Source organism: Aedes aegypti, chromosome 2 (genome assembly GCF_002204515.2).
Source record: "Aedes aegypti strain LVP_AGWG chromosome 2, AaegL5.0 Primary Assembly, whole genome shotgun sequence".
NCBI classification, from domain to species: Eukaryota; Metazoa; Arthropoda; class Insecta; order Diptera; family Culicidae; genus Aedes; species Aedes aegypti.
The window spans coordinates 105,495,698-105,784,055 of NC_035108.1; the positions used below are offsets into that span (position 1 = coordinate 105,495,698).

The 288,358-nt window shown below is 39.4% G+C and overlaps 11 protein-coding genes and 1 non-coding gene across 24 annotated transcripts; 5 read left to right on the forward strand and 7 right to left on the reverse strand.

Annotated features, from left to right (window-relative positions):
* Nucleotides 1–11,318: 11,318 nt before the first annotated feature.
* LOC5576851 (transmembrane protein 209) lies at nucleotides 11,319–19,841 on the reverse strand. The gene is made up of 6 exons (XM_021841839.1): nucleotides 19,684–19,841; nucleotides 18,953–19,621; nucleotides 18,387–18,669; nucleotides 17,999–18,328; nucleotides 11,596–11,829; nucleotides 11,319–11,533 (listed from the first exon to the last, which is right to left on the reverse strand). The coding sequence occupies exons 1-6, from the start codon at nucleotides 19,692–19,694 to the stop codon at nucleotides 11,405–11,407; spliced, it is 1,656 nt and encodes a 551-aa protein (XP_021697531.1). The 5' UTR covers nucleotides 19,695–19,841; the 3' UTR covers nucleotides 11,319–11,404.
* A 17,574-nt stretch (nucleotides 19,842–37,415) lies between these two features.
* LOC5576849 (cytochrome b561) lies at nucleotides 37,416–70,428 on the reverse strand. 3 transcript variants are annotated; one of them, XM_021841840.1, is made up of 5 exons: nucleotides 70,190–70,428; nucleotides 55,107–55,206; nucleotides 46,378–46,610; nucleotides 45,945–46,308; nucleotides 37,416–37,963 (listed from the first exon to the last, which is right to left on the reverse strand). In XM_021841840.1, exons 1-5 carry the CDS (start codon nucleotides 70,197–70,199, stop codon nucleotides 37,795–37,797), a joined length of 876 nt encoding a protein of 291 aa, XP_021697532.1. In that variant the 5' UTR covers nucleotides 70,200–70,428; the 3' UTR covers nucleotides 37,416–37,794. The 3 variants fall into 3 exon arrangements, with proteins under 3 accessions (XP_021697532.1, XP_021697534.1, XP_001656284.1); XM_021841842.1 differs by lacking the exon at nucleotides 55,107–55,206 and having other exon boundaries at nucleotides 70,171–70,424; XM_001656234.2 differs by lacking the exon at nucleotides 55,107–55,206 and having other exon boundaries at nucleotides 70,190–70,420.
* A 1,167-nt stretch (nucleotides 70,429–71,595) lies between these two features.
* LOC110675885 lies at nucleotides 71,596–83,598 on the forward strand. The gene is made up of 3 exons (XM_021841843.1): nucleotides 71,596–72,054; nucleotides 82,047–82,182; nucleotides 82,248–83,598. Exons 1-3 carry the CDS (start codon nucleotides 71,676–71,678, stop codon nucleotides 83,578–83,580), a joined length of 1,848 nt encoding a protein of 615 aa, XP_021697535.1. The 5' UTR covers nucleotides 71,596–71,675; the 3' UTR covers nucleotides 83,581–83,598.
* A 2,197-nt stretch (nucleotides 83,599–85,795) lies between these two features.
* LOC5575236 (histone chaperone asf1) lies at nucleotides 85,796–109,679 on the forward strand. 2 transcript variants are annotated; one of them, XM_021841845.1, is made up of 4 exons: nucleotides 85,796–86,077; nucleotides 102,491–102,558; nucleotides 108,993–109,158; nucleotides 109,246–109,679. In XM_021841845.1, exons 2-4 carry the CDS (start codon nucleotides 102,528–102,530, stop codon nucleotides 109,613–109,615), a joined length of 567 nt encoding a protein of 188 aa, XP_021697537.1. In that variant the 5' UTR covers nucleotides 85,796–86,077; nucleotides 102,491–102,527; the 3' UTR covers nucleotides 109,616–109,679. The 2 variants fall into 2 exon arrangements, with proteins under 2 accessions (XP_021697537.1, XP_001656285.1); XM_001656235.2 differs by lacking the exons at nucleotides 102,491–102,558; nucleotides 108,993–109,158; nucleotides 109,246–109,679 and adding an exon at nucleotides 93,920–95,038 and having other exon boundaries at nucleotides 85,813–86,077.
* LOC5575240 (DNA-directed RNA polymerase III subunit RPC5) lies at nucleotides 109,620–120,493 on the reverse strand. 2 transcript variants are annotated; one of them, XM_001655595.2, is made up of 4 exons: nucleotides 120,267–120,493; nucleotides 120,061–120,189; nucleotides 110,338–111,046; nucleotides 109,705–110,248 (listed from the first exon to the last, which is right to left on the reverse strand). In XM_001655595.2, the coding sequence occupies exons 1-4, from the start codon at nucleotides 120,297–120,299 to the stop codon at nucleotides 109,734–109,736; spliced, it is 1,386 nt and encodes a 461-aa protein (XP_001655645.1). In that variant the 5' UTR covers nucleotides 120,300–120,493; the 3' UTR covers nucleotides 109,705–109,733. The 2 variants fall into 2 exon arrangements, with proteins under 2 accessions (XP_021697536.1, XP_001655645.1); XM_021841844.1 differs by lacking the exon at nucleotides 120,267–120,493 and having other exon boundaries at nucleotides 109,620–110,248; nucleotides 120,061–120,244.
* Nucleotides 120,494–126,630: 6,137 nt separating this feature from the next.
* LOC5575247 (phosphatidylinositol N-acetylglucosaminyltransferase subunit C) lies at nucleotides 126,631–127,704 on the forward strand. Its single transcript, XM_001655596.2, has one exon. It carries the CDS (start codon nucleotides 126,732–126,734, stop codon nucleotides 127,581–127,583), a length of 852 nt encoding a protein of 283 aa, XP_001655646.2. The 5' UTR covers nucleotides 126,631–126,731; the 3' UTR covers nucleotides 127,584–127,704.
* A 1,548-nt stretch (nucleotides 127,705–129,252) lies between these two features.
* Trnaa-agc lies at nucleotides 129,253–129,324 on the reverse strand. Its single transcript has one exon. It is a non-coding gene; the product is annotated as a tRNA-Ala (tRNA).
* A 672-nt stretch (nucleotides 129,325–129,996) lies between these two features.
* Nucleotides 129,997–136,184, reverse strand: LOC5575246 (zinc finger protein Xfin). Of its 2 annotated transcripts, none has more exons than XM_021841847.1 (4): nucleotides 135,630–136,184; nucleotides 135,367–135,548; nucleotides 131,922–132,614; nucleotides 129,997–131,360 (listed from the first exon to the last, which is right to left on the reverse strand). In XM_021841847.1, exons 2-4 carry the CDS (start codon nucleotides 135,533–135,535, stop codon nucleotides 130,048–130,050), a joined length of 2,175 nt encoding a protein of 724 aa, XP_021697539.1. In that variant the 5' UTR covers nucleotides 135,536–135,548; nucleotides 135,630–136,184; the 3' UTR covers nucleotides 129,997–130,047. The 2 variants fall into 2 exon arrangements, with proteins under 2 accessions (XP_021697539.1, XP_001655647.2); XM_001655597.2 differs by having other exon boundaries at nucleotides 129,997–131,354; nucleotides 135,630–136,183.
* A 3,302-nt stretch (nucleotides 136,185–139,486) lies between these two features.
* LOC5575245 (zinc finger protein 235) lies at nucleotides 139,487–141,530 on the reverse strand. 4 transcript variants are annotated; one of them, XM_021841849.1, is made up of 3 exons: nucleotides 141,431–141,530; nucleotides 141,137–141,373; nucleotides 139,487–141,079 (listed from the first exon to the last, which is right to left on the reverse strand). In XM_021841849.1, the coding sequence occupies exons 2-3, from the start codon at nucleotides 141,315–141,317 to the stop codon at nucleotides 140,049–140,051; spliced, it is 1,212 nt and encodes a 403-aa protein (XP_021697541.1). In that variant the 5' UTR covers nucleotides 141,318–141,373; nucleotides 141,431–141,530; the 3' UTR covers nucleotides 139,487–140,048. The 4 variants fall into 4 exon arrangements, with proteins under 4 accessions (XP_021697541.1, XP_021697540.1, XP_021697542.1 ...); XM_021841848.1 differs by having other exon boundaries at nucleotides 141,137–141,377; XM_021841850.1 differs by having other exon boundaries at nucleotides 139,487–141,073; nucleotides 141,137–141,496.
* A 19,712-nt stretch (nucleotides 141,531–161,242) lies between these two features.
* Nucleotides 161,243–173,561, forward strand: LOC5575244 (diacylglycerol kinase epsilon). The gene is made up of 4 exons (XM_021841851.1): nucleotides 161,243–162,181; nucleotides 163,249–163,793; nucleotides 163,861–164,026; nucleotides 172,725–173,561. Exons 1-4 carry the CDS (start codon nucleotides 161,563–161,565, stop codon nucleotides 173,012–173,014), a joined length of 1,620 nt encoding a protein of 539 aa, XP_021697543.1. The 5' UTR covers nucleotides 161,243–161,562; the 3' UTR covers nucleotides 173,015–173,561.
* A 1,582-nt stretch (nucleotides 173,562–175,143) lies between these two features.
* LOC5575243 (NAD kinase 2, mitochondrial) lies at nucleotides 175,144–233,344 on the reverse strand. 5 transcript variants are annotated; one of them, XM_021841857.1, is made up of 5 exons: nucleotides 233,140–233,344; nucleotides 230,192–230,451; nucleotides 192,872–193,566; nucleotides 191,844–192,243; nucleotides 175,144–175,557 (listed from the first exon to the last, which is right to left on the reverse strand). In XM_021841857.1, the coding sequence occupies exons 2-5, from the start codon at nucleotides 230,226–230,228 to the stop codon at nucleotides 175,454–175,456; spliced, it is 1,236 nt and encodes a 411-aa protein (XP_021697549.1). In that variant the 5' UTR covers nucleotides 230,229–230,451; nucleotides 233,140–233,344; the 3' UTR covers nucleotides 175,144–175,453. The 5 variants fall into 5 exon arrangements, with proteins under 5 accessions (XP_021697549.1, XP_021697547.1, XP_021697546.1 ...); XM_021841855.1 differs by having other exon boundaries at nucleotides 230,192–230,787; XM_021841854.1 differs by having other exon boundaries at nucleotides 230,192–230,812.
* A 21,822-nt stretch (nucleotides 233,345–255,166) lies between these two features.
* LOC5580029 lies at nucleotides 255,167–279,977 on the forward strand. The gene is made up of 4 exons (XM_001653861.2): nucleotides 255,167–255,380; nucleotides 255,452–256,094; nucleotides 279,087–279,717; nucleotides 279,802–279,977. Exons 1-3 carry the CDS (start codon nucleotides 255,341–255,343, stop codon nucleotides 279,715–279,717), a joined length of 1,314 nt encoding a protein of 437 aa, XP_001653911.1. The 5' UTR covers nucleotides 255,167–255,340; the 3' UTR covers nucleotides 279,802–279,977.
* The last annotated feature ends 8,381 nt before the right edge of the window (nucleotides 279,978–288,358 follow it).

Consider the following 288,358-nt stretch of genomic DNA (forward strand, 5'->3'; position numbering starts at 1 on the left):
ATACATTACGCTGGATGACCATAGGGTGTCGTCAATAAATTACGTAACGCTCTAGGAGGAGGGAGGAGTAGGGTCAAGCGTTACGGCTCATACAAAAATTCAAAAATGTTCGTACCAGAGGCGTTACGAGTGGGGGGAGGTGGTCAAAAATTTCAAATTTTAGCTGCCTAGTATACCAGATCATTTACATTCGAAGTTCATCCCTCCCATGTTTGCAAGTAAATTCGAGCATATCAACGAGAACCGACAATTTTTACTGATGGATCAAAAACGAAAGATATCACTGGTTTGGGTGTTTTTAGCATTTTACATAGCGTCTCCTTGATGCTTCAAAATCATGTTCTGTGCACGTTGCTGAACTATCAGCTATACATTCTACCTTATAGTACATAAGTTCTCTTCACTTTGAAGATTTGAAGCCACATGTTCCAGCTTGATAGCTTTCGCCTCTATTGGCTCACGAACGAAATGATGCCTCACATCGATGTGTTTCGTTCTTGCTGAATGGCCTATTTCCTTTTCAGCCGGACAGATTGAACTCCTATTGTCGCATTTGATGACCAGTGACTCGTTGATGTCGTATAGCTCACGGACTAATCCTCTCCACCAGACAGCCTCTTGCGTGACCATCGAAAGCGCCATGTATTCTGCTTCTGTGGTCGATAGAGCGACAGTAGCTTGCCTTCTGGAACTTCACGAAACCGCTCCACCACACTGTAGAAATACATACCCACTAACTGATCGTGTGGTCTCTGGATCGCTCGCTCAATCAGCGACACTGTATCCAGAAAACGCCGGATCCGAATTCCTCATGTACGTTAGCTTGCACTGCTTGGTCCTTTGGTAACGCGATATTCGTTTGGCCGCTGTCCAGTATGGAATCCCAAGATCACTGTAAAACGAGCTAACCACGCTTATTGCATGGCTGATGTCTGGTCTCGTGCCCTGTGCGGTGAGCTGGAATCCTCCAAACAGCTCACGCAATGGAATAACGTTCATCTTCTCTCATCGTTTTTAAAAGTCGCAGATTCGCGTCCAGCGGTGTCGATAAGGGATTACAGTCGCTCAGATTGTATTTTCCTAGTAACTCATCTATGTACCGTTCTGATCGATGGAGATGGCTTCACCAGGAACTGATGGGAAGCGCTACTGAACGGAATCCGCAAATCACACGCTCTTGCTCTTTGGTTTCCCCCGGGGGCTTCTTCCCTTTGGCCGCCGGAACTGGTAATTTGAGCTGGATCGCTTGTTCGTTCTCCATTTCCAACAGGAACACCGTCTTGAATTGGTGGTTATTGGTTGGTAATATGTCTCTCGTTCTTCTCACGGACATGTTTCAGAACTGCTTGCAAAAAAATTGTTCGAGAACTAGCAGAGTCAGAACCAGGTTCGGGAGCAAAAATGAAACACGTCTTTACCTGAGACGAGACTCGCGAAGAGGGTCTTCTTTTTCTGTGATTGCTGAGTTTTTTTCTTATTCCACTTTGTGTTTATACCAATTATGCGCAAGCCGTTCAAATCCTCACATGAACCTCTCAGCAAAAAATGATTGAGTTTGCATCACATCGAATCATAAATAGCCGTTTGAGTGAAATTGCATGCCAGCAAACGTAGCAGACATTAGAAATGATTAATCTTCTGCTTAGATTTATCAGCAACTTTGGAAAAAACTGCTCCGCTGACTGAGGTTTTCAATAACAATTTACTTTGAACACAATACTTTTCACTATTTCAGCCATAAAAACGGTGGGCTGCATTTGACGTTTCGTGAGAGGGGAATCTGGGCTGCATATGACGTTGATATTTTTCATCTTCGCGAGTCTCTCTCAGGTCTTTACTACTAAATGCTGCACGCCAAGAGAGCGAAGTTTTATTCAAATTTAGAAACATAAGAAAAACAGATTGCTGTGATCGTTTCCCATGGCAACGCCTGGCCAACGTCTGCGCAGCTATGAGCCTTTGTACGTGCCATAAATTCTTTTGTTCTCATGACTTTTACTGTGCGCCGTGTGTTGGTGCTGTCTCGCTCTCTCTCACGGGCAACTTGAAAACAGAGCGCACAGTAAAAGTCAAACGTTTTATAGCATGCATAGGCTCATGGTCTAATCCACAGGTGTACTAAATTCACTCGGTCTGAGAATTGTGACACTTGAGCGGGGCACGCTCCCGTATGATCCCCACGTGATCTGGACCCGCTCTAGTGTCAAAATTCTTCGACCGAGTCAGTTTAGTACACCAGTGGATAAGACCATGATGCTCCTCGCGACCCAGTGGAAATGAAACGTTGATGTTGCACATAATTGTGCTTCCTCCAACAAAAATTTCACTTTTCGGCTGGTTGTTTGGCCGATTGCTACACTGAGGCAAAAATACTTAGGTTTTCCATAAATCATGGCTTATGAACTAGCCGAATTATGGTTTCATTGAACGCTTAACCATTTCGAAAATGGGATCATAAGTTTCATAAGTGAAATGCTTTGAAATGTTTAAGAACCATAGCTTGAAATTATTTTCCTAGCAATCACTAGAGGAACTGCTCCGCTTTTGATGTTGGGTGCAAGTTAATCGATAGCCGATCACATGTTATCATAACATGTCAATTTTTGATCACGCCTGAAATAAAAGGCAACATCATGAACGAATGATAATTTCAGTTAAGCAATTATCATAGCGTTTAATACCGATTTTCATTGATTGACTTATGAAATTTAGTAATAAAATTTTTGATCAAAATCATAAGTAAAACTTAAAAATTTCAACAATAATCGTTGTGGCGCCAAATCATAATTAATCCTTTAGAAATTATTAAGTTTTTTGCCTCAGTGTAGGTTACCAGTCGCAAACAGCTATATTGCCCATAACCGCATATTTGTAACATTCGACAAAAGTACACTCAAAATAATCCAAACGTCATTGCTACGTGAAAAATCACGTAGATCATTCCAAATTCTTTTCAGATTCCTCATTCAGCCATTTTGAAATGGAAAGTAACAGCTGGCGAGTTTGTTTTGGTTATAGACTGATACTACCTATAGCAACAACGTTCCATAAACATTCAATCTCTTCGACAACTTTCGCTTATCAGGCACATCGCTTGAATAGTTTTTGGTTCAATTTCATTTTTCTAACATTCACTGATTTCAAGTGCAGGATGCTGAAAAGTTAGAATGTTCTTTTTCACTCATACGGTTCACATTTTAATAATTTCTTCACCAACTTTTTAAGTTTGTTTCAACACTGAACCGAGCACTGAATAGTCCTTGAACAGTCCGTTCTTATTTTGTAACACATTGCACTCAATGGAATCAGCTTCTGCATCAAATCCTAACACCGAAATGTGTATTTCTACATAAGAGATGAGAATTTATGTTACGCACGACACAAAGACTAATGGACGCTGGGGAAAATTTTCACTTTGCTGTGTTTATTGCAGTAAAGGGACTCCATAGAAACGGTATAGTGAAGAACAGTGTACACAAACCCGCCGACTAGCCAGCTCGCCAGCTGTCACTTCCATTTCCCCCGCAGCTAACCTCACCTCGCACCCACTAATTGCTTAGATTGCTGGACCTCCCTTCAATAAATCTTGGTCTGAACAGTCTAGCAACGAATGATTTATGGACCAATGCACGAGTTCATTATTTGACGTTAGAGCGGTGCCGTGTTATTTATGTGACCATGACAACCGATGAATTTGGCACCGCTTAAACGTCAAAATAGTGAACTTGTGCATTCGACCATGGACCAATGCACGAGTTCACTGATTTGACGTTTGAGCGGTGCCGAATTCACTAGTTTCCATGGTCACGTAAATAATACGGCACCGCTCAAACGTCAATGAGTGATCGTGTGCATTGGTCCATTGGCTCAATGGACCTTTGCACGAGTTCACTAACATGACGTTTGAGCGGTGCCGAATTCACCGGTTACTATGGTCACATAAATAACACGGCACCGCTCAAACGTCAAGGAGTGAACGCGTGCATTTGTCCATTATAAATGCAACGCTTACTACGCTAACACCCTGTACTCCCCATTCCAACGGTGTAGCGGAGAGGAAAAACAGGTCCATCACAGGGATGGCAACCTTCATGCTTTTGGACTCTGGATTTGATAAGCACTTCTGGGGCGAAGCTGTTGTAACCGCTACGTACATACAAAATTGTATACCGTCTGAATCAGCACCTAAGCCTACATTTGAGATGTGGTGGGGACAAAAGCCGGACCTTGGCCACCTGGGGGAGTTCGGCTGTCCAGCGTACGTTCACGTCCCCGACGTGAAACGCAGCAAGATGGATCCGAAAGCGATGCGGCTCATTTTCGTTGGTAACTCAATGGAGCATAATGGTTATAGGTTTGTGGACACTGAGACTTATTGCATCACCACGTCGTCCTTTGAGTTTCCTGCTTCGGAGAACGTGACCAGCAAGAAGCAAGCGAAGGGAGAATTGAATCCGAATCTGTTCAAGGAGGAGACCGACTCCGAGGAGATTAGCGAAGAATAAGCAAACGATGAAGGTTTAGCACTCCACGTGCTGAACCAAGTGGAGCCTCGGATCCGGTCCGTAGATTGGCACGGGTGAACCTAACAATAGGGTCCTAAAGCCCTTTCCCAATTTTAGTGCCAAACGCTTAAGTTTAGGTCAAAAACATATGTTTACTCAATTTTCTAATGTTTTCCGATGGTTTAAGTCCAAAAAACATTGTTTTAAGTTTTTTTTTTTAATTTAGTTACACCCCTTGGATTAAACTCAAATTTTGGGTGTATTTTGTTTTCCGTGTCTCTTCCGAAATGTCAGAAAGGAACAACCCCGGTGTTAAAAAGTTGAACCCCTGTGGTAATTTTGTCGACTAAGCGAACGTCAAACATGATCTCAAGTGTCAAGGTTCATTTATGGATCCAATTTTTAAATTATAGTTTAAATATGATGTATACGTTATTTGAGCGGGAAAAAATGCTAAAGTAGTTGCAGTAACGTGCTCTTTCGTGTTATTAAATGAAAACAAGATTTCATTAAACATTTTAGGACCCTATTCCGAAATATATACAAGACTGTGTTGGACAACGCCGTTGGGATAGCGGCATGCGCAGTTAAAGAACCGGATGATCATGTAGAAGCTCTCGAAAGTGCGGAGTGGTGCACTGCAATGAAGGACGAGATGAACTCGCATAAGCGGAACGATACCTGGTACCTCTGCCGCCAGGGCGAAAACCCGTCGGTTCCAAATGGGGTTTTAAAGTCAAGCGGAACCAGGATAGCTAATGTAATGACAAAACCGTGGGGACCACAGAAACATGAAGATTTCGTCGTGAAACTGGGATTGGAGGATCCACAGTGAAGCAGGTATCCGTTGAGGAGAAGTATGCAGAATGCACCGGTGTACCCCTTTACACATCCCTGGCCCGAAACGGCGAGTGGGCCAATGGCGCAGGCTGTCCCATCCCGTAAAATCGTGTCAGGCCTTAGAGTACGTTCCAAATCCGTCGCCTGGTTGTTCCAAACAGACGGGAGTAGGCTCAGATGCCATTAATTCAGTCTAACTGAACTTCAAATGCCGTAACACAAAGTAACCGAAGGATACTTATCAACCATGATCCATATCACCGCCAACCTAGCAAAGAAACCCAATATCACGGTGCTCCCCTGACCGTTGTTATCAGAAAATCTCCATCAAATCTGTGCTCACCAGTCGTGTTCTATAGCTAAGCTGTATGTCTGGGCAAAACTTAAAAAAAAAATCGTAGGGCCCGTTTTGAAGTTAAGCCCTTTTGATTGCATTAGTCCACAAATTCAAAGGAAATCTGAGATATTTCAACGAATTTTTATTGGCCGTGATTAACAGAAGAAACGAGCCATCAAAATTTGGTTCAAAGTATGTATTTTTAGTTATTTGTAACCTCTGGGCGAAGTTTTGAATAAGAAGATCGTCAAAATTTTGAGTTGCGCCCCTTTTGAAGTGTAACTATTAAAATCACCAATTTCAAATGAACTATTTAGGCACTCTAATATCGGTAAGCATGTTAAAATGTTATTAATGGCACATTGCACTTACATGGCTTCAAAGATTTAACAAATGACTAATTTTTCATAGGCTCAATCGATATAAGGCATTACGGAGCCAATTTTATCATGTTACCAAATTATTTCATTTACAACAATATTCTGTATAGTTTGGTGGAGCAATGAACTCACGATTCGGATTATTTAACATGCAATTCAAAGAATACTTTCAAACTTGACTTTTCGGTTATGAGTAGCAGGGTAAGGAATAAAATTGAATTAACGATGTAGAAGGCAACGATACAAAATGAAAAAAAAAATGATGCAAAGTATAGAATTTCCGTTATTATAATGGAATTTATTGAAATATAATGGAATTTAAAAGCGTTTTACTTATAGAGCTTAATTTTAGCTGATTGTCTTTGTAATCTATGAAAGGTTTGTTTAGCAAAGTATTTTTTTTTTTCGTTTGTCTTCCCTAATTATAGCAACGGGTGAGTCTTTACTTCACAGGCAAAGTTGCGATGGTAAAAATGAAAGTTTAGAGATAAATCATCAATTTGTGTAGGATTCTAACTCTGTTATAGTAGATAGATTAGCAGACAACCAACACGGGCACAGAACAATTAAAGATTTTCCGGTACCAAAAATGTGAGGTTAGGTCTTCTTTAAATTGAACCCCTCTGAATTCCATTTCCCCGATGGAACGTGAAGAGCATAACCACGAGTTCCAGTTTCTAGAATGGCTTTACTTTAAATTCCATAACCACGAGGCAATGTCATTCAAGGTAAATATAAATTCGGGACAATAGCATTCAGCATAATGGTGCGTTTATGCTGATGACTCTCGGGTTAATGACATTCGGGGAAATGAAACTTGAAGTGGAATATTTTTAAGAGAGGTAATAATAACAATATAAAATTGGCTCCGTAATGCCTTATATCGCTTGAGCCTATGAAAAATCGGTCCATTGCGAAAGATGTTGACGGCATGTGAGTGCAATGTGTCATTGAAAACATTTGAACATGCTTACCGGTATTATAATGCCCAATTTATCTATTTGGAATTGGTGATTTTAACAGTTACACTTCAAAAAGGGCGTTACTCTAAATTTCAACGATTTTCTTATTCAAAACTTCGCCCAGAGGTTACAAATAACTAAAAATACTTACCAAATTTTAATGGCTCATTTCTTCTGTTAATCACGGCCAATAAAAATCCGTTGAAATATCTCAGATTTCCTTTGAAATGCAATCAAAAGAGCGTAACTTCAAAACGGGCCCTACGATTTTTTTGAAATTTTGCCCAGACATGCGGTTTAGCTATAGAAAACGATTGGTGAGCACAGATTTTTTTGGATGGAGTTTTTTTTCTGATAATAACGGTCAGGGGAGCCTTCCTTGTTAAATATCTTACCGCATTTTGTGTTCCCGCATTTAACCATAGCATGGCCTTCCTGCTTGCATAGATAACCATGGGATCACAAAGGCAACTATTCCAGCAGAGATGGACAGCGGCTCTTAGGGGGGCCCATAAGAGATGATTAATCAAAATAAACAACTAGCGGAATGTGAAGGAGAGACTTCTGGACCCATCAGTAATCGGCTAAAATTCCCGCCGAGAAAGGAGGCGACAGCAAAAATTAAGTGAGAACAGTGTGGGCAAAAGCCTAGACACAGTGACGACGGCAGGCATTGGCCGCTCCAGTACAACAGGTGAGGTGATCGATGGCCCAGGACTAATCGAGGACATGGATCTCAATAGGGTGTACCTTCCGAAAATGCAGGTAGCTGCTGAGCAACTCGATGTCATCATCGAGTTTGTTAAGAACAAAAGCAATATCAGCAAAGACTCAAAAACAAGAAATTGTGACAATCAGTTCTAGCTGCAAAGCAGGACTACTAGAAAGCCAGGTAGAAGGCAAAAGAGGCAACCCGCAGCAACAGACAACCCGAAAACAGCAGCAACCCGTGGATACGAGTCGGAAAAAAAGAACGAAAGGGGAAAACCGAAAACGGAGCCCAAGGAGAAAGCTAAACCTAAAACAGCGAAACGTAGGAATTTAGGCGAGGCCCTTTTTATTTTATTTTATTTTATTTTATTTTATTTTATTGATGTACAAGGGGGTCAGGGGCCAAGTCTCCAGCATAAGTTTAAAAACTCACACCTTCCATAATACACCGGGGGTTTTGGAGTTTGGGAAGTAGGCAACGCAACATCTTTGACCAGAAGGTTCTTTAAGTTTTGCTTTTACTCTAGACTTCCCCTACACGTATGAATGATGCAAGGTCGAAAGAACAATAATCAGTCATACATATAACGGTAGTGAAGTGTTTTGCCTAAGGATATGTGAAAGGAGGGATTTTGTGTGGTGTTTTGTAAATCGCTCTGTGGAACAAATTTGTTATTAGTTAAATAATAAGTTCATTTGATTTACCTTTCAATTAGTATTCAATGATTACAGAAACTTTATACTTAACAAAGGCGTGGAGTGCAGCAAGCTAGGTGGGCGGATCAAGTGCGTATCGATTTGGCGAGCGTAGGGCAGAACCGAGGATGAAGAGATGCGACCGCAAACCGACGTTTTCTCGGCCATTACGCTGCCATGATAAGAGATGCCTTTCCTCTTCGATGAATTATTCCTCGAAGCGGGTTAGATATGAAAACAAGGATAAAGAGAGAAGGAATGTTAGTGATTATTACATGCTTTATGGCAGTATTGGCGTACATTGAAGTCATACAAAATTCGCTCTTTGGATTCCCACGATAACAATCCCTGAAACTAATGATAAACAACAAAAAATGAATCCAAAAGAGCGAGAACCTTGATGTTTCAATGTATGACAATCCAGCTTTATTGCATGTGAGAAGTTCTTGGTGATATTCTCACAACGGCCATTCAGAATGGTTCGACGGATGTAGATAAAAGATCATTATGATAAAATTAACGCGACGACATGTTAGTAAACTCAAAAGGATTATTATATTTGCAACTATTAATTTAAATAGTTAAGCTAAGGGTCGGTTATTGCATATAACTTTATAGATAAGCAGCAGTAAAGCACGAACGCGAATCCATCCCATCTTCAAATGCACAACACTTCATTCTGGAATTTTAGAACGTCCATGTTGTAACTTGTTCACACAAGAAATCTGCCTCGACCGAGTTGGCAGAACGCGCCCATACCCCTTTCTGAACCAAAGGACAGGGAACTAATACCATAATACCTTAATTACAAATACAAAAGCTACTTCTATGTTATTTCCACTACTACGCTCACGATAATTATGTTATGATCGTTAGAATAAAAACGATAGAGGTTACTACTACATAACAGAAATACTACCCAAAGAACGCTATTGTCGCCAGTGTTGGTGTGATAAATGCAAAGTAGTGCAAAAATGCGTAGAGGATTAAATAAGTTATTAATTACAGCATTTTGTTCAACAATATTATATTATATTATGAAAGATATTTCAAAATGAAACATTTCAGTAACAGCAGTGCCATCAGTTTTCTAATTATTATACATATATCAGTAATATTACTAAACTATCTCTAACACCGCTACAACCTACCTTACTGAATAACGCAATACCGTAAAATGCCGTAATTCAGAACATTTTGGAATATTTCTCAAAAATCGTAAATTATTGTTAATGACAATTTTAATTGGAATTATTATGCATTACCAGCATATACAAATAGCGGTATGGACAAATTTCAAAATTTTTCTTAAATTTCGATTAATTTTGGACCAAATATGCGGATTTAGGCGATGCGCTGAATTACGGCACCTTACGGTATTACTAAGGTAATAATTACTACATTGTTAGTAAACCTAACATAAATGTCTATTTTCAATGACCTGTGAGACGCAGAGACCACCCGCACCCACTCTTGCGCCTCATGGTCTACTGAAAAAGATTTATGTATATTGAACTAATACTACTATTAGAAATAGTGCTACTGATGAAGGTGATCGTTGGTTTCCCAGTCTTGTTAGTGATTTGAGTGTTAGTAGAGACTGGTAGTGAGCCCTGCCGGTCCCTCCAGCATTACGCGTAGTTATCTGGTGTTAGATCATGCGACAGTAACTAAACTCATGCTGAAGGTGTGATAAATCAAGTGTAAAATATATTTAAGCATTGAAACACATGTCATTATTTAATTTAAAACTATTAGACTAGCTTACATTTTATAAGTTATAATTACGATTATTTTCGCGATCAATATATTAGTATTAGTATATTTCACAATATCAACAATATGCAATCACTTGATAAATCACCGTCAATCCCATCACCTAAGGGCAGGGAGGAATTTAGGCGAGGCCCTTGTTATCAAAACAGAGGAAGCGAAATGCGCTGAGGTTCTGAAGATGCGATGCGAAGCACGGAGAAGTTATCGCCATTAGGCGCAGATGTGCGGAGCATAACGCGAACTAGGATTGGTGAAATTATCCTAGTTTTAAAGAAGGACGCCAAGGAAAACGGTGCAGTCTATAAGCAACTGGCACAAGAAGTACTTGGCGACGAGGTTGATGTAAGATTGACTGCATTAGTGACTCTCCAGTGAAAAAATCTGGATGAAGGCACCGATGCAGCGGAGGTCTCGGTTGCCCTCAAATAGCAGTGTGACATCGACGTAGCCTATAAGGTTATCCACCTTAGAAAGGGTCCGCAGGACATCTAGGTGGCGGCGATCAGGCTGCCGGTTGCAGAGGCTAACAAAGCAAAGAACTTGGGCATACTCAAGGTAGGCTGGTTGGTTTCCCCCCTGAAGTTTGCTTCAATTATTTCGGGAAGGGCCATAAGTCGTGGAATTGCAGTGGTCCGACAGAAGATGTGCAGAAAATGCGGCACCGAAGGCCATAGGACAAGCGATTGTAAACAAATCACTAAGTGCCTAATATGTGTCGACAGGGCAGACAAAGGACCCTTAACGGGCGGACCCAAATGACCGGGCACAAGCGGAGTATCAAAGCAGCCAAAACGGAAGTAACACAGTTAAATTTAAATCACTGTGCTGCAGCCTAACAGCTGCCTTGGCAGTCAGTCTCAGAAACGAAGACTGACGTGGTGTTACTATCGGATCCATACCGCATACCAGCCAACAACGGGAACTGGGTGGTGGATAGATCTCAATAGCTAGCAAGAATTGCTCAAGTACAGTGCATGGGCTGGTTTTAGTGGGTCGTCGTTGGTGCGGCATCCTCACACTGTATGTGTTAGCTTCTCAGGCTTCTGTTTACAGAATTCCCCCTTGTAAAAAATGTAGGGCATTTCTTTCCCGTGGATATAAAACACGAACATACAATTCACAAAACATGTTAAATTCAGAAACAATGTCAAAACTACCTAGTTAAACGATTAAGAGTGAATACCTACTAATTAAGCCTTAATCTTCGAGAACACATAAAATGTTAATACCGCTTTTACCAAGGTTGATTCCCTCGACCAGACCTTCCTGATGATTCTTCATGTAGATTAGGAACTGAATGAGTACGTAGAACAGATTGTTGCGATCCTGAAACCAAACAGACATAATCGATAAGTAATTAACTCAATATTCCAACGGGACGACCTTACATGAGCGCAATTGTGAATCTTGTCGTCCGAAACAAAGTTGAACTTGGGCTTCATCGGATTCGAGCACAGGATGGCACACTTGGCTTTGTTCTTGGTGGCCACCTCCGCCAGCGTCTCCTTCGGGCTCTTCTTGTCCGAGATGACCACGTAGCGATTGTAGAAGGGACGGCCGCCGGGTTGCGGCAAAGGCCGCAGCTGGCTGTCCATGTAGGTGCAGAACAGGTGGAAGATGATCTGCAAAATTAAAACTTATCAAAAATGATACAGAAAATAGAAGGTAAGAACTATTGTCGTAGCTAGGATTTTTTCTGGAGGGGGCCTAGGGGGGGCCTAGCAAATACTTGATTTCAAAAGTACTGTCAACAGCAATAAGTAGGATTTTCACAAATTTCGTAATTTCAACGGATTTTAAATTTATTTATTATTTTGTTCCATTTCACGGCACATCAGTGATTTTTGTTATTTTAAATTTTCACAACGGAAAAGATTCATTCTCTTTGTAATCCAGTCAAGATTTCTAGAAAAATAAACTAACAAGGAATGTCCTTTGTGATTCTTCAACGAATTTCGCAAGTACTTAAACATGTGCTTTGAAGAGATGTCTCTGAGAATTCCTAAAGAAATTTGTTCATGCATTGTTTTTGTAGATTTCAGTGCTTTTTTAAAGAACTTATTTATTAAATTTCACTGAGTTTGTCCTGGGATTCCAACGGAAAATCATTTCCAAGCTTCCTGATCTCACCAGAAAATTTCTCGAACAAATTGGATTAAAAAAATCTTTTGAAGAATTCCGCCAGAGAATGCATTAGAAATTCTTTTAATGATTTCTCCTGGAAAGTCATCTACGTACTTATTACATATACATTCCAATTGTAAGTACCGAAGAATCCTCCAGCAGTTCATTTATAATTTGTTAAGGATTGTTAGAAATTACTTAGAATTTCTCCAAAAAATAGTACAAAAAAATCTAGGAGTCTCACCAAAAAATTCTTCAAGATCACTTAGTTAGTAATCCCCCTCAATATTTTTTTTTTTTTCAAAAATTTCAACTCTAACATGCCTAGGAAGTTCCTAGCGGAATACGTTCAACTGTTCTTTCACTCTTCCGCGAAAACACTCCAATCAGTTCAGGAATTTCTTAAAGAATTATATTATTGTTTCCCTAAGATTCTTCCGAAAAATTTACCAGAGATTCTTCCAAGTATTTTCCAGAGATATTTTTCTTTACATTTTCTTTATCAAATGGGAATTTTCAAAGAAAGTTTTCATCAAAGTTACAGTTCCATCAAGTACTTCTTCGGGCTCTAGAAATAACTCCATTTTTTTTTCAAATGGTAATCTCAGGATTTTTCCATAAATAACATTTAAAAATGTATCCGCTATCCATATTAAATTTTTTCAGTGATTGCTTTGCAAACTCCTACGAATCACTCCATAAAAAATAAACATACAAAAGAAATGAAAGTTTTTGTTTTTTTTTTTTTTTTTTTTTAATAATTGCAGCTTAAAAATAATTCGCGAAAAATTAAAAATTCCTGTCGTAAAATTCAAGTAATATATCGTAGAATTTCTGAAATTCGTTGACAATGTATTTCAGAGAAAAAATGTCCATGCAGGATTTACTACAAAAATTCTTGCTCTTTTTCCTTCGTCTTCTATAACAGAAAATGATTGGTGTCAAAATGGATGGAATTTCAACTGAAAGTATTTGTTACTAAAATCTTACATAACATTTTGTATGAACTCGACAGTTTCATGATACTATGTTGAACATATTAATGTAGAGTAGACTGGCCCAGCTCAGTATGGGAGAAAAATAAAGTTGTATGATTCCACGGGGCACCCCCCAGGATTATTTCTTGGGGTAAGAGGAAGCCTTTCTGAAAAATACAGCTCATTTGGTCGTTCCATGAGCTGGCGCATTTGAATTGAAGTTAATATGATATTTTCAGCTCAAACATATGAGCAACAGCGCATCATCCACTGTTTGGTTCAGGAAAATTGATGATCGCGTCCAATTGAACCCAGAATGTCAAAAACACTACTTGATATAATAGCGAAGAATATTGTAGAAGATTGTACCACGATCAAAATTGATGAAGTTGGTGTTTTAATCATCTGAAGTATATCATGCAATACTGCTTGTATTTCTTCAACATAGCTTGGAGGAAGCCACTAAGCGCATCATAGCCACCTATGACGCTGGGCGAGCTGAGGCACATGTCGCATGCATATAAGTGACTGTACGGGAGTGCTGATCTAAGCCTAACTTTCAACAACTGAAAAAGTAATGAAAATGAGATTAAATCCAGATACAACCTTCTGCAATTATGTTCATTAGGGTATCAACTAGTGTATTTGTCATTCTCGGCTTATTTGAACGCGAACAATTAGTATACGGAACGAAACAGTGACATAGGGTCAATTTTCAATATATTTGAGACTAATATACCATACAAACTTCATAACGATTGCGCCAGCTGGTGGAGCAACCAATTGAGTTGAAATTTTGAGTGAGCGTTTTTCTTACCCTAAGGCTCATATCTAGGGGGTGCCCCGTTAAGTTTTACAACTTTTTTGTTTAAGGGCCAGTCTAATGTAGAGCCCATTTTCCTAACTTTTTTAAAGGGTGTATTATCGATTATTTTGTAGTACCGTGAATTCGGGTGAAATTGATCACTGTGTCACACGATTTAATTTCCCTGTAATAGAGCACAGAAATCAATGCAACCTATGTAAACGAACGTTGTTTGTCTCAACTATTGTCGAATTGCATGTTGTGAAGGTTTTTGTGTTAAGGAATGTTTATTTCTATGAAAATAATAGAAAATTCCATAATCGTGTTCTGTGTGGTACCATGCCCACACAGTTACGGATCACCCACAGTGACGGATCACTTTGGCGTTCAACATCGGATAACTCGCTCAAAACATAAAAGTTGACGTAAAACATATTTTTCCCATGTTATACTATTTGTCTTCTACCATTTGTAGTGTTAAGCACAACGTTCAACCGCTAAATAGTGGTGTATTTGACAAATGTTTAGTTGGTACCACACAGCTATCATTATATGTTCGTTTTCTGTAAGAAGTGCCGTCAGCATTCATAAGCTCCCACAGCTGTGCACAGGTGGTAAAATTCAAATTTTATAGCAAAAAACATACTCATTCGTTTCGATTGAGTATGAATTCATCTTTGGAAAACATTTTTCTCGATTGTTGATTCTAAATTTCGAATATTAGCACTTCTAACTAGTGATCCATAATATGGATCAGGAAATGATTGTTTACCACGGTTATGGATCACTTCAAAAGAATCTCGATTTCTGCCATTTTAAGCATTGGATTCGACATTTTCAGACAATAGCACTAAGGATAAAACTAATAAAACATCAAGGTTTGTAAATTTCATTTTTTAGCCGACAAAAATGGGTGAAAAACTTGGGTGTGGAGCGAAAACAGTTCATGTCTCAGTTATTACAATGCAGCATCACAAACAAAAGGCATTTTACCCTTGTTTCCAGCTCGAACACTGCTATTTTTTGCAGTAATATATGACGCATTGTTAACTTTCGTCAAAACATGCAATACATATGCATTGAGTTGAAAATCTCTTGATTTTGCGCACTGATCCGTAATATGTCACAATTTGATCCATAATATGAACGTTGATCCATAATATGGTTTTCAGAAACCGATACTATTTTTAATTTTTATGCAATCCTATGTAAATATTATACTCAAAATAGTTTACTAACCGAAGTTCCAATTTGAAACGATTCGATTCGTGCTTTTAAATTACCATTTTACGTTTTCCATGTTGTTTTATTGAATTTTATAGGTTGGACTCCATACTATTTGATCCATAACTGTGGGGTCATGGTATTGGCAGACATCAATTAACTTATAGTTTTAAACAAGGATTTGGTGTCAACCTGAAAGTTTGCAAGGATGCTTGAAATATATCCCCAAAACGAATTTTATTTTCAAATTTCGTACCAATTTGTTCATTTTGTTGTAATAATTGATTTTTTTTTATAGATATCAGAAGATTCTTTCGGAAATTGCCAACATTTAGGCGTTTTCTGCGGTATTGTTGAAAATTAATTGTTTATTATTTCCACAAATTTTGCATTGTCAAGAATTTGGCAAGCATATTTGGATTCAGGAGGCCCAAATTAAATAAGTAAAGTTGTTTTCAAAACTAACAGTAATTGTTTTGACAGGAGATCAATTTCACCCCGAAATGGAATTCCATGATTTTTTTATTTTAGAGACGATTTTCAGCACTAAAATCACAACTGTATGAAAATTTGAGTATATAAACCAATGAGGCTCACCGTCGTACTTGTTTTCCTGCATTAAGTTGTTTGGATATGGCAACATCATAGAAAACATACATGGAAAACCGTGAAAAGTGATCAATTTTACCCGAAATTACGGTACTGTAGAAATTTAACGCGAAAATATTGCCGGTATTTTTTTTAAGAACATTACGGAAGATATTTTGTGGTAAAATTCGTAATGTGAGATTTTAATGAATTTAAATCTTTGGGTAAACTTTGCATTACTTTGAAAATTTGTTGAGAAATTCCTGATGGGCTTTGAGAAATCCAAAACCATACGTATAAGAATTCTGCATTTTTTAAACTATCATAATTTACCTTTTCATATATTTTTTGAAATGTTAGTTTTTGTAGTATTGAAAGATTTTTGCAGGAAGTTCCTTAAAGCGTCATGGGAAGGAAGGAGAAACAACAAATTGTCGAAGCAGGTAGAACAATAGATGGGCAATGGTACAATGAAAATTAAGTTAAGGACTGTTCATTTTATAAAGTGGGATTGTAAAAAGCTTTTCTTATGAGTTTTTGGAAAAACTATTTAGCTCATCAACCAAAAGCATATTCTAAGATTTTATATTTTCATAGCATTACTGAATAATAGTTGAACGATGCACAGAAAACCGATTTCGATTTTATCAATAAATTAAAAAGATATGGCATAAACAAAGTGTCCTCTTTATAAAATGAACAGTCCTTATTATTTATAACCTGGAAAATTACAGGATAGTTGCAACCTCTCTAATGAATTTACAAATAAAGCAAATTTCTCAAGAAGTTCCATCAGAATTTTCTTTGGAAACTGTCTTTGGAATCTATCCTTCCTTGACTTCTGGTTTTCTAGAATTCTGCCAAAAAGCCTCCTAAAATTTCGCCCTCGTATCGCTGAAAAATGCAAACCAAAAATATGGATTCTGCCAAAAAATAGTAAAATTATTTCTGAAGAAGTTTTTTAAAGGAAGATCAATACAAATGTCTTTATGAATATCTTAATAAATCCTCACTCCCTTCCTTGTTATTTCGCTACATGGTTCTCTACAGATTTCTTTACCGCTATGCTTATTTTGGAAGCAATTCCAAAAACAATTTTCTTTTCAATTCTTGAATTATCCGGGGACTTGAAGCAAAATTTCTAGAAAAGGAAAACCGTAGATAATTTTTGACGCATTTTTTTTATGTATTTTAGGGTTTTTTGATAAACTTCGTGAAAGAATTAGTAATCAATACAACTTTCAGCGAAATATCTCAGTATAAGATTCGACAGAATCAATTATTTTTAGAGGAATGCTGAACTTTTAAAAGATTAGGTAACATTTAAATCCGGGATTATATTCCGGAAACAGTTTTCTAATCAATAGTAGACATGTCCATCAGGAGGAAATTGCTTTGAAAGTATGAACAAGTCCCACAATATTACTCGACTAATTTTCAAGAGATTTTCAAAATTTCTGAAGCCACCTTTCAATATTTCTTTACGAATTTCATCATACTAAAATTTCATAAAGAATGTTGAAAAGTTTTTTAGAAAATTTTAGAAAACTTGGCCATGCCGAATTTTTTTGAAAGTCAAGCCTTATTTTTCGACAAAAAATCCCGCTATGTAAGAGAGAAATTCCTTTAGTAATTTTGTATATTTTTTCAATTCTTTTCGGACATTACCTTGAGCTGGGTATCCCCCAAAAACATGAGTAATTATAATGCAGTGAATATGCTGCTTTTTGCTGAAACAGCATTTATTTGGATTATTCAGAAAAAAACGAATTATTGGAATCCAATTTCCCAGGCCACCCTGCCCCCTTTTCCTACGCCAATGGTAAGAACTCATCCCTAAACAAGGGATTAAAACGAGGCCAAGTAATAATACAACTAAAACATAAAAATGAAAGAGGTCAAATTAGGGATTCACTGCAAGTACAAAGTGATTAATTTGGTTAAAAAAGATGCTTTGGAAACCTGCTATTAAAAACAGAAACTTTGTAGAGACATGCATTAAAATAGTGACCAATCTCTCGAAACAGACCGGCTTCCAGCCCTGCAGTTTTGGACTAATGGAGTAATACTTACGGCAGAATCCGTCGGCAGATGTTCATCCCAATTGACTCCCTTGTAGGACGATCCCGAGTTCCAACGGTAATCAGCAATGCAACTACCTTTGGCCAGGTCTTTGATTCGCTGAACCAGGTACTCCTGATTAGTTGACATCTCCAAGAACGGAATCAATAGCGGAAGCTTGGGGATGTACAGCGTTACCAGCTGCTGATTTTCCGCCGTCTTCTTCAATCGCTCCAGACCGACACTGCCCAACTGAATGTCGGAGAATCCCCGAGTTTTGAACGAATGATCGATGCTCTGCATTTCGGCTACAACCCGTTGCAGGATGGTCATCGAAATCCACTGCAAGGAAAAGACAGAATTAGTGTTAATGAAATCTTGATCCTCAATATGATCTTACCATTCGAAGATTGGCGACATAGTTGGACAGCTGCACCGAAGACACTTTCTTCAGCACTTCCGAGCTGACGTCCGCATCGATCGGATTATACGGTCCACTTTCGTGTTCCTTCATGGTTTGCTTGCTTGGCGGAGCCGAGGGCGACAACTGATACAGGGATGTCTTCAATAGGTTGGACATATCGTCCAGTTTGTAGCTGTTCCAAAACGAGTTGAAGCTGCTGCCCGATATGTTCATCCGCTCGAGAAAGGCACTGTTGTTCTTCTCTTCGTTTGTGACCTCTCTGTAATGTGATAAATGACTTAATAACTTAATTCTACGTATTACAATCTCTAGAATATAATTCAACCGAAAACCATACCCCAAAATTCTAGTTCCCAGAATTTAATTCTCCATAATGCACTCAAAGTGGTGGAAAATAAAAACAAATGCAAATGTCCATTACTGTATATAGGTCCTATTCTGGGGATTAATGCACATTGAGGAGAGGAATTCTGGGTAACAGTTTTCCGGAGAATATTATAGACTTAGTTTGACCACCCAAAAAGCGTCCCCTCATCACTTACCTCAGATAGTTCTGCAACCCCTTTTCGTCGACGATGAAATCGCTCTTGTTGCCCAGCTTCCGAATCGCCGGGGAAAACGTTCCCGAGTTATTGTTCGCACTCGCATTGAGTGACCCGTCGAAGGACTGATGCTGGAACGAGGCCATTCCCCCGGCGGCTTGGGAAGTGTTCCCCTGCTGCGGCTGTTGTTGGATTGGACTTCCCCGATTGAAAATCCACCCCGAAGAGGCCAAAGACATTCCGCTGTCGTTGAACGAGTGCAAACTGACCGAAGACATATTGGCCGGCGTGGCACCGGAACTGGCCAACGGTGCTTTCTTGGCGGTGGCGGGAGTCGTGGCAATGAACGACGTATCATCCACATCAAACTTCAACAGCTTCCGCTGGTAATCCGTCCCCCGAAGAGGCTCCCTACTGAACACGTAATAGAAGTAACGGCCAAAGTAATAAACCACACTCAATCCGAGAATGGCCGCGGCGGCATATTCCAGATAGTACCACTGGGAAAAGGAGTAGGGGCATTTGTTGGAAATATCGAACAGTAGCACGGACAGAAGGCCAACGTTGATAGAGCCCCAGACGAGGCATTCCCGCGATCGGCGCGCGGTCAGCTTCAAATCCAGTGTCCGGTCCACGAGAGGACTCCGCAGCGAAGGAGAGTTTGGGCTGCTGCAAGTTTGGGAAGGTGGTTCAGTTTTATTCAAGAGATACATATTGTAACTAATTCTTACCTGGTCGACATTGCTTGTTTAGGATGAATAAGTATTCAAAATCGCCACAAAAACCAAGATTTACTTATTTAAAATGCATTGGACTTTATGCCGGTTTTGAAAATGTGACTAAAAGCCGCGAACTAAAGTTCGATTGTTATGATGCGATTCAAATGTCAATTGACGCCGTTTTTTGTCGAGCGGTGTGCCTCTCGCTCTCCCGAAATGTGGATTACAAGTTTAGAGATGTTTCGGAGAATTTAGATCTATTTGAAATAGTTGAATTCAACATTTTTATTTGCACGCAAGAACACACACTCTAATAGTGATTAACACAATCGAACGGTGGATTTTTTTTGCTTCAACTTGCACAATCTTGAATAAAAGAGGTTGCAGCACAGACAAACAGACGTCACACTCTCATCAGTGCCCATCGACCACCTTTTAAACGGTCGATTCAAAAATATGGTAGGTGGCCAATCCACCACCTGCAGCGCTTGCATCGTTTTTGTTCGCGTTTGACGTTTACACACTACCGCCATCTGTTGGCCCGTCGGCCAAACATATCAATTTTAGCATTGGGCGTACATGTACTCGCGACTATGATTTTGATCGAAATATGTTCTAAATGTTACGTCTGTTTATCTGTGTTTGTTCTAAGTGTTACGTCTGTTTGTCTGTGGTTGCAGCTTTGATTTGCGCATTTTTTAAAAATTTTAAATTTTCATGAAATTTATAGAATTTGATTGTGTACGCAACAAGTTGCAGAATGATGATTTTTACCAGCCCTGTCGTCGTAAAATTTGAGCTACTTAGTCGTCCGTTTTTTTGGGGGGCGTTACTATAGCGTGCTATAGCTCAGAGGGCGCTACTACTCTCAGGCGTTTATGAGGTCGTTTCTAATGTCCAATTTCAGATCAAGAATCACAGGCAATGGACATGCCCTATATCAACTGCAGCGATTTGCAGTAGACAGGATGTCCCGGGCCCGATCTATCTGACAAGCCAATCGAGCCCTCTGTCACCATAGAAGATGGTGTATCCATCCATGTCGATAGCCTGAAGAATCATGAAGCTCTTTAACTTAAGGTGAAACATCTCGCAATCTAAAGATGGCCGCCACAATGGTCGACTTGTGCCCCTACTCACGTTTTCAAATGCACTAAACTGGAGAAATAGTTGGCAAACGTTTCTGATCTTCTTATTTTAAGCTTTCTACTAGTGCACAAAGCCAAAATAAAAAGGGCATTGTTGTTGGATGCTTTCTTCGCGAGATTTGTGCGTTTGAAGTTTTAGTGTAATCTTAGAAGTTGACTCAAAACTGTTTCACCTTAATCAAACAGATAAAATAATTAATTTGTCCTTCTAGCGCATCGTCCCTCCTAGGACAGAGACATAATTTTATGTGTACAATTGTAATTGATTATTTGTTCAATTAAAAATTCAATCAAATCGATGCGTTGTAACTTACTTATTTACCTATTATTATCAATATTATCAGTTTGCCCAGAAATACTGTATTTTTGTATAATCTGCCATAACTGGTCTCGATCCTATGTATCGTAGGCCGATTTGAGATCGATGAATATTCAGCGGCCTTGTTATTTTCTAATCTACCAATCTCCCTTTCTATATTCTGGAGATGTGGAGACCGAAGTCTCTCGTCCTCTGCACGTGTTGTAACTTAATCTTGTTTAAATCTACTGGTTTCAAAAATAATTCGATGATTTTAAATCCCTTTCTCTCTATAGGTACTATCATAGATTTGTATGGACAAAATAACTGAATTGGCATAATTTGAAAATACTAAAAAATTTACAATTAACTTAGCGCCATACAACAATTTGTTAGTAAAATGCATATCTACCTCAAGGAGGCTCCAGATTTCATGACACATTCTGCAAATTAATTCTATTTAATTTTCGTTATTACAATATTGAATCACATTCCACAATTTGATCAAAAATCAAACGAGATATAAGAGCAACTCAAACTCAGTAGTTTATTATCTACTGCGTTCTTGTCCACACATTTTTCAACCGTATTATTAATGACTACGTGATTTTCTTCTAAATATCTATCCAGATAATTGAACCGTAAATTTATTAAATGATTATGATAAATTCGAGGGATCAGGTGCATTCTGTTGCCCAACAAAAAATCAGATATTCAGCTATATCAGCGCACTGGAATAATAAATCCTTATTCAACTCCAGGGCGTTAATACAGCTTAGAATTTTCAATAGTTGTCCTTAGGACATAATGATGTACCTGATGTACTTAGTATAAGGGCAAACTACTCCAGGGTGTCGATACAATTTGAACATTTAATCAATATCTACAGGGGGTTGAGATGCAGTTAAGCTACGTGGGATAAGCTCAAATTACTCCAGGGCGTTAATATAGCTTATAATTTTCATCTGATGTCGTACAGGGTTTCAAAAGGCGCCAGATCTTCGTGGGATAAGGTCAAATTACTCCTGATTACTGTATTACGTATTACTCCATTGTTGATACAACCTAATCTATTTAGGACAAACTACTCCAAGGCACTGATATAGCTTCCAATTTTAAATTATTGTCCTCAGGGGGTTTATATGCATCTGATCTACATGAGTCGAAGTAAAATTACTCCAGGGCGTTGATACAACTTATAATGTTCAACTGATGGCGTCAAGTTACTTGTGATCTACAAAGGATAAACCCAAATGACTCAAGGGCACAAGTAGGAATTTTCAAGTAACGTCCTGTTACGTTTAAGTATGATTTGTTGTGATGATCGGTGCCAGTAGAAATATTCAATAATAAATACTGTTAGTACATAAAACATCGAGACAAATATTGCTCCGCCAGTCGTGACTCGAACACCCCTGCCGAAACCTATCCTCATTAACCAGCCGCATCATTGGGAAAAACACACGCAGTACATAAGACCAGCACACAAACTGCATAGAAATCTTCGCGCAAACCAACACAAATGAGAAGCAAAGGGAAAAAGCACACTATGATCTCCACTGGTGCAGTTGGAGCAAGAGAGCGATTGCCGTTATTCCAGCCACGTACGCACACACACCATGGCAAGCAGGAGAGCGATCAAGTTCGGCTTAGCAAATCTCGCGTTGCAATCACATCGGCAGTTGACAGAGCGCGATCGGTCGGGTCAGTTGGCACCCAGTTCGGTGTTGTTTGCCAAGCAAGAGTTCTGTGATAGAAGTGAACCGGAAGATTTTCCACAAGTGGCAAACGTGGTCGCGAGAATAAGTTCAAATCGTTGGTGGTAAAATCACGCTTGCTGTCGCTCTAAAAAGCGATCAACTGAAAGACACGAAAAGGCGCCTGATTCGCCGTCGCCGGTTTAATCGATCGCGTGGTCGACATCAGGACGGAGACACAGCCTATTGTCTTCGCAAAACCATTGTCATCAGCGGTGGTGGGATTGCGTCAGTTGAACAAAAGCCGGAAAGATTGGCATTGCCCGGACGCACACAAACACCGCGCCTGTCTTGAGCCGGATTCCTCGCAAACAAGCGCATTCGACGGAGAAAAACCCCTTCTAGGGGTTTTTTTTCTTCCTTTTGTAGTTTCGCATTACTTTTGCTGGAGAAGGCTCAACTACGGTGTGCGCGCAGAGGTTGTCAACCCGATTGCGGCGGAGCACAAGGAACTCTCATTTCGCAGCAAATCCGGGGCACCATCGGCAAGGCGGAATCGTGGCCCATGAGTAGAGGTTGCCAACCCGATTGCGGCGGAGCACAAGCAATCCCCATTGAGCAGCAAATCCGGGGCACCATCGGCAAGGCGGAATCGTGGTCCATGAGCAGAGGTTGCCAACCCGATTGCGGCGGAGCACAAGGAAATCCCATTACGAAGCAGATCCAGTGCACCATCGGCAAGGCAGAATCGAGGCGAATGAGCAGGCGTTGCCAACGCGTCGAAAAGGCGGTTCATCTCGGCGGGCACGGCAACTGCGCAGAAAAACAGCTGGTGCAACGGAGCGTCCGATCCAGAATGATGTGGCAGGGGGAGTCTACGGCGGCGAAGGTTTGACGGCCGATGCCGTGAGTACCAAATGACTATAGTATTAAGTTGATCGATGTTTCCGTATATAGTATAGAGGTTAGGCCTTGAAGAGAGAGGAGCTAGGAGTTAGTTGATATGCAGAACGTTCAATATATGTTACTAAAATGAATATCTGGCTTTGTGATTCAGTTGAGGCCTCTAGCCCTCAGTGTGTGTACCGAATCCCCTTTCGCTATTGGTAGTTTTTGCTCTACCGTGTCGGGAAGTTGCAACACTGGCGCCCAACTGAAAATCCACAATACATTAGCTACCGTTAGCAATTTTCTTTTTGGTTTGTGATTCAGACATTTGGTTTTGTGCGTTTGATTATTCAGCCTATAATAATCAACAAATAATTTTAACCCTTACGCATAGAAATAAGAAATGGATTACACACATTTGACGGACGAAGAGGTCACGTATGGTTTGGCCCTACGTCATGTAGTAAATTTAGGACCTACCACCCATAGAGGCAAGGTCTTACGTCTCAAGGCACTCATGCAAGATGAGTCCTTGCGAGACAACCAGCCCACTAGCTCATGCCATGTAATGAGTTCACAGTCAAACATTGAGCACTGTGAAACTCAAATACAGCAGTTGCACATCAGCACTGAAGCGGCAATTCGCACTAACGATAGTGCAGCTTTAAATAAAGTCCGAACACGTCTCAATCATTATCGCGACCGTTTGCAATTAATTCGCTCTCCGGTCGAGCTGCAGGAAACACACGCAATGTTATCCATGCATGTTAACGTGTTGTTAAACAAGGTGAACGGAACAAGTGTAGTAAATGGTGTACAAATGGGGGAAAGTGAAGTCAGAGATACAACATCAACTGGCGCTGTGAGGAGGAGGAGCAACAACGAGTCGGAAGGAGCTGTTGGAGGAGTAGTAGAGGCCACAATCCCGGTGGGCAGCAACTCCATTCAAGAAACCACACCACCGCCAGCTGTGCAGCCACCTCTGATGCCATCGTTTTCGGGTGGACACGGAAGAGGGCTGTTGTTCTCTAGCTCGTTCCAAGCAGGCGACCACGAAGACTGCCGACAAGCGGAATCGAGACGGCGAAGAAGTTCACCACCTCCTCCCTATCTTTCTCGGGAGTATGCAGGATGGAATCAACAGGCAAGAGAAACCCCATCGCAAGAAGCGCTGGAAGTGAGAATCAGGCAGATGCAGGAGAGAGAAGAGCGGATGCGAGAAGAATGCTACAGGATGCGAGAAGAACTAGAGCGGCTGATACGGCGAGAACGACCAGCACCGGAGCGAGCCGACGAAAGGAGGATGCAGAAGGCGGTACACAACTGGCCGTTCAAGTTTCGTGGCGAGAAGGATACCACTTCACTCAACGTCTTCCTCGACCGGGTGGAGACGTTCGCGAGGTCGGAAGGCATGAGCGATGCGACGCTTCTCAGTTCCATCAAGCACTTGCTGCAAGAAGACGCTATCGACTGGTACGCCCGGGCAACTTCGCAGCGACTGCTTCTTACATGGGACGACTTTAAGCGACAGATTCGCCGAGAATTCTTGCCAAGCGGATACTCGCAGATTCTCCGTCTAGAAACCTGCTTTAGATTCCAAGGAAGGGACGAGTCGTTTGCAAAGTACTACCGCGACATTTCAGCACTCTTTCGCTTCGTAGATCCGCCGATCCCGGAGGACGAAAAGTTCTTCCTGGTGAAGAAGAACATGAACGAGAGCTACGCCTCCATCGTAACGGCAGCAAGGCCACGTACGTTGGAAGAGATGATCGAAGTTTGTACCGGATACGATGAAACGAAGATGCTTCTGAACAGACAGCGCAGAATTCCAATTCCGCACAGTGCGCTACTCGAGCCAAACTTCGCGACGCCAGTAACGACCAACAGACCGGTACCAATTCAGCAACAGCAACCACCATATCGTTTCAGCCGAGTCCAGGCAGTGGAAGTGGAGGAAAATTCTCCAGAATGCGAAGCAGTTGTAGCACTGGAAGATAGCTGGCAACACTGCTTCGACGACCTCGTTGAACAAGTCAACGCACTGAAAATGAGCTTGGAGAAGAAGACCGCACGGCCAAGCTTCGCTATACGAAACGAGAGACAGCCGAAAATTCCAGATGTGGTCAACCGATCCGAGGAAGAGGTTCCTCAGCAGTATCGTCAGCAGATCAGGACCAAACAACAAATTCCCACACAGCAGTACCGACTGCAACCTGGGCCAAACGAGCAGCGTCAGCCGTACCAGCAACAGCAGCGGGATCCGCAGAGAATGCAAGGCGGGCAAGCGCGCAGATGGATGCCGAGCTCGGTGGAAGAGTGGACCGACAGAAATCAGCGTAACAATCTTCCGCAGCTGCAGCAAGAACCAGAAAGGCAGGTTGAAAGGCGTTACGAGGAACGGCAAGAAACGGCGAACCATCAGCGTCTGGCGATGGTCTGCTGGAACTGCGATGAGGAAGGTCACAGGTTCATGGATTGTCTCAAACCGCAAGCAATTCTTTTCTGCTATCGGTGTGGACGGAAGGGTTACTCGCTACGTAGCTGTTTCACGTGTCGCACCGACACGGGAAACTACCCCGCGGAGAACCAGCTTTAGAGGGGAGCGGCTCTTCGCCAACTCTCGGACACCCCTCCGAGAATCCAGAATGCAAGAACCTTGACTCAATCATCATAAATCCCGGAAGCGACAACCGACCGCACGCCGTCATATCAGTGCTAGGAAAGGAGTTGACCGCTTTGCTGGACAGTGGAGCGAACTGCTCGTTGCTCGGAGGAAAACGAGCGGGACTGGCAGAGCAATGCGGTCTGCAAAAAAGAACCGTCAAGGGCGGAATAAAAACGGCGGACGGCACGAAGCATGAAATCACCAATTTCGTCTATCTTCCCATCGTGTACAACAACCGCAACGAAGTGCTTCCAGTACTGCTGGTACCCTCGATCCCGGATTGCATCATCCTAGGAATGAACTTCTGGGACAAGTTTGGAGTGAAGGCTGTGTGCTGCACAATTGAAGCAAAGCAAGACGAAGAAGTCGTCGAGGATCATGAGATGAAGCAACTGTCGTCCGAACAGAAGAAGCGACTAGAACAAGCGATCCGGAAGTTCCCAAAAGCGGTAGAGGGCAAACTAGGCCGTACGAAGCTGTATGAGCATCGCATCGATGTGGGCAACGCACCACCTCGCAAGCAACGGCATTATCCAATGTCACCGTATGTTCTGCAGGAGGTGAACAAGGAGATCGACCGGATGATCGCCCTCGACGTCATCGAGGAGGCACAGTTCTCTCCATGGAACAACCCATTGGTTGCTGTCAAGAAGAAGACCGGTCAGTATCGCGTCTGCTTGGATGCTCGTCACCTCAACTCCATCATGGTGAACGAGGGATATCCAATCCCGCAGATAGCAGCGATTACAAACAATCTTCGAAGCAGCAAATACATCTCGTCGATCGATCTCAAGGACGCTTTCTGGCAGTTGCCACTTCATCAGACCTCAAGACCATTGACAGCGTTCACAGTGCCATCCAGAGGCCACTTCCAGTTCAAAGTTGTGCCTTTTGGACTGTGTACAGCGAGCCAAGCCCTAGCAAGACTCATGACTCATCTGTTCGCCGATTTGGAGCCGTTGGTATTCCATTACCTGGACGACATTATCATCTGCTCGGAAACCTTCGAGGAGCATATCGCTCTGCTGGAAGAAGTGGCACGCCGACTGCGACAGGCGAATCTCACGATATCGTCGGAGAAATCCAAGTTCTGCCGAAAGAGCATGAAGTACCTCGGCTACGTGATTGACGAACAAGGCTGGCGAGTAGATGAAGAGAAGATCCAAGCAATAGTACAGTTTCCGACTCCAACAACACGAAAAGAAGTTCAGCGATTCCTTGGCGTTTGTAATTGGTACCGTCGCTTCATCGCCGGATTTTCACAGCTAGCGGCACCGTTGACAAACTTGACGTCTGGCAAGACCAAGTTCCGTTGGAATCCCATCGCCGAAGAAGCTTTCCTCAAGCTAAAGGCAGCTCTGGTCTCGGCACCGGTGCTAGCGATGCCGGACTATAGCAGACCGTTCGCTATAGCGTGCGATGCTAGCGACACAGCAATCGGAGCAGTACTCACGCAGGACAACAACGGCGAAGAACATCCGATCAGCTACTTCTCGCAGAAACTGTCAGCGTCTGAGAAGAAATATTCGGTCACGGAACGAGAGTGTCTCGCAGTGATCCGAGCGATAGAGAAGTTTAGAGGATACGTGGAAGGAATCAGGTTCATCGTCTATTGCGACCATGCGGCGCTCAGCTACCTAAAGTCTATGAAGAATCCGACCGCTTTGATGAGCCGATGGCTGTTGCGGTTAAACGCGTTCGACTTCGAGATCCGGTACAGAAAGGGATCGATCAACATAGTTCCGGACGCACTCTCACGAACGGTAGCCGAAGCAGTCTTCGCGGTAGACCAGGTGCAAGATCCGTGGTATAGAAAGCTGGTAGAAAAAGTGAAGAGCGAGGGCGATCAGTTCCCGGACTTCCGCATGGCGAACGACATCTTGTACAAGAACTGTCGCTGCAAGGACGAAGTTGGAGCTGTATCACACAAGTGGAAGCAAGTCGTTCCGAGAGAGGAGAGGGTGCAGCTGATCCGTAGATACCACGACGAACCCGCAGCAGCGCACCTTGGCTTTTACAAGACCTGGCACAAAATTCAAGCCCACTACTACTGGCCACAAATGCAGCAAGAGATTGGAGATTACGTGAGGAACTGTGTAACCTGCAAGGCATGTAAAGCGCCAGGGAAGAAGATGATGCCGCAGATGGGATACCCCAAGCCAGCGAAGACTCCTTGGGAGATGATATCGGTGGACTTTGTCGGTCCGCTCACCCGTTCCAAACGAGGAAACACAGTGCTGTTGGTGGTAGTAGACTGGGTCAGCAAGTATGTGATCGTCAAGCCCATGCGCGCAGCGGATTCCCAGAAGATGGTGGAGTTTCTGGAAGAAGAAGTTTGTCTGAAGTTCTCTCGTCCAAGGCTGATACTGTCCGACAACGGAAAGCAGTTCGAATCAATGGTATTCAAATCCTGGCTAGCGAAACACAAGATTGGCCACATGAGAACCGCATTTTACTGTCCGCAGGTCAACAACGCCGAGCGCGTAAACCGCGTCGTAGTGACCTGTATTCGAGCATTGCTTGATGGCGACCACCGCGACTGGGACGAAAAACTGCCGGCAATCACAGCAGCGATAAACGGAGCAAGGCACGAAGCAACGGGAGTGAGTCCTCACGAAGCAAACTTCGGACGAAATCTGCTGTTGCACACGGACCTCTACACGCAGCAAGAACTAAACACACCAGACGACCCGAAGGTAGCACAAGATCTGAGGCTGTCAGCAATTCGCCGAATCCAGAAGCTAATAATCGAGCGGATCAAGAACAGCCACCAGCGAACGAAGCAGCGATATAATCTTCGCACAAGATCAGTAGCGTTCAAGATAGGGGACCTGGTGTGGCGTCGAACATTCGTTCTCTCCTCAAAAGTGGATCAGATTACCAGTAAGCTAGAGCCGAAATTCGTTCCGGCCATCGTGAAGGACATCCTCGGGACGAACCTGTATCTGTTGGAAGATGTTCTGAGCGGCAAAAAAGGAAGATTCCACGCGAAGGACATCAAAGCAGACTAAGCGTAAAGGTTCAAGCTATGCGAACAGGCGATGCCTGTCGACTACAAAGCAAACGCTGTCAAAAACACCAATGGGAACAACTACAGCGAACCAGGGAGCAGATAAACATCATTCAACTCCATCTGCATCTGTGTGTTAACTATCAAAAACTACATCATCCGGGATTTTCATCCGCAAGATGGAGATTCCGACGTGTAAAGCTATGTACGCAGGCAGTGCCTGTCAACCAAGAAGCGAAAGCTGACAAAAACACCAAATGGGAGCAGTGACAACGAGCAGAGGCGAGCACAATATCCACAATTCTGCTTCGCCTCAGCTATACCGATTAGGAGATTTCTGTAAGGATTTCCGTTCATACGAACGAGGTTCCAAAACGTTCGAGCTATGTACACAGGCGGTGCCTGTTAACCAGTATCAGTAGCAGTCGAAAACACCAATCACTGGGAGATTTGACCACGTATGCTGAGAGTGAGATCCCGCTACAACACGCTCCAGTTCAGCAACCCTAATCAAGACTGGCAAGGATTTCCGTTCATCCGAGCGAGGTTCCACAACGATAAAGCTATGTCCACAGGCAAAGCCTGTCAACCATTAGTACCATACTCCAAAAACACGTACCAAGCGGGAAAATGGCAAAAGTCAGGTGTGATGAGCAACAACTTCTTAATGACTACCTCTCCACCTCGACGATTCATCAGGTTCATTATAGACCACGATCCACGCAAAAAAAAAAAAACCTTGAACACGATTTGCGACCACATCAAGCAGGGAGGAGATCCAACATGCGGTACCCAAACAGGGATCTCGGAAATGCACCAGATGTATTCTCTGATAGGAGGAGTGGAGACCCGGAGATCGACGACCAAAAATCGGTTCGACGCGGAGTTGATGCTTACGGCCACTATCGGGCGCAGTGAGACAGCAACTGGAGGGCATTGAGAGGAGGAGGACGTGGCTGAAGCCTACGAAGGGCACGGGAGATTGGAACCCCGAAAACCATCGTGAGTAGGGAGACTCCAAATACCATCAGGATGAAGCGAACAAACAAGCAGCCTACGGAAGGCACGGGAGATTGGAACCCTGAAAACCATTGTGAGTAGGGTGACTCCAAATACCATCACGAAGAAGCAGAAAAGCAAGCAGCCTACGGAAGGCACGGGAGATTGGAACCCTGAAAACCATTGTGAGTAGGGTGGCTCCAAATACCATCGGGATGAAGCGGACAAACAAGCAGCCTACGGAAGGCACGGGAGATTGGAACCCTGAAAACTATTGTGAGTAGGGAGGCTCCAAATACCATCAGATAGAGCAGAAGAAGTACGTAGCCTACGTCAGGCATGGGAGACTGTGACCCCGAAGTCCACAATAGGGAGACTCCAGATACCAGAACTAGACAACGAGCAAAGCGCATCGTAGACCATGTCCGCAGCGAGCTGCCAACCAAGTAGAGGAAACCCGACACTCAAACACACCAAGTGGTCATGCCGTTTGCCGAACGAGATAAATCGAGCCTACCATCAAGATTCGACCACCCACTACACAGAGCTATGAGAGGCACTACTACAAAGACACAAAACACGATCTCGGTAATCCAAGCACATCCAAGACTGGATGAGTGCACACAAACGCTCAAGTGTTTCCAGTCAATTCAAATGCGTGGCCAAGGGTTAAAGATCTGGGGGTCGTCATGAAATCTTCATCCCAAGGTAACGCGACCAGGGGCGCGGTAAAACCCCATTCTCGGGCTCATGACGATTTAGTCGCGGAAATGCTTCTTTTCTCAGTTTTTATGCACAAACCAATACAAACCAACTTAGTCCTTGTAAAAAGTCTGTAAATATAGCTTCTATGTTTAGTGTGCGATTAAGCCTATTTTAGTCAATATAATAGGCTATAATCCGATTTGAATGTCTTACCGTAGTTTGCTCGGATTTGTGGAAGCTGGACAAGGACTTTGGTCAGAGACGATTTGAGAGGTCGAAAATTCTGCCAGGCGCAGCTGGCGTGGGATTGAGTCTAGGATTAAGATTATGCAGTTCAGGCGATAGTGGTGATTTGATTTGGCAAGCAACCAAGGCTTGCGTATATTGGTTATGATGTATAAGGTTGAGGAACCAGAAGTAACTTGAGGTCTGCTCAAGAGTTTATTTGACCGACTTGTCTCTGACCATCATCCTAGGAGGATGATTGAAGATTTTGTGAATTTTTCATAAATCGCTTTATCATCGATTTATGAAAAATTCTTCCGCTACGGTAGAGTTGTGTTACGTTTAAGTATGATTTGTTGTGATGATCGGTGCCAGTAGAAATATTCAATAATAAATACTGTTAGTACATAAAACATCGAGACAAATATTGCTCCGCCAGTCGTGACTCGAACACCCCTGCCGAAACCTATCCTCATTAACCAGCCGCATCATTGGGAAAAACACACGCAGTACATAAGACCAGCACACAAACTGCATAGAAATCTTCGCGCAAACCAACACAAATGAGAAGCAAAGGGAAAAAGCACACTATGATCTCCACTGGTGCAGTTGGAGCAAGAGAGCGATTGCCGTTATTCCAGCCACGTACGCACACACACCATGGCAAGCAGGAGAGCGATCAAGTTCGGCTTAGCAAATCTCGCGTTGCAATCACATCGGCAGTTGACAGAGCGCGATCGGTCGGGTCAGTTGGCACCCAGTTCGGTGTTGTTTGCCAAGCAAGAGTTCTGTGATAGAAGTGAACCGGAAGATTTTCCACAAGTGGCAAACGTGGTCGCGAGAATAAGTTCAAATCGTTGGTGGTAAAATCACGCTTGCTGTCGCTCTAAAAAGCGATCAACTGAAAGACACGAAAAGGCGCCTGCAGATTCGCCGTCGCCGGTTTAATCGATCGCGTGGTCGACATCAGGACGGAGACACAGCCTATTGTCTTCGCAAAACCATTGTCATCAGCGGTGGTGGGATTGCGTCAGTTGAACAAAAGCCGGAAAGATTGGCATTGCCCGGACGCACACAAACACCGCGCCTGTCTTGAGCCGGATTCCTCGCAAACAAGCGCATTCGACGGAGAAAAACCCCTTCTAGGGGTTTTTTTTCTTCCTTTTGTAGTTTCGCATTACTTTTGCTGGAGAAGGCTCAACTACGGTGTGCGCGCAGAGGTTGTCAACCCGATTGCGGCGGAGCACAAGGAACTCTCATTTCGCAGCAAATCCGGGGCACCATCGGCAAGGCGGAATCGTGGCCCATGAGTAGAGGTTGCCAACCCGATTGCGGCGGAGCACAAGCAATCCCCATTGAGCAGCAAATCCGGGGCACCATCGGCAAGGCGGAATCGTGGTCCATGAGCAGAGGTTGCCAACCCGATTGCGGCGGAGCACAAGCAATCCCCATTGAGCAGCAAATCCTGGGCACTATCGGCAAGGCGGAATCGTGGTCCATGAGCAGAGGTTGCCAACCCGATTGCGGCGGAGCACAAGGAAATCCCATTACGAAGCAGATCCAGTGCACCATCGGCAAGGCAGAATCGAGGCGAATGAGCAGGCGTTGCCAACGCGTCGAAAAGGCGGTTCATCTCGGCGGGCACGGCAACTGCGCAGAAAAACAGCTGGTGCAACGGAGCGTCCGATCCAGAATGATGTGGCAGGGGGAGTCTACGGCGGCGAAGGTTTGACGGCCGATGCCGTGAGTACCAAATGACTATAGTATTAAGTTGATCGATGTTTCCGTATATAGTATAGAGGTTAGGCCTTGAAGAGAGAGGAGCTAGGAGTTAGTTGATATGCAGAACGTTCAATATATGTTACTAAAATGAATATCTGGCTTTGTGATTCAGTTGAGGCCTCTAGCCCTCAGTGTGTGTACCGAATCCCCTTTCGCTATTGGTAGTTTTTGCTCTACCGTGTCGGGAAGTTGCAACAGTCCTCAGGGCGTTGTGGTGCATCTGCTATACGTGATATCTGGTCAAATGATTCCAAAGCTGATATCTTACAGGGCGTTGAGATATCACATAATTTCAATTTGACGTCCTACAGGGCGTAAAGATGCATCTGATCCATAAAGCATAAGATTAAATAACTCAAGAGCGTTAGCACAGCTAGGAAATCTAAATTGATGGCTAACAGGACATTAAGATGCATATAATCTACTTAGGACAAATTGCTGCATGGCGTTGATACAGCTTGAAATTTGCTAATGTTGTCTTTAGGGGATTGAGATGTATTTGATCTACGTGAGAAAAGGTCAAATTACTCCAGGCCATGGATACAACTAGGAAATTTCTATTGATGTCATACAGGAGGTTATTTACACCTAGTCTATGTGGGATACGGTTGGAAAACTCTAGGGCGTTCATGCTGTTTATGATTTCGATCTGATATCAAACTGGGCGTCAAGATGCACCTGATCTATGAGGGATAAGGTCGAATAACTACAAGGCGTTTATACAGCTGTCAGTTTATACAGTTTATGCAGGGTGCCAAGATGTACCTGATCTACTTAAGATAAGGTCAAATCACTGCATGGCGTTGATACAACTTGGACATTCAATTAATGTCTTCGGGGGTTAAGATGCAGCTGAAATTCTTAAAAGAAGGTCAGATCACTCCAGGACGTTGATACAAACTTATAATTTGCAACTGATGCCCTACAGGGCGTCAAGATGCATTTGATCTTGGAGGAACAATGTCCAATTAATCTTGAGCATTGATGCAGCTTGCAATTTTCTATTGATGTCTTACAGGGCGTTAAGATGCACCGGATATACTTAGGATCAGGGCCGTACAATTTCATTTCATTGAAAGCATTTTCAGTCCCCAGCTGACTGACTCAAGCTTGCCTTTCAGTTGAAACGCTTCTGCTTCGTTTCAAACCGACAAACCTTTCCTTTCATCACAGCATGCGTAGTCACTCCTTTCTTTCTTGCTGCTGGTGCGTCGCGCGTCATGAACCGGAGTGTCACCGCAGCGAGCTGGCTTTTCAATCGGTAGTCTCTGTTTTTAGGAGCCGATTAATTTAATGAACGACGTCATGACCCGTGTAGTTTCTCTGTCTTATTTCATTACCTAACAAAGTGCACACATCATTATTGCAAAAAATATATAAAACTCAATTTTAAACATTTTGATGAATTTCAATGAAATTAAATGAAACGAAATTCTTACTCTTTCATTTCATCTTTCTTGTTCGTTGCTTTCAATCGGGCAACGAAACGAATGAGTGTGGAACGAAGGACGAAGCGACGCAGTTGTTCGTCACCATCGAGACGACACAGCCAAGCATTCGTGTTTCACATAATGCTTTCGAAAATGCACAGCCCTGCTTAGGATTAATTACTCCTGAGAGTTGATGTAGCTTGCAATTTTCAATTAATGTCCTCAGGGGATTGAGATGCACCTGATCTACGTGAGTCAAAACCAGGGCGTTGATTTCGATTGATGTCATACAGGGCGTTAAGTATATCTGGTCTTTTTGGGATAATGTCGAATTACTTTAGGGCGTTGATGCGGCTTATAATTTCATTGATATCTTAAAGGACGTCAAGATGCACCTGATCTACGAAGGGTAAGGTTGAATTATTCTTGGGTGTTGATACAGTGCTTCTTATCTACGTATATAGTGAGCTTATTCCAGGGCTCATGCCTTACATGGCGTTCAGATGCTCCTGGTTTACGTATAATAAAGTCAAATTACTCCAGGGCGTTGATATAGCTTGAAACTCTTCCTATATTTTCCATGAATCTGGGCGAAAATTAAAAAAAAAACTGAGAAAGCTTCTTAGTCGTCGACCAAGAAAATATTATACTAAATGCACAGACATGTCTGTGCTAAATGGCTTAAATACCATTCTAAAACCATATTCGGTCCATTCACTCATTGTAATGCATTTTGACGCATTAAGCTTGGTTAGTATAAACAGATTTTATATCCGGAAATGATTTTTCGTGAATTATTTAACTCATGCATAAAGATCTATAATCCTGTACAATCAATAAAATTAACCATTTTCTCTTGTTGTGAACAAAAACAAACAAAAATGAAACAACCAAACAACAATTAATATTCGCATGAAGCGCATTTATTTTCAGTCAAATCATGAAAAAGTGTGTGATAAGGGTCTCATATTATATTGCATTTGATGATCATCGTTGATTATTGAGCTTCTCGAGAATTTTTAGCATTTCGATAACTTCTTCTTTACTTCGAATGTTACGCGCCAGGGTCTGGTACTAGTTGGGCACTTTGCGAATTTTTTCTCAAAACCGCAGACAACCAAATAAGTTGCGCACCGATCGATTATGCGCCGAGTTGTGGGTCGATCAAAACGATTTGAATCCTTTGCAACTTGACCACAAGAAGGTATGAACAATTTTATTCCATGTGTTTCGAATCGATAAAACAATTATGATCTCTCTCCAGTTTAGGACTCGAGCCCTAAAAGTGATTCACTTCCTCGGCGAGATATTTTGACATTTCTTTATTTACTTTTTGGCTGGCGCACAACTCGGCGCATGGGCCACCGGCGCGCAACTTGTTGGACAGTCTGCGGATTTAGGTAAAGATTCACAATAATTCAGATCACTTCACTTATGCGCCGCTTCGAACAAGATTCATTATCCACAAGCTTGCAGCTGTTCTTCCCACACATCTGTCCGGAAAACTCCCGACGATCGCAATGGAGCTCTTCTGGAGAATTAAATTGAAAAAGTTAGACATAATGATTAAAAAATACCGAGATACTTCAGACAAACGAACTTACCTTCATATTCATTGCTATCACTACGTTTTTTTATTTATTAAAGTTGAGCCTCCGCCGCTGGTGGCGGTCGCGGATGGTTTGCTGTGGAGCAAATTGTGTAGGGAACTTTTTCCACATTCTTATTTTACTTTAAATATTATTAATAATATCACGGAATTCACTGGTTTCCATGGTCACATAAATAACACGGCACCGCTAAAACGTCAAATAATGAACTCGTGAATTGGTCCATAGGACAGGCACAAATTTGGCCAACTTTGGAATGCTGTAACTTTATCAAACATTAACCGATTTCAATTCTTTAAGAAGTACTGGACGGGTTAGCTAATCTAGTTTTGAGGTACACCCACGGAGATAAACTTCGTCCACCGGATACCGATAGTTTCCGGACCGATCTTAAGGTTTGGTGCACCAATCGCTTCAGAATGTTATATTCTATCTCTATGTGCAGAATTTCTAAGTGATGTCTTTGCTGAAAACACGTCATAATTTTACTGCATAAGATATGCTTTCGGATATCCGGATTATTACCGGTATCCGGTGGACAAAGTTTATCTCCGTGGGTGCACCTCAAATTAGATTAGTTAACCCGCCCAGTACTTCTTAAATACTTAAAATCGGTTAATGTTTGACAAAGTTATTTACAGCATTCCGAAGTTGGCCAAATTTTTGTGATGGAAAATGTCTCGACTTCCCAGAGTATCTTGGTGACTTACCACGCGAGCTACAAATGCATATATGGTGAATGGAAGAATGAAACATTCAGTTAATAGCTATGAAAGTGATCATAGGAACACTAAGCTGATGAGCAGGCACTGTAACGAGCAGGAACGTAATACCAGAAAGAAGGAAATGTTTTTTTTTTGGCGCAATTTGTCTCGCGTTCCATATACAAAGCAAACTTCCGACATCCATAATTGAAATCGCGTTTCAGCAGCTTTTTCAAGCTATGATACACTTTGTCACCTGGCTACACCACAAGGAAGCTAAACGTTTAAACCGCAACACCCAGAAGCATTTCTGAGCCCAACCAAGCGGAACCAAACGATGATCATGGTGAACGAATCGTCACACACGTGGTGTCAATTTCGAATAAGGGGCCGTAACACGATATCCATTTGATTGCGTTTGATCGTGGCGCTCCATGTGTTGCTTTTGATTTCCCTTTCGGAGGGGGTGAATCGTGATTTTTGTTCTTTCAAGGATTATAATTCAATAAATTAACCCAATAGCAGTCGAAATTTTGCACCTAATGCAATTCAAGCGACTGTCATTGAGTTAATTATTACATAGTTTGACGCGATAATACTTTATTGTTTGTTAAATATTTACAGTCAATTACAGTTTTGAAGCAATATCTGCTGTTTTGGTATTCGATGCATCACATAAATATATTCAAACAGATGCTATTCATATATTGTTATCCGTGTTGCACTCTGAAGTAAAAAATCTGGCTGTTAATTCTCCACTTCCTTCTATTTGTGCACTTGACTAAACAAAACTATAATATTTTAAAATCACTTTCATTTGTATAGCAACATGTATAGATAGACTTTAAGTACGATTGCACGTCACATATTCAGACTTTAACACATAGCATAACATATAGCATCAGATAACACTGTATAGCGGTACTCTGCGGTAGATGGGACCGGCAAAAGGGGTTCACCGTCTATTGCGATGATGGACTGTGGGTCAGGAGCATCGCATCTTCCGGCAATGCTTTGCGCTTGTACATGGGATCCGTCACGAGGAACACCACCAGTCCACCGTAGACGACCAGAAGCAGTCCGATCATGTTCACCAGGACTCCCTGCGGTGGTAGGTACCGGTAGTCGGGCCTGTAATGAAGACGTAGTAAAATTATTTGGTTTCTTCTCAAATATCGTAATACGTGATAACATTAATTAGTATTTACGATATTTCCTAAAAAAATGTTTCAAAAATTCAAATGTTATTATTTATTGATTTATTTGGTTGTACATCAATTAGCTTGATGAAACATGCTCACCAGTACCTGGTCAATCCACCTCGCTCCCTGCGCCCCACGCCTTCTTTTTCCGACCGGATTCGTGGCGAACACCATCTTTACAGGGCTGTTGTCAGGCATTCTTGCAACATGACCTGCCCTGCCCAGCGTATCCTTCCAGCTTTAGCCACCTTCAGGATACTAGGTTCGCCGTAGGTTGGGCGAGCTCGTGGTTCATTCTTTGCCGCCACACGCCGTTCTCCTGCACGCCGCCGAAGATTGTCCTTAGCATTCGGCGTTCGAAAAACCCAAGAGCTTGCAAGTCCTCCTCGAGCATAGTCCACTTCTCATGCCCGTAGAGGACTACCGGTCTTATGAGCGTTTTGTACATTGTGCATTTGGTGCGGGGGTGAATCTTTCTTGACCGCAGTTTCTTCTGGAGCCCATAGTAGGCACGACTTTCACTGATGATGCGCCTTCGTATTTCCCGACTAACATGGTGGGCTTCGTGGCCGTGCGGTTAGTGTTACCAAGCATTTGGCCACATCGAGTCAAGGGGTGTGGGTTCGATTCCCGCTTCAGTCCGGAAAATTTTTCGTCAGGAAAGTTTTTCGACTGTGCCACTGGGCGTTGCATGCTAGTCCGTTGTCTAGTGTGGTTCTTCCTTCAAAGGGCAAATCGTCCACTGGAAGCATTAACGTGTCGGTGTCTTTTTTAACATTTCACACTCCAGTTTGTCGCCCTTTTTGTAGATAGGGCATTTAACGCCTTGCTTCCACTCCTCCGGTAGCTTTTCCGGCCTGACCACCTTGATGAGTTTGGCTCCGATACCATCCTTGCCAGCGGCCTTGTTGTTTTTGAGGTGTTGAGGAGTTAAGGATTCCAACTTCCCCCATCGTGGGAGCTGGTTGGTTTCCACCGTCCTCCAGTGATGGAAAGTGGCGATCATTTCTTCTGAACTGGAACAAAAACAAAACCAAACGCTCCCGTGCGTCAATGCGCTGGTTTACTCGCATCTGTCATGCTCCCGAGTAACCGAAGCTAAAAGTGATGCGCGAACGTGTTCGGAGCTGTTCAGAGTCATATTGTGCTTTTGGGGAAAAAGCTACTTTCCCTTCGAGATTTATGATTTTCAAGGGTTTTTGACTGTCGATTTGATGGGTATACAATTAATTTGCCTGTCAAAACCATAATAAATCACACCTTGCTCGGTTACTCGCGAGTAAACGTTCCGGAGCTTGTTGTTACTTCTTTTAACATGTTCTCCCCAGCAGACGGGTGCGGACTTACTCACACCTAGCCAGTTCCAGAGTCTGTGATGTTTGTTATGCGTTGGTATACACTCGTGAACTGCTTCGTGATGCGAACTTTTCCAGCACTGCCGTCCGCTGTGCTGACGTAGTCATCGCCTTCGCTGTCGTGACGTTCTGTGCCTGTGTTCTCTGCGCCATTCATGTGTTAATCGTAGTGCTGCTTCTACCTTTCAATCACCTCGCGTCTGTCCGTCAAGATACTCCTATCTTTATCCCGACACATTTCAGCTCGCGGCACGAAGCCTTTGCGGGATGTGTTGAGCTTCTGATAAAACTTCCGCGTTTCTTGAGAACGGTACAGCAACTCCAACTCTTGGCATTCCATCTCTTCCAGGCGGTGCTTTTTGTCCAGGAATAGGCGGGTTTGCAATTTCCGCTTCAGTCTGTATCGCGTTTTGTCGCGTACCATGCTGTAGCATTACAGCCCCCAAAACTCGCAGTTTTTTTACCATGAACAGAGAAAAAAATATCTTTCTAATGGCGATATACTGCTTCGCGACTAAAAATGGGTGAACCAACGTGCGAAGATCGATTTTTGACCAACTTCGCCGCGTCGCGAGTCACTTCGCGATAGTGCGCATCTATGCCCTCCGCCGTGTGCATTATGCGCACTATTGAGAATCGAGTTGCGACGCGGCGAAGTTGGTCAAAAATCAAACTTCGCACGTTGGTTCACCCATTTTTAGCCGCGAAGCAGTATAAAAGATTGAGAATCCGTTTGCACCTTTTAGAGATATCGGAATTTAAAAACAACAACTTTCTCGAAGAAAATTTCTGATAACTCTTCAACCATAAGAAATAGAACAGTAGTTTCTTCGGCAAAAAGTTGCGCAATCATAAGTTCTAAAAGCGCTTGGAACAAAGTTCCTCGGGAAAATTGTTGTATAAAAATTTATCAAGAAATAACTGATTTTTCAGGGCCACCCTAACTAATTTGTTTAAACTCGCGAACCTATTTGCTATTCTCATTGCTATTCTCATTGCGCCGTGCCGGGTCGGGGCCGGGTCCGGGAAGTTTGCATTTCGCGACGGGGCTTTTTCGCTCAGTTCACACTGTAACCGTGCTTACCGGGTTCTCTTGATGCGAGATTGCACGCACATACGATGGAACTGTCAAATGGTTCTGTTTTTGCAGATTGAGATTGATGATTCAGTTTTAAAATGTATGTTATTGTAGAAATTCAGAGATTAGGATTACTGCAGGATTTGTATAAGACTTTTCTCTGATATTCTTGTTAGATTTTTGGCATTGTACTGCAATTTGGCATAAAATACGTAATCATTCGACCAGGGATACTACGGTGTGGTTGTGGAGGTCGAGCTAAAAATTAATAACAAATTTCGTACGAAAACAAAACCACAAGATGATAGCGATTTATATAAATTTATTTATTTATATAAATATTTATATAAATATATATAAATAAATTTATATAAATATGTATATACAGAGGTTAGAAGGTGTTTCAGGATAAATTTGATTTCCCTCTAGTTAGCCCTCTATGATACTCTACAATACCACAAATGACACAGTCATGAATTTCTCTAGAGGTTCATCATATATTATAATCATATAAAATCATATTTCCCAAAATTATTAAAGAAATACTACTTAAGCAAATAAAAGATTACATCGATAAATTCTTCTTCAATCCATGTTTATAATGAAACAAAATAACAATATATTGTTCTCAAGATTCCTCTAATAATTCTTCAAAATATTGAGTAATTATTAAAAAAAAAAAACTCTCAGGAATTACTAATGAAATATTTTTAGTAACTTCTGAAGTAATTATCTTTAGAAAATTATATTGAATGCTGGTAGGAATATTGGGAGGCATATCTGGAGTACTTATTGGAATCTTTCTAATATTTTGAATGAACTCGTGAAGGAATTTTGGAACAATTCTTATGAAAATCGTGAAGAGAAATATCTGGATAAATTTCACCCATCGTATGTATGGAATGAGTTTTGCAACACTCATACTATTATTATCATCATACAATAGTAATTCATGATGATATTTCATAAAGCATTCCTGAAGATGCCATAAGCATATTTGATGGCTGAGTTTTGCAAGGAACCTTAGAAAATTTCTGGAGTAATTTAGAGAAAAACTTTAAAATCATTCCTGATTTTTTTTAAATCCTTGCAGTAATTTTAGATACAAGCCAAGAGATTATGAGTTTGTAGTCATATTTGGTTAGAGCCTGTAGTGGATGAATTTGTGGAGGAATACTTTAAATAATTTATGAATGTTTTATGGTGTAAATTTTAGATGGATCAATTCTGAAAAATTAATGCAGTTATGGAAGAATCTTTGTAAGAATTTAAAGGTAATGTATTGAAAAATATCAGGTGAAATTAATTTGCAAAGTGATTTCTTGTGGTAGTACAAGACACAAATAAAATAGAATACTTGGCGGAATATTTGAACAAGTTCGTATGGAATCCCCTGAAACTCAGGGGAATTTCTTGTCAAAATCTCAGATTATTTTGGAAGAAATATTTTGACAAAAAATCTGGAACACTGACTTTTGTTTAATTTTGAGTTTTGTTAAAAATCATTATAAAATTTCTTGAAGTAATCTTTCAGGAATTAATAATGTTAATCAATACATATATTCCATAAGTAATTCCTACAGAAATCCGTATGGGAAATTCTCTGAGTATTCCTCTAGAAATTCATCAAGGAAATTCAACAGGGATATTTTTTTAAATTTTCCTGCTGGATTCCCACTAGAAAAAAACGAGATAATTATGGGGTATTTCTGCAGAGATACATCTGAAAATTTCTCTGGGGATTCCTCCGAGAATTCTCTCTTCAGGTATTCTACCAGAAGTTTATTGCTTCCGGGTATTCTTTCAGATTTCCAGGAAATCCTAGAAGAACTCCTGGCGGAACTCCTGGCGCGACTCCTGGAGGAATCCATGGAGGAGCTCTTGGAGGTATTTCTCGAGGAATATTTAGAGGAATACATCGAGGAACTCCAGGACGAGTCCAAGAAGGGAATTTCTCAGCAAGGAGGAGTGATTTCTCATTCAATCTTTCAGAATACCAAAAGTTCCCGCAGGGATTCCTGAAGAACTCCAGGGGGAATTGCTAAAGGAATTCTTTGGGCGATTCTTGAATGAACTCTTGAAGGTATTCTTGAAGAAACTACTGGAGGAATTTCTGGAAGACTTCCTGAAATTCTTGAAGGAACTCTTAAAGGAATTCCTGAAAGAATTCCTGAAGGTATTACTGAAGGAACTCCTGGGCAAATTTTTCGAGATACTCCTGGAGGAATTTTTGAAGGAACTCCCGGAAAAAAACCTGTAGGAACCTTTGAAGAAATTCCTTCAGCTATTACTGAAGCAACTCCTACAGAATTTCCTGGAGATACTCCTGGATGAATTTCTGAGAGAACTCTTGGAAGAATTCCTGAAGGAAATTCTATTTTTGGAACTCTTTGAGGTATTACTGACGAATTCCTGGAGGAATTGCTAAAGGAACTCGTGGAGCAACTTCTGGAGTAATTCCTGAAGGAACTCCTGGTGGAAGTCAAGAAGAACTTCTGGCGGAATTCCTAAACGAGCTTCTGAAGAAGTTCCTGGAGAAAGTCGTGGAAGTATTGCAGGAGGAACTCCTGATGGAATTCCTGAAAGAACACCTGGAGGGTAGGTTTCCTGAAGGAACCTCTGGAAGAATTCCTGAAAGAATTCCTGGAGAAATTCCTGAAGAAACTCCTGAAGGAATATTTGGAGGAATTCCTGGAGGACCTTTTGGGGTAAGCCCAGGAGAAACTCCTAGAGGATTTCCTGGAGGAAATCTTGGAGGTATTACTGGAGGAACTCTTGAATGAATTCCTGGAAATTCTTCTGGAGGGATTTCTGAAGGATCTCTTGGAAGAATTCCTGAAGGATTCCTTCAAGGAACTCGTGGAGGTATTACTGAAGGAACTCCTGAAGGAATTCCTGAAGATATTCCTGGAGGAATTCTTGAAGGAACTCTTAATGAAATTCCTGAAAGATCTCCTGGAGAAATTTCTGAATGAACTCTTAAAGGAATATCTGAAGATACTCCTGGAGGGTTTTCCTGAATAAACTCCTAAAGGAATTCGTGAAGAAATTCCTTATGGAATTATTGAAAGAACTCCTGAAAAATATCCTGTAGAATTCCTGGAGGATTTCTTAATATACACCTGGAGGAATTCCTTAAGGAACTCCTGGGAGAATTCCTAAGCCCTGGAAGGAATTTCCTCATGAAGGAACTTCTGATGGAATATCTGGAGGTATTCCTGGAGTTTATCCTCGAAGATTTCCTGAAAAATTTCCTGGAGTAGTTCCTGGAAGAATTCCTGAATGAATTCCTAAGGGATTTCCTGGAGTATATCCTGGAAGTATACTGCTGGAGGAATTCCTGGATGAATACCAGGAGAAACTCTTGAACTAATCTCAGGAGAAACTTCTACAGGAATTCTTGGCGGAACTCCTGGAACAATTCTTGTAGAAACTTCTAAAGAAACTCCTGAAGAAACCACTCGAGGTATTACTGAAAGAACACCTTGAGAAATTCCTGGAGATACCCCTGCAGTACTCTTGGTAGAATTCTTGAGGAATTCTTGAAGTAAACCTTGGAGGAAATCCTGGAAGATCTCCGGGAGTAATTTCTGAAGGAATTGTTAGAGGAATCCCTGAAGAAACTCTTGGAGGATTTTCCTAAAGGAACTCCTTTAGATACTCCTGGAGGAATTCCTGAAGAAACTCCTAGCGAAATTCCCGAAAGAACTTCTGGAGGAAATCCTAAAGAATTTCTGGAGGAATCCCTTAGAAACTCCTAGAGCAATTCCTCAAAGAACTCCTGGAGCAATTCCTTAAGGGTTTCCTAGAGGAATTTTAGGAGGAATTCCTGAAAGAACTGTTGGAAGAATTTCTAAGGGAATTCCTGAAGGAATCCCTGGAGTAACTCCTGAATAAATTCCTGAATTAAATCACAAAAGATTTCCTGAAAGATTTCCTGGAGTTATTCCTGAAGGACATCCTGGAAGAATTCTCGAAGGAAACTCCGGAGGATTTCCTGAGAAATTTTTGAAGGAGCTCTTTGAGGAGTTCTTGAAGATACTCTTGGAGGAATTCCTGAAGAATCTTCTGGAAAAATTCCTGAAAGAACTCCTGAAGGAATTCCAAAAAAACTCCTGGACAAATTCATGAACTGAATGAATTTCTGGAGGAATCCCTTAAAAACTCCTGGAGGATTTCCTGGAGCAATTCCTGATGGATTTATTAGGGAAAATTCTGGAGGAAATCTTGAAATAATTCCGGCATGAACTCCTAGAGGAATTTCTAAAGGAACTCATGTAGCATGTAGGATGAAATTCACGAAGAATCTCAGGAGGAATCCATAAAGTAACTTCTGGAAGAATTCCTCTGGAATCCCTCTCTGGAAGCACCTGGAGAATCTTAGGTCGTTTCCTAATAATTCTGGAGACAATTCTCTACGGAACTGTTAGAGTAATGTGTAGCATCCTAATATGATCCGATGGTCGCATACCGCAAGGAACTTGATTCCTAAAAATGATCTAAAATGTTTGCAAATCCAAATTTCAACCACAATACCAATACCGTAGCTAAAACCACAGACAAACAGACGTCACACTTTCACCATTGTCCATCGACCACCTTTTTAACGGTTGATTCAAAAATATAGTAGGTGGCCAATCGACCACCCGCAGCGCTCGCATCGTTTTTGTTCGCGTTTGACGTTTACACACTACCGCCATCTGTTGGCATGTTGGCCAAACACAATAATTTTAGCATTGGGCGTACATGTCCTCGTGACTATGAATTTTATCGAGATTTGTTCTAAGTGTTACGTCTGTTTGTCTGTGCTAAAACTGATTGCACACAAATTTTGCACAGTTGTTTATGATCTCAAATGGAACTGAAAAAACTTCGACTTGGTTGAATTAAATCAAATTTGCGCACTCGTGCTTATGGAATACTATACTCGTAGCAGGCTCTATCCCAGTAGGGCCGTTAAGTTAAGAAACAAAGTTATCGCAAAAGAAATGCAAAACCCTTCTCCGGTGCGTTTCATCCTTTTTCACAAACGTTGATAAATAACATAAATCAAAACAAATCTGTCACCTCACTTCATATTGGTAATGCATAGAGAACTCACAACTACACACACATAGCAAATAATATGCTGCCAGCCGTGCATCCACCGGAAAGTCCCAAATATCGTTGCCGACGATATTTTTTGACAGCTCGGTAACACCCCGGTTTGACCCCGGGCCCGGCACGGTAGCTTTGGTGTGAACACTCACATATAAAACACATAAAAGATATTCAAAACATAACCCGGTCGGGCCCCGGACAAGTCTCGGCCCCGGCCCGGCACGGCGCAATGAGAATAGCCCTTAGATAGAAATTTGGGTTCTTGGACGAAGTAGCTCCAAATTGGTTGTTCTAAAACATTGTAGAACATTGTACAGGCTTTGGGACCAATGTGCTATGTTACCCCGGATTACGGTACTTCGTCAAATATAACTTACATGGCAAATATGGCTTTCTCCAGAAGACCGAGCAGGGAAGCCGCGACAGCTAGCACAAATCCCAAAACACCGAAGAACACGTGGACGGGCATGTAGGTGGATCGCATCGATTCGCGCACTCCCGGGAACAGATAGGACACGAACCCAAACAGGTACTGAAGCCCAAACAGCACCACCGCTGCCATTCCGACCCACGAGTGCAGCGTGTACATGTTCGGTATCGGAACCTTGGCCAGGTTATGTGAATCGAATGCCGCCACCAAAGCAACGACCGTGAAGACGAACGCCAGTCCGTGAATGGCGGCATGAGTGACCTTCAGTGGCTTCTTGCGAGCGTAGCGGAATCCTCGATAGACCAGTATGGCTGAAAGATGCAACGAAAGGAGGTTTGTTTCGTCAAGGTCACACAATCACAAAAAGTTACAGCACTTACAATTTCCGTACAGGAAAATCATTCCAATCGACATCAGCAGCGGATGCCAATTGAACTGGGTGGCCGGATTGGACGTCCATGAGAGACCTCCGAGGTGCACTCCGATCCAGGAACCCATCAGAATGACGATGGCGGCGCCCACCATTTGCGTTATCAAGTAAACCACGCGGAAGTTGTTCAACGACGTCGGGGAAGGGCCGCTGCTCTCCATGGTGTCTGCTGTAGGGCGTGAGCTGAATGAGATAAAAACAAGAATTTTTAGATTAGTCACTGGCGAATCACGTTTTGCGATAAGAAACAAGCAATCCTTAAGCAATAACTTTTTAGTGCTGTCTATGATTACATATTTGCTAGGCTCAATTGTCGTTCCACGAAGGAAGCTAACCATACCAATACCCATGTTATCCTGAGTTGAAATACTGCAATTTTCCGGTTGAATGATCCTATTGATTTTGAACAGCGGAAATGACGCGATTTCATCGAAAACCTTTTGTCTACAAGAAGATAGACAAGTAATTGAAGGGGATTATTTAAGGTATCTTGGCGGAATGTGATTTACGACGAGGCTGCTGATTCCGACGGCGTTAAATTTGTAGGTTTTGTCGATGACATCACTCTAGTAGTCTATTGCGATTCGATGGAGGAAGTAGAGTTGACCGCAGCGCACTCTTTCTCCATAGTTTAAAAATTAATAAGATTGAGAAAGCTAGGAATAGCCTACCATAAAATAGAGGTGCTCAACCATCGAAACTCTGAGCAAAGGGCATTTCTCTCGATAAATGATTGCACCATGGAGTCCGAGCGATTCCTTAGGCACCTTCTGTGACAAGCTCAACTTACCAGTTAGTATCCTTCGGGAGATACTCTGGGAGGGCATGTCTTCCTTTTCGGGTAATGTCCTCACGTCCTCTTTTGGACTGAAAATGTCTCCCTTCTTAAAAAATCGTATTAATATCATATTCGATATCAATATTTTAATCTCTTATCAAATTAAAATCATATCGCTATTCTTCATTTTTAAAACATAATTTTCAAAGCTTCAAATAATAGCTTGATATTTAGAATAAATTTTTACAGTATCAGTTTTCTTGCTTGAATGCTTGTATATTGTTTCAAAAAGTGTATTAATTTTGATTTCATTCCAATACTTCGAATGCCAGAATACCAAATATCATTTCATCCAATAATACAAAATATACCATTATATTCATGACATCGTGTTTTTGGACCATTCTAGATTGTTGTTAATTCAAATAGCTATAATTTGGAATTACGACATTCGGATCTAGAGTAAAGTGGGGCAAAAGTTCGAGTCGTGCAAGTTTCTTTTTAAAATTTCTAGCTCAATTCAAAACAAAACTTATAAATGCCTTGGTGGTTTGAATGCTAGACTTTCACTGTAAATTTCATAAGAATCAATTGAGATTTGGAAAAGTTATGGCTATTTGTTGTTTTTTGACGTAAAACTTGTAATTTTTGGTCAAACTTTCATTGCATGGCATCAAATGAAGACAAAATCTTATTCAATTTTTTATGTGAGGACATTCCTGGGCCTATCATAAGGATGCTTTGATGTGTATAAGTTTTAACAAAAATGCTTGGAATCAATTGTTGATCCATAGTGCGGCAAAAGTTCGATCCATGTATAAACTCGCGGAAAATTTCATAAAATTGCCCCAAATCCACATATTATCTTCAAATTTAGCAAAATTTGTCTGATCGTGCAAAAACTAGTCATCAAAATTTCACATTTTCGCTCAGTTTGCTGAAAAACTGCTATTTTTAAGTATATTACAATTAATTCTGTTTTGGGTAATTTCTTGATGAAAATTTAGTGTGTACTAGAGGCCCGACAAACTTTGTCTTGACATCAAGTAGGCTGTTGCAAACACCATGAAACGTCCCTAACAAAATAGCAGTTTCGTTCACTTCCGTGTTTTGCTAACTTCTTGTTCAATTTTTTTTTTATTTAGTTGGTGTTACATCAATTAATTTGATATTGCGCTGTTCCCACCAAATCGAACTGCACACTTTGGAAGTGTGACACTTATAAGTGTGACGGCAAAGTGCAACCTCGCGATCTGACAGCATTTTGACAAAGAGAAATGTCATGCAAAGCCACGTGTTACCAAATTTGCCTTTGTTATACTCGGTTTTGTTTTGGTTTCCGATCTTCCACCACCACCGAAGGGCGAGCAAGGTTGCCAGTTATGCGATCTTTTTCGTTTACTCCATTGAAAAAGTTTGTGTTTGAATGAATTTGCGACATGATTGTTGGCAACTCCCTTCAAGCAAGAAAAAAGTGTGATCAACGAAGTGCACTGAAAATCCATATTTCAAAGCAACCTGCAATAAAACCTCGTTAACGATGTTACGCCAATTTACTCGGTCCATGGCTATGTCTCTCCAACTTCGATTTTGGCCCACGTTCTCCAGATCTTGTTGCACCTGATCAAGCCACCTCGCTCGCTGTGCTCCTCGCCTTTTTGTGCCAACCGGATTCGACGCGAACACCATCTTTGCAGGATTGTTGTTCGGTAGTCTCGCAACATGCCCTGCCCAGCGCACCCTTCCGGCTTTCGCAACCTTCTGGATACTGAGTTCGCCGTAGAGCCTAGCGAGCTCGTGGTTCATTCTCCGCCGCCACACACCGTTTTCCTGTACTCCGCCAAAGATCGTCAAATACTCCAAGTGCTTGCAGGTCCTCTTCCAGCATGGTCCATGCTTCATGTCCATAGAGGACCACCGGTCTTATAAGCGTTTTGTACATGGTACATTTGGTGCGAGGGTGAATCTTTCTCGACCGCAGCTTCTTCTGGAGCCCATAGTAGGCGCGACTTCCACTGATGATGCGTCTCCGTATTTCACGACTAACGTTGCTATCAGCCGTTAACAAGGATCCAAGGTAGACCGTAGATGAACTCATCAACCACCTCAAAAGTATCCCCGTCTATCATAACAGCCCAGGCGGGCTCTGTCGCGCTCGGTTCCGCCTATCAGCATGTACTTTGTTTTTGACGCATTCACCACCAGGCCAGCTTTTGTCGCTTCACGTTTCAGGCGGGTGTACAGGTCTGCCACCGTTCCAAATGTTCTGCCGACAATATCCATATCATCCGCGAAGCAAACAAATTGGCTGGATCTTGTGAAAATTGTGCCTCGGTTATTGAACCCGGCTCTCCGCATGACACCTTCTAGCGCGATGTTGAACAGCAGGCACGAAAGTCCATCACCCTGTCGAAGTCCCCGGCGGGATTCGAACGAACTGGAATGTTTACCCGAAATCTTCACGCTATTCTGCACACCGTCCATCGTTGCTCTTATTAGTCTTGTGAGCTTCCCGGGAAAACTGTACTCGTCCGTGATTTTCCATAGCTCTTCGCGGTCGATGCTATCATAAGCCGCTTTGAAATCGATGAACAAGTGATGCGTTGGGACTTGGTATTCACGGCATTTCTGGAGGATTTGCCGTACAGTGAAGATTTGGTCCGTTGTCGAGCGGCCGTTGATGAAACCAGCTTGATAACTTCCCACAAACTTATTTGTTATTGGTGATAGACGACGGAAGATAATCTGGGATAGCACTTTGTAGGCGGCATTCAGGATAGTGATCGCACGATAGTTTTCACATTCCAGTTTGTCGCTCTTCTTGTAGATGGGGCATATGACCCCTTGCTTCCACTCCTCCGGCAGCTGTTGCGTTTCCCAGATTCTGACAATCAGCCGGTGCAGACAGGCTGCCAACCTCTCCGGGCCCATTTTGATGAGTTCAGCTCCAATACCATCCTTACCAGCGGCCTTGTTATTCTTGAGCTGGTCCTTAACTTCCCTCAATGTGGGGGCAGGTTGGTTTCCTTCATTCACCGTGCTGACCGCCGTGTATCCCCTTCCTCCGCTGTCATGACCCTCGGCGCCTGTGTTCTCCGTGCCATTCAGGTGTTCATCGTAGTGATGATTCCACCTTTCAATCACCTCACGTCCGTCCGTCAAGATGCTTCCGTCCTTATCCCTACACATTTTGGCTCGCGGCACGAAGCCATGCGAAGGATGCGTTAAGCTTCTCGTAGAACTTTCGCGTTTCTTGTGAACGATGCAGCTGTTCCATTTCTTCACATTCCGCTTCTTCCAGGCGGCGCTTTTTGTCCCAAAATAGGCGGGTTTGCTGCTTTCGTTTTCTTTTATATCGCTCCACGTTTTGTCACGTTCCTTGCTGCAGCATTGCAGCCCGCGCTGCATCCTTCTCCTCCAAAACCTGCCTGCATTCTTCGTCGAACCAATCGTCACATATCCTCCTTTCCACGTACCCGACGATGCTCTCGGCTGCGTTGTTGATGGCTACTTTTATGTTGCTCCAGCAGTCCTCAAGAGAGGCTTCGTCAAGCTCGCCCTCTTCTGGCAACGCTACTTCGAGATGCTGCGCGTATGCGGCAGCGACGTTCGGTTGGGCCAGTCGCGCTAGGTTATACCGAGGCGGGCGTCGATACCGTACATTGTTGATGACGGATAGTTTTTGGCGCAGTTTCACCATCACCAAGTCAATGTTAGCGCCACGATAGGTTCTGACGTCGGTAATATCGGAGAAGTGCCGTCCATCGATCAAAACGTGGTCGATGTGTGATTCCTTCTGCAGTGGTGATCTCCAGGTGTATCGATACGGAAGGCTGTGCTGGAAGTAGGTGCTGCGAATGGCCATGTTCTTGGAGGTGGCAAAATCTATCAGTCGTAGGCCGTTCTCGTTCGTCAGCCGGTGGGCGCTGAACTTTCCAATCGTCGGTCTGAACTCCTCCTCCTGACCAACCTGAGCGTTTAAGTCGTGGCTCGGGCAGTGGTCGTACTCGCGTTCGAACTGCGCGTAAAATGCGTCCTTGTCATCATCAGTGCTTCTGGAGTGAGGGCTATGCGCGTTTATGATGCTGAAGTTAAAGAACCGGCCTTTGAGCCTCAACTTGCACACTCTTTCGTTGATCGGCCACCACCCGATCACGCGCCTCTGCATCACCCATCACTATAAAAGCTGTTCCCAGCTCACGTGTGTTGCCGCAGCTCTGGTAGATGGTATGATTACCTCTAAACGTTTGCACCATCGAACCTGTCCAGCACACCTCCTGCAGCGCTACGATGTCGAAACCGCGGATCTTCAGTACATCGGAGAGTATGCGTGTGCTTCCGATGAAGTTGAGAGATTTGCAGTTCCACGTACCGAGTTTCCAATCGCTAGTCCATTTTCGTCGCTGTGGTCTTTGCCAATTGTTCCGGTCCGTATTCTCTCGTTGATGTTCCTGTGCTGGTGTAATTTACGGCTGGCTTGCAGGGCCTGACACCAACCCCCTAGATTTCCGGAGGACCATTTCCCCTAATTGTTCGGAGGGCCATAGTGCGCAGTTTAGCTTAGAGTCCTTCTCTGGCACTCTGACGATGATCAGCCGCTCCTAACATGGAGTACAGACGCTTAAGGTTTGCAGAAGCAAACCCCCCCTTCCCTGTCAGCAAACGACCAAAGTTCCCACCGGGGGTTGGTTACCCGATCTTCCCCAAGGTTATTCGTACCCCGGCCAGTACCACGAAGAGGTAGGGATAGGAGTTGCTGGGCAAGAGGCTAATGACCACACAATGGGATCTATTTTATTCCTGTAGGTACGCGAGGTTCCAATGGTACGGTGCTTTTTGTATACATAAACACGTCGGCACACCTCAGGAACATTACTATGGAAGAATTTTTATAATCCGAAAGCCCGTTCTCAAGCCATTTCGTGACATACAAACACCATTCCATTTTTATTTATATAGAAGATAGATAGGTTCATGGAAAATGTTTATTAAAACGAGCCACGAAAATAAAAACTTTCGAACGGCAAAACTTAAAACATTTCGTGTGAAATGTTTCTCATACAAAGTAGAGTGTTCGGGATTTGAATCAAAACGGTATAGTTGAACATGAATTTGGACTCAAATCTCTTAGCGAAAAGCATTTCTTAATTGTGGTCATTTATCCAATCATTTTCATAAATTTTCTTACAACGTTAGACGCCTACACGGAGAAAACGAAGTACTCAAAAATAAGTTTTTTTATACTCAAAATTAAGTAAAGACGGTCGAACTGAATAGTTGGGTGATTTTCGTTTTGACAAATACGTACATTTAACTCAACTTTTGAGTTGTCTAAAGAAAACTCAAATTTGAGTATAAATATACTTGTTTTGTTTATTGCGCTCTTAATCACAAAATTTTATTATTTTGTACTTGTACTTGTGTATTATACTAAAAATAATAAAAAAAATCTCAGATTGTTTCCTTTTGCATATTACTGAGGTATTAAGGTGAAGATGAATCGAAGCCAAACCTCAAATTTTCAATAGCACGGATCTGGAGAACCAAACATCCGTTTAAGCTGAAAACTTAATCGATTGGTCACTCGCTGGTGGTGACCAAACGATTAAGTTTTCAGCTCAAACGGGTTTTCGGTTCTCCAGATTTGTGCTCTTGAAAATTTGAGGTATGGCTTCGATTCATCTTCACCTTAAGCGTTTTTAAAATGTCTCTAATATTGCAATCTAACCGATAAATCTGATAAAGTATGTAAATCGACCATCAATTTGCCAAACACTTTAAAAACACAAAGTTGAGTAGAAATAACTCAACGTTTGGCATTTAGGCAGCGTTCTAGCCGTTGAGTAGTTTAAACTCAATTTTGGATGAAAAAATGTGTCATCCATTTTTAAATCTCAGCGCTGGTCGTTCGTAGTCTGTTTTCGTCGGTGTTAGACGAAATAGTAGAAAAATTACAATTTTTTTTTTAATTCTCAAATCTGGTTAAATAACTGTTTCTGACGTCGTTGTATACAAAGCTCTGAAAGCTAGCTAGAAAATGTTCTGAATTTATCAAAGGTAAAGTATACTGGAGAATTTAGTGTGCCGAAAAAATAATTTTCAATGATTCCTTCATTTTTCAGGAGTTTAATAGACTTGGGCCTACGATTGTTTTTGGTGCAGGATTATCGGAATTAAGAAGTGCCTGTTCGCGACTAAAAAGCTATTGCGCTGTTACCTTCCGTTCTAAATAGTGAATGTCGTTCCTGCCAGTCGCCATATGAATGAAAAAACGGGAAAATCGTTCCATCGGTTGTTGCCGTTCCAGCCACCCATCCACCATCATCACCTAGCAAATGTTTCCGGATAAAGGTCTGATGTTCATAGGCATTCCCGGTGAACGATTTCCGGAATGGACAAGCGGATTACAGTGAATGTGATTTAAATATGATGAAATAAATTAAAAGACAAATGGGATGATGATGTTAACGTAAAATAAAATATAGGATTGAATTCTGTTTCTTTTCATTATTTAAAACCATGACCATTTTGATTATTTCTCCATTTGCATTTCGTTTCGAATGAGAAACTACCCATTTTTGAGTTTTTTCACTCAATGCAACATTGAGTGAAAATCACCCACTGATATAATTCAATACAGCTACTCAAATTTGAGTACTAGGCAACTTACTCAAATTTGGGGTAACGCACGAACGTGCCGAGTTGGGTCAAAAGAACCCAAATTTGAGTACTTCGTTTTCTCCGTGTATAGGTATACCACATCCTAAATATTGCGCAGTTCCCACCTTATTGGACCACGACATTTGTAAAAGTATGTCAGCCATTTGAAATAGGCTTGTTCGATTATAATTAATTGTGGCAATGATGCAGTCAAGTGCAAATCTGTATTTGGATAGAAAAACCAGTGTAATTTGTCGCGTAAATGTACATTTGAAGAACTTTGGGTATGGATCCATTTGCTTAGAAACATACAGTCGAAGCTCGTTATAACGACAACTTTTATTGCGACAAATCTCTCTATAACGGCATTTCCAATGGTCCCTTCAAATTTCCATATTAACTTCAGCTTTTTTAACGACATTTCTCTGTTTCGACCGTTCTCTATTGTGACATTAGTGTTATATTCAATAGTCACTCAATATAACGACATTTGTTTAGCTATTTTAATACATATTGTGATCGTTTTATTCCTTCATACTCCATAACGACATCCAACCCCTTTATAACGACGATTTTATAGCGACATCTCCGTATACCGACGGTCCCTTGCGATGTCGCTATAACGAGCTTCGACTGTATTTGGAATAATCCATTTATCAAAGCAAAGCACAATAACAATAAAAATAACATGTAATAAGTGCGATACTGCTGTGAACTGAACTAATAATAACAGTTGTGTAAAAACGTCAAGCACAAAAAAAATTGTTGAAATATTATAAAATTGAAAGTTCAGTGAGTGTTATTTCTATTCTTTACGTTATAATCAGAGTTGAGAAAAGTCATGAGATTCACACTACAGTAGCCAAACAAAGCAAAACACATTCAGGAAGCCAGTGAAACTCATCCGTATAAAATATGTCAGATTGTGAAATACACAAAAATGAGAAAGTATCGATCGATGCACGAGTTAATTTTTTATCGTTTTAGCGGTGCCGTGTTATTTATGTGACCATGAAAACCAGTGAATTCGGCACCGCTCAAACGTCAAATAAGTGAACTAGTGCATTAGTCCATAGTTTACAGGTGCTTCGTTCTGTTTGACTCAAAAAGCTCATTAAGTGCTATCCGTTGAGGTACGAAAATCATCTTATCAAAAAAAAAATCATATTATTTTGACAGAGTCTGTGCTATTAAGTTCATACAAATAGGGATTAAGGTGCAACAATGCATATTTTACTTACAAAATTCCGAGCCACTGGCCCAACGATAAGCGAGCTGAAGTGGTTGATTGCCAAACATTTTTAGTAGAGGCATTATTGTTAGCATGTACCTCCATGAAGTCTCCATAGGTTGATGGGAAAAATAAACAACAATGTAGGGAATATCTATAAATTAAAAATGAACTACAAATATGGTTGAGGAATATAAAAAAAGGAATGATGGATGAGTCCAGATAGCCGTAGCGGTAAACGCGCAGCTATTCAGCAAGACCAAGCTGAGGGTCGTGGGTTCGAATCCAGCCTCCTGACACCGCCCATACTGAAAAATAACGAGCAAACATCTCTGGTTCCCACTAGGAAGTGGTTCCTACTGACAGCTCAATGTTTGTAAATAAGTAACCGTTTGAGGCCTAACAATCGATGATGGCGAAATCTATTTCTCCGAAAAATTTCTTTTCCCGCATAACAATAGCTATTGGAACAAAAAACGGTTGCAAACTATTGGATTGCAGTACAGCAAGTCAATTTGGGTTGATGTGATTAACTAGAAACACATTTTGAACACGAAAACATGGCTGCCTAACCCCGGTTGTTCGAATCCCACCGGTCGACGATCTTTTCGGGTTGGAAATTTTCTCGACTTCCCAGGGCATATAGTATATTCGTACCTGCCGCACGATATACACATGCAAAAATGGTCATTGGCATAGAAAGCTCTCAGATAATAACTGTGGAAGTGCTCATAAGAACACTAAGCTGAGAAGCCGGCTCTGTCCCAGTGGGGACGTTATGCCAAAAAGAAGAAGAAGGAATGTCTTTAAATTATGTCACGCTAAATCTGGCTGCTTTAGATCCCGAACATCTCTACTTGCCCAAAGCCCTCACCAAATTTGAAAACATAGTGTATATTAGAGTATTACTCGCAAACTGAACCAGATTAAGCATACTACTACGTTCAAACTAGAGCTGATATTACGTAATATAGGCTCTCTTGGTATCAGATATCATTCATCTAGTTTTCACTGGAAATAACAAGTATGACGTTTGATATCAAGATAGCCAATATTACGTAGTATCAGCTCTAGTCTGAACGTAGGGGATTTTTTTTTAATTTTTGTACAAAGTGGGCCGAAGGGTCTCAGATTTTCATGAAACTTTTTCCACAGGCAGGGCTCACCAATATATGAATAAAAAAAATAGAAAAATTCAGGGTCGCTTATTTTCCCGGAAAACTCAGTTGGAATTTTTTTTGTTTTCCTCTGACACTACTTTGAAAAATCATAACTCAAGAACGAACCATCGTAGAAACAACGTTTTTTCATGAAAATGAAGGCAAATTTTCTCAGGAATAATAAAAAGTTTTCCACAAAATTTTCCATCGTTGAGAAAATTCGTAAAGATAAGCCGGAAAAACTATGCTCCAACTCATGGAAAATTTTCAAAAAAATATTTTTGAGAAGATAATTTCATAAGGTTTAATCGCTGAAATTTTTGAAATGTACTTTTTTTTCGTTTTTGAGTTATGGCCAATTTTGTAAAAAATGTGCAAATGTGCCATTTTGGGCCTTTTCTTTGAAAAATCATACACTGAACCAAGGAATCATATCAATACAGTAATGACCCGATTTTGTCAGCCCCTCGATGAATTTTAGGCTGACAAACTGAGGAACCTGACAAAATCGGGTCATTTTATTTTGTTCCTGTTTTTCAAATTTTGACGTGTTACATGGTTACATGGACTTTCAAGAGGGTGATAGACATGGGCGTAGCCAGTTTTTTTTATCAGGGGCTCCTCCTTCCCTTATATTGGTAACATCGATGTTTAACACTTAATAAAAGGCATTGCCATTGCCCCCTCTGGCTACGCCCATGCGTGCATTACATCAAACATCATCATCAATTTTAATGTAAACGTGGTAAAACATGACGATAACAATTTTTTGACAAATTTAAAATAGGCTGACAAAATCGGGTCAAAAAGCTGACAAAATCGAGGGTAGACAAAATCGGGGGTAGACAAAATCGGAGGCTGACAAAATCGGAGGCTGACAAAATCGGGTCAGTACTGTATTATCTGAAAACACTTATAGTTTTTTTCCATGTAGTTTTTCACATAACGCTCATCGGTTTATCACATAAACTATTCCGACTCGATTGGATTCATAAAACAAATCACATAAATATAAAGTGAAAATTTTATTTGAACCATTGGATTTTGTGAATGATTCTTATGTGAAATTCAGATTGCATATATTGATTTTGTTAATGATATTTATATGATAGCACAATTAATTGAAATGGGGAATATTTCTGGTTTCGAGTGAAATTGGTAAAAAATATTATTTAAATTTAACTATAGTTATTCAGCATGTTTTGATTAGGCGAATTTAAATTATGGTTTATGAACAAAGTTTGAAAGGCCTTCTATCCTTAAGAGCCAGTTCGCGAGAACCGCAACCCCCTTTCCAAGGGAAGTTGTATTGATGTTCTCCGATCAGGCTGAAATTTTCAGGGATTGTTCTTCCATATAAAAGAAGATGTTTTGCAAAATTTTAGATTTTTATATTAGGGGGAAGTGGGATAAAATGACCCCCCATGATTTCATGTCATCAAACATGCAAAATCACAAAAACTTATATAACTATAGTAAAAGTGCACGGATTGTGATGAAATTTGGCATGATTACTCTACGTTGTATAAACTTTTAGATTGGCATAGTACTTGGATTTTAAAATTACTTCAAATCGAAAAAAATGAGTTTTTCGTAAAAAAATTAGTGATTTTTAAATTGATTTTTTTCTTACCAACCGAACTAGGTCAAAAATCTAAATATGACGTTTTGTAGGGCAACTCATGGGCTTTCATTTGAGGTATAATCCAAATATGCCGTTTCAAAAATTTTCGAAAAAAAAAATTTTTTCGAGGTAGTGTTTGAATTTGAGCTATTTTGCGAGTACCGCAACCACCTTGCATAGAAAGGTTGTATTGATGTTCTTCGATCGAGCTGAAATTTACAGGAGTTGTTTTGCTATATGAAAGAAGTTATTTCGCAAAAAATCAGATTTTTATATTAGGGGGAAGTGGTACAAAATAATCACTAATGATTTAATATGAAAACAAATATACAAAATGAATTAAACTGCTATAGCTATAGTAAAAATGAACGATTTTGTATGAAATTTAGCATGTTTACTTAACGTTACATAAATTTCAAAATAAACATGATATTTGGATTGAAAAAATGTTTCAAATCGAAAAAAACTGTTTTGACGGTATGAGCAGCGTGTGAAAGAAATGTCATTTCCTTGCAAAAGTGATTATGTGGATAACAATAAGGCATTGCACCAATGTTTTCAGTCAGCAGTAAGCGTTGTTTCTTCTCAAGCTGTTTGGTTGGGAATCAACTACCACATTTATCAATTTGGGTAATGTTTTGATGGGTTCGATTGGGAGGGCCACATATGTGTGTGCCTTTTATGATGTTATGTTTGCTAGAGATCATTTTGTAAATAATTGAGTTGAGCTTAGTTTAGACTGACTGCACATATGGCTGTTATGAGACATTGTGTAGTTTATATCTTGAATAGAATTTTGACCTTTACTGGCCTTGATGTTTACAAATTTCACGAAAGAGTGAAATTGCATTTTCTCACGAAAATTAGGTATTTTTACAAAAAAAAAACCTTCAACGTTACAGTAATTCTTATGATTTTGTGTATTTTCCGACACTAATATATACGGGCTAATTGAGTCATTTTGAATCAATTTTAACTTATGAAAAGTGTAGTTCTGCGAAATGTATTCCATTTTGAATAGTAATGAAAACATATTGAAAAACTATAGATTATTATGAGATAGTTGACAAGCTTTAAATTGTGCTTATTGTAACTTGGTTACCTGTTTAAGTTCAAACACTACAACGAAAAATGCAGCAAATCATAGCTATAAATCCAAACACTTTTAAATCAAAATCCGATCAACTTTGTTTCAACATAAAATTGTAAAATTGAACCATGCAAAGCTTTTCAAAATCAACTAAATAACACGCCTTTAATAACTTGTAGAATGCATGTGTTCTGTATTCGTTTAAAAATACAAAACTAAGCAATGTTTGTGATTTAGTTGTTTGGACAGACATGTTTGTGGTTTAAACTGCAATTATCACTGATTGGTTCAATGAATCCGCATTGAACGACGCACAGTATTGTTCTTATTACATATTACTCATGTGTTGATAATGATCAAAGTATTATTTCAGTTTTATTTGAAAATTCTATACTTACGGCATCTAAACATACGATTCCAATACAATGTCCGGATTAAAAAAATATTTGGCTCCATTCCGGACAGCCTCTTTTTACTATTTTAAACTGTATTTACATCACATTTTTGCAAAGTGGTGTCACTAAACTTTTAAACTATAACTTTGTATATTATTATGTTGCAATCACTATATAGAAAGAATATTTTTCATTCAATATAGTTGTATAAACGTTGTGGGTGTATTCGTTGACACTATCACTAATACAAGTTCACCACGGAAAATACACCACGTCTGGAGTGACTTTTTCATTTTTATTAATTGTTTATCAATGTTTACTGAATTATAAATGTGCGTAAAATAAGTAATCATGTTTATAACAAGTAAAGAATTAAAATAAACATATTAATCATCAATTTAGCATTTTTTTTGGTAAATATTATCAGAATGTCCGGATATTGGTACCGTCCGGATTTTGATTCACCACGGTACACCGCTAATGAGCGCGTTGAGTTACCCTACAAAACTTTACATATTTAGTTTTTTGACCTAGTTCGGTTGAGAAAATATAAGTCATCGGTTTGATAAAAAAAATGCTTAAAAAAACAGGTTTTTTTCGATGTGAAATATTTTTTTAATCTAAATATCATGTTCATTTTAAAGTTCATGTAACGTTAAGTAAACATACCAGATTTCATACAAATTAGTGCATTTTTACTATACCTATAGCAGTTTAATTCATTTTGTATATTTGTTTTCATATTAAATCATTAGTGGTTAATTTGTACCACTTTCCCCTAATATAAAAATCTGAAATTTTGGGAAACAACTTCTTTTATATAGGAAAATAACTCCTGTAAATTTCAGCTCGATCGAAGAACATTAATATTACCTCTCTAGGCAAGGGGGTTGCGGTACTCGCAAAATGGCTCAAGTCCAAACACTACCCCGAAAAAAATTTTTTTTTCGAAAATTTTTGGAACGGCATATTTGGATTACACCTCAAATGAAAGCCCATGAGTTGCCCTTCAAAACGTCATATTTGGATTTTTGACCTAGTTCGGTTGGTAAGAAAAAAATCGATTTTAAAATCACTGAAATTTTTATGAAAAACTCATTTTTTTCGATTTGAAATACTTTTAATATCCAAATACCATGCCAATCCTAAAGTTCATATAACGTAAGGTAATCATGCCAAATTTCAACACAATCCGTGCACTTTTACTATAGTTATATCAGTTTTTGTGATTTTGCATGTTTAGTGACATGAAATCATTGGGGGTCATTTTGTCCCACTTCCCCCTAATATAAAAATCTAAAATTTTGCAAAACATCTTCTTTTATAGAGAAACTTAATCCCTGAAAATTTCAGCCTGATCGGAGAACATCGATACAAGAAAAGGTTGCGGCTCTCGCGAACTGGCTCTTAAATTTGGGTATCGCTTCCTGTACCATTCTGGGTGTTCCGGATTGTCCACCTTCTGTTTTTCCATTTCTTCCATCGTCATGCATTTACCATTTCTCCCATCTGTAATTGGGTCCTAAAATTTTTAATGAAATCTTGTTTTTATTTAATAACACGAAAGAGCATGTTACTGCAACTACTTCAGCATTTTTTCCCGCTCAAATAACGGCAATATCATGTTTAAAATTTAATTTAAAAATTTGGTCCATAAATGGACTTTGACACATTTGATTATGTTTGACGTTCGCTTAGTCGACAAAAATACCACAGGGGTTTTAGTTTTAACACTGGGGTTGTTCCTATCTGACATTTCGGAAGGGACACGGAAAACAAAATACACCCAAAATTTTAGTTTAAGCCAAAGGATGTGAGAAAATCTAAAACAAATATTTTTTGGACCTAAACCAACGGAAATCATTAGAAATTTGAGTAAACATGTGTTTTTGACCTAAACTTAAGCGTTTGGCACTAACATTGGGACAGGGCTTTAGGACCCTATTGGATCGATGATATTTCCTGATAATTTGCTTGTTTTACGGGGTCAGAGCGTTCTAAATTTCATTTTCTGTTGCTTTGCTGTAAGTTGAAATACAGACCAAGGAATTCATATTTCATGGTTTTATTTATGAATATTCAACTTACCCTTTAGGTTCACATATTCGTAAAACATCCCATGGTGCACAAATTCAATTAATTTTCACTCCATTTATCAGGTCAGCCGAACTCGCCATCATGAAAACACTTCCAGTAAAACGATTAAATTTGCACATGTGCTAATCCCATAGTATTTATTGGATAACATATATAACTTTCGTTCATATATAATATATTGTGTTGACTAATGAATATTATGAGGTGCAATACTGAGTTGTATGTACTTTCCACATGAATATCATTGGATACACACAGAGCCGTAGCGTGGCCTCACGGCGCCCTTGGCAAACCTTCTTTTGGGCGCCCCTTGTTCAATTTTCTTTTCATGATTCAGGTTTGTATGTGATTAAAGTTTTCGTAACACATCCAAGCATGTATATAAACGGTGTACATAAAACTAACATCACTGGATCTTAATCTACAGCCAAAGTGAATTTAGAGTGGGAAAAGGCCCTCAAATAAATTATATCATGAATGTGGGCCATTTTCCACATTAAATCTATTTGAAAATAGCGCTACCGTTATGCATTCCGTTTATATGCCTTAATTTCAGATTCATTGTGAATAGATAGATTGTGAAATTATTATCAAAATCCACCAAAATATTGTTGAGACTTAAATATTCACTAATTTAGAGTAAATTGTAGTTCTTCTAGATAAGTGTTGAAGATTATCTAAAAGATGTTTTGAAGAAATTCATAACAAAATTATTGTTCATGAGACGTATCTGCAAAATCATGAGCATAACATTTTAGAAATTATTTTTAAAATCACTGAATCATTTTTTTTATTCTCTTGAATACAATGTTCTTACTACATTTGTCTTTGGTTAAGCCTGATTTGCTACTGAAAAGAAATCGCAGAAGAAATTTCTCGCCGACTCTTTGCAGAAATTTTCTTCAGCGACACCCGTTTGAACTGACATTTCTTTTCAACTGCGTACTGCGATCAGAAAATGCGCTTCCTTTCCTTGCAGGAATTTCCCATGCATCAAGATAGGCCAAAAAATTACTTTCCAGCAGTGAATCAATCAACTTCAACTTTAACAAAAATAAAGAGACTGCTGAAACTTGTATACTGATTTTTCTTATAAACTCCTCAAGAAAACATTTTTACAGTTGTTTAGCCTAGAATTTTCCCATAAATTGAAGAAAATTCTTCTAATCCTTTGGATAAAGTTCAAAAAAAAATTAAAAAGCTTTTCATATTTTTAAGTACCGTAAGGACGCCATTCACCGCTCATTTAACAGCATTTCAACACATTAAATTCTGTCAAAAATCCGTTTTTTTCGATATTTTTCGCAACTTTTTGCGCTAGACGCAAGATAAAACTTTTTTTTGTAGGAAAGAAGTTAGAATGTGAACAACGCATAATGGTACCGAATGACATGTATGCCAATAATACATGTGTAGGGCGCCATTCACCGCTCATCCTAAGTATGAGGTTCTAGGCAGCTATGAAGCATTTTTCGATCTGCCATAATAAAATCATTGTTCAACTCATCTTTACCGCCTTAAACAGCCTAAAATTATTTTTTTTTTTTTGAAATCATATATATTTCATTCTGATACAATCCGTTCTGGTATACTAATACATGTTGATGACTTTTATTGCGAAAATTTGTTCAGATTATTCAAAATAATTCAATGAGCGGTGAATGGAGCAGGAGCGGTGAATGGCGTCCATATGGTAGAATCAGTCTAAATTGTAAGAAAACTTGTGTTTCGTCTAGATTGCATTTAAAAGTTTAATTTCTAAATAGTAACATGGAAAAATAGGAAATTGTTTAATAAATTAACTTCGCCTTCTTGGTGTTGGATTTTTTTATTCTTGTTTGCTTTTTACTAATTCTCCGGAAGTATTGTTAGGAATTCTGTGACAATTTTTCTGAAAGAAGTTTACAAAAGAAATCCGCCAGAAACTCACCTTTATCATGTGAACTTATGTACCGTATATTTTTTGTGATAATTATGTACCGTACTCTAAGAACCCTGTGAAAGATTATGTGCATTTCTTTCTGAATTTTGAGGAAATATAATTTGTGATTCAGTGAGATTTGTTACGCACTAACTTTCGTTCAAGCTAAATAAAATTATTTGTTTGTGTTGTGTTTTCAAAATTTCTTTATAATCTCTTAAAATTTATTTGAGTATTTTCTTATTTCTTCTTAATATGAACCTACAATTGAAACCCACAAACTTGATTTACACTTAAACAAGTTGTAACGGCTATTAAAAATACAATTAAGATCACTCAGAGATTAAGCAAGTAAATAATTAAACTCATCATTAAAATATTGATCAATCTTTTAAAAATTAAAAATTATTACGTTGAAGAATTTCTTTAAAATAGTGTCTGAAGAAGCTCCCTTACTAATAAATATTTTTAAGAATTTACCAAATGCCTGACGCATTTTTGCGCCCCCCTAAGGCTGGCGCCCTTGGCGGGTGCCAACCTGGCCAACCGCACGCTACGGCACTGGATACACATAATATGAATGGGATTTCAAGTATCGCCACAGTAAGTGACGTTTTTAATAATTTCTATGATATTTCTTGGTTCAGTGTAACTCAAGAAAGAAGCATCGTAGAAACAAAGTTTTTTTTATGAAAATGAAAGCAAATTTTCTCAGGAATAAAAAACAAATAACTGGAAACAGTTTTCCACCGTTGAGAAAGTTCGTAAAGAAAAGCCGGAAATACTTTCTAAACCAAGAAAATACAGCATGCTTTGTTCTTAATATTAATAATACAAAGAAACGAAAATCTTCTGGTGTTAGCAACCGAAGACAATCTTCCCGGTTGAAAAAATAGATAGTATTAAGATGAAAATGTAAGTTATATACTGAATAATTGAATAAATAAAATTAAAAAAAAATAATAATAATCTTATTTGTTCCATAGAAAAGAAAGAATCCCTTTTCAGTGTAATGAAAAATTGAGGCAGAAACATTTTGTTTTCAGTTTTTCTTAGCGGTGTAATTTTTCATGAAAAATATCATTCATTCCGACTTATACTTCATTAAAACCAATCCCATATCTTTTTTTTTCAGATGTTTTAGAAAATTTGCAATTGATTTAATAAAAAATCTTTGTTTTTCCGATGCTTCGATTGAAATATGGGTTTTCAAAGAAAAGGCTTATATGGTCATTTTCCACAAAATGAGGCCATAACTCAAAAACGAAAAAAAAGTACATATCAAAAATTTCAGCGATTAAAGCTTATTATTTTTTTTTTTATTCCTGAGAAAATTTGCTTTCATTTTCATAAAAAAAAACTTGGTTTCTACGATGCTTCTTTCTTGAGTTATGATTTTTCAAAGAAAAGGCTTAAAATGGCACATTTGCACATTTTTTACAAAATTGGCCATAAATCAAAGACGAAGTACATTTCAAAAATTTCAGCGATTAATGCTTATGAAATTATGTTCTCAAAAATAATTTTTCAAAATTTTCCACGAGTTGGAGCAGAGACAAACAGAGACCTCCATGACCCTTGCAACTGCCCAAAATATTGTGGCTCATAAGGTAATCTAGAATGCCGCGAACAGTGTACTGCGATCTGTCAAACTTGGGTACCTTTTGCATTACCGAGGGACCAAATGCAGTACTAGAAGTGGTACCCTGGGAGGGAGAAACCTGAGACGAGACTCGCGAAGACGGTCTTCTTTTTCTGTGTTTGCTGAGTTTTTTCTTATTCCACTTTGTGTTTATACCAATTATGCGCAAGCCGGTCAAACCCTCACATGAACTTCGCAGCAAAAAATGATTGAGTTTGCATCACATCGAATCATAAATAGCTGTTTGAATGAAATTTCATGCCAGCAAACGTAGCAGTCATTAGCAATAATTAATCTTCTGCTTAGATTTATCAGCAACTTTGGAAAAAACTGCTCCGCCGACCGAGGTTTTTAATAACAGTTTACTTTGAACACAATACTTTTCACTTTTTCAGCCATAAAAACGGTTGGCTGCATTTGACATTTCGTGAGAGGGGAATCTGGGCTGCATATGACGTTGATATTTTTCCTCTTCGCGAGTCTCTCTCAGGGAGAAACCAATACAAAATTTCTGTACGTCATAGTGAGCCGAGATTCCGCTGTCACGAACTGTCACTGTGAGCCCAGATCTCAAACATTGGACTAACATAGAAAAAGCGCGTAACTGATTAAAACACATTTTCGCATTTCATCAAAAGTGACAAAAATTGAATGAAAATCAATTCATACACAAAATGTAAGTAATGTCACGTGAGCACCTTCCAACTGATTGAATATAAAGCATTGAAAAACGCATCGTTTTACTTTTTCCAATGAAAATTATTATTTATTGCATAGAAAACTGTGGCCCTTTTTCCATGTTTGTCAAGAAAGATAGAAAGTACACAACAAAAGAAAACTAGCGGTTTTCCCCAAGCCTGCCTTGATTTTTGTTGGCAAGCTGGAGTTATCTTGCAGTTCAAACAAACGTTGTTCTATATTTCGTGTGTAGTATCGGTGCCTCCCTCCCAGGTGGTACCAAACTGAGCCCGAGTAGGACGGACCTGGTTGGAGCATAGTTTTTCCGGCTTTTCTTTACGAATTTTCTCAACGGTGGAAAATGTTGTGGAGAACTTCTTCCAGTTAATTTTTTTTTATTCCTGAGAAAATTTGCTTTCATTTTCATAAAAAAAAAACTTTGTTTCTATGATGCTTTGTTCTTGAGTTATGATTTTTCAAAGTAAGTAGTGTCAGGGGAAAACAAAAAAATTCCAACTGAGTTTTCCGGAAAAATAGGCGACCCTGAATTTTTCTCAATTTTTTTTTTATTCATATATTGATGAGCCCTGCCTGTGGAAAAAGTTTCATGAAAATCTGAGACCTTTCGGCCCAAACCCTTACGGAAATAAAAAAAAATCCCCCGTAGTATAAGACCTAATTTATAGTTGTAAACGTTTTAAGCCAGATTTGCTGCTGAAAATGAATCGCTACAGAAATTGCTCGCCAATTCCTTGCAGAAATTTTCTACAGTGACTCCCGCTTGAACTGACATTTCTTTTCAACTGTGTACTGCAATCAGAAAAAAGCGCTTCCCTGATCGATTCCTTATAGAAATTTCCCATGCATCGAGATAGGCCAAGAAATTGCTTGTCAGCAGCAAATCAGGCTTTGCTTATCACTTTTTTTTTGCATATCCCGACTAGAGGCTTATAACAAAAATATAATAACATTTTATCAGAATATTATATGCATATCATATTATGAATTAATTTTGTTAGGCTCCGTTATCCATGGAACATAATAAAACAGAAATATAACATAATGTGTTTTATTTCCCTTTAAGATATTTTTTTGTTCATTTTTAACAACTTTATAACAAAATAAATAGATAGTTATGCATTTCAATAATATACAATATTATCGTATATCGAACAGTATTATAATTTTGATACTTTGTATCAAACATTATAACATGGTTTGATATGTTTTTGATAGAATCAAAACACATTTTTTTATGTTTATGTTACTATTCATACACTTTTTGTTATAATTTTAATTATTTTAACAACATCCTGCATCATGTTTGTAACAACCTATATTCGAAAAAAACTTATAACATAATAACATATGCTGATATAATTTTGTTATGTACCCTTAGTCGGGATATCATTTGTCTATGGAGGCTGAACAATGTATGTGCGACAACTCCAATCACATGGAAAAACAAAATTTCCCAGTAATAGGTCCATCTCGCGAACAATCTGCAATAATTAGCCTAAACGTCTATCAATTATTTGACAGCTTCCCCTTTTGCAAATTGATAAGAAACCAAAACTTGTCTGCATCCACTTTTTGTTTTGGATGGAGACGTCTCTCCCCTCTTCACATTCTCGTACCCGAATAAGTACCTACCCAAGTAACATTTTTAGTTTTTTCATTTACTACAAGCTGTTGTTACCACCATATCGTTAAAACTCATTTTAGAACTTATAATTCTTAACAACCTTAATAAACCTCTGATAAAACCCCGTTAAACCCGAAAAGGCCCACACTACAGGAGGTTGTTAAGGCTATACCTTAAAACCACTTTTAAACTTCTTAGTTATGTTTCGTATGAATACATCTACTCTTGTAGTGTGCTATAAAACATTCATAAGAGCTATTGTATAGTCTTATTGAGCTCATCTAGTGGTATTAAATATTTTGCGATATCCTAAAACACGGAATAAAACCAATGTTAAGAGCTTATGATTGAATGAACACCTGCCAACAAGTTGTTTATAAACCATAAACTTTTTTAAAATATTGAAACCATCATGATGTTTGCCGGCTCATAATAATCAATTAAAATAATCATTTTTTGTCTTGTAGAAAATTTCCTTACAATCGCGTGAAATTCATGCCAATGAAAATTTACTGGTGAAATGACATAAAATTTTTCGATTTACAACAACGCGCCACACTTACGATATCATTATTAACTATCTAATATTTTACTACATTACATTTTCAGAATGATTTCATGCTCATCTCAATCATAAATCGAAATTTCCCACGCATATTGTAATTATCAACCCGAAATGGCGACAATAAAAATGGATTCCATCCATTTAAATCTTGCTGGTCTTATCTGGGATGGTATAAGATCAATTGGTAACTATTCCGCACAATATAATCATTCATGAGAGCTTTTCATCTTAAGAATCCTTTCGCAAAACCCTTTACTAGCTAAAATGTTCTTAAATAAGATTATTTGTTCTGCACTAAGACAAATAGGTTTTTTGGGAGCCTTGGGTTAAACTTAATGCGCTCAGGAAAACTAGTGCTGTCAAAAGAGTAAACAAATCGGAAGATTTAATTTTGTGATGTAACATAATGAACTAAATTCAATTGTTACGTATCTAATTATGTTTTACTGGAAAACTTTGTTGTGATAAAGCCCGTGGTTGATCGATTGTTTTGATGCAGAAAACGGTAAGTGATAGGTGCCTGAAAAATGAAAGCTTTCGTCGTGTAGCTCAGCTGTTATGTGCAGCATAATTGTACCACTAAAACGGGAAGTACAGGCAAGCATGGGAGAAATATGCTCTAAACGGTAGTGAGATAATTCTACGAGAGGAATATTTGCCATTTTATGTTCGCGTTTTGATAAGCTCATAATTCTCTACATGATTATCATTCTCGACATAATGATTTTGATAATCACTCGCAGACTGCATTCCAGTAACATGCATCAGACAGTTGAGATTTATGAAGACTTTAACATGACTTAGTGCAGTCCTAAGAGTTTTATCGATGTCCTTGCAAGACCAACAAGCTGAGGTTTTAAGCAAAGGTTCTAATAGATACTAAACAGCTCCTTCAAAATAAAATTTATTATCAACAAGAGTGACCGGCAAATAAGTTTTACGGGAGCACTTATAGGTATCTACAAAGTACTTTAAAGTGTGTTTTACCCAAAAGAACGTTTAGCACTTTTCAATGCTTTGTTAAATCTGTTAAGAATGAATGCATCTCTAATAAAACCTCCATAAATAACATCTAAGATCAAAAAGCACTGAAATTGTTACTTGGGTAAATACAGTTGTGATCAGAATAATAGTAGTGAAAGTTGATTATCATACAAAATGCTCAACTTTAGCATACTGTAACTTTGTTTCCATATTAGCAATCTTCATGAAATGTTGACAGAGAACTACATATACGCTTATCATGCTTATGCTTTTATCATCACAGAATTTGAATTTTTTTTCAAATTTCCTGTGAATTAGCCATGCGTTAGGAGAAATCGCAAAAAACATGTAGATTTTCTATTGTAAATTTTTGTTTAGCAACAATTTTTTCAAAAAACTGTTTGTTCATATTTATTGTAGCTTGGATAGAAATTGTTGAAACGGTGAGAAAAAAATATCAAAATACAGCAGATATTCAAATAACTATTACTACTATTATTTTGAGCGGTTTCACCTGGTGCTCTTTTTAACGGGGCTTTGAAATATTGTGATGATTAAATTCAGTTCTCTGGCTAGAAAACAAACTTACAGTATACAAAAATTGAACATTTTGTAAGAAAATCTGCATTTACTACTTTTATTATGAACACAACTGTGCATCGCGATATCAGCAGACAGTAGCTGCTCAACAAGATATGTATGTACACAATTTAGCAACAGACAAAAGCTATCTCAGAATTTGTGGCACCATTCTCACGCAAGCCAAGTACTTGCTATTTGTAGGTAATAAATGCCGTTCCAGCACGTCGCAATTTATCTTCATTAATGCAGTCCCTTAGTATTTAATCATGATTCACTAACTCGAAGACAAACGCATATCAACCAAAGGGCGGATATATCAAAGTAGGCGCTCGGCAAAGTCAAAGTCACCATAGCTACTTGTTGCTGAATTTTCCCGATGAACTTGCGTTTTTTTATAACTCATTTAGGTATGCCACGAAAACTCGCCTTTTCAAAGCCACCGAAAAATCCGCCGAGCGTTACCGATTTCACTTGGGTTATTTCCCCTGTTATTACAGACGGTGCGATGCCACGGCAACTGCTGACGGAAAGCATTGTGACGAACATATGGAGCCGTAAATTGATTGCCCAGGAGGTTAGAGATGTGTAATCTATGCACATATCTTTAAAATAAGTTTTATAGAAAATTTATATGACGTTTTCTCGTTGAAAATCACTGCCTACAAGTTCACAAAAAAAAAATATCACTCACTTTAAACCGAGACTCTTACCGATGGGCATAAACAGATCAAAGCAGCCGGGTGTAATTTGTTTTGGCAAAAATGGCTGCTAAGCAGACGACTCTCACTCGCGATTTTCAAAGCGCTACCACTCGCTTGTATAGATACGACGATCGCGAATACCGCTATACAACTGACTGAGGCAGTGCTCTGGTACTGATACTCAGGTCTCGCCCTCGCGTTTGCAAAAAATAAAGCTAAACACCAACAATGGATAAATGCTCAGCGAACGGAGCGCGAGTCATCGTAGTAATGTGAATGGCATCGAGAAAGAGCAGCAGCGCGCGCTCTCTTCCGCATGCTCGTCCTCTATGAATGAATGAACGCACGTTCCGATGCGGTGGCAGTAGGCGAATTGAACCATCAGAATCGATTTTAGAATTGAACTTGATTTCGCTTTCGACCATTCCTCACCGTGACATCTGTTGCGCTTGTGGGCTTGCGTACCTATACCAGCCTATTTGTTTTTGTATGATAAGGAATAGGAAAGCAGTGAGATTTATTCCGCTGATAAGCAAAAAGCGAGTGGGTGCTCTGAGTGTTGAGAAAACTCTCCAAGCTTCTACAGTGCATCTTTACTCATTTCTCTCAGTGGTTTCTTGGGATTTTTGGGGGATTTTATAGCTCACTACTGACGCAAATATCCATGGACCCAAAACAGAAAATTTATCTATGTGATTGAAAGTTTTAGAGAGAAAAGTACATTTTTACTCTAAAACAGTTTTGTATTCTATTTATGTTATTTTGAACAACACTTCGTATATTCTATACGAAATACTGAATATACGTGTCTCTCCAAATAGTTCGAAACTCACTGGATCTACAGTAGAAGGTGGTAGATGCTGAACCACTAAACTAGACAGAGGAGGCTGAATCTTACACACATACCTACTTCATTCATAAAATGATAATGTTAAACCTGAAAGTATGTACATTAGATTGTTCAATAAATATTTTATTATAATATTGGGACAGTTATCTATACGGAATATGGAAAATTTATATGAAGCTTAGACTTTGGTTCAACCTCTTTTTTGTCTTTGTCGAACTGGTACAGACCCTGCTTCCACATCGTATGGCAGGCATGAAGTCACTTGTCTAAAGTAAGGGCAACTTCAGTAAATTACAAATCGCATGGCGAGTAACCAAAAATATGTAACTCACCATAAGATTTGTAACTCTGCTGAGGATGGCCTAAGCAACGGGTATCATGGAAAACTTTGTCTCAAAAAGTTGAAAAATTTACGCGTGGACAAAGTTCAATTTTTACAAAAACATTTTTTTTATTAGCTCATCGATAAATGTTGATTCGAACTTTTTGCTAGGAGGGACATTTCAATCAATATTACCCAGTTTTACCGTACTTAACTTTAATTTGAAACATAGTAGGCATAATTATTTTATTTCGCATTTAGTTCTGACAGCCACAAAATTATAAGCCAAATTAAAAGTCAAAATTGTATAAAAATAGAATAAAATGTCGGCGGGAATGATGGAAAGCACCATTGCGGAAGAATCCCTTTCCGAAAAGCAAGAAGTCGAATCTAAACCAAAATTGTCCGAATCACAATCGATATCGGTCAAATTCTCAAAACTGAGCGCATCGAACAACTCGTCCCACTCTTCGGAAGAAAAAGTTATGATGGTCTCCAAAACCCAACAGGTTACCGTATGTGATGAAAAACTGTGCGAAATGGTACCGGAAGGCGATAAGCGAGACTATCAGTCGATCATGTTCGAGGGGGACTGTGAAAGTAGAATCGAAGATGAGGAGAAAAACGACGAATCAGAGGTTCCGTACGTTGACTCGGAACCACCATTCAAGAAGAATAGGCGTGTTCAAGTCCCTTCATCAGGTGAGTTCGTAATCTACAAAGTCATTAGTGAGCATGGGCGTAGCCAGGATGTCCTTTAAGGGGGCTGGGGGTAAGCGGCTCATAAAATTATTCACCATCATGTAGACACGCATACCTGGAACCCGACGTTTTCGAACTTGAATGAACATAACATTTTCCTTCGCTGGGTCTTAGTTTATGGCCGAACGTTCCAAAACCAATAAGCATGCTATTATTACCTCTTAGCATTTAAATTTCTTTGCAAATCTAAAACGAAGTAGAGAAGATTTGATAAAAATCTATCATTTTGTCAAAGAGTAACAAGGCTCATGTAGCATTTACGGAGTCGAACACATTTCGAAGCTATTTATGATTCCTTCCTTTTTTACTAAGCTATCTACGATAGTTTTGACGCCGATAACTGAATATTTGTCACGTTCGACATTTTTGACAATTTCGAGTTGATGCCGTACAGAATCATCAAATAATAAACACTTATGATAAACTCACTGAAAACTGTTAGATTGTTCTACCAAATTCGAAAAAAAAAATACGAATTTGTTTTGTCACATTGGTGATAGAAACCACATAACAATCACATTGATATTGATCTGACATTGGTGATAGTAACCACATAACAGTCACATGAGCCTACTAATGTAGTAGCAATGAAATTTCTATCAGAATTATTTTCTGTCTATTCTCCCAATATGCAAAATTAGCTGTACAAAATTTCAGTCTTAGGCAGTTTTGAGTTCTCGGTAATTTATATAAATTTTAGCTACTTCCCATACTGCCGTGAATCGCAAGTCAGTCCCATCTGCATTTTCGTCAAAATATGCTCTTTCAGCTGCACTTATGAGATAATATGATTTGTTCGGAAGAAATAGGAGAAAACAGCAAGTCAAATTGTCCCATTATGAAAAGTAACCGCATAGCAGTTTCACTACAGATTTCCACACTGTGTAACACTAAAATGAACTGTGTTTTGATCATCTTTACATTTTTCTTGGAAGGATATGGCAGTGAAAAGTAAATTGTGAAAGTTTCATCAAGACTTGAACATGTTCGAATCCTCTGGAACTTTTTGAATATTCGTATGGAAAACGAGTTTGGAAACTTCCCATCCCATTTTCTCATTGCCTACTTTTTACGGATGGGACTGACTTGCTATTCACGGCAGCATACTGCCATAAAATGCACACTTGGTATCCCATTTACTTAATGCCTACTTTTGTCGAATGTTGCAAATATACAGTTATGTTTGGGAATCGATGAGTTTGATGTTTTCACCCAAATAGAGGATTCAGCCATTTATCAGCATTTTGTTTAATAAGTTGTAATTCCCTGGGTTTGGAATTATATTTTCCAGGGAGCGATGATTTGTTTGATATTTGATCGCTGTATTTTGTAGTGTTGATTAGAGGTTACATGTTGAAGTTCATGGCAAAGTTTTTAATACAATCATGTTTATTCCGATTAAGTGATCCTATGCAAACTACAGTATAATACGGTTATCATTCATTGAAATCATTTATGCTCCAGGAACATAAAATTTCAAGCTGGTGAGAAGATTACAAACTGAGGGTGGGTTAGGAGCACAATCAAACCCTTGAATGGGCAATGTGGGTTAGTATAAGGGAAATGCCATTGACGGTTTGTAATCTTCTACGAGGCTTCGAGACCCAACAGGGCGCGTGCACCGGGTTGCGGATAGGAGAAAAGGGCGATAAGTAGCATTCATTTAAATAATAAGACAAAATGCCGTTCTTCGACTAGGTGATTTTATGTGATCTCCTATAGTGTTATAGTATCGTAAAACTGGGTAACTTTGATAATGCGGGTAACATTGATAGTGCGAGACCCACAACATACTAAACGAAATAACAAAGTTTCTGTTAATCAGTTAAGCAAAACGAATACAAAAGTAAAGAGTATTAGTATGCCACTTCATGTCAAAGCTATTTTCGTTAGAATCAAGTACATTTGATAATTTATATGAAAATATTAAAAATTTGTAAGATTTTAGCATTTTTGAAACGCTCTCAAACAATCTGTTCCACGACCACTATTTGATGAAGTTATAATGAGTTCGTCACTTATTCTTGACAGCCTAGTTCTAGTAGAACATGAATTCGGTCTCAAATATCTTAGCGAAAACCATTTTTACAAACTGGGACCATTTTTGTAATCGAAGTCAAAAATTTCCATATAGCGTTAAACGCCTAGAGGTTTGCAACGCCCTATAAATGTTCCGTAATTCATTCAATTTTGTTCTATTTGTAGGTACTCCATTATCAAAGTTACCCCAAAGCAGAAAACCGACTTTCGATTATATGAAAAATTTTATATCCAATCAGAATAAATCTTTTGGCAATCTGTCAACTGCAATCGATAGTTAGGATGCCAGTACTTGTTTTAAAAATATAAATTATAATTCTCCGAAACATCATGCATAAATATTCAAGTTTTCTTCGAAAAAACTATCAAAGTTACCCCGTTTTACGGTACTATAAAGTATTTCACTCTCTGGGAATTTTGGTCTTGATATTAATTTTTCACTCAATAAATAGAATTAAATAATCATGCTTAATAAACACAAAGCACTTTCACTGCAGTAATAAATCTGATCCATCAATTATCTAAATTTGACAAAGTTTTGAATAAAATCAATGAGTAAAAGAACTACTTATTAAATAAGCCACATCAACAGCTAAGTCCATACATATACAAATGTTAGGCAGAGGGTCATGGCGAGCGTTTGGTATGTATGGTAATAGTTGATTCTTATCTAATGGGGGTATTACAAGACCACGCGGACAATTTCGAAACAAATTATTTCTATACATCGGCCTTATTAACCGAAAGGCTCAGCTATGCTGTAAAACCATTCCTTAGAAACAACTCATTAGTACCGTGATGTAACAAACGTAACGCAAGAGTGGGTGTGGTTGGGCTCTGCGTTAATCTTGCATTAAAGTCAAGATGAACCGAGGCCGGGCTTCAGGTTTGTGGTAGCACAGATCTGGAGAGTCGAAGAGTCACTCAGACTGTAGGCTTGGTCGGTTGGTCACTCACTGGTGAGCAGTTCATCAGGGTTTCGACGTGAGTGGTTGTCTGGTTCTTTAGGTTTGTGCTCTTGTAGGATTGAGATTTGACCTCGGTTCATCTTCACCTTAAATAGACTTTAAAGACCTTGGGAGACACAAATAATTTCTGGGGTTCAAAAAATAGTTATACAGGTAGTTTACTTGTTTTTTTTTAGGCATTTGGAAGACACTGAGGATTCTAATTTCTATAACGACAAATAACAATTAAGATATACATAATCTGACAACTAAATTTTTAATTTAGGATAATAATACAAATGACATGAGAGAGTACAACAACGACATTCAAAAAAACATCAACACACTTAGTTTCGATGAATAGATGAATGATTGATTGATTGCTTTACTACTTGTTTCGCTAATTAAGTTTTCAAATTTGATCAGCAGTTTTCATATATTTTTTTAAATATTGTTTTTCCTTACGTATATATATTTACAGTGAAACCTCCATGAGTCGATATTGAAGGGACCATCGACTCATGGAAATATCGAGTCATGGAACAGCAATCCTTTGGAAAGCTGCTTCTAGGGACCATCATAGTAACCATGAAATTTTGTTTTTAGTATGGTTCCATGAGTCGATATCGAGTCATGGAACATCGACTCATGGAGGTATCACTGTATATGTTAAAAATACTATTTCAATATCGAATCACTTTACTCGTAGGCTCTAAAATAATCAATAGAATTGTTTGACCTACGGATTCATTACATTTTGCAGCATTATTAGCGTTATTGTGTCAAGTCTATCCTATTTACCTAACACCTAAGCCAATCCTATTTACCTTCTCCCATGGCGTTTGTGTGGTCAGCATAGACTATTCAGCCATTACCCCTCCTATCATTGGCTTTGGATTGACTTGCGCTCTTATTGCCCCACCAAACGCTGCAAAATGAAAATGAAAATGAAAATTTTGTTTAATAAGTTGTAATTACGAAATAACGAAGGGTTGTCTTATTAATCATTTGTAGAGAAACAAGCGAACATCATTAACACTCAGCTGTATCACTGAGCACGTTTGTGATTTACTGAATTGATGGGTCCAAACGCAAAGGGGTGTAAGTGACATTTTGGTCGATTTTGAGTAAAGTATGCCACAAAATTCTACTGTTTTGAAGCTTTCCAACGGTATTTTAAGGAAATATTTTCGCCTAGCGAGAAACATAGCATAATTCATAAGAAGATTGGCTTGTTTTTTGTCTCTCATACAATTTATATGGAATGAAAAATTGCTGAAAAAACTTCTGTCGATTCTTAAAACTAGATTTTTGTCACTTACACCCATTTGCTTATAACCCCTAGCATATGGATGTGCACAAATAAGCTAGTATCACCCATGAATTTATAATACGATGATATTGGTCAAATATTTCAGACTATTTCAACAGCCTAATACAGCCAACTCTCCCTTACTCGATATTTATTTTCTCCATTTCGAGATAGAAAACTATACTGCCGTGAATCGCAAGTCAGTCCCATCTGCATTTTCGTCGAAATTGAGTTAAGTTCAGTTTTCAACATATTTTCCAATGATCTTTCAACTGCATTAATGAGACAATATGGTTTGTTCAGAAAGAATATAAAAAACACCAAGTCGAATTGTCCCATAATAAAAAGCAATCGCATATCAGTCCCACTACAGATTTCCGCACCGTGTACCAAAAAATTGAATCATTTTTTGGTCATCTTTCTATATTTCACGGAAAGACATCAGAGCAAAAAGCAATTCCTCATTGATTTTTTTTTATTATTTGTATGGAAAACTAGACCATTTTCGCAATGCCTACTTTTTACAGAGCCTAAAGGCTGCGAAGGCTTCTAAAACATCAACAATGACAAAACCTTTCAACTTCTTTGTTTTATTACAGTGAAACCTCCATGAGTCGATATTGAAGGGACCATCGACTCATGGAAATATCGAGTCATGGAACAGCAATTCTTTGGAAAGCTGCTTCTAGGGACCATCATAGTAACCATGAAATTATGTTTTTAGTATGGTTCCATGAGTCGATATCGAGTCATGGAACATCGACTCATGGAGGTATCACTGTACATTATTTGGGACAGTGAGAAAATTATAACAAAAATTATCCTACATAGCAAAGTTGTGTCAGAATATACTACAGTAATCAGAAATTACATTCACTTACGAAAACAATGAAAATAACTCTTGTGGATACAGTAAGGACCAGTGTTGACCAGACTCATTTCCCCGAAATTCGAATTGTGAAGCCATGAACTGTTATAACTGTGCGTTGTATTCCTGAGATGGAGGGGGAGGTGGTTGGGCTTGAGTGTTGCACATGGGATCCGACAGTTTCGATCTTGGTGGGCTGCAATTCAAGTTTCGGCGAAATGATTCGCACTCACTCACTCACTCATTTCATTTCACCGAAACTTGAATTGTGGCTCTCTGGGATCAAAATTGATCGATTTTGTGTGCAGTACTCAAGCTTAACCATCTGCTTTTCTATCTTAGGAGGATAGAACATGGTTGTAGTAATTCGTGGCTTCGTAGTTCGGAAAATGTTATTTTCGGGGAAATGAGTCTGAGCAACACTGGTAAGGACCCGATTTTGTCAGCCCCTCGGTGAATTTTAGGCTGACAAAATCGGGAACCTGACGAAATCGGAACATTTTATTTGTGTCCATGTTTATCAACTTTTGACGTGTAAATATTGCTTTGAGGACCGCGTTACAAATAATATGAACTTTTAAGGGGGAGAAGTCTTCTAGAAAGTTTTTAAAAGGGCCTATCAAATAAAACAATTTTTATTTTTTGAAGATTTGACACTCAAACAAGATAAATTTGAATAAATTTATGGCAAAAATTGACTGAAAGACATACACATAGTGAATCAACATAAGATTATTGTTACAAACGCGGCGAAGGGCACCGTTCTTTCAGCAGGACACATCATCACAGCGGTGTTTATCTGTCCAATGCTATAAAGCTAAATTTTATTGTTAATATTGAATATATTATAACATTACAACATTTACTTACATTTTCGGTGTTTTCGCTTATAGAACAGAATTGGTTCTACTCCGGCTTTGTTTGTAAGCATATTGTTTATGCATACGCAGCTGTCAACTGTCACAAAGCAAAGCCGAAAACACCGAAGTTTGACAAACACATACTTAACCTAAGTCCGACAGATGTCCAGGGGTTCGCAAAACCATTCTCACGTAACAATTATATTTAAAGACGAATTTCACAAAATCGACGAGTGATTCAAATGCTTTTTTTAATGTCATTTTGACTCATATTTTGAACAGACTAACAGTGTCATAAATGAATCTGATAGGCATGAATCAGCTGATATTTGCCGATAAGGCAATTTCATTGCTTATTTTACTGTAAACCAGTGTTTGGATTTTGATCCGAATAAGCCGATCGAACCATATTCGGAGAGTGTAACAGTTCGCGAACCATAACAGTTCGTGGCACATCTCAATCGGAAAGCCCTATGAATTTAAACATTCACTCTCTTGTTTAATACGTGACACGAGAGCGTTCAAGAGCATTAATTCTCACAGACTGCATCAGTATCGAGCCATTCAGGTGATTTATGTTTTGCATAAAATTGGTAATAACTTTCATATTTTCCGGTCTTTAACGGCCTAATTTTAATCTATTGGATCATTGAACACCCTTTGGTTGCAAACAAAGCACAGAAAATGGAAAATATACGCCTCTGTTCCTAGATCAGAATAAGAGTGGGTCAGCGAATGTTACAAGTGTTAACACACAGTGATCGGCGCCTAACAGTGGGTGGTGTGTGTCTATCTTATTTTCGTTCATGGCTCGTTATCTTCCACGAAAACGATAAATGTCATGCAGGCGGATAAATGGGATGAAATTATGGCTCGTGTGTCAATGATCGTTAAATTTTCCAAAGCCTGCTGTTAACTACTGGTTTTACTGATAAAAGTAATGGTTTAAGGCTAAGCACGCAGAAGAATTTCTTTATGTTGAGATTACTATCTCGTTAATTACTTTTACTTACGCACAGTTAGTTGTTTCGAAGTAAAATTAACTTACGCCAACACTAAATTAACGTCAAATCAAATACACACACTTCATTGATTCAGCTATCCACTATATAGGTCAATTATAATTTGGATAATTACCACTATCCGAAAACATTCACATCCCTAGACTTCAAGTCATGCTCACAAATCTACTTACTTTTAACTTGTAAGGGTTAGTGTAGTTGATAAGATGACCACCTCTCACTCAGGGGACTACGTATCAAGTTTGCCAACGCGCACTTTATTTTGATTGTTGCAATGTTTTTTTTTTTAGATCGATAAAGCAGCAGCGAATCTTTTCAGATATGTTAATAAAGCAGAACAAAATGCTGAGTAAACATTGCAACATATTATAAACTCAATTAAATTTACTTTGAGTCAACTAAATTATAGTTGAATTTTGACGTTTGGCGTATGTAAACTCAATAAAAAATATAGTTGTTAACAACTATACGGTATAGTTGTTTTTAACAATATACTGTCTACTCAACTATATTTATAGTCATCTCTAGTTAAACCCTAGAGTATAGTTAATTTGACCGGAAAAATGATTACGAACACTATATTTTGTTCTCCGTGAGTATCCCGTCATTCGTTTTGGAAGTCATGTTGACATAGCAGCTCGCAGTTTCAAAGTGAAAATTTTTAGTCCTCATAGATCATATTGGTCCGAAAAAGTATCACTATATGCGCCAACATGCAGAAAGTATGCTGATACTTTTTCAGATGCATCAGTGCAATACCAACGGATTTTCTTTAATTCGAAATTGTGACATGGTTTAGCAACAATCATCAACGACACGTACAAATTTCAATGACGGACTACTTTGCCTTAACTTTTTTACTACTATTTTTGCAAGAATTTAAGGCCGCACGGGACGTCATCATAATCACCCTATCTATTTCAAGAAGCAAATCCCAAGAACCACTCCATATATCGATGCGAAAAATGTATCACTATGATTCTATATGTAGTGCACAACCCAACACATTTTCAGCTTCATCGGTTCACTAAAACTCGAGATTTGCTTCCACAAAGTTTTGATGATTATTGTTAGAGTGAGACAAAAGATAGGGAAAATAACACGGTCTCCCGTGTCACCTTAAAGCAGGGTTTCGCTTTACACATCGCACAGCTCATTATGTTTGCCATTCTGAACACGTTCGTTATTTAATAGTTGTTGGAGTGCTCAAAATAACACAAAGCTCAGAAAAAAAAGAAGATGAATAATTAGTAGTAAAATGTGTGATATCCCAACGAATTCATCTGAGTTAGTTTTACTGGCATAGAGTTAGCAAATAGATACTACTTCCAGTGTCTAAACTAGCTTTAATGACAACAAAATTAAGCTACAACTGATTCCCATTTCCTCGTAATTCGACATATTTTAGTGAAATATTTGAACAAAATCTCAATACGGAATCAAGTATTGAGAATATGAGTGTTACGTAATTTGTGGACAGCGCTTCAATAGTATGAATTTAAATCAAGGCTTAACCTATATAATATCTAACCTGAAGGTCGTTCATAAATTACATCACGCTCTTAAGGAGAGGGAAGCTTGAGCGAAACGTGATGATAAATTATGCTTCTTAATTACTTTCCATTTCAAAATACTTTTTGTATTTTTCGATGTTTGTATTAGCGACGACTACACGATTTTTGAACGGATTTTTTAGAAAAAATGAAGCATGTGTGAAATTCAATCGAATAGGAGATTATTAGGCACGATTTCTATAAATTTTGACTTATTCTGGATAAAATTCGTCAAACAGTTACGTGCAATTACCTTACCGTTCAACGCTCCGTCATTGTAATCATCGAAAGCTGAATTTTTTTCGACAAAAATTTGTTCACTGTGTTTCAGTTTGAGAATTGAATACGGTGAATACATTTCATGTGAGCTTTGAAAATCATGATCATGAAAATATCCAAATTGATGACGGGTCCTGTCCTCTTAAGGTAAAGATGAATGGTTATTTTCCTCTTAAGGTGAAAATGAATCGAAGCCAAACATCAAAATTTCAAGAGCACGGATCTGGAGAACCGAACAGCCGTTTGAGCTGAAAACTTAATCGATTGGTCACCAACAGCTTACCAATCACTTAAGTTTTAGCCTGAACGGATGTTCGGTTCTCCAGATTTGTGCTCTTGAAATTTTGATGTTTGGCTTCGATTCATTTTCACCTTAAGAGGGAAATAACCATCACCGTTTTACGAATTTTTAAAACCAGTTTTTTTGCTCAAAATTGAAGCAAAACTCATGCAAGTCTATCATTGCATTGCTCTTGATATCTAAATGCGATGATAGATTTTCATGAGTATTTCTTTAAAAGTTATCGAAAAAACTGGTTTTTATTTTTTGATGATTGCTAATGATTGAATGATGGATTCTTGAGCCTTAAACGAAACCTTTTGAGTTCCATAATACAAAATCTATTGCAGACCGTTGATTTGATCTTCGAATGATTTCTGGTACTATTTTGGAAGAAGTCGGATTGTTAATAAAATAGAAAAAAAAAAACATGCAGAAGTGTGTCATAACATTAGTATTTAATATAACAATGCAAAATAAAATCTTTGAAAAGTTCAAACACAAGATTGATTTTTGTAGCAAAAATGTCTTAATGTGCCAATAGAAAATTAAAGCAACGCGAAATCTTCGATTTATTTATTTGTTTTTTTCAGGGAAAATCTTTGATAGAAAAAAGTTTATGATAACACTCTGTAAATATGAATACTGAAGACAATCTTTCAAAAATTGAGAAAAAATTTATTTAGTTTATCTCTGCCTCCCTGGCTACGCCTTTTATATTGAATGTCGAGTTACAATCCCGTTGTAATGCGTATTTTTTTGTGGACTAAGATATTACAACAGGCATATCGAGCATTGAACCATCCCCGAAGAAATTACCCAAGAAAAAGTTGCACGATCCTACACCGCAAAAGATAGGAGTCTTGGTGGGTATCCCATGTCGACGTAAGTCATCCATAAATGGCAGGTGAGCATCTATCTGGTTTCAGGTAAAAATCTTTCACAGCATCTTTTCCATTTGTTCCAAATCAGCTCCGAAACTCTGCAGCTAGAACTGTTGAAGCACTTTTCGCTGATTTTTCTATTCTCCCGTTTGAAGAACCCGATGAAATGGGATGCGACTACATTTGAAGAGATTCGATCGTTGGGCGAGTCGATTGACTCCTCGTCGGTCACCACAAAGTTTAGCGTTGATTACCAGGAGCGGAACTATCACTTGAGATTGACGAGCACGGTAGCAAAAGGACGTATCAATTCCAAAGATGCTCCTCCACCGACGTTCAAGGGCGCGCTAATCGAACACGTGTCTAGTTACAGTGGACTGGTTGTGAAATGCGAAACGAACTACATGATGCTCTGGAGGGTTTCTGACGGCTATTACCTTTACGATCCCTGCCTGAACGAGGTTTCTCAATTGATATTTTTCAATAGTCTCAAGTTGTTGATGGAGTTTGTACTGGAGACGAAACAGCTAAACGATCGGTCCAAGTTCTACATGTCCAAGATTTCGTGGCATTCGGTCGATGATGGTATGCTCGTAACGCTGAAGAGGAAGTCACGAGTTGCCAAGAAATTTGAAATTCTCAACGCTAAGGAGGCCTTACTGATGGGTGATCGATTCTTCAAAAAAGCGGGATACAAGTTGGAATCGCTGAGAGTTTCTCTGAATGCAATCTACCAGTCTGAGAAACTGGGTGCCCGATCGTGGGATGCTGGCAATCTGAATAGTTTGTTCGACGGTCAAATGAACGACAAGGAGATCAACAAGCTCGGCGTATTTCTTTTGGAGGAGGGGCAAGAAGAAAGCTTCCTCTTGGACAAAGTCAGATTGATTCGATTGGACGTTGCCTTTGGATATACGGAACGAGAGCCGTTCGAGTTGTTGATCAATCGTTTCTTGGCCATTCGGGTTGCCATTATCTTGCGGGTAGAAGAGTACTACTTCGCAATCTGGAGTAGCGATAGCATTTTGTACTGGTTTTCGCCATTCCGGTACGATGCTTTGAAACTGGACCCAGAAGAATTGGAAGACAAGGCCAGTTTCCTGTTTGCATTCGGCTCACTGGATAGATTGTCTACGGTGCTGTTTGAATATCTTACCGAAATCGGGCTGCTACCCAGTCACAAGGTGCACGTATTCACGGTGGATGGTGAAGCTTTTGGGAAAGCAGTACGTCTGCCGTTGGTCGATAGCAAAGATTCGTTGATGCGCAGCGAGCTGGAGATCAACGTTCCAGAGGGTTCCAAAATGAAAGAATACGTTCAGATTGGGGATTTGCCGCCGATGACACTTTCGGAAGCTAAACTGTGCCGCATCATGTTGCGCGAAATTATGGGTGGTGCTGAAAAGCGTTATGACGAATAAATTGAAATAAGAAGAGAATAATGTGTTTCTATCTTGAGAGAAAGCCCTTTTTTGTCATGTAAACCTTCATTCAATCAACATATTTTTTCTCATGCGAAGATGCGCAATTACCCAGACAACCAAAATGTACGCATAACGAAATCACCTGGAGGCTTTGTATGTGCAAAATTTCACTTATATAAGATGTCGCGAAAAGGCCATTTACGTACAAAAGTGGAGGCGATATGCGTGCATATATTATGTGATGATCAATAACATGAAATGCGAGTGTATAGATATTCTACCGAACTAACCTGCAATCTTATGCGACTTAACTTATGATAACAAATGTTGATTTGACAGCTGCTACGGATTGATTCGACTTACATTGTACGAGTGTACGAGACGAAACAAAATGTACAAATGAACTCAGAAAAAAAGTGTTTTATGCGAAGAAACTAGTCAATTTGACGAGTTAATCCACGGTGTTTTGCGGGTTTGATGTAATTAGTATGAATAAACGAGTTATAACGTGAACTTTCATGCGATTTCTGGTTGTCTGGGTATAGTACATAACTTTGTGGGCATCGTTGCCGTGCGGTTAGTTTTACCAAACACTTAGCTGCTTCAATCCAAGGAAACCCACACGATTCCCGCTTAAGTCCGGAAAGCTTTTCGTCAGTAAAGTGTTTCGACTGTGCCACTGGGCGTTGCATGCTTAGTCCACCAAACTAGGCGCTTTCTTCAAAGGGCAAATCGTCCACTGGAAGCATTAACGTTGTTGACATCTAAAATTTATTTTTGTTTTACATCGATTTTGATGAAATTTGTTTTGAATATTGGCGCATTTTTCGATTTCACGAATGTCAAGAAAAAGTCAGAAAAGTCAGAAAAAAACAACATCAAAAGTATCAACAAAGATTCAAAAGATTTTGAATTACTGTTGTAGTTCATTTTATACATATAAGCATTTGAAATTGCACTTCCTATTCATTACCAAGTGAATTTTTGTTCACGCATCTAGTAAACTTTTTTCGGATGGCAGCACCATAGCTTCGCGGAATCGAATCCTAGCGCCATTTTAAGGAAAAGTTGATAAAAGTGCTGAAAATATTATGGAATCTTCAGAATTTTGCACAATTTTCAACAATATTTAAGGCCTATTTTGTAAATCGAGCAGATTCATGTGACTCGTCTGTATTCATTGTCGATCAAAGCAAGCATGCATATTTCAGATGCCACCGGTCGACTCCCATAGTAATCTAGTCACATAGAGTGACAACTGTCGAAAAATTCGAGTAACAGAGCTGAGTCGAGCGATTTTTTCGGCCGACAGTGACTCCAGTCGAGTCATTTTGATCGACTCAACTTATAAAATAGACCCCTAGGGATCCGCATGGTTTTCGTTGTCTTATAAAGTTTACGATAAGATATTCTTTTTTTTTTGGGTTGTGGAATTTTATCATAAAATCTGAAAATTATTTTGTTATTCTTTGACCTAGGTTCACTACCACTACTACTCCAAGCAAAGAGACTGAAATTTAGGGGTATGTTTTGTAAATCGAGCAGTTTCATATGACTCGTCTGTAATCACTGTCGATCAAAGTAACCATGCATATTCCAGATGTCACTCGTGGACTGCCATAGTAATCCAGTCGAAAAACTCGAGTGACAGAGCCGTGTCGAACGAATTTTTTGGTCGACAGTGACTCCAGTCGAGTCGTTTCGATCGAGTCGACTTATAAAATAAAGCCCTTAAAGAACATTATAACAGCCAAACATTACAAAAACTAAAATTTGGAAGAGCTATTTTGAGACAATATGGACAATTTTTTAAACATTTTTTTTTTGTTAAGAACTCTGATTAACAGCATGCCTATTGCTTCATTCCTTTGTCAGCTTTAAGGTTGCATGTTATTTCATATCAAATTTCAACAATTTATGCAGTTTCCAAGGGACGCTCATTCAACTCCATTAGCTCATTATTATTCTAATGAATATGAGCTGCGTGCTATATGTACATCGCTCAACTCGCACTTCAAACCCGTCATGTGATTGCCGTGGACCACGTTTCCGTTTGGTTTGGCGCCTTTTCGTTTGCGCGCAAGCAGGCGACTTGCGGTAATTTGCTTGGTGACGCTGATGCAACACACACGCATCGCGAGCTCTCCACGCGCAACACTAGTTTAGATCACATTCAAACTTACGTTCCACAGACTTGCGATCCGCCAGCTGTCGGTTTGTCTCCGCGGGAAAAAGCGAGCGTTTGTCTCTGTTGTTGTCGTCATTTTGACAGCTGCGGTGCTTTTGATTGTTGGAATTCATTACGCTTTTGAACTCGCTGCAGCTGAAATTCTGCGAATAAGTGTAAATTTCCCGAAAATTGCAGAGAATATCGGTGCAACTGTGTGATATTACGGTAGAGAGTAAGACTGTGCATCGTGTTCCGGTGAATTTCTGAGGAAAAAGCTGGGATCGTTGGTGTAATCGCGTCCGAAACGGAGCTCCTTATAGGAAGGTTAGTAGATTTCTGTACTCCCGGGATTAGGTCACTGATACTGCGTAAAAATTAGCACATTGAAAAGACAGTTTATTGCCTGAATCACTGTTAAGCGGTTCTCTAACAGGAATTAACATGTTAGAGAAAAAATATTAAAATCTGGTCACAAAATGTTATGCCGACTCTAGTGTATTGGGGACAATGGGGCAAAATGCATTTCCCGCATCACTGACAAGAAATTTGTTTTAATATTGAACCCACGCCCAACGAACAACAGCGTTCAAAGAAAATAATCTAAAATAGGCATAGAATACGTTAGAATTCAATTTTGTAATGTTATGCCAAACATAAAAATAACATGTTTATTTTCTACTTGTATATGCCTTTCAACTGTTTTGCATTTGCTATATAAATTTGAATTAAAACCAATTAAATTATTACTTAGCAAATTCTACTATTTTGTAATTTGAACGTTTTATAACGATATCTGGTTAGTTAAACTTTACATCGGATCATAGAAATGTTTTTACGCTACAATATCTGTATTTAGATATTATGAAAGGCAAACAATAGAGGTACCGTAATCCGGGTGCAAATTGATCACTGGGGTGAATTTGATCAGGTCGGTACCAAAAAGCATTTCCTTTCAAGGATGCTTAATACTTAGTTGCCATCACAGACAATCAATGTTTTCTAGTTTATAGATGTCTAATGATGTTTTTAAACTATTTCATTTTTATTAACGTCAGTTTTGCATATAAATATTCACAGTTTTAGAAGGTGTTAGCAATACTGTTGGAAATGTCGGTACTAAACATTCCGCTGGTGCTAGGCCTGCATGTAAACTTTTTGTGATAAAAATGTTGTGTTAGCTTCAGTGTGAAGTGTGTACGATTTCTGAAATTGTACAGCATCACAAGAACAGTTTTTTGCACGTAAAACCGTTTATTGGTTAAGTGTAGGGATTATGAGAAGGGCAAAGGGAAATATAATAGAAAAAGATAGAAACATAGAACAGATTTGAATGAGCGGAAGGCGAAGTAAAGGGCTTTTCAATCGAAGTAGGCTGTTAAGAAAATTTCAAATTTCGAGACTCAGTTTGTTGGTTTGGTTTGAAGGATTAAAACGTGTTTTAGTATAATCCGTGTGTTGTGAGTTTTGTGAAACGAAATGGCGCAGTCGTTCCAAAAGGTCGAGCGAAACCGTAAGTAATTTGTCTACAGTGATGTAGGATTAAAAAAGTAATTTGTTAATTCTCGCTTCAATTCGCTTGAAAGTGAAAAACGCTGCTTTTCTGGAAAGCCGTTTTAAGAATTTATTATGAGTGCTAAAATAGATGATTCTCGAAGGAATGTGAGGATATTATCCAGAAAAAGTGAGTTTTTGTGTTGTTTCAATTAAAAATCATAATTATTTATCATTCACTGCTCAATGAAATATCAAACATTTTTCACTCCGGCAGTATGAGTGAAAAAAAATGAAAATTTCTATCATTTTTCTTCACCTACAACCACCATTAAGAGCCGTCATCGGTTGCATAGCAACCGTTAGCTACGTCATTTACTCTACTCAGTTTTGATACAGTGCGGACCGTCATGGAACTTCTTCCACGCAGTGGATTCTTCTCATTTCACCTATGAATGATTTTAATTAAAATGATTACTAACCTGGAGAAGCATTCTTATCGTGTTGAATAAATGCAGACACAGTAGGTGTCTAGATGGTCTATATGATATGGACGAAGACTCACAAATTTTTTCGCCGGTGATGCCACGTACCGGTTTAAGAGATTGCTATTTGGGTTGAGTAATGCCCCGGATATATTTCAGGAGATAATGCAAACCATAGTGTTGGCTGATTGCCCAGGCGTTATCAACTACCTGGATGATGTGCTTGTTCATGGAAGTACGCTGGAAGAGCACAACGAGAATTTAGAAAAGGTGCTCTGTCAATTGCGTGAACATAACTTTGTGTTAAACGACAAAAAGTGTCAATTTGGAAAAGAGTCGGTGAAATTCATTGGGTATCGATTTTCTCGCGACGGTATCAGCGTTGAAGATGATAAGTTGAGAGCATTAAAAGAGTTTCGTACACCAGAGACAACACTGGAAGTAAAAAGTTTTTTTAGGGCTTTTGAACTTCTCTGAGCGTTTCATTTTTAAAAGATCAGATAAGACGGAGTATCTCAGAACTCTTGCGAAGTCCAGCACATTTTATTGGACACAGAACGAAGATAAAGAATTTGAATTCCTAAAGAACGAAGCGTTGAAATCCATCAAAATGCTCGGATACTTCAATCATGACGATGAAACCGAACTGTACGTAGACGCATCACCGATCGGTCTCGGAGCAGTTCTCGTGCAGTATGGCAAGAATGGAGAACCAAGAATCATAGCGTGTGCATCGAAAGCCTTGACGTCTGTGGAAAGAATGTATCCTCATACACAGAAAGAAGCCCTCGCCATAGTTTGGGGTGTTGAGCGCTTTTCGTACTACCTCACGAACATAAGGTTCACAATCCGTACTGACTCGGAAGCGAATAAGTTTATTTTCGGAAGCGATCATAGAACAAGCAAGAGAGCAATGACACGCGCAGAGTCCTGGGCGTTGCGGCTTCTTCCATATCGATTCGATATCAAGCGAGTACCTGGATGCTCGAATATCGCCGATGCGCTTTCCCGTTTGATTAGTAAAACGCAGGTCGATGAACCGTTTGACGAGGAAAATGATAAACATATTCTATATGCATTAGATGCTGTTAACATGAACATCTCGTGGAGAGATATCCAGCTGGCATCAGAAACGGACGATGAATTGAAGGCGGTAAAATGGGCAATGATTTCAAAAAAATGGCCAGAACACTTGCGACGTTATGAGATTCAAGAAAATGATTTAAGAATTTTGGACCCAATGGTCTTCAAGGGAGACAAGATCATCCTTCCGAAAAATCTTCGTACCAAAGCGTTAGATATTGCACATCAGGGACATATCGGAATAGGAGCAACAAAAAGAATTATGAGGGAGTACTTTTGGTGGCCGAACATGAGCAAGGATACAACGGAGTTCATCAAAAGCTGTCAGACTTGCTTAATGATCTCGAGAAAAAATCCGCCTATTCCGTTATCAAGTCGAATGCTTCCGAGTGGACCATGGGAGATCTTACAAATAGATTTTTTGTCAATACAAGGATGTGGAACTGGTCATTTTCTCGTAGTCGTTGATTGTTTCTCCAGATATCTACACGTTGTAGAGCTCAAAAATACTGACGCCAAGAACACTAACGCTGCTCTGTGTCGAATTTTTTTGACATGGGGTCTGCCTTCGGTCATACAAAGCGATAATGGTCCTCCGTTTCAAGGAAGTGAGTTCATCCAGTATTGGGAATCCAAAGGCGTGAGAGTACGCAAATCTATTCCCTTGTGTCCACAGACAAATGGTTCTGTAGAAAGACAGAACCAGGGAATAATAAAGGCAATTGCAGGAGCTAAACAGGACAATAAGAACTGGAGAAATGCGTTAGAAGTTTATGTTCATTCTCACAATACGTTGAAGCACCACTCTCGATTGGGCGTTACGCCATTTCAATTAACGGTGGGCTGGAAGTACAGAGGTACTTTTCCTTGTTTGTGGAAGGCAGCAGCAAAAGAAGAGATAGACCCTGAGGAGATAGAAGAAAATGATGCAGTTGCGAAGCTTATCAGTAAAAAGTATGCAGATAAACGAAGAGGAGCCAGATACACCGATATTGATGTTGGTGATAAGGTCGTAGTAGCAATACATCAACGAAACAAAATAGACCCAACATTCTCGAAGGAAACTTATACTGTATTAACAAGAGAAGGTGCAAATGTGGTGATTTGCAACGACAACGGAGTTCAAATGACAAGGAATGTACAGGACATCAAACGTGACTCAAGAATTCCCATTGATTTGAAGGACAATGTTCAAGATGACGATTTGATGAATAACGGTATAACAATTTGGAATAATAAGTTTTTGTTTGGTTAAGAATTGCTTGACGTTATTATTGCAATTTTAGGGAAAACTTTCCCTTTTACGGTGCAACGAAAAGCTACCGCAGCTGTCACATCACTGATTTGCACTGGTGAATCATCAGTAGGCTTCAATGATACCTTGGATACCGCACGGTGTGCTGGAACACACATATTATCGGACTTGCATGAACCTCCGATCTTTTTTCACTAAATGTTAGCCTTGGTAGTCAAAAAAAACTAGCTGAATATTAAAAAATCTTTCATCGGCAAAAAAATGAAAAAAGACGATTTTTGTATTTTTACCCTTTTTCCATATATGAGTTCATATGAGAATATTAGAGATACACTAATATGATGACTTTTAACGACCTAATGACCAATTTGACATGACATATCTTTAACATGAATGAATTCTTAGATTTAAGCATCATTTCCTACATACACTGACATAATATGACCAGCCCATGGTGGTATGCCGTATTTTATATAATGGAAATTTCACTTTTCACTTCAGAAAAGCTCATACGAACGCTTTGTATTCTTCTTTCTGAATCAAATCAGTAATATTTTACGTATGTGGTATAGTTTTCTAATCAGAATAGGAATTCCCAGAAATTGATACACATGGCAGTATAAGCTGTATTCATGTGCTTATACGCGCAAACTGCTTGAAAGCGGGTTCACTATAACATGATTAACAGTGAATGGCTTATATAGCCTTAAGGTGGTCTCAAGCTCATCGTGATACAAGTTTTGTGCAGTCACTAATCTACTCATATGCAATGCGCACATTATATTTGGGGTTTGAAGTGCCTGATTTTGAGTAAAAGGGCTGGATTACTTCGGATAAATGTGGCGACGGTAACAAATCGATTCAACGTAATCCAGCCCTTTTATTCACGACTTCGCACTTATGGAGGGCACATTTTGCGAAATAAACAACACAATTTCAATAATTAACATGGACACATAAATTTTATTATCGTAAAACGAGGTATCTTTGAAAATGCGGGTAACTTTGATAATGCGGGATCCGCAACGTACACTAAACAAAATAACCAAAATTATGTTATTCAGTTAAGCAAAACGAATACGAAACTAAGGAGTATCAGTGTGACACTTCCCCTCTGAGCTGTTTTCGTGCCAATCAAGAGTATGTGAGGCTTTATATTCGAATATTAAAAAATGTTGAGATTTTGGTACTTTCAAAACGCTCACAAACAATCTGTTTTACTATCACTATTTCATGAAACTATAATGAATTCGGTACGTATGCTTGATGGCCTAGCTATAGTAGAACATGAATCCGGTATCAAACCTCATAACGAAAAACAGTTTTACAATTTGGAATCATTTTTGTAATCAAAGTCACAAATTCCCATATAACATTAAAAACCTAGAGGTATGCAACGCCTCATGTACTTTACGGGATTCAGTCGATTTATACTCATTCATGTTCCAAAAACGATTGATTTATGGTGAATTCAATGTCGAAACATGATTATCGATAGATATCTATTCAGAGATATATGTTTATACCCATTATTATCAACTTATAATGGTGTTTATTATGTTTGTTTTGACTGAAAACCCTTTTAAAGATGTTTTTTGTTCAATAAATTCTATACTTTAATTGATAAAATCTAATCCAGTTTCTCTATTAACATTCTCCAATCCAATTCAAACTGTGATGATGTCAAACAATAGTTTGTTTTGGATTTTCATGTGCTTATCTACTCATTATCAATGTTACCCCATTACCAAAAACTGACTTTCGATTATATGAAAAACTATAGATTCATTAAGATCGAACCGTTATGCAATCTTTCATGTACAATCGATAACTAACAAACCAGTGCTTGTTTTACAATTAAAAAAAATTTCGATTTTCTCAAAAAACTATCAAAGTTACCCCGTTTTATGGTATGTATTTAGTTTTAAGTATATGAAGGTAACTAAGGATATGTTAATGATGTGAGGTTTTAGCCAACGCACCCAACCAGCGGCTGCAAGATTTCAATATAAATCGGCATGACAACTTTTCAAATATATATTATATAATATTTGAAAAGTTACTCATACAAGGAATATCTTTCAATCAAAACAAATGTGAATAACAAGATCAGCTAGAGTGAACATACCATACTAAATTGAAACAGTACATTGCCCTATATAATTGTATGCCGGTTTATTTAATGGTTGCATGTAATTATACAATTGTCTGTTATCTTAAAAAAGCTTCATGTTCAATAACGAACTCAATAATTTCAATTATTCAGTAGAATAGGAAACATTGATTGAAACTTGATAAGTTTTAGTATGTTTACCTTAATAAATTTATGTAAAAATGCGATGTCGTTAATAAACGGCATACCACAATGTGCTGGTCACATTGTGTGAATGTAGGTAGAAATTATGCTCAATTTGAAACGTCTTGTAATCGATTCGTGATCTAGATATATCAAATTAGTCTGCAATGCATCAAAATTAGTATAACTCTAATATTCTCCTATGAACTCATATATGGGAGAAGGGTAAAAATACAAAAACCGACTTTTTTCAATTTTTTGCCGATGAAAGATTTTTTAATATTCCGCAAGCTTTTCTTGACTATCAAGGCTAACTTTTAGTGAAAAAAGATCGGAGGTTCATGCAAGTTCGATAATATGTGTGTTCCAGCACACCGTGTACCGTCTTGATGATCGTTGTTTGTTACTATTTTTCATAGCGTTTTCGCTTTCAAGCATACTATGATTGAATTGTTTGCTTCAATGATGGAATGATTTCGAAGCCTGCGGTAGAACTTTGACAGCTGCGGTAGAACTCTGCGGCTACCGCAAACCGGAAAATTTTCCTAACAACCGTAATATTAAAAAAAAACTTTTCTATTACAGAGAATGAAGAAGAAGGAAGAGGGAAAGACGATCAAAAACACTCCGAAATGCAAACTAACAACAATATACGTGACGAGAACCGGCATCATTCAATTGATCGAAGACCAGCAAGGGAATCTCGAAAACCAGAAAAATTCAAGGACATAACATTTTTTGCGATGTGTAGGGGTAGTGAAGACTGTAGGGATTATGAGAAGGGCAAAGGGAAATATAATAGAAAAAGATAGAAACATAGAACAGATTTGAATGATCGGAAGGCGAAGTAAAGGGCTTTTCAATCGAAGTAGGCTGTTAAGAAAATTTCAAATTTCGAGACTCAGTTTGTTGGTTTGGTTTGAAGGATTAAAACGTGTTTTAGTATAATCCGTGTGTTGTGAGTTTTGTGAAAAGAAATGGCCGGTCACTACAGTAAGTAACGTGCTTATTTCAAAGGAAATTGCATACATGTAGGCGTATTATGCAGATTCACAAAGTTTAATTTTGCAATAAAATGATGATATACAGGAGTTGTAAGAATTTTGACATCATTTTTAGTTTCAGGAGACCAAAATTTAGTAGATATGGAAATTTTACATTCTCAAATATGCTTTATTATATAGTGATCAATTTCGCCCCAATGTGTCATTTTCAATTTTTGATAACAATTTCAGCGATGAGCCTCTGTACGTGCCATATTTTTTTTTTTGTTATTTGACTTCCACTCTGAGCCTCTGTACGTGCCATAAATTATTTTGTTCGCATGACTTTTACTGTGCGCCATTTGGTATAAATGACATTAGTTTTACAAAACCCATATCTCTTCTTTCTAAAGATGCCTGTTCTTGATGAAAAAATATATAAAAATATTATACCAAATGTCCTTCATGCCAAACAGTGTTATGATAAATGCCCCAGACCCCTCGAGAACCGAAGCTCTCAAGCTCCCAAAAAACGTGATCCCCCAACTCATTGCCTCTTTGTTCTATATGTAGACAAAATTCGCCGCCCGCAGAGCAAACCCACTAGACAGCGATGGCCAAGGTGCACATTACCAACGTCGTGGTGCTGGACAACCCGAGCAGCTTCCTGAATCCGTTCCAGTTCGAGCTCACGTTCGAGTGCATCGAGGAGCTCAAGGAGGACCTGGAGTGGAAAATGATCTACGTTGGTTCGGCCGAATCCGAAGAATTCGACCAGGTTTTGGACACAATCTACGTTGGGCCGGTCCCCGAGGGCCGACACATCTTCGTATTCCAAGCGGACCCGCCCAACGTTGCTCGAATCCCCGAACAGGACGCGGTTGGAGTGACGGTAGTGCTGCTCACATGCTCCTACCGGGGCCAGGAGTTCGTACGAGTAGGATACTTTATCAATAACGAATACTCTGACCAGGATCTTCGGGAGAACCCACCGGCCAAGCCACTGTTCCATCAGATGACCAGAAACATCCTCGCTTCCAAGCCCCGTGTCACAAGGTTCAAAATCAACTGGGACGACACGCCAGCCAATGGCAGTGGAACGGCCAGCGGCATGGAAGACGAAGCCGGCATGACCATAGACAACGGAGCCCACGAAGAAGCGGTCACCACTGCCACCACGGTTGCCGAAATGATGTCCGAGGTGACGCAAGGCGAAAGCAGTATGACCCTGCCGCGAGAGTTCAATGAAAATTCCAACTCGCTGGCGATGGAGTGTTAGTTCTTCGACACGCCCACCAGATAAGAAAAAAATGTAGTTTCCTTTGTCACAGCTATATGTTTCTTTCTATTTCCCCCCCTGAACAATGTAAGGCTGCTGTTGTTTTGCAGTTAAGTATTGTACTAGACCCTTTATGAAGCATTGTACACACTACTGAAGTCATGAGACCCCAATTCCATGCAACATCTCGATTTTGTGTCGTTCTAATTTTTTTTTTGTCAATAAACCAACAACAGTAAAAATATTGGGTCCTAGCTCAAAGCTGTACCGCAACAAGTGTTTTTATCACACTATTAAATTATATATGACACTCACGCGTACGTACATCGTTAAGGGTAGCCGATAAGAATCTGTAAATAATAAATAACAAAAGCGCGGAAGCAGTTAGAGTAATAAAATATTCAAATTTTCAATCGTACGGCTCGTTGATCTGGATGACCTGACCTGACCCCATTCCTATAGAAGACTCGGCGATCTGTTGAAGTCAATCATCTTCATTCTAAGGTAATGTGACCAGATGTGTCCCGGAAAAAATCCGGGACGCTTGTCAGATCTCATCTCCAATAAAGCGCCTATATTTGATGTGCAATATACATTCATATTCATTCTAAGGCATGTACTATATACTAAGTTATTAGAAATAAAAAGTATTGACACTGTACTGTCAAGTTAAAAATTCCTCTGTCCCGGATAATCCGGGACGTCTGGTCACTTTATTCTAAGGGGAAATTCATAACAATACTCGGAACGTTCAGAGTTTTGAGCTTATTCTACCAGCGGAGCGGGATAAGATAAGAGAATACTTTGCGGATGCCCAAGCTATCGAGTTCATCATCTCAGTCCTTGCGTGTTGCTGCCAAAGTTGTGACTCTTCAGTTGAGGATATTATTTTATGTATTTGGTTTTACATCAATATTAGCTTGACAAAACCTCGCCAACAACATTTCGCCAATTCACTCGATCCATGGCCGCTTCTCTCCATCCTCGACTGCGACCCACGCTCTCCAGATCCTGGTGCGCCTGGTCAATCCACCTAGCTCGCTGCGCCCCACGCCTTCTTGTTCCGACCGGATTCGTAGCGAACACCATCTTTACAGGGTTGTTGTCCGGCATTCGTGCCTATTCTGCGCGGCGTGTGAGTCGAAACGAGTCGCTCTCACCGCGAGTGACGTGAGACGACTAATGTTAATCAAATAGGAGCGAGTCGACAATTGTCACCTCATTCGACTCGTGTCACCTCACACGCCGCGCAGAATAGGCACGATTGTTGCAACATGCCCTGCCCTGCGTATCCTTCCAGCTTTAGCTATCTTCACAATACTGGGTTCGCCGTAGAGTTGAGCGAGCTCGTGGTTCATTCTTCGCCGGCACACGCCGTTCTCCTGCACGCCGCCGAGGATCGTCCTTAGCACTCGGCGTTCAAAAACCCCAAGAGCTTGCAAGTCCTCGTCGAGCATAGTCCACGCCTCATGCTCATAGAGGACTACCGGTCTTATGAGCGTTTTGTACATCGTGCATTTAGTGCGAGGGTGAATCTTTTTTGACCGCAATTTCTTCTGGAGCCCATAGTAGGCGCGACTTCCGCTGATGATGCGTCTTCGTATTTCTCGACTAACATTGTTGTCAGCTGTCAACAAGGATCCGAGGTAGACGAACTCGTCCACCACCTCGAAGGTATCCCCGTCTATCGTAACACTGCTTCCTAGGCGGGCCCTGTCGCGCTCAGTTCCGCCAACCAGCATGTACTTTGTTTTCGACGCATTCACCATTAGCCCAACTTTTGTTGCTTCGCGTTTTAGGCGAGTGAACAAATCTGCCACCGTTTCAAATTTTCTCCCAATAATATCCATGTCGTCTGCGAAGCAAACAAATTGTCCGTATCTCGTGAAAATCGTGCCTCGACTGTTAAGTCCTGCTCTCTGCATGACACCTTCAAGCGCAATATTGAACAACAGGCACGAAAGTCCGTCGCCCTGTCGTAGTCCCCGTCGAGACTCGAACGAACTGGAGTGTTTGCCCGAGATCTTCACGCAGTTTTGCACACCGTCCATCGTTGCTCTGATTAATCTTGTGAGCTTCCTGGAAAAGCTTTTCTCATCCATCATTTTTCATAGCTCTACGCGGTCAATACTATCGTATGCTGCCTTGAAATCGATGAACAAATGGTGCGTAGGGACCTGGTACTCACGGCATTGCTGGAGGATTTGCCGCACGGAAAAAATCTGGTCCGCTGTCAAGCGGCCGTCGATGAAACCTGCTTCATAACTTCCCACGAACTCGACGACGGAAGAGAATCTGGGATAGCACTTTGTAGGCGGCGTTTAGGATAGTGATTGCACGATAATTTTCACACTCCAGTTTGTCGCCCTTTTTGTAGATAATGCCTTGCTTCCATTCCTCCGGTAGCTGTTCCGTTTCCCAGATTCTGACTATCAGCCGATGCAGACAAGCGGCCAACCTGTCCGGGCCCATCCTAATGAGTTCGGGTCCGATACCATCCTTGCCAGCGGCCTTGTTCTTGAGCTGTTGAATGGCATCCTTAACTTCCCCCATCGTGGGAGCTGGTTGGTTTCCACCTGGGAGGGAGGCACCGATACTACACACGAAATATGACACATTTTTTTTCAAACTGCAAGAAAACTCCAGCTTGCCAACGACAATCAAGGCAGACTTGATGAAAATCGCTAGTTTTCTTTTGTTGTGTACCTTCGAACTTTTCGGACAAACATGAAAAAAGGGCCAAAGTTTTCTAAGCATTTTATTTTCGTTTTTATTAGAAAAAGTAAAATTATGCGTATTTGAATACTTTATATTCAATCAGAATATAAGGTGCTTTCGTGACATTACTTTTGAATTGGCATGAATAGCTTATCAATCGATTTTTTGTCACATTTGATGAAATGCAAAAATATGTTTTGATCAATTACGCGCTTTTTCCATGTTTGTCCGTTGTTTAAGATCTGGGCTCACAGTGACAGTTCGTGACAGCAGAATCTCGGCTCACTATGACGTACAGAAATTTCGTATCGGTTTCTCCCTCCCAGGTTTCCACTGTCCGCTGTGCTGACGTAGACATCGCCTTCGCTGTCCTGACCTTCTGTGCCTGTGTTCTCTGCGCCATTCAGGTGTTCATCGTAGTGCTGCTTCCACCTTTCGACCACCTCGCGTCCGTCAGTCAAGATGCTCCTATCCTTATCCCGGCACATTTCAGCTCGCGGCACGAAGCCTTTGCGGGATGTGTTGAGCTTCTGACAGAACTTCCGCGTTTCTTGAGAACGGTACAGCAACTCCATCTCTTGGCATTCCACCTCTTTCAGGCGGCGCTTTTTGTCCCGGAATAGGCGGGTTTGTTCTTTCCGCTTCATTCTGTATCGTTCCACGTATTGTCGCGTTGCAGCTTGCAGCCCGCGCTGCATTCTTCTCCTCTAAAACCTCCTGGCACTCTTTGTCGAACCAATCGTTTCTTGAGCTCCGTTCTACATATCCGATAATGCTTTCGGCAGCGTCGTTAATAGCTGCCTTGATTGTCCTCCAGAAGTCCTCAAGAGGGGCCTATCGAACTCGCCCTCATCCAGCAACGCTGCCTCAAGATGCTGCGCGTACGCATTGGCGACATCCGGTTGTTTCAGTCGCGCTAGATTGTACCGAGGCGGGCGTCTGTACCGTACTTTGTTGATGACGGATAGTTTTGGGGGCAGTTTCACCATCACCATGTAGTGGTCGGAGTCAATGTTGGCGCCACGATAGGTTCTGACGTCGGTTATGTCGGAGAAGTGCCGTCCATCAATCAAGACGTGGTCGATTTGCGATTCTGTCTGCTGAGGTAATCTCCAGGTGTACCGATACGGGAGGCTGTGCTGGAAATAGGTGCTACGAATGGCCATATTTTTGGAGGCGGCAAAATCAGTCGTAGGCCGTTCTCGTTCGTCAGCCGGTGGGCGCTGAACTTTCCAATCGTCGGTCTGAACTCCTCCTCCTGGCCAACCTGAGCGTTCAAATCTCCTATGATGATCTTGACGTAGTGGCTTGGGCAGCGGTCGTACTCGCGTTCGAGCTGCGCGTAAAATGCGTCCTTGTCATCATCAGTGCTTCCGGAGTGTGGGCTATGCACGTTGATTATGCTGAAGTTGAAGAATCGGCCTTTGATTCTTAACTTGCACATTCGTTCATTGATCGGCCACCACCCGATCACGCGCCTTTGCATATCACCCATCACTACACGCAAAAAAATTGTGCGGTAAAAACTACCATTTTAGGGGGTTAACTTAAGCGCTCGCACCGGCAATTTTCCGCAGACCAGAAATGCGCTCGATTTTACCATGTCTGTAGTCGAAATCAGATTGTCGAATATGGTTTCTGTCAAATGTATCGGAAATGTGGTGGGAGGTACTATAAACATGGTAATTTGTTCTTAAATTCCATGGTAATATTAAGAATGGGCGTAGTCAGTTAAAATAGTAGTTTTTACTACAGAATTTTTTCCCGTGTATGATAGCTGTTCCCAGCTCGCGTGTGTTTCCGCAGCTCTGGTAGATGGTGTGATTACCTCTAAACGTTCGCACCATTGCTCCTGTCCAGCACACCTCCCGCAGCGCTACGATACCGAAACCACGGGTCTTCAGTACATCGGAGAGTATGCGAGTACTTCCAATGAAGTTGAGAGATTTGCAGTTCCACGTACCGAGCTTCCAATCGCTAGTCCATTTTCATCGCTGTGATCTTTGCCGATTGTTCCGGCCCGTATTCTCTTGTTAACGTTCCTGTGCTGATGTGTTTTTACGGTTGGCTTGTTGGGCCTGACACCAACCCCCTAGAATTCCGGAGGACCATTTCCCCTAAATATTCGGAGGGCCATAGTGAGCAGATTAGCTTAGAGTCCTTCTCTGGCACTTGGACGATGATGACACAGTTTCGCGCATGTTTTCGTCGCCGGAGATTTTTTTTTTTCCTGTTTTGGAGCGTCTTGCTGGGTAATGCTTCGTGATGCCCAAGCAGGACAGTTTTTACATTCAGAAATGGAATAGTGAAAAGTGAAAAATGAAAAAGTGATTTGTTTGATTTGTGTCCTCAGTACTGTTGGTTTTTGGCTGCCCTAAGTTCACCGAACCATCCGGAAGTGACAGGCAGCACATAAATTTAGAGAATCAATCCGGTGAGTTTGTTCCAGTATGATACTTTTTCTTTTGTGAGCCTTCCGAATCGTTTTTGTCCGCGTCGTGGAACTTCTGATCGTTTCTTGATTGGAAAATGTTATTTTCGGAGTTTGATAATTATGTTCAGATTGCGCATTCTGTCCGGGCGAGTGTTACGCAACTAACAATCGGTTGTGGATGCTTTTTAACCGTTCGATGACCCTGGAGGGATCGATTCTGCTTTTCGTATAATTTTGAGCAGAAATACCGACTGTGTTATCCTAGGGTGTTTAGCTCGAACGCGCTTCCTTTCGTTTTTGGATTATCTAAAAATACAGTACCACCCAGTACAGTTTTTCAATGAACACAGTTCAGTTTTTCAATAGGCGTGATTTTTTTTTTTTTTTTTTACGTGTATCGTTATTTTATACAATCCGATGACCCTGGAGGGATCGGTTTTGCTTTTTACTGGTTATTGAGCAAAAATATTACTACACAATCGACAAGCATTTCGCGAAATACTATTTATACTATAAATAAGCTATTGTTTTCTCTTTTGATTGCCGGCATTCAAAAGATTAATTTGAAAACGCTTAAACAACAAATATTTATGGTCTATCGCCAGCTTTCCAGGCGAATCCTGACAATATACCTTCCCCAACCTCCAACTCCGTAGCACTTATGAGGGTGTCGCTGAGTCGGTGGCCTCTCATTAAGTAAGTGCTACATCAACATTTCCTTCCCCTATCCCAAGTTACGGTAAAGATGGGCGTGGCCGGGAATAGCGATATTCATGCTTTTAGTATTCTTGTTTATGATTTGAACAAGGTATACTCCCCTGCCTTGTTCTTGAAAGTAGTCAGGATGAGATTATTAAAAAGAAACATGAATGTTGCTAGTATCCAATCTACGAAGTATACCGTAACTACGCTAACGCTAACGCTAACGCTAACGCTCTGGCACTTGGACGATGATCAGCCGCCCCTGACATGGGGAACAGATGCTGTTGCGAGCCGCTCCTAACATGGAGTACAGACGCTCCAGGTTAGCAGAAGCAAAAGCAAACCCCCCTTCCCTGTCAGCATACGACCAAAGTTCCCACCGGGGTTGGTTACCCGATCTTCCCCAAGGTTACTCGTACCCCGGCCAGTACCACGAGAAGGACCGCACAAAGGGGTCTATTTTATTCCTGCAGGTACGCGAGGTACGAATGGTACGCCATGCCCAGCCATTTACCGTGCCATGATTTCCTTAAGAAGGTAGTTAAAAATCAATAAAAGAATTCCTAAAGAAATTTTCGGAGTTGTATCTGACGGTAATTTTGACCTAATACCTGAATTATTTCCTGAACAAATTCCTGCAAAATAATCTTGAAAATATTCGTACAGGTATATTTACCGTACCGTAAACACCCCGTGGGGCGAATAGAAATAAAGTGACCTATAGGTAGAAATGCGTCTATTATGTAAAGATAAACTTAAAAAACCTACCGAAATATATTTTTTCCATTAGTTCAATAGTAACAGAGTATCGACAGACTATTTTCAAATCATAAATTTTGTTACATTTTGCTTAAACAAAATAAGAAGAAGGGGGAACGCCATTTGGCATAAAGTCATTTGGCATAAAGCCGTTTGGCATAAAATAATTTGACATAACGGTCGTTTGGCATAATAGTCATTTGGCATAATGGACATTTGGCATAATCATTGAAAAGTGAGTTGCTATGTTTTTGGTGTTACCATTGCTAACATTCTCATATATGATTTTCCCTTCTCTTGGTCATAGGCTGTTCTTTCTCATTACGTTGTTAAACTAGTGGTTTGCATTGTAACTAATAACATTTTCATTGACAATTTTGCCTTCTTGCCTACGTTGGCGTTATAACTACTAACATTTTCATCGACGATTTTCTCTTCTTTTTATCACCAGATCTTCTTTTAAGTGGCACTATTTAAATTTATAATTTCTTTTCTTTTATGCCAAACATCCATTATGCCAAATGACCATTATGCGAAATAACCATTATGCCAAACGACTTTATACCAAATGACTTTATGCCAAACGGGGTAGCCCCTCAAAAATTTAAATTGTTTTCAATAATTTCAATTTTTTTTCTTCACTAGGTAAATTCGTTATGATATTTCTTTAAGATGCACTCGAACAAGTGTTTATTTTTTCATTTAAATGAAAAAAGTATTGATATTTACTGAACAGTGTTTCTATTCGCCCCATTGCGGTGTGAATAGAAACATACAACATTTTCACAAATATTTGTACGAAATAATTTTTGTTTGTTAACGGCAATTGGGGTCTCAGCTAAGGAAAACGGGACCCATATTTTAGAGTAATAAAAATGGTTTTTATCTACACGGTTTAAGTTGTACACATTCAAACATGTCGGAGAGTTTTTCTATTCGCCCCATTTTACGGTAATGTCACGTCGCAACTCTTTCGTTGCCACGACTTTGATCGGCTATTTCTTTACGAAAAAAGTGTTTTTATACAAAGTGGGCTAAATTTTTCGAATAAGCCCAATTTTTTGCGTGAGGAGTCCAACACGTGTGGGTTCAGAGATAGATGATAGTAGGGCTTATTCTGAGGACGAAGTGATGCCAATCAACGACATGTTTATTGGATTGAAGTTTACTCACCTTTATGGGCGAGGGCAGGTGGTCTCATCACACTCATCTCGTAGACTCAGTGTATGCACTTCTCTGATTTCATTTTCAGACTCTACACGGAAGTGTGAATAGGAGTAAACATTGGAATGACACTGATCCTGATTACAGGAATGCCAGGTTAGTAAAACGACAAACCTAAATTTGAGCTTATTATACGACTCCACTTCACTTACGCGCAAAAAAATTGTGAGGTAAAAATTACCATTTTAGGGGATTAACTTAAGCGCTCGCACCGTCAATTTTCAGCAGACCAGAAATGCGCATGATTTTACCATGTCTGTAGTCGAAATCAGATTGGTGTAAATAATTTCTGTCGAATGTACCAGTAATGCGGTGGGCTGTGTCGTAACCATGGTAAAATGGCATGAAATTTCATGGTAGTTTTAAGAATCGGCGTAGTCAGCTAAAATAGTAGTTTTTACCACAGATTTTTTTCCCGTGAGTTATGCGTAGCTCGGCTTCACATTTGGGCTTATTCTACGAGTGGCGTAGGCTTAGAGATTTCAAACGCCTTTTAACCTTCTTTCTGTGCGAAAAAAAAGTAACATTATCTGTGTTTTGGGGTCATAGGGTAACGTATATAACTTGGACATGTATATAATTTGGACAGACTGATCGTTCTATGCTCATTTCCAATTAGATGGTGAGGAATATATGTACGGGAAATCATGTATTGTATTAATAATACACTAATCTACTTACTAATGATGACCATTTTCAAACCAATTCCAAACTTGCTTCAAAAATATCAAAATTGTAATCTCTGAAACCTACGAATGCAAGAGAATGTACAATTCAAGAACATATATTGAAAGGAAGAATAGCGCTCAGAATTGTCATTCATAAAAAGTTTAAAAGTGGCAATATAATAAAGTATGTCTAAAATTGAAGTTAAGTTCGTCTAAAATCTTAACATGAGTATATAAGGCATAAATCAGGTGATGTCCCAATAAGTAACATAATGTAATAAAATGTTAGTATCTAATGCAGTTAATCGATCGCCGTCTCCAGACATATGCTTAGTCTGTCAAAAATACATGATTCACCCTGTTGACCCCAAATGCAAATCGTGATAACTTCGCCAAATGTGAACGGTTTTTCAATTTATCTGCAGTGTTAGAAAGCGAATTTAATTGAGTTATACTAATAAATATGAGAAAATTCAAAAGGGGAATGGTTCATGTCAGGGAGGAAACTGTGGGCGCTTATATCTCAGAAGGAGTTCTATATAAAATTATACTTTTTTCGGTGAAAATTTGCAACAGGGAAAGGGCTACTATATTACCTATCGATAAGTTGGGAATTTCACCGCATGATGGCGCTAGCTTAAAAAATATGGTTTTCTGATTCCCCTAAGCGACTATGATGTTCTGTAACTAGACCTTACGATGGTTCTAAATTCTGATGATTTGAAATATTGATGCTTCGGCAAAGTTGCTTATTAGTCTATAGGTTATACACTACATGTTTGCTTAGTTCAACATTCTATAAATAGGAGGCACTAGTGAGCTACAAATATTTCAAACTCATACATCGCATGATGTAGAACCAGGGGGGTGAAATGAGCCAATAATTAGCTACCCAACATTGATTCAACATGGCGTCCAGTGTCTTTGTTTTGATTCTTTTGAGACTGACAAAGCATATGATTTTTTTGATAGGAGACATCAATGATACCTCACAGATGCGTAAAACATTCAACAAAATATTGAAAAGAGAAAAACGTCAACAAATACGACGATTCAACGCAATTTCCAGAAACTAGCACTAGCAGCACATGAGCCGTATACTCGAAAATCAAGAGCACGTCAGGGCATATTGACCAGAAAGTGGGTACTGAAACGCGAAGTACCAAAAACGATGTGAGGAAGAGCCGAAATGTATGCAGGATGACAGTCGTGTCTGTCTTCTGTGTAGAACAGCTAGAAAGTCGGCGTTTTCGGAAAAGTTGTTCGTTAGGTTTTGGACTATGTGATGCATGCTTGGTTAGTTCGTAATTCGGGGCCTAGTGAGTTTTGAAAATTTAAAATAAATGTACAGTCAAACCTCCATGAGTTGATATCTCAAGGGACCATCGACTCATGGAAATATCGAGTTGTGGAAACAAATGCTTTGGAAAGCTGTTTGAGGGGACCATTATAGTAACCATGAAATTTTGTTTCTGATATGGTTCCATGAGTCGATATCGAGTCATGGAACATCGACTCATGGAGGTTTCACTGTAGTTTTGATGGAAGGCTGTTTTTTTTTGGTAAAGCTGTACGTTATATTAACGGCTATATACTGCATGTCTAACAAGTTAAACATTCTTCCGCTAGGAGGTGCTAGTGACTATCAAATATTTTTAACTCATATCTCACGAAGCAAAACAGCTATTAAACATATATGTTCAGCAAAATTGTTTGTTATGTTCAGGACTATTTGCTATTACGGTATTCTGTTACATATTCCTGAACCTAACAAGTTAGTGGTGCTAGTGAGCTTCGAAAATTTAAAGCTTTTATATCGGCCAATGCAGATCAGTAATAGGGTTTATATTTTTGGTAAAGTTGTTTGATAGGCAGCCTTTGCGGGGGCTACCCCGTTTGGCATAAAGTCATTTGGCATAAAGCCATTTGGCATTAAGTCGATTGGCATAATGGTCACTTGGCATAATGGACGTTTGGCATAAAAGAAAAGAAATTATAAATTTAAATAGTGCTACTTAAAAGGAGATCTGGTGACAAGGGGTGGATCACTTCTTCAGTGTACATCAAATGTACATTTATTTGCATCAAATGCATTTTCTCAACATTCCCATCAACTTAGCTTTGACTTTAACTACAACAACTTATCAACGTATCCTTCTATAGCAACGCATAATTGTTTGTTGTGAAAGTTTCAAAATGGTTGGTTCTTTCTAATTGAAATTCAAAGCTAATCGTTATTTATTTCAGAATATCAAGCAAATAGCCTATTGAACCAGAAAAATACTTTTCAATTCGCATTTGATGCCTAATCATTACGCAAATCTGATATTTGAGGCATTGTGTTGAGGAATTCTGTAATCATGAACTTTGTCTTGCATCCATACGGAGAGGAAACTACATTGTTGCAAGCAGGAGTAGTCAGAAACCCATTTCCGGCAAGGCCACAGTCTGTTAGGCGACTTGCATGGGCCAGCAACATTTGTACTTGATTTGACAGATAAAATTTCTTATCGAGCAATGGAGCCAGCATCCACTCTAATAAAAACATCTAAATATAAATCTAAATTTTTGACAAAATAAATTGTTTGCTCTGTGTGAAGTACACTGAACGAAATCTCCCGCCATAAATTGAATGATTCGTCATTCACTTGGCTTAAAGTCTCTATGTTCTTCATTTTGAATGATAATGGGACAATATGATTCACCCGGTGATTACTGAACGAAAATCATCCTATTTTGTGATGGTCTTCATCATATATCCATATGACAGCAAGTGCATATTCGAATTATGATTTCCCAAATGAATAATATGCAATATTTGACGGATAATAATTCTTTCCTTGTCCCAAACCGAAAATCATTCACTTTTCGACAGAAATACTATATGGTAACCTAATGATCGTAGATACAAATCATTCCTGTCAGTTTTATTGTAAACATGGATGTTACAGTTATTCTAGCGTCTCGTATTAGGAGTTTCTCGAGTGGATTTTACAGGTAAATGAACTTTGAGATACAATTATTGATAAGCGTGGCATGTATTGGTTTTTTCTCAGATCAACAAACATAAACAAGTTGGATTCCGAAGGATTTTTGAACCACGGAGGTGGAACCGCAAGTGGAGCCGCATCATGTATTCAAACAGGAATCGCAACCCACATGAGGTTACCATCAGTTTGCTAGTGTATTCATAAAGGCTGTTTTATTGATGGTTAATAAATAAATTATTACAAACATTAAACTAGCAACGGCTAATTTTAAACTGTTTTTATTTTTCCCATTTCTGATGTTTTTTAATAAATTAAAAGTATAATGAAACATGTTCACATATTTGTATGATAATCATCCAGTTGTGAACATTTTTGGAAATTATGAAATTCATTTCAACAATGGATGATTGTCCTTCGGTGTGTTTTGTAAACAAATGATTTTTGTGAAGATGAAAATCATCTTGAATGTGTCTGAAAATAGATCTGGGGCTCGGATGAGGCAAATATCATTCAATTTATGGCGGGAGATTTCGTTCAGTGTACGAAGGACACTTGAAATCAATAATTTTCTTTCCCATTATTCAGCAAGTTCTTGTGTTTATTAGGTGGGCGGATTGAACATATTAAAAACATTATTTAAAAGATACGGTTTCCGCATAATTTCAGCTCAGTCAGAGGTCCGCAAACACCCGGTTGGGAAACGAGCGCTGGCTTTTTGTACGCTTGCTCCTATAGTTTGCCCAGTTTTAAACCTAGAATATACAATCAGTACAGATCATAACGGGCGGCATCTGGTGACTCTGAAATAAAGCATTGACACAATCTGGAAAATACCGTGATTTACTAGAAATTTCTATTTCAAAGCGGACGCTTAAACAAGAGATATCTTCAAAGGTACCAGATTTAGAACTTTATTTCACTAGTATTCGAATTCGATATCCCAACGTCGATAATCTGGAAGTATTACGAAATCTATTGTAGATCAACTCTTGGAAAGGGATATTAGCTCTTCGCAATTTCAGGAAAAACAAGTTTGACACTTTGACAAGGACAACACCAATTCGTTTGAGCAAGCCAGGATTTGCAAATTTTCTGATAGTGTGCATTTAAATGCATTTGAATGCATCATATTTCCTCGATACATCAGATGCATCAGGAGTGATAAACCCCTTGTCTGGTGATCAAAAGAAGGGAAAATCGTCGATGAAAATGTTAGTAGTCATAACGCCAACGTAGGAAAGAAGGCAAAATTGTCAATGAAAATGTTATTAGTTACAATGCAAACCACTAGTTTAACAACGTAATGAGAAAGAACAGCCTATGACCAAAAGAAGGGAAAATCATATATAAGAATGTTAGCAATGGTAACGCCAAAAACATAGCAACTCAGTTTTCAATGATTATGCCAAATGACTATTATGCCAAACGATCGTTATGCCAAATTATGTTATGCCAAATGGCGTTCCCCCCCTTTGTGATACATGTTTGATTGGTTTGATTTTTGGCAACTGAAGGGACCTAGTGAACTGAATATTCCAGAGCCTTGTGTATCGAAATGCTGATAACTTAGTTGTAGGTTTTGTCGACAAAAATGGTCGTTGCTTCACAGTTGGGAATCATTGAATTTTTGGTTACGGTTTATGAAACCTTTGGTATTCATTTGCGTCACCATATTTTTGTAATGCCAGATTATGGAGAAACCACATATGAACTTGATTTAATTCGATAATGGTGAACGAATGTAGAACTTTTCCGAAAGCTCCATTCTTTAATGTTGAGTTAGAAATCTTGAGGCATATAGGTTTTAAATATTTGATGCGCATAAATGCCAACTAGTTACACTATTCCATACCAATCAGATATGCTAATCATTGCTCTTAGCTTAACTAGCAACTTTACCGAAAACACAGATTGCTATTTGATCTTCATCCTGAAATATATGAATTTATAATACTACTGGCAACATATAGAACCAACTGCAAAGGCATTTTGCAGCCGTTGAACAAATGAACAACATTGCCAAACACACTATAGGCTTCTAACATAACTCAAACTTGAGATATATAAGTTTACAATATTGTATGCTCACTAGCGCCTCCTAGTGGCAGTTTTTATGAGTTAAGCAGATATACAGCTTATAGCCCTTGATTCAATTAACAACTTAGCTGAAGTAATCATTCTTCCAAATACTCAATATCTTGAGATATAAAACATCATAACAAATATATGAACTCCATATAGTAACCTCCATATAGCGCCATCATGCGGTTAAATTCCCAACTAACCATTGTGTACTATGTTGGTCTTTTCCCTGGTGCAAATCTACACCGAAAAAGGTATAATTTTAACTATAATTCCTTTTGATACAAGCGTCAAAAGTTTAAAAATTTGTTTTTGGATATTTTTTCATAATGATTCCTCCTCGGTATGAATTATTCCAAATTCCTCCTCCCTATGAACCATCCCCCTTTTGAATTTTGTTATATTTTTTAGTAAAACTCAATTAAATTCGCTTTCCAAAACTGCAGAAAAATCGAAAATCCATTTGTATTTCGCGAAGTACTATCACAGACAACGTACTATTTTCATAAAAAAACTAATCTAGAAAACTATTTTTCAAATTAGGTAATTGAAATAATTCTTGCGCAAATAAAAAAATCTCGCGGAAACTCACCAACGTGTGAAAAAAATTCACAAATCGGTTCACTAACAAAAAAGTTACAGCCCCGTCAAAGTGCTCTGGGGTCATATTGACCCCAAACATAGACAAACGGTTAACAAGATGACAAAACTCGATTCGAATGAAGTACAATAAAGTCCATACAACACTCTTGAACTATAAAAATAATTCAACAAAACCAATATCAACCAGGTGTCGGCAAAACAACCATCGTGCGCAACCTTGGAATAGAGCTTCAAAAGCGTGCGATTGCCTTCGATGGTTTCTACACGGAAGAGCTACGAAGTGCCACCGGCGAACGCACGGGATTCGACATCATCACGTTCGATGGCAAGAAGGCACCGCTCTCCCGCGTCAGGTAAGTAACTGGGCTTGTTCTACAAGTAAAGTTGGATGAAGGTGATATATCGGAAATAACCCAAATAATTTCTTCCACACCAAACAGCGAAACAATGAAGAACGCTCCGGCTAGGAACCGTGTCGGCAAATACACCGTCTGCGTTCCGGAGTTTGAATCCGTGGCCCTGGCAGCGCTGAGTTCCCGTACCGCCCATCTGCTGATTCTGGATGAAATCGGAAAAATGGAGCTGAAATCCCGATCCTTCGAAGATCGCATGCTACAAATCGCCGATAGCGTCGAACGGGGCGATCTTTGCTTCGTGGCCACGATTCCCCTCAAAGCCACACTGAACATCGTGGATCGTTTGAAGCGGATCAGAAATGCTCAACTATTTCACGTGACCCAAACCAACCGGGACCAGATCCATCGAGACATTCTGGAGGCAACCGTTCGGATGATTGGTAACAAGGCTTAGAGCATACAGAATTTCTTAAATATACTTGTAATTTCGATAATTATAAATAGTCTTGCGTACCTAATTCGCATCGTAACCTTGTAGATTGGTTCATAACGAAACTCCTTGCAGTCTTCTACTAGCCATTGCTCATCTTGACGTCGTACTTGCTTTCCGATCGAGAGGACTTTTTCCGCACCCGTTTGGTCGATTTCTCCATTTCGTTGAACTTGTCCGCCCGGGCGGTCCAGAAAGCGTTCTGTCTATCACTGATTTCCTGCTCGTTCGCAGAGAAATCTTCATTTGGTGGCAGCAGTAAACTCCACGTCCGATCACTGTTCAGCTTCGCAACCGAGCACAGGATCTCGCGGATCTCCTCCGACGGCAGCTGGGTAATAAAGGCCAGCTGATGACGTTCCAGCTTGTCGCACTGGGTAAACCGAAACAGAATGTAATCCCGTGCTTTGCACATCTGCTCGGCCGGCACTCCGTTCGTGCTGGAAACGCTACCCTCCGGGTAGATGATCTCCGATTGGACTACCCAGTTGCCACGGATCAGAACGCCGGCCAGCGGGAGCGACCTGAGGACTTTATCCGCCGGTAGTGTCCTGTCCGGGAGGAGTTCCATGATCTGCTGGAACGTGAGAACTTTTGCTAGAACGAAATAATAATCCAAATGTGATATATTTATTACAGATGTTCAGCGTCACCTGTTGGTAGCCCCGATAGTTGACAAAACTTACCATCCTTAAGAATAACCTTAATCTGATCGACGAGCGCCATTTGCTTCAGCTTGTGCATGCAGACGACCCGGCTTGGCAGCATAGAATCTATATTCCTATCGGTTTTTTCCTTGCTAATCAGCATGTCCAGATACTCGGCGGTCCCCACGTTGAGGGCGCTCTCCGCCCCGTCTCTGGAGGAAGCTGCTGATGCAGAACTACAGAACAGTTTGTGCCGCTCCAGTTCCGCCGTGGTGGACTTCTTGGCATGCCAGAACGTTTCGCACCACGGTTCTTCCGATTCCATCTTCGAGATGTAGTTGAACGATTTCTCCCTGGCTTTTCGCACCTTTTCGTTCTCGGTTCGAGCGAATTTGACCGTGACCTGTTTGAGCTCTTCCTCATCGGCATCGGCGTCCTGTTCGGCTTTCTGTTCCGCCTTTGTCCGCTTGTCCTGCTTGTCAAAGTAGGAAAACACCTGCCGCATCGAGACGATGCCCCGGACCGGAGTGGCGTGGATCTCCCGGTCCTGCAGCACACAAACCATATACCGATTTACGTCTTCGATGGGTTTCGAGCTCAGGAAGGACTGCTTGTCCATCGTTCCGCTCCGAAAGCTGGGCTTCTGTTGGCGGTCCTTGTCCTTGCCATCGGCAGCGATCGCAAACTGCTCGCCTTTGAAGGCATCGTAGTTCTTGGAGGCCGTGTTCAAAGCATAATCCACCTTCACCTAAAATCGAAAAAAATACAGTTGCTCAATTTCATATTCGTACAGGGCACATGTGGTGCAAAACTTTTGACCGACAATGTTGTCTTTGCAACATTGTATTTTCCAAACCAATAAACTGCCAAACTGCCAAGTTGCTGACCACCCGTGTGTTGCATTCTCTATGGGTTGATTCACAAATTTCATAACGCCGAAAATGGCCATTTTAGACACCCACCCACCCCCTCGTAACGCTTTTTGTAAGAGTGTTCTTCATATTTTTCTATGAGCTGTAACATCTTAGAGACACCCACCCACCCCTTTCAGCGTTATGAAATTTGTGAATGGGCCCTTATGGGTCTCGAACTAATCGAACGATATAATAAATTCATTCCAAAATCGCAACTTTTGGAGTAAGGATTCGCTTTGGTCTATTTAGAATATGATGACATAAAACAGTCGAACGGTCAAGCTATGATAGTTATAGCTGCTTATTCATATAGTAAAATTATAAAGTGAATTATGTAATTGATAATTTAAGGTTAAGAGAAACGTATCTCGGAGTTAAAGCCGTGAAACTTAAATGTAAGTAAAATTAATATATTATATGAACTATCGTTAAGAAAATTGTTAAATAAAATTACAGTCTTGAAGCTGCTGGAAATCTAAGCTGCTAGAGGTTTCCATTGCTCCCGATAAAAACGTCCCTAACAGGATTATTTAAAGAAAGCCCTGCCAAGAATTTTAGTACATGGCGACCGTGACAGGACATCAAGGTGGTAAAAACGAGCAAATGATATACCGTCAAACATGGTCTTAAGGACACGTGGAGCATTGAATTTTTCGATGGGGATTGAACTTCGATGTACATTCATCTGAAATGCTTGATTTGTCCAGAGGATTGTGCATTGTGTGATAGGAGCTGTCTTTCAATATAAATATCCTCAGTGTGTAAGTGCTGGGCAAGGAGAGGAATTGATGTTGCACTTACACTACCCACCAAATGTAAAGAATCGCATCACCTAGTATTGCAACACCCCAGTTGAATACTGCAGCAGCCCCAAAAAGTTTAGCATCACCTAAAACTATAATATTTATGAAGCAATATCGGAATCCTTATTTTCTACAAAGTTGCGGTCTTCAGCAAAGTTGTTCAGAAGCCTTATGGCGTTCATTATGTGGAATTTTTAATGCGTAATTTTGCCGCTACGTGGCGCTAACGTGCATTTAGTTTGATCATAGTCTAGCAGGCTTTAGCTCATGAGCCCGATCACCTAGAAAGTTCGTGTCTTCAGCAAAGTTGATAAGAAACTTGAAAGCAATTTGAGACAGCACTGTTTAGTTAGCAATTTTCCCACTACGTTGCACTAGTGTGCATGTAAATTTGATCATATTCTAGCAGACTCTAGTTCATGATTCTGGCCACCTAGAAAGTTCGTGTCTTGGGCAAAGATTTCACTGTCAAGTAACAATTTGAGGCAGCTTTGTTGGTTAGCAATTTTGCTGATAGCGCCACAGTAATGTACCGTTTTGATTCATATTACGGGAAGCTTCAAATTCCGGACACTCTACTTTGTATGGGAAACATTTCACACGAAATGTTTCAATTTTGCCGTTCAAAAATTCTCAATTTCGAGGCTCGTTTTAGTAAGCTTTTTCCATAAATATCTTTGAAAATTTATAATGCACAACTACCTACCTTAGATGTCTCTTTAGTGGTTTGACGATTTCAATTTGATTTGATTTGACTGTTCCATTATTGATTATCATGAGCTGTCCGGAATGCGAATCAAAATGTCCGGAATATGAGGCAAAAGTGAGGAAGCGTCCGGAATGAGAATCATGAAAAGGCCACACATTTTGATTTACTTAAAATTATTCAAATTGCGGAAACGTATTCTTTACGCACCATTCAAAAGTTAAGGGCTTCCGATGACGCTAAGGAATCATACAGAATGCTTTATTTTGTATGCTCTATGCTGGGTTATACTTCACTGAGGCCTTAGCAAAGTTTTTCGGAAATTTGAAAGCAATTTAAAGCAGCACTGTTTGGTTATTATTTTAACTTTTCGGTCGTCGCGCGAATTTTTGTAACGCGAGTAGTCGCGCGTTGTACTTTGTACAACACCCTTGGTTTTGCGAATATCCCAAGAGTCTGACTACTTAGAAAGATGACGTCTTCGGCAAAGTTGTTCAGTAGCTCAAGGACTATCATTATTTTAGCCAAGAAATTCGGGATTTTGCCACTTGGCGCTAGTGAGCTAAAACTTTTGTATTGCAGATCTCAGGATCCTTACCACTTAGAAAGATGGCGTCTTCGGCAAAGTTGCTCGGTAACTTATGGACTATCATTGTTAGAGCTAATTGATTCAAAATTTTGCCACCAGGCGGCACTAGTGAGCATAAAACATTTGTTTCGCAAATATCTCAGGAGCCTGATCACTTAGAAAGATGGCGTCTTCGGCATAGTTGTTCAGTAGTTCAAATTATTTCTTTGTTTAATCCTTAGAGCTCGAGATTTTGTAAAATAATGGTAGTTCCTGAGCTTCTGAACAACTTTGCTGAAGGTGCCTGTCTAAAAAGTCAAGATCCTGCAGTATCCGCAAAACAAAAATTTTATGCTCACTACCGCCGCCTGGTGGCAAAATATCCTATTTCTTACCTCAAATAATGATAGTCCTTGAGCTACTGAACTACTTTGTTGAAGACACTATCTCTCTAAGTGGTCAGGCTCCTGAGATATCTGCAAACAAAAGTTTCATGCACACTAGCGCCGCCTTGAGGCAAAATTTTGAATCAACTAGCTCGAACAATGATAGTGCTTAACTTACTAAACAACTTTGCCGAAGACGCCATCCTTCTGAATGATCAGGATCCTGAAATATTTGCAAAACAAAAGTAAAATTTCCATGTCCACTAGTGCCACCTAGCGGTCAAATTCCGAATTGAATGCGGTACCATCAGATAGCGCTTCACCGCCAGAACAACTTTACTAAAGACCCCAAGTTTCTATATTATCTGGATTTTGAGATATACCGATTTAAAACTGTGGTTTACTCGAACCGTATATATTACGTTCATTATTATGCGACTTTCATGTATATATTTTGGTTTTACCGCATTATCAAGGGTCATACTGTAAATAAAAACCGTTGAATATTGTTCTTAAGAAGATTCTTGAGGAATACATTTTGGTTTGGTGTCGATAGATATCTTTGTTGCAAAATGATAGCATATAAATCACAACTGTTGTACAAAGTACAACAGCGCGACAGCCCGAAGGTTAAGGGGGCAGGATCCGTCATTGATTTCGGAAATTTCAAAAGCAGTTTTTTCATTAAAAATCAACAAAATTTAGAGGAAAATATGTTCACTGTACTCTGATCTTCAACCGAAACACAGTGAACACATTTTCATCGAATAATTTTTAGTTTTGAACAGAAAAACTGCTTTTGAAGTTTCGATGATGACGATGATTACGATGACGGAGCGTTGATCGTTAATGCTGCGTGACGCTAGTGTGCGTGTAAATTTGGTCACATTCTAGCAGGTTCTAGCTCATTATCCAGGCCACATAGCATGATCATGTCTTCAGAAAAAATGTTCAGAAGCAATTTGAGTCAGCACTGTTTGGTAAGCAATTTTGATATTTGATTATTTTGAAAACAAACAAAAACATAATATTATTTAATATTGTATTATATTATATTCCGCCAAGTTTAAAATTTTGACTAAGTGTACAAGCCTTAGAAAAATAACTTGTTTTTCAATTTTCGTACTTCAAAAATATTTTCATTCAAATATATTGTTATTTTTCTCAAAACGATTGCCAGTACAGTCGAATTTTGTTCGTTTCACTATTTTTTAGTGGGCTACGTTTTAATTGGGCTCCCGTTAGATGGGCTATACAGGGTGTCCGCAAATTATCCGAACAGCAAAATATTGGAAAGATGATCTGACATTGAAAACAATGAAAAATCAATGTCCATGTACCTTTTATAATACATCTATATGTTAACACAAAATACAACTTTAAAAAATTTCGAAATGATTGCTTGTTACTGAGATAGGCAAATTTAAATTTTTCGAAGACGTTTTTCCTGAGGGCCGCTAGTCATACTGGGGATGTGTTATCCCTAAAACCTAAAGGAGATGAATCCAAATGTCCTATTATTATTTGAAGTAATCTACAGGTTAGTGGCTTCAAGTTACACTGGAAATAGAAAATTGTACGGTTCAAATCCAGTGAGTACTATGGACATTTCTCTTCCGTCATAAAGCTCGGAAAACAGCTCCCTTTAATACACGTCAATACATTTGGGTTGGTTTTGCAATTATTTGAAATCGGAAATGTGTCAAACTTATTTCTTAAGAATATAATAAGCCAATGTTTAAAACCATGCAAGAATATTGAATTTATTATGCTTGATTGTATAGAGCCAGGTCTTCAAAGTTTGTACGGATAATTTGCGGACACCCTGTAGCCCAAGACGCAATTTATCAATGTTGATAGTTCTGTTTTCTTATTCTTCTTCTTCTTTCTGGCGTTACGTCCCAACTGGGACAAAGTCTGCTTCTCAGATTGGTGTTCTTATGAGCACTTCCACAGTTATTAACCGAGAGCTTTCTTTGCCGATTGACCATTTTTGCATGTGTATATCGTGTGGCAGGTACGAAGATACTCTATGCCCTGGGAATCGAGAAAATTTCCTTTACGAAAAGATCCTCGACCAGCGGAATTCGAACCCACGACCCTCAACATGGTCATGCTAAATAGCTGCGCGTTTACCGCTACGGCTATCTGGGCCCCTGTTTTTCTTATGTTCTATGCTATTTAACAGCTCGAAACTCAGCCGGATTAGTGAAAGTCTTTCACTAAGTGGGCTACAGGTTTAGTGCAACGAACGAAAGTTGACTGTATTACAATTTTAAAACCAATCGCGCAACATTGGTTTGTTTCCGGTACACTAAATAACTATGATGAAGACATTATTCTTCTAGATCTAGGTGGTGAAGATCATAACATAAAACAGCTTGAAAAGCGCTTAAATTACACATTATACATTTTAATCGAATAAAAAATTCTGGTCAAGTTTGTTGAAAACCAGAACATTGCAAATTATGAATGCTTTGAGGTATGTCATCGTAGTTAGGAAAGTGATGCTTGATTGTTAATGGGTGTAGAAAATATTCAAATGAAGCGTTACAATACTTGATGGAGTGATTACATATATATGGTGGGTGGTACTATCCCTGAGTCACCTAAAACCTTCTAAAATACATTGTATTCACATGAAAATAAGCGAAATGGAGCAGCAAAATTGCTAACAAAACAGTGCTGCCTCAAATTGTATTCAAGCTTCTGAACAACTATGCTGAAAACACAAACTTTCTAAGAGGTTGGAATCATGAGCTAGAATGTGAACAAATTGCATGCACACTAACGTCATGTAGCAGCAAACTTTCCAACCAAACAGTGCTGCCTCAAATAGTTACCAAGCTTCTGAACAACTTTGCTGGAGACACGAACTTTCTAAGTAGTCGGTATCATGAGCTAAAACCTGCAATTTGGTCATGTAAATTACATGCACACTAGCGCCACGTATCGGCAAAATTGCTAACTAAACATTGCTTTCTCAATCTGCTTTCAAGTTTCTTAACAACTTTGCTAAAGACACAAGCATTCTAGATGGATACGAGTAACTGACACTGAAGAAGACTGCAAGTGGTAGTCGAAATACCGTCAACGTACCAGTACCCGCTCATGTTCCAGTAGCCCGCTCACGAGCTTAAAAGCAAAGCCCGAGCAATAGATGACACGTATGGCCTTCATCATTGTTAGCGCAAGAAGTGAGTAGAACAGATCTTGCGTACGAAAATACCTAAATAGTACAGTCAATAGTTTTTTCAACAAAAAAAAAGATTGGATTAACAAAAACTTGTTTTAATAACTTTTGATGTTGAACTATTGATCACCTCCTTCTTACAATGTTACAATTCCTCAAGACATTACTGGAGGAATCTCAGGATAGTTTCCCAAGTAATTGTTATCAAATTTCTACAGGCTATCCTATAAATAATGATTTAAGGAAGCAGTGTTTGATACATTACTGGAATACTCATTATTGAAAGTAATATAGGATTAATCACTCATGGTGTTCCTGTAGGGTCAGGCGGGGCAAGATGAGCACCCTAAGGATAAGCGCGATTTAAGCCTACTTAAACGTAATTATTTTGGCAAAATTGGTAACCATCCTTATCTTTTACATTATTACTTTGACCTCCAACCATTAAAAGTTTTAAAAAGTGATCATAACGTTTACAAGGAAAAGACAGCCGATAATATTTGACTACTGCCTGCTGGGAACTACAATCGATCGTGTGAACCAAGTAAAGGATCTCGGGGTGATTCTGGATTCAAAGCTGACATTCAAGCCGCATGTTTCGTACATTGTCGACAAGGCATCCAGAACATTGGGATTCATCTTCAGGATTGCAAAGAACTTCACAGACGTCTACTGCTTAAAGTCCCTATATTGCTCGCTCGTGCGTTCCACTTTGGAATACTGTTCTGCGGTCTGGAGCCCCGCTTACGACAACGGCTCCGAAAGGATTGAGTCCGTACAACACCGCTTTCTTCGGTTTGCACTTCGGAAACTGCCATGGAGAAACCCGTTCCAACTGCCAAGCTACGAGAGTCGATGCCAGCTGATTGATCTAGAGCTACTTCGCACCAGAAGGGACGTCTGCAGAGCTCTTACGGTTGCAGACACGCTACAAGGACGGATAGATTGTGCCTTCATCCTGGAAAAAATTGATTTACACGCCCAGTCACGATCACTCCGGAACAATGTTATACTACGCTTGCCATTACGAAGAACTAACTACGGAATGCATGGGGCGATCATCGGTATCCAGCGCGTCTTCAACAGGATTGCCCTACTATTTGACTTCCACCTCACCCGTGAATCGCTTCGTCGAAGATTTTCGGAGTTTTTTGCTGGTAGAAGCGGATAACGACAACGATTATATGTTAAATGTTTTTTTTTAATTGCCTGACAAAGTTTATGATTATGTTTGAGACTGTGACCAAGATTATGTTCGTGATTGAGTTTTTTTTTAATTTGTATTGCTGTCCTTAGTTTTAACAATATCATTGGGGCTACGAAGCCTGTTGATAAATTTAATAAATAAATAAATAAATAAATAAATAGTTTTCCAAATAACACTTTAAAAAATAGCTTTTTTATCATCGGTCAAAAAAACTGCGGGGCAAGATGGGCACCCCCATAAAAAGATGCAATTTACTAAAGAAAACTATTATTATTCAATGCTTGCAATATCCCAAGATCTTTATCTTTAATATCTGATAATATTTATTTTCAACTAGCTTAGTTTTTGAAACTTTTATCAGAAAATAAATAACTTTTCATAAATTGCTAAGATTTTACTTAAAAAACGATTAAATTTGTTGTTTGTTTGTATATTTTTTAGAAAAATTGTTTTGTGCAAAGAAGATACCGTAAGTCAAGCTCACAGCTAAATGTGGTTCTATAATTTCACACTTTTACTTAATTTTAAACATGGTGCTCATCTTGCCCCAAGGGTGTAAATTTATTAATATAATCAAAACAATTGAAATATTTTTTAAATTTGATAAAAAGTTTTGCTCCTGATTATCTACAGAAGATTATTCTATAACTATACGGCCAAAAACGTATGAATTAATTTGCTTACGCAACGAAAATATCACTTTTAAATGAACAAATCTTATATGGTTAATTTATGGACTTCTATGTATTTTGGACAATATTTACGTTGTGCTGTTGATTTTTTAGCTGAAATTTATGACCATCATATCAATTTAATGATATTCATCGGAACCCCAAATAATGTATTGAAAAAAAATCGGTAGGAACGACACAAACTAGGGGTGCCCATCTTGCCCCGGGTGCTCATCTTGCCCCACATTCCCCTATGCATCCCTGAACAAGTTATTCAGTGATTTCTTTAGATTGCTGTAGAATCACTGTAGAGACGCATGAAAGAGTTTTTTTTTTGTCAGAGCTATGCTTAAGTGAACTATTTGATCGTTTTTCAAATATATTTAACATTTTTTTTTTCTGAAAATCTTGCGATTGGCCCATATCTACTTCGTGTATTACGCAGATTTCTCAAGGAAAATAAGTTTACTTCGGTAAGCCATGTAAAGTTTCTTTAGAAATCGCTACATTTTATCATTTCACTTCATTTAATTTCAAAATTCTGCAAAAAAAAGAAAGAAAAAACAGAAATTCACAGCAAGGTACCTATCAATAATTATTTTTTACATATTGAAAATAAATAAGCAAACTAGACAAAGCTCAACGGTTGTTGAGCCATATATTTATTCTGGACTTAATATCTAAATCTGTTCCACTAAACTGGGCTCATACATCATCAGTAAAATCACTTCAGGAATAACTTCAGAGATTCCTGTTAAGATTCCTTCAAGAAATTTCCCAAGGAAATCTTCGCACACATTTTTCAGAAATCTCTGGAGAGATATGTGGAGTCCATGAAAGTAGGACAGAAGAAATCTTTGAATAAATCACTAGCAGAATACCTGAAGCCTTTCCTCGAGGAATCTAAGAGGAAATTCCTGAAGAACCCTTGAAATAGTCGCTTAATAGTTTCTAAAGGTTTTTCAGAAATCTCTAAAATCTGGCAACAGGATTCACTGCAAGTGTAAAAAGGAAAAGCGACCATTTTGATCTAAAAGAGCCTTTTTAGAGACATGCTTTGGAATAGAAATCAAGTCTCTAATAAGAAACCTTCTACCAGACCTGTGAACAGGATCTCTTCAGATTTAAAACTGTCTTAGCTTCGTTGGGCTTGATGTGCTTGCCAACGATTGTCCTACTCATGGATTCGATATATATATTTTATAATTTTATATCAAGTTGATGGAAAATCAGAGCCCTGTACGAATATGAATTTGAGTCACTACGCAAAAGATTCAAGTAAACAGATTGCACATGTTCCAATCCGGTCTTTACCTGTTGGTTGATGGGCTTCACGCAACAGTTCACCACTTGGCCATCGTCAAACGTCGATGCGGAAGATTTCACCGGATATTGCAGCACGTACAGGTTCTCCGCCAGGGTCTTGGACAGATAAACTGGAATCTGCATTGTCGCCGGAAGAGAGAACATCCAAACAGTAAGCAAGAGTGCCATCGCATCAAAAATCTTCCTTCAATTACCTCTTCAATCACGGGGTCATCCTCTTCATCCATGGTCCGCTGCGGGTTGGCCAAAGGGCTGATGGGTTCTAATTAGCTGAAATCGCAAATAATACCGCAGAAATAACCGAACATTTACGTGAATTTCCTTTCCCGAAAAACGTGAGCAAAATGATGCACGCAGCAGTTAAGAAGGGTCCTGATTGATGAATGCAGCGAGAGAAGACGACGTTTTGGTACTTTCAACTGACAGTTGGCTGACAGTACTGAATGCGATCTAAATCTAGCGTTAAATATCATAGGAGCGCAATGAACTAATTTACGATGACGTCACCAGGGGGGTGAAATGAGCCAATGGACCGATGCACGAGTTCACTATCTGACGTTTGAGCGGTGCCGTGTTATTTATGTAACCATGGAAACCAGTGAATTCGGCACCGCTCAAACGTCAAATTAGTGAACTCATGCATTGATCCATAATTAGCTATCCAACATTGATTCAACATGGCGTCCAGTGTTTTTGTTTTGATTCTTTTGAGACTGACAAAACATATGATTTTTTGGATAGGAGACATCAATGATGCCTTACTGATGCGTAAAACATTCAACAAAATGTTGAAACAGGAAAAAGCGCCATCAATAACAACGATTTAACGCAATATATTTAATTGCCAGAAACTAGCACTAGCAGCACATTAGACGTATACTCGAAAATCAGGTGAAGGTTAGGGCAAACCGACCAGAAAGTGGGTATCAAAACGCGAAGTACCAAAAACGATGTGAGGAAGAGCCGAAATATATGCAGGATGACAGCCATGTCAGTCCTCTGGACGTCACGCTGCAACTTCCAGCAAGAAGAGAATGGACCTATGCACGAGTTCATTATCTGACGTTTGAGCGGTGCCGTGTTATATATGTGACCATGGAAACCAGTGAATTCGGCACCGCTCAAAAGTCAAATTAGTGAACTATGTTTGATTTTTGACCAACTTCACCGCGTCGCAATTCAATTCTCAATAGTGCGCATAATGCACACGGCGGAGGGCATAGATGCGCACTATATCGAAGTGACTCGCGACGCGGCAAAGTTAGTCAAAAATCGAACTTCGCACGTTGGTTCACCCATTTTTAGTCGCGAAGCAGTAAATCAATAATTACTCAAACATTATTTATTTTAATTACGATTTTATGGTTTTACTGTTTCTAAACTGTTTGCCTTACAATTAATTTTTCAAAAAATGGATAATATATCTACCATCGTCGTTTTTAAATGGTTACATAACTTAACCGCCTATTTCACACATTGTTATTTTCTCATTTACCGTTCGCCAAACTGTCAAAACCGTTTCTGTGATTGTTGCTTTATTGTTATTACTCATGGTTCACGATATTGTTCAGATATGGGTTCAAATTGTTGTGGACAATATGAGAAACAGTACCAGTATGGTTCATAATTATGCGGGATCTGTTATCTGTGGTAGAGTGCTTGAATCGGTGAGTAATATTGTGACCGCAGATATATTTAAATCAACAAAAGCTCAAGAAATAATTCGCATTACAGGAAAAAAAAGAAGCTTCATTTGTATAAAGCAAAGTGCAGTTCAAAAATATTCGTCGAAATTTGACCTTGGGTTTATTTGCAAGTTTCATAACGCCTAAAATGCCCATTTTCAACACCCACCCTCTCCCTCATAACGCATTTTGTAAGAATATTTTTCAAATTTTGTATGACCTGTAACATCTTGAAGACACCCACCTACCCCCTTCAGCGTTATGAAATATGTGAATGGGTTCTTAATGAATTTTATTATGGTTGATCGAGGGATAATATTATTTTGTCATTATTCAAACAAGAAGGTCAGTCGAAGGCTTGAACATTTTGTTCAGTTGCCAGCGATTCAAGTGAGATTATTATGTTGTCAGTTCTTGGGATTTTCTATTCGCCAAACTGTCAATAGGCCTTTTCACAATACGTTTCAAATCAGCTGATCCAGAAGCTCTTTGCAAGCTCTTCTATGAAAATGTCAGGCTTGTTTTAGTACCGGTCCTCCACCGAAGTGAACAAATGCATAGACGGACCTGTCACATGAAAATGCCTACACGGAGACGGAATTCAACTAAATTTTGAGTTGTTTCAACGCAATTCCGTAGTTGAGCCCAATAACTCAATTTTGGCTAAATTTCCAAGGTCCCCACTAGGTAATTTGGTTTTAATTCCATTAGAAAAATATACTCAATTTTGGGTTGATTTAACGCAAAATTGAGTTCTTTCGACCCAAACATAAGAAAAGTTGCATTTACCCAAATTTGGCTTATTGGGCCAAAGTACCCCCATCGGGTAGATGCAGCTCTCTCTTTTTTTGACAACATTCGTGTGGGAGAAAGTAAAACCCGAGAGATTTTGGGTTGAAACTATAATCAATATACTTAATTTTGGGTAAAGTAAACTAAAAAATTAGGTAAAAATATTTCTCCGTGTATAGAGTGACTGTAGTTTGCACGTCTCAGGTTTGCACTGGTCCTCCACCAATGTAAGATGTAAACAAATGCATATACGGACCTGTCATATGAATACCCGCATAGAAAAACACAATTTGCCACATTGTTCAAACAACATGTTTACTGTTTTGTATATGCCCACTGTTTGTGTTATTGTTCGTTTATGGATTTACTGTAATCAGATTTCATTTCAAAACCATATATCACAGTAACCTTACATTACCAGTTTATGTCAATGTTCGGGATAACATCCTTGAAAAGTTCCTTACAATGCACAATTGAAACCTTTAAATAATCTAACAATTTGGCATATATTACAATTACAGTTACTTGTTGTAGACGGCTACGAAGAAATACCACAAACACACTGATAACATGTATGGTATTACAGTAAATGTACAATAAGTGTTACAGTGAAACAAAATATGTGTGCGTTAGCGACTGCATAGATGCTTTTTATTACTCAACTGTCATTTTTCACTCCGTGAATCAGATAATTTTGCTGAAAGCTTTTATTGTTAGAACTCGAGATTGCATTGTTAGATAAATATTTTATGTTTTACTAATCCAGTGCGCGTATCGCTTCAATAATATGCGGGTAAAAGTTTCTTCCGGAAGTGCAGTATAGCGTGAATTTACGATTTCACCGGCAGGTAAATATGATAGATCGGATTGTTGTTTGTGCTTTCTTTATTATAATTTGTAAATTGTCTCTTACAGTTGCTCTAGGCTGTGCGGTGTGATGAATTACAAGGAGTCTAGGAAACCGGCAAAACCTCCGAATGGCGCTCAAGGAAGGGAAGAGATGAAGCAGATGTTGGCTGAAGCTGAATTCAATTTTTTGATTAATTTTATGCTATTTCAAGAGGGACTTATTTTATCCTTGCCCAGAAGTGAAAAAACAGAATCTACAGTGTAATACACTCATGCGTATTTGATTATAACAATATATGTTCAGTTCGATGACAACATTTGTTTTCTATATTTATTTATTTATTTATTTCTATAAAAACGGAGAAATGCCATTATTATTTCTTGAGCCAAATATCTGAAAACACCGAAAAAATCAGGTTGAGTTATAGAACCAAGAAAAAAAATGAGTGAGATGCTCCACGCGAATTTTCTTGTTTCACGTGATCCATTGAATTTATTCACCATAGTTTATCATATGGTTTAAATGTTTCAGAACAAAACCGTATACGGTAAAAAAAAACAATAAAGAACTATTAATCAACTAAACCACATACATTATTCGTATTTAAGCGAAATTTATGGTTAAACTGTTTTTGTACTGTTTGCTTTACTGTGGGCTGAACAAAAAGAGGATAGTATATCTACAACTTGACAAACTGTAAACGAAAAATTTTGTTCGAGAAAATCGTCGTTTTTAAATGGTGACATAACTTAACCGCCTATTCCCCATATTGTTATTTTCCCGATTACTGTTCATCAAATTGTGAAAACCGTTCGCGGTAGTGTGGATTTATTGTTATTTTAGAAGTTGTACGGAATCATTAATGTATTGTTATAAATAGTAGTGCACACTACGGGATACAGTACGAATATAGTTCTTGATTATGCGGGTAGGCCTTTATACGGGGCTGCCATTTCCAAGAACTGTCAAAGAGAGCTAATTTAGAGATCAGCTAATTTGAAACGTCTCATGAAAAGGCCTATGGACTTTTCCACGGTTTTCTTTCGTTGTTCGATTTTATTTTTCTTTTCCTCTCTAAATGCGGGCCGTGTTTACATAAAATGACATCCGGATCAACATCCATTGAAGGAATGTTCACCGGATGAACATTAAGTGGATGAATGTGTAGCGAAATCGTTCATTTTCTGTAAACACGGCCCGCAGTAAAGGTTTTCTTCCCGCTGGAAGTTGCAGCGTGACGTCATCGTAGATTAGTTCATAGTGGTTTTTGCGTTCATGTACATACACGTTACATATCAGGCGGCATCCACAAATTACGTAACGCTCGAAGGCGGGGGTGGGGGAAGGCTAGAGTGTTACAACTCATACAAAAATTGACAAATTTCCATACAAAAAGCGTTACGGAGGGGGGGGGGGGGGGTCGAAAATTTCGTGACACCGCTCGGCGAGAGCTCAATGGACCGATGCACGAGTTCACTATTTGACGTTTTAGCGGTGCTGTGTTATTTATGTGACCATGGAAACCAGTGAATTCGGCACCGCTCAAACGTCAAATTAGTGAACTCGTGCATTGGTTCATAGCGTATTTTTGAATATTAAGCTCGTTCCTAAAGAGTCTAAATTATAAAGAGACGATATCTGATCCTATTCAAAATAAATCAGCTAGCAACTATGCCAAATCTATTACGCAGCACTGCCAATGTTGAATCCCACGCTAAAAGTGAGTCACAGGTTTTATGTGTTGAGTTTTCACAGGTTTGGGTAACGAATGAAAAATTGACTGAATGTGTGGAAAACCAATGTAATGAGTAGTGCATTCTTTATGCAAAGCATGAAAATTGCAACCGACACTCAAGTATTCAGAAAATATGCTACTTCAGAAGAAGCAAAATTTTCGTGAGCGGTAACATTTTTGTGTGAGCCGTTTTCAGCTTGTGTGCAAAAATGTTTGACAAGTCTCCTGCTCGATTGGAGTTGCCCATTGCACGGTGACGTCATCGAAAATTCGCTCTCTTTCCCCCCTTCGGGAAATCTGAAAACAACGGTGCCAGTACCTGTCAAAGTTGACAGGTACTGGCACCATTGTTTTCAAGTTTTGTTGAAGAGCGAAAGAGAGAGAATTTCGCCGTGAAATGCCTAATGACATTGACAGTAAACTTGGAATTCCAATGGATCAATGCACGAGGTCACTAATTTGACGTTTGAGCGGTGCCAAATTCACTAGTTTCCATGGTCACATAAATAACACGGCACCGCTTAAACGTCAACGAGTGAACTCGTGCATTGGTCCATTGGAACATTTCGCTTCTTTGCTTATATTATGCATCCGGTAGAAATCAAGACCAAAATTTTTTTTAAATTATTATTTTCTCGGGCCCCGAGCGTCGCAGCTAATATGTGAATAGTGCGCTGTGTTCATAGAAATCGTTAGAATGCAGCGCCACACGAAAAAACTGATTTCAAAATGTCGCGAGTTGAGGCGCGTCGCGAGTCACACTGGCGCGATCCGGTTTGGTGGCGGTGCGACAATACTTTCTTTACTCGTTCCGGATAAAAAATTGCCTAGGGGTAATACAAAGGAAGTCATTTGAAAGTGATCTAAGCTCTAAGTGGGCACTCCCTAGTAGCACCCACCACCCATCATCACAACCGCAACCCAATCCACCCACTTTTGGTCAAAGTATCAAAACCTAAGACAAGACGTGACAGGTCACAGTACAAAAATGAAACCAATTGCCTGTCAAAAAAGACCACTTCTGATTGGTCGTTTTGGCAAAGGCCTACTTTAACATCGTTGAGTTGGATTTCAACAGGGCACTTTGTTGCTAGCCCGGCCGTGTTGCTAGATCATAAATTAAAGTTCCATAAAAAGTTTGAAAATTTTTCATGAAGTCTATTTATTCGAATCCATTTATATTCCATGTTAACTTTTCCGCATGTGCTTCTACAATACTTAAATCAATTAAATATACTTAATTGAGACCAATATAATGGAAATTGTGTCAATTTTCTCTACAAGTAATGCCGGTTTCTAATATAAACCTGAATTTTTAAAAATAAAGTATCCTCTATTGCACTATATGAATGAAGCGTGCAAGAAACAACCAAATTATGGGCATTGATATTTGAATTTGTTCACAAGATTTGCTTAAAATGAATACTGGTAGCACTGGCTTTTGTATCGTCAAAGATGTCGGCCGAAAAACAACTGGGCAGTCTTAGTTGAGCTGTCACGTCCTGTCCTAGATCAAAACAAATCATCAGTCGAACAACATTCCACAATCGCCGGCTGTACAGAATAGGCATTTTTGCTAGTTTCTCGAGTGAGCATCATGAGCCCCAAGCCGCGCAAACCCTGGCGGAAGAATCTGTACGAGAATTCCGACTACGAAGACAACTATACCGACCCCAGTTTCCTGCAGGAGCTGAAGACGAACTCGAATCTGCAAACCTACACCTTCCGGGAGGCGTTCCTCGGAGCGTCGCGCCTCAGTCAACAGATTTCGATAGTGACTACTTTTCTGGTAATCTTTCACTACCTTTATACGGACGCCGTGAGTCCGCAGAACATCCTGCTGAAGGCCCTGGGAGGAACAATCGTGGGATATCTGATTTACGCCGGGCGTAATTTAAGGCTGAGCCACGCAATTGAGGACTCCAAAACGGCCTTGGCCGTGTTGGTGTTCGGGTACATATTCTCACCGCTGCTGCACACCCTATCGGACAGCATCAGCACCGATACCGTCTTCTCGATGACCTTCTCCGTCCTGGTGCTGCATTTGATCTTTTTCGACTACGGCGTCTCGGCGGCCATCGTGTCCAAGGCCATCTCGCTGAATGCGGCTATTTTCGGGGCCATCTGCTTGGCCTCCCGATTATCTTCCTCCTTCCACGCGTTCGTCCTGCTGGAAGTGGCCGCGGCGTACTTTGCCCTGGGACCAATACTGATGGCCAAGGTCTTTAGCCTGCCGCTTTTGGGGGCCACGATTGCTGTTTGTCTTTACTTCCTGCTGTCGATTTCGATGGCCATCTTCTGGACCTACGCCTGCATACTGGTGTTCGTGAATCTGTTCTGTCCGTGGCTTTTCGTGCGGTTGCAACGGCACAAGAACAACATTCACGGACCGTGGGACGAGGCCATCGTGGGGGATTTCAAGGAGGATAGCAGCGTGAGTAGTCTTTGAGGAGGGGTACAAGGAAAATAGATGCTTTGGGTTATATATTGTGATCTAGTCATTAAATTCATAGTTCATTAAATTGTTAAGAAATTTCGTACCCCTAATAATTATATTAATTTTAAATTGATACGAACTGGTCGTTTTCATTTTATCCGAACATCACGTAATGTATTCAGGGCTAGGAGAGCGACTAGATGTCTTAAGAACAAGAAATTTAGAGATCATATAGTCGTGCCTGGAAAAAGATACAAAAGAGGAACTAAAAAAAGACCATACAGAAACCACAGGGCTGGTAACATATCTCTTTTAAGAGGGCTGCCTAACGTAAGGACCGCGGGCCGCATCTGGACCGTGGCTTCATTTTGTGCAGCCCGCGAATAGTTCTTAGACTCGTCTCATATCTGATCCGTTGATTGTTTTACCAACTTGAAGTAAGAACATACCCAGTCCAATAATTTCCTTTTATAATTTGATTTCAAGCTAAACTGAATATCAAATATTCGAAAATGAGTAAATTAATTAGCTGGACTGTAAGCACTCTTTTTTTATTATTATTCAATAGAATTGTTCTTCATAATAGTTTAGCTTGAAAATTTTATTGTGAGAGTTCATTTTTCACATCATGATAGAAAAAAACTATAAGGGTACATCCCTATGGGGTTGTACGAACTGGTGACGTAGGACCACGACGGTTTATGTAACTGATTTTGATGTCGTTCTTGTTGCTCGTTTTGACTTCATACTGTTTTCAGTGCTCGGAACTTTCGTAAATATTTATGCATATAACGATTTGCAGCCAAGTGTACGTTTAATTATGTCCCAAATATACTTTATATTTATCCGAAGAACGTGAGTTCGTTTTGTATGAACATTACAATTTGGTAAATCATTCGTCATACTTATCTATAAGGATGTGAAATTCCACTTCAGGTTGTATGATCATTTTGATAATATATAATGAAATATATGAAAGCATTGGAAAGAACAGTAGTTCCTCAATGTTCACCATGCTAAACTAAATAGCGAATATTTAATAGTAATGAATGTGTCTATAGGAAATGATTCAAGGATTGTAATGAAAGCTCCGGTCATCGCTTTGTTGGCCTTATGGTTAGAGAGAAATATTATTTATTGCTTGGCAATGCGATAAATAAAGTCGGAAATATTATTCCGTTAACTCTTTTACGCACATTTGGTGGCCCTGGTGGCTTTGTTAGCTCGGATGCTGTCATAGATGAATCGCACTACAGGATGTTATCAGTTGATTGCCACGGTTAAACAAAGAATCATCAACACAAGTGTATACATTTGAATAAGTTCTCTGAATAAGTAAGCTGAATGTTTGGTGGTAGGGATGGCACACATCAGCAACAGGTAGTGGATCACACGGCTGAAGACGAAATCTGGAAATGGTGCTCCTCGCTAAGCAGGTTCGGATGAATTCTCGCTCGAAAACGAAAATGGAATGAAACCGAATCCGGTGAAAGAAGTATCTTTTAAACCCTTAGATTAGCAGATGATGCTCCTCCCTTTCGTGCTCTTCTCTTCTAGTCGACCAATCTGGGAAATGGGTATGTCCCAATAATGAGTTGGACTTAGAATTACTTAAATTAATTAACTCATTACGGGTGGTAAAGATGGACAAATTATGGGTGAAATTATGAAAAAAATTCACGTGCTCGGCTGGGATTCAAACCCAGGACTCTTGTATGCTAGACAAGCGCTTTACCAACTAAGCTACCGAGCCACTTGGTGACCCAATAACTGAGTTGGTTACAAGTTTAGAATTCAAATCCCTACAGACCACGTGGACCCCTTTCATAACCCATATCCATCCATCTCATGCGAGAAGAGCGAGCTCATCTCATCGCAGTAGTCCGCCTCTCGGAGAAGCGCCCAAGCCATCGTCATCGCCGCCGCAAATCAATCTTGCATCTTCCTCTTTCGACGACACAAATTGGACTGTGACGCGGGTGCAAAAGCAAAGCGAGAATCACTCGCCCAATCGTGTTCACAGTCCGACCGCAAAAAGAAGACTGAGGGAAGAAGCAGGGACCCGTTTGCTTTTATAGTAGGAAGCGATACCGCCAAAAAATGCTCACGCGTGATTGGTTGGATAAGAAAGGGGTCAACATTTATCAAATTTTCAATAGTTTAACAACAAAATTCACTTATCGGATATATTACTAACGATGCGTAGATACATTTCTGATCGGATGATACTAAAATCGTAATAATTGGTTCATAAACAACTGAGTTATTAACGTTCAAAATCTCCCCTAATTTCGTTACATGTCTCATTTTTCGTACTTTTAAAGTGCACCCCAATATAGAAAACAAAGACGTAGTCCTACGTCAAAAAATACCTCTCACCGTAATTATGGAAATGTTCTCTATCATTAGCAGTTAGCATTGAAAATTACAGATTTAATTGTTTATTGATCCAGTTGATCACTATGTACCCCTAAAGCTAGCACTCACCTCCCGCCTTTCGATGCTTTTTGTTCACATGGCGTACGAGACTGGTCCTAATCTCGAAATGCCTCCCACACGTGCCGCAAGCGAACGGCTTCGGCCGAGGATTGGCCTTCTTCTCGTGCCACCGGCGATGCTTCAGCTGATCCTCCTTGGTCACCATGGTAAACTGGCAGCCCTCGACCGGGCACCGCAATGGCTCTACGCCTTCGTGTCCGGCTATGTGCTGCGCCAAACTATTAGCATCCGGGAAAACGTCCTCACAGCGAGGGCACCCGTACCGATCGGTAGTCTTGTGCTCCGTCTTGAGATGTTCACGTGCGATGGGAAATTGTTCGAATTCTGCCGGGCAGAGGGCGCATTTGAGGATCTTCCGGCCATCGATTCCGTTGGCGAGGAAGATGTTGGATCGTTCGAAACGCGTGGGGGGATTTTCGAGTTTGGTTCCGTCTGCGTTGGAAAAGAGTGCCTGATGCTCTTTCGTACAATCGTGGAAGTGCTGTTGGAATTCCGTGAACACCTTGGAAGCATAACTGCAGAGGGTATTCGTGCATTTGAATAACTTTGAGCCAGCATGATCATTCACGTGCTTCTTTAGAGCTGCTCGCGATCTACTGGTGATTCCACAGTAGATACAACTTAGACTCTTCTCAACTTTATGTTCCTTGACAACGTGCTTTCTGGCCACTGGAAGTGATTTTAGCTTCTTATTGCACAAATTACAAGTATACTTTTGTGAGTTCGATTCGCTGGTAATTGTAATCTTAGCAGATTCGTAGGGCGTCAAATTGAGTTGAAGTGATGGAGAATTCGATTCTACTATATGAACAGCAGCATGATTTTCGAGATCCCGAAAGCTACCAATCGATACCTCACAAATGATACAAGTGTGTATCTTTGTCGTCGAATAGTCATGACTGTGGTTGAAACGACGACCGTGTCTTCTGAGATCGCTAACAGTTATGAAATCCATCTCACATGAACCACACTTGAAGGGTCTCTCCCCGGTGTGGCTTCTTACGTGAGGAATGAGATTGGAGATATTGGACATCGCTATCCCACAGATATGGCAGGTACGCTTCTTCACCTCGCTGTGATCCCTATTGAGATGTCGCCTGATGTTCGGAAGCTGTTCGAAAGTTTTGGAACATATGTTACAGGTATATCCTGAGTTATCGGTTATGTTGGCCTCTTCGAAAGGGGATAACTTTTCGCTAAGTTCTTCATCCTCCAGACCTGTAACGGCTTCAGTTGGGGCTTGTTCAAGATTTACTTCATCCGGCGTCATACCAATAGGTTCATCTGTAACTTGGAAAGGCAATAACAGAGAGATAACCATTAATTATAATTAGAGCGCACTGTACCATCATCAATATCTAAAACCATGTTGTTATGTATGGTAGAATCACAAAAGAATTGTCAGAAATAATGTCTGAAGAAATGTCCTTATAATATTTGAGACAAAAAGATAAATTGATTCATAAAAAATAAATACTGGCACTGAAACAGTAACAGCGAAATTCTAGATGGAATTCGAGGGAATAATTGAAAAATTCCAGGAGGAGTCATTTTTAAGTGGACAAACAGTTTGAGGAATTTTCTGGAACTTGAAATAATTTATGAAGGAACTTCTTGGAAAAAGTCATGGAATAATTTCATGTGATTTCGAAAGCAACCCCTTTGATAACATCTTTTGACGAGTTGAATTTTAGTAAGCCTCTAGTTTCATGAGAAATGTCTGGAAGAAATCTTGGAGGAACTTCTTTAGGAATCTCGAAATAAAATCCACAAAAAATCCTAAAAGGTTCCTTGAAGAAAATTTTCAAAGAAAATTTTGCGGCATGTTAGAGAAAAACAGACAAATCCTACCTTGAACACCATTCTTCTCCTCGTCAGACTGGGACAATCCGCCAGTAGTTCCCCCATCATCAACAGTCCCTTCCACTGGCACTCTGCTCACAGCTTTCGGCGTCAGCTCCCCACTGTAGTACGTGTGGTGCTTCCGGACGTGCCGGTAAACGGTAGTGCACCACGACGAAGAATAATCGCACCCACCGACGGGACACACGAACGGACGCTCCCCGGTGTGTACCCGGCTGTGATCTTCCAGGTCACGTGGCCGATGGAAGCCCCGCCCACAGACACTGCAGGTGTATCGTTTCACGTCCAGGTGGACCTTGGCAATGTGTTCCTCGGCGGAACAGCGTTTGATGAATACGGTTTTACATCTGCTGCATCTGTGAATCGTTCTTCCGCCCTCTCGTTCTACAGTTTCAATTCGAATTTCGACGCCGGAAATGTCTACGGTTTCGTTCGTTTTCTTCGGCTTAGCCGAATTCAGTTCCACCTTTTGATGCAGACGATTGGTGTGCGCGTCCAGAGTTTTGGCCGATGCACATGAAAAAAGGCAGCCAACCTCTGAACACTTGAAAGACTCTTTCGGATTCGGAACTTTTTCCATCGCTTTCTGGGTGGTGGAGGAACACTTCTTTTTGGGTGGTGATATAAGACTGTCGTCATCTTGTTTTAACTCGACTTTTCGGCGTCCTGAACGTGAAGACTCTGAAATATTAAAAACAACACGTTATAAAAAATATGTGTAGTTTTGAAATTTAGGGTAATGTTAAATCGCAGGCTGGTAGCGACCTGTAGCGACTGAGTGTATTGAAAACATTGATTGAGACTTCATGTCCGAATTGGAACAAAAAAGAGACCATAGAGAATTTTGAGTAATGCGTTAAGAAATTCTTAAAAATCTTTACTAAAAAATTACTAAAGGTAACCTTTGAATCGCAATCTTCTCACAAAAGGTTTTGTTCAAGAACAAACAGCAATTCACATTGTAGATCTCTTGTATGATTCTTTTGGAGAAAATGTGCCCTTTGTATCACCTTGATTAACTATATCCCGAATTGCAATGATTTTTGATAACGACTAACGAATCATTCGTACACTAATGTTATATTTATGTGCCTAATAAGCACGTGTTAAATTCGCACTCTCTTAAACCTTGTAATCACTTTCCGTTACTAAATTACCGGTTCGAATTGTTCCTCGCCGACACTGTAATATTTCACTATAAACTCAAAGATAGACTTTTATAGACTCACTCGTCATCGTTTATTCCTTCGCTTTTTATACATGTTTGTGGTCACTCAGTGAGGATCTCAGTATCTCAGACAGTGAGCAAAAGTGAAGTGCAGTGAGTGATTTGATGTGTGTTTCTGGTGCGGAGGTTCAGCTAGATTTTAGCTGCCGTATCTAGGACGGAATGTATTTTTGCATCCAGATGAGACAGACGACTCCAATAAATCAATCCGGTGAGTTTGTTCCGATTACTTGAAAGTAGCATCTTAGAGTCTGTTAGGTTTTTGCGTTCCGACATGCATGACGAAGTATAGTTATTTGCTACGCCTTTTTTTCGCGTTTGCCGGTTGTAATGCGGCAGGTATTTTAAATATACGCGTTCTAACATGTCAGTTGCCAGGAAACTGTCTGTGTGTTGTCGTTTCTACAGTTAACTCTCCCTTACTCGATATTGAAGGGACCATCGAGTTAGGGAGGTATCGAGATACAGAACACATATTTTTCAAATTTTAAACTTTTTATTATTTTGACAAAATACATTGAGAATAGTTATTTTAACGTGAAAAACAATACAATTTTTCCACATTTACCTTTGTGACACTTTTTTATCGATCTGCAAAAATTAAAAATTTTAGCACCCAGAAATTGGCAGTATACGTTAATTTTACTATCAATTTAATCATAATAATCTAATTCATGAAATTCATTAACGTTTGGAGGACATTTGGAACTTTTCATGAAAATATCGAGTTAGAGAGGTAAACTTACTTGGGAAATTGAACCAGATAGCATCGAGTTAGGGAACATCGAGTTAGAGAGGTATCGACTTACAGAGGTATCAAAGCATGCTAGATTGAAGGGACCGCGCATTCCATCGAGTTAGGGGAAAAATCGAGATACAGGATATCGAGTAAGGGAGAGATGACTGTAGTTCAAATTTTGTTCCGCGGTATTTTTTTTTTGTCGTTCGTTTTTAGAAATGAAACTGCTGCTCGGTTTGCACGTTCCAGTCGATTTATTGTTAGGCACTTGATAACGAGTTTTGTTTACACGACTGTTACCACCCGCATACATATTCAGAACGTGTTTTTTTTTCAGAACTATCCGATCAAGAGGGATCGGTTCTGCTTTGTATTTTATTGAGCAGAAAACTAATTATCACCACAGTTAATTAAGCACAGTTTTCTCTTTTGATTGCCGGCTTTCAAAAGATTAAATTAAACAACATAAACAACAAATGCCCTGGGTCAGCTTTTCAGGCGAACCATGGCCTAATACCTTTCCCAACCTCCTCCTCCGTAGCACCTGAGAGAGACTCGCGAAGATGAAAAATATCAACGTCATATGCAGCCCAGATTCCCCTCTCACGAAACGTCAAATGCAGCCCACCGTTTTTATGGCTGAAATAGTGAAAAGTATTGTGTTCAAAGTAAATTGTTATTGAAAACCTCAGTCAGCGGAGCAGTTTTTTCCAAAGTTGCTGATAAATCTAAGCAGAAGATTAATCATTTCTAATGTCTGCTACGTTTGCTGGCATGCAATTTCACTCAAACGGCTATTTATGATTCGATGTGATGCAAACTCAATCATTTTTTGCTGAGAGGTTCATGTGAGGATTTGAACGGCTTGCGCATAATTGGTATAAACACAAAGTGGAATAAGAAAAAAACTCAGCAATCACAGAAAAAGAAGACCCTCTTCGCGAGTCTCGTCTCAGCGTAGCACTTATGAGGGCGTCGCTGAGTCGGTGGCCTCTCATTAAGTAAGTGCTACATCAACATTTCCTTCCCCTATCCCAAGTTACGGTAAAGATGGGCGTGGCCAGGAATAGCAACATTCATGAGCTTGGTAATATTGTCCAAGATTGGGTCAAGGCTTTTTCCCCAGCCTTGTCTCTGAAAGCGGTCTGGATGAAATTATCAAACGAAACATTAATGTTGCTAGTATCCAATCTACGAAGTATACCGTAACTACGCTAACGCTTACGCTATGCGTTAAGAAATTCTTAAAAATCTTGTGGAATAGTCGCGTAAAAATCTCTGAACGTATCTTTGGAGCCTTTATAATTTTGTACCCGGTTTTATTCATGAGAAGGCTTAGATACCAGTTTATGGAAAAACGAGACTTTCCATAAAAATAGAGTCTTGCAAAAACAGAGACTCTAAAAGTCTCTAAAAGGAGACCTGCTACCAACCCTGAAATCGCTTAAATTTGAATACATAATTACTTTTGCTGAGATTTAGAGCTGCCAATAATTCGTCAGGTTTCTCATCTTCTTCGGGGAAATCATCCTCAGCATCAATCTCGATTGGCTCGCGCTTGATGAACGACTCCGCCGCCGTCGGAACAACGGGAACGAATTCAACCTCCCGTGGGGGTAGTTCCGCACCACTCATCTAGGGGTCTTTCCTGAAATCAATAATCAAACATATCAAATTACAGGCTCAATTCCGGAAAACGACTGCTCAGAAATAGCATTTTAATACAAACCTTTTCCTGCTTACTTATTGGTGTCTACTGGTTCAATAACCGGAATATCACTACTTGCCCTACTTGCGTTTTTAATTCAATCGTACGCGTTACATTGCTTAAAAATTACGGTACGCAAGCCATTATTAATAATTTTGTGTTTACTAAACGCCCAAACACAATCCTAAAACAACAACATCAAACAAAAACAAAACACCGCGGTGCATCAGGATTGAGAGCATCTCCATCGGGCGGGATGTTTCGTTTCTAAATTTAACAACGGTACACGGAAAAATCACGCAAATGAAATACGATGTTACAAGAGTGATAGAAAAAAAACCTATTTTATTTTGTTTTGTATTTAGGTATGTTTGAAGAGATTCTCGATTGACAGATCAAACTATTTACTAAGCAAAAAGAGAAAGATTACACAAGACACAATTCAGAAATTCTGGAGATAAATCGCGAATTCGGCCAAACTGTTAAATGCGAAGGGAACCCGAATAAAAACGCACCGTTCAGTGAATGGAATAAACCATTAATGTACAATATAACGTACAGCGTATTGTAATTGTATGTCGAAGCAACATTATTCTTGTTTGAATATACAATTCGAAAACAATATATTGTAATAGAACACTGTATTGTTTTTTTATTGGTTTTATACCTTACAATTTTGGTCAAATTCCTATTTTCGCGTAAAACAACTGTTGCTTTTTTCTGTGTAGCTTGACTGAAAGAACTAAACAAACCAAGATCAGAAAGCAAGAAATGTTGGGTGAAAAATATTCTAAAAGTAAAAATGAATAGTTTTGTAAAAGTCACTTGACATTAGCTGTGACGACGAATGCAACCATCATAAATATCTTTACTTCTATAGGATTTAAAATTATTTTGCTACTGTTGGCACGAATATCCGGTATGTTGGGGGACAATCCATACAAAATACAAATTCTATACTTTTCACCACTAATTGAAATACAGTTCGTTGAATTGTTTTTGTATTGTACAACAATACACGATATGCTGATCAAGACAATACATTAACAATATTGTATTTTCAAAATGTGTGTATGAGAAAATATCTATATATGTATTGTTACCAAGGGGTAGATCACTTTATCGATGCACATTTGATGTGCATCAAATGCAAGAAATGCATTTTTTATCATCAAAACATCAACTTAGCACTGATAAATGAGATTTAATTTTCTCTGCAATCCTAAATAATATTTATTTGCTTCTTCCAGGTCTTTTTAATTAACAGGAGTAGATAAACGGCGAAAAGTTTTACGAACCTATTGAGAACAGTAGAAGACATCACAAAGGGAACTCTTGGCCATTCTAATGGAATGAAGTACTATAAGAACTAGGGATAAATGTATGAATAAACATATATAATCAAATTGGGTCCTAAAATTTATAATGAAATCTTGTTTTATTCAATAACACGAAAGAGCATGTTAATGCAATTACTTTAACAATTTTTCCCGCTCAAATACCGGCTATATCATGCTCAAACGTAAATTTAAAAATTGGGTTCATAAATGAACCTTGACACTTTTGATCATGTTTGACGTTCGCTTAGTCGACAAAAACACCACAGGGGTTTTAGTTTTAACACTGGGGTTGTTCCTGTCTGACATTTCGAAAGGGACACGGAAAACAAAATACACCCAAAATTTGAGTTTAAGCCAAGGGGTGTGACAAAATCTAACATAACGTAAAAGAATGTTTTTTTGGACGCAAACCAACGGAAAACATTAGAAAATTGAGTAAACATGTGTTATTGGCCTAAACTTAAGCGTTTGGCACTAAAATTGGGACAGGGCTTTAGGACCCTACTGATGACAGCTTTAAACCGTAGCTTCACGGTGTCATCGTTGAGAGACATTAGGCATTTCTTGGGCATCCAAATGCGACGTACCGAGAAGCAGTTTTCTCTGAACCAACGAGTTTACATTCAGAAGTTGCTGGATCGGTTTGGGATGACTGAAGCGAAATCGTCGAAGGTTCCTTTGGACCCTGACCACCTGCAACAAAAGGAGGAGAATGAGAAATTGCCGAACAATAACCAGTACGCCAGCTTGATTGGTGGTTTGTTGTACGTGGCAGTGAACACCCGACCGGACATCGTGGTCAGCGTATCGATTCTTGGGCGATCGGTAAGCAACCCGTCACAGGCAGATTGGATGGAGGCAAAACGGATCGTCCGTAACCTCAAGCACACCCAAGACCACGAGCTTGTACTGGGACCAGGACGAGCAGTGATGGAGGTTTACGTCGACGCCGACTGGACCGGTGATGCTTAAACTCGGAAGTCGAATTCCGGATTCCTGGTTACGTTTGGTGGTGGACCAATCCACTGGGCATCCCGGAAGCAAACGTGTGTTGCGTTGAGCAGCACCGAAGCGGAATTTGTGGCGCTCGCTGAGTGTTGCCAAGAATTGCAGTAAATCAATCGCTTGCTGACCGATTTTGCTGTGGACGTGACGAAACCGATTCGTATCCATGAAGACAACCAGTCTTGTATGAGGCAGTACAACAGTCCGACGGACAGGATGGTTGCCGACATGCTAACTAAGCCGTTGGCAAAACTGAAGTTGACGAGATTCCGTGAGGCAGCTGGAGTTCTACCAAAGACAAATTAAAGACCTTTATGTCCCTTGCAAATGCCCAAAATTTAATGGCTCATAAGGTAATCTAGAATGCCGTGAAAAGTGTACTACGATGTGTCAAACTTGGGTACCTTTTGGACTACCGAGGGACCAAATGCAGTACTAGAAGTGGTACCCAACCTGAGCCCGAGTGCGACGGACCTGGTTCTACCGTCGAGGAGGAGTGTTGAAGTTGATGCGACTGAAATCTCCAGCATGCCATGACTTTTTAAATTGTGCCTATTCTGCGCGGCGTGTGAGGTGACACGAGTCGAATGAGGTGACAATTGTCGACTCGCTCCCATTTGATTAACATTAGTCGTCTCACGTCATTCGCGGTGAGAGCGAGTCGTCTCGACTCACACGCCGCGCAGAATAAGCACAAATGTATTTTTGAATTGCAATAAATTGAGTTAGTTTTAATTTGACCGTCAAGCAAACCAGTTGTTTTATTGCTTTCGGTCCGACCTACGGCCACATCCCATAACTTTAGGTAATTAATTCGGTTTTGTTCGAAATATTATAATTTTAATAAGTACTTGTTTTTAATTATGAATCGTGGTTTACGGCTAACCAGCCGAGTGGAAGTTTAACAACTACCGAAAAGCTAAACATTACATATAATTTGCAATTGGATTAGATGGCCCAATTGTGTTTGGATGGGCATCTAATTCTTCCGAAAGAGGTGCACTTTGTGAAAAAGGACCACGTGATTATTGAGCTGAAATCGAATTCAGGTTAACTTCTGCGTTCATGAGTCCTCTCATGGCGTAGTGGTTAACGCGCCCCAACTAGAGATCGGGGAGTCGTGAGTTCGATTCTCACTGAGAAAACGTGTAACTTTTTCGCAAATCTTCATATCAATTTGTCCATCTAATCCAATTGCAAATTATATGTAATGTTTAGCTTTTCGGTAGTTGTTTAATAAGTAGATGAAAAAACCGAATTTAGTACTAAACCATTTAATTCCATTAGAGTTTGTATCCTTTGACAGATACGCGTATTTCGACCTCAACTGTAAGGCCGTCTTCAGTGTCGTGTACTTTTACTTAATTTTAATTCCAAAAACGATTGATTAATGTTGAATTCAATATCGAAAGATGAGAATCAATAGAAACCTATCTACACATCATTAAATTTTACAATTTTAAATTTCTTACAGACTTATAAAGGTATATGCTATATTTATTTCGTCTGAGTCTGATTTTTCTATGAATTTCAATACATTAGTTAGTGCATCAAATCTAATCTATAATAGAGAGTGTTATTAACATTATCCAATCCAGTTACTCTAACTGCAATAATGTCAAACAGTAGTTTGGTTTGGTGGATTTCCATGAGTTTACAAACCTATTATCAAGTTTACCCCATAAAACGAAAAATCATCTTTTATATGAAATTATATGAAAAATTTCAGGTGCATTCATAATGAATCGTTAAGCAATCTTTCAACTACAACCGATAACTAGGATACCAGTACTTGTTTTGAAAATGCAAAATAAAAATCCTCAAAAAAAGCAGATTTTTCTCCAAACACGTATTAAATGTACCTATCCCGTTTTACAGGGTACTTCGTGCGCTCCCAGTGCAATTTAGGTGTTCATCGAAGTTCTGCTTCCACCTTTCAATCACTTGATGCGTTAAACTTCTAAATGGGATAAAACATCTAAAGTAATTCGAACTAGTAACGTTGATGATGCTCCATATGGTACGTTAGCTATTAGTTTAGTTTTATTGATTGATTAATAGTTCCAGCTTTCGACACTTATTCGACGACCCCATCCTACGAATTCACAAACCTGGCACTGTCGCCATTTCGCGGATGCAGTGCACTGATGTGACGCACCAGGCCGCACTTCAGCTCGAACTGCTTGCCACAGATATCGCACACGAACGGCCGCAAGCTGGGATCGGCCTTCTTCTCGTGCCTCTGGAGATGCCTTTTCTGGTCGTCTTCGGAGATAAAGGTGAATTGGCATCCCTCGACGGTGCAAGGATAGGGTTTTACCTGGTCGTGCAGGAGAATGTGCTCCGCCAAGAGGCGAGAACTGGGGAAGGTAACCTTGCAATAGGTGCAGGTGAATATCTTCTCCTTGCCATGGACTGCGTTACGATGCGCTCGCAGGGATTGCAACTTTGTGAATTCTACTTTGCATTTTGTGCATTCGTGTTTCTTTTTGGATTTGGGAATGGAACTGGCTTTGCTCCTCAACTTACTGGAGGAAGCAGCTTCAGAGGTATTGATATCTAGCTTTACTGATCCTTTCGCATTGCTTTCCGTGGTCGGTTCTCGACCACCGGAGGAACTCCCACCAATGACTAGTTCTTTGTGTCGTCGCCGAACGTGTCGCTGTAGGGTATTGGTCAACGCGGCCGAGTAGTCGCAATCTTCCGCCGGGCACTTGTAGGGACGCTCCCCAGTGTGGACCCGGGTGTGTATTTCCAAATCTCCGGACCTATCGAAGCCCCGTCCACAAACGCTACACGTGAACCGTTTGACCACCATGTGAACCTTGGCGATATGGGCTTCGGCGACGTCTCGCTTCCGGAATCCGGTCCCACACCGGCTGCACGTGTGGATAACGTTCCTTCGCTTGTTGACCCGTTCGATCAGTAGGGCAGGGCCCGTTAGGTCAATCTTCAGCTCCGTAGAGTCTTCCTCCTCCATCTGGTCGGGAGTGGTCAGAGTTGGCTCAATCAGCCCCAGGTTTTGATCGTCGTGATGCAGCCGGATGTGCATGTTCAATACTCCGTCCAACTCGCAGGTGAAGTCGCAGCCCGGATCGGGACACCGGAAACAGTGTCCACCTGATGCTTCAATTCAAGATTGTAAGGAAATGAATTGCAATAATAAATCGATAAACAATTTACCTGTAGTGCTGGGCGGTAGCATTTCGCTCTCGGCTGCCGATAGATCATCCTCCGGCTCAATGTCCAACGGTTCATGCTTGATGCCAGAATTGGGACTCTCCAATGGGGAATCTTCTAGAGTTTGTTCTTCACCGTGAAAAGAAGGTTCCACCTTGATTTCTGTGAGAAGTGCTGCATTCATTTTTAGCACGGCTTAGTTAACTACTGCATTGTCGACTAGAAGAGATCAATGAAAAACTTTCTGCACAGAATTAAATAAACTATTCAATCTACAATAGAACAAAGATTTATTACATTTAATTTTTAAAACTACAAAAGCGATTTCCTCCAGAAAAACTGATAAGTTTTGTAAACAAAATGCATCGACGCAAACAGGGCTAACTTGGCGCGTTTGACAAAAATCGCCTGCAAGTGGGGAGTCGACAAAGTCGGATGCACTTTTCACTTCTGTGAATCTGGCACCCACTTTTTATCAACCTTTTTGATTTTTCCGATTTCTCGCGTAACAGTTCAAAAGGGTCAATCCTCAGATCGTTGATTCTGCCCATTCTGCCAGAGGACTGGCACGGATGTCATCCTGCATACATTTCGGCTCTTGCTCACATCGTTTTTGGTACTACGCGTTTTGGTACCCACTTTCTGGTCGGTTTTCCCTAACTTGCCCCTGATTTTCGAGTATAAGGCTCATGTGCTGCTAATGCTAGTTTCTGTCAATTAAATATATTACGTTGAATCTTCGTGTTTGATGGCGCTTTTCCTCTTTTGAACATTTCGTTGAATGTTTTACGCATCGGCGAGGTATCATTGATGTCTCCTATCCAAAAAATCATATGTTTTGTCAGTCCCAAAAGAATCAAAACAAAGACACTGGACGCCATGTTTAATCAATGTTGGGTAGCAAATTATTGGCTCATTTCACCCCCCTGGATTCTGCAGACTGGTTGAGTGTTGAAAAGCATCAGCGTTGGCCGCCTGGCTTGGCCCGCGTTTTCGACCTATGCTGTTTGGGTCGGCCCGCGTGAGAAATGGTTGTTACACGCAGCAAACTGGACTATCGAAATTCATACATTTTGCCTTATGAAAGGTGGAACGATTAGGGGTCATGCACAAATTACGTCACGCTCCGAGATCGAGATTTGTTCTAAGTGTTACGTCTATTTGTCTGTGTTTGTAACATTCGACAAAAGTAGGCATTGGGTAAATGGAATACCAAGTGTGCATTCTATGGCAGTATGGGAAGAAACTAAAATTTCTAGAAAATACCAGGAACTCAAAAGTGCTTATTTGCAAGGGGAATGCCTCTTGCCAGTTTGCAATAAATTGCCAACGCTTTTCAATCGATACTCACAGTTTTTTCATGTTGACAAATCTTTCAGTGTCTTGGCATGGGATGATGACGGTTAGAAAATCTTGCCGACGGTTAGGAACGGTTAGAATCGGATTTTTTGTGAATTTCGTGGAAATGCAAAAAGTAAAAGAAGAAACCTGACGGATCATCTCGCATGTGGAAGATTTGTCGAGAGGTGTGATATTTAGAATGTTAAATTGTAAATGTATACCTATGGTTTGAATAAAAAGAGTTGCAGCTGCTGGTTGTGGTATCAGTCAGTAGCTACTCAGTTGAAGGAAACATCTACTGTATTGTATTTCTTTATGATTTACAATAGGATGTAGACGAGCCGTGGTCTGCAAACAAAAAATAAACAAGGCGTACATGGCGGGCTTAATTGAAACCAGAATGTAAACACGGCACACAAGTAATAGGCGATACTGAAAATAATATCGATTACAGGCTCATATCATTGGGCGATACAGTCAACTTTCGTTCGTTGCACTAAACCACCTAGTGAAAGACTTTCACTAATCGGGCTGAGTTTTTAGCTGTCAAAATATTGAATACAATAAACGTTCAGGGCTAACAACATTGATAAATGGAGCTTTATGTCAAAAAGTGAAGTTTTGCTTCGTTTTAAGTGGGCAAATTGAATGTATAATCTTAAGTTCTAAATTAGTTTATTAAAAAATAAATAATTACTTGAAGCTGCTATCACGAAGGCTGCTCTCAATAATTGGTTTATTGCACCAACGATAACGATTCCCAACATGGGCTGCCCATAATCGCATAAAGCCCCACGCACAATGTGAGCGGCAGCGCGGTACAACGGCATAACGGCAAGCCCATCTTGAGCTACACTCTACTTGTCAAGTCAATGTTGAAAAGGATTTAGTCAACATGGGATTGATAAGTAAAGTGTAGATCAAGACGGGCATGCCGTTTTGCCGTTGTACCGCGTTGCCGTTCACATTGGACCATATGAATAAAATGTAGTAAATTTGAGTTTACTACATTCTCGGTAGTAAACGCTATATGTGGAACACGAGTGGAACATGTTTGTGTCATTTTCCTTTCTACACCTTTCGAACATACTACAAACAACGCATTGCTATGAATAAAGGTAGAATTTACTACAAAGCTACTGGTAGTTAGCTTCAGAGGTTGCTACACATGCTTTGAGTTTGCGGAATTGAATGGAATAATTTACTTTTGAGTAAAAATCATGGGAAAACGATATGAGTTTTGATATATCGGAAGGTGTTTTGAGTTTTGCAAAGGAATTCTGAGGTTACGAAAACTTTCGCTCCGCCTATTCTGAGATTCCGGTAAGATTACCGGCAGTAGCAATTTGTAATATCCGTGTGAATTCTGGCATTACGATAATTATGTTATTTTCTAGGAATTTTAGGATGTCGGTAGGAATTCAGATATTGATAAAGTAATTCTGAATTTTACGTGTAAATTCTGACATCTCAGATTTCCTTTTGAATTCCGGAATTCCTATAGGAACTTTGAGATTCCGATAGGGATGTCGGATTTTTTATGATAATTCTGAAAATTTAAATACCATTCTAGGAATATTGCGGAAATATTAGGAATCTGTTAAAAACTCTAGAATTGGGGTGGGAATGGGATTCCGAATATTAATCTCTTGGAATTCTGTGGGTATCTTTGAGACGGTACTTTTGTAAGAATCTATGAGATTGCGGTGGGATTCCTGCGAATTATTGTGTGAATATTTGTAATTCTGAAAACCAATCTTCGTAATTATTGTAAAAACCTTTAAGATTCCGTTGATCTCCAGTTCCGTTGGAATTTCAAAGCAACGGTTTAATATAAACTATTTGAATGTCGGTAAATATTTTATAGATTTCAATGGGATTTTTTGTGAAATCGACAAGAATTTTGATAATTTCAAAGGGAACCCTGGTGTTTTAGGGGAGATCCTCATTGAATTCTAACGACTACCAATGGAATCACTACAATTCCCATAAAAATCTCGACATTCTAAGTTCTAGACATTCCAAGGATACTATCAGAAACCCCACCAAAATAACGAGAATATCGCAGAAACACTTAGAACTTCCGGAATTCAACATGCTGTTAAGAAAACACACGGGGAGCATCAAAATTCTACCGCAATTTCACCAGAATCTCAGTACTGGTGCTAGAAAATATGTGGTTCCTAATTTGATAGCTGTAATCTCAAGATCTCTTCATAGATGTTAAGCTAGTATTTAAAAAATCATCAATCACTGGCGTTGGCGAAGGCCGAAAACCACCCAGAAAATTCTTTGAAGTACCATCATCATAAAATCATAGACATAAAGAGAATACCAGACTAATCGCAAAATTACACTACAAATTTTGTCAAATAACAGCACCTTCATGATTTGTGCAAATTGTCGCGTAATCGATTAGATTCCATGCATTTTCTTCATATGCATGATTGTATTAATTTTAGGCGTCACTCTGAATAGATTGTTCTTTACGTGCAGAATCACTCTGCACTCTGAATGGAAATTTCTTAACGTGCAGCTTCAGTCACTGCCCAAGTAACCACTAAGCCGTATAAAACGGCACCAAGTTGGTTCTATAGTCGATTTAAAGGCTTGGCTATCAGGGCTTATTGGAACTATATCGCAATTAAGGGCTGCTATAGAGCCACTTTTGGCGAATTATTTGGCTGATAAACGGCCTACTCGTTCCGAGTCTCTGAAGCGAGAGATGTCAAAATTTTATAGCACATGGATCAAAGAAAAAAGAAAAAAAAATCTTTGTTTATTTTTCGTCCTTTTCTACCTTTTTATGTTCCTAATCGAAGTTGATTTTTTTGTTACGTGATCCAGGTTCGAACTAATGATTCCGAGGCTCCTATCACATGATTTTCCCTAGATTTTCCAACTGCTCCACCTATGCATTGATGGTTTAGTTTGCCCAGGATAGTATTTAAAGCATAAGAGATTACCCAGGTGTCCAGATAGCCTCGGTAAGATTGTTAGCAAAGTCATGGAAGAGGCCACGGACTTCATTGCAGTATATAATTGCAGTAAACAATAATGGTGGAAGTTAAATCCCTTAACAACTAATCGAAGAAGGATTTCAATGCGATGATCTCGCGAAATAACCCCAAAAACGCTTTCATGATTCATTTTGTATTTCCTCTCGCTGCTCTTGCAATGGTTCGGAATGGGAAAGTTCTTTATCAGGAGTGTTGCAAATCGGAAGCATTCAAATCCTCAGTGTTTCCACTACTCATGAATTTCTATGGACTTCTTCCGCTGCGGAATCGTTTACTTTCTGCAATCATTCTGCTGTTCAAAATACATTTTAACCAAATTTGATCATCGAATCTACATTTGTTTTGATTGAAATCTGTATCGGCTTTGTTGTCATAAACGTCATGTCACAAGCCGTTTATAAGCATTCACAGCCCTTGTGTACTGCTAATAGGCACAGGGTTTACAAGCCCTGTAACATAGCGTTATATACCCGTATACGGCTAATATCAGGGCTTGTGGAACACAATGCCTAAAAGCATTTGAAAATGTTATATGCTGCCAGTTGGCACTGACATGCTGTTGAACAGCTGATTTACCGCTTATAACAGTGCTTACTGGTTACCTGGGTGCTCATGTTCGAAAGTAGTAACCCAGGTAACCAGTAAGCACTGTTATAAGCGGTATATGAACCGTTAAACAGTTCTGCAGTGCCAACTAGCATTATAAGACATTTTCAAATGCTTCTAGGCACTGTGACCTTCAAGCCCTGAAATGAGCCGTATATGAGTATATAACGCTATGTTACAGGGCTTGTAAACCATGTGCCTATAAGCCGAATGCTACGGCTACGGTCAATGCTTATAAACGGCTTAATAGCTTGACGTTTATATCGAAGAGAGCAAAACAGATTTCAAACAAAACAAAACAGTTATGAACGATGATGAAATTTGGGAACAATTTCTCAGATTCGTATATGTTACCGAAGCTATGTAACCGTAGTTTACATGATTGCATGACTCTTGAATTGACGATTGTTGAAATGAAACTAATGCGTGAGTAGAGAAAATACTGGTGAAATGCCTTTGCGTAATATAGTTTTTGATAATGAAGTTGGTTTGGGAGTATCCTAACCCGAGCAAATGGGAGGAAACGGGAAGGAAACAAATACAAAATGTATCGTGAAAGTGCTTGCGGTGAGCTTTATCTCGGGAGGTACCATAAATCTACTTTTCGAGAAAATATATTTAGTCAGCTTTCTGATGGGCATTCTCCAGCCAGGTAGTAAGAAATGTCCAAGGAAGAGTCCAGGTCTAAATAACTATCTGCATGGTCTTGCTAGCATTACCAGCATCTTAAATTTTCTTCTGCTGGATGGTTACTGCAAATAACTTTACTTTATATAAGATGCTGGGCGATGTCAATCATTAGTGTGTCGGTGGAGCAGTGGGAAAATGCAATGGAAATCATTCGATGGGATCCTTGAATACGTAAGTTCGAGTCTGAAACAAGCACAAAAAAAGAACTCCAAAGAGGAGCATAGAAAAAAAGACGATGCAGAAAATAAACATTTTTTTTCTTTTTTCTTAGTCCGCATGCTATAAAATTTTGACATCTCTGATTCAGTGACTCGGAACGAGTAGGCAGTTTATCAGCCGAATAATTCGCCAAAAGTGGCTTTATAGCAGCCCTTAATTACGATACAGTTCCAATTCTCGCATAACTTCTGATCTCGCCCTAAAAGCCATTGGTAACCATGTGTGTAGCTCATTATTTCTGAGTATTTGAACGGATTTACTCGTTATTTAACAACTCTATGGTGAAGAAAGGATCATTCTCTACCTGCCAGTGGTGTTGGTTTGGATGTTTATTCATTCATTTACTCAGAAACAACGAGCTACACAGGTGGTTACCAATGGCTTTTAGGGCGTTATCTCAGATTATGCGAGAATTAGCCCTGTAAGCCATGCCCTTAAATCGACTATAGAACCGACTTGGGGCCGGTTTATACGGCTTAATGGTTACTTGGGAAGTACTACATGTTCGAAAAGTTTTTTATTCATACCAAAAGTGTAGTAAACTTTGTGGATTTTGTTTTTGAGTAGATGCTACATGTAGTAAAGTTCAAAGTTTTTTATTCATACCACCCATTGTGCTTGGGGCCTATAAGTCCCATGTCGACTTTTGACCAATTTGCGTTTTTTGCATAAATCAACTCAACATCGCAGTTAACTGTCAGCTGTCGAGCGATAAACATCATTTCATCGTTTCACATCACAAATCAATTATAATAATTTTCGTTTGGCCAATGGTTACCCCAGTCGTTCATGGGGAAAACCATAAAAGCTGATGGTGTGCCTTCCGGACCCTCCGACGGCGGTAGTCGGAGTGGCGTCCGCAAAATAAGTAGTATTCTGGAACGTCGTAGCTACGATAAAGGAAAAACAAAAGCGCAGCTAACCTCAACGCTGCAAACCGACTCATCCGATCAGATAGTGGTACCGGTGGTGGAACCTCATCTAAATCGCTCCCGTAGTGCATCTATGTCCGACTTCCCGGTTTTGGAATCGGAGAACTCTGGTGGTCCAGCACAAGTGTGTCCATCAATTCCACTGCGAAACAGTTTCGAGCTCTTGGTGCAGCAAAACAACATTGATGACGTCGAGAACGAGATGACGAATGTGAGCCAGAACATTCAAACAAATTCTGCTCGTTGTCCTCCTATCACCGTGTGGAAGATGTCCGTACAGGACATTAACAAGCTGCTGTATCAACTGAACGGCGACGGAAAGTTCGTGCTGAAAAATTCGAAAGGAGCAGTTCAAATTCGAACAAAGTGTAGTTCACTGTTTGTTGACATCCAAGAGGCACTCAAACAATTAAATGCCGAATTCTACACGCATGCAACTCGTGGTGATGCATCAGTGAAAATCGTTCTTTCGGGTCTCCCTGTTTATAACATAGAAGAAATTAAAACGGAATTGGCAAAGAACAACATCTCTCCCCGAGAAGTTAAGTTGCTGTATAAAACAAGGGACAGCAGTAGTGCACTCTACGTACTAAACTTCGCTAAAGGTACAGTTAAGCTCAACAAGTTGAGGGAGGTCCAGTACCTATTCAACGTTGTAGTCAGCTGGAGACACTGGACACGCAGAGTAAACGATATTCTCCAATGCTTTCGTTGCCAACGCTTTGGCCACGGTAGTCGTCACTGCAACATGCAACTGCGTTGTGTTAAATGCGGTAAGCAGCATACATCTGGCGATTGCACCATTCCTAAAAAAGCATCGGGTGGTAGCATATCCAAAACACACAAAGACATCAAATGTGCTAACTGTGGTCAAAATCATGCAGCAAGTTTCAGGGAATGTCCTTATCGGCTGGAGTTTATCAAACGACAAGTGAGCAGTGTATCTCGTCAAAACCCAAATGGTGGCCCGACGATTAATCCTCCCCGTAAGTTTACTTCGAGCTGGGTGACCCAAAACCGGTCGTTTGCCGAAGTTGTCTCTCGCCCTACTACATCGGAAATGAGACCAGAAGCTGCTAACACGACTACCGAGCGAAATAACACCAATCTCTTCACCCTTTCTGAGTTTCTCGGGTTAGCTAGAGAAATGTTCAACCGTTTTAGGGGATGTACTTCCAGAGAAGAACAATTTTTCGCTCTACAGGAGCTGATGGCGAAGTATTTATACATTCACTAGCTTACAGAAAGTTAAAGTAATGAACTGGAACGGAAGGTCCGTTCGCAACAAAACCCTGGAATTGTCGAATTTTATTCAGTCGCATGAAGTAGATATTGCAATCCTGACGGAGACATGGTTACAGCCCAATGCATCGTTCTTCATACCCAACTTCTCATGCATTCGGATGGATCGTCCTAACTCAGTGGCAGACCGCGGAGGCGGTGTAGCAATTCTGATAAGGAATGGAATCGACTACAATATGCTCAATTGTTTGAAAACCAAAATCATTGAATCTGTCGGGGTTCGTCTTCATTCGACCATCGGAAGTATTGACATAATAGCAGCATATTTTGCGGGCAGCCGGTCGAAAGACGAACTACTGAAGTTCAAACACGACATCAAAACACTTACTAGACGTTCCGAGGCATTTGTCGTCGTGGGAGATTTCAATGCAAGGCATCGTATGTGGCACTGCAGCAGAGCGAACACAGCTGGTAACACGCTGGCAGGTCTAATACAGTCTTCAAACTTCTATGTACACGCCCCTCAGAGTCCTACATACATCCCGAGTGGTACAGGAAGACCTTCAGTCCTGGATCTCGTGCTTTCTAACAACCTTGTTAATATGTCAGTTCCAATAGTTCATCACGATCTCTCATCTGATCATCTTCCAACAATCTTCGAACTTAATACCGGTTCCAGTGTCGTCGTCCGAAACACACAAGTTCGCTGCTACCAAAGGGCCGATTGGTCCCGCTTCAAAAATGTGATCAACTCAAAAATTGATCTCTCCTCGGAGTTAATCAACAACCTACACAGTGTAGCAAACATTGATGAAGCAATCAACAATATAACAACAGTTATATCAGAAGCAGAAGATCGCTCAGTGCCACTGGTCAGTCCTCCAAACCCTGTTAAAATCATCGTTCCTGACTGTATCAAACTGCTTATACGACTCCGTAACTGCAGACGACGTCAATTCCAAAGATCAAGGGATCCTGCTTTAGGCCTGATTGTCAAGTCACTGAACACTAGAATCGAAGATGAGCTTGCCAAAATTCGTTACAGGAACTTCGACAATACAGTCCAAGAATTAGTCAAAGGAGGTAAGAAGTTTTGGAAAATTTCCAAGCACTTGAGAAACAAAGTGAAATATAATCCTCCCCTACAAGTTGATAGTAGTTTGATGATATCGCCTGCGGAGAAAGCGCGGGTACTAGCGGAATGTTTCTCTAAAGCACACAATAATTCATTGCCTGGTGTCCCTACTATTAACAGCGAAGTGGAAGAAGCAATAGCTGATGTTGAGGCGCAACAACAAGTCAACGACGACTGGACTACGTATACCAAACCGAAGGAAGTAAACAGCATTATTCGGGGGCTGGCAGCAAGAAAAGCACCTGGGATGGATGGCGTAAAGAACATCTGTATGAAACAATTACCACGTAAAGGCCTTGTCTATTTGACAAAAATTTTTAATGCATGCATAAAGCTTTGCTACTTTCCGCAACAGTGGAAACATGCTCAGGTGATAGCTATCGCAAAGCCAAATAAGGACATCACCAAACCTGAAAACTATCGTCCTATAAGTCTTCTCAGTACTTTGAGTAAAATATTGGAACGGATCATTTTAGCCAGGTTGAATCGACACCTTGAAAATCATGAAATAATTCCAAACGAACAATTTGGATTCAGGAAGGCACACTCAACAAATCATCAGCTGGTTCGGATAACTAAAGCCATCAAAAAAGGCTTCAGCGATCGGAAATCAACAGGAATGGTGATGCTCGACGTTGAGAAAGCTTACGATAGCGTGTGGCAGGACGCAGTTGTCTTCAAAATGACAAAAGCCAATTTTCCGAACTATCTCCTAAGATTGGTACTATCTTTCTTGAAAAACAGAAGCTTCCAAGTCAAAGTGCACGGCGAATTATCTAGACCTTGTGAAATACCATTTGGTGTCCCCCAAGGGTCGGTACTAAGCCCAACTCTGTACAACATCTTTACAGCTGACGTCATCAAGGTGGATGGAGTCACGTATGCTTTCTTTGCAGATGATACAGGATACTTAGTGACCCATCGCGACCCGCAAGTTATCACCCAAAAGCTTCAAGAAGCCCAACATAAAATCGAGGAATTCCATCGCAAATGGAAAATAAAAATCAATCCTACGAAGACGCAGTCAGTCTACTTTACGCGCAATCGTTCTCCTCGGCTGCTCCCAAATGTCGAGATCAGAGCAAACGGCCACAGCGTTCCGTGGACTCCAGAAGCAAAATATCTCGGATTGATTATGGACTCCAAACTGAAGTTCGATAAGCATATCAACCAGACATTGGTCAAGTGCGATAGGCTTATCCGCTCGCTTTACCCACTGGTAAAACGCCGGTCGTCCCTACAACTTCATAATAAATTGCTTCTATACAAAGGCGTCTTTCGAGCTATACTCACGTATGGATCTCCTGCTTGGATGAACTGCGCTGCGTCACATAGAAGGCGTTTACAGGTGAAGCAAAATAAGCTGCTGAAGATGATCTTCAACCTTGACCCGTGGTACCCCACTGATGACCTGCACGCCGTTGCAAAAATGGAAACTCTAGATGAATTCATCAACCGCAATGGTGAAAAGTTTCTTCTTAGTTGCCAACTGTCCATCAACCCATTGATCGAAGGCATCTTAACAACTTAAATTACTGTGATATTATTTTAAACACTTAAATCGCTTGGTTTTTTTTTTCTGTTTTTCCAAGAAATTGTTCAATGTATGTTATCTCGCCCCAAATGTTATCGTAAAACCTAGTTTAAATTCGTAGTTGTAAATCAAATTTGTGTATCTCTACTATGTCAATAAAGCTTGAAATAAAAAAAAAAAAAAAAAAAAAAAAAAAAAAAAAAAAAAAAAAAAAAAAAAAAAAAAAACTCAACATCGTCAGAAGATCGATAAAAACTGCTAAAAAAGTAGCCTTTGTTCCTAACTTGTACAAAAACAAACCCCACATTTGTTGTCCCATCTTTAAAATATTAGCATAACAGTCACATCAAAGTCCGTATAATGCTCGGGCTACTACTATATATAGTAGTACTAGTACTTCTACTAGTTATTCACTGATGTGTAACGAAGTAAAGAGAAATCAATTATACAGTGAAACCTCCGTGAGTCGATGTCTATGACTAATGGAACAATATATTGTATACTTAAACAAAATTTCATGGTAACTACCCAAGTAACCATGGAGCATTATATAATTGCATATATAATGCAGCTGCATTGCCGTAAGCCTACCATTAAAGTAGTTTAAAAGTGGAAAAATGCACTTTTACAGTTAAATTAATGCAAAAAGGAAGATAAAGCAACTTATAAAGTAATGTTAATGCAGCAGTACAATTTATAAAGTGATGTTAGTGCATTGATACATTTTTAATGTAGGGTTAATGCTTTATTGCTTGACAGCTCTTGAAATTTGTTGAATAAAAGCAATGTTGCATCAATAGTGTTAATATGCAGTAGAATACGTGCAATGTTATAATGCTTGTGGTTACTTGGGTAGACTCATAGAAACATCGAGTCATGGAACAGAAATGCTTTGGAAAGCTGTTTGAGCTTATCATCATACCATATCATATGGTTCATTCTACATTTTTTTCTTATAATTTTGTAATGATTCTTTGCTGGTGCTCAGGAATATCGAACTAAAGCTTATTTTTGCGTTTTTCGATAACTGGTAAAATTGACTTAAGGAGTACTTGCTTGTAGGTGTGCAAAATAAAAACGTGTCAACGCGAAAGTAATATTTCCATATAAAAACACCATCAGCAATTGAGTCCTAAAATGTTTAATGAATTCTTGTTTTTATTTAATAATACGAAAGAGCATGTTCTTGCAACTACTTTAGCATTTTTTTTGTAACTCAAAGAACGGCTATAACATTTTTAAACATCAATTTTAAAAATGATTCCAAATATGAACCTTGACACTTGTGATCATGTTTGACATTCACAGTTTCGACAAAAATGCCACAGGGCATATAGTTTTAACACTGGGGTTGTTCCTGTCTGCACTGAAACAAGCGTTGCAGTAATGAGAACCATGAACGTGTTTTTAAATTTACTATTCCAACCACGATTCAGCTATCATGAACGCTTTTTATTTGCGTTTTGTTCCCTCTCGATCCAACCGCGTCGATAGCCGAGCGGCTAGCGATCGCGCTTGGCAATCGTCAGATCCTCGGTTCGATTCTGGTCTGCTGCAGGTTCTTAACCATGATATAGTAATTTTTACTATACAAATGGTGCCATGGTAAAATTGAATGCACAAAATATTCTAAATAAATGCGAATTTAGTCTGCACAAATCAAGTGGCGTTGTGTATTTAATTTAACCCTCTGATATAGTATTTTCAACCGCAACGCTGTTCTCAGTGTGACATTTCAACAGGGACACGGAAAACAAAATATACCCAAAATTTGAGTTAAAACCAAAGGGTGGGACAAAATCTCAAAAATCATAAAAAAAAAATTTTGGACTTAAACAAATGAAAATAATTTAGAAATTGAGTAAACATGTGTTTTTGCCCTAAACTTAAGCGTTCGATACCAAAATTGGGACAGGGCTTTAGGACCCAATTATCGTCTCCTTCATCTGCTTATTGGGAAAGTACAGAAAGACTTTGGCTCGGCACATCCCACGAGCACCTGTATTTTAGATCTGCGGACAAGTCTTACAGAAATTGCCTGAAAAAATTTTTTCGTCATTGCGGATCTCCCATACAACAGATTAGCTAGATTCGCCCTGATTCAAGTTGTTCTGGAACATCTCGAATCATTTCCATCGGATTCCATTTCCGCATTATCCAAAAGATGATCATCTGGGTCTCTCATGACTAGGACTCATGACTGTATTGGAATATTAATTTTTCATTATTTTGTTGTACGGTGTACATTGTCGGTATAATGAAAGTCGGTGTAATTGGCAACACCCCCCGAAACATAAATAGAGAGCGAGAGCAAGAGCGCAGCTATCATAATAAAGAAAACGAGAGCGAACAGCAGGTCGCGTGCGCGCGTAGGTAGGTAGCAAGTTAGACATCGCTAGTGTACAATGTTCAGTGAAGAGTTAGGTCGGGTGGGTGCACCAACCGAAATCATTCTCAATCGGATGTGATCGGACCCCGATGGAAGTTCACTAATAAAGATTGCGTTAGGCAAATTTATTTGAGACTTCGAATATTTTTGACACCGATCCGAAATCCGAAAAGCCGGTTGAAGTTGAAGGAAGCCCTGCGGAAGCAGATTAGTTCTGGTGAGTATATAAGTGAACTTAGGAAGTGGTGACGACCCCTTCTGGTTGCTCGCTTTCTTGGATCAAGGTTTGCTGGCTCTGCCAACAGGTTATGGGCCCAGGGCTAAGTGACTGTCTTGAAGAATTGGGTCCTAAAATTTGTAATGAAATCTTGTTTTTATTTAATAACACGAAAAAGCATGTTACTGTAATTACTTTAGCAATTTTTCCCGCTCAAATAATGGCTTTATCATGTTTAAACTTTAATTTAAAAATTTGGTCCATAAATGAACCTTGACACTTTTGATCATGTTTGACGTTCGCTTAGTCGACAAAAACACCACAGGGGTTTTAGTTCGACCACTGGGGTTGTTCCTATCTGACATTTCGTAAGGGACACGGAAAACAAAATACACCCAAAATTTGAGTTTAAGCCAAAGGATGTGACAAAATCTAATAAAAATGTTTTTGGGCTTAAACCAACGGAAAACATTAGAAAATTGAGTAAACATGTGTTTTTGGCCTAAACTTAAGCGTTTGGCACTAAAATTGGGACAGGGCTTTAGGACCCAATTGTTTGGACGGAAATTTTCTCCGTAAACAATTGAATACAAGTTTGCTCAGTCGGAGACCTTCTTTTCTGAGGGGCAAGCTTAGAGATTAGGAGTGAGCGGTTGTTCAGACGGAGACCCTCTTTTCTGTGGGACAATCGTTTGCGCATTCGAGTTTGTTCTGTCGTTGATCTTTCCGAGGAGCAAGCTCAGGGGATACTTGAGAAAAAGTGTTGTTCAGACGGAGACCATCTTTTCTGTGGAACGCACTTTGATCAAAGATTTTTGGGTGTTCTAAGACAGTCTGATCAGTGAGTATACTTTCTTCCAGGAGGTTTACCTCAGATTACAAACATGGAGAATCGTCTCAAACTAGTGATTGTTCCTTTGTTTAAGGGGGGCGAAAAATCGTTCCCATTTTGGAAGAAAAGGATGGAGCAACACTTCAAGTTTGAAGGTTTGTTGCATACCCTCGAGAAGACTCCCGAGGAAGAAGATTTCTTCCAACCGGTGGCTGGTGCCTCAGCCGCAGCAGAGACTGAGAGGAAAGACAAATTGCAAGCGCGTCTTAAGGAGGAAGATGCGGCAGTTAATGAACTGTTGCTTGCAATTGATGATGAGCCGATGGGGCACATTATGCATTGTGCTTATGCGAAGGACATAATGGATCGGCTAGGAGAGATTTTTATGAAGCGTGGCCCAATGGCTATGCTTGGGCTTCGAACGAAACTACTTTCGCTGAAGTCACGAAAGTTTACCTGTTTGAAGCAACTTTTTGCAACCCACCAAGAGATAATCAGGGACCTTGAAAGCATGGGTGAGGTTATTGCAAGTACTGAAAAGTTAACTTCTTTACTTGTCGCTATTCCTGATGAATTCCAACATTTAATTGGAGCTCTTTCCGTTTTGCGAAAGGACGACCTCGACACAATGTCACTTGAACAAGTGCAAAGGGTGTTCTTGGATGCTGAGGAGGGCAAGACCAAGCGGAACATGCCGGGACCATCTCAAGTTGCCTTGACTGCACCACAACAGAATTACCGGAACCTGAAATGTTTCCAATGCGGACGGTATGGACACAAGATGCGCAACTGTCGGGAAGCGCGTCGCCGAAAGGAAGCATCGAAGCCGACGTTCCATACCCATCCGGGGGGCAAGAAACGCGATGTTGCCCTGGTAACACGACAGAATGGTGCATTCATGGTGCGTATTCCCCTCGATGAGCTGAATCCTGATCTCAGACGCGACTGCCGAGTGTTCCAAATGGATTTCAAGCGACTGCCGGTTCCATCGCCCACTTTCGGCGGCGTTACGCTGCTAGATTCGGGAGCCTCCAATCATATGTTCCGCGATGCACAAATGTTCAACGAGATGTGGGACTATGTTGCGAACATCGAGACGGCTAAAGAAGGGGAGATGATGCGAACACGCAGAGCCGGAAATGTAAATTTGCGGACAAATAAAAATTTCAACGTTCATTTGTATAACGCTCTTTTCGTTCCAAATCTGAACTTTAATATTGTCTCTGTTTCGCGTATTGAGTCCACTGGGAAGGCAGTCTTATTCAGGAATGGTGGAGTTGAAATTTTGGACAACGATGGAACGGTGATTCTTACTGGAAAGAGAGTCAATGGTTTGTATATCTTGGATATTGAGTTTGTTGGATACGCAAATAAGGTATTTGCAAGTAAAATGCTTAGTGATGCCGAGTTATGGCATGTTCGGTATGGACACTTGGGAGCCCAAAATTTAAACAAACTTGTGAGAGACAATATGGTAGAGAGGTTGGATGTAGAACTATCTGCCATGTCTGATTGCCCATTTGCATGTAAATCATGTATTTATGGAAGACAAACCAGAGAGGTTTTTGATAACTCGATCACTTCGAGATCGAACCGACCACTTGAGCTTATTCACTCTGACGTTTGTGGTCAATTACCGGAAGAAACCTATGATGGTTGTAGATACTTTGTTTCTTTCATTGACGATTACACACATTTTACAGTAGTGTATCTAATCCGGTATAAAAGTGAAGTCCTGGACAAGTTTCGGGAATATGAGGCTATGGCAACGGCTCATTTCAATCTTCGCATTGCCAAGCTTCGTACAGATAACGGTGGTGAATACTTTGGTGGAGAATTTGTAAGGTTCTGCCGAGAGAGAGGAATTCAAATGACACCCACTGCTCCCTACACACCACAGCAAAATGGTGTAAGTGAGCGAATGAATCGTACCTTAATGGAAAAAGTAAGGACGATTCTACATGAGAGTGGTTGTCCATTTATGTTTTGGGGAGAAGCTTTGTATGCTTCTACATATACATTGAACCGTAGTCCCACAAGTGCATTATCTGTTCCAAAAACACCTTATGAGATGTGGTTTGGAGTGAAACCTGATGTCAGTAAACTAAAGGTTTTTGGGTGTATTGCATATACACATGTGAACATGGAATACCGTACAAAGCTTGATAAGAAGAGTAGACGTCTTTGTATGATGGGATATGCACCGAACGGATACAGACTATGGGATGAAAACTTTGACAGGATCACGGTTTCGAGGGATGTCAAATTTGATGAACATCATTTTTATTTCCCTAAAGTTGATGACGAATTACAAGAGAATCCCAATTTCTGTGAGGTGGAGAAAAGACCTGAACTTGAGATCATTGAAGTAGAAAATGATTTACCATTAAATGAAAATAGTGAAGATGATTTCATGAGTGTAGGAGAGCCATCTGAGAATGAGTTTCAAGATATTCCTGAGCAAGAAGGTCGTCCCCAGAGAACCATTAGACCTCCTGCCTGGCTAAGAGATTATGAAACTGTTGCCCTCTCCTTGAATGGTTCAGGTGATATACCACAGAATATTGATGAATTGCGTAAACGAACTGACTGGGATCAATGGAAACAAGCCATTGATGAAGAACTTTGCGCCTTAAAAGAAAATAACACATGGACTTTGGTTGACGAATTGCCTGAAGGGCATAAAGCCATTAACTCCATGTGGATTTTTAACATCAAAGACGGAGAAACAGTCCGGTATAAAGCAAGGCTAGTAGCAAAGGGGTGCTCGCAACGCCCTGGTATTGATTTCAGTGATACCTTTGCTCCAGTTGCAAAGATGACAACTGTTCGGACAATGCTTTCGATTGCAGTTAAGAAAAATTGGATAATACATCAAATGGATGTAAAAACTGCATTCCTTAATGGCAATCTAAATGAAGAAGTGTATATGAAACTACCACGGGACGAAAATGGAATTGTTAAGATATGTAAGTTAAATAAAAGTCTTTATGGTTTGAAACAGGCTGAAAGGAATTGGAACCAGCGTTTCAATGAAGTTGTAACACAACTTGGTTTTCAAAGGCTGAACAGTGATACATGTCTTTATAAATGTCCTGAGAAAGATTTGTTTATCATACTATATGTTGATGATATTTTGCTCTTTGGAAGTAACATATCCGGTATAAAATGGATCAAAGAAAAGCTTTCGGACTATTTCAAGATGAAGGATTTAGGGGACGTTAAAAACTTCCTAGGACTGGGAATTTCCAGAAATCTTGAAAGAGGTACAATAGAGCTTTCTCAGCAATCCTATGTTGATAAGATACTGGATACGTTTGGTATGAAAGATTGCAGAGCGGCATCTACTCCAATGGACTTAAACTGTAAATGGGTGAGATCAGAAAAGTGTACTGATAAACCATTTAAAGAACTGTTAGGTTGCCTTCAATACTTGACATTAATGTCAAGGCCTGACATAACCATTGCTGTGAGTATTTTGAGCCAATTTCAGAGCATGCCAAGAGACGAACACTGGGTTGGGTTGAAGAGGATTCTTCGATATCTCCATGGAACGAAAACGTATCGCCTGGTTTATTCTCGTGAGAAGGATGACGAACCACTCAAGGGATATGCAGATGCTGATTTTGCGAACGATATTGAAGAACGGAAGTCCAATTCTGGAAATGTTTTCCTGGTGTACGGTAACATCGTGTCCTGGAAGAGCAAGCGACAACAGATTGTGACAATATCGTCGACGGAAGCAGAACTGGTTTCGTTGTGTGAAGCTGGTAAAGAAGGTGTTTGGATATCAAATTTGCTACAAGAGGTTGGAATTTCGTCCATTCCCTTCACCATATATGAAGACAACATACCCTGCATTCGGATTTCGGAGGAACCGAGGGAACATCAACGAACAAAACATATTGATGTGCGGTATATATATGTGCGAAATTTGATTCATGAGAAGAAAATTGTGTTAGAATACATAAGAAGTGAAGATCAGATTGCTGATATGTTTACAAAACCCCTAATGAAATCACGTTTCAACAAAATGTGCGAATTGATAAAAATGATAAATTAAGGGGACGTATTGGAATATTAATTTTTCATTATTTTGTTGTACGGTGTACATTGTCGGTATAATGAAAGTCGGTGTAATTGGCAACACCCCCCGAAACATTAATAGAGAGCGAGAGCAAGAGCGCAGCTGTCATAATAAAGAAAACGAAAGCGAACAGCAGGTCGCGTGCGCGCGTAGGTAGGTAGCAAGTTAGACATCGCTAGTGTACAATGTTCAGTGAAGAGTTAGGTCGGGTGGGTGCACCAACCGAAATCATTCTCAATCGGATGTGATCGGACCCCGATGGAAGTTCACTAATAAAGATTGCGTTAGGCAAATTTATTTGAGACTTCGAATATTTTTGACACCGATCCGAAATCCGAAAAGCCGGTTGAAGTTGAAGGAAGCCCTGCGGAAGCAGATTAGTTCTGGTGAGTATATAAGTGAACTTAGGAAGTGGTGACGACCCCTTCTGGTTGCTCGCTTTCTTGGTTCAAGGTTTGCTGGCTCTGCCAACAGACTGTAAGCGCATTCCACATCATGACGCGTGTTTTGAGAAAGCATTCAATCCAATGCTTTTTTATCTGGTGAGTCATCAATGGACGTTCAGTCATAGAGAACAGACATGAAGGCTCGAATAAAATTCCATCAAAATCATGTGTAACGGTTAGAGTCAATCATCAGCGCCGCCAACGCAGACAGCGCGACATACTAACTCGTTTCGACCACACGATGGCACTAGTGAACGTCAACATACATTGGCACACGAAGCAACGCTGACGACAAGTGGCAAATTTTGATGGTGACACTAGCTCCAAACTGTAAAAAGCGGCAAAATTGAAGCTCCTATATTCAGATGACAGCGCCGCGTAACAGGAGCATAACGACATACTTTGAAATGACCAGTACAAAGCTTTACACTCGCGGGCGATTAAAGATGAACGTCTGTTCTCTGTGGTTCAGTATACTATCCGTAACTCGCTATTCCGTATCTCGATATCGAGTTATAGAACGTGTAGTAAATGTGGGTTTTCATGGATACCTCGATGGTCCCTTTAACCAAAGTTAGATTTAATAGTAAATGAAACAACCAGTGCATTAATAACAATGAGTGTTTTAGCAGCTGTCGTTCATCGGCTCGAACATGACGGGACTGGTATGCAAATACATTGGTATATTATATTGTATATAATCGCATAACACTCTCGCTACGATTTTTCTGCATTTTAAGGCAAATTTTCAACTTGAATTCAAAAGAAATTTATTAGGTTTGTTCGTGTATTCAAGTGATTCAGTGATATGTAGAAATTTAACACATTTTAGGCCAAATAGAGACTCAAAATGGAGCGAAATTGTTTCCACATTTCAATCGTATATTTCTCAGTTTGTCGTTTTCCAACATGGGACTGTTGTGCAAAGAGGGGCAGTATAGCCCACCTAACGGGAGCCCAATTAAAACGAAGCCCACCTAAAGATAGTGCAACGAACGATATTCGACTGTACTGGCATTCTCGAATGCGTTTTAGGCGAAACCTTTAAAGATTTTTGAGTACAAGATAGCTAGCGAAATTGTAGGAGATGCGTATGGTATTCATGAGGAGTTTAAAACTAGGTTTATGAAATGTGAATTAAGGTGAAAAGGTTCAAGTTTGAGTATATTTTCTCCAATTGGGATTAAAAATTGTACATGGGAATTTAATTGCTTATTTTCTCATTGTTATTGATTTGTCAGATAGGCTTTTATCGCGAATCCCTCTCGAATTGTGGAACGGTTCACAGCCTGAATTAAATAAATCGCTTCTCCGTGTGGAAGATCAAAGAGGGTGACGAAACGTGGGTGTTGAATTCACCGAAGTGATGATGCACTTCACACAAACCCACCCCTGAAGTGGTAAACAAATCGTGTATGTCGACATAAGTAGTTTTGCGCATCAGCTGGCGGTGGGTGGCATGTCGAAAAAAAAAAACATAAAAGAATCCCCGCATAAATTAGTGTCCTTTTCACTGTCGTAAAATAACGTGTAATTTATGCATTTTCTCAAGCGGTTTACAATATCCGGAAAGTCGCGATTGAAACAGTGCCAAACAGGTGTGAATCTGTAGAAAAAAGTCGTGTAGTTGCGGAAGACGTTGAAGAAGAATAATTGTTTGCGTGGGTGAGGGACGCCGCCAAGGACGAATTCGTACGAATATTTCGTGGCGTGCATTTTCGCTTGCTGGTAGTGTTTCGATGTTCGAGTTTTCCTTCCACCTCTTCCTGGCGGTGATTCTGGTTCTGGGGAGCGTTTGGTGCGCCGGGCGGTACTTCCTGCGGGAAGATGTGGTCTACATTCCGGACGGCAAGCGGCGTCACGCGTGGAAGTCCGTCAAGTTTCAAAATCGGCCCTGCTTCTGTTCGATATGCGAAATGATGATGTCCTCGAATGGGGTCTTCTGCGAGAACTGCGGAGTTTGCTCGGACAATGGGTGCGTCCGGAAGGCGGATGTGGAGTTCCGGTGTAAGGAGTTGCGCATCCGGAGCCGAGCCGACGACGGGAAAGAGAGCAGGCATCTGTGGATAAAGGGGAATCTGCCACTGGGATCGGAATGCTGTGTTTGTGCGGAGGACATTGATCAGCTCAGTGAACCTGGGCTGTATGGCCAGAGGTGCGCCTGGTGCCAAAGAGCAGCGCACGATAAATGTTTCAGCGAGGTGTCCAAGACGTTGTGCGACTTTGGCGAGTTCAAAAGCATGATATTCCCACCCAAGTGCATTCTGGCCTCACGCTCCAAAGGGGCTCCGAAGGTGCACTTGACCGGAATCATTCCGCCGGAGTGGAAGGATCAATGGAAACCGCTCATTGTGGTTGGTAAGTAAATTGGCCGTAATTAATGCTATTTCTAATTGATTACAAAGTTGTTACGATTACGCGGTTTTCGCAAATTTCACGATTTTTGCGCCAATTTATGAATTTTGACCTTCCAGAGCTGGTAGGGTCAGTGTTCCCTTAGTGGACAGTCCCCTATAGTCGCACTAGTGGTTTTTTACGGCCGTTTTGCTATGAATCTTTTCAAAATATTTTTTGACATGAAGGTCAGGAGCTATTTATCTAAGTACCATTGATACACAGCTTGATTTTGTTCAAAAAATGATCGAAATAATTAGTTTTGCTTAAAATTTGAGCTTCCTTGCGCCTATAGTTAACCTATTGTTCCTATAGTAGCACTACTGAGAGAAACTATTGTTTATTATACGAAATAGTTAATGAATTAAGTACTTTTTTACATCAAACGAAAGCTTTTGATCCACACTTTGAAGGAAAAATATAAAAGCTTTGTAAAAATACGGTTTTGATTAGTATTTTGCCAACGCCGTGATGCTGGTGCTACTATAGGAACAGAAATTAGAAATAGTGCTACTATAGGCACATGTATTCCTATAGTGGCACAAGCGATAATAAATGCAAACATATGAATTTTCGCAGTTTTCATATTTTTCCCACAAAACCAAGATAAAAAGCTTTCAGACGATGTAAAAATAATGACACTAGCGTTATTTTTCGATTTTATACGAATATTTGTTCTTAGCTATGCGGCTATTGGTACATCGACCCTACCAGGTGTCAATGATGCATTTTGGGGAATTTAATAGAATCATCCTTAAGAATCAAACAAAATCCCTAAAAAAAAAACATTTATAAGAATAATTTTTGGGCGAAACATGGACTACTCTTGCAAATTGTAATAAAATTTGAAAACATTTCAATAAGTTTTATTAATGCTTTTCAAACAAGTTCTTCAATAATCCTTTTTTTTAAATATTAGCAACAAATCAAACAAATAAACATTGTTTGTACCACTTTCGGCTACCAGCTCTGCAATTGTTAATTCTAATTAATCGTTTAACATTAATTAATTGACATAAATCAATTTGCAGCTAATTCCAAATCCGGAAGCAGCGGATCGCTGGAAGTGGTGGCATCAATGCGCGGAATCCTACACCCACTGCAGGTGTTTGAGCTGGAATCACACGGTCCCCAGGAGGCGCTTCAGTGGGCAATCTACGCGGCGCCGGCAACGTGTCGAATTTTGGTAGCCGGAGGTGACGGCACAGTCGGATGGGTTCTGAACACGTTGCTCCAGATGAAGGTGGAACCCCTGCCGGAAGTGGCCATTCTACCGCTCGGAACCGGTAACGATCTTTCCCGAGTGCTTGGCTGGGGAGCTGAGGGCCCGGACACCTTCAATGCGATTGAATATCTCCGGAAGATCGAAAAGGCGGAACCGGTACAGCTGGATCGGTGGTTAATGGAGATTTCGGTGGTACATCAGAGTCGGTTTCACGTTCCTCGCTTCCATTATCGGAGAAGCGTCTTTGTCTACAATTATTTTAGCATTGGCGTTGACGCACTCGTGACCTTGAATTTCCACAAAGCGAGAGATAGTTCGTATTATTTATTTAGCAGCAGATTTATAAACAAGGTATGATTCTCTTCTTTCTAATAATAAGTTCAATCGTGCCAAGTCATCATGATCTTTTGTCTTGCAGGCTTTATATTTGTGCTACGGTACGCACCAGGTGGTTCAACAGGATTGTGTTGAGCTGGAGAAAAAGGTGGAACTGTACCTAGATGACGTCAAAATTGAACTACCGGAACTGCAATCCATCGTCGTACTTAACATCGATTCCTGGGGAGCCGGAGTGAAACTATGGGGTAAGTTGCTCTACGGTTCTCCTCAGATTGTTATTATCAGAAAAAATCTCCACATCTATGCTCACCCGTCGTTTTGGGGAAGATTCAAATATGACGTCCATCGTAGGGCTGGTAGCAAGTCACTTTTTAGTGACTTGGTCACTTTTTTCGACCTGGTCACTTAAAAGTCACTATTTCCAACAAAAAGTCACTAAAGTCACTTTTTTCAGAAAAATGGTCACTAAAGTCACTATTTTCGTGATCTGATGAAAACTAAATTTAAGGCTGGTTGAGCTTTTCAAACTCCATCAAAAAGAAATAGATATTTGTCATATATAAAGACAAATATAGTGTGATTGGGAAATGAAAGTGTCAAGAAAAATAGGGAATCCTGACTAGCTTTCTGGAAGTATTGAGGTGAATATTTCGTTAACATTTCCCATAACAAAAAATCTGAGAAAATTTATGTTGGAGATTTTGGCAAAACTTAGGGCAACTTCACCGGTGAACCAAATCACAAGTTTGGTCCAAATTTTTGAACCATGATAAAAAATGGAGTTTGAACCGATGTTGCAAATGAAGTTCCAATTTTATTTTATACCAGTTTTCTGGTCTATTTTCTTGGAATAGGCTAGCTTCATTTTTGGTCGGATTTGGACTAAGATTTGAGCTGTTCCAAATCTGGTTTGACATATGTTTGTTTACCAGTTCGGATTTTTGTCCCTGAAATAGCTTTGTAGTCTAGGAGGTGAGGGTGCAAAAGTTGAGTGATTTGAGAAGGAAAGTGAACATCAGGCTATTTCTCCGGGGAATTCTTTAGGAATTGCTGCATAATTCGTCCAAAAATTTCACCAAGAATTTATACGAGAATACATCGAAAGATTCCTCAACGAAGTCCTCCAACAGAGTCCTCCAGGAGCTCTTCCAGAAATTCTACCGAAGTTGTTCCGATAAGTCTAACAACATTTTTACCAGGCACTACTCCATGGATTCCCACCAGCAGTTTCCCCTAGTTTTTTTCTACGGGGGCTTCTTTCAGGAATTCATCCGCGGAATTGCTACAGTAATACCTCTGGGGATTTCCTCCAGGAATCCCTTCGGGTATTTCCATCAGAAATTTCTTCGTAGATTTCATCCAGAAATTCTTCCAGGATTTCCTTCAGAAAATCCTTTAAGGATTTCCGCCAGGAATTCTAAGAATTTGTTTCCAAGAGATCCTTTGGGAATTTTCGCCAGAAGTTTCTCAGAGGCATTCCAATAGCAATTCCACCGGATATTTTGTCCAGGAATTCTTCTACAAATTGCTTCGGGGATTTATTCCGATAATTTATCCGAGGATTTCCTCCAAAAGAATGCGAATTTAAACTGAATTTTCCGACCAAAATATTTTAATAAACATAAGCGAAAACCAGGAGCAATACCCGACAGACCTGCTGAATAAATTACTAGTGAATCTTCTGTAGTAATCTGCAGAGTCATCTGCAAAGTCCTCTGGAAGGCTAGAGACGGTTTGGAAAACAAAAAAAAAAATAAATAAATAAAAGAGTTTAAAAGCTTGTGCAGAATTTCAAATGTGAGTAATCATTTTCCTAGAAATCGTGCGAGAAATTATATTACAAATTCCAAAAAATAAAATATTTTATTTTTCTTCACTATATTTACTAACGAGATTTCTAATAAAATATACATTTTTTCATTCATTAATCCTTGCTATTGTTTTTACTCGACTTTGGCCAACTATTTTTTTTTTTTTATAAAAACGCGTTTTTACATTGCAAATTTAAATTGTCGAGTTCTGGGCTATCCCAACCTGTTCGTCGTGTACACTGTGCATGTAAATTTTTTACGGTGTTCGGTAGAAATTCATCGGAATCCGTAAAATTTCGACGGAGTTACGGTGTTTTATTTTACCGAACTGTTCAGCTGTTGAGATTACGGCGAAATTTACGGATTCCGGTAAAATAATTTAAGTTTTTTTTGTTCTTTATTAAGGTGATTTTTAGCGCATACGGCTAGTTCATCACCATTTGTCAGAAAAGCGCCAGAAAGGCTGCTTTTAATAAGGAGTTGTACAGACTTTCAAGCAGCATATCAAAATACAAATAAACTAATACAAAATTTGAAAAACTCGTTTTCGGTGAGATAAAATTAGTCGCCAGCAACAAGTTCAAGCTAAACATAATTGTTTCACACTAAACCGGGAATGGAGGGGAGGCAAGAACAAGGTAGAACTCTCCCAGAGGAAAGTCGAAACCCTCCACCGGCAGAGATACCCCGACTGCGGGAAAAAAGTAGAGGTAAGGTTATATTTGGGAGTATAGTCCTGAATCTTTCAGGAAACAGATGACAGCGTTGAGTGTAGTCGTATCGTTGCATAGGTTTTCCCGAATGCTCCCCGTTAGTCCATGGTTTCTACGATGAAATTCGTACTGAGGGCAGACGCATAGGAAATGTTCCACCTTGTTGTGTGTATTGCAAGTGGTGCAAATTCTGTGGAAAGGCAAGCCTTCCATGTTGTGCGATAAACGGGTGTATCCAGTCCGCAGTCGGGAGATGATCCGCTGTTCTTTTAATGAAATAACGTCGGTCCATGGTTGGGTATCTTGTTTGATCTTGCGTAGATGACAAGTGCTCTGCTGGGACCATTCGATTGCCCACTGCGCGTTGACGGACTTTGTTATCCATCTTTTGATGTCCTGAAGAGGAACCTTGTTCGTATACCTTGTTGACGCGTATCCTGCACCAGCGAGGCGATCAGCAGCTTTGTTTCCAGGTACACCACAATGTCCAGGGATCCACGCAAAGGTGGTATCAGGTGGGGCAAACCGTAAAATACCTTGAAGCCATGGAGGGGCGGGGCACTCGGACTGAAGAGCTGATACTAAACTAGCTGAGTCAGTAAGTATTAAGATGGGTTGTTCAGCAGGAGTAGTAGCTGCGATAAAAACGGCTGCGGCTTCGGCGGAAAAGATGGAACATAGTGGGGCGAGACTTAGGCTTCTCGAGACGTCAATTCCATAGATGCCGATTCCCACGCCACGGTTCGATAGGGAGCCATCAGTGTATCTGTGGAGGTGGTTTGGGTAGTTATTACGGAGCCATTCAATGACAGACGCTCGAAGTGTGATGGAGTTGTCACCGGCACGAAAACGGTCCTTGATTGTACTATCGTCTCCGTACCAATGAATCTTGGCCACTGGAGGGAGATCCACGTTGGCTACCGTACGAAGGATTCTGCACCCCTCGGAGAGGAGGAAGATCCTTTCATTTCCGGAGGTTTTCTCGGCGAAAGCAGCGGCTTTCTTGCAGATAGTTGCGGATATAACATGGCGGGAAGGAAGTATACCAGCTTCAGTGCATGCGGCGTCCGCCGGAGTACACGGTAACTGTCCCGAGATGATGCGAACGTAGGTATTGTACACTGGTGCGAGGGTTTGAAGCAGCCTTCCGGTAGCGATACACGTTAATTCCAGACCGTAGACTAGACGGCTGTCGATTATTGCGTGAGCAACTCGAAAACGTATGGCCCGATTGTTAGATCGATGTGGACGAGAGATTGTACGCACTAGGTTTAACCGAGTACGACAATTTGTTTTCACAGCCTCAAAATGTTGTTTGAATGTAAGCCTTCTATCGATTATGATTCCAAGGGTTTTGGCGGTCTTTTTCAGCGGAATGGGTTGACCTTGAATGGTGATGGGGGAACCGGTAATTCGATGTCCAGTGTTGCAAATATGACAGCGAATGCTTTTGGGTGCCGACAGAGTAAACCCCACCGACGAGGTCTATTTGACGACGGCGTTGACTGCAGCTTGAGCTTTAATTCTGGTGTGAACGGGTGTGCGGCCTGAAATTACCAGCAAGATATCATCAACGTATACGAAAATGTAAATCCCACTTGGGAGATTTTGGAAAACACCATTCATCGCCACAAGAAAAAGGGTACACACTTAAATTATTTCACCGACCTCAGTAAAATTTTTCGCCGAGAACCCAACAGCTGAGAGCTCGGTAAATTTTAACGCCGAATCTCGGTACTTATTTTACCGACATTTCGGCAATCCGAATTTTTTGCTGAGATCTCGGCGAACATTACCGAGATTCGGTAAACGTTTACCGAGATCTCGGTAAAAGTTTTACCGAGAATCGTCAAATTATTACCGAGATATCAGCTGTTGGGTTCTCGGCGAAACCGTTTAAGTGTGTAACTGCAATAACGGGGGTACGCCGGTCTCTTCGGCGAAAAGCTTGGATGTATTGTCACCAATCAGTACACGGAAAGTGCGATTGGATAAAAAGTTTTTGATGAAGTGGATGACGTGCCCGGACATTCCCCATTCCACAAGCTGTTTGAGTACCAGAGGAGTCCAGGTGCGGTTGAAGGCTTTGGAAAGGTCCAAGGAGATCACCTCAGTGTGCAGCCCTTCGGAATGTGTGTTATGAAGGATATCACCCAGAGAAGTAGCTGTTAGTCCCGTATCCAGCCCTAAAGGCGTGTTGTCGGCGGTCAAGATGGCCTGCAGCCTCCAGTTGTTGTTTAAGCCGTCTATTGACCATTCGTTCCATAATCTTAGAGAGACAGCTAGTGAGTGCAATCGGCCGGAAGCTTGATAGTCCACGAGTTGGATTGTTGGCTTTGGGTATAGGGACGACGAGGCTTTCTTGCCATTCAGTTGGAAAAGTGTCCGACAGCCAAATTTGGTTGAGAATTTCCAGGAGTTTGATTTTTCCGGGAAACGGCAGATTTTTTAGCAGCGGATATCCAATGCCATCAGATCCAGCTGATTTGCCTTTACTGCGGCCAAGAGCGAATTTTAATTCTTGGAGTGAGAAAGGTTCGTTGATGGCTGCACCTCTTGAATCGTATGGAACGGGGAAATTAAGAACAGAGTCTGTCGAGGGATTGTAACGGCGCTTAAAGAGGTCGTCGTAGCTATCAATAGCCGAGAGACTTGAAAAATATTGCCCAAGGGTATCGGCGACTGCAACGGGATCGGTGACTAATTTATCCGGCAATTGTACTGATAATAGAGCTAAGTTTCTTTTGCCACTCAGTGCGTTTACCAAGTTCCAAAGTTCCGCGGAAGTTTGTGAGGCGTTCATACCTTCCAGAAACTCTTCCCAACTAGTGCGTTTAGCGTTCCTGATAATTTGTCTGCATTGGATGTGTAACATTCGATAGCGATTAAGCATGCTTTCTTTCTCAGGGTGGTCTTGTGGCAGTCGATTTGCAGCACGAAGCGCTTTTCTTCTAGCCTTCACAGCTTTTCGCGTGTCATCCGTCCACCAACGAAGCGCTTTTCGTCCAAGCTTGTTGCTCGATCTGGGTACTGCAGCCTCAGCTAATTTGTGGATGAGTTCGTTAAAGTCCGGGATACTGGTGGGATCGGCAGCCCGAAGTGCTTCACGAACAGAAGCATTATATATCTCCCAGTCAGCACGTTCATACAACCATCTAGGACGACGAGTAGTGATCGGAGAGCTAGCAGCTATGGTGATCTGTATCGGATGATGATCACATCCGTGAAGATCAGGAATGGTGTGCCACTGAAGCTTAGGCAGAGTTGAGCGACTAACTACGGTGACGTCGATGGCGCTAGAGTAGTGACCATTGTAGAAAGTATCGGAGCCATCGTTGAGTACTACTAAGTCGAGTTCTTCGAAAAAATCGAGGAGAGTAGTCCCTCTACGGTCTGCACGATTTCCTCCTCAGCAGGGTGATGAGCGTTCATATCCCCCAGGCATATCACGGGCCCGGGAGCGGCTTCTAACAGGCTTTTTATTTGTTCGTGGAGATTCGGGAGCGCCCCACATGGAAAATATACGTTAATTACGGATATGTTCAGCGGACTTTGCAATCGAACACCCACGGCAGGGACATCGCTTCTGAGGTGTAGAAATTCAAATGGGATGGTACGTAGGACCCCAATGGCGACTGAGTGTCGAAAATTGTTTCCTCTTTTGATTGTCCATTCGTATTGACCTCGCAGGGACCGATTTAATTGCTCTGCAGTGACTTTGTTAACTTCTTGGAGGGCTAGGCACCAGGGCGGACTGGTCTGCGTGAGAAGTTCGAGGTCACCCAAGTTGTTCAGGAAACCATTGATGTTCCATTGAAGGATGAAGTTGGTGGGCCTTGGAAGAGACGGTGTGGGAAAATTGGTGTTGACGGTGAAAGAAAATGACACGTTAATCTGTGTGCAAAAACGGTTGGCCTCACTGGTTTGCGTACTAGAAGCTGGGGGACTTGATGAATGAGCCGAACAATTGACCGAACAAGACAGAGCCAGACCAGTGGCAGGTGGAGTTCGTCCACCCACCAAGGGCAAGGATGTCCCGACGGTAGGAAAAAAGGTGTTTATTTCGTCCGTACTTGTGCTATGCTCGGGTAAAGTTGGCTGATGGTTCTTGACTCCCACGCTGTCCTTCGGGGGACAGGGGTTGCCCCCTTTGTGCGTCCCGAGATCTAACGGCATAACGGTCTTGATTCCCTCGACGTCCTGAGGGGAATAGGTGTTCTCACCCTTGTCCGTCCCTCCTTCAGCTTCCCCCCGGCGCTGATTTAAGGTAAAATAATTTAAGTGTGTAGACAATAATGATTTATTAATAGTGATATAGTGGCGATTCCCTAACGTCAAATACATCTGTTCATGCATTTTAGCAACACATATGCGGTTTCAATCGTTTACTGTTTGTTCATAATCTAAGTACTGGATACCCCCGTTGATTTGACCACTTTTAATTTGATCACTTTTTAATTTGACCCCCGATTCATTCAGATAAAAAAAAATAATTAAACAGTCATGTAGCTCTAGGAAAGCTATGAAGACAAATGGAACGTTGTGAAACGAAACGCTGAATCTAAACAAAACAGCCAGAAGGCTTACCAGAAACACGGTTTCAAGTTTTTAAGTTCAAATGGTTTGCATGAGGTAAAATTAGCGTGGGTGCACGGTATGCAAAATTAGTCATTTTCAGGGTCAACAGAACAGATAAATCCCGTAGCCTCACGAGTTTTACTATATGATTGTTTTCAAAAATTCATTTGTAAGAACGTTCAGTTAAAATGTAGATATTAGTGTAATAATTGTTTATTTACAAGAAAGGGTTTTAATTTTACAGAAATTCTGCCACAAATTTTACTTTTGTTTCTATTTTATGCTTGTTTAAAATTTTTGATACGATAAGGTTTTTTTTTTCAAAATGTTCTAAAATTCATCCTTGCATTTAAGATTTAACTTCTTCAAATCTTAAATGCACCATCTTTTTGAGCAATCAAGTCTTATCCTGGACAGATAAATGTTAAGAAACATTTCCAATCATTACTGCTGTTCTTTACATTAATTTAGGGGGAGATCCCCCAGTACCGGACACTTAAGCCACTAAATTCAGAATTCGAAAAAAATTGATTCTATGGGCTCGTGTTACCCATTTATGATGAATATTATCATTTTTATAGTGTAAAAAAATAAATTTGAAAATATAAATATGAATTTTGACATTGTATTTTGATGATGTATTTTAGTACCAAATTAATCGACCTTGAAAGGTGGCACCCAATACCGGACACGATCTGGAAATGCCTCGAATTCTGTAAATTTGAATATCATTGAATGTGTACACTATAGGAATAGTTTATAATTACCAATTCAATGCATTTGCAACATTTACAAGAACAATTTGAGTTTTTCTTAGTTTACAAGATGCCTATCAAAAACCTCTTTCATATATGATGAAAAATAGCACATTTTACGATGTTGTTCTGAATGTTCATTCTTGTTAATTTTATTGCATGTTTGATACCATGATCGACATAACCCATGAAAATTAAAAGTTTTTTGAGACACTGATGCAATAATAACAAATATAGCATATAACAAATCAAGCTGTCCGAATCTGAGGGACAGGAGGTGCTTAATCAAAATTGTAATTTGTCCATATTTAGTTCAATTATGGTACAAAATACATTCATACTATCAAATTAGGCTTATGTCCGATCATGCTGGCGGGATCCAACGTATTTTTTCTTTTTGAAAATAATTACTAGAGAGGCTCAAAATTAAGGGGATACGTCAATTTTTTAAAGATTTTCAAACTTTTCTACTTTTTTAAAAAGGCATGCATATTTCAAGGATGTGTTATTCTACACAAACATTAGTCTACATAATAGCTTTCTTTTTTACTAATACACCATCTTGATTGAACCATGAGTTCTCAATGTTTCGACTTTGTCCGGTATTGGGTGCAGTCCGGCACTGGGGGATCTCCCCCTATCCATATATATATGTGCATTCGTAAATATCAAGATAGAACGTATTTTCGTTTCTGGTATATTTTAAGACTAATACTTCTAGTTTTGAAGTCACTTTTAGGTCACTTTTGGGTCACTATTTTGATCATTTTGGTCACTAAAGTCACTATTATTTTAACCTCCGACTGCTACCAGCTCTGCATCGTTTTTTTTTTCGAGATTTTGAACTGAAAACTTTTTTTGCACGGTACGCATCCCCCGTGCAAAAACAGAATCGGGTGTACTCTATCAAAAGAGCGTAATTTCAAAGCGAGCCCTGAAATTATTTTGAAAAATTTCACAGGGAAAGAAAACACAGACTTGATGAAGATTTCATTCTGTTCGTTATGATAATAGCGGTCTGGGGGAGTACCGTGCCGCCTAACCACCTAAAGAACCTAAATCTAATGTTTTCTCCCAACCCCACAGAGATGAGCAAGGACTCGCCGACCCACGGGGGCAGTAGCATGCGCGAGGTCCACAGCATTTCCGACGGCATTGTGGAGGTGTTCGGCGTGGTGTCATCGTTCCACATTGCTCAACTGCAGGTTGGCTTGAGCAGACCCGTTCGGCTGGGACAGGCCCGCCGTGTGAGGATCCGGTTGCACGGAACGCTCCCGGTGCAGGCCGATGGGGAACCGTGGATGCAGGCGCCCTGTGATATTAACATTGGCCACTGCGGCCAGGCTACGATGCTACGCAACGTTGTTAGCCAATGAGCAGAAGGGTGGGGATACGACGAAACGAAGGGTAAGTACCTACCCGTTAAGTCAAACCATCACGATATTCAACTTAATCGAACCCACGAATCTTTAGTCAGTCTCACCGAAGAATACATAGTTACATTATAGAGAGAAGCTTAATATACTATAACCCTTCCTAATAATACAAACTGCCCCGTAAAAGAGGCATTCGTTGAAACCAGGACTTTAAATTGATGAAGATTTATTTGAACGAACAATACTAAGCTTTTAGTTGCCAGCATTATCACTGTACTGTTAATTAGATGGTAAGTTGCAAACGGGAATTGTGAAACGAGGAATCTCAACCATGGCGAATCAAGATATTATACTATTGTGTGGAATTACTATGTGTACTAATCTGAAAAAGATCTGATAACAGCGTGCATTTCGCAATGTGCATTTTTACTTGTTGTTACGAACCAACGGCGTCGGACTATTTATATCTGTATTTGTATTTATAAATTATATGCAATAGACAAATTTATCAAAGAATACCAAATTGAATAAAAACTCCAGATACATATTTAGTTTCTCTACATTTTATATCACATTCTATTTCGAATTAGGCAGGGAAAGATCGGTTACATGAACGTTTTTGAAATAAAATCTTCATAACTCGAAAATCCGTATCTCGAGATCGAGCTATAAAACCAATGAGCTTCAAACATTCCACACCCATTCTGGTTGGTGGGTTCGTTTCTCGCTTCAGCAGTTGAAACAGGAATGTTTCTCGGCTGTGTACACCAGGGCTGGCCAACGTATGGCCCAATTTGTGCGGCTCGTGAGAGTTCGGAGAACCTTCTCAAAAGCCCTTTGACTGCTCTATCTAAAGCTCGTATATAGCAAAAGGTAAATTATTGCATCCTTTGGATATTCTTCACTTTTACTCTTTAATTGGAGTTTGAATATCCCACTACCTGCTCACGTAAGTCTAGTTTGCAAAATTCTGTTCGAGGTTCAGAACAAACTAAGTCATGTTTTCTCTTAAACGCAGTCTCAATAACATGCTGGATTTTCACTAAGTACTGGGCATTACATATACATAATTTTTTGAGGGACTTGACAGAATATATTCCAAAGGCTTGCAAACAATTCTCAAAGAATTCTAGATATTTGTTTACGTAATTTTTAATCAAAATTTTCATGGAATCTTTAGCATGATTCAACAGCAAAAAAAAAAATCACTGAATGTAAAACTCCATCGTTTTACGAACTGATCAATTTACGAACCCCTGTCGCAAATCTTTATCGAAGACATTTTAATTTTATATACAGTAATGTCCCGATTTTGTCAGCCCCATGCTGCATTTAGGGTTGACAAAATTTGGAAAGAGCTAGAATCGGGAAAAATAATTTGACTGGTCTCAAGTTTTATTTTTATGATTTTGTTAATATGAACATTGTTTTTTTACTACCATTTTCTATGTACAGTAATCCAAGGTAACATTTAAAAGTTTCTTGGACAATTATTAAGAATTTAAAATTTCAAAATTTCGGTCTTTAAATGGTTGAATCTAAGGTCATAATTGACTTTATGAACCCAATACTTCCAGTATGGACGTGTTGAGTCTAATTAAAATAAATATTAATTTTAGGCCGACAGAATCGGGCAAAAAAGGATGCTAAAATCAGGGGTAGACAAAATCGGGTCATTACTGTATAGCTGTTTCAGCGATATAATCGCCAGTTTCAAAACTTCGTTTCACAAAAGTTTTTTCCCAGTGATGAAGGGTCAATCCTTTTTTTGAATGTTCGTATATATTTCAGCCTAAATCTGAATTAAACTTTCTTTCCAATATAGCAAAAAATCCATCAAAGTTTTGGGAATTTATAACGATTTGGATTTGGGATCAATATAACCCCACGACACAGCCAATGTTACTTGTTTTAGCGTAGACAGAAGATTATCTGAGCTGTTTTTACCCGAAGAGAACCCGAGAAGATTCTCCACCATCGGGTTTCGAACCCACGACCCTCAGCATGGTCTTGTTGATAAGCCATACATGAAGTTAACGAAGAAAGTAGAAAAATCCTTATCTTAAACACTCTCGGTTTACTTCACAATGATTTTGGAAATTCTTTCCCTCAAGGAACAACAGACTTACCTCACTTTATACTTGTATATTTCAGCACTTTCGTTTGGTCGGCGGCGATAAATAAATGCATGATCCTCCATTTGTAAAATTACACTAACAATAACTTAAAAACATGATAATATGATAACGAAAAGGATATCAAAATGACGTCTAATCTTTTTTTTTCTATCAGTTGACTTGTGCACAATTGTTTTTTCCGACACGCGGAAAAAAAAATGTAATTGCATCTCGTATTAGCTAGCTGCTCAATCTCACCAGCAGTCTGTGTTGGTTGCACTTTCTGTACCTTAAACCCTATTAAGATGGATAAATCGTAGCTTCATTTCATGTCGATGGTCAGCAACGCGTCCTCCGGGTGCACCTCGAGTAGCGCCTTTGCTCCATCGTTGAAATTGTACGCAATACTGCCATCTATCACTAAGCCTGCGGAGAGAAATAATAAGTCATTAGCAAGATTCAGTTGTAAGAATAATCCAACATTATATTTCACATCGTACACTTCAGGTATAATTATCAGAACTCCAAGTTTAAAAGTGTTCCTTCAACATCTGGTGTTCCTTAAGGCAGCATTTTGGGACCAATATTATACAATATTCTCACATCTGACTTACCTGAGTTACCTCAGGGATGTCAAAAATCCTTGATTGCGGATGACACAGGCCTCTCTGCTAAAGGTGGAAGCCAGCGTGTCATCTGTAGTAGATTGCAGAAAGTTTGGATGTTTTTTCTTCATACTTGCAAAAACGGAAGATTTTTCATAATCCTTTCGAAACTCAACTAATAATATTCCTACATACACCAAAAGCTTGTAGTGGGGTTAAATCGATAGACCCCTTGTATTGAGTGTGCGCTAAGATACGAGAGAATAAATAAAATCAGTTCGTTTTTAACCTGTAAACCAATCGGTCGTTTTGTATTATTGCTTCGTCAAACTCTTGATATCACTAAGTCTCATCCCTAAATTGGTAACCCCGACGCGAGTTTCGACGCGATAAAACTCGTTTTAAAGAAAAATGCCGGATCAGTCAGATGAGATCGCCGCCGACCCCGGGACATCTAGCGTAGCCGTTCATGTAGCCGCTTCTGTAGCCGTAAAGCTTCCTGATTTTTGGCGGTCGGATCCCACCATGTGGTTTGCTCAGGCAGAGGCTCAGTTTGCCTTAGCGAATGTGGTACAGGATCAAACCAAATTCTACCATATTATCGCAAAGGTAGATCAATCGATTCTTTGCCACATATCCGATCTCGTTGCTAATCCTCCGCAGAACGACAAGTATTTAACCGTGAAGACTCGTCTCATTAAACGGTTTGAGGTGTCGCCCCAAGGCAAATTGGAGCAGTTATTGGGATCCTGTGATATGGGAGATCTGCGACCCACACACTTATTAGCTAAAATGCAGGAGTTAGCAACAGGATTGAACGTTAACGACGAGTTGCTAAAGATGTTGTTTTTACAAAGAATGCCAGGCAATGTAAAAGCAATACTCGCGATAAGTGACGGAAGTTTGGCTAAATTAGCAGAGATGGCTGACAAGATGATGGAGTCATCGGCTAGTGTATCCATGGTATCAATACACTCAGAACAACAAAAGCCACTCGAAGTAGCAGCTACTTCAAAACACTCAGACGGTTTCTCACCAAGCGATCTACAGGAACAGATCGATTTTTTATCAGCTGAAATTCGTAGGCTGAGAACACGATCGGCATCGAGAAGTCGCTCTGCTTCGAGGTCATCTAGCGCTACAGAAATTTGTTGGTATCATAAGAAATTTGGACGAAATGCTAACACTTGTCGACAGCCTTGTCGATATTCGGATAAAAAAAAACTAATTCCTCGTTCACCTGTATCGGCGGAGGTGAGCGGAGTAACAGAAAGTCGCCGTTTTCTGATCTTCGATCGTTCGAGTAACATCAAATTTTTAATAGACACTGGCTCAGATGTGTCTATTGTTCCTGCTACTAGTAAACAAAGACAACAGAAACCCGTTCCTATTCGACTTCACGCTGCTAATGGTAGCAGTATCAAAGTGTATGGTTCACGATACATCGATACGGACTTTGCACTTCGACGAAAGTTTTGCTGGAATTTTCTGATTGCTGATGTTCAAATAGCTATCATCGGGGCCGATTTTTTAGCAAATTTTGGATTACTAGTCGATCTTAAGAATCGTCGTCTCGTTGATGAAAAAACGGGATTACATACGTGTGGAGGTAGAGCAACATCATCAATATTCGGCGTGACTACGATTGGGCTTTGCCATCCGTTCCGCGATCTGCTGCAAGAATTTCGTGAGATAACAGTACCAACTACTACTGGAAGTGTTGCAAAACATGATGTGAAGCATTTCATTCAAACTAAGGGCCCTCCAGTTGCCTTTAAAGTTCGTCGTATGTCGCCGGATAAAGTGAATGCTGCCAAGAAGGAGTTTAAGTTGATGTGTGATCTTGGTGTGTGCCGTCCATCATCAAGCAGCTGGGCAAGCCCATTACACTGCGTGCCGAAAAAAGATGGGCAATGGCGTTTTGTTGGCGACTACCGTGCGTTAAACAAGGTATCCGTACCCGATCGTTATCCTGTACCGCACATACAAGATCTTTTGTATGCCTTTCAGGGGAAGTCTGTTTTTACTACTCTTGACTTGGTTCGAGCGTACCATCAAATTCCTGTGAATGAAGAAGACATCGAAAAAACCGCAGTGATCACTCCATTCGGATTATTTGAGTTCCCTCGTATGCAGTTCGGCCTTTGCAATGCCGGACAAACGTTTCAGCGCTTCATGCACAAGGTCCTAGGCGACCTGGATTTTGTGGTAGTGTACATAGACGATATATGTATCGCTTCTTCTAGTCAAGAAGAGCATAGGAGGCACGTGCGAATTGTCTTCGAACGCCTGCATGATCACGGCCTGGTAATCAACCTAGAAAAAAGTAAATTCGTTCAAGAGAAGGTGGATTTCTTAGGTTATTCGGTGAGTAGTACCGGAGTTCTACCCTTACCGGAACGCGTGAGGGCCGTGACGAATTTCCCTCTCCCGGTTACTGTGAAGGATTTGCGCCGTTTCTTGGCACTCGTAAATGGCTATAAGCGGTTCATTCCGCACGCATCTGCCATCCAGATTGAACTCCAAGCGCTTATTCCGGGGAACAAAAAGAATGACATGAGAAAAATATGTTGGACGGACACAACACGGTTAGCTTTCCATGAGTGCAAAAAATCCCTCTCGGACGCAACACTGCTGCATTATCCGGACTCCGCTAAGGCCCTTGCTCTTATGGTTGATGCTTCGAATACTGCGATAGGAGCAACACTTCAGCAGCTCGATGGGGATAATTGGCAGCCACTTGGATTCTTTTCGGAAAAATTGTCCAAAGCACAACGGAATTACTCGACGTTCGGACGTGAATTGACTGCAGCAAAAAAAGCCGTCCAATATTTTCGTTACCTTGTGGAGGGTAGGAAGTTGGTCATATTCACCGACCACAAACCGCTTACGTTTGCTATGGGTTCCAGCACCGATAATCGATTGCCACATGAACAAAGGTATTTGAATTATATTTCTAACTTTACTACCGATATTCGACATATTAGTGGTAGTAAAAATACCGTTGCAGACGCTCTATCTCGTGTGGCAGCAATTTCGACTCCATCGCTTATCGATTACGAGCAGTTGGCTATTGATCAAGCTGGCGATAGTGAGTTAGCATCATTGATAGCATCGGCTACATCATTGAAATTGGAACTTCGGCAAACTCCACTTACTCCTAAAGCGCTTTACTGTGATGTCTCCATTCCCGGAAAGGTACGTCCTTATGTTCCTAAACAGTATCGCCATCAAATTTTGCAGTATTTTCATGGTGTTTCGCATCCTGGAATTAGATCCACTCGTCGTTTGTTATCGGACAGATTTGTATGGACTTCCATGAACAAAGACGTTAGGACTCACGTCAAAAGTTGTATCGAGTGCCAGAAATCAAAAATTCATCGACACACGAAAGCAGCAATTCAAAGTTTCGAATTGCCTAAAGCACGATTCCGCCACGTACATATGGGTTTAGTTGGCCCGTTACCACCTTCTAATGGTAATCGCTATTTGCTCACGATCGTTGACAGGTTCACTCGATGGCCTGAAGCAATCCCTTTGGCTGATATGACAGCGGACACCGTGGCACGCGCGTTTTGTTCAACGTGGATTTCTCGGTTTGGAGTTCCGGAGAAAATAACAACCGATCAGGGCAGGCAGTTCGAATCATGTTTATTCCGTGAATTGTCCCAGATTATGGGATTCAAACATCTTCGGACCACAGCATATCATCCGCAGGCGAACGGTTTAGTTGAGCGTTTCCATAGAACGTTGAAAGCTGCTATTATGGCAGTTGATTCAAAACATTGGAGCGATCGTTTGCCGTTGATTTTGTTGGGTCTGCGTACATTATATAGAGAAGATTTGGATTGTTCGGTGGCGGATTTAGTCTACGGTCAAGCATTGCGTTTACCTGGTGAATATTTTGAATACTATCCGACAGAACTTCATCAAGCTGACTTCCTGGCACAATTACAAGAGACGATGGATCATCTACAACCACGTTCCCCTAATCACCATTCTAAGCCGTCCGTGTTTGTTCATCAAGATTTGGCCAAATGTTCCCATGTTTTCGTGCGAATCGACTCTGTTAAAAAACCACTCCAACGACCATATGAAGGGCCGTTCAAAGTATTGCAGAAACATGGAAAATTCATGGATGTTCAGATTCATGGGAAATCCCAACGAATTTCGATTGATCGTCTTAAACCAGTATTTGGTTTTAATGATTCTATTAGCGATTTTCCAATTCAAGACAAAAGTTTAAAAGTTACTCCATCAGGTCATAGGATTCGTTTTATGGTGTAACTGGGGAGAGTACTGTAGTGGGGTTAAATCGATAGACCCTTGTATTGAGTGTGCGCTAAGATACGAGAGAATAAATAAAATCAGTTCGTTTTTAACCTGTAAACCAATCGGTCGTTTTGTATTATTGCTTCGTCAAACTCTTGATATCACTTAGTCTCATCCCTAAAAGCTCTTTATTTGAAACCTTCTAGTAGACATTTTTTCACGACGAGAAATGCTTCGATAGATTGGCCAGAAGAAGTTAAGTATCTAGGGCTCATGTTAGATAAAAATTTTATTGAGAGCTTTCAAGCCAAATGTAACAAATATATAAACAAAATATAACAAATATATAATATAAACAGAATATCAAAGCTTTTGATCTTCAAACAATTTTTCAGGCCAGCCATGTTGTATGCTGTATCAATATGGACTAACTATTGTAATACCAGGAAGAAAGGTCTGCAGATTATTCAAATTAACATTTTGAAAATGATTCTGAAGCCTTTTCCCGGGTATAGTACTAATGAGTTAGAATATCCAATGTTTTAAAAACACCGAAACGTTAATGCTTCCAGTGGACGGTTATGTCCTTTGAAGGAAGCACCGCACTAGACAATGAACTAGCATGCAATGCCCAGTGGCACAGTCTGAAAACGTTCCGGACCGAAGCGGGAATCAAACCTACACTCCTTGGATCGATACGGCTAAATGCTTAGTGACACTAACCGCACGGCCATGACCCCCAGCCTAATGTTGAAACAGTGGAACAAATGCCAAATATTTTTTTTTAAATTTTAGATAAAAATCGTTGCAACCTTCTATTGCCACGAATAATGCGTTATATATTTAGGTTAAGTTAATTTAAAGTGTTTTTTCTCTTCGCTGATCTGCTGTTGAAATTGTGGCATGTGCTTCATTATTACTAGAGCCTTAAATATTACCTTAGAGATTCCACGCATTCCTTAGTAAACTATCGTTCAGATTTTTTTTAAGATTTCAACTAGGAATTTTTCTAAGGATACGTCCAGGAATTACTTCAGAGATTTCTTCTAAGATTTCTACAGGAATTACTTTGAAAAACTTCCCAAGCAAGCCTTCAAATATTTTTTCCAGGCATTCTTCCAAGGAAATGTCAACGAAATTTTTCAGAAATTATTAGACAAATTTTTGGAAAACTCCAGCAGATATTTCTAGTAAAATCAAAAGTAACCTCTGATAGAACTTCTGTTAATAGACCCTTGATGAACTCCTTTAAGGATGAAAGAACTCCTGGACTCTTGTGAAACTACTAAGATAATCATTGAAAAAAAAAACAATGTTTGCCTGAGGAATTACTGTGTGTTAGAGCTACAGGAGTTATACTTGGATGAAATGCTGGTGGAATACCTAGAGAAAGTACTAACGTATCATCACGAAGAATTCCAGGTCAAGTTTATTGAGGAATGGCTGGGGAAGAGTTCCTAATAGATTTCCTCGAAAAATTAAAGGAATCCATATAAAAATGCCTGGAAGACAAATTGCAGTGTTGGTAGCAAGTATTATTTTAGAGATTTGATGGCTATGTTAATGCAAGTACTTAAAAATCTGTAGTTAATTGAAGGTCTTTCTTCAACATATATGGTCTCTATAATAATTGTTTTCTCTTGCAGTGAATTTTGGTGCAAAATTCTAGTAGGTCCAAAGGAACCGCGATTATTCTACATCTTTTTCAGGAATTTCTGTTCAGATTCTTCGTGGAAAAGCTTCAGGAATTCTAATAATTTCTCCAGAATTTTTCTGCAATACTTTCAGCGACTCCCTCCCAAAAATTCATCTAGGGATTTCCCACAAATTCTCCTATAGGAACTCGTCCAGAAATTGTTCTAGGGATGTTTATAGGAATTTCTCTAGAATTTGCTTCAAAAAATTCAACGCAACTATCTCCAACTTCCCACAGGAAAAATTAACAAAAAAACGCAACGCAACTTTCCACAGGGATTACTCTGATTATTGTTCAAAAACTATAGGTACCAGGATTTCGTCCAGAGATTTAACACTAGCTCTTGCACGGAGCTCTACTGTAGAGTTCTATTGTCTATTGTCAATTTTTCAAAGATTTCTACAGAAGTTCTTGCAAAAAAAAAAAATCATAAGAGGGGTTTGAAGAAATTCGTATAGAGAGAATTTCCTACAACGATTTTAGTTTTTACTTTCAGTCATTTATATATGGATCTTCTTCTTCTTTCTGGCATTACGTCCCCACTGGGACAGAGCCTGCTTCTCAGCTTAGTGTTCTTATGAGCACTTCCACAGTTATTAACTGAGACCTTACTGTGCCAATGACCATTTTTGCATGTGTATATCGTGTGGCAGGTACGATGATACTCTATGCCCTGGGAAGCCGAGAAAATGTCCAACCCGAAAAGATCCTCGACCGGCGGGATTCGAACCCACGACCCTCAGCTTGGTCTTGCTGAATAGCTGCGCGTTTACCGCTACGGCTATCTAGCCGTATGGATTTCTTCAAGAATTCATCAACGGTCTCTCCCACGACTTGCTCCTAAATTCCACCAGTTTCTCCAGAAGTTTCTCTAGTAATTTTTCCAAATTTGTATCCATGGACTACTCCTGCAGCTCTTCCAAACCTTCTTCTTCTTGGCATTAACGTCCCCACTGGGACAGAGCCTGCGTCTCAGGTTAGTGTTCTTATGAGCACTTCCACAGTTATTAACTGAGAGCTTTCTATGCCAAAGTTGCCATTTTCGCATTCGTATATCGTGTGGCAGGTACGATGATACTCTATGCCCAGGGAAGTCAAGGAAATTTCCATTACGAAAAGATCCTGGACCGACCGGGAATTGAACCCAGACACCTTCAGCATGGCTTTGCTTTGTAGCCGCGGACTCTAACCACTCGGCTAAGGAAGGCCCCCTCTTCCAAACCTATCTCGAGTAATTCCTCAAGAAATATATTCATGGATTCCTCAAAATTTCATCGTTAGCCTCCTCGGCAAATACTACAGCATTTATTTCAATAGTTCCAAACTTCTTCAGGGATTCCATCAGAGAGTCCCACTAGTTATTACCCAGGGATAATTTTTTTTTTCTTAGAATATATGTTAGCAATTTATCTAGAAAATCTACCAAAAGAAGAATCTTAGAAGACTAGGAGTTTTTTTCAGATATCCTAGCCGGTGCTTATTAATAATTTCTACTTAAATTTTATCAAAGATTACTATACGATTTCATCGAACACCCACCGGTTTTTTTATGAGTTTCTTCAATAATTACAAAAATGTCCTTCACAATTCTCCGGAGACATTTTAATCTAATCTAATCTAAGCGCTTGCACAGCAAATATTGAAAAGCATCCTGAAAATACCTTAATTATTTAAGATATTTTCTTGTCAGTATTAATATTTGCAGAATATCGGCGATATGATATAAATATTAAAATGGCCAGGCCCACTGTGCAGACTTTGGGGTTGAAGGCAATTGAAAAAATCATGACGATAAGGTTATTCACGCATGAATAAACTGATAGACAAAAAAAATTCAATTCAAGAAAGAAGAAACGGGGACAACCGTACCAACCGTTTCAATTCAGTGTTAAAGGTAAAATCGTTGGGAGTGGCATTGCTAAGAAAGTTAATGCACACTCCATTGTTGTTCTCCTGGGATGGGACATAGGCATTTCTTCCTCATGTCCTGGCTCTAGAGCCTTGGTTTAAGCGCCTTTGCTCGCTCTCTGAAACGAGAAGAAAATTTATTTTGCCCCAAACCCGCTATAGAGGAACCCGCTGTACAGGAACTGTTTCCCATGAATTCATTATGTGCGCAATTTGACCAAAAACTATAATATTGAGTATTTAAAACGATCTCACCAGATGTAGTGTACCAACGTTTGTTGTTTTTATATCCCCGGATTTGCATTCCGCTGTTCCCAGCAATGCTTGCATGTTGAGTTTTCACAATCAACGCTAGCTTCTCGGTGGTCAGCAAATGAAGCATTTTTCGTTTCTCGTAGTCTTGTGTATTGTATGTATGCGGACGCTAGACCGACACTTCTTGTCCATAAGCCATAGTCACTTCCTCCGATTGAACTCGGGCTCGCACACACAAAAGTTCGCCGTTTTTGGAAGTAGCAGCATCATTGCTTGAAAAATCTTCTCAGTATCAACACTACTACCGGATGCATACACTTTATAACGTAATGAATGCAGCAATAACTAAATATAAAATAACCGTAAATTCACAATTCTCTGGAGACATTTTAGGAAAAAAAATCCTAGATAAATTCTTTGAGAATTTCCTAGTTAAATTTCTGGAGGGCTTCTTAAACGAGTTTTAGGAAAGATCTCTGAAATAATTCCTGAAGATATTGCTGGTTGGATCTTAAAGAAATCCTGATCGACAATTTCGGAGGAAACACCAAGAAATCAGTGGAGACATCTCTTAAAAATACTGCTTGAATCTTGGACGAAATCCTGAGAAAATTGATGCTGAAATTCTGGAGGAGTTATTACCTTTTTGAGAAATTTGTGACAGAACCTTTGAAAGAATTCCTGAAAAAAAAAACTGCTGAAATGTCTGGAATAATTTCTGGGGTTACCCCGTAAAATTTCTAAGAGTTCAATTCTAGAAGACATCTGGAACGACATGCTTGGAGGATTTTCTTAGGAATCCATAAAAAGAATACTATATGAACCCTTGACAAAATCTTAGGAGTAACTCCTGAAGGAAACCTTTGGCAAATAGGTACCTGAATTAGTTTCTGATAAAAAAGCAATTTACACCGACTTCTGCCAAAGGCTGCACAGACTGAACGATCACTAACATTAGGCAACGGACAACATAAAAATCCTGGAATGCAACGAAACCTACTTGTAATTAACCCGTTAACGCCCAAGGTATCTCACAATTGGAATTCAGCTCCGATTTTGTTACTCATAGTCGTATTCCCATAAATTAAACTTTATTTCACCAAAAAATTTCAAGTCTATGGTGGGGATCCAAACAAATTCTTGAAAGTGTGTCGTCCATATCTACTGCCCATAACTGCATATTTGTAACATTCGACAAAAGTAGGCATTGAGTAAATGGAATACTAAGTGTGCATTTTGTGGCAGTGTGGGAGGAAACTAAAATTTCTAAAAATTACCAGGAACTCAAAAATGCTTATTTGAGGCTGATATTTTGTACAACTCATATTGCATACTAGGTGAATTGTCAGAAAATAATTCTGATAGAAATTTCATTGCTATCACATTACGAGGCTCATTTATAATCTCAGTGTGACTGTTATGCGGTTATAATTACCAATGTGACAAAACAACTTGGTATTTTTTTCGAATTTTCTAGAACAATCTCACAGATTTCAGTAAGTTGATCGAAAGTATTTATCATTTGATGACTCTCCATGGTATTAACTCCATTTTGTCAAAAATGTCGAATGTGACTGTTTTGCAGTTATGGGCAGTCTAGCTGTTCTATAAGTTTATTTTCGAGATTAATCAAATATATTTTCATGCAGTTCGACCCATTACAATGTAAACAAGTTGGAAAAAACTGCTGGTGAGGGGTAATCCATAAATTACGTCACGTACAGAAGAGGAAGGTGAGGTGAAGAAACGTGACTACCCATATAAAAATTGGAATCCATACAAAAAGTGTGATACAGAGGAAAATTGAGGAGGATGAATATGGCAAAACTTTGCGTGACGTAATTTATGGACGTACCCTGATAAAGAAATTGCAACATAAAGAATAAAAATTTCAGAGGCGAAAGGTGCATGCCAGAACTAAATCATTTAGTGACTTTAATTCAATTTTCCTGCTCTACACACTCAATCACGATTTGCTTGTTCGGTAATTTTTAATACTGGGTATGAATTGTAAATCATAAAAAATACCGAACTTTCAGCTTTTTGATTGAAAACTTCTGATGTTCAGTAATAATTTTTACTTTTTACTGAACTACGGTAGCTGTCAGACCCAATTTTGCTACATTACCGAACAGGCCGAAAAGTCAGTAAAAACAATTACCGACTATTCAGTAGATGATGTTTTTTACTGACTTGTCGTTAAGGGGACACGGGAGACCGTGTTATTTTCCCTATCTTTCGTCTCACTCTAACAATAATCATCAAAACTTTGTGGAAGCAAATCTCGAGTTTTAGTGAACCGATGAAGCTGAAAATTTATCGGGTTGTGCACTACATATATAGAATCATAGTGATACATTTTTGCATCGATATATGGAGTGGTTCTTGAGATTTGCTTCTCGAAATGGATAGGGTGATTTTGATGACGTCCCGTGCGGCCTTAAAATCAAATCAAAACAAATAGATGCGCATGCGGGAAAGTGTCAAATGAGAATCTCCTGCTGTAAAATCGTCCTGCGCCGGGAGACACGGCTATGGCAACCAAACTGTTCCTGCACCTATTTTGCGCTTTTTCGTGGTAAGTAGTCGAAATTTAGTGAGAAACTTAATCATTTTAAACAACCAAAAGGCTCCGCTAAGGACGATTTAACTGCTTACGTTGGTAAATTCGGTTGGTTTCCATACAAGAGTTAAATTCATCTGCATTATTGAGTTTGCCTCTTGTATGCAAATCAATCAAATAATGATTTTGTCACACATTTTTCGATTGCTTCCACTGAGATATGAGCATACCGTAGATGTTTATTCGCACGAAAAATGCATGTCGATGTCCATGTTCATGTCGGTTGGGTTTTAATTTGTATTGATTTCTAAAAAAACAGAATCCGGAGAAGCAAAGCATGAAGCACTGGAAACTGGAAAGCCAGTAAAAAACGCTCTACAATTTTACTGACTAAGTCAGTAATTTCCATCAATCAAAACATATTTTGGTTTACTGGGTTTTTTTCGGTAATCGTAAAAATTACCGAAAAAACCGTAGTTCCAAAACCCAGTAAAATTTTACTGGGGTCGGTAATCTGAATTGGCTGTGTACCACGTAAGTAAGATACAGATATACAAACATTTTCATACATGTACATGTACTATTGTACTTATATGCACACTTAAGCCATTTATACCAAAAACAAAATAAAATCTTACATCAAATATATTGATTTAGAAAAAAACCTACAGATGTTTCAGAATAGTCTTCAAAAAGATTATATAAAACTTGCCAGCTGGTTCAAGTTATTAGCATACAATGTGACTCTGATCTGACAGTGATCGAAATTTATATTGGGCAATATCAGAATTTCGTTAGTGCTGATTAAAAGCTAGTCCTTCAGTCCAATGACAGTCGGCTTTTTGTGAATATTTGAAGCCAACATTATTCGGCTATAATGTTTAAGTATCACTGATGCATATAATCTTATTCACCGATAGAGCCGAATCCACGCGGTCCAAGATTTTTGACACTAGAGCTGGCCAGAATACCTGGGGAGCATACGGAAGCGTGCCCGCTCAAATGTCACAATTTTTGGACCGAGTGAGTTCAGCAAGGAAGGCTCTTTACTGCTACCTCAACGCGTCGCTGGTTCTAAAAGGTAAACAGCCATACAAAACTACGACCAAACAATGGCGGAGGCGTAATCAACTTTCTCGAAAACATTCATTTTGGGAATTAAGTAGAATTTTCTTATTAAATTGGCAACAACGCACTGCAGTAGCGCGTAGTAAATAACTGCTTGCAAACAATATCTTTCAAGCGCATTTATTACCTGTAATTTTGCGAATAATAATTTTAACTTTTCCACGTTTAAGTCATAAAACTGGTTCTGGACTTAGGTTGGCGGCTATTCAATTTTACTCTCATTTGACAGCCGCCCTTCACCATTGGAGTTCAGTTCATAGATGAATAAGTAAATTTGTCGTTTTTTCGTTCTTCACTCCCTTCAAAAGATCAAAGGATCTAAATGGTGTCAAGGTTCATCTAAAAATGTAAGGAGCATTGCATCCGCAATAAGCGATTCGCACATAAAAGCAATTCCCAGCTTATATGTTTTTTTTTTTTGCGAAAATATCTCCTTTAGATGATCATCGTTTTCGAAGATACCAAATTTTTCATCACTGGACTTCAATCATGAGAATGACTTCCGAACTAAGAAGGTTTTAGGCGAATAGCTTTCTTTGGATTTAATCAGTGGACTGATATATAAGCGAAAAAAATGTATGCCCAGTAGTGACATTTAGGTGATTTCCAAAGTAATAAGTTTCCAGGCAAATAGGTCTCATTCAGTTCTCCAACTTTGTCAAAAACACTAACTTTGTATCCAATCTCTAGATTGAGATAAAAGCAAATAATGTGTTTGTCTACTTGTGGCACCTTGGGATAATTTTCCAAACTACTATGTTTCTGGGCGAATAGATCCCATTCAGCTGAACACTTTTGACGAAGATACCAAATTCAAGAGTTCGATTTTTTTCAGTCTCATCGCTGGACTGATATAAAAAAAATAATATTTGACCACTAGCGCCACCTTGTTAGTGTTTTCCGAACTAATATGGTTTTAGGCGAATAGGATTCAGTTGTTCAACATTGTTCATGACACAAACTTTGTATCTAATCACTTGACTAAGATATTCGCTAATAAAATCTTTGCCCACTTGCGCCATCTTGTGAGTGTTATAAGGTTTTATGTGACTAAGTATCATTCAGTTGTTCAACATTTTCGAAGACAACAATTTTGTATCTCATAACAGAACTGAGATGCAAGTAAATACAATATTTGCCCACTAGCAATCTAGTGAATGTTTTTCGAACTAATAAAATTTCGGGCGAATAGATCTCATTCAGTTAAACACATTTGTCCAAGACACCAATGTTGTATATCATCACTGAACTGAGATATAAGCAATCAAAATGTTCGACCATTAGCGCCATCTTTTGAGTGTTTTCCGAACAAATAAGATTTTAGGTGAGTAGTTCTCATTTAGTTGATCAACTTTATCGAAGACACCAATTTTGTATCTCATAACTGGACTAAGATATAAGCAAATAAAGTTTTGGCTCACTAGCGCCATCTTGGGAGTGTTTTCCGAATTTATAAGGTTCTATGTGAATAGGTATTATTTAGTTGTTCAACTTTGTCGAAGACACCATTTTTGTATCCCATAACTGGGCTAAGATACAAGCAAATAAAGTTTTGGCTCACTAGCGCCATCTTGGGAATGTTTTCGGAATTTATAAGGTTCTATGCAAATAGGTGATATTTAGTTGTTCAACTTTGTCGAAGACACCATTTTTGTATCTTATAACTAGGCTAAGATACAAGCAAATAAAGTTATTGCTCACTAGCGCCATCTTGGGAGTGTTTTCCGAATTTGAAAGGTTCTATGCGGATAGGTGATATTTAGTTGTTCAACTTTGTCGAAGACACCATTTTTGTATCTCATAACTGGGCTAAGATATAAGCAAATAAAGTTTTGGCTCACTAGTGCCATCTAGGGAATGTTTTCCGAATTAATAAGGTTCTATGCGAATAGGTGATATTTAGTTGTTCAACTTTGTCGAAGACACCATTTTTGTATCTTATAACTAGGCTAAGATACAAGCAAATAAAGTTATTGCTCACTAGCACCATCTTGGGAGTGTTTTCCGAATTTGTAAGGTTCTATGCGGATAGGTGATATTTAGTTGTTCAACTTTGTCGAAGACACCATTTTTGTATCTCATAACTGGGCTAAGATATAAGCAAATAAAGTTTTGGCTCACTAGCGCCATCTTGGGAATGAGTAGAGAGTGATCCTTTGACCGTGACGCTTGCTCCTGCGGGGGCGGGTGAAGCGGTCAGAATCGATCATGTTACGTGCGTAGTGCTGTGATGAAGTGTGTAGTATTTTGCGGTAAGCGCTGTGCGACGACGGAAGAAACAGCATTACATCCTGGTAAAATCATTCTTTATTATTATTTACTTACCTATTACCATATGAAACTAAATACGTGCCAGGGTCGAAAATTTAATTTTCGATTCGGGAAGTGTAAAAATATTTCAGATATCCATTTGATATCTGGGTGTTTTTATGCGGGGCTTACTGTATATGAAAATGACCTCAGAATGTGTGTGTATTTACTGCCATTCTTGAAATGGGTCGTTGGAATTTCAGTAGAGCTATCACCTTTCATCTCCTGGGCTAAAATTGTCTGCAGATATAAAGATATCGAAGGGTATCAATAAATACATGCATACAATTTTCTTCCATAAAAGCACTGCCGGTCAGTGGGAGGTGGATTGTACACACACACACACACACACACACACACACACTAGCGCCATCTTGGGAATGTTTTCGGAATTTATAAGGTTCTATGCGAATAGGTGATATTTAGTTGTTCAACTTTGTCGAAGACACCATTTTTGTATCTCATAACTGGGCTAAGATATAAGCAAATAAAGTTTTGGCTCACTAGTGCCATCTAGGGAATGTTTTCCGAATTAATAAGGTTCTATGCGAATAGGTGATATTTAGTTGTTCAACTTTGTCGAAGACACCATTTTTGTATCTTATAACTAGGCTAAGATACAAGCAAATAAAGTTATTGCTCACTAGCACCATCTTGGGAGTGTTTTCCGAATTTGTAAGGTTCTATGCGGATAGGTGATATTTAGTTGTTCAACTTTGTCGAAGACACCATTTTTGTATCTCATAACTGGGCTAAGATATAAGCAAATAAAGTTTTGGCTCACTAGCGCCATCTTGGGAATGTTTTCGGAATTTATAAGGTTCTATGCGAATAGGTGATATTTAGTTGTTCAACTTTGTCGAAGACACCATTTTTGTATCTCATAACTGGGCTAAGATATAAGCAAATAAAGTTTTGGCGCACTAGCGCCATCTTGGGAATGTTTTCCGAATTTGTAAGGTTCTATGCGAATAGGTATTTTTTAGTTGTTGAACTTTGTCGAAGACACCAATTTTGTATCTCATCGCTGGACTGAGATATAAACGAAGCAAATATTTGTACGCTGGAAAGTTATTTCATATGTTGCTTATATATGCGCCATTTGTTGGCGTATGTGCGCCACCTGGTGAGTTAGTTGTGAATTAAAATAGTTACCAAGTGGAAGTCAGCAGTCCTGTGATCAACTTTGCAGAAGACAGTTTTCTCCTAAACCTCTTTATTTTCAAGATATTTGCTCTACAAGTACTGTCCTATTTATAGGACGCTGGGCGTTCGGGGCTTCTGTCCTATTTTTAGGACGGTGGGCGGATATGGGTTAAAAAAAATGATGGAAATATTATTCTTCGATTCTTTGAAAAATCCTCTTAATAATCCTTATGTCCTAGTTCCAGTATGGTCTCATTTTGATTGGTAGAAATTATCAAAAGGATTTTCTTTAAAAACAATAGAATGAATGTGTGTATTTTCTTGGAAGATCTCCTGCATGAATCATTTGAAGATCTCCAACAACTGGAAAATAGGTAGAAATCTGGGAAGAAATTCTGGAATAGCCTATGGGAAAATGTTCAGAGTAATTCCAATGGCAATTAGTGGAAGTATAGCAGCGTTGAAGTGCTCAATGATTTTTGGAGAAATTTCTTTAAGCATCCTCCAAAAAATCGCAGAGATAATTGTTGAGATAATTGGTGGAGGAATCTCTAGAGGAATTTCTGGAGTGATCTCTGGAGAAGTCTCTGAAAGTATTCCAGGAGAATATGCTTCTGATGAATTATTGAATCTCTGGATTTTTCTCTGCAGCTTACAAAAAATCATGCACAATGTATCATTACAAGCAGCATAAATGAAATATCCACTTAAAAGATCAATTTGATTGACTTTACAGACTGGCGTTGAAATAGTGACAAAGTCTCTGAAACGAGACCTGATACAAGCCCTGAATATTGTGTTATCCGAGTAAGAACTGTTATCAACTCACTTGCATCAATGCACCTGGACTTGACTGTGATTTGCTTGGCAAATCCCCTCGATTCCAGTCCCTTGGGGTTGGGCCACACCCCCACGCAGATCTGCTCCCGTATCGAGTAGCACAGCCGCGGGTCGTCCGGCGGGTAGACCAGATTCTGATTGTACTCCTCGGACACTGCCGCCGGATCGATTCCCTCCAGCGCGCTGGACTTCGATCGCCGCTTGATGATCTCGATGAGGTCCTTTACGTTGTTCGTCGAGAGGCGATTCATGCTCGTTAGCCACGAGGTGGACCCGGTGCCCGTACTGACGCACAGCCCCGAACTCTTGGTTTTCGTAACCACGTCGGATTTGTCGATCCGTAGGTGAAGGTGGGAAACTCGCGCCGACAGCATTTCCCCTATGAAGACCTGGGACGGAAGAGAATAATTAGTGAAGTTCGTTGTGAGAAAAAGAACTTAAGCGGGCCGTTTGGTATAAGGTCGTTTGACATAACGATCATCGGACATAATGGACATTTGGCATAATGGGATAATATACATGTTCTTGATGAAACAATGTTAAGTCAAATATGATGAGTGTCTCGAAAATATATATATTTGTCTGATAAAAGATACCAAAAAAGCGACCAAAAAGTGACCAAAGATGATCCAAATTGAAACTGTACAAGAACCAAGAAAATAGAAGGATTCAAAAGAATCTAGAAGATTTTAGTTATTATAAAGATTTTAAAAGAATCTGGCCATACATGTCTAAATAAAAAAAAAATAACTAAGTGGACATTACTGATCGTTCTGTTCTATCTATCTTACATGAGTTTTTTTCTGGAATTTCATCAGAAACTAATTCAGATATTTGCCCATAGTTTTATTTTCAATGTTGCTTCAAAGACTTCAAGAGACTTTCGAGACCTTTCAATTAAAATATACACTTTTTGGAGAGCAGCATTAAAATAATGCTAGGACTTACTAGCCCTGCCTTACTCCAAATGGCTTTATACCAAACGACCCACGCCCAACATGAACCACGCACAGCTACCTCGTTCAACGCTAAGTACGGTAGAATTCTATTGTTGCTGCCCTCCTCGGAGCCATTGATCACGTCCTTGTGTTCCACCTGGGCCACGTTGTACTCATGTAGATCGATGGGCGGTGGCCGTTCCGTCGTAGTCGACCCTATCAGCGTTATCCGGATTCTCGATCGATGCATCCAATTGAAATCGCCGGAAATGATTCGTTTTACGGCTTCTTCTACGTTGCTGGAATAGTGCTTAGGAAGCATTAGCCTTCCCTCGGATCGCCTGGGGTCCGAATTGAATCCCACCACGGGCATCTTGGTCGGTCCGTTCAATATGAACGGACTGGCTCGGCCGGCTGCCAAAAGGAACGTTCCATCACCTCCGACTGGCACCAGCATGTCGGCCCATCGCAGCAGCTGCTTATTGATAGTTAGTCGTGTGACGACCTTCACCTCGATTCCTTGTTCGCGGAATGATTTCACCACCTCGGCCTCCACGTCCTTGTGCAGGTGGTGGTAGTATTTCATCGCATCGTAGTCCGAGCCACGGTTGCGAATTTTATGCTCCAGCCTTTCATCGCTGAGGGCCTGGTCCCGGGTTTTCTCGAACTCTAGTCGCGTTAGTTTCGACACAACCAATACTTTACGTAGCTTTGCCTTGGGGTTCGTTCCGAATGTGCGGGAAGTTACGACACCTTGGAGTACATTTTTGCAACCTGCGGATCAATGGAAATATTGAAGTTCGCAATTATTTTTTGGATCGATTATTTAAATTTATTTAAATAATGAAGTTTTGAAAGTATTCAAAAAATATTATATGAATTCTTAGAGATGCTCAACAAAACAAATCATCTAACGATTGTGTTGTTCATATATGGCCCTCTGTTAGTTTTCAACTTCTATTGATTTCTCTCGTCGCTCGCTTGCGATTCTATCCATCATATTCTTTCATTATATTCCTTGCTCCCTTCCACTTTGAGTAGTATCGCTTTCACCGATAAAAGCCAATAAAAGCTCATTATGATAAAGCGTATTATAATTTATATGGGTACTTCATACACATGAATGTTGGTTGGGAAATTCAAGAGACAATTATGCTTGTATGGGCATTACAGAAGAGCAGTCGTTCGTTCGTTCGTCTCTAATGAAAGTTTAAAACTTCACTATGAATTTCAAAATTCATTAGGCTATTTGTCTACTCGAAGTGCACACGGGATTGATTTGCCACTTTTGCCATTGGTCAGCAGTTAAATTTGGTAGAAAACATGTTTCTGAAATATAATGTCAAGTTATTTAGTGCACTAACAGCGCCAAAACAAAATGCCGTTTGTTTTGTGCCATAAGGCTGATACAAATATTAATTTTATTTTATGTCACCCCCCCCCCCCCTTCGAAAATACGAAAATTTTGAAGGGGAGAAAAAAAAAAGATTCATCATATTTTTGACATCAGTTAGCTTTTTTCAATTTACAAAGTAAAAAACAAGTAAAATAATGAACCAGAAGACGATTAAAAACAGTTTAACAACTATCATTAAAAGTAAAAATTCAAAAAAATAACTTTTTTTTTCATTTTTATTTTTTTGTTCCTTATTTATTTTTATCCCCCCCCCTCGTGCCTTCCAAGTGGTCTCGGACATAAAAGAAATTTAATATTTGTATCAGCCTAATTTGAAAATAATACAGTAGCATTTTCTAGTTGAATATACAATTTAGGGAAATCCCGGGAAAACCGAAAATATCCTGGGATTCGGATTTTTTTTTTGATCCCGAGATTCCCGGCACAAGACCCTCTAATTGAGTATGCCGATAACAATAATGTTCTATTATGTTTTACTGTTATTTCCACATAAAATTATTGTTTTGACTCAGATTCCGAACACTTAAAGCTAGTAGTGAGTTCACATGCGTTTGATATGCTTGAATTAGCATTTATTTGTAATCATTTTAATTTCTTGGCAAAATATAACTGTTGGGTGGGATGATAAAAATGTTTATTTAAACTATTAGAGTATTGTTTTCACGTAAATGTATGGAGCAACCTTTTGTCGAACACGGTGTTTATTCTGTCTCATAATCCGAACACCTGGATTCAAATTCCGAACAGCTCGAATAAATCATAATCAAACACATATTTTTTCTAGTTAGTTTTACTAACCTCGAACTAAAGAATCATTACAACTCATGCAATATAAAATAAATAAAAATACAATAGAATTGAATTGCAATTGACTACCATTTCATAGTAAGTTGGTGACATGTTTCAGCGAAACATTTCAACCAAATCCCCATACAAAAACCAAGTGTTCGGAATTTGAGACAAAACGGTATTAAGCAACGCTTGGCTTCAAATGCCGAAAACTACTTGCATTCTGTCTTATATTCCGAACACCTTGATTCAAATTCCGAAAAGCATGAATAATATCGCAAATAAATTCATCTAAGCTAGGCCTTGAACTACACATTTGTTACAATTTCAAGAGTTCAAATTACACTGTTCGACAAAAAAATTTTTTTGGCTGGATCAGGGACGCGGTTATATGGGTCTTGAAGTGCAAGAAAAGTGTAGAAAGAGGCCGTTTTCAAATGATTTGCAGCACCCCTGGATTAGTTTTTGACAAAGTTTGAATATTTTGCATTTTTCATCAAAAAAAGCGTAATAAGCAAAATATCAATATATTTTCAAATTCAATTATTCAACCATTCAATTAGTCAAATCAATATTTTTTAGCCCTAGATCGCTTCAGGGAAACGTGCACCATTTCAGAAGAATATTGGCATCATTTTTATACATGAATTTTGAATGTTAACGATCATTAAACAAGCATATGAGGATGTGCACCATATAAATACTACTTATTTTTCTATTCCACACATCTGGTTCATTATATAATAATTATTATAGGTTCAAGAAGACGCTTGATTAGGATTTAATTTTTTGCCCCATTTTATAAAGCAATGAGCAATGCAATCCAGTAACATTTGATTTCAACAAGGATACGAATACGGAAAATTGATGTGTATGTTATGTTTAAATGGGCTGGTCGGTCTAATAAACTCTTGGCAGTAATACAAAATTAGGTTGGACACTGACATGTAAGTGAGCTAGTCGGTTTATCAGGAGCCGATGGCGAAGTCTGTGAAAAATGTCATAATAATGTTATTTGCGATTTCCAAAGATTTTTAAAGGTACTCATTAAGAATAGATTACCTATCGTGAGGTCCATTTGTTATCAGAATATCCCTAGAAATTACAGACTAACGTAACCAATAATTCAGTAATCAACATTTCCACATTTTTTGTGACAACATTTTACAGCCAATCAGGCAGGCATGAGATCTTTTTGATTCAGTCTGTGCACAATACTAATCATTTGTGAAAACTGATTTAGTGGTAACATACCTACTTCTTACTTGTAAGACGATTCAATTTCTGGTTAAACCATTTCCGATTTTTTTGTTGGTTCCACATTTTACAGATTTTTCGGCAATTTTAATCAAACTTTCAAATGAAGCGTTAGTTTCTTGTTCAATGGGATGTTTTCTTCAAATGGGTTTAGTTGTAAGCATATTGGAAACATAAAGAAGTCGACCATTAAGGTAAATTTTAAACTCGTCTCTCATATAAGGACAAACGTGTCCATTTATGAGCCCCCATTCCCATATCCTCGAAACGAGTAAAAATGCTTTTCAATTAAGTGAACTATTTATCCATACATTTGTGATAAACAATTTTGCGAAACTTCACGTAATTTCTATTTTTCTTTCTTTAAACAAGAAGACATAGAAAAACAAGGTTTTTTACTCATTTTGAATATATCGCAATTATTTGTGAAATTCATTCCAAATCTCAAAACTGAAAGTTTGATTAAAATTGCCAAAACACATGTGAAATTTAGAACCAAAAAATAAAAAAAATATCGGTAATGGTTTAACCAGAAATTGTTTCATCTTACAAGTAAGAAGCAGGCATGTTACCACTAAATCAATTTTCACAAATGATTAGTATTGTGCGCAGACTGAATCAAAAAGAGCTCATGCCTGCTTGAGCGGCTTTCGCAAAAAATGTGATAATGTTGATTACTAAATTATTTGTTGCTATTTTATGTTATTCTGTAATTTTCCTAGGGATATTCCGAGGAGAATGAATGTCACGATAAGTAAACAATTATTAATGAGTACCTATCGAAATATTTAGAAATTGCAAATAACAATGTTATCACATTTTTTTACAGACATCGTCTCCTGATAAACCGACTAGCGCATGTAAGACCACTTACATGTCAGTGTCCAACCTATATAAATTTTGTATTTCTGCTGAGAGTTTATTAGACCAACCAGCCCATATATTCACATCACATCACATCACAGACACACCAATTTTCCGTAGTCGTATCCTTGTTGAACTCAAATGTTACTGGATTGCATTGCTCATTGCTTTATAAAATGGAGCAAAAAATTAAATCCTAATCAAGCGTCTTCTTGAACCTATAATATTTATTATATAATGAACCAGCTGTGTGGAATAGAAAAATAAGTAGTATTTATATGGTGCACATCCTCATATGCTTGTTTAATGATCGTTAACATTCCAAATTCATATATAAAAATGATGCCAATATTCTTCTGAAATGGTGCACGTTTCCCTGAAGCGATCTAGGGCTAAAAAATATTGATTTGACTAATTGAATGGTTGAATAATTGAAATTGAAAATATATTGATATTTTGCTTATTACGCTGTTTTTGATGAAAAATGCAAAATATTCAAACTTTGTCAAAAACTAATCCAGGGGTGCTGCAAATCATTTGCAAACGGCCTCTTTCTACACTTTTCTTGCACTTCAAGACCCATATAACCGCGTTCCTGATCCAGCCAAAAAAAATTTTTTGTCGAACAGTGTTAGCGTTAAAGGCATAAACATAAATGACCGTCATTTCCTGCAAATTTATTGACATACCGTTTTGTCTCAAATTCCGAACAGACTCATATTCCGAACACTCGGTTTTTGTATGGCGATTTGGTTGAAATGTTTCGTTGAAATATGTCACCAAATAACAAGAAAATGGCTGTCAATTGCAATTCAATTTTAACCTTTCCAATATAATTTTTACCGCGGGAGTAGTGATGAGTCTCGAGTTCGAGACCAGTAGAACAAGCTCAGATAAATTTATTTGCGAAATTATTCATTTGAATACGATTTATTCGTGCTGTTCGGAATTTGAATCAAGGTGTTCGGAATATGAGACAACATAAGCACAGTGTTCGGCATTTGAACCAAAATGTTGTTCCATACTTTTACAAAAAAAAAAACACTACTAAAACTAATTAAATTAACATTATTATTGGTACACCACACAGCTAACAGTTTGGCTTTGCGAAGAAATCAAAATTTACACAAATATCAGCCAATTTATACCAATCAGATGCATTTGAAGTCACTGTTGGCCTTAAGTGTTTGGAATATGATATGTACATATGCTAATTAAATGTAGCTTCACGTTTTACTTGCAACATTGGCGTTAAATTTCATAGAGGAATGCTTGTAGGATTATCTGAAAGCAGGAGGAGTTTATAAAGGGAACCTTGAGGTAAGGCTAAGTAGCTCGTCATTCTTTTTGGCAATCATGTTGATTTCGCATCTCACTATTTCAAAGTGATAAAACTTAGCCCTCATGATTAATATTGATTAGCAAAAGTATCACAATAAGCGCTTACATGCAGTAAGTGTGCTAATACTTTTTCAGCTGTGTCGACCACGCGTGCGAATTTCGATGGCGGCCTACCGTTTTGATTCGAAACCCGGACAGCTTCAAATTCCGGACACTCTACTTTGTATGGGAAAGATTTCACTCGAAATGTTTCAAAATGCGCCGTCAAAAAGTTCCCAATTTGAATGATGATTTTTATAAACATTTTACATAGCAATCCAAGAAAATTTACAATGTTCAACTAGTTTTGACGTTTTTCTTACTCTTTTTATCAATGATTCGATTATTCTGATTGTGTTTTTCAAGAGCTGTCCGGAATTCGAAACAAAGTGTCCGGAATATGAAGCGAAAGTGTGATTGTGTCCGGAATAAAAATCATGAAGAGGCCGAACATTTTTATCGATTAAAGTGAATTAAAGATGTGGAATCCGAATCTTCGCCCACCATTCGAAATTAAAGTATTTGCAAGGCCTGATTACGCTAAAGTTTTGTACAGAACGATTCAATTTATATGTGTAGTGATTAGTTGTACTTCACTGAAGCCTTAAGTGTCCGTAATATGAATCAAAACGGTACTTCGCCTCAATCTCTGAGTAATTTTTTGGAACAATACCTGTGAAAATTATTGGATGTATCAGTGAATTTCCATTTCCTGGCAGATTTATGACATACAGTAAAACCTCCATGAGTCGATGTTCCATTACTCGATATCGACTCATGGAACCGTACTAAATTCAAAATTTCATGGTTACTATGATGGCCCCTCAAACAGCATTCCAAGTCATTTCTGTTCCAATACTCGATATTTCCATGAGTCGATGGTCCCTTCAGATATCGACTCATGGAGGTTTGACTGTATTTCAACGAAACATTTTAAGCAAATCGCGATACACCGAGTGTTCGGAATATGAGTCTGTTCGGAATTTGAGACAAAACGGTATGTCAATAAATTTGAGTGAATCGAATGTCTAAAAAATTTGAAATAAATTCACCAGAGGCGTCCCTAATTTACTACCTGTGCAACAATAAGACACATTTTTTTTAATTTGGTTAATAACGGCTATTCAAACGGTAAATTGGTGATTAACTGGATTTTGCACGTTTCAGCCACAAAACATATCAGAAATAACAAAATGTATCAATGTGCAAATAGGTATTCTTTCATTTAGTAAGATGATTGTGCTTCTTTTCCCCGAATGTCGGTTCCCCGAATGACCCGTTTCCCCGAATGCCATTTCCCCGAATGACCCGTTTCCCCGAAAAGTGGAACAGTTCAAATTGGCGCAATTATAGTTTTCAGTGGCCGGATGATGAATTAGAAAGAACGATAAGCAATCAAAAGAAGGAGGTATTTGGTCATTCTTGGATATACCCATGTTGCCAAAAAATGCTGACAAGGTAAGGTCACGATGGTGTTACACGGGGTTTTCAAACGGACTATTTTTTTTAGATTCTACATGTCGAAATATGAAAAACCCTAAAGCCTTTCGGGTGATGGATCAGTCGTGTAGCCAGGAGGGGCTCTGAAAGGGTCGATTTTGTACGAATATAATATTATTGAGTCGTTTGGAAATTTGTCAAAAAGATTTTTCTCAGTATTTAGTACGATAGTTATGAACAGAACTGACATTAATGTATGTTTATACTGTATTTTTATGCCATTGGCTTAACCCGTATAGGCCTGAGCGAAAGCAAAAATACTAAAACCATCACCGCTCAGCGAATTCTTATTGGATTCAAATGATTTTTTGGCACACATATCTAGTTTCTAGAAGTGGCCAGAGAAACTCGTAAATATTAATGTGGCCGGAGTTATTCTGGTGGGTCACTGGGTCAGGTCGGGTAAAAAAGGGCTATTTTTTGGGACAAGCCAAGTTATCTTTATTTATTTGCAATGAACATCATTTAATTTTACATAAATCATCAAGATCTGATATTCATTATATAATAACATTATAAATGAAGAGTTTTGGACCGTTTCGAATATATCGGATGTGGCCACTTGGACTTAATGCCCGGAAGATCCGGTTATAGGTTTCAATTCTCGAAAAGTAGAAATCAAACATAATTATGCAGTGAAATGCATTCCCATAAGCTTGGCACAGATGTTTATATACAAATAGGCCACTTTATCGTAAATTTGAGGCGTCCTGGGGACCCGAAAATGGTCATTTGTAGGATCAATCAAATACAGGACTCATAGTTATCCAATTCAATCATTTCTCAAAAGGTTTACACTGATGCAATTTTCTTAAAACTCCATGATATAGTGGCCACATTAGAGCCGATTCCGGAAATTATCTGTGACTTGAAATTTGCCTAACTCCAGGGGCACTAACACACAGTACCCTTTTCACCCGACCTAACCCACCGGAATAACTCCGGCCATAGGAATATTTCCGCGTTCCTCTGGCCACTTCTTGAAACTAGATATGTGTGCCAGTATACTGACAAAAAACATTTGAATCCTTTCACAATTCGCTGAGCGGTGAGGGTCTTAGTATTTGTGATTTCACTCAGGCCTATACGGGTTAACTAACATGGAATATGAACACCAAAACAAATTTGGTTTTATTAGAATAGTATACCAATAAGAAACCCATCCCGATTGGGCTTATGGCATGGAAAAAATACATTTTAAACATACATTAATATCAATTCTTTTCCATACCATCATAATAAATACTAAAAAAAATATTTTTGTCAAATTTCCAATTAGCTTAATAATATATTAAACTTACAAAATTTTCCCTTATAGAGGCCCTCCTGGCTACACCACTGGTCCATCATCCGAAAGGCTTTGGGGTTTTTCATATTTCGACATGTAGAATCTAAAAAAAAAGTAGTCCGGTTGAAAACCCCGTGTAACACCATCGTGACCTTCCCTTGTGAGGACGGTAAAACTCGTAAGAACCTCTAATCAAATAAAGAAGGCTGCATATCAGATGACCAGTAGGTTCATTACCCTAAAATGTATAAAGATATGACAATTATGAGTTCCAAAAACTTTTCGGGGAAGTGGGTTATTCGGGGAAACGGGATATTAGAGGAACTGACATTCGGGGAACTGGCGTTCGGGGAACCGACATTCGAGGAAAAGTAGCACAACCTAGTAAGATAACTTCACTTTTCGATATCTTTTTGCAATTCCCTGGTACTTTTTACTTGACTTGAAAATGTTTTCAGCTACATATAAATCTCGCGTATCCGGCAGAAATTTAGGAAAAAAAATGATTTTCACGGTCCCCAGGCATTGCAACTAATATGTGAATATGTGTATATTGTGCTCTACAAGAAAAATTAACTGAAAATGTTGAAATACTGACTACACATATCAATGGTTGCTGTTCCGTGATTGACCGAAGTCAGTGAAAATGCACAAAGAATCAACTAGAAGATCGGCTGGGATTGGCCATAATCTTCTTCAATGTGCATAATTCAGTGCCTCTATTTATACAGGGTCAATAACGGCGCCGGCCACGTCCTTGCAGTCAGGTGGGATTGGGGGAAGGAATGTTAGTGTGTAACCTTTGCTTTTTGGAGACCGTGTTTGCCTCTGCATCTCCACAAAGGTTACTGGGAGGGATGTTTGTTAATTGGAAGGATCGTTGGGTCACAGGATTCACTTTGATAAGCGATTAGACCATGATAAATAATGATTTGTGAGATATATACATGCTTATTTGTAAATATAATATTTTCATTTGATATGAACAATTTCAATGTAGTGGAAAATTATGCCGACACTTGAGGTGACGAACCATTCAAAGTTTGTTGAACAAATACCTAAATGTAACATTCCTACAGCTGTCAGGACGAAAGCATGTGTTATTATATTTTACTTATTTAAAAAGAAACAAAAAACTTGATTGGTTGGAACATCATAGAACACTCTTATTCTTATGCCGACACTTACAGTGGCGAACCATCCAAAGTTTGTTGAATAAAGTGAACTTTTCGCAAGTCTAAACTTGTAGTGTCGAACCATTCAAAGTTTTTTTTTTTAATTACAAAAATAAAGGTAAAAATGGGTGTTCTGAAAATAAAAAAAAATGTGAAACATAAATAATTCATGAATCAGAGTTTGTGTCGACACTCACAGTGACGAACAATTCATAGTTTGTTGAAAATTCATATTTACGTCCCACAATTGTAACGATTAAATGTGCAGTCATACATATTTTATAGATTAGAAATAGTAGCATGAAACGAGCTCACCAATTGATCCTTTATCCTTCACTGTGCAGCCACAATCCACTCTCAGCCTTACTCGGTTGCTCGGCTATATAAAAGCACTCAGAAAAAAAAGCGCGCGACCCGAAAAGGAAAAAAAACTTGGCTTTCTTGACGCACTGCCCAGCAGCAAGCGTCAAGGTCAAAGGATCAAAAAGAACTAACCGATCACGCCACTTTTTCACTTACTAGACCGACGCGCGACATGTTTGATTCTGCCTCCGTAGCTCGCCCTCGTAGGAGCAAGCGTCAAGGTCGATAGATCAAACAGAACTCTGCGCCATACCGCCGCGCTGGATGTGATTTAAAAAGTGCGTCACAATACTTGAATTGTATGAATGCAGCGTAAGACCAAATCGCGAATGATTTGTACACCATCCACTTCGGGACCTGACAATTCCGTTAGAAAGGTTAATCCTTCTTTAAAAAACAACATAAACCCCAAAATAAATTAAAGCGAAAACAGATGAGGAATCTTCTATTATTAAAATATATTGGAGGAAATTGGAGCAGTCTACGACGAAAAATAAATTCATTGATACATTCTAATAGGTACATTCTTCCTGAGCTTTTATCATCTTCCTCAGCCTGTTCAAATCGGCTGGTTGAACGTGTCGAGAGAGCGACTTCGTATTGCATGAACGTTAGCATCATACTTGCATGCTTTACACTCTAAGAACACTCCATTTCCATACTGACTGCGCTAACTTCACCAAAGACCAGAATTTATTAGTTTCAATGGATGAATCAAATTTACGTATGATTGTTATAAATTTGATTTTAATTATTAAAACCTATCATGTTATAATGTGGATATCTTTCTAAGTTGATGTAAATATGTCTGGATGGACATCCGAACTATTCCAAACAAAATATATTCTATTAGGAAACTTCTTAGCGTGCACCAATCTTTCGGAAAGAGAAAAAGTGAAACCTGTTCAACTTCTTTCGTTGAACGGATTGTTTCCACACATGTATGCTTTTGAGCGTGTACTAAGCTGTGAATGTATGTGGGACCTTAATTATATGGGATGTGGTTCAACAGCGGCAATTGAACAGGTTGAACGCACAGTAGCGTTTTCCGAGCCATGTCTCTTCAATTTTTGCGTTGCTGTCTTTAGTGAAGTATGTACCACGCTCGTGCTGTAGATATCAAGCGAGCTTTTTACATGGTGCAAGAACTCAGCATACTACGTGCTCGTTCTTGGCGCCTTGGGACAATTGCTATGCTACTTTCTATGTAGTGCTTATGAACCTACACTCATGCTATTTGAAGATTTGTTGAATTTGATTAGCTTTTTAAAATTAGTTGTACGATTTTGATTCAAGTGGTCTACCTCTTCAATGAACAGGTTGAACAGGCTGACCAGCCGCCTCTTAAATTCACATTTGCTACAGAAAGACATATTGATCATATATTTCGGAACAAGACTGAGTTTTCACTATGAGAAGTTAAATTTGTTCTTAAATTTCAGTAATAACGTGTTTATGACATATTTCAAGATTTCTCCATATTATTTTTCATAAAAACCTTTGTCTTTAGACCAGATCCGAAAATGCTGAAATTTTCACGGAATACTATTTTTGTCGTAAGGATGATGAGAAGGATATGGAGGATCGGATTTTGAAACTTTTTTGAATTTTGAATCGCCCAGCATTGATATCATAGTGAAATTTTATAATGGTGAGAAAATCAATTACAGAAACATTAAGTTAACAATCGATGCAAAATTTTAGAGAATTGGTTAAGGGGTTGAAATTTGAAAAAAAAAAAATGATCCGCATGATCATGCGAGTCTGTTTATCATCTTCTGCTACAGCTATGATTTGATCGGGGGGATAACAGTGCATGATAATACCCATCTAAACAAGCTCCCAAGAGCCCAAACCGTAGTGGTAAACGCGTAGCTATTCAGCAAGTCCAAGCTGAGGGTCGTGGGTTCGATTCCCACAGGTACTATGACCGAATGAATAGCTTGATTTTCCCATAGTAATTCCCATAAAAACTTTGAAGGGCTTGTGCAGTCTCAGTTTTTATCCAAATGAGCTTAAATTTTGAAAGGAGACTCAGAATTTGATCTAGATTCGAATGAGCAGTGTGGATCAAAAACGTTTTTCAACACCTTACTGTATACGCATATCAAACGAATTATTTATGTACTGCTTTTCAATCGTACAATAGCTGGAGTACCAGAGGCAAATTATAGAAATTATTTCCCATTCACTTAACCTTATCATTTGTGATAGTTCATATAAAATAATGGGCCTATTGATGTTTTTGTAACGCTATATATTGGGGACATGAATTCTTACATGTGAAGAGGTTACTCTGATTATTTTCGCTGGGTGAATAACTCGAAAACAACCACTATAAAATAACCTCGCCAAAATGACCTCGAACTTGATTTTGAATTCCTAAAATAAAATTTTTCTTCAAGGTCACACAACAACCAATTCGCAACTAAATGCCAATTATTCACGCATTTTAAAAACAGGACAGGACATTTCACCCAACTTCTAACTCAAATGTTCAACGTTAGAATAACGGAATTGTTATTTAGTGCTTCAGCCATCCGAAACAAACATGTTTTTATGTGGTTCCAAACTGTCCTACCTAATGAGGTTTGGGTTGAGCGCCAATTGCGTGATAGTGAACAGAAAGCACAGCTTTATCATTGCAAGCGAAGTGTGAATCCACAATCAAAGTCCCGAAAAAAAACAAATACAACAAATATTTTTCAAATTATTTGAATTAAGTGTCGTTAAAGGGTTTGCGATTTCCGGGTACTAAAGGATGTAAAATAGTGCCTGAGTCGTTGTATTTTGAAGTAAATCTCATCGGACAAAAATACGTTTGTAACGAAAAGAAGTGAGAATTGGTTTGAATCACAACACCTACACAGCATTTGGCGATTTGAAGATTTAGGTGCAGACAACCGCACAATTTCAAAAAAAATATACACGCGCCAGCTTCGGACTTTGGATGTTGTGATGCAAAGCATATATTTGCGAAAAAAAGAAACCAAGAACGCAACGCAAAACCAGTCGCATTTACGCAGACAGGCCCCCTAGATGTTTTATTTTTGCTTGTGATCGGTGGAAAATGGACCACCACCAACAATAACAACAACAACGAGAATCAACTGCAGATAACAGCGACTGCGTGTGTAATATACTTCTTTCGCAGACGTGTTCTGGTTCATTGAGTATATAGGTGTCAGACGTTCCACATCTTACCTACCGTGAATGTACCATATTTGACGCGGGTCCAAACTTGACGCATTTTCTTATTAATTTTATTATAAATTAATTCTAGTTCAAAATAGCATTCAAAAAATTATTCCTAAATCTTCATTTACATGTTATTGAAAGATTTCAACCAAAAAAAGTTTAGTTTTGATTAATAATGGGCAAAATATAAAAATTATTTGAAAATGCATCCGACAAGTGCGTCAATTTTTTCATTCCTTAGTGAATGTGCTAAATATTGTTAATCAATTTTCATGAAAATATTGTGCTGTTTTACAGCAATATCATCAACAACAGTCAGTAATATTCTTTTATTCATAAATTGACGTCGAAAATTTTCTATTTTTAAGGTTTAAGACATATTTTTGTATGAAAATCTTGTGCGTCAAGTTAGGAACACAATGTTCCTAATTATTTGCTATTTTGTTCAGCATGTTTTATTGAATCGAAAATAGGAAAAGAAATATTTATGGTGCTGGCATACAAAAAATCCGTCCGCAGAACAACCCAATGCTTTATGTAATCACATGTAAAGGGTCATCCAAAGATTACGTCACGTTTTTAGGAAGAGGAGGAGGTTCAGGTAAACGCAACGATTTATACAAAATATTCGCAAAATATTCATAAAATAAATGTGGCCAAGGTTGAGAGGGGTTGATGGTTGAAAATTGTACAATTTATCGCGGTTCATGGACGTCTTCTAATGTTTCAAGGTAGCTTCAATAAATGCGTCAGGAGGTGAGGTGTAGGTTCAATGGTTTGTTTCGTATAATTTATACAATAGGGGGTGTCCATGAGATACGTGTCACAAAAACATACTATTTTCTACAAAAACCCCGCCCATCCGCCCTACGTCTCACTTTTTATATAGAGCCTTCAAAAAACGTGTGTGATTCGTCACATCTTGCAGAACACCTCCTTCCCCCTAATAACATGACGTACTTAATGTATGACCGCATATATGGTTCTCGATCTATTTCGAGGCCCATACTGCCGTTGGTTCTACCGTAGAACTTCTACGCATATTTGTCCCCCGGTCCATAAGGCTGACATAGAACATGGGACAAGTAGGCGTAGTTCACGTGTTATAAGTAACGAAGATTCTAAAACGGCCATTTTTGGAACCGGTTGTTTTCGTTCTAGTTTTTGACTAATTTGTCCTTATTTTAGCAACTACCTTCCCCGCAACGTAGTTTTCAAACCTTTCCCTTGTTTGATATCACGACGAAAATACATTAAACTAAACAATAATGCTTAACTATGGATTGAACTCAATGGCCGGTTTTATTTTCTACACTTACTAAACGCATAGCAAAAGTACTACCGGATGACGTCATTCAAAACTTTTTCCAAAGGTTCTAACTTTTCTGTTCACTCTAAAGCGCTTTTTTCAATTAATTGAAGTTTGGCAATATTTTTTAAGTGCGTCAAATATGGAACATAGTGCGTCAAATTAGGCACATTGAAGAATTGATGCGTCAATTAAGGAACCTAATGTAATCCACAAAAAGTCAATCAAACATGAAGAAAAAAAGTTTAATATTTTTTTACTGATTTTTCCCTAATTCTATAATAGTTGAGCTAACATAGGTTTAAATTTCAACAAAATCGGACAGATTTAGACAATTTGACAAGTGTTTGAATTTAGAATTTTCTTAACCGCGTCAAATATGGTACGTCCACGGTAATTAGTAGTTTAAAAAATTACAACAAAACAACTATGGGGTTCAGATCACGTCGACAGAGCTAGATTAAACTCCAATTATAAGGTTATCATCCAAGGGCTAATGATTACAAAAGCTATATTCAGTTCAATTCCAAATTAAAACTATACTAAACTAATAATCAGATTATCAATCGTCGATAATTTTTTTTCAATTTTTATCGATTCGGTGTATTATAAATTGAAACATGAGAGACCTCTAGCTTAGACTTAGATTAGACCTAACAGGAACTAAAAAAAGGCCAAACAGAAAGCTAAAAAAAAGAAAACAAACAAAACCAGAAAAGTTTTCATAAAGATTTATCAGATAATTCGACCAAGCATTTCACTAAGGATTCCATTGCATTACGTCAAGTATTTATTGCTATTACTTTGTGTTATTTATCATGATTTCTCTAGGAATGTTTTAATTTCGTGATTTTAGGCACTCCCTAAGGAGTTCTTTCAAACATATCGTTTGAGGTACCATTGATAATTCAACCTGGATTTATTAAAGAATAAACCCAAAAATTACTCCAAAGATATTAGGGCCTTCCTTAGCCTAGCGGTAACGTCCGCGACTACAAAGGCAAAGCCATACTGAATGCATCGTAATTAAAATTTTCTTGACTTCCCTGAGCATAGAGCAGGGCCGGACTTACACATGTGGGGGCTTGGGAGCCACAGTCTTACAAATTAGAGTTTCATAACCTGAAAACAAACAATGTAAAATCTTAGGAACCATTTTCTTTAATATTTCATATATATATATCTGTAGATATAATATGTTCTACAGTTTAAATTTGCGTTTTTAGGGCCTATTCATCATAGATAGATTTGACCGCTTCTCGTTGGCTCCTTTCATGAAGTTTTGGCATATTGTATTCATATTTTATATCCGACAACGTTTAGGATAGCCAGATAGGGCCCAGATAGCCGTAGCGGTAAACGCGCAGCAATTCAGCAAGACCAAGCTGAGGGTCGTGGGTTCGAATCCCACCGGCCGAGGATCTTTTCGTAAAGGAAATTTTCTCGACTTCCCAGGGCATAGAGTATCTTCGTACCTGCCACACGATATACACATGCAAAAATGGTCATTTGGCACAGAAAGCTCTCAGTTAATAACTGTGGAAGTGCTCATAAGAACACTAAGCTGAGAAGCAGGCTCTGTCCAAGTTGGGACATAATGCCAGAAAGAAGAAGAAGAACGTTTAGGATATTGATTTATTATTTTTTTTTATTTTTGATGTAATTTGTTGATTATTGATAAAGCAATTTCAAATCCAAAAAACAAAATGCCCTCATCGATCTACAGGTAACTGAAATGCATTGAAACGTATTTATACATCTTTACTTGTAGACGTAAGTCTCTGTTATAGTTTAAAAATTAGGGAATGGTTATAAGTCGTAATTGCTTGATGCATAATTTATTTGGAATAATTTACATTACTGTCGAACCTCTTCGTTATTTGGAGAATTATTTTTTTACAATTCAAGAAAAAGGGCCAATGAATATCGTATTAATAATGCTAATTATGACTAATTATGAAAACTGTTTATCTTGTGAGAGATAATGACCACGCAGACCCCTTTCATAACCAGGCCCGAGGGACAATTGCCCCGGGCCCCCCGATCAAGGGGGGCCCCCGAGAAGTAAAAAACAATTTATATTGTTATTTATAATAATGATTTCAATTTTAAGATACGATACGTTACGATTTCTAACAGAGATATTATGATATGAGATTTTGTTACTTTATAGTGAGTAGTACATTCCATACTATTTTTATTCGAATTTTTCAGTTTCAATGAAATTCCTTCTTTTTACTATCGAAAACCGTCAAGGTAATATCAACAATTTTAAAACTATTCTCGGGTTACTACACAGCAGACTGACATAGCTTTCTAGAAGTATACCATCAAAATCTGTGTTCTATGTCCTGGAATGATTTTCAGAATACGAAGATAGGATTATACATTTTCTTGAGTTTACTATCAGGGCACTGATATTTGTATTCCATCAGAAACATCTGAAATTAGATATTTCTATATTCTACTGTACTCTTTTCCATTGATATAAGATTTTTATAGTTTTGTATTAATACTTTCATGGTTTTGTTTAAGATAAGTTAACCCAAATTTGTTTAAATACTGTATTTTTACTAAGAGCTTAGAATTTACCATAATTTTGACTGAATTTTCAGAATTTAAATACAATTATATTTACGATCCTTAAAATATTAGTGAAATGAATAGATTATCAAGGTAATTTTAGTATAGCACTATAGCATGTTAGTTGTCTAAGCGTGCATAGTTCTTCCAATTTGTTCAAATAAGACATGAGCCTTGGGGAAGACTCATATAGCTTATTCTGTAAGTTGTTGGTTGATCGAGAGTGAAACTCATGCTTTTCTGAAAGCAATTGCTCCTGGCAAACATAGCTGAATATGTGATCACAGCAACTCTAGACAATCGTTTGTTCCTTCCCCGTTAAGATAATCAAATTGAGTATTAAAAATATATATTGTTTAATTAATTTGTTTCTGACAAAAATGAAATCTAAAAATATCTACACAATAAAAGAAACGTTAACCACTTCGCTTATTGCTTCAATGACGACTGCTCTTCAAGTTCTTAATCGGAAATATCTTAGGCAAAATTGGAAAAATATTTATACAATCTTTGCTACTGTTATCCAAGTCTCAATGAATCATATAGTCTCGATTTCCACTGGAACATTTTTAATTTTAGACTTGAATAAAAACGATTCAGTCAAAATTCAATCTCACCATCTATTATACACGACTTTTCAAGTATTTTATATGGATGAATTATTTTACGTAATATTCGCGAAGTGATGTTGGTATAGTCAAATTCGAATGATTTTACAATTGTTTGGAGTTTTCCGGATATTTATTTTTATAACACTAAACTTTCCTAAGCTTAGCGTTTACCGCTCATTTTGTACCAAGGCCTTGCAAGGGCCCATCAAGAGATCTGACCCGGGGCCCCGAAGCCTAAATCTGGCACTGTTCATAACCCATATCCATCCATCTCATGGAAGGGATCGCGTGGTCTATGGGGATTTGAATTCTAAACTTGTAACCAACTCAGTTATTGGGTCACCAAGTGGCTCGGTAGCTTTGTTGGTAAAGCGCTCGTCTAGTATACAAGAGTCCTGGGTTTAAATCCCAGCCGACCACGTGGATTTTTTTCATAATTTCACCCATAATTTGTCCATCTTTACCACGCGTAATGAGTTAATTAATTTGGTGAAATTTGTTAAACATAGATGTAGTGGAGTGGAGGTAGTAGCGCCGTGAGCTCAAGGATTATACATATGTCCCTATATTCTGGAGTCCTTGAAAGTACTCCAGAACAAATTTCAGGAGGAATCAATCGAATAATTCCTGAAGATTTACGTCGAGGAATCTGTGTAGAAATCGCGGAAGACACTGCGGAATAGTCACGCAAGAGTTTGTGAAAGTTACTCTAGAGATCCTAGAGTTGGCAACACGATTTACTGCGAGCAAAAACGCTGAAGAAAAAGTTACTCTAAATTCCATGTTGGTTAGAAACATACTTTAAAGATTATATTTATATTTAAATCTATTAAAATTGTATACGTAAGAGACTCAGATAGCCGAAGCGGTAAATGCGCAGCTATTCAGCAAGACCAAGTTGAAGGGTGTGGGTTGAAATTCCACCAGTCGAGGATCTTTTCGTAAAGGAAATTTACTCTACTTCCAGGGCAGGTATCTTTGTACCTTACTAGGATATACACATGCAAAAATTGGCAACTGGCAAAAAAGCTCTCAGTTAGAAGTAACATCAGAAAGAAAAAGAAGAACTATCAAGAGACTAATGACAAACTCTCCAAAAAGACACTTGTGATTAGCCCTGTGGACAATTGACAAACGTTTACTGAAGATGTTTTCAGGGTATAGCCGTAGCGCTTAAGCGCTGAATCTATTCAGCAAGACCATACTGAGGGAGGTGGTTTCAAATCCCACCGGCGCACAGAGGTCCAGTTTTCTAAAAAGCTCTCAAAAACCCAATTTCTTAACATGTTTTTAGTTGAAAAACAAAGTCAAACATACAGTACTGGATAAAGTACTGATTGGCTGTATTTCCATACAAAATGGTTAAGTTTGGAGACTTGGATCTCGGCTTTTAGTAATCCGATTGACCTGGATTTTTAATCGCAGCTAAAAAGTAATTTCATATTTGCGTATCTGTAAATTTAGAGCTTTTCATAAACTAATTTTTATGTAATCACAAATCTACAATTTTGTCAATTTTGATAAAATTTTGAATTAGAAATAACCCTTGAATCCGAAGAAATAAGAGCAATGTGTTAAATTTGCGAAGACACTTAAGTTTGTTTAATAACTATTTTCAGTAAAACTTATTGTTTTCAAAATATTTCCATAACACGTTTTTGTAATTTTGCGCAAAATGGTAGATTTTCATTATCTCAAAAGTTTGTGTCTCAAATATTGGGATTTCCAAGGGCTGTGAAATGGTGAGCCGACAACTAGGAAGGAGCGTCCAACACAGCTCTGGTCCTCACAAGTCCCTACCTCACGCTTCCTCGGGTCAAATGATGACAAAGACCGCCAGCTAAGGGTTGCGTACTTAGCTGGTAGTGCAGCCTGGGCACTGTTGTCCTTCTGACATCAGCTAGAGTGAGGAGGTGCGTCTCGAGCGTCTGTCCACCAAGGAGGTGCGGCTCAAACAGCGTCTGTTCTGGCATCCAGCGGCTGAGTATGAAATGCTGTATCACGTCAGCTACACCTAAGGTGGCAGCCCCACCATCGTGATGTAGGTATCGCGACCCTGGTAAGGTAGCATATCGAATTTCTTACCTACCACGAAAAATGGAGAAAGGAGAAATAACGAACGATATTTTCGGCAATCGACCTGGCAACGAAATAAGGACTATGATTGGAAACTCGGTACCTGGAATGTCAGGACGTTAAATGAACCCGGACGAGTGAGCCTTCTGGCTCGTGAATTGCAGAAGGTTGGAGTGAGCGTGGCTGCTATTCAGGAAGTAAGATGGCCTAGAACTGGAGAACGTGAATTCAGGGCGGTGGATCCCGTCGCCAACACAGCTTTCAAATACAACATCTACCATAGTGGCAGCGATAAGGCAGAGCATGGCGTCGGATTCATAGTGATCGGGAAGCAGATGAAGCGTGTTATGCGGTGGAAACCGATTAATGAACGAATCTGCGTATTGAGGATACGGGGCAAATTCTTCAACTACAGTCTGATCAACATCTATGCGCCGACAAACGATAAACCCGACGATACGAAGGATGCGTTTTATGATTGTCTCGACAAGACCTACGGAGAGTGCCCAAAACATGACGTAAAAGTTGTTATCGGGGATGCCAACGCTCAGGTCGGAAGAGAGGATTTTTTCCGCCCTATAATTGGTACGGAGAGCCTTCACTCCGCCACCAATGACAACGGCCTAAGGCTAATAACTTTTGCTGCAGCTAGAGGGATGGCCATCAGCAGCACCTACTTTGCACGCAAAGACATCCGAAAGCACACCTGGATGCACCCAAATGGCGAGCTCTGCAACCAAATAGACCACGTTTTGGTGGACGGTCGACATTTCTCGGATGTCATCGATGTGAGGACCTTTAGAGGCCCAAACATCGACTCTGATCACTATCTCGTTGTTAGTAAAATTCGTGCACGGTTGTCTACCGTGGCGAACACAAGAACACAGCGACCGTTGCGTTTCAATATCCAGCGCTTATCAACAGAAGGTGTAGCAGACGAGTACCGCCGGAAGCTTGATGAGCGGATAAGGGGATACAACGTAGGCGAAAACCTCAACAATCTGTGGGAGTCTATCCACGGTGCGATGAGCACAGCAGCGCGAGAGGTGATAGGTACTGCTCAGAGACGACCCAGAAACGGTTGGTTTGATGAGGAGTGCCAGAATGTGACGGATGAGAAGAATGTTGCCAGAAGTCGGATGTTAGTGTCTGGTACCCGGCAGAATAGAGAGCGGTACAAGGAAGCTAGAGCAGCCGAGAAACGAATTCACCGCAGAAAGAAAAGGCAGTATGAAGAAGACATCATTACTGAGGCGCAAAACAGCATCGAACAAAACGATATGCGGAGATTTTACGAAACTGTCAATGGCGTACGGAGAAAAACTGCGCCGTCTCCCGTCATGTGCAATGACCGCGAAGGTAACTTGCTGACAGACAAAATCTTGGTGGCTGCCAGGTGGAAAGAACACTTCGAGCAATTGTTGAATGGAGAGGACACGAGCGCGTCTGAGAACAGATTAATCATCAGCAACGATGGACAAGCTGTGGAGCCCCCGACGCTAGATGAGGTTAGAAGAGCGATTAAGGAGTTGAAGAACTGTAAGGCTGCTGGAAAAGACGAGCTCCCGGCCGAACTTTTCAAGCACGGTAGTGAGCAGCTGTACGAAATGCTGCACCGTACTCTGTTAAGGATATGGGAGGAAGAAGAATTGCCTGCTAGCTGGCTGGAGGGCCTCATCTGCCCTCTGTATAAGAAGGGCCACAGATTGGAGTGCGCCAATTACCGAGGAATAACGCTCCTCAATTCGGCGTACAAAATAATGTCACGTGTTCTGTTCAACAGATTGAGGCCGCTGGAGGAGTCCTTCGTCGGCGAATACCAAGCTGGTTTTCGTGAGGGCCGATCAACGACGGATCAAATGTTTACCTTGCGACAAATCCTTGATAAGTTCCGGGAATACAACTTGCAGACACATCATCTGTTCATTGATTTCAAGGCGGCGTACGATTCAGTAAAGAGAAATGAGTTATGGCAGATAATGGTAGAACACGGTTTTCCGGCGAAACTGATTAGACTGATTCGTGCAACGTTGGATGGATCGAAATCAAGTGTGCGGGTTGCGGATGAGACTTCAACCTCCTTCGTAACCTTAGATGGATTGAAGCAAGGAGATGCGCTTTCGAATCTTTTGTTCAACATTGCTCTCGAAGGAGCTATAAGGAGAGCGGGCGTGCAAAGAAGCGGTACCATCGTCACCCGGTCGCATATGCTCCTGGGTTTTGCGGACGATATCGATATAATCGGAATTGATCGTCGAGCCGTAGAAGAGGCATTCGTGCCTTTTCAAAGGGAGACAGCGAGGATTGGACTTACCGTCAACACCAGCAAAACTAAGTACATGATCGCTGGTAGACAGCGAGGTGAAAAGGCGTCTTGCAGCTGCGAATAGGGCTTTTTATGGGCTCCGTAACCAGCTTAAGTCCCGTAGCCTGCAGACGAAAACAAAATTCGCGCTATATAAGACTCTCATCCTTCCGGCCATGAATCCTGGACGTTAAAAGAGGTCGACCGGAAAGCGTTTGGAGTTTTTGAGCGTAAAGTGCTGCGAACAATACTCGGCGGTAAACAAGAAAATGGCATCTGGCGGCGTCGCATGAATCATGAGCTGTACCAAGTATATAAAGAAGTGGATATTATCAAGCTCATGAAACACGGCAGGCTGCGTTGGGCTGGTCACGTGGTACGAATGCCGGAAGAACGACAAGCAAAAATAATATTCAGTAGAGAACCCGGACGAGGCCGTCGGCTTCGTGGTAGGCCGCGCACACGTTGGCTTTTTGCAGTTGAAGAGGACTTAAGGGCACTTAACGTTCAGGGCGACTGGAAGCGATTGGCTCAGGACCGAGCCCAGTGGAGAAGAATTATCCATTCGGCGTAGATTCAACGTAGCGGATTGTAGCCCATCAAGTATCAAGTAAGTAAGCTGAATTAAGTTCATGTTATTTCTGAGCTGCGGTAAAAATGTCAGGTCAATCGGACCACTAGGAGCTGTGATCCAGACTTCCAAACTTTACCATTTTATTAAACGGGCAATGCGTACTTCATTGTGCCCAGTACTATACATCCACAATATCAAATAGTTAAGAACACATACAAAAATTTTAAAAGAAATTTCCGAACAATTGGCCCTTAACTCTTTCCTAGATTTAACTTTCCTGAATGCATTTTTTTTTTGTCTGACGTCAACCCCATTAAATTGACAGATATTATTGTAGGTACGTAAAATTATAAAAGGACAGCTTCTTCATGTCATACAAATCGATCCCCGCTACTTTCCACGGAGATATCTTTCCCAAGTGGTTTTTTAAGTCTAAGGAATCGAGAAATAGAGAAGAATGCTCTGGCATAAACATTCGTTTTGTGAATAAGTTGAGAACCTCAAAATGTATGGGACACCACAATTTTGGTAAAAATTGTGTTCCATGAAAATCAAAAAATGATGAATATGCCCAATTTATGAGAATGCGTAATTTTTGCCTAAATTGTTGAATCTGGACCACTGTGCGGTCGAGGATGTTTTGGAAATGATGGAAGTGCTCTTGAATTTCAAGGGCATAGAATATCTTCGTGCTTGCTACACTACACCCAACTTGTGAAATTTTGCTTATAAAATCTTATATCGTGAAATACTGTATTATATCGTTGCATATACAGAAAATGATGGTTCTTTCGTTGGTACAATATTTGTATTGAAATCTCATATTTTCTGTATATGCAACAATATTATACAGTTGTTGTATTAGGTTTTGTTTCACATATTTCATAACGCTGAAAATGACCATTTTGGACACCCACACACCTCCTTATAACGCTTTTTGTATGAGTTTTATGTAATATTATGAGCATACCCACTCACCTCCTTTAGCATTATGAAATTTGTGAACAAGCCCTTACTTAGTTCAGCGGACGATAAAAACCAACCTGCCCTTTCACATTCTAAATACCATCTAGGAATGTCATCCCAGATCGTTTCCCGACTAAGGGCACATAATAAAATTATATCAGCATATGTTATTATGTTATAAGTGTTTTTCGAACATAGGTTGTTACAAACTTGATGCAGGATGTTGTTAAAATAACTAAAATTATAACAAAAAGTGTATGAATAGTAACATAAACATAACAAAATGTGTTTTAATTCTATCAAAAACATTTCAAACCAAGTTATAATGTTTGATACAAAGTATCAAAATTATAATACTGTTCGATATACGATAATATTGTATATTATTGAAATACATAACTATCTATTTATGTTGTTATAAAGTTGTTAAAAATGAACAAAAAAATATCTTAAAGGGATATGAAACACATTATGTTATATTTCTGTTTTATTATGTTCTATGAATGACGGAGCCTAACAAAATTATATCATAATATGATATGCATATCATATTCTGATAAAATTTTATTATATTTTTGTTACAAGCCTCTAGTCGGGTTCCCGTCGTCTATCACCTGTTGTAAATAAGCTCGTGGAAAATTATCAAGCCGACTTCGTTGTCAATTCATTGCATGAAACATCGAGCTAAAATGTAGTCGATCATACGACATAGTGGATTGCCGAACTACTAAAAAAGTAAATAATGACAATGACAATGAATCGAAATCTTATTGTTTGATCGCAAATTATTCAGAATATTTGAGTTAACATTACGAACCATGACAAGGGCAAACCATCTTTTGGAAAATCTAAAATAACATGTCGATTACATACCTAGAGTTGACGGCCCTTCACCAGCATCCCAATCATCTGCTGTTGACGACGCATTATCTGGAACCATTCGTTGAGCCATAGTGACACTAATTTTACGGTCACACAATTTCACTAATCACGTATTATTTCAATGAATCAGGGAATAAACAAAACAGGATTGTAATATCAAAAGCACTTATAGAACACTCTCATTTGAAGTGAGTCATTTCTAATCACGTTTCGACAATTGAGACTGATGTCTGTGATGGGGAAACTGTCTATCGGAATTTTGAGAACAGCAGACTCCAAACAGACAAAAACGATTGCACATGGCGCATTCAATTGCTGCAGTTGATAACGATGAAAGCGTAGTCAAAGATTGTGATATCACCCTTGTTGAATTGAAGTTTCTTTAGTGTTGTTTGTCTACAATTTGAAAGTCAAGCCTTTTCTAAAATAAATTACCTAGATCGCACTGTTTTTTTATGATAAAAACGTAAGAAAATCATTTCAAGGGTTGTCTCATCTGAGCGGTTCTTGTACTAAAGCCCCAACATCAAGAACGATAGTTTCATCGTTAACAGATTGAGAACCTCTGATAAAATTAAAAGCGACGGTCATCAAGGTACATATTGGCCTGCTACGACCATTACAGATGGAAAGAAGTGTGGAAAAACAGAACGCCAAGATGAGATATTGGGCCTATCAGTATTTCGGCGGAGGAAAGATGTTTCCCCACGAGTGGCGTGATAAGCGGGAGCAAATATTTAGTGCTACGTCATTATTACTGTCGTCGTCGTCGCTTTGATAACCGCGCACAGGCATTTCAATTTATGATTCTGCTTCAAAATTTATAGAGTTTGCTAAGCCATGTGAAAATGACGCACGTTATCATCGCCCGAGTCGTAGGTACGCGCCTTAAATGTAATTTGTGATGGGTAACGTCTGGGCATTAATTGATACTAATCGCAGTAGCCTAGGCTTTCACCAACCACGCGCAGAACCTGTTGCATCCCAGCAGGCTTTGCAGCTGATGATAAGCTGCGATCTATTTATATATGCATAAAAACCTAGGTTCGGTAGGATTTGCATCGTGTCGTGTCCATCACGGGTACACACACTGCAAGTCGTAATCTGTTCGCGATGCTGACGTATGGCTTAATTAGTTAGCCAATGCCGTAATCCGGGGAAATACGGGATAGTCTTACAAGAGTATTTGCATTTGTTTTTTTTTAACTTCCTTAAGAAAAAAAAAATAAGAGTATCAGTTTTAAAATCTCTAAGAAAGATCTTGTATATTGTTCAACTGCCCTTTTGACACTCTCCGCACACTCTTGATAAGTATTCACACTTCTCTTTCTTGAAAATATAACATGCCCAAATTTTCAACTGAATAATGGGGCCAGCTAACAATTTTAATCATTCTCGATTAAAAGATAAGCTGAAAATTGCTCTAAGAATGGCTCAAAAAAGTATTTCTAAGAGATAACGCCGAAAAATCTGAAGGAATTTGCCCAGAGATTCTCTTATGATTTTTTGAATGATCTTCCAAAAAATGTTTGAGGTGTACTACCAAAAAAGCTCTTGAAGTTTCTCTAGAAATTTATCAAGGTTTTATTCAAAAGGTTGAAAATTCAAGAAATTCTGATTCTGCGTGAATCACTGCGAAGCAACCCAAACTATGATTTGTTATTGAAATTGAAGAAATTGAGAAATCCAAGAATTTCTTTGAGAAAAATCTTTTAAGAATGGCCAACATATTAAAGAATCCTCCGATAAATTGATAAGGAGTTTCTTTTAAGGACATTTTTATGAATTTTAGTTTGTCCACAAAGTAAAGTACCGTAAAATGGGGTATCTTTGATAATGCGGGTAACTTTGATAGTTTGAGACTCACAGCATATTTAACTAAATAGAATAATTTCTATCAATCAGTTAGGCAAAACTAATGCAAACGTAAAGAGTATTAGTTATTATTACATGTCAAAACTATTTTCGTTGGAATCGAGTACATTTGAAGCTTTATAATCAAATATCAAAAGTGAGTTTTTAGCATTTTTGAAACCTCTACAAACAAGCTGTTCTACGATCACTATTTGATGAAATTTTGAAGAGTTCGACGCTTATCTCTGACAGTCCAGTAGAATGAATCCGGTAACAAATCTCTTAGCGAAAATTATTTAAAAAAAATGGAGTCATTATTGTAATCGAAGTCAGATTCCATATAATGTTAAACGCCTAGAGGAATGCAACGCCCTATCGGCTCTAAGCAATTCATGCGGTTTTGTTGGAACTATTCTATTTTATATTCCAAAAACGTTAGTTTTATGTTAAATTCAATGAATACGAACCGATATTTTTTTCAGAAATATTATTTTATACCAATTCATGCAGAGTTAAAATGGTTTTTGAGATGCAAACTTGAACTTAAACACTTTTGTTAATGAATTTTTCGATAAATTCTGTTATTTAATGATCAAAATCTACTAGGGTAGGTGAACCAGTTTTGGCCACCCTAAGGAAAAATATTGTTTATACAGTGAACTCTCCATAACTCGATAATGAAGGGATCATCGAGTTAGGGAGGTATCGAGTTAGAGAACACAAAACCAGTGCAAATGCGATTCAAGAGACCATTGAGGTAGCCATGAAAACCAACTTTTACTATGGTTCTCTAACTCGATATCGAGTAAGGGAGAGATGACTGTACATAAATCAAAAGACCTTTGGTTACTGTCAATACATAAAAAAAGCTTTCAATCCATGCTCAGCAGGAAAAATATAAAAACTAATTAGAAACTTTCTTTTTGTATTAAAAATGCTCCCTTCAATATCGAATTATGTAAAGTTGAATGTATATTGTGTGGGACCACCCTTATGTCACATAGTGCCAATAGTGTCCATAGTGTCATATATAAAAAAATGCCAAAGACAATTTGTTTTAAACCATCATCTTCATAGTCAAAATAATTCTTCCTCTTAATTTTACGATCTGTTCCATTGTGAACTGCCAGTAGATCCAGTAGATATTGTATGTTTAGCCATCAGAGTAATGAAAAACTCATATTACAACCAATAATCAAGTACGAATACTTTAAAAACATTGTGTTTGAATAATAAACCATGCTGCATAGAAAAAAAAATGCTCACAACTTCAGTGTGTTCAGAAGACCTAGAAATAATTACACCACTTTTTCCGAGCCATAATGAAACTGTATGGATATGAATGAAAATGTTTGCTATAGCTATAGTCGACTCAGTAGTTCCTAGTAGATCATTATGGTTCGAATTACTGGACGCTTTGGATGACTTCCAATGTTCAATCTCTTGTCAAAAATTGTGAACACACAAGGCTTTAAGAATTTTGTAAACAACTAAACGAAGGCATCATATGCTTAAAAACACTTCATCAACATTTCTAATTCCCTTGGTCCATCGTAATTTATCACAAATCACGGGTTAATATTCGATACCGTGTACCACATGCTTAAAAGTTTCGGGGTATTCCTCGCAATATTACTGAACGTATTACTGTATGTGTTTGTATTTATAGTTTCCTCCGGGAATTTCATAGGGAATCTAGTTCAGTGTTTGTCCAAAGTTTTCTGTATTACTTCTTAACCTTCCTAATGCATTAAGAAAAAGTTACACATTATGCATTAAGGGTCAAAAATGACCCATGACTTTAAAACGCTCTCAAAAATCCATTTTTGAACCGATTTTGGTTCTTTTAGCTTTATATGAAAGATATGGAACTCAAGAATGGAACCCTGGTTTGTCAGTATGGCCATTCTGGGCACAAGGGCACAAGGGAACCTGGAACCTGTTTCAGAAGGAACTGGCGTATATCATATTCAGCAGTTCATACACATGTATATAACGACGGTTCGAATTTCATGGTTTTTCATTTCGATTTACAAGAGCACCAAGTGGACCAACATTTAGATTTGGCCGGTATTTCGGAGTGTTCCGGAACCGGTTCCGCTAGGGTGTGATGTGGACATTTTCAGACCATCATATAGTGCCATCATGCGACGGCTCAAAATACATGATTTTTCATCCAGATGTAAATGAACACCATGCCATATACCTGGGGTTACGCACCTAGTGGAACAGAGCCTGCTTCTCAGCATTTATTAACGGAGAGGTTTGCCATCTGACTATTTTTGCCTATGTATATATGCCAAGGCATGTTGATATTGTATACCTGGGAAGTCGAAAAAATTTCCAACCCGAAAGGATCCTCGACCGGTGGGAATCGAACCCATGCCCATTGATTTTATCTTACCGAAAAGCTGCGCGTTTACCGCTGAGGCTATATGGGTCTCTTAAACATAAAGTTATCATACTTGAATTTTATTTCCGTTATTACCAAATTAGTAAAAAATGTAATATAAGGAATTGAAATCATTCGACATAATTCTAACTTATAACTATTATAACTTTTGACGGGCACCAGACATCCTTTTAGGAAAACCTTCAGATATTCCTTCAAGAATCACTCTCTAAATATCTCCAGAGGTTCTTCCAGAGAATTCTGCAGGAATTATTTCGAAAATTCCTTCACGAATAATCTCTACCGTAATTCTTACAGCAATTTCTTCACTAGGGCTTTTGACAGAGATTGCTCCAGGAAGAAATAATGTTTTCCATGATACATTTTAGACCAGTTTTGATAGGGCTGTTGATAGTCTGAATATCTTAGCAATTCCTCCTGGAGTTTCTCCAGGGATTCGATAAGCAATTCGTCATAGGATTCCTGCAAACAATATTTACAAGCATTTAATATGGTTACCGGCATATCGGTCTATTTTACTTGAAGTAAGAGGGAGCATGGAGAAGAAAGCAATGAATACTAGATGGATAGGTACCGTAAGGGAACGGCGAGAGAATTTGGATTAGATGTTGAAGAGGGCATACCATATAGAACAGTATTACTTGAAACGTCCTTCTTTTTGGCTAACGTCCCCTATGGGAACGGCTTGGCGTGTTGTTCGATTTACACTACCAAGACAGCCAAGACATTTATAAGGATTCCTTTAGAGATTTTGCAAGGAGTTTCTGCAAGAATGTCTCTAGTGATTACTAAAGTAAATTTTTTACTGGGATTCTTCCAGAAGTTTCTCCCAGAAATCCTCCAAGATCTGTTCCAGGAATTCTTTCCGGAAAGCTACGGAATTTCTCCAGATAATTTTTAAGCGATTTTTTCTGGTATTCTTTTAGAGATTCCTCTAGAAAATCAAGGATTCTTGCAGAGAATCTTCAAGGCAACACTTTTTTTTTCATGAAGGGATTGTTAGAGTATGTTAATGTTCATATCTTCTCAGGAATTTCTCTAAGAGTTACACTAGGACATTTTGTTTCAATGGTTACTCAAGATATTTATCTAGTGATTTCTTCAAAATTTTCTCTGATGATTCCTCCACGGAAAAATACAAAGATATCTCCAAGTAGTCCTCTCAAGATGCTTCCAGGAATTATTCCGAAAATTTCTTTTTGTATTCCTCCCGAAATTACTCCAGGGATTCTACCAGGAATTTTTACAGGTGTTTCTCAACTTACAAATTCCTCAAGAATTTCTTGGAGGAATTCTCCCAGAGTTATTTTAATAATTTCTCCAGACTGACTGGGACTCGTTCTGAACCACCAACAGGGATTTCTCTAAGAGTTCTTCTTGAAATTCCTTCAGTGATTCTCCTATGAAGTCCTGCAGGAATTAAGTCATACATTATGCTAAGAACTACTTCAGGGATTATTTTACGAAAATCTCTACAAATATTCCTCCAGTAAATGCTTTACATTGATTTTTTTGTTAAATCTCTTCATGGAATCATGGATCTCTCTAGTAAAACCTCTACAGCGATTCCTGCAGGATTTCTTCAGCTTTTTCATCAGGAATATGCTTTTCGTCTACGCAGTCTTTATTATACAAAAAAGCCGGTAAAAATAAATAGCGGAGCCAGGGATTTTTTCATGAATTCCTCTATTTTTCTAAGAATCCCTCGATTGGCTCTTGCAAGAATTACTGCAGACATTTTTCCAGGAATTCAACCGGGGATTCTTCAAGGGATCACTCTATTTTTTTTCTAGAATTACAACGCATTTATCCGCATCGACCAAGGAGTGTGGGTTCGATTCTCGCTTCAGTTAGGAAAACTTTTCGTCAGGAACGTGTTTCGATTGTGAAATTGGGCGTTGCATGCTAGTCCGTGGTCTGGTGTGGTGCTTCTTTCAAAGGACAAAAGGTCCACTGGAAGCATTTACGTGAAGGTGTTTTTTTAAGGTTTCTCGAGGGATTGCTCTAGGAATCTTTTCAGGACCTCATCAATTTTCTTTCAAACATCTTCTTGAGAAAAGGAGTTCCTAGAGGAATCTTAAAAAAAAAATCGCAGATGAAATTCAGGATGAATTATTATTCATTTTGATGAAATCTCTGAAGGAATTCATGGGTAAATCTATGTAGGAATTTATAGAGGATTCTCGAAGAATTGCCCGGAGGAGCTTTTGGAGGCCCAGAACGAGTCTCTTAAGAAATTTGAAGGGGAATTCCTGGAAGATTACCTGAAAAAATCCATAGAAGAATTCATGTAGCGATTTCCTGGATGCATGCCTGAGGGAATTCCTAAAGAAAACTTTTGAGGAATCCCTAAAGGAATTCAAGAAGTTATTTATTGTAGAATCTCTAGATGAATTTCTCCAGGAGAATTTCGGGAGCAATCCCGGAGGAAGTCTCAGGAATAATTCGTAGAAGAATCTCGAGAAGACTACCCGAGAATATTCTAGAGAAACAAATGGAGAAATATCTGAAGTAATGCTTCAAGAAATCGTTGTGTTTTAACTAAGAGGAAGCTTTAAAGACATCACTGCATAAATCCTTGTAGAAATATTCCTGGAGGAATGCTAAGAAGAGTCCCCGATCAGATAGAAGAAACAAGATTATAGCAGTTTTGCTCTTATATGATTTTATTATAAGACCAGTTGTTATAAAACATATATTGTTAGTAGTTGGAACAACAAATTTAACGCCAAATACATATAGAATATAACAAATCCTATTAAAATTATACCAATATGATTACAAAACGTGTTACCGACCTGTCACAACAAAACACCATTATTGCAAATTTTGTTACTGTTCATAACTTTAGATGTTATTTACAACCAACTTACACATGCAATGTAAGATATATAACAAATGTCATGTAATTAATCTGATACAAAAAATGTGACAAGTTGAGAACAAAGCCATTTTGACAAAGTTATATGAACTTCTGTTAATTTAACAGCTTTTGTTACAATATGTCATAATCTTGTTATGTGATTCTTGACGGGTGTCTAAGTAATATCTGAAAAAGTTCCCTGAGAAATTCCTGGAGAAATTCTAGTTAAAATTTTACTGGAGGAATCTATGGAGGAATCACTGGAGGAACTTCTGGCAATCTTCCTGATGGAATTGCTTGTATTTCTGGAGTACTATCGGAAACGATCTGGTAGCGAACAAAATTTGTTTCTTGGAGAAATCTCAGGGTAACCGCTTGTGGAACCCATGGAAAAATCGATGTAAGGATTACAGTAGAGATTATCTTGGATCTTATGGCTCCTGCACATAAGGCTGCAGCACGTGCACAGAATGCAATCAGTGGATTACAACAAAATTATATCACAATTATATCAAGATTTGATACAAATATCAAATTTTATGTCATTTTTGTTCCTGCACGTTGAGATGTAACACTGTCCTTACATAATTAAAACAAAATAAGTTATAATAACAAAGGCTGTTTCAAATTTGTTTGAATTTATAACATAATTATAAAAAAATCGTGATAAAAAATCGGAGAAAAGTTACTTATTCATGTGCGCTTTTATTCATGTTAAAAACATAACAAATTTTGTTATAATTAAGTTATGAATAATGACAAACTGAGTTATATTTTTATTTGATTTGAAACATAATAAGTTACATTTTTGTTTAAATTATATTATATTTTGTTTCTATTTTCTTTAGTATAGAGGAAAATGTATTGAATTTTTTGTTATTTTATTTACTACCGACCAGTGGATTACAACAATATTGTAGCACGATTATATCAAGATTTATTACAAATATCAAATTTTGTTTCATTCATGGAGGAACTTTAAACATAATTGAAACAAAACCATATTAACAAAAGCTGATTCAAATTTGTTACTAGTTAGAACATAATTATAACACATTTTTCATAAAATTTGTGAGAGCAATTGCTTATAACAAATTGTACAAATAAGTAATGGAAAATAACAAAATGAGTTATATTTGGGTTTGATTCGAAACATAATGAGTTACACTTTTGTTTGAATTATAACATATTTTGTTTCAGTTTAGTTTAGTTTAGAGTAAATTGTGTTATAATTTTTATTATTTTAACTACTAATCATTAAAAATTATAACATACATTTTTAGAAAAAAAAAACGCGATAACGGAATAGCAAAATCTGTTTCAACTCTGTTGTAATTCACTGGTCAGGTTACTCTAGCTTTTACTGTATACCTTCCTTGTTCTCTGGTCCGTTCAAAATCCAGTTATGCTGAGTTGACTGTATAATCATTTTTTTTTTCTAATTTTGCCGTAACGGAAATGATATTCTAATATAATATTTTTATGTTTGGGAAGCCCAGCGGTAAACACGCAGCATCTCAGCTAGACCAAACTAAGGGGCATGGGTTCGAATCCCACCGGACGAGAATCTTTCCGACTTCCCAGGCATACAATATCATCGTGCTTGCCAAGCGATATACATAGGCAAAAATAGTAAGATGGCAAACCTCTCCGTTAATAAATGCTGAGAAGCAGGCTCTGTTCCACTTGGTGCGTAACGCCAGGTATATGGCATGGTGTCCATTTACATCTGGATGAAAAATCATGTATTTTGAGCCGTCGCATGATGGTACAATATGATGGTCTGAAAATGTCCACATCACACCCTAGCGGAACCGGTTCCGGAATACTTCGAAATACCGGCCAAATCTAAATGTTGGTCCTCTTGGTGCACTTGTAAATCGGAATGAAAAACCATGAAATTCGAACCGCCGTTATATACATGTGTATGAACTGCTGAATATGATATACGCCAGTTCCTTCTGAAACAGGTTCCAGGTTCCCTTGTGCCCTTGTGCCCAGAATGGCCATACTGACAAACAATTTCCAGGGTTCCATTCTTGAGTTCTATATCTTTCCTATAAAGCTAAAAGAACGAAAATCGATTAAGAAATGGATTTTTGAGACCGTTTTAAAGCCATGGGTCATTTTTGACCCTTAATGCATAATGTGTCACTTTTTTTGTAGCGCCGCTCCTAGAGGTCGCTGAAAGCTTCTTTTAGCACGAAAATGTTTGTTTTCAAAAGTTAGGAAAAGTCAGAAAATTTCAGATTTATATCTCTTTTCTCTACAAAGTTACAGCTTATTTACAGTGCCGATTGGCCAAAAATGACCCCAATGCACAAGGAAGGTTAAAGCGTCCCTGTATAGTGAGGAATTCTTCCACGAATTTCGTTCAAGGTGTCTTCAAGAATTGAACTTGTTTTTTTTTAGGATGACTCCATACGTTTTTCCAGATATTTTCTCAGGAATTCTTACAAAGATTCTTTCAAAAATCGCTCATGAAAGTCCTATATTCTACAGGGATTCATCCAATAAATCTTCTACTGACTTCTTTAGGCTTCCTACAAGATTTTCGTTTAGGACATGTCCAAGAATTTATAGGGGCCCAGATAGCCGTAGCGGTAAACGCGCAGCTATTCAGCATGACCATGCTGAGGGTCGTGGGTTCGAATCCCACTGGTCGAGGATCTTTTCGTAAAGGAAATTTTCTCGATTCCCAGGGCATAGAGTATCTTCGTACCTGCCACACGATATACACATGCAAAAATGGTCAATCGGCAAAGTTAGCTCTCAGTTAACAACTGTGGAAGTGCTCATAAGAACATTAATCTGAGAAGCAGGCTTTGGCTCAGTTGGGACGTAATGCCAGAAAGAAGAAGAAGAATGTCCAAGAATTTAAATAATGTTTTTTGCAGAGATGCATCCAGGGAGTCCTTCACTATTTCTTTTTGGTTTCAACCAACCTGATTTTTTCTCAGGATACCATCAAAAATTTCTTTGACAAATTTTCTAAGGAAATTTTCAATTAAATTCCAGGGATTCCAGGGATGTTTCCAGGGAATTATCAAAGGATTTTTTTTTAATTTTTGTAGTAACACTTTAGAACAGTGGTTCTCAACCTTTTCGGTATTGCGACCCCCTTTGAAGCTTTAAAAACGTCTCGCGGACCCCTAAAGATGAATGTTCTGGAAATCAACCAAATGCAATAATTCTGCTATGATCCTTTGGAGGAATCCACTAATAGTTGAGTCAGGTAAACAATGTTCATAAACAATGTTGACAAAATCCAACAAAAAATAATGCAGGGCAAGTAGGATAAACCATTGAGGTACCTTCATCATTCACTGAAACTCTGCAGTAAATCGCAGTTATGTCCGGTTTTAGAATAGAGTAAGGCACAACTTGAGACAACAACGATTCACTTTAAGATGGTGATTTTTTCTCGACTGAAACTTTGCAATTAAAGTGTTTCTTCAAAACTATTACGTTTATCTACCTATCTCAAGCGGTATTCTGTATTCTATCCCATGATTTAGCTGCCTTTTACTTGTTTCTAAGGTCTTTTCTGTATTATAAATACAGGATGTCGACGGCACAGAAGAGAGACTTTCCGGACTGTGGACTGATTAACATATTATTTTAATTTTTTTTTGAAAAATATGAAAAACAACGCATTTTGGCCCAAATATGAGCTCAATAGTTTTCAAAATGTCCTGCCGACGTGAGAAAAAAAAGTACAAAGAATAAGATACATTCCTCAACATTCCAAATCCCGGCTTATGGGCTTCTATGAAGTCGATTCTCTGCTGTGGGGAAAAATTGTCAAAACTGTCGTCAGGAAATCTTGGAAAGCTTTGCCAGATATCCGTAAGGAGTCTTTGCAGAAATCTACCGAAGATTACTGCGACAAATATCGATTAAATGTGTTACTTCAGAACTTAATGGTAGATTCACAAGGCTTCCCCGAATGGTTTTGTAAAAGCGGTGAAAACCCAAAGTTATGAGAAATTTTTGGAGGATTTTGCCTTAAAGCTGGCAAAATCTGCCAAGAATTAAACTTTTTTCAAGATCACATAGAATTTAATTAGAACGGATAGGCATTAAGTAATTGTCTCTGTCTTGCTAGTTTGAACCGATAGAATGACATTGAAGGAAATTTCCAAGTATTATGACTGTTGAAAGAATCAAAAAAGATTGCGGCTTAAAAATATTTGAAAAACGCAAAATTTACAACTGGTTGATAATATATTAGGAATAGATTCCTCACATTTGTTCATTAATCAAGTGAAACGACACTTATTCTCAATAAGTTCGCGGACCCCCTGAGAGCTCGCCACGGCCCCCTAGGGGTCCGCGGACCACCGGTTGAGAAACCCTGCTTTAGAAAATCTAGGTAACATTTCCCAAACAACCTCTGATGAAAAATCTGTAGATATTCATGATAAAACCTGCAAGGATCACTTAAAAGACTCTTGGACTCTTGAGAAGCCTTGGAGGATTTTCAAGCTAATATAATTATTTAAAAAATCAATCGAATTCCTAAGCATCAGCATACGCATTGATGACAGTACAATTCGAAGTTGCTACTCCGTGAATTATCAAAATTGCTCAGGGAATCAACAGATGTAGCTTGAGATGGTATGCCAATTCTTCAATATACAATTTCAAAACTCTACACTACCCTTTATCAGTCAAAATTGGATCCCTTATAAGGTCAAGGAATGAAACCGATATTGTCCATATACATATCTTCAAAGTAGAGAACTAAATAAATAAAAGATTGGAAAATATAGATCTTACTTGGCAAATTACTCAAGAAATGTTTGAAAGAACTGCAGAAGAAATCCTCGAGGTACTCATGAGAAATCCCTGGTCAAAATTATTGAGGAATACATGGAAGAGTTTTTGATTGATTTCTTGGAATAATTCCTGTAGTAATTTCTGAGAGAAACCGTGGTAAATGTTTTAAGAAGTCCAAACGATAATCTCTGGTAGAATAATCAGAAAGTTTTCGTAGGACCTCCTGGAGGAATTTTGTAGGGTTTCCTGGATAAGAAACCTCTAAACGAATATCATCAGGAACTCTGGAACAAATCTATGTGGATTCACTTGGACAAGCTTATGTAGCATTCTTTGGAACATCTACTAGAGTAACAGCTGGATAAATCGGAAGATGAATTAGTGAAAAAACTCTCTAAAGTTTACAGTTAAATCCTGAGATAATTATAGAGAAAATTTTCAGATTAATCTCTGTGTAAATTAGCGTTTGAGTACTCAAGAATTTCTTTGAGCAAGTTTTGAAGATTTTTTTCTGGGAATCTTTTGAAAAATCGCTGATGCATCTAGTATAATTGGTAAGAGAATTTCTGAAGAGATTTCTGGATGAGTCCCTAAAAGTATTACAGAATATTTTTTCAGAGTACACCCTTGTATTTAGAAGAATTCCTGAAGTTTTTCCTCGAGGAATATGAGAAGAAATTCGTAAAGACACTGTTAATTAGATAGTGACCAAATCTCTGCGCGCCCCTTCGTATAAACCCCTAAATACGTTGATGGCATCAGCATGCTGCACTCTGGGGAAAAGTTGCACTTGGACCGGTTTACATCAAGCGTATTCTAGGCCACTGTCCTTGACTGTATAGTGCAGGTAGATAGTCAATCTTACTCGTTAACCATTTTTCCCACAGCTCATGTAGACTTATGCTAAACTGCTCTACTCACAATACTACACACATCGATAAGCCTCTTACCTGCGAATGTCCGCCCAAAGTATGTTGCCTTGAACATCGGGAACTTGAACGCATGCAGTTTCTGTGCTGTATCCTATATCCTTCTTTCTCTTTGCTCAGCCTTCAGGGATTCAATCTTCTACCGCCGAGAATTTAAAATTTCACCACACGACACTAAAATATATCAGCTGCTTCTGCTGCACACAGATTGAAGCTCGAGGGGTCGGTGTTGGCACCCGATAAGATTCAGGCTTTCAAACGGAACGATTCTGCCTGCCTGCCTGAGACCGAGAAGATTAGATTACATTCTCCGAGGACCAATAATGGTTGTGATGGCAGTGGACCGAAAAAAAAAAGAACCGAAGGCACACACCGACGATTGTTGTTAGCTATATTAAACTGATAAGGCACTTCCACTCTCGATTCCGCGGATATTATTCCGAACACAGAGCACTTCGACCGAGACGACACCCAAACGAGATGAACAGCTTGAACAAACTAAACTGACTGACCGAACTGAACTCGGTTCCCTTCTTGCTGCCAGGCTGATTTGTCCACCCGGATTCGTCCGTTTCCTTATCACCGCTTCGAACCGCTCCTCCCTTCCTTGCTCCTGGCTGTGCTGGTGTTTGTTTGTCTTCGCTTCTATATACAGTGTCGGACATATAAAATGCACCAAAACCGTTTTCCCATACAAAAATGGTCAAAAAAGGTTGATTTAAAAAATTTCAACAGTAGTTTTTTCGTTCAAAATCAGGAAATTTAGTATGAAAATTTGTTCAATGTATTCTATCCCCCAACCGAAACACAGAGAACATAATATATTATCTTCATCGAATAGTTCCCTCCATTCGAATCTCCCTGTTATAGGGAGTCGTGAGTTCGATTCTCACCGAGAAGACGTGTAACTTTTTCGCAAACTTCACATCAATTTGTCCGTTTAATCCAATCGCAAAGTATATATAATTTTTGGTTTAGTGGTAGTTGTTAAACTTCCACTCGCCTGGTTATGGCTTATTTACGAATTTCATAACGCTGAAGGGGATGGGTACCTTCATTATGTTACAGCTCATACAAAATTAGTAAAATATTATTACAAAAAGCGTTACGAGGGGGTGGGTTGGTGTCGAAAATGGTCATTTTTAGCGTTATGAAATTTGTGAATGAACCCTTATGAATCATATTTTGAAATAATTTTCATTGCAATCGTTAAAAGAGTTGATCCACTTTAGAAGTTGGGTACAAGTAGGGTCAGTGTTCCCTTAGTGGACAGTCCCCTATAGTCGCACTAGTGGCTTTTTACGGCCGTTTTGCTATGAATCTTTTCAAAATATTTTTTGACATGAAGGTCGGGAGCTATTTATCTAAGTACCATTGATACACAGCTTGATTTTGTTCAAAAAATTATCGAAATAATTAGTTTTGCTTAAAGTTTGAGCTCCCTTGCGCCTATAGTTAACCTATTGTTCCTATAGTAGCACTACTGAGAGAAACTATTTTTTATTATACGAAATAATTAATGAATTAAGTACTTTTTTTACATCAAACGAAAGCTTTTGATCCACACTTTGAAGGAAAAATATAAAAGCTTTGTAAAAATACGGTTTTGATTAGTATTTTGCCAACGCCGTGATGCTATTGCTACTATAGGAACAGAAATTGGAAATAGTGCTACTATAGGCACATGTATTCCTATAGTGGCACAAGCGATAATAAATGCAAACATATGAGTTTTTGCAGTTTTCATATTTTTCCCACAAAACCAAGATAAAAAGCTTTCAGGTGATGTAAAAATAATGACGCTAGAGTTATTTTTAGATTTTATACGAATATTTGTTCTTAGCTATGCGGCTATTGGTACATCGACCCTAAAGCGATATCTAGTCACATGTTATCAAAAGTTTTTGTACACCCCTGAAGTAAAAGGCAAACATAATCAATGCTTGCGTTGATTAGAAAATTTCATTTAATGACTTTTGAAATTCTTCATCAAAATCATAAGCAAAACTTACAAATTTCAACAATAATCTTTCTGGCACCAAATCATAATTGTTCCTTAAGAAATTATTAAGCTTTTAGCCTCAGTGTTGAACACTTTTTCAGGGCTGGTAGTGGTCTGACAGCAAAATAATAGTGAAATTAGTGATAGAAATCATCAACCTAGTGCCCATGGTTTCATGTTTCTTTCTTTATCATTGAGATTTTCAGCCCTAGGCTCACCATCGCACCATAATCATTTCACCATCGCATTATCCAGCCGCAAAATAATAATAAAAATTGTCGCACATTTTTTCACATTTTTGTTGCCCTTGCCTAGAACGAATTCCTTCATTGCACATTTAAGTAAAATTGCTGTCAATTTACTATCTAAATTGATGAAATTATTACTAACAAAATTGCTGAACGAATTTATTGCTGAATTCCTAGTTATTTTTTGGGTGAAATACATTGAGCAAGTTCTAATGAATTTATATTTCCAAATATTGTTTTATACTATTCATCAGAAATTCTAGAAGCTACTCCATTTCTTTTTTTCATCATAAAAATAGTGACTTTGGTGATCATTAAATGATTAATTAAATCAATGAAAGTGACATTTTTACTGAAACAAGTGACTTTTGTTGCAAATAGTTAGTTTTTAGTGGTCAGGTCGAAAATAGCGACTGTCACTAAAAAAAAGTGATTCGCTACCAACCCTGCTTTTTGTCTTGATGCATTTTGTTTTGTCAAAGTTCAACCTATCTACAACTTTTGGACCAATAGTTTTCACATAACTTTTTTAATAGCTATCAAAAGTTTAGGCAGCTTGTAGTCACATAAAAATAAAAATAAAAGGCTATATATAAAGCTATCTGAAGCTGATCATTATGGGAAAACGGCTTTGATGCATTTTATATGTCCGATACTGTAAGTATACACGATAAGAAGCAGACCGGCAGGGAGACAAAACTAAGAAAATAAAAACTGACCGTCGGATGGTAGTCCTTGCCCGTGGACACTTTTTTTCATAAGGCACACACGCACCACGGACAGAAACGTATAAATTGTTAAGAATTAAGCTCAATATTTGTAGCACTTTTTGGGATTAGTAAAAATTTCATCAGAAAATTAAAAATAACACAAACACCCTGAAGAATGCACTCTTCACGCACTGATGCACTGCACCTGATGACACATGATTTTTTTGTTTTGTGTTTGCGCGTGCATCGGATCGCGTTCACGAAAGATATTTTGACTTTGTAAATAAACCAAAGTTTTCATAATCGAGTCAGGTAGAGTGCCAACAACACATCCTGCACGGAGAAAATGGAATATGGGTTTAGGAGATATTTTTCTCCCTATTTCATTCGCTTCTTTCATTTTTATCAGCACGCAGAGGACTGTGACGTTACGATATTACGAAGTATACTTCGAAATGTACAAATATACAAATGCGATATATCGATATTTGATTCGATACTATTATCACAGACAACCAGACGTAACAGCTAGAATAATTATCAATTTAAAACATAGTCACGTGAACATTTACGCCCAATGCTAAAAAACCGTGAACTAGGTGGTGGTAGTGAGCAAACGTCAAACTCGAACAAAAGTGATGCGATCGCCACGAGTGGCCAGTCGGCCAATGGATTACCTGTTTTGCTCTTGTTCACAGTTGATCAGCATAAGTTTTCTCGATTCATCCCGGCATTACGTCCTCATTAGGACAGAGCCTCCCGGATAAAAAATACAATACAAAAACAATATAACGTATTGAAACAGTACCATTCAATATATTGGAAATACAATACAGTATATTTTAAAATGACAATACAATTACAGTACAATATATTGTTTTGAACAGTTCACTGTATGGTATATGAGATTTTTGCAATATAATGTATGGGTGGTTAAGTATCGTAACAATACAAATATAGATATTTTCTCATACAAACATTTTGAAAATACAATACGATATATTGTTCATGTATTGTCTTGATAAGCAATTCGTGTATTGTTGTACTATACAAAAACAATTCAACAAACTGTATCATGGTTGCATTCGTCGTTACAGCTAATGTCAAGTGACTTCTAAAAAACTACTTATTTTTACTTTTTGAATATTTTCCACCCAACATTTTTTGCTTTTTGAACTTGTTTTGTTTATTTCTTTCAGCACAGCTACATAGAAAAAATCAACAGTTGTTTTACGCGAAAATAGGAATTTGACTAAAATTGTAAGGTATAAAACCAATTAAAAACAATACAATGTTTCAATGATCACTTCCACAGTTATTAACTGAGACCTTTCTTTGCCAAAGTTACCATTTTCCCGCATAGATCATAATCGTACGGGAAGAGTAATGAAAATGGTGTATATTCCATTTAAAACCATATTCGAAATGGTTCCACTAACCATAACAAAACCATTACCAGGTCAAGTTACGACCACACTAATTAATGTTTTCAGCAACTCGACCATACCAACAACGGGTTGTTAAGAATATTTACCATTTCAAAACATACATTTCCCCATAAAATTTTTGATTGTGTACTTCACTAGTACCATAGCCTGTATGCTCAGCGATTGGGCTTTGAAAAAATGCTTTTAATGTTGGAGTTATGTTCTACCACAGACAAACAGACGTAACACATAGAACAAATCTCGATCAAAATCATAGTCACGAGGACATGTACGCCCAATGCTAAAATTAGTGTGTTTGGCCGACGGGCCAACAGATGGCGGTAGTGTGTAAACGTCAAACGCGAACAAAAATGATGCGAGCGCTGCGGGTGGTGGATTGGCCATCTACCATATTTTTGTATCGACCGTTAAAAAGGTGGTCGATGGACAATGATGATAGTGTGAAGTCTGTTTGTCTGTGTTGTTTCCATTTGACAGCGGCGAAACAAACAACTCAGTGCAAAAAAAATCTACCCAGCGTTAGCTTTCGAAGTCTCCGTGATGGGTTAAAACATTTTAACGTTAGGTAAACTCGAAAGAACCCAAATTTGGATTATTCCATTGAACTTCGACGCTGGGTCGATGCGTCTCTCTCTGTTTTTAACAACATTGCTGTTGCGAGAGAGGCAAAACAACCCAACCGTGGGTAAAAACTAAATGCAGTTTACCCAAATTTGAGTAAAAATAACTTATTTTTTGGGTAGTCTGATTTCTCCGTGTATACTAATGTCGAATTCGTTTTTGAACCTAGGTTGGGACTGGCGCAACCCGTTCTGAATCACAGTTTCAACCCCAACCCGGTTCAGGTTCGACCGAACCACATTTTGCTTGACGTTGGTTTTTTATGTGTTGATCACCGACCCAGTTCCTAAAAACGAAAACGACATAACACAGTGCTCACCGTAGCCAGGATGTCCTGGGCAGTCTTCCCAAACGAACACCGAACACGTTGGTTCAGGCGGTTTCGGTACTCTCCTTGTACTCTGCTTTCGTGTGCCAACCGAAACGCTCGAAACTGAACCTAAACCCAAACATGTGTAAAGTGAACATTGGTGCAAACGCCGGTTCGAAAACCGGTCCATTTGTACCTCGATTGCAACCGCGGTTCAAATTGTGGTGCAAATCTTCGGTTGCATTCGAGCTTCAGAACGATGACACAAACGGAGAGACAGAAAATTGTTGATATTCACGCTTATCAATTTCTACTTATCGTGTCTTGTTGTTTGATATAGTAAAATCCTTGGTTTTATCATAAAGTTACCACTGAATGTTACTCAAAGTATTGATCTCAATTGATCTGCTTAAATGAAACATTTATTCAAGCCTCAAGGGTCTTGCGATTTGAACCAAAAAGTTCTATTTATGATCGTAGAAATTTATTCGCGTGGATTTCAACCGTTCTCTGTCTGCCTGTTTTGTGCTATATTTGAACCCAAGTTTGAACTAAAGTTTGAACCGAAGTACACATGTACCGGGTTCGGTTTGATACACTGATACAGAGACGAAGCGCGTTTGTGGTTCAACACAAGCTGCAATGTTCATACCAAAGTTGCAGATCGGCTCGGCTCATGGGAAGACTGGTCCTGGGCGATAAGTGAATAACGCCCACTGTCAGTTGCGATAGCTGTCAAAATGTAGACAATACCTTTGTTTAATGTTTGTTATGATCTGGTGATCACATTTCGAAGTCGTTATATTTGTCCATAACACACCAAAAAGTCGAATTACACCCACAATTGGGTCCTAACATTTTTAATGAAATCTTGTTTTTATTTAATAACACGAAAAAGCATGTTACTGTAACTACTTTAGCATTTTTTCCCGCTCGAATAATGACTATATCATGTTTAAACTTTAATTTAAAAATTTGTCCATAAATGAACCTTGACACTTTTGATCCTGTTTGACGTTCGCTTAGTCGACAAAACCACCACAGGGGTTTTAGTTCGACCACTGGGGTTGTTCCTATCTGACATTTCGTAAGTGACACGGAAAACATAATACACCCAAAATTTGAGTTTAAGCCAAAGGATGTGACAAAATCTAAAAAAATGTTTTTTGGACTTAAAACAACGGAAAACATTAGAAAATTGAGTAAACATGTGTTTTTGGCCTGAACTTAAGCGTTTGGCACTTAAATTGGGACAGGGCTTTAGGACCCTATTACGATGGCTTGGGAGGAAGAGCAAACGATCTAATTTCTAATACATCGCGTAAGTTTTCGACAGGCTTGATAATTCTCCTCAACATCATCAGAGTTCGGTGACATACTCTAGAGCAGCGTGCTGCCTTTGCCTCTTTGCGAGGGAGCGAAAAAATGTTAAGCAGAGAGGCAACGAAAAATGAGCGAGGAAGATGCAGCACAAAAAAAAACCGAGTAAAATTCCATCAAAAAAGGGTGTTCTCACAACTCCCCGAGGACTGTCTGTTCGGGCGGCAGACTCGAGAGTTCGTTTGAAGTGTGAGTGATGGTGAGCATCGCAACGAGAGAGAGAGAGAGAGAGAGAGAGAGAGAGAGAGAGAGAGAGAGAGAGAGAGAGAGAGAGAGAGTGGCTGAAAAAATCCTCGCATTTTTCTGCACTCTCACTCGAATCGCTTGAGGATCTGTGTTGAAAATTTTGAGTTTATTTTTTTCTCCTCGGAAAAACTGCAAAATCGCCTCCTCTTAGCATCGCAGAGGAGTTTCTATCAAGCCTGGTTTTCGAGCAGCGATTGACTACGCTGAAAATGATCCCGTGCCATGGGCTTGAACGTGGCCCAAATCTGTACCCGGTTAAAAAATACAATACAAAAACAATATAACGTATTATAACAGTACCATTAAGCCTTGAGGTTACGCTTTCGCTTCATATGCGGAAGGTCATGGGTTCAATTCCCAGCCCCTCCAAAAAAAACCGTCCAGCCACCAGAAGACGCCTCACGGAGGACCGCGCTTTGGGGAGCGTCCTCCGTCAGTATTGCGGCGCTTATATTAAATCCACACCCAGCGGCGGCGGTAACGCGCAGAAGATATGCGCGCAATTCAAACGCAACGTCAAAATTAAAGAAGGCTTGGATTTTCTCGTCCTTCAAGGACACAAATGTTTCAAATTTGCTAAATCTGAAACATTTAATGATTTTCATTATCACTGCGACGGTATATCGACATTTTCAGATAATCGCATTACGTGGATTTATCTTGCAGAGCACAATATCAGATGGTGACTGAGACAAACTGACCCTCTTCGCAGGCAGCTAGCCTCACTAACAGCAGAGCTCTCTCCTACCTGCTCGGTGTGAGAGTAAAAGAATAGGAGAGAGTGAAAGGCAGATGTAAATATAGATAAGTTAAAAATAGATCTGTATCGGTAAAGAATCTACAGATCAAATGATTCCGGCACAGTAGTGGCCACGAGCACAGAGTGCCTTAAAAAAATGGTTTGTGTATTGAACATCATATCATATGAAAATTTAAAAAAAAAACAGTACCATTCAATATATTGGAAATACAATACAGTGTATTGTAAAATTACAATGCAATTACAGTACAATGTATTGTTTTGAATAGTTCACTGTTTGGTGTATGAGATTTTTGCAATATAATGTATGGGTGGTTAAGTATTGTACGGAGATTTCCAGATTGGACACGGCGGTTCTAAACTGCCGTTCCTCAAATCGCCGTCCAAATCGTCGGTCGATGAGAGAGAGAGATGTATTTGAAATCGACCGACACTTTGACATTTTTTCATACACCGTTGCCGTTGGTGCAACCGTACGTGAGATTGCCTTCTCACTACCACGATTTTTGTGTGGTTTGTTTTGATTCCTTTTGACAATTTTTTTATGTTACTTATGCTACGAGCTGGAGGGAAGCATATTGGGATGAGCGTTTTGATGCATATTTGGAAAATTTGATTTTGGTGAAGTTTTCAATTACTTTGATTTCAATCAAATATTTAGAAATGTGTTCGAAATTGGACTTCAATGTAGTGGTTATATCTAGAATCGTCGCTTTACAGATGTTTAATGTTTATCGTGAGTAACTGCGGGCCACAATCTTATTGAGTTAGAGGATATTCATACCGCCTCAATGTATTGGAGTGCCCCTTGAAATTTACCGCTGATTTCGAACCAGCTCAAGCAATGTCCCTTCAAATCCATCTTCCAAGAAAATTCACAATACTGAAAAAATAAATAAAACATATTTAGACGATTTTTTATCACGCACGGACGATTTAGAGCATAAAAAGGAGCGTTCGAGTTGATAAGTAGGTCAATTGAAGTGAAACTATCAACGAAAACTAAGATTTTAGGAAACCACGTTTGAAAATTAGTACTGAAGTAACTTTTAGCTCGAAAGACTTGAGGCACAGATGGACAGCGATGAGAGTGTGACGTCTGTTTGTCTGTGCTTGAGGTTTTTCAGTGAGATGAATAGGCCTTTTCATGTGACAGATCCGTCTATGCATTTGTTTACATCGGTGGAGAACCGGTGCTAACACGGGCCTGTCATTTTCATAGAAGATCTGTCAAAGTGCTTCCCGATCAGCTGATTTGAGACGTCATGTGAATAGGCCTATATCGTTATGATATGATGTCAAATCTGATACCTTTAGCACAGACAAACAGACGTCACCCAAGTAACCACGAAGCTTTATATGAATACTTTATGTTTGCTCTATAGTATGCTATCAGATTTTGTTTTAAAGTGACATAACCTTTAAGAGCTTAATGCAATACTTGGGAAAGCAGTTTTAATGCACAAGCCCTACTAAAGCATTTATGTTTGTATATTTAGGGTTCATGATGTATATTAGCTTAAAACAATGTATGTTTAGGGCTTGCGTTAAAAATAAACAAAACAATAAATCCATTGACCACCTTCCAATGGGTTTCCCAAGTAACCACAAGCATTATAACATTGCACGTATTCTACTTCATATTGACACCATAGATGCAACATTGCTTTTATTCAACAAATTTCAAGAGCTGTCAAGCAATGAAGCATTAACCACAGACAAACAGACGTAACACTTAGAACAAATCGCGATAAAAATCATAGTCACGAGGACATGTACGCCCAATGCTAAAATCTGTGTGTTTGGCCGATTGACCAACAGATGGCGGTAGTGTGTAAACGTCAAACGCGAACAAAAACTATGCGAGCGCTGCGGGTGGTGGATTGGCCACCTACCATATATTTGAAACGGCCGTTAAAAAGGTGGTCGATGGACATCGGTAAGAGTGTGACGTCTGTTTGTCTGTGCATTAACCCTACATTACAAATGTATCAATGCACTAACATCACTTTATAAATTGTACTGCAGCATTAATATTACTTTATAAGTTGCTTCATTGCTTTATCGTCCTTTTTGCATTAATTTAACTGTAAAAGTGCCCTTTTCCACTTTTAAACTACTTTAATGGTAGGCTTACGACAATGCAGTTGCATTATATATGCAATTATATAATGCTCCATGGTTACTTGGGTTCTTTACCAGCTTAATGATTTTTTCGTTGGAATCAGGATTCGAACCCACAACTAGGATGATGGTGTGCTGGATGCCTGGCGCGTTGGTGTCCTGTGCTAAAGCTGCTGATGTAATAAGGTAGGATAAAAGTTCCTTATAAACGAAGCCATTGTGTGTGTTAACATTCCCGCATAATCATGAACCATATTGGTACTATTCCCCAAACCATCCACAACAATTTGCGACAATATCTGGATCACTACGTATAACATGCAAAATAACAATATGTCAACCGTACGACAAACGTTTTTGACAATTTGTTGAACAGTGAATGGGAAAATAACAATGTGGGGAATGGGCGGTTAAGTTATGTAACCATATAAATATGGCGATTTTTCGGAACAAAATTTTTCATAAACAGTTTGTCAAACGGTAGATATACCGTCCATTTTTTGACAAATTTATTATACAGCAAATAATTAAGAAACTTTAAAACCATAAATATTCAAGAAAAACGAACAATGTTTGTGTAATAGTTAGTTTTCGGTGCTTAATGATTGTTTTACTGTATTCGTTATTGTTCTTTTGCATTTAAATCATAAAATGGAAATGATACATTTTGAGCATCTTCAGCAGAGTTACAAATCTTATGATGAATAAGATAGCTCTTATAGTTCATTCATACGATTCGTAACGTTGCTAAAGGTACCTAATAGACCATTTCCGTCAAAAAATTTTATTTGTTCATGAGCTTTCTTTCAATTTACTCGACAAACTTCCCTAAGGAACCCATATGGTTTGTAGCCCCTAACTATTGAAAAACAATGAAAAACTGGCGGCACGACAGTTCGCCCCACGGTCCTTTACATTTTATTTCTCTCCGATATTTATCAGGCCCCTTTTTCCCCTATGATTTTATCTCCACGTTGTGGTGAATTTTGATCAGCTGTTCCTCCGTGGTCTCCACTCAAGCTTCTGGATTTACTCCCATGATTGAAATTTACTCAGGTGGCGCAGATCATTGATGCGTGACATTAGTTCTTTTTTTCACTCTTTCGTTATTCTTTTTTTTTTTTTTTTTTTTTTTTTTTTTTTTTTTTTTTTTTTTTTTTTTTTTTTTTTTTTTTTTTTTTTTTTTTTTTTAAATTTCTTTATTAGTATCATTCCAAACATTACATTCATTTCTTATATCTAGGTGTTCTGTGTTATTTGACAACACTATCATCCTAATTTGGTAAAACAAATTTAAGATTTAATTAACATTTTGTTAACAACATATTACATTTCATTTGCCGTAGCAGTTCAGTTTTTTACAGGTGAGTTGATTTCACCTGCTTATAGGAGAAAAAAAAAACGTTTTTAATATACTTAACCTAACTTAACCTAAACATATAACGCATTAATCGTGGCAATAGAAGATTGTAACGATTTTTGCCTGAAATTATTGATTATTTTATTTGAGATTTGTTCCAATGTTTCAACATTGGATATTCTATGTAACTCATTGGTACTATACCAGGGAGGAAGCCTCAGAATCATTTTCAAAATTTTATTTTGAATTCTCTGCAGAGCTTTCTTCCTGGTATTACAACAGCTAGTCCATATTGGTACAGCATACAACATGGCTGGCCTGAAAATTTGTTTGAATATCAAAAGCTTGTTCTTAAGACAAAGTTTTGATTTTCTATTAATAAGGGGATAGAGACATTTTACATATTTATTACATTTGGCTTGAATGCCCTCAATGTGATTTTTGAAAGTTAAATTCTTATCTAGCATGAGCCCTAGATACTTAACTTCATCTGACCAATTTATTGGAACCCCTCTCATCGTGACAACATGTCTACTTGAAGGTTTCAAATAAAGAGCTTTTGGTTTATGTGGGAATATTATTAGTTGAGTTTTGGAAGCATTAGGAGAAATCTTCCATTTTTGCAAGTATGAAGAAAAAATATCCAAACTTTTTTGCAATCGACTACAGATGACACGCAGGCTTCGTCCTTTGGCGGAGAGGCCTGTGTCATCCGCAAACAAAGATTTTTGACATCCCTGGGGTAGCTCAGGTAAGTCAGATGTGAAAATATTGTATAATATTGGTCCCAAAATGCTGCCTTGAGGAACACCAGCTCTTACAGGAAGTCTTTCAGATCTGGAGTTCTGATAATTAACCTGAAGTGTACGATTTGACAGATAACTTTGAATTATTCTAACAATGTATGTTGGAAAATTAAAGTTTTTTAATTTTACAATCAAACCTTCATGCCAAACATTGTCGAATGCTTTTTCTATGTCTAGAAGAGCAAGACCAGTAGAATAGCCTTCAGATTTGTTGGAACGGATCAAATTTGTTACACGTAAAAGTTGATGAGTGGTCGAATGTCCATGGCGGAATCCGAACTGTTCATTGGCAAAAATTGAATTTTCGTTGATGTGGGCCATCATTCTGTTCAAAATAACCTTTTCAAAAAGTTTACTGATGGAGGAAAGCAAACTGATTGGACGATAGCTTGAAGCTTCTGCAGGATTTTTGTCTGGTTTTAAAATTGGAACAACCTTAGCATTTTTCCATTTGTCAGGAAAATATGCTAATTGAAAACATTTGTTAAATATATCAACTAGAAATGATAAGCTACTTTCTGGAAGTTTCTTGATGAGGATGTAGAAAATTCCATCATCGCCAGGAGCTTTCATATTTTTGATTTTTTTAATAATAGTTCTCACTTCTTCCAAATCAGTCTCCCAGTCATTTTCGAAAACGTTCTCTTGATTGAGAATATTTTCGAACTCCTGAGTAACTTCATTTTCAATTGGACTAGTAAGTCCTAAATTAAAATTGTGCGCACTTTCAAACTGCATAGCAAGTTTTTGAGCTTTTTCGCAATTAGTTAGTAATAATTTGTTTTCCTCTTTCAATGCCGGTATTGGCTTCTGAGGTTTTTTCAAGATTTTAGATAATTTCCAAAAGGGCTTAGAGCCAGGGTCCAATTGAGAAATTTTATTTTCAAAATTTTTGTTTCTTAATTGAGCAAAACGTTTCTTGATTTCTTTCTGCAAATCCTGCCATATAATTTTCATAGCAGGATCGCGAGTGCGTTGAAATTGCCTTCTCCTCACGTTTTTAAGACGGATCAAGAGTTTAAGATCATCGTCTATAATCACGGATTCAAATTTTACTTCACATTTTGGAATTGCAATGCTCCGGGCTTCAACAATGGAATTTGTTAAAGTTTCAAGAGCATTGTCAATATCAAGTTTAGATTCTAAAGAAATGTTAACATCAAGATTGGAGTCAACATACGTTTTATATATATTCCAGTCGGCTCGTAAATAATTGAAAGTGGAGCTGATAGGATTGAGAATCGCTTCTTGGGATATTTGAAATGTAACAGGGACATGATCAGAATCAAAATCAGCATGAGTAATCAGTTGGCTACAAAGATGACTAGAGTCGGTTAAGACCAAATCAATCGTAGATGGATTTCTAGAAGAGGAAAAACATGTGGGGCTATCAGGGTATTGAATTGAGAAATATCCTGAAGAGCACTCATCAAATAAAATTCTGCCGTTGGAATTACTTTGAGAATTATTCCATGACCGATGTTTGGCATTAAAGTCACCAATGACAAAAAATTTTGACTTATTGCGAGTCAATTTACGCAAGTCAGTTTGGAGCAAATTAACTTGCTGCCCAGAGCATTGAAAAGGCAAATAGGCAGCTATGAAAGTATATTTACCAAACTGTGTTTCAACAGAAACACCTAAAGTTTCAAAAACTTTAGTTTCAAATGATGAAAACAGTTGATGTTTTATACGTCTATGAATGATGATTGCAACTCCCCCACATGCCCCATCAAGTCGATCATTACGATAAACAAAAAAGTTAGGATCTCTTTTGAGTTTAGATCCAGGTTTTAAATACGTTTCGGTAATAATTGCTATATGCACGTTATTAACCGTAAGAAAATTAAACAGCTCGTCCTCTTTACCATTCAGAGAACGAGCATTCCAATTTAAAATATTTAAATTATTATTTGGATCCATTAGAAAAACGTAATCCAATAACAATTTGATTAGTAAATTTTACACCTACTTGGACTGCTTCAGTCATAGTGGTGGCTTTGAACATTGCATCAATCATTAGATTCAATTGTTCAGTTAGAAAATTAAAATCAGAGGCAGACATGTCATGTGATTTCCCATTGGAATTTCCGGTAGAGGAAGAAGCGGAGTTACCTGTGGCGGTAGGGTTTTTTCCATTTGATTTGAAACAAGTAGAATGGGTACCCATGGATCGAACAGGGGAGGAATTCGAATTTCCTGCTACGATATCGGCAAAGGATTTACCGTGGGTAGATACATTCGAAATAGAAAGATTCGAACGGCTACCCGACGGATTAAAATTAGTTTGTGAATGAGCATGATTATGATCTTCCTGATGGGTATGATTCATGATCAAGCGATCGTTAACTGAAAAATGAGCATTGTTCGATACTCTACCAGGCAAATTCCGGAAACGACCGTTATCGTAACGGATATTATCTTTCATCTGCCTGGCACGAGCCTCAATGACCTTTTTGCGTGAAGGACAATTCCAAAAGTTGGACTTATGGTTAGCCCCGCAATTACAACATATGAATTTGGTGGTATCTTCCTTCACTGGACAGACGTCTTTGGCGTGAGAAGAACCTCCGCAAATCATGCATTTAGCATCCATGCGACAATTTTTTGTACCATGACCCCACTTTTGGCACCGACGGCACTGAGTGGGGTTCTGGTAATTTCCTCCAGGTTTCTGGAAATGTTCCCATGTCACACGGACATCAAACAAAAGTTTTGCTTTTTCTAAAGCTTTAATATTATTTAGTTCTTTTTTGTTAAAGTGAACTAAATAAAATTCTTGAGAAAGCCCTTTCCGAACAATGCCAGATTGGGTTCTCTTTTTCATAATGATTACTTGGACTGGGGAAAATCCAAGTAAATCATTTATTCCATTTTTGATCTCTTCAGGTGACTTATAGTCACTTGAGAGACCTTTCAAGACAACTTTGAACAAACGTTCAGTTTTGTCGTCATAAGTAAAAAATTTGTGCTTCTTCTCTTCAAGATGTTTGAGAAGAAGCTCACGATCTTTAAGAGTTTCCGGCAAAACGCGACAGTCTCCTTTCTTTGCGATTTGGAAGGAAACCTTGATTCCCCTAATGGAGTTCAAGATCTCCTGCCTAAATCCCCCAAATTCGGAACAACTGACCACGATAGGCGGCACTCTTTGCTTCCTCACTTGAATCAAAGAGCCTGGGCTAGAGGCTGCTTCGATTTGGTTTTCGGAAAATTTGTCTAGAGCATCGAACTGATTGCTCATTTCGATACAATTATTCATTTCACCCTTGGAAGAAACTTCGCATTCCGGGGAAGCGTCCTTTCTTCCATTCTTGCCACGTGTAGTGATAGTTTTAAAACCCACTTTTTTGGAAGGAAGTAGTGAATTCAGAGATTCACCCTTCCTTTTGTTTGTTGTTGATACCATGTTTAATTAATAAACGAAAGAAGACGTGACCTTCGAAAGGTTTTTTCCCAAGACGGTGTCCAAGAAGGATTACCACCGCTAGCTTTCGCCAACGGGTCCAACGAAAAATCGAAGGCACGGGTCCAAACAAGGATCGTAAAGGGATCAATAGTAGAAAAAATAGTACTGAAAAGTACTGTTTTAGTAGCACTGAAAAGTACCGTTTTTAATTTTAGCACTGAAAAGTACTGTTTTTGTAGCACTGAAAAGTACTGTTTTATTGCTTTAGGTAGTTTTAAGAAAACTTCCAAGAGCAGAGAGAATTCGTGTACGCACAGCACGAAGGTACGATGCGCACTGATTTCGTTATTCTTATGCAGAGCAAATAGTGACGTCAGTCGGCAAATAAAAGAAAGAAATAGTGACATGCTTCAGTGATTTGCATCACCTAAGTAAATTTAGAACATTGGTCTCATCTTTGTTGATCTTTGGGTTTGGATGCACTACTTGTTCCTTTTTTGGTAATGGTGATGACTGCAAACAGCTGCAAACCCCATATCCGTCCCGGCAGGGCTGGCATCTCCTCAGTGAAAACAGAAAAACACAAAGAGCGCGCACTTTGTGTTGATCATGAATTTGAGTGCAGTGCGACAGCTACACTTTCTCACTGGTTCTTCCCTCTTTGACGCCTCTTTGTGTTTCTGCTCTCGCTGCAATGCATCCTTCGACACAAAGTGTTGATGGAAAATGGTGAACACACACTCTTTGTGTGGCTCATTGAGTACCTACCGAATGCTTCTATAGGAGCTTCTATTGGAACATATGGGAGTATTTTTGGAACGGGACCGACGAGTAGATGCCGGAAATCGATGTCCGTTGTCGTTTTGGAATCCAAGATGGCGACTTCCGGTTTGCAAAAATCCCTTCAAGCCCATGCAATATGGGTATTTTTGGAACGGGACCGACGAGTAGATGCCGGAAATCGATGTCCGGTGTCGTTTTGGAATCCAAGATGGCGACTTCCGGTTTGTGAAAATCACTTTGAACCCATGCAATATGGGTATTTTTGAAACGGGGCCGACGAGTAGATGACGGAAATCGATGTCTGACGCCATTTTGAAATCCAAGATGGCGACTTCCGGTTTGCAAAAATCCCTTCAAGCCCATGCAATATGGGTATTTTTGGAACGGGACCGACGAGTAGATGCCGGAAATCGATGTCCGTTGTCGTTTTGGAATCCAAGATGGCGACTTCCGGTTTGTGAAAATCACTTTGAGCCCATGCAATATGGGTATTTTTGGAACGGGACCGACGAGTAGATAGCGGAAATCAATGTCTGCCACCATTTTAAAATCTAAGATGGCGAAATCCGGTTTAACCTTCCTTGTGCATTGGGGTCATTTTTGGCCAATCGGCACGGTAAATAAGCTGTAACTTTGTAGAGAAAAGAGATATAAATCTGAAATTTTCTGACTTTTCCTAACTTTTGAAAACGAACATTTTCGTGCTAAAAGAAGCTTTCAGCGACCTCTAGGAGCGGCGCTACAAAAAAAGTGACACATTATGCATTAAGGGTCAAAAATGACCCATGGCTTTAAAACGCTCTCAAAAATCCATTTTTTAACCGATTTTCGTTCTTTTAGCTTTAGATGAAAGATATGGAACTCTAGAATGGAACCCTGGAAATTGTTTGTCAGTATGGCCATTCTGGGCACAAGGACCCAAGGGAACCTGGAACCTGTTTCAGAAGGTACTGGCGTATATCATATTCAGCAGTTCATACACATGTATATAACGACGGTTCGAATTTCATGGTTTTTCATTCCGATTTACAAGAGCACCAAAAGGACCAACATTTAGATTTGGCCGGTATTTCGGAGTATTCCGGAACCGGTTCCGCTAGGGTGTGATGTGGACATTTTCAGACCATCATATAGTACCATCATGCGACGGCTCAAAATACATGATTTTTCATCCAGATGTAAATGGACACCATGCCATATATCTGACGTTACGCACCTAGTGGAACAGAGCCTGCTTCTCAGCATTTATAAACGGAGAGGTTTGCCATCTGACTATTTTTGCCTATGTATATCGCTTGGCAAGCATGATGATATTGTATACCCGGGAAGTCGAAAAAATTTCCAACCCGAAAGGATCCTCGACCGGTGGGAATCGAACCCATGCCCCTTAGTTTGGTCTAGCTGAGAAGCTGCGTGTTTACCGCTGGGCTTCCCAAACATAAAAATATTATATTAGAATATAATTTCCGTTACGGCCAAATTAGGAAAAAATGATTATACAGTCAACCCTCCATGAGTCGATATTGAAGAGACCATCGACTCATTGAAATATCGAGTCATGGAACAGCAATGCTATGGAAAGCTGTTTGAAGGGACCATCATAGTAACCATGAAAATTGATTTTTAATATGGTTCCATGAGTCGATATCGAGTAATGGAACATCGACTCATGGAGGTTTAACTGTCAACTCAGCATAACTGGATTTTGAACGGACCAGAGAATAAGGGAGGTATACAGTAAAAGCTAGAGTAACCTGACCAGTGGATTACAACAGAGTTGAAAAAATATGTTATAATTTTTAATGATTAGTAGTTAAAATAATAAAAATTATAACACAATTTACTCTACACTAAACTAAACTGAAATAAAATATGTTATAATTCAAACAAAAGTATAACTCATTATGTTTCGAATCAAACCCAAATATAACTCATTTTGTTATTTTCCATTACTGAATTATAGCAAAATTTGTTATAAGCAATTGCTCTCACAAATTTTATGAAAAATGTGTTATATTCTATGTTATGTTCTAACTAGTAACAAATTTGAAGCAGCTTTTGTTAATATAACTAGTTTTGTTTCAATTATGTTTAAATTTCTTCCATGAATTCAAAGTACTTCTAGCAAAAATGAAACAAAATGCGAAAAAATGCGTTGTTATTCTAGAAAAAAATGGAGTAATCCCTTGAAGAATCCCCGGTTGAATTCCTGGAAAAATGTCTGAAGTAATTCTTGCAAGAGCCAATCGAGGGATTCTTAGGAGAATTTTCTAGAGGAATTAATGAAAAAATCCCTGGAACATAAAATATGCTTTTTGGCTCCGCAGTTTATTGTTTTACCGTTTTTTTTATAATAAAGACTGCGTAGACGAAAAGCATATTTCATTAAAATGTGCAGTTGATTGTCTACCAGCCCATCCTTGGACAATTTCTACAGGAAATCATTAAGAATTTTTTTTAAAGCAATCCTTTATGATATTCCTGATGAAAAAGCTGAAGAAATCCCTGCAGGAATCGCTGTAGAGGTTTTACTAGAGAAATCCCTGCATGAGCCTCTGGAGATACTGCTGTAGTAATTTCTAAAGGGCTTCTGGAGGATTTTTGGAGAATCCTTGGAGGTGTCCCACGACGAATGCTGGTAGAATTTGTAGAGAAATCCCTGGAAAAAAACCTGTTGCCCTGTTTTGACTCTTCTGGAGAAATCCCTGGAATAATTCTTCAAGAAATTCCAAAAGAAATCTTTGGAGGATTCCATGAAGAGATTTACCAAAAAAATCAATGTAGAACATTTACTGGAGGAATATTTGTAGTGATTTTCGTAAAATAATTCCTAAAGTAGTTCTTAGCATAATGTATGACTAAATTCCTGCAGGAATTCATAGGAGAATCACTGAAGGAATTTCAAGAAGAACTCTTAGAGGAATCCCTGTTGGTGGTTCAGAACGAGCAGTCAGTCTGGAGAAATTATTAAAATAATTCATGTCGCGATTTTCCTTGTGGTAACTCAGAGAGTTCCTCCAAGAAATTCTTGAGGAATTTGTAAGTTGAGAAACACCTGTAAAAATTCCTGGTAGAATCCCTGGAGTAATCCAGGGAGGAATCCGAGAAGAAATTTTCGGAATAATTCCTGGAAGCATCTTGAGAGGACTACTTGGAGATATCTTTGTATGTTTCCGTGGAGGAATCATCAGAGAAAATTTTGAAGAAATCACTAGATAAATATCTTGAGTAACCATTGAAACAAAATGTTCTAGTGTAACTCTTAGAGAAATTCCTGGGGGAAACCTTGAAGATATAAACATTGACATACTCTAACAATCCCTTCATAAAAAAAGTGTTGCCTTGAAGATTCTCTGCAAGAATCCTTGATTTTCTAGAGGAATCTCTAAAAGAAAACCAGAAAATAATCAATTGAAAATTATCTGGAGAAATTCCGCAGCTTTTCTCAAAGAATTCCTGGAACAGATCTTAGAGGATTTCTGGGAGAAACTCCTGGAAGAATCGCAGTAAAAAAAATTACTTTAGTAATCACTAGAGACATTCTTGCAGAAACTCCTTGCGAAATCTGTAGAGGAATCCTTGTAAATGTCTTGGCTGTCTTGGTAGTGTTATTCGAACAATACGCCAAGCCGTTCCCATAGGGGACGTTAGCCAAAAAGAAGAACGTTTCAAGTAATACTGTTCTATATGGTAAGCCCTCTCTAACATCTAATCCAATTGCTCTCGCCGTTCCCTTACGGTACCTATCCGTGCTTTCTTCTCCATGCTCCCTCTTACTTCAAGTAAAATAAACCGATATGCCGGTAACTAAATTAAATGCCTGTAAATATTGTTTGCAGGAATCCTAGGACGAATTGCTTATCGAATCCCTGGAGAAACTCCAGGAGGAATTGCTAAGATATTCAGCCTATCAAGAGCCCTATCATTGATTCGTGAAAGAATTTTCGAAATAATTCCTGGAGAATTCTCTGGAAGAACCTCTGGAGATATTTAGAGAGTGATTCTTGAAGGAATATCTGAAGGTTTTCCTAAAAGGATGTCTTGTGCCCTATTAGAGCTGGTCTCAAAATTGCGATTGATGTCAAAAGTTATAATAGTTATAAGTTAGAATTATGTCGAATGATTTCGATTCCTTATATTAAATTTTTTTTACTAATTTGGTAATAACGGAAATAAAATTCAAGTATGATAACTTTAGGTTTATGGGACCCATTTAGCCTCAGCGGTAAACGCGCAGCTTTTCAGTAAGATAAAACTAATGCGCATGGGTTCGATTCCCACAGGTCAAGGATCCTTTCGGTTTGGAATTTTTTTCGACTTCCCAGGTATACAATATCATCATGCTTGCCAAGCGATATACATAGGCAAAAATAGTCAGATGGCAAACCTCTCCGTTAATAAATGCTGAGAAGCAGGCTCTGTTTCACTAGGTGCGTAACGCCAGATATATGGCATGGTGTCCATTTACATCTGGATGAAAAATCATGTATTTTGAGCCGTCGCATGATGGTACTATATGATGGTCTGAAAATGTCCACATCACACCCTAGCGGAACCGGTTCCGGAATACTTCGAAATACCGGCCAAATCTAAATGTTGGTCCTCTTGGTGCTCTTGTAAATCGGAATGAAAAACCATGAAATTCGAACCGTCGTTATATACATGTGTATGAACTGCTGAATATGATATACGCCAGTACCTTCTGAAACAGGTTCCAGGTTCCCTTGGGTCCTTGTGCCCAGAATGGCCATACTGACAAACAATTTCCAGGGTTCTATTCTAGAGTTTCATATCTTTCATATAAAGCTAGAAGAACAAAAATCGGTTTAAAAATGGATTTTTGAGAGCGTTTTAAAGTCATGGGTCATTTTTGACCCTTAATGCATAATGTGTAACTTTTTCTTAATGCATTAGGAAGGTTAAAGTGATTTTCACAAATCTTGGATTCCAAAATGGCGTCGGACATCGATTTCCGCCATCTACTTATCGGCCCCGTTCCAAAAATACCCATATCGCATGGGTTCAAAGTGATTTTCACAAACCGGAAGTCGCCATCTTGGATTCCAAAATGGCGTCAGACATCGATTTCCGTCATCTACTCGTCGGCCCCGTTCCAAAAATACTCATATTGCATGGGTTCGAAGTGATTTTCACAAACCGGAAGTCGCCATCTTGGATTCCAAAACGACACCGGACATCGATTTCCGTCAGCAACTCGTCGGCCCCGTTCCAAAAATACCCATATTGCATGGGTTTGAAGCACTTTTCACAAACCGGAAGTCGCCATATTGGATTCCAAAATGGCGTCAGACATCGATTTCCGTCATCTACCTATCGGCCCCGTTCCAAAAATACCCATATCGCATGGGTTCAAAGTGATTTTCACAAACCGGAAGTCGCCATCTTGGATTCCAAAACGACACCGGACATCGATTTCCGTTATGTATTCATCGGCCCCGTTCCAAAAATACCCATATTGCATGGGTTTGAAACGCTTTTCACAAACCGGAAGTCGCCATCTTGAATATCAAAACAACAACGGACATCGATATCCGAGATCTATTCGTTGGTCTCGTTTTAAAAATACCCATGTTATAAGGTAAAAAGAGCCAAATTGTGTACACTTTGAGCATGTTTTGCCAACACACTCCGTCAGCATTACTCTTTGCGTAATCGCTTACACTCTCTTTCCTACTGCGTGCCCTCATTGTGTTCGTGTTGTTACACTTTGCGCGCGTCTGTCTCCTCTTTGTGCAGTGGTTAAATTCTGCTCTTTGCGCGCATTGTGCGAGTTGATGCCAGCCCTGCGTCCCGGAAACGACCTATCTATCTTAACAGGTTCCATCATCGGAACCTTAAAGTTAATTGCGTGCGCAAACATATTTCCCCGTTTTATTTTCAAGACCCCAAACAAGTGACACCATCAGGAAGAGAGCGAAGGCAGACATCGTGACGGAACTCTTAACGAACAGATTAAAAATCCCCTTCTTATCTTCGTAGGAAGTTGCCGTGGTGCTCAACCTGAAATGGTCCCTACTCTATCCTGGGTATGCGGTCATTGGAAAATTGGCGACGAAAAATTTCACTGTGTGGCAGCATATCGTCTTTTAAGCTATTTGAACCCTATTTAAAATCCGGAACATGTCCGCTTTCGAGATTGCAAGAGCTGTTCGATTAATATATTATTTGATTCGGATTCCACCCCGGCTTCCCGCGCAGTGAAATCTTCGTGCCAGTTTGCCTCCGGCCACAAAACCACAAGAGAGCAGGAACCTATCGCGGATCATCCGGCGCACCACGGCAGATTCACGCAATGAGGTGAATTGGTTATTTGGAATGGGATTTCAAAGATGAAGATCAAATTTGTTCTGCTGCAACGACGGCCATTTTTCGTGGAGTACTTGTGATTTCGGTGGCTGAGCGCATAGAAGTAGCACGCTTAACCAGATTCACGCATCGCATGTGTTTTTGTGATCTACAGAATATAAGGCAACGAATGCAAAAATGTCTGAGGAAGTGAAAAATCTGTGCATTTCGCACTTCTTCGCACTCAGCCTATACGTATGTTGGCTATTGGCTACATGCAGATCGCTGAAAATGGATTATTTGTGATGGAACTGTCAGTCATCTTCAACGTGGCAGCAAACAGTTAACCGTTTGCAAGATGAGGAGTATTCGGGGATTTTTTACATCGAAAAGCTGAAAAATGGTCGCAAATGCGATATATTTTTCCCCATTTGCTTCCGCTTTAATTATTTAAATAGACAAAAACCTGAAAAACTTGCTTTCATAATCAAGAGAAAAGTGGAAGCAAATTCCGCATATTGAGCGTTTTTGTGCACCGGTACTCATTTTTGAGCGGAACAAGTTTAGCGTGAGGTTGATAAGCAACAAACCAACGAGCGAGTCAATTTTGTTGTTGCTGGATTTGACATTTTGTTGTGTCTACAAACATTCAATGCAGGGATGTTGTAAGTTTTGGCCAAATCTCCACTTTCTATACCCACAGGGTTGAAACAACTGTGCCGCACGACAAAATTCACCTCAAATTCCTGAATTTTCAAAAAATTGTAAGAAAATCAGGAGTGCATATAAAAAATATCTGAAAGCGTCAATAATCATAAAAAATAATCGCCTTTCGAAGAAAAATATAAAAATTGGGGGTTAGGTCTGACGGAAATGGTCTATTGACGAATAATGATGAATCGTTGCGTGACTATTTTTTTACCGTGCCTAAAAATATCGCGCAAAACTCATAGTACACACATACCGAAGGGTGCCACAGTTTGCGAAACTGTTGGAAATAGGTAATATATAGTGAAATGTACATGTATAAGTGTGTTGCGCAAATATAAGCACAAATTATTACACGAATGGTGTTTTTATGTTGCTACTATTTCTAACGAGTATTCATCCCCATATACTTCAACCACGTATGGATCTTTTGAGAAACTGTAACAATTTGGTTTACGTTAAACTAATTGGTTTTTATGGTCTCAAGTTTTAGGTCTTAAATTGTTCAACATTGAATCAACTGTTTGTGATACAGTAACGTTATAAGAAAGAGGAAACATACTGTACGGAATGGATGAGAAATTGTATTTGTCTATGCGGGCGTACATGTCCTCGTGACTATGATTTTGATCGACATTTGTTCTAAGTGTTACGTCTGTTTGTCTGTGCCTTTAGAATTCATTTTGAATGGGTTACAGTGGGGATTCGCTCGTTGGGGTTCCGCTACATGGAATGACTCGATGGTTGGATGTTCGCTGGTTGGAAAATATTCCAACTAAAAGCACTCAAATGTCAACAGAAAATGTCAAACTGACTTTGACGTCTGAGTATCGTCGCTTTGAAGTCTCCATATATAGAACAAATGCGTATGTATATGTGCGTTTTGTGGCGATTTGCTGTCCAGATGCGTTCGTGTGGAGCATTTTCACCAGCTGTCAGTCTTTCCTACTAACGGGTCGGATTCGCTAGATGGAAGACAGTCGTGTTCCAACCAGCGAATCCCCGGTGTACAATCATTAGTGGATATATTTTTGGCAAGGCAATGAAAATTTTCAGAAATATTTGTTTTGCTCACATTTTTTGCATCATGTCCATTTTACCACCAACAGCTGTTCATTTTACCCACATAGTGCAGGTAAAATGAACATTTGCATCGTATTTTGCTAGCGATAAAAGTATGTGAAAATTCAGCAATTTTAGTCTGAATTCATGTCGATGCTATATAACTATACAAGTTCCTCGTTTTTCTATCGGAAACAAGATGATTTCCTTAAGGTGTTCATTTTACACGCAAACAAATTTTGTTGTATAATCTACCGAATCCATGGTAAAATTAAGAACTGCACCAACGATTTTCAACCGACTACAAAAATCTGTTAAGTTTGCTACAATCTGGTAAAAATCACTGAGTCGTGTAGTAAATGTGACTATGTCCATAGTAGCCGCGACTACAAAGCATTGTATTTCAATCCGTGACATCCACCGTACAACACAGTATGATGAAAAGTACAATGCCAAACTTGTCAAATCTTGAATGTTTCTAGTCATAAATACTACAACTCTGGTTAAATAAACAGAATATATTTTCTTGTTGACTATGTTATGGTAGAGTTAACAGATTAATGTAGTCGGTTGAAAATCGTTGGTGCAGTTCTTAATTTTACCATGGATTCAGTTGTTTCTACAATAAAATTCATTTCAGTGTACCACCCCTTCCCCTACGCGATATTTAACGAAACAAATTTGACGAAATTTTCTCGCACAGACTTCTTTTGTGTTCTTTTCTTTGTCGTTGCGATTCTCAGGTTGCGTTGCGATCATTTTTGTGTGACCATTTTGCGTGAGCAAGCACGTTTCGTAAATCGTTATTTTCTGTGAAATTCTTCGAGTAAAAATTAGTTAAATACCGTTTAAGTTTATTCTGCCGTGACCGTGATAAAGAATTATCAAAAATGAGTGCCAAACTAACGCAAGCAATCAATATTTCACTGGGTAAGTAAATGTCTATGCCGGAAGTTTTTCCGCTTGTTTATTTTGGCGACACATCTCTTCCCCATTTGCAGACGATTACATCGCAAAGAAGGGAATAGTCTCGAGCCTGCGAACGAAATCTGTCCAGGCTTCCGAGGCCAACTACTTCAAGCGGCCGATGCGATCGGAAATTGACGAAGAGGAATGCGATGATCTTCTGATTTTCGAAGATCGGAACGGAATGGAGGTGGAAGAGGCGGAGAACGAGGACGATATGCCTCCATTGGTCCGTAATGTGGATGTCACAGAATCGACGACGGAGCAGATCAAGAAAGAAGCGGAAGATTGCGGGGAAAACCGGCCGTCGAATGTTTCCATCCAGCTGGACAATGATCGCGAGTGCCGGACATTCGTCACGGAGGAAAGGAAACGAGGCATTAAGAACATGCCTTCGCAGCAGTGGCGTTTGCGACGGGAGAACCAGGTCTCGAAGAAACCGGCCGGCGTTCCTCCGCTGACGTCGATCAAGGCCGTTTTCGACAGGAACACCGACCGGTTGATTGCCTCGCTGGGCGAGAATGCCAAGTTCCATAACGATGATGCCCGGGATCGGATTAATCAACGCCTGCACCAGAATAATGGTGGGGGTGGTCGTCAAAGGAATCAAAACCGTAATGGGAAGAATTTCCACCAGAACCGGAATCAGGGTTTTCAGAATCGGAATTTTCGGAACAAGTAAGTCATTGTGACGGACAAAACTTGAAGACCAATAATTGGGTTTTCTCTCTCTTATTCTCTCACAGTTTTCAGGGCTGATAGCAGGTCACTTTTGGTAGACTTGTGACTATTTTAAGGCAGGTCTCTACACGGAAAACCCATTTTACCTAATTTTTGAGTTGACTTTACCCAAAATTAAGTACAGTACTGACCCGATTTTGTCAGCTTTTTGACCCGATTTTGTCAGAAATTGTTATTGTCATGTTTTACCACGTTTCCATTGAAATTGATGATGATGTTTGTTGTCATGCACGCATGGGCGTAGCCAGAGGGGGCAATGGCAATGCCTTTAATTAAGTGTTAAAAATCGATATTACCAATATAAGGGAGGGGTGAGCCCTTGATAAAAAAAAACTGGCTACGTCTATGTCCATTGCCCTCTTAAAGGTCCATGTAACAATGCAACACGTCAAAATTGGAAAAACAGGAACATTTTGTCAGGTTCCACATTTTGTCAGTCTAAAATTCATCGAGGGGCTGACAAAATCGGGTTCTTACTGTATATCGATATTCTCTCAACCCAAAATCTCTCGGTATTCTCTCTCTTCCCCACCAATGCAGTGCTGTAAAACAGTGAACAGCGTCTGTTCATGCACACCAGGAAAATGCTACCGCATCGGTGGTTCATTTTGTGCGATTGCGTTCTTGCTTTCTTTGCTCACGATCGCCCGAACACATATACTGTAAAGGGCATCGCATCATTTTATTTTGCCATGCAATCACTGCAGAGCTCGATGTCACTATCAATGCTTAAAATTTGCTGATTTGAACAGGCCGACTGCGATACAAATCGGATCATTCCATATCACATCAACATCATGCTGTCTACTCCATCACCAGTGCATTGATGGCGATAGACTATGGATATCACTGATGGGTTAAGTTTAGCTTTAAATTAAGCAGATAAAATGGCAATTCATCGTAACGATATTTTCGACAGTGTTGCAGATAGATTGAAACTATATGTTGGTCACTGAAAATCATTAATAGCATGGATAATGACCACGTGATCACTCATTCTGCAGTGATTTTGATCTAGAGTGCGATGTCGCATCACTGCTGTTGGTTGTCAAATCAAAGTGATATTGATAGCTCGCAAGTGATATTGATAGTTTTAGACCATCAGCCATCAGCTGATATGATTGATATGAAGCAACTCTGCCAATCACGCGTCCGATTCCCTGTGATATTTCTACAATAACACCACATATCGGTCAATTTTCTCAATACTGTCGTACATTAGTTTATAATCAATCTATTATAATCATAATCCATCCAATTATTCACAAAAATAGCTATAAACGTGTAAAATCCGACAAGCCGTTTCTGTGCTTGAACTACTCGTTCGCCGAGAGCTCCGTAGACACGTCTGTCTCCGTCACTACTACTGTCTACTGTTGATCCCAACACAAGCACAATCGTAGTCCGTTTCCAACTAGCAGATAGGCTGACTGTTACACAATAACCCTTGTGTCACCATTAACTTATATAATAACCTTTGTATAGGCAGTAACGATATTTGACACATCGTTACATCTCTCCTTTTTTTTAGAAAATGTGTACAACACTGCTGTTTAGTATATTTTTATTTATTTCAAGCCAACAATCAGTAATCATATGAATACGTCTCCATCTTAAACAACATAGTCACGAAACTTACTTGGTCGTTTACGCGTACGTTGAGAGAATCGCTCATTGGCGATGTTTTCCTTCTCAGCATGGTTTGATGTCGTTTCCCCAGTCTCAACTGATGTACAACTCTCATCCTCAGTATCCTTTGCTTGCGATTGATCACATTTCATTTCTCGATCTTTCTCCAGTTTCTTCAAATGAGAACTGTTCCGCAAGTAGACTCTATCCGTCTCAGTCGATCGCACTTGAACTGCGTTGTTATTGACGATTATAACTTCGAATTCTTCTCCTCTGAACGTGGAATCCAGTGCTCCCGGATCCAAGTTACGCATTAGAACAGTATCTCCTCTCACCAACGTATGTTCTTTTGCATGACGTTGTGCATCTGCTCTTTGTTTGTGATACTCCTTCTTCCCCATGTCTCTGTCCCGAGCCTCCTCCCATTGCAAACTGTATGGCGTACGAATTGATGGAATGCGTGTTCTAATTTCGCGATCCAGCATCATTTTTCCTGATGATACGCCAGTAGTCTCTTGGGGCGTTGCATGATACATCGTAATATATTCATACAGATCAGTTTGCCAGTCTGTGCCCTAGATTTCACTAATTTTCAATCTTTTCCCGATATAACGCATCTGACGCTCAACTGCACCATTCTGTTCGGGCCAATATGGCGTTGATAAGTTTAGGTGTATGCCGTAACAAACACAAAAACGAGAAAATTCGATTGCCCTAAATTGTGGGCCGTTGTCTGCTGTTATTGAACGTGGAATACCCAAGTTTTTCCATTGCCCAAATTATTGCCAAACACTTTTTCTCGGTTTGGCAATACTTTTTCTCGTGCACTGCCAAACTCCTGGAGATGCAAGATATTGTTCTGGGTATTCCATTCTTAATTTGAATCAAAATGGCACCCAGTCCATACGGACTAGCGTCTGTTACAAGTTGGGTATCATCTGCCGGATCGAAATAACCAAGTGACTCAACATTTCCCAAGATGGATTTGACCTTCCTGAGTTCCTCTTCATGAACTTTGTTCCATTCAAAGGAGTTAGTAAGGAGCTGTCTCATGTGAAACGTCAATGCGGAGAGATTCGGAACAAATCGTCCAACGAAATTGATCAATCCCAGTAATGATCTTAGCTCACTAACTGATGTTGGAGCTTGCAAGCCAAGAATCGCTTTGACTCTATCGTCGGTGGGGCGAATTCCCTTATCTGCCACGCAATATTCCAGAAATTCAACCTCTGTTATCGAGAACATCGATTTTTGCTCGTTGATTCGCATATTTCTATCCCTCAGAATTTGCAGTACACGTGCTAGCGTAGCATCGTGATCCTCTGCTGTAGCTCCATGGACTAACACATCGTCCATGTATACAATTACCCCTTTCATACCTCGGAATAAGTTCTCCATCTCTCTTTGGAACAATTCCGGCGCGGATTTGATGCCGAACATTAATCTGCGGAATCGATAAACCCCACTACGAGCTACAAACGTAGTTATTACACGGCTGCTTTCATCCAACTCGAAGTGATGGTATGCTGCCTCTAAGTTAATCTTTGACAGTCTTGCAATCTGTTTTATTTATGAACAAACCAATCAAAACTTTATTGTTTACTCACAAAAATCTGTACCTACCTTTGTGATTGACATCATCGCTGCATCGATGTTGGGCATTGGGTAATTTTCCCTTTTAACCGCCTGGTTTGCAGCTCGCATGTCGACACATAGCCGTATTTTTCCATCCGCCTTTCGAACAGGTACCAAAGGTGAGACCCAGGTCAATGATCCTTCAGCACGTTCTATTATCTTCTTCTCCAGTAATTCACGAATTGCTTCTTCGACGTCCGCTTCCATAGACATAGGTAGTCGCGTGGCCACTTGAACAACTGGTGATACTTTTTCATCGACTTGAATTTTCAGCAGAACATTTGGAACTTTAGGAAACTCCTCTGCTAACTCGGTGGAATTGGATATTTGGTTAATTTTATAACCAATCCTCAAAATGCCTAATGCAAACGCCGTGCTTTTGCTTAATATGTTCGTCTGCCCATCGGGAGCCACCAATACGTGCGTCCAAACTCCCGATTCATCACCAGGAATTTTGATTTCTGTTTCGAACGCATCACTGAAGAATATCTTTTGGTCCGAAGTGAAAGGTGTTAAGTTTGTCTCATTATTCCTAGGACGACGTTCGTTGAGCATGCTCGCTCCCTGCTGTTTCAACCAAGCGTTACTCTTGCTGCTCATGATATTGGCAGGCGAACCCGAGTCTACTAACATGTTCATAATAACTCCACCTACTTCCAACTTCAACACCTCGTTCAAGTGGACTCCATCATTCACTGTGAATACGCCTTTTGTGGGTGTTTTCTCGTCGTGAATAGCTTGTACCATCGAACGTTTCGGTGCCGGTACCGATCGTTGTTGTGAGTTTCCATGTTTCCTTTTCCGGCAATACACTTTGAAGTGCTCTTTACTTCCACAACTATGGCAAGTTGCAGTCCTTGCCGCGCATCTCTCGGTTTCCTTGGCCAGGTGACCAGGACGATTGCAGTTGTTGCATCGCCTTCCAGATTCTACATTCGGATACTTACCCGGGCGCTTTTCCACTATACGTTGCACCAATGGTTTCTCATATGTTGACATATTAGGCCTTTCGTATTGTTTTGATTGCTTCTGAACTTCCTCAATTGTTTTCCCGAGTGTCATAACATTATTCAGTTTCAAATCATCGGTCAAGAGTTTCTCACGTAATTCGGTTGACTTGCAATCTTCGACAACTTGATCAATAACCATATCATCCACGTCGATGAAATCGCTACGTTTTGCCTGATCTTGCAATCTAAACACAAATTCATTGAATGGCTCATTGTCATCCTGCTTCATTGCCCGAAACAAATGTCGTTCAAATCTTTTATTCAGTTGCGGAGCAAAATACTTCTCCAGTGAAGTCACTGCCGAGTCATACTGAAGAGTAACTGATTCACCGGATGGAAGGAAATATTGCACTTCAAATTTGGTAATCTTGTCGTAATATTCCTGCAGTTCTATACCACCGATAACCAGTAGTAAATCAAACTTCTCTTCATCATCAACAATTTTATTAGCTCGTAAAAAACGATCAAAGGCTTTTCGCCATTTCATCCAATCGTTCCTTGGATCTACTCCGATTTTGAACGGAGGCATCGCAGATGAATCTAAAACAAATAGATAAACAACTTGTTGGTTAGTTAAGCCTTCCAAACTAAAAACGAATTTAAAATTAAATATAGCAACGTAAGGAGTAAAGTAGCCCAGTATTTCAACGGCACTAAACGTAACTTTGCACGTAGCATTCATAATTTTGGATACAGTATGTAGTATTCCACAATTACTCGAAGCATAAACTTGCACAAAGCATCTCATGCACAAAGCATAATCTTGCACGCAGCACGAACAAATCGGACAATTTAACGTAACATTACTTTGCACGAAGCATACTTTTGCATCTAGGGTAACTTTGCACGTAGCACTTCTTGCCATGAAAATTACATGAAGCATAATCTTGCACGAAGCATAATCTTGCATGCAGCACGAAATCATTCTGGCAATTGCATGTTCCATTTCTTTGCACGAAGCATTCCTTTGCACGTAGCACCTTTTGTCATGAAAATTACACGAAACATAATCTTGCACGAAGCATAATCTTGCACGCAGCACGAAGTGACTAACGATTTCATGTAGCATTATTTTGCACGAAGCATAACTTTGCACGTAGCACTTCTTGCATGAAACAGCTCCACCACTAAGCTAGAAACTATTACACACACTGTGTTTCCCGTCGTTTGTATTCAGCCTTCGGTATTTGCCTCGGTTTAGTTCCGAAATGTGTTCATGAAGTCACTTCTCTTAAAAAAAAAACAAAACAAAAATAATCCATTACACACAACATTTCTCTGAACATAACCGCAATCTTTCGTTTTAACTTTTTCAATGCTTGCACTACATCCGGATCTAGCCCTCTGCCCTTCAAAATGGCGACATGTGATTCTTATGTTTATTCTCCATTTCATCACTCCATTTGTTTTCCCATAAACGTTTTCACTTTTCCTCCCTCCCATTGTTGAAAATATCATCCACCTTTTACAAATAAAAATATTCCTCCAATATTTCGCAGAAATTCCCCGTTTTTCCAAAGCCGAGTTTTCGACTTACCGATTTTTCTCGTAGCCATTGTAAAATCCGACGGGCCGTTTCTGTGCTTGAACTACTCGTTCGCCGAGAGCTCCGTAGACACGTCTGTCTCCGTCAATAGCCTACACACTAGGGTGCGGCTTATTTTTCAAAAGTTCTCAAAATCAAAAATTCGTATGCTCTAATGAATTCTAATCACATTAAAAGAGAAACCTCAAAATATGAGCCAAAAATATTAACATTTAGAGGTGACGCAAGCGTCTTGAAGGTGAATTTTCAAGTTATGAAAAATGACCTTCAGTGAAATAAACATAACTTTGTAATTTTTCAACCGATTTTGAAATTTTTAGCATTAATACCTTTGAAATTAAACTTGTAAAAACTTTGTAGAACATCGAATTTGTATAGAATTAAAACTAGTCTTAGTTAAAAATATTTTTATTCAAATTTTTCCTCATTTTCCTAAAAAAATCATTTTTGTTTGATCATAACTTCATAATTACTCAATCGATTCCGAATCTTTTTTCATGTTTTTGAAGCAAATTTATTTGTTTTTAAATTGTTCATACAACACATTTTTCTAAAAAATGGTTTTGACTTAGTTATTCAACAGAAACTACCCAAAAACATGATTTTTCAATGAAAATATCAAATTTTTATTGATTATTTAAGTTTTTTCGCCGGAAATTGCATTTTTTCATTAAACTAGTGCAATAGTGCATATATATTTTTACATACGCAAAAATATATATGTTGCAGAATTATTTTAAAATTGTTGCAAAGCCATTCACAAAGGTTAAACAAATGAGAAAAAACAGTTTCAGCTTTGAAGATCATATTTAACTGGCAAAAAATAGTAAAAACTGGCATTTTTTGTTAAAAATCATGTTGTTGTTCAGTTTTTGCTGAATAACTTGGTCAAGACATTTTTTTAGTGAAATGGGATGTATGAAAGTTTTGAAACCAATTAAATTAGCTTCATAATCTTGTAAAAAGATTTGGAATCGATTGAGTAATCATGAAGTTATGGTCAAACAAAGTTGAAATTTTTAGAAAAATGAGTAAAAATTTTGAATAAATTACTTGTAACTAAAACTATTTTTGATTTTAGACAAATTTGATGTTGTATAGAGTTTTCATAAATTTAGTTTTGAAGGTATTTATGCTAAAAGTTTCAAAATCGGTTGAAAAATAACAAAGTTATGTTTATTTTACTGAAGGTCATTTTTCATAACCTGAAAATTTACCTTCAAGACGCTTGCGCCACCTCTAAATTTTAATATTTTTGGCTCAGATTTTGAGGTTTCTCTTTTAATGTGATTGGAATTCAGTAGAGCATACGAATTTTTGGTTTTGAGAACTTTTGAAAAATAAGCCGCACCCTACTACACACGAATCCCCGTTTTCACATCGCTCTACTCAGGCTTGATAATTCTCCTCAACATCATCAGAGTTCGGTGAAATACTCTAGAGCAGCGTGCTGCCTTTGCCTCTTCGCGAGGGAGCGAAAAAATGGTAAGCAGAGAGGCAACGAAAAATGAACGAGGAAGATGCAGCACAAAACACAGCAGAGTAAAATTCCATCAAAAAAGGGTGCTCTCACAACTCCCCGAGGACTGTTTGTTCGGGCGGCAGACTCCAGAGTTCTTTTGAAGTGTAAGTAAAGGTGAGCATCGCAATAGCAGAGAGAGAGAGAGAGAACCTGAAAAAATCCTCGTATTTTTTGCACTCTCACTCCAATCGCTTGAGGATCTGTGTTGAAAATTTTGAGTTCAGTTTTTTCTCCTCAGAAAAACGGCAAAATCACCTCCTCTTTGCCTCGCAGAGGAGTTTCTATCAAGCCTGGCTCTACTGTTGATCGCAACACAAACACAATCATAGTCCGTTTTCAACTAGCAGATAGGCTGACTGTTATACAATAAACCTTGTGTCACCATTAACTTATATAATAACCTTTGTATAGCCAGTAACGATATTTGACACATCGTTACAAAACGGAAAAAAGAACGGTCGTGAGCAGACTCTGCTCATCCAGAAATCACGCTCTTTTTACATTTGTTTTGTTCTGGTTCTCCGATGCAAGAATCTGTGACCAAATCGGTCGATGTTGGTTCGTGAGCGTGCGAGCGTGGATCCTGCTTAATATTGGTTCATTTTGCGTAAACAGCATGATTCTTTCCACCACTGCACCAATGTTGTCAAAAATAGAGAGAGCTGTACCTACCCAATGGGGGTAGTTTGGCCCAATAAGCCAAATTTGTGTAAAATGCATTATTCTCAAGTTTGGGTTGAGTGAACTCAATTTTGCGTTGAATCAAACCAAATTTAAGTAAATTTTGCTTATGGCTTTAAAAGCAAAGTACCTAATGGAGGCTTTGGAAATTTAGCCAAATTTGGGTTATTGGGCTCAACTACGGTTTTGCGTTGAAACAACTCAAATTCGAGTAGATCTGCGTTGCCGTGTATTTTCAATGGTCTTTTATGTCTATTTCGTAAGCAAAATAGTCTCTAAGGTCACTTTTTTCACATTTAATCTTGGTGCAAAATTCTAGATGCTCCAGAGAAACCTTTAGAGATTCTTCAGGGACTATTCCACAGGTTCTTTATTTTTTTTTTCTCATTTCTCAAGAGAAAACTATAGGAATTTTATAGTGATTTCTCTATATACAGTCGAAATTCATTCGTTGCACTATGTTTAATTGTAATACGTTTTAATTGAACCCCCGTTAGGCAAACGTTACTTTCTGGCATAAAACGAAATTTGTCCATGTTGGTAGTTCTGGTTCCTTTTGTTCTTCACTATTTGACAGCTCAAAACTCAGCCCGATAGTGAAAGTCTTTCACTAGGTGGGCTACAGCTTTAGTGCAACGAACGAAAGTTGTCTGTATCTATATATTTGTAGTGGAATGACTTCAGTGAATGCTTTAGAAATCATGGGAGGCTTTGAGAAATTTCCTTGAGCAGTCCAGTCCAAGAAAGTAAGATTTATCCAAAGTTCTTTAAGAAATTCGTTTAGAGGTTTTTCCAAGAAACCTTACAAGAACTTCTCCAAGAACTCCTACGCTGAATAATCATTTCCTTTAATTTTTCCGATTATTTTCATAGAAGAATTCAAGAATCATCCACGATTTCTTCCAAGAAATGCTTCCAGCGATTGTTCCAGAAAATCTATTACTTAGTAGGCCTAAGCGGAAGAAAAATACTAAAGCTCGCCCACCTAGCTCGCTGCGCTCTTGGCCTTCTTGTACCAACCGGATCCAATGCGAACACCATCTTTGCAGTTTTGCTGTTAGACATTCTTGCAACATGCCCTGCCCATCGTATCCTTCCAGCTTTGGCCATCTTCTGGATACTGAGTTCGCCGTAGAGTTGGGCGAGCTCGTGGTTTAATCTTCGCCGCCACACACTGTTCTCCGAAGTGTTTTCCTTCACAGGCAACGCGAATATGTCTGATGATATTATTCGATACGCGATGCGAAAGAGGGAACCTTCCGAGAATGAATTCATGGCGAAAAGACGTATGGTTGCTAAGGGAAACGTGACCTACGCGGCCGTCCTCCAGAACTGGCTGACTGAGTGAACATTCTGAATAGGTCGCACTCATTCTGTGAGTTGCCGACGTTTTGGCCTTCGGATGTCCGGGATCGATGGAAAAGGAACTGTCAATGATATCCCGCGTGGCAGCAAACAGTTGGCTGTTGGTAAGATGGGGAGTTTTCTGAGATGTTTTCTAGCGAAAAGCCGGAAGATGGTCGCAAATGCGAAAGTTTTTTCCCCATTTGCTTCCACTTCGGCTATTCAAATGAAAAAATCTCTGAAAATCTTTAAAATTGGAATGTTTTTTTATGTTTTCAGAAGCAAAACACGCATTCCAAGCGTTCCTCCTCTGTGCGCAATTCACTCATTCAGTTTTGTTTACCACCGTTTGCACAAAACTGTGTACAGCCCCTTTGCACGAAAAGAGGCCAATTTTGTGCGCTCGGCATTCATTTTTGAGCGGAGCAAGTTTAGCGTGATTGTTGCAAGCCCGCATGAAGATGATCGAAATGAATATTTTCCTGTTCTTCGCGAAGAGCAGGCAGCGTGGATCGTACCGTTCACATTATCGAGCGATGGAAAATCACCCGATGATAGCGTAAGGAGAAACAGCGATCCGAAAATGAAACACGAACCAATGAAGCGCCCGAACGGTTGTTTGTGTTTATTCGCAGATTCTGTTTTGATGCCTACGAAAATTCATCGTGCCTCGCGTTTCCGATCGTTGTTCAGCAAAATTGGGCACAAGAAGTACTTGGCGACGAGGTTGATGTAAAATCCCTTACTGCTGAAGCGACTCTCCAGTGTAAAAATCTTGATGAGGCCACCGACGCAGCGGAGGTCTCGGCTGCCCTCAAAGAGTAGTGTGACATCGACGTAGCCATCCTTAGAAAGGGCCCGCAGGGCACCCAGGTGGCGGCGATCAGGCTGCCGGTCGCAGAGGCCAACAAAGCGAACTTGGGCATACTCAAGGTAGGCTGGTCGGTTTGCCGGTTGAGCATACAACAGCCTCCTGAAGCTTGCTTCAAGTGTTTCGGAAAGGGCCATAAGTCGTGAAATTGCAATGATCCCGACAGAAGTAAGATGTGCAGAAAATGCGGCACCGAAGGCCATAGGGCAAGTGATTGTAAGCAAATCGCTAAGTGCCTAATATGTGTCGACAGAGCAGAGCAGACAACGGACACTTAACGGGCGGAACCAAATGTCCGGGCACAAGCGGAGTATCAATGCAGCCAAAACGGAAGTAACTCAGTTAAATTTATACCACTGTGATGCAGCCCAGCAGCTGCTTTGGCAGTCAGTCTCGAAAACCAAGACTGACGTGGTGTTACTATCGGACCCATACCGTATACCAGCCAACAACGGGAACTGGGTGGCGGATAGGTCTCAACAGCTAGCAGCTATAGGGACGACAGGACGATACCCAATCCAAGAAGTAGTCTCTATCTCAAATGACGGTTTTGCGATAGCAAAAATCAACGGCGTGTTCAATTGCAGTTGTTACGCGCCCCCAAGGTGGTCGATTGAGGAATTTTCCCACATGGTCGACAGGATGATAGCCGTACTAGTCAATCGGCAGCCAGTAGTGATAGTTGGCGACTTTAATGCATGGGCAGTAGAGTGGGGTAGCCGCTGCAACCAATCAAAGAGGCCAGCTATAGTTGGAATCCCTGGCCGCATTAAATGTAGAGCTGGCAAATGTGGGTACAGTGAGTACCTTCCGCAGAAATGGTGCAGAATCGATTATCAACGTGACGTTTTGTAGTCCTAACCTTTAAGGTATCATGAACTGGCGCGTTGATGGCGGTTATACTCATAGCGATCATTAATCGATACGCTATAGTATAATACCAGGCGGGTGGAGGGCAGCACGATGTAACTCGACCCAAGTCCGAGGATGGAAAACAGCGCGCTTCGACGGCGAAGTATTCACTGAAGCCCTGAGGCGCAAACAGAACACGTGGACTTAAAGGTGAAGAGCTAGTTGCTGTGATATCACGAGCGTGTGATGCTTCCATGCCGAGAAAAGCCCTCTCTAGACAGAAAAAGCCGCCGGTGTACTGGTGGTGCGAACCAATTGCAAATCTTCGAGCATTCTGCCTTCGAGCTAGACGAAAAATGCAACGCGCACGCACAAAAGCACAAAAAGAAGAACTCGGTGCAGCATTCAGGGAGGCAAAGTTGGCTCTCAAAAAGGAAATTAAGAGTCAAAAACGGACATCCTTTGATAGTCTATGCGAGAGTGCCAATTCGAGTTCATGGGGTGACGCGGATCTGGACATGTTCAGAATAACGATGCAAAGCTGCATTGATCAAGGAATCTTCCCGGATGTATGAAAGCGACAGAAATTGGTGCTACTACCAAAGGCGGAGAAAGCATCAGGTGACTCGTCGGCGTATAGACCTATCTGTCTACTAAATACGACGGGCGAGTTATTGGGAGAGGTTGGTTCTCAACAGGCTAGTACCATATACGGAGAGTGCGTACGGCCCGTTCAACAACCAGTTTGGATTCAGGAAAGGTAAATCTACTCTTGACGCTATCCAGTCGTTTGACGGGGTTAGTGGTCTGATGGCTACCGCTTCTGCTTCATAAGCAGAAGGTCATATGTTCAATCCCCAACTTGAGTTCGGGACACAGTCGTCATTACCACGCGTCCGTGTTACTCTAAATTGCGGTGATATTTCCCAGTGAAATAAGCCGAATCAATCTCCGGAAATTTGCTAACATAGCAAGTTAGTAGTGCTGATTTAGCCGGGAGTGCAAGAAATCTAATGAAGTCATTAAAATAGCTGAAATTGCCGCCGATATATCTGCTTACGGCTGCTAAAGATAACAACAAGTGTTATAGCATCACCGCTCCATTGTTTTGTCGCACCAGCCAGTGCTACCTATAGGAATAGCGATAACCCGATTAAGTGGAGAGACTCGACAGCAGCCAATAAAGTGTTTTGATTGTCGCTACCACATCCCGGCCTGATGGCCGGGGCAAATCATGCCCCTTCTAGGGGTGATCCTGGCGATCCAGGTGGGTCGTTGAGGGGAAAACGCCAACCAGACTGGATGCTCAGTGAGAACGAAATGGGGCAAACGATGGTGTTGCTTCTACGCAGAAAACCAAACGAAGCAAAAACGCAAAATAGCCAACAATCGCCACTACAAAACCCTTTCATCATTTACGCATCCATTGAACTAGCGGTCGGAGTGCAAGATGCAGCGAAGATAGGAATGGCCAAGGAGGGCCGCGGAACTAGGTACGTACTTCGTACCAATTTGAAATCAGTCTATGGTAAGCTGACTAACATGACCCAGCTCACTGACGGAACCGTCGTCGAAGTTATTTCCCATCCTACGATGAACAAGGTGCAGGGTGTCGTTTACGAATCTGATTCAACTGATGTCGACGAGGCAGCACTTCTCAAATATCTGACGCCGCAAGGAGTACAAGCTGTACGCAGAATCACGAAAAAAGTCAACGGGTCGGTTAAAAACACTCCTCTAGTCGTATTGTCATTCCAAGGTACTCTCCTGCCGGAATTCATCTACTTTGGCGGACTCCGCGTCCCCGTTCGCACCTACTATCCCGCTCCGACTGTTTGTTTCCAGTGTGGCACCTATGGACATCCTCGCAAATTCTGTCAACAGCCTAGAATTTGCCTGCAATGCTCCCAAGCACCACACACATCAGAAGGGGAACAATGCAGCAACGCTCCGTATTGTATGCATTGTACAGGCACTCACTCACCAACATCACGTACATGTTCAAAATACAAGGATGAATCTAACGTGATCCGAATTCGAATCGATAGGAATGTGTCAACTGCTGAAGCTAGAAAAATCTACGCTAGAACAGAAGGAAACGATCGCCAGCGAGGTGCAAAAACAGCTAAGAGAAGAGGAATCGAACAAAGATAAAATTATTGCGGAACTGCGGGCTGAAGTCGAAACATTAAAGCGAAAACTTGAAGCCATCATCAACGGTCAAGGACTAAAATCACGCGACAGCTCCCAAATAGAAAAAAAATCGGTGTTCCTCCAAGCAAACTCATCATGTTCCAACCAGAACACTCAGCGAATGTCACGTAAAGACAAAACGTTCGTATCTCCTCCGTCTCTCCACAGCGATATTAGAAGGACCGCGGATCATGCAATGGACGAAGCGATACGAACACGCAGTAGGAGCAGAAAACACCTAATGGAAATATCACCAACTGATGTCACTCATAAATCAGGCAAAAGGGCATCCTTGATCGCCGACTCTGGAGGCATCTCTGAAAAATGACCAAGATGTTCCCTCCAAAAACACATCTCAAAATGACTGACCCAGCTATGCATAATGACTCGATATCGGATGATCTACGACATGCAACCGACGCTATCTCTGAACGAACCTGCGACCCTTCGGACTACGATTTGGATACTAACTCACACGACTCCATAATTCCGTCTAGAAAAATACTCAACTCTCCATCTCAACCTGTGGATACAACATCGCGGTTTGGAGGTGGGGAATGTGTAGTACCCCCTCCACTCCTGATAAAGGGAGCGAGCCTGGGTGGAGAGGTGATCCAGGACGCCATCCTTCTACCTGTTGACCACCAAACCCCCAGCTCGGCCGCCAGCTCGAACAACTCATCGCTGCCGAAAATACCGTCCGATTCCAGCGCATACGATCAGCTCTACAACTTCTACCCCCAGCCATCTACGTCCAACAATTTCGTCACCCAAAACATTGATTCGCCAAGTGCGAGGCGCACCACGTTGACCCTGGCCAGAGATGTTCCGAGCTTACTCGATGAGCCTCTGGCGGCAGTCGACGTGGCTCGCCCTTCATCTCGGGCAAGTATTCCTGTATTATCATTAGCTAGACATGAATCCCACGATACTTCTCACCATGTTTCAGAGATCCTATAACACTTCCCCGAATACCATTACCCCGAAAACCATCACCCCGAGAGTCAATACCCCGAATGGTCAAGTACCCCGAAAACCAATACCCCGAAATCCATTACCCCGAATAGTCCGTTACCCCGAATACCATTTCCCCGAATGGACCATAACCCCGAATTTTCTTGCCCCAAAAAATTCAAAATGAAGATTCGACAAATCAACACCATACATTTTTTTAATAATTAGTTTAGGTTAAGGACGTCTTCTCTTGTTCGTTGGAGGTCATTGTCTATCAAATTGTCGCTAATGTATATGACAAAAAGAATCTAAAGATTCGGAAGTAGAAAACTCCTCCTCTATATGACGAAGTGTTCCCTACTTCAAAATATACTTTACTCAATGATATTAGATAACGGTACTAGCCTGGAAGCCGCTAATGAAATACAATTTACTACTTGATTTTTATTTGAATTCGTGTTCTTGTTATCAAAGATTTATTAATTTAATTTTGTGAGGATGGCTGTGTTCACAGATTCATTGTTACATTTTTCGATTTACTGATAATGCTGGTACTGAATTTGTTTTCACATGTTAATGTGAGAGACCTCTACCGCCCTCTTTCAAAAGCGTTATATTAATTGATGATCAACTTATTCTGGGATGGCACTAGACTATTATACTGACAACTATTTATAAATGCATCGCTAAAGAACAGCCGATGATAAAAGAAAAAAAAGTCATTGATGAAAACGTTAAAAATTATGATGCCGATAGTCACTATACAAGCGCAACTTTTGAAAGAATAGTCGATAATTAAAAGAAGGACAATTCTCTTGTTGGAAGTTGTAATACCTACAAGCTGTAATACTGACAAGTAATGCAGGAGCTTATTTTCAAGGTCGCCCGTCTGAAGTCACTGTCAACTTTGAATTTCGCTCAAGACAATTGTGCCAGTCGATTTTTTTGGCGGCTATCGCTCAAAAATTAACTAAAACAGTACAACTCGGCTGTTCTATAACTCAAAGAAGGGAAAATCATTGGTTAAAACGTACACTCTGGCATTATACAACCTCGAAAGAACAGCCGATGATTGAAAGAATAAAAAATTACAGATAGAAATGTTAGTAGTTATTACGCCGACAATTATTTTAACACTGCCAGAAAAACCTCGCTTGTCGTACATAGAATCATAGAAGCATCTTTGAAGAATTTCTTGATGTGCATAACTGACTTTCGGGGAAGTGTCGCATTCGGGGAACTGGTTTTCGGGGTAATGGTTTTCGGGGTGATGTGTCATTCGGGGTAACGTTGCATTCGGGGTAATGGTTTTCGGGGTACTGGTTTTCGGGGAGATGGTTTTCGGGGTAATGGTATTCGGGGAAGTGTTATAGGACCGTTTCAGAAACCTCGCCTGTTCGCGAAAGCTCCCCTACAAGCGCAACTACTCTTCGACCTCCGAAACTGAAGTGAACAACAAGATCATCATGCTCCAATGGAACATCAGAGGCCTTTGGAAAAATCACCCAGAACTCTCTCATATCGTCAACCAAAATGCGCCAATCTGCATCGGCCTTCAGGAAATGATGACAAAGAAGGTTAACACAGCACTCAGTTCCCGCTACGACTGGGAATTATCTAGCCGTCACTATTCTCAGGGTCACTATTCTGGGGGTTCTCAAAGAATTCCCTCACCAATTCTATCACTTTGTTACGTGCATCCCTGTATGTGCCGCCCGAATACAATCCCCGTTGAACATATCGATTGTCAGTATCTATGTGCCTCCAAACACATGTGATCAAGATCTTATTACGACGCTTGACAGCATAATTGAAAATGTAGATCCACCTTTCGTCATCGGCGGGGACTTTAACGCCGCCCACGAAGCTTGGGGTAGTATGAAAACTACTAAACGAGGATGTCTTCTACTCGAATGGTTTGTCGAACATCAACTTATCGTAATAAATAATGGAGAACCAACTTTCATCAGCTCTGCTCATGGAACAACTTCGGCAATCGATCTCACTGGGTGATATGAATAAAAAACTTTGAACTTTACATGTAGCATCTACTCAAAAACAAAATCCACAAAGTTTACTACACTTTTGGTATGAATAAAAAACTTTTCGAACATGTAGTACTTACTACTTTCGAACATGAGCAGTGACTGAAGCTGCACGTTAAGAAATTTCCATTCAGAGTGCAGAGTGATTCTGCACGTAAAGAACAATCTATTCAGAGTGACGCCTAAAATTAATACAATCATGCATATGAAGAAAATGCATGGAATCTAATCGATTACGCGACAATTTGCACAAATCATGTGCTGTTATTTGACAAAATTTGTAGTGTAATTTTGCGATTAGTCTGGTATTCTCTTTATGTCTATGATTTTATGATGATGGTACATCAAAGAATTTTCTGGGTGGTTTTCGGCCTTCGCCAACGCCAGTGATTGATGATTTTTTAAATACTAGCTTAACATCTATGAAGAGATCTTGAGATTACAGCTACCGTGGACGTACCATATTTGACGCGGTTAAGAAAATTCTAAATTCAAACACTTGTCAAATCGTCTAAATCTATCCGATTTTGTTGAAATTTGAATCTATGCTAGCTCAACTATTATAGAATTAGGGAAAAATCAGTAAAAAAATATTAAACGATTTTTTCTTCATGTTTGATTGACTTTTTGTGGAACACATTAGGTTCCTTAATTGACGCATCAATTCTTCAATGTGCCTAATTTGACGCATTATGTTCCTTATTTGACGCACTTACAAATAATTGCTAAAGTTTAAAATATACAACAGTTTCAGTATTCAATAGTTCAATTAATTGAAAAAAAGCGTTTTAGAGAGGACATAAAAGTTAGAACCTTTGGAAAAAGTTTAGAATGACGTCATCCGGTAGTCACTTTAGCTATGTGTTTAGTTAGTGTAGAAAGTAAAACCGGCGATTGAGTTCAATCCATAGTTAAGCATTATTGTTTAGTTTAATGTATCTTCGTCGTGATATTAAACAAGGGAAAGATTTGAAAACTATGTTGCGCTGGAACGGGGAAGGTAGTTGCTAAAATAAGGACAAATTGGTCAAAAACTAGAACGAAAACAATCGGTTCCAAAAATGGCCGTTTGATAATCTTCGTTACTTATAACACGTGAACTACGCCTACTTGTCCCATGTTCTATGTCACCCTTATGGACCGCGGGACAAATATGCGTAGAACCAACGGCAGTATGGGCCTCGAAATAGATCGAGAACCATATATGGGTCATACATTAAGTACGTCATGTTATTAGGGGGAAGGAGGTGTTCTGCAAGATGTGACGAATCATACAAGTTTTTTGAAGGCTCCATATAAAAAGTGTGAAGTAGGGCGAATGGGCGGGGTTTTTGTAGAAAATGGTATGTTTTTGTGACACGTATCTTATGGACACACCCCCTATTGTATAAATTATACGAAACAAATCATTGAAGCTACACCTCACCTCCTGACGCATTTATTGAAGCTTCCTTGAAACATTAGGGGACGTCCATAAACCGCGATAAATTGTACAATTTTCAACCCCTCTCAACCTTGGCCACATTTATTTTATGAAAAGTGCGAATATTTTGTATGAATCGTTGCGTTTCCTTGAACCTCCTCCTCTTCCTAAAAACGTGACGTAATCTATGGATGACCCTTTACATCCGATTACATAAAGCCTCGGATTGTTCTGCGGACGGATTTTTTGAATGCAAGCACCATAAATATTTATTTTCCTATTTTCGATTCAACAAAACATGCTGACAAAATAGCAAATAATTAGGAACATTGTGTGCCTAACTTGACGCACAAGATTTTCATACAACAATATGTCTTAAAGCTTAAAAGTAGAAAACTTTCGACGTCAATTCATGAATAAAATAATATTACTGACTGTTGTTGATTATATTGCTGTCAAACAGCACAATAATTTCACGAAAATTGATCAACAATAGTTAGCACATTCACTAAGGAATGAAAAAATTGACGCACTTGTCGGATGCATTTTCAAATAAATTTTATTTTTTAACTATTATCAATCAAATATAAACTTTTTTCGATTGGAATCCTTCAATAACATGTAAATAAAGATTAAGCAATACATTTTTGAGTGCTAGTCTGATCTAGAATTAATTTATGATAACATTAATTAGAAAATGCGTCAAGTTTGGACCCGCGTCAAATATGGTACGTTTACGGTATCAAATTTGGAACCACATATTTTCTAGCACCAGTACTGAGATTCTGGTGAAATTGCGGTAGAATTTTGATGCTCTCCGTGTGTTTTCTTAACAGCATGTTGAATTCCGGAAGTTCTAAGTGTTTCTGCGATATTCTCGTTATTTTGATGGGGTTTCTGATAGTATCCTTGGAATGTCTAGAACTTAGAATGTCGAGATTTTTATGGGAATTGTAGTGATTCCATTGGTAGTCGTTAGAGTTCAATGAGGATCTCCCCTAAAACACCAGGGTTCCCTTTGAAATTATCAAAATTCTTGTCGATTTAACAAAAAATCCCATTGAAATCTATAAAATATTTACCGACATTCAAATCGTTTATATTAAAGCTTTGCTTTGAAATTCCAACGAAACTGGAGATCAACGGAATCTCAAAGGTTTTTACAATAATTACGAAGATTGATTTTCAGAATTACAAATATTCACACAATAATTCGCAGGAATCCCACCGCAATCTCATAGATTCTTACAGAAATACCGTCTCAAAGATACCCACAGAATTCCAAGAGATTAATATTCGGAATCCCATTCCCACCCAAATTCTAGAGTTTTTACCAGATTCCTAATATTTCCGCAATATTCCTAGAATGGTATTTAAACTTCCAGCATTATCATAAAAAATCCGACATCCCTATCGGAATCCCAAAGTTCCTACAGGAATTCCGGAATTCAAAAGGAAATCTGAGATGTCAGAGTTTACAAGTAAAATTCCAAATTACATTATAAATATCTGAATTCCTATCGACAACCTAAAATTCCTAGAAAATAACATAATTATCGTAATGCCAGAATTCACACGGATATTACAAATTGCTACTGCCGGTAATCTTACTGGAATCTCAGCATTGGCGGGGCGAATGTTTTCGTAACCTCAGAATTCCTAAGCAAAACTCAAAATACCTTCCGAAATATCAAAACTCATATCGTTTTCCCATGATTTTTACTCAAAAGTAAATTATTCCATTCAATTCCGCAATCTTAAAGCATGTGTAGCAACCTCTGAAGCTAACTACCAGTATCTTTGTAGTAAATGCTACCTTTATTCATAGCAATGCGTTGTTTGTAGTATGTTCAAAAGGTGTAGAACGGAAAATGACACAAACATGTTCCACTCGTGTTCCACATATAGCGTTTACTACCGAGAATGTAGTAAACTCAACTTTACTACATTTTATTCATACGGCCCATGCATCACCTTTCGCATTTTTTTTATGAATCATTTAAATTTTTTTTTAATCGCGTGTTCTACTGAAGGGTCAAAAGCCTATCGTCGGCAGAAGTTTGAATAAAAATATACATATTTCAGGCTTATTTGAAGCAAAAATACGATAATTTCTTTACTGCGCAAAGTTTGGTGCGTACACGGTATGAAGATAGTGATCGCTCGGGTGCAGTCAGTTTGATCAAATATGGCGTCGAAACAGCAAGCACTCCGCGAGCGTGTTGTACGGTTTTACGAAAGACCGTACATGCCAAAAGAAAGAAACTCGACCAAGTGCCGTCCCATTGAGGATTTTTTCGACTCCCTCATTGCCCTTGTGCACAAAAATAATTGGCGTGCCAAGGATACGAAGCAGTTGACCACGAGGATCCGGAAGATGGACGTCAGTACCGTTCAGCGCGTCATACGGTTATTTAGGACCACTTCTCCAATAATCATTGACATTATTTTTGAAGAACAAACATAACGTTTCTATTTTATTTATTTTACTAGTGGTCCCGGCAAACTTCGTATTGCCATCAAGTAGGCTGTTGGAAAACGTCAAAAAATCCCCCATACAAAATGACACCTTAGTTTTCTCCCGTTTTCCCGATTATTCCGGAGGCTTTCCCGAACTTATTCCTCGTACGAACACGTCGCATCCCTTGTTTAGGGCAACAGTGAAAAACTTGCGTCAATCCGTTGACCCGTTCTCAAGCCATTTCGTGACATACGAACACCACTCCATTTTTATTTATATAGATTTTATTGATGTACAAGGGGGTCAGGGGCCAAGTCTCCAGCATAAGTTTAAAAACTCACACCTTCCATAATACACCGGGGAAGAACAAACATAACGTTTCTAATATAAAATACTAAATTCGTTGAAAACTTTTTTTTTTGTTTTTTACTATATGATTGAAAATTTTTCGATATATTGAAAAATAAATTTGATATTGATTCAGTCTCATTCATGTTCACTTTCACTGCTATAAAATTCTCTTGAAATACTGCACAGGATGATAGAATGTAGCTATGAAGCCAAAATTAGAATTTAAGCTTCAATCTGAAAAAGTTATACTTTTGGCAGATAAAATAAAAAAAAAACAAGAAATGTTTGCCAATATTTTGGATTTATAAAAGTCACTTTTTTGTTTCGATCGCGCTCTTTTTTTAGTACAGTTTACCAGATTGTATTTTAATGCTACAAAAGCTTTCTTACGAAATTGTTATATAAGTGTGTGTCTCGTCTGCAAATGTTGTTCTTCTGTTTCGTTGTCGAAAACGTCGTTTTTCTGTTGAAATATCAACTCTTATTAAAGTCTGCCGTACTAAAGTTACGTAGTATTGCTAACTCTAAGTCACTTTTGCCGTAACTTGTAGTTAAAGTGCATGGTGAAGATAAAATTCTCTCGTTTCTGCATCAAAAAACTGACCGCTGCAATCTATTTTTCTTCAAACGCACACATCGGTATGGCCTGTAACAGCTGCAAAGAGTCGATAGCTTTTGGTGAAGATGCGATCGTCTGTGAAGGATTTTGTGCTGGATCGTTCCACGCTAGATGTGTCGATTTATCGGAAAAAAAATCAGCTGTCTGAAGAATCCTCATATGTTCTGGATTTGCGCCGTCTGCAGTGGAATGGTGCGAGACATCCGTTATTCGGATACTATGAATGCCGAACTCAAATCACGTACTACGAATTTGCCTGATACGCAACGAGGAAATAATGAAAATAATCATGGTGCAAAACATTCATCAACCAATGAAACTAGCAATGCTATTGCAGAATTGAAAGAAGAAATCGTTTCTATTCGCAAAGCACTTGCTGAGATCACTGCTTCGCGTATGAGTGTATTTAGTGCTACTACAAGCGAACTGCCATTAGCCCGATCATCACCTACACCACTATCGTACAATTCAACGCAAGGGTGTTGTACACATAAAGGCACAGATGCAATTCCACGGCAAATGGACATTGATCAAGCGAATTGCAACGAGAAATTTTGGATGTTTTTCTCCCGCGTAAAAAATAATGTCACTGAGGATGAAATTCGTTCGATGGTCGCAGAGCGTCTGAAAAATGCTGACGAAATCATTGTGCGAAAATTAGTATCGACTTGGATGGACCCGTCGCAGCTTCCGTACATCTCATTTAAAGTGGGAATAAATGTCAACCTGCGAGATCGTGCCATGCGTGCTTCAACTTGGCCTACACTTGTTACACTTGGCAACCTTATGTATGATGAACATGTTTTGTTCAGTTCGGTTTAAATCAATTTAGTTTTCTTGTGTGTGTTATCTGTTGTAATATTTGAATTCATCTAGTTTTAAGAAAATTATTCAATTAGATCATTATAAGATCCGTTGAATGTAACAAAATAAAGAATAAAGAATAAAGAAATATATTTTGTTTAAATTTTTGTATCAATGGTGTCCTTCAGTATGACATATAACTTTTTATCATACTAGTAGACACAATTGATAAAAAATATGGAAAGTCTCGTTAATAAAGACAATTAATTCATTCATTCATGATAAAAAATATAAGGGTTCTCTTGGGTTGACCAAAAAGTATTGAACCATGTAAATCAAACATGATTTATTCAACAGCTTTTTTAACACTAAGCGAACCTAAATCATTACCAACAATGATCAACGCAAGATTAGTTAGTTGAGTTCGTAACTTTTAGGGAAATACCACTTGAAAACAGTTTTTGTGCTTCTGCATCAACTGTAGATGTAGATGTCATTTTTCTGTAGATGACTGATCTGTACGTACAAGGAAGGATTGTTGTTGTTCTTGTCAATATATGAAACTTCCCGCTTTGGAGCAAAATATATCTGGTCACTTTATAGGTGATAATTTAAACTAAATAACAACATATTCCGTTAGATTTTATTTAGATCCCTCAAACCTTTCATTCCTAGACACGGTACACATCACACCGTAAATTAGGGGTCACCTGTGAGGTGGACTTCTCGCTACCGACACGACGCGGCTATCTGGGCTGATCGGGAAAAGGTGATTAATAATGATGATTAACTCCTGACGTGCCCAATCAGCCAAGCAAAGGGATTTAGTATATTCCACGAGGTTTATTAATTAATGAGCGGTGTAAATCGCTAGGAATAGAAGTTCAGCAAAAAATTTTAATGAGGTAGTCTTAAAGCTTTGTCCGTCACTGTACATGTACACTATTGAATATTCTAAACTTAACTCGATTCATTGTTTAAATTTACAGCAACAACCGTAATCAATACGGCAAGAACCCGAACATGGTCCCAAGTTTCAATCCAAACGTCGATCGTTTGGAACAGCGCAACTGCACACAAATGGACAAGAGCCAGATCCGAGACTTGCGCCCGTTCATAACACCACCATCGTCGCTGCAAGCCCAAGCCAGCGTCGGTTCCATGGTTCCGACTGGTGGCGCTTGGAATCAGCCAGGTCAGATGGGTCAACCGCAGTTGGTCACATTTGCCGATATGCTGAACCAAATCGGCCGTGCTGCGGACAACCAGAACCGGGAAATGTTCGCCGACGTGATCCGTAACGTGATGCGGAACCAGCAACAGCAGCAGCAACCTCCGGCGGCGATGGTCCCAATGATGACCCCGGACACAGTATCCCTGATGAATCCCACCGAATTGATGCCGTACGCCGCACAAACGCTGCTGAATCACATCACAACCGTTCAGCAAAATTTTGGACCGAAGTACGATATGAAGCTGCAGAAGGAGATTCACGCGCTCCAGGGCAAATCACTGCTCTATCGAGCCAATGGGGTGGTCAGTATGGATGGGCCCGGCGTAGGGAACGACCGGGTCAAGCCGACCACCACCGATTTGAGCATGAATATGCGATTCAGTTAGGTTAACTTTCGTTACCGATTTAACGTACTGACGATCAATTCATTTGTTGATGGAAATTCATTATTTTTTCGTTATCATTTTCAGGGCATAACAATTATTGATTCTAGATCAATGGATCTAATTCTTCATAACGATTTACGTATATTACCCTATGTGAAATAGTAAAGTGGAAGTTTTCATTTAACGCAAAATCTTATGGCTTGGCACAACAGCTTTGTAGACTATTGATAATACAAATAAAAATTTCTTTTATAAATCTACGAAACAATTCCGTATTTCCTCTTCCAATGCTTTATATTTTGCAAGGCTGGCTGCAAGTCTCTTTTAACACTTCAGTCGTTGCGCTGTTGTATTTTGTACAACAGCGGTGAAAAAACTTCGCTTATTGTGCACAGCATCAGCGAGGTGGTTCTGACGGTGGAAAACCGCGCGACGACTAAAGGGTTAAGAGCCTTTGTCACCATAATAACGTACCGGCGACCTTATCAGCCAATTATTCAGCCAATAAATCATTGTTTTACTAAACTTTTTCGATTTCGATTATTGAATTAACATTGATACTTGTAATCAAGCACGACAGCTTTTGTTTACATCGTGTTTAGAAAACACCAGCTCAGGGTAAACAAAAAGTAAACGAACACCGTAAGAATTGAAAAAGTCGCATCTGTGTTAGTGTTATCTGTCGCAACTTTTCAACTATTTGTTTTTTCTAGGTATGCACGATACGAATCGAGAGTGAAAGAGTCATTCCTTGAAATGGTGAAGACCAAATGAAAATTGATTCAAACAGCAAAGATTTCTGGAGGGACTAAGTGGGACCAGCACAATAGGGCGATATTCAAAACTGAAAAGGCAATAGATGGCTCTTTTTCAGTGGTAGTAAAAACGAAATCCTGAAGCAAAGAAAGCTCTACGGAAGATGAACTAAACACAAAATTCACTGTATTCACTTTACACTTGATTTCTAATCACTACTTTTTTGATCCAGTTTTCAAATTGCAAGTAATTTACGTTTTTCATTATTTTCCATACGTTTTGATAGTTCTCCGACTACCATTCTTCCATGCGCTTGTGTTGAAAGTTTGAGAAATTTGAGAATCCAGCGTAGCGTGATCAGTGGGAGGAATACAAACAACAGTGTCGTCGCTCGGCGGCCGGTGAAATAAACTGAATGTTCGAAAGGTTGTTGCCTGTACTTTTTGCCGCTGGCGCCAACTGTTAGCGATTAAGAACGAAATAAACAGTCGTTATCCTATTGTGCTGGTGCCGGCACTTACCCGATCGATGTTCTTTGCGGACTAACAATTTTCATTTTCAGTATTTTGATCGAATTAAGTGGCTGAACCTGGTTCTAATGTCCACAATAGTGCATAATATTTCATTAAAACATGAATGAGTGATTTCATACGAATCATCAGTGGAAAATTATCACAACACGAAGTTGCATTTGTTTTTCTCTTCGCGCGGTGTATAATACACAATAATCGTCGGTAAAAGGTCCAATTAAATCGCACAAAGGTTGTTTCTGATACATTTGCACCTGGTGAATGTGAATGTAGTGTTTTGAAGTGATTTTTTTCACATTTTGAAGAGTTGTGAGCACATTAGTTTTTGCCGAAGTGTCAGTGCATCAGTTAAAAACAATCTAGCTTGAAACCCGTAAACAGTGTGGACCTGTGTGTTTTTGCGTAGCAAAAAAAAAAAAACAGTGTGAATTTAAATAACCCGGCCTGATGGCCGGTCGAAGTGCACCTTCGGGTGAGCCTCCTGACGGTAATAGATGCCCAGGATGGGAACTGGGACAGACAATTGCACTACAGATGAAAGTTCGCACAACTGAAGGCTGCAAAACCGCTACTGGATCAGAAACCGAACGGCATCTACATGTAGACCCGTTTGTTATTGGTAATGCTGTTTTATTAGCTTTGGGTACTAACGACGCCAGAAAAGTACACGCCTCTAAGGAAGCCCGAGGTACCCGGTACGTACTGCGCACAAATTCCAGATCAATTTGTGAAAAATTGAAGCAAATTCGTGAGCTCCCGGATCACACGCCAGTGGAAATTATTAAGCACCCTTCCCTAAATGTCGTTCAAGGAGTACTCTACGATGTTGGCACAGTTAACAAATATGAGGAGTACATTTTTCAAAATCTGGAAAACCAAGGAGTGTGCGGTGTTCGCCGTATCAAAAAGCGAAGTGGAAATGCTTTAGTCAACACGCCACTGTTAGTACTAACAATCCGCGGTTCCGTTCTGCCTCAGTTCATTTATTTTGGGTTGCTACGCATCAAAATTCGCCAATACTACCCGACACCGATGCTCTGCTTTCGATGTGCAAATTATGGTCACTCGAAAAAGTACTGCGTCGAGAAAAAATACCAGCTTATCTGCATGAACTGCTCTGGAGTTCATGACATTATCGAAGGAATTCCTTGCCAATCACCTGCCTTTTGTAAAAACTGCAAAAATGACCATTCCCCAAGGTCCAAGGATTGCCCAGTTTATCGCGAAGAAGAGGCCATAATACGTCTTAAAACGGACCGTGGATTGACATACGCTGAAGCAAGATCAGAATATCGAGATACTCACCGAGGTCCATCTTACTCTAACGTCACAAAATCCAGACTACACACTGAGGCCAATGAGAAAGACCGTACGATTGAGCTTCTCCGGAAAGAAATTGATGCGTTGAAGGAAACAGTTACAGCACCAAAATCCCAACTAGCTAATAATATCCAACCACCTTCACAAATGTCAAGATCTTGCTCTGCATCAGACAACGAATCTATGGAAAGTGTTTCAATATCAAGCGAAGAACAAATGACAAACCGAGCAGCTGACAAAGTTGCTCGTGCAAAAGCTCCGAAGGCATCCCACATCGGTGTAGACAAAATTAACACCAGAAGTATGTCCAAATCCAACTACACCGCAATTGAAAACGAATCTGAAACAAACGACTCGGATCTGACCAGATCAAACAAAAGGAAAGGCAACGAAAGCAAAAAAGGTAGCCCACCCGACTCACCCGAAATAAAGAAAGGGAACATTCCATTGGATTCGGACAAACTATGCAAACCAAAGAAAAGATAATGGAGCAGCAAACCAAAAATTCTGACCCAGCAATGAACTCGGACACGACTTTCGGCTACCTATAGAACGACAGAACTTACGACGACAATAGCACGCAAACTGACCCTGAATATGGAACCCGAACTAACACCGTCGACAGCAGACAAAATTGTCACTCCAACTCATCATCGCTACAAAAATACCTGTACGAAAATCCGTTCTTCACTCGGAACAATCAACAGTCTCCAAAACAGCAGACTTCGAATCCAAAAGGAACTATGATAACAGCGCCTGCCGCAGGCACATGGTGTGGGAGGGAGAGAAGAAAGTAACCTCCCCCCTCTCCGTAGTGGGAGTGAACACCTGGGGGGAAAAACAATCCTCCTGGGGTTCGGCCAAGAAGCAATTTAGAAATCTACCCCCGAATGTAACAAGCAACTCAGACTTGTACGATCAACTTTATCGCCAAATTCAAAGACCCAGTATGAGCAGCAAAGCAGCAACACCTCAACTAAAACCCGAATCGCCATGCGCGAGGCCTACCACGTCAGCCCTGACCAGGGATGTTCCGGGCCTATTCTCACAGGCAAGTACCGCAAATTACTTTCGATCAAGTTCAGTTGCACTTCCGTTATATCCTCCTCCACCTCTCACAGTTCGCACTCGAGCACATCTTAGACGAATTTCAAATCAGCCTCACTTTACGGTAACACCCACCTCGCAAAAAACATCAACGACCATTGCGGAAAAATGGTACCAATCATCACACAAGCCGAACATCGAGACCTCGTACAACACAAGATTATCAGCAAAACAAAGCACCTGGGAAAATAGCATCCAACCATAGCATCATTTCGATTCGCCAAGCGCGAGGCCTTCCACGTCAGCCCTGACCAGGGATGTTGCGGGTCTTCCCGAAGAGCCCCTGGCGGCAGCTGACGTGGACCGCCTATCTTCACAGGCAAGTACCGCAAATTATTCCCGATCTAGTACAGTTACACTCTCGTCACACTCTCCGCCCCTCACAGTTCACGCTCCAGCCTCCAGTCATGAGAATCGGAAGAAAGGAACTCTATCAAATCAACTTCATCTAAAAGCATTACAATCCGCCTTGCATCATAAGAACATCGTACTATCTGCCGTGAACGAGGTCCAATCATCGAAAGCAATGACCAACGTGATTCTGCCATCAACTCGTAGTGAATGTACTGACAAATACGGGAGCTCAACATGTCCATACCATCTTGAATCGCCATGCGCGAGGCCTTCCACGTCAGCCCTGACCAGGGATGTTCCGGGTCTTCCCGAAAAGCCTCTGGCGGCAGCTGACGTGGACCGCCTATCTTCACAGGCAAGTACCGCAAATTATTCCCGATCAAAAGCAGTCATTCCCGCACCGCTTTCTTCTTCGTTTTCAGTACATCAGCAAACACCACTATGCAAACCACCAAAACCTTCCGAGAGTTCAATCAATTCCTCTGATGCATCTAGTGTCGTTTCGCTTACCGATGGGACACCGGTTATCAACAATTTATTCGCCATACAATGGAACTTGAATGGGTTACGTTCACACCGAGATAATTTGCAAATTCTTCTCACAAATTATCAGCCATCAATCATGCCTCCAGGAAACAAATGTAGAAGGGCATCAAATCCCTACCAGTTACCTCGGAAGAAATTATCATCTTCTGCTTAGCTCATGCTCAAGTCATGGAAGGCAGGGAGCAGTTGAAGATGGCATACCCTTTGAAAGGCTTCGATTTGAGACAAGTATTCAAGCAGTGGTAGTCAGAATATTCATGCCCATGGAAATGACAGTAGTATCGTTATATTTATCGCCAAATTATAAAGATGCTGATAAAAAACTACGTAATCTAGTAGACGAAATCCCGATGCCCATGGTTATTCTTGGTGATTTAAATGCACACCACTCCGCTTGGGGAAGTCGTCCAGCAAATAATTCCAGCCTGGTATGTAAAAGTGGTAACAACATCCTGGAGTTCGTGGTCAATCACGACATGGTTGTTCTGAACAACGGATCGCATACGTGGGTTGATTCAAGATCAGGAAAGACTCAGGTGTTGGACGTTTCAATATGCTCATCATCTATCGCTCATAAGTTCACCTGGAAAACTATCCCAGATTGCGGGGGCAGCGACCACTTTCCAATTTTGATTGATGTTCCAACTAAATCCATTCATATAGAAGTTCGAAAAAGGTGGATATACGCTAAAGCAGATTGGCAACGGTATGAAGAATTAACAAGTAACTCTTTGTATCCAGGTCAATCACTCACGGCAGAAGAATTTACTAATCGTATACTAGATGCTGCTAAAGTAAGTATTCCTACGACGAGTGGTAAACTTGGAGCCAAATCTGTACCTTGGTGGAACACCGAGGTAGCACAAGCTGTTAAGCAAAGAAGAAAATGTCTGCGAGCTTTACACCGGCTCAGTAATGATGATCCCCGAAAAGCTGATGCCCTACTACAATTTCAAGCAGCACGCTCAGTATGTCGCAATTTGATTAGGGAAGCGAAACAGATAAGTTGGGAAAACTTTTTACAATCAATAAACTCCAACAGTTCTGGTAGTGAGATTTGGGCTAAAGTCAACCAGTTAAGGGGTAAACGGAAAAACAACTTAATTACTCTCAATCTACCCGATGGAATTACTAATGATCCACATAAAGTAGCGGAGGCTTTCGCCGATGAGTACCAGAAAAAATCGTCTGATTCAAAAAACTACACAGAGAAATTTCGCAAGGCTAAGTTGGCTGAAAAAGCTGCTATCCCCAAATCTCAACGTCCTCAAGATCATAAGCATTATAATCAAACATTTTCGATAGAGGAGCTTTTATGGGCACTAGATCGGCGAGCGGGATCCTCAACTGGACAGGATAACGTTGGTTATCCACTGTTACAACGATTACCGTTTGTGGCAAAGCTATCTCTACTCGAGCTCTATAATCAAGTGTGGGAAAGTGGCTCTTTTCCAGAGGCATGGAAAGAAGGCATCGTCATCCCGATTCCCAAGCCCGATGGGGATCGAGGCAAAACCGGTGGCTACAGACCCATTTCATTACTTAGCTGCGTAGGAAAGGTCTTCGAGCGTATGATAAACCGGCGACTAATCACGGAACTCGAAGAAACCGGAAGACTCGACTCGCGTCAGTACGCCTTTCGACCAGGGAAAGGAGCTGACTCGCATCTTGCGCAGTTGGAAGAATTGCTTCACATGGGGGAAAACGAACATGTTGAACTGGTATCACTCGACATCGCTAAAGCATACGATACGACATGGCGGCCCGGAATTTTAAACACTCTGAAAAAATGGAAAATAGGCGGTCGCATGCTGAATATCATCATTAGCTATCTCAGTAATAGGACATTTCGCGTAGCAGCAAACGGACGGACATCTAGTATTCGTGTAGCAGAGAATGGAGTACCGCAAGGATCCATCCTTTCGGTAACTCTGTTCTTAGTCGCGATGCAACCGATTTTCGCGAACATACCACAAGGTGTTCAAATTTTAGTTTATGCTGATGATGTGATTCTGATTGCAAAGGGGCAAAATTTTGGTATACTGCGCCGAATGATTAGGAGTGCTGTGACTGCACTGACCAGTTGGACCACAAGCGTAGGTTTCTCCATAGAACCTTCAAAATCAAAATTTCTGCATATCTGTAAATCTTCGCACCGTAAACGGGGTCGTGCAGTCAATGTCAATGGTATTCCTATACCTCGCGTTCGCAAAATGAAAATACTTGGTATTTTGATAGATTCAAAGTTGAATTTTCTGCAGCACTTTGCAGAAACCAAACGCAGTGAGTTTTGCGTCGTCCGATAAATTTGGCTCACGGTTTCGCGCATGTTTTCGTCGCCGGAGATTTTTTTTTTTTCCTGTTTTCAAGCGTCTTGCTGGGTAGTGCTTCGTGAAGCCCAAGCAGGACAGTTCGGTTTTGCGTCGTCCGATAGATTTGGCTCACGGTTTCGCGCATGTTTTCGTCGCCGGAGATTTTTTTTTCCTGTTTTCAAGCGTCTTGCTGGGTAGTGCTTCGTGAAGCCCAAGCAGGACAGTTCAGTTTTGCGTCGTCCGATAAATTTGGCTCACGGTTTCGCGCATGTTTTCGTCGCCGGAGATTTTTTTTTTTTCCTGTTTTCAAGCGTCTTGCTGGGTAGTGCTTCGTGAAGCCCAAGCAGGACAGTTCAGTTTTGCGTCGTCCGATAGATTTGGCTCACGGTTTCGCGCATGTTTTCGTCGCCGGAGATTTTTTTTTTCCTGTTTTCAGGCGTCTTGCTGGGTAGTGCTTCGTGAAGCCCAAGCAGGACAGTTCAGTTTTGCGTCGTCCGATAAATTTGGCTCACGGTTTCGCGCATGTTTTCGTCGCCGGAGATTTTTTTTTTCCTGTTTTCAAGCGTCTTGCTGGGTAGTGCTTCGTGAAGCCCACGCAGGACAGTTCAGTTTTGCGTCGTCCGATAAATTTGGCTCACGGTTTCGCGCATGTTTTCGTCGCCGGAGATTTTTTTTTTCCTGTTTTCAAGCGTCTTGCTGGGTAGTGCTTCGTGAAGCCCAAGCAGGACAGTTCGGTTTTGCGTCGTCCGATAGATTTGGCTCACGGTTTCGCGCGTGTTTTCGGCTCCTAAGATTTTTTTTTCTGTTTTGGAGCGTCTTGCTGGGTAGGTATTTGGAAGGCACAAGCAAGACGGTTTGTTTTCGGGACGCCAAGAAGTTTTGCTGTCAGTATCAGTTTTGTGTTCAGTCGAGGATGGATTACCAACTGGTGAGTTCGTTTCATTCTTGTGATAACAAATATTTTCTTGAAAGCGTAACTTTTAAGTAATTTTAAAACAAACTTTGTATGGTTCGTCACTATAAGTGTCGGCATTATGTTTTTTTCTTATACAATTTCAATATACATATATTTGTCTCTTTTATACGTTATTAAAAATTATCTTTTGAATTGTTCGACATTGTGAATGTTGACGTATTTTTTAAAACTTGTACCATATCGAGACAAAATGCAACGTAATACTCATATGTAATTTTCAAACAAACTATGTATAGTTCGTCACTACAAGTGTCGGCATTATTCCTGTTTCATATAATTTAAAATATATACATGTAATTTTCAGTTTTCGTCATTAATAAAAACATCTTTTGAATAGAGTAGTGTTTGATCCTTCGACCTTGACACTTGCTCCTGCTGGGGCGGGTGATGAGGGCAGGATCAAAAATGTCGCGCGTCGGTAGTGAAGCGGTGAAAAAGTGATCGGTTCGTTAGTAGTGTTTGATCCTTCCACCTTGACGCTGGCTCCTGCGGGAGCGGGTGATGAGGGCAGGATCAAATATGTCGCGCGTCGGTAGTGAAGCGGTGAAAAAGTGATCGGTTCGTAAGTAGTGTTTGATCCTTCGACCTTGACGCTTGCTCCTGCGGGGGCGGGCGATGGGGGCAGGATCAAACTTGTCGCGCGTCGTTCGCTCAGAGAAATGAAAAAGCGCCGCGGATCGCTAGTAGTGTTTGATCTATTGATCGCGTCGCTTGCTCTTGCGTGGGCGAGTGACGAACAC

What these genes read in the sequence shown, in the direction of transcription:
- LOC5576851 (XM_021841839.1), bottom strand. An exon ending in ATGTCGCCAATCTTCGAATG is followed by an intron (nt 18,329 to 18,386) that starts GTAAGATCATAT and finishes TTTTCCTTGCAG; the next exon opens with TGGATTTCGATGACCATCCT. An exon ending in ATCTGCCGACGGATTCTGCC is followed by an intron (nt 11,830 to 17,998) that starts GTAAGTATTACT and finishes TTAATTTTGCAG; the next exon opens with ATCATCTTCCACCTGTTCTG.
- LOC5576849 (XM_021841840.1), bottom strand. An exon ending in GGCCAGTGGCTCGGAATTTT is followed by an intron (nt 46,611 to 55,106) that starts GTAAGTAAAATA and finishes TATCTCATTCAG; the next exon opens with CTCACGCCCTACAGCAGACA. An exon ending in GAGAAAGCCATATTTGCCAT is followed by an intron (nt 37,964 to 45,944) that starts GTAAGTTATATT and finishes TCTTCATTACAG; the next exon opens with GCCCGACTACCGGTACCTAC.
- LOC110675885 (XM_021841843.1), top strand. Translation starts at nt 71,676, where the DNA reads ATGTCGGCGGGAATGATGGAAAGCACCATTGCGGAAGAATCCCTTTCC. An exon ending in TGTTCAAGTCCCTTCATCAG is followed by an intron (nt 72,055 to 82,046) that starts GTGAGTTCGTAA and finishes TTGTGGACTAAG; the next exon opens with ATATTACAACAGGCATATCG. An exon ending in AAGTCATCCATAAATGGCAG is followed by an intron (nt 82,183 to 82,247) that starts GTGAGCATCTAT and finishes GTTCCAAATCAG; the next exon opens with CTCCGAAACTCTGCAGCTAG.
- LOC5575236 (XM_001656235.2), top strand. Translation starts at nt 93,960, where the DNA reads ATGGCCAAGGTGCACATTACCAACGTCGTGGTGCTGGACAACCCGAGC.
- LOC5575240 (XM_021841844.1), bottom strand. Translation starts at nt 120,240, where the DNA reads ATGGCACTCTTGCTTACTGTTTGGATGTTCTCTCTTCCGGCGACAATG. An exon ending in TGAAGCCCATCAACCAACAG is followed by an intron (nt 111,047 to 120,060) that starts GTAAAGACCGGA and finishes TTTCGATTTTAG; the next exon opens with GTGAAGGTGGATTATGCTTT. An exon ending in TAAGGTTATTCTTAAGGATG is followed by an intron (nt 110,249 to 110,337) that starts GTAAGTTTTGTC and finishes ATTTCGTTCTAG; the next exon opens with CAAAAGTTCTCACGTTCCAG.
- LOC5575247 (XM_001655596.2), top strand. Translation starts at nt 126,732, where the DNA reads ATGAGCCCCAAGCCGCGCAAACCCTGGCGGAAGAATCTGTACGAGAAT.
- LOC5575246 (XM_021841847.1), bottom strand. Translation starts at nt 135,535, where the DNA reads ATGAGTGGTGCGGAACTACCCCCACGGGAGGTTGAATTCGTTCCCGTT. An exon ending in AGCTCTAAATCTCAGCAAAA is followed by an intron (nt 132,615 to 135,366) that starts GTAATTATGTAT and finishes TTAATATTTCAG; the next exon opens with AGTCTTCACGTTCAGGACGC. An exon ending in GGAGAAGAATGGTGTTCAAG is followed by an intron (nt 131,361 to 131,921) that starts GTAGGATTTGTC and finishes TGCCTTTCCAAG; the next exon opens with TTACAGATGAACCTATTGGT.
- LOC5575245 (XM_021841849.1), bottom strand. Translation starts at nt 141,317, where the DNA reads ATGAATGCAGCACTTCTCACAGAAATCAAGGTGGAACCTTCTTTTCAC. An exon ending in GCTACCGCCCAGCACTACAG is followed by an intron (nt 141,080 to 141,136) that starts GTAAATTGTTTA and finishes CTTGAATTGAAG; the next exon opens with CATCAGGTGGACACTGTTTC.
- LOC5575244 (XM_021841851.1), top strand. Translation starts at nt 161,563, where the DNA reads ATGTTCGAGTTTTCCTTCCACCTCTTCCTGGCGGTGATTCTGGTTCTG. An exon ending in GAAACCGCTCATTGTGGTTG is followed by an intron (nt 162,182 to 163,248) that starts GTAAGTAAATTG and finishes ATCAATTTGCAG; the next exon opens with CTAATTCCAAATCCGGAAGC. An exon ending in AGCCGGAGTGAAACTATGGG is followed by an intron (nt 164,027 to 172,724) that starts GTAAGTTGCTCT and finishes CCAACCCCACAG; the next exon opens with AGATGAGCAAGGACTCGCCG.
- LOC5575243 (XM_021841857.1), bottom strand. Translation starts at nt 230,228, where the DNA reads ATGTTCAAGGCAACATACTTTGGGCGGACATTCGCAG. An exon ending in CTTTGGGCGGACATTCGCAG is followed by an intron (nt 193,567 to 230,191) that starts GTAAGAGGCTTA and finishes ATTGATCCGCAG; the next exon opens with GTTGCAAAAATGTACTCCAA. An exon ending in GTCCAGGTGCATTGATGCAA is followed by an intron (nt 175,558 to 191,843) that starts GTGAGTTGATAA and finishes TTCTCTCCGCAG; the next exon opens with GCTTAGTGATAGATGGCAGT.
- LOC5580029 (XM_001653861.2), top strand. Translation starts at nt 255,341, where the DNA reads ATGAGTGCCAAACTAACGCAAGCAATCAATATTTCACTGG. An exon ending in AGCAATCAATATTTCACTGG is followed by an intron (nt 255,381 to 255,451) that starts GTAAGTAAATGT and finishes CCCCATTTGCAG; the next exon opens with ACGATTACATCGCAAAGAAG. An exon ending in AATCGGAATTTTCGGAACAA is followed by an intron (nt 256,095 to 279,086) that starts GTAAGTCATTGT and finishes TTAAATTTACAG; the next exon opens with CAACAACCGTAATCAATACG.